This window comes from Motacilla alba, chromosome 11, assembly GCF_015832195.1.
Source record: "Motacilla alba alba isolate MOTALB_02 chromosome 11, Motacilla_alba_V1.0_pri, whole genome shotgun sequence".
NCBI lineage: Eukaryota > Metazoa > Chordata > Aves > Passeriformes > Motacillidae > Motacilla > Motacilla alba.
The window spans coordinates 3,892,934-4,181,291 of NC_052026.1; the positions used below are offsets into that span (position 1 = coordinate 3,892,934).

The following is a 288,358-nucleotide window of genomic DNA, read 5'->3' on the forward strand; positions in this document are numbered from 1 at the left end:
GAAGCACAACTTCAGGGAGTCCACATCCTCTGTGGTCACTGCACAGCCAGATTTGCCTCTTCCAAGGGCATGGATAAAATATTCGGCTTTGGATTGTTCCTGTCTTACTAATGAGGACTTCAGAGGCCTGTGGAATCCATCTGGAGTGGGGCCGTGCCTCCCTCTTCAACCTTGTCTCACTAGCACTGGGCAGGAGCAGGAATTCTGAGTCCTGAGCCTGAAAAGGAGATTAAACCACGCACGTGAGCAAGTTCTGAAGAACTGAGCAGAGACAATATTGCTTAATGCACTGTGCTCTCATTTTTTGATGCTGTTGTTCATTTTCCTCCTATTGCTAGGCATGGGGATCTTTCTGGAAATGGCTTCACTGGGGGATAAATGTTCTTTGGCTCCTCTTCAGGACAGGCTGGGTTTATTTCTTTGTTTTAATGAGAGCTGAATAGTTTGCTGGTAGCTGCATCTGATTTAGAAAACTGCAGCAAAACACTGCTGCTGCATATAATTCTTCCTGTGTGAAAACTGTTTTAAATCTGAATAATTTAGCTTATTTCATGTCTGTCTATGCACACTTTTTCTTTGAATGTTGGATGATTCTCTATATTTAATTTCTGATCTTTCTACTAGCAGATTTTTTAATTTAATAATACAATAATATGCTTTAGAGCTGCCTGTAATTACTTGGAAGATATGACTTCTCTTTGTGTAAGTTATATGTCTGTAATTAAAAGAAGATCTGGCACATATATCTCCAGTTAATAATACTCATGATAATAGAAAACTTGTGTCGATTTTAATAGGAAACAACTTTTTAATTTGCTTTTATTGAATCCTGTGTAAATTGGCACAAAACTATTTCCCTCCCATTGCACAGTATTTCTTAAGGAGAAAAATTGATAAAAAAGACAGTTTTAAGTTCTGCACAGTCCTACTTTAAGCACCTTTGCAGAATGTCCCAGGGAGCTGTGCCCAGCCATTGGGTTTCTCTGCAGGAAGATAAAGCAACATGTGAAGTAAGAAGCTGTTTGAGTGTTTCTGCTCAAGTCAAAACTTGTAATGATGAAGAATCACTTGTTGCTTAACCTTGTAGACACCAGAGCTGCCCATACAGCTCAAATTTTGACCTTCAACCTTTTGCACAGAGGCGGAATTTTAGATGTTTGTTATCAGTGTGTACCTCTCCATGGCCTGAGGAATGAGCCAGGAGCCTGGGAGTAAGAGCTGGTGGATTTAAATCCCCTGTGGCAGGGAACAGACCTGAGATAAGGATAGAGCTCTGAATCCAGTGTGACTGCAGAAACTGCAAGAGGGAAAGCAGATTGTAGAGACTTTTCTACAGCATCACTCATTTTCCTGACTAATATCATAAAATCATAGAATGGCCTGGCTTGGAAGGGACTGTATAAATCAACTTCCAATCCCCTGCCATGGCAGGGACACCTTCCACTGTGCCAGGCTGCTCCCAGCCCCAGTGTCCAACCTGGCCTTGGGCACTGCCAGGGATCCAGGGGCAGCCCCAGCTGCTCTGGGCCCCTGTGCCAGGGCCTGCCCACCCTGCCAGGGAACAATTCCTCATTCCCAAGATCCCATCCAGCCCTGCCCTCTGGCACTGGCAGCCATTCCCTGGCTGCTGTCCCTGCAGCCCTTGGCAATTGTCTCTCTCCATCTTTCCTGCAGCTCCTTCAGGCCCTGCAGGGCCACCCTGAGCTCAGCCCAAAGCTGCTCCTGTGCAGGTGAGCAATGCCAGCTGTGCCAGCCTTTCCTGCCAGCAGAGCTGCTCCATCCCTCTGCTCCCCTGGAGCCTCCTCTGGGCTCTCTGAGCAGCTCCAGGTGCCTCCTGTGCTGGCCCAGGCTGGGGCAGCTCTGCAGCTGGGCTCTCCCTGAGGGGCAGAGGGGCAGAATCCCCTCCCCTGCTGCCCCCGCCGGGCCCAGCCCAGGGCAGGGCTTTGGGCCGGCAGCTCTGGGGCCGGGCAGGGCCAGCTCTGCCCCGCAGCTCCCCCGGGGCTCTCCCGGGGCTGCTCCGGCTGCTCAGCCCAGCCCGGATGGATCCCGGTGCTGCCCCAGCCCAGGTGCGGCCCCAGCACTGGGCCTTGGCAGACCTCAGCACATTCCCAGGCCATTCCCACTTCTGCAGCTTGGCCGGGTCCCTCTGGAGTGTCCCTGGCTCCCTCAGTGCTGTGTCACCTGCTGAGGGTGCCCTTGATCCCCTCATCTTATCCTGCCTTCGAGCCTGTGGGACCATGTGAGGAGAAGATTTTGATGAAAATCCATTTTGTGGCTCCTGCACTATCAGACAGTGAGGAGTTCCCCACAGCAGTGTCTCCCAATGAAACTCCAGCTCCTTTGGCCATAGTTGCCCTTTCCACACTGTTAGAGAGTGGAATGTCTGCACCTTGGATAAGTCTATCTCTGTCTCTGCACTTCTGTTCTGCTGCCCCAGTCTGATCCCCAGCTGGTTGTTAACATTCTACAGGAGTATTTATATCTCTGCGCCTCTGTTTCATACCAGAGAAGGACCTGGTGGTCTCTAATTTGAAAATGTAATTATTCTTCAAGCAGCGCTCTTGCAGAGACACCTCTTAAACTAAATTTCACAATTTATCAAGTCTTACACGCTTGTACAGTTGCACCCCAAGTCCTGAACCAATTAATTCAGTGTGGTATTAAAAGATAAGAGCAAAGGATGTTTGAGGGGGACAAGACTTATTTTTTAACTGGGTTTGGTGATCTTGTCTCACTTTTTCTCTGCTCTGTCTTTTGCCTTCTATCAGAGACCACATCTTTAACTGTAATATTTTAAATCTCCTTGAAACTCTTCCACAACTGCTGCAAAACTGTGTATTTTTTTTCTTCATCTTAAAACTTAACTAAGTCTTTATCTAAAATTTTGGACAGATAATTTTCCACAGTCTGAATAAATCAAAGCACCTGTTTCTTTAGCATTTGATTTTCTTTCTGTTGCAGTCAGGGATGGACCAACCAAGGGAGAATAGAAGAGCATTGATCTCTTTTCTTCCACTTGGCTGAGTAAGATCTCTGGTGTTGTTTGTTTCTAGGACATAATTCAAAAGTTCAGGAAAATCAAAAGTCTTCCCATTGGCTTCAGAAAGCTTTGAATATGGCTTATGGAAGGTAATTACACATTTATTTTTTGTGCATGTGTATAAATATTAAAGCCAGGAAAATATCTGTATAGAACCACCTTGCTTAATTAAAAATTGGCTTATACAGATATTGATTCTTTAGCTCAGCAAAAGCAAAAACAATGCCAAGAGTGAAATGATGATGTGTCTTGGGGGGGGGGTGGTAATATTCTAGCAGAGCACATTATATCAGGCAAGTAAAAAGTAATGTGGAATAAGAAACAGGGCCTGATGTGCTGAGCTCTTTTAATGAACTAGAATGCTGACTCAGATTCTACAGTATCTTAATTATCTTTTCAGAGGGGGAGGAAGATCAGCTTAGTACTACAAAGTGTAATCATATGTAGCTCTGCTCTACCTTTAAGAAAGTAAGACAAGATAAATTTTAGTCATTTTGCTTAAAATTAAATTCTGTTGAAACTTAGTGTCTTACCTTTATTAGTGCAATATTTTAAGTCAGAGCAACTCTCTAAATGACTTTGTGAGGCAGAATAAGCAGAAATCAATCACTGAATTAATAGTTGTATATAAGAGTGGTTCTTGGTGTCTTCTCAGAACTGTTCTCCTTTAACAATGTCTTTTTTTTCCCCTGGAGTGAATAGGGAAGGACTTCCTTGAATGCATCTGCATCAAGTATATTTTGACATTTTCCTAAATCTGTCGGATCCTCATCCTGCTCCCTCCATACCCTGACACTGTCCAACTCTGTGACAATAAATGAACTAGGTGAGGTTCTAGAAGGGTTTTATGATGGAGGCTGTTGGATCCTCAGGAAATTCTGTCCTGAGAGGGAAGAGCAGGCACACTCTGAGCTGTAACTCTTAAAATTACTTATGCATTATAAATCATACAGGGGTGAGGAAAAAGAATAAAAGCTTAAAAGGTAATGTAGGTCAAGCTTAGGTATGTTGTTCCAAAATCAGGCTGCAGAGCTTCAATGATCAGCCTTTCCATGGATGAGATCCTGGAGTGCTCAAAATTTGTCTTATTTGGATTTTATAAAATTTCTTAACTTTTTTACTATTGGTTTTTTATTCTCCAAAATTAATTGCTAAGGATGGTAAAATTGATTACCATTGGGGAAATTCACAGATGCTTTATTAAATGGATTCTCTTTTACACACAAACAATGCATCTGAATCTCCATCTCTTCAAAGACTTTCTTGTGTTCTGTTTCAACTCCTTGTGAGGGAAGGATGGAGTTTTGTTGCCTGAATCTTCTGTATAAAAATGTTACTGGAAAAGCAGCATGTACTGGCTATTCCACTACCTGTTGTGTATTGCTTTTTATTACCAAAACTGTTGGAAACCATGAGTTTAAAAAGCTTACATGAGACAAAACCCCAAAAATATCCCCAAAAAAAGCAAAAAACCCTCTGAATATTTGTTAGAGAATGTTTATTAGCTGAGGAGTAGGCCTGGTTACCGAAATACCAAGCAAGTTGGTTTTGGTCACTATCTTAACAAAAGTATAATTAGGTGAGAAAGATTATCAGGAATCAATGTCTTTTGCCTTTTATCACAAATTATTTAATATTTAATTCTATTTGATTATGTGAAAAAAGCTTAACATCTTTTATTAGCTGAACCTTCTGGAAAGAAAGCCAAACCCATTAATACGGTTTGGATAACTTGTTCTACATAGCAGCAATTCTTTGTGGATAAATTTAATTATATCTAAAGAGCTGTCATTAACTAGGTGATGATTTCAAGGAAAAGTAGATAGCCATCCTCACAAGGGCGAGTTATATCTGTTTGTTTTTCTTGCAGAAATAAGAAACACCAAAATATATTAAATTAAGCTCTGAAAGCAGTCCTTTGTGGCATGCTTTACCCTGCTATTGCTCTTAGGCTCCGGCATGTCTGAGAGCCCAAACACTGACTCAAATGCTCATTTGGGAACATTTTCCTCATGAAGGTAACATGGATGTGATCAGCAGTTCAGCTGGACCCCCTAGTTTGTTGTTCAAATAAAGAAAAGGACAAAGCAGTGTTTGAGGGGGACCCTTTTATAAAAGATGTCTTTTGTGTATCCCACTGCAGCTAAGGCCAATGTTGCTGCTACAAAGCTGACTTGAATGGAACTTAGTTTGAAAGTAATCAGGACTAAACAAAACAATTTACTGTAAACCCAGGACATTTGGTAAAAGTGCTGGTTCTGTTGGGTGAACAGGGGAAAAACAAAGCTCTTGGAGATCCTTTTTTTTTTTTTTTTTTGGTCTTTGTCAGAATATTATTTTACTCAATATCTGTTAAATGGCCATGAAATAGCCATCAGGTTTTGCACTTAGTCAGCTGCTCAGGTGTCCTACTCAGTCTCTGTCCGCACTGACTCTTCTTGATCTTCTCAGCACCCATGTGTGGAAGACAATGCTTTAGAAGGCTTATTGTGTCTTCCTCTAAAGGAGTTCTGCAGTGTAATTTATAGTTATTAGGATTACACTTAGAAGGTAAAACCCTCAAAGTTGCTGAAGTAACACATTAATTTGTTTTGTGGCTCTGAGGAGGAGTTAACTGCCAAAGACTAGCTAGTCTTGCTTTGAAGGACAAGAGTAAAGGCAGCCAGGAGGTGTAGAGGCTTTCTCCTAAAAAATAAAGAAGAAAAAAAGGGCTGGGGAGTGCACAAGAGAGTGGGGGGTCTGGAGAGAGGAGAGTCAGGTCATTGTAAATGGGGGACATGCTTCTGGGCAGAGTGGTCAGACTCAGACCTGGAGAGAAGCAAAACAATTCTATGAAAGCTAATGACACTATTGACAGTTACCAAATGTATTTCAGCATAGGACTTGATGTGAAGACAGCTGAAATGGCCAGCTGGTGCATTTATAATCCCTGAACCTTTTGGGTTTATCCTCTTCCAAACTCTAGTGATTTCCCTTCTCTGAATTGTTTTTTCGTTGCAATCTCTATCTCACTCTAGGGTTCTCTATTCAAAGCATAAAATGAAAGAGTGGAAAAAAGGAAACTGAACCATTTCACAAGAAATTTATTGCAGATAGCAATTTAGTAGACTCATTATCCCAGTGTGAGGAAAATATAGTAGAATCCTAAGAAAACCAACACAATAGAAATGCAGTGAATATACCCAGGGATTGAATAGACAATTTCATAATTTCTCAGTTCAGGTTAATAAAGATCGTAATTCATTTTGCTCTAACAGAATGTATTAAGTAAATGTTAAGTGCTAATTAGTATCCTGCTATTGAAAAAGCAAGAAATATATCACAAGAGATAAGTTCAAACTGGTAGAAATTGTTAAGTTTCTGGGTAATTGGGAATGGTATAATGAAGGTCTTGGCAGAAGCTTCAGTAGCAAAAAGGTTAAAAATACTTGCAGGAATTTTTCAAGCAAGTCTAGTTACAGAATATATCCAGTGCTGAGAGAAAGATGGAGAAAGGATGGTTTTACATTTTCAATATATGTTTTAAGATTGCAGCAAACAAACATGAAAGGCAGTTTCAGCATTGCCAGTGCTATTAACACAGCTTTCTTGATTGCAGCAGTTTAATGTATACTATTTCCTGACGGGTCCCTCCCTATATCTCCACTAAACCCTCATTTTGAAATGCAAAGACACTCTTGTAAGTGGAGTCAACAGAGCTGGTCAAAACCAGTGAAAAGAGAGTCATTTTGTTGGACATATTCTAAGGCTAGGAAAATCAATAACACTTCAGACAGTGCATTTAGGTATATGCTTATCTCTGTGGTATATCTCAGGTTTTGGCTCAATGGGAGGGATTTCTGCCATGGCTGTGCAGGTCATGCAGTAAACTCTGCTGTCCTGAAGTGGATTGTGTTTGTCAGGCAGCTTTGACAGCCTAACCTGTGCTCTCCCAAATCTGTGCTCTCCCCCCATTGCAGAGGCAGTAATTCTAATTTAGCAGGTGGAGGGATCAGTAATGCATCAATTTATTCTTAAAGGACACATTTAACCGAATCATAGAATGGGTTGGGTTGAAAGGGATCTGAAAAAGAACTTATTCGACCCCCTGCCATGGCAGGGACACCTCCCACTGTCCCCGGCTGCTCCCAGCCCCAGTGTCCAGCCTGGCCTTGGGCACTGCCAGGGATCCAGGGGCAGCCCCAGCTGCTCTGGGCACCCTGTGCCAGGGCCTGCCCAATCTGCCAGGGAACAATTCCTCATTCCCAAGATGCCATCCAGCCCTGCCCTCTGGCACTGGCAGCCATTCCCTGGCTGCTGTCCCTGCAGCCCTCTCCATCTTTCCTGCAGCTCCTTCAGGCCCTGCAAGGCCACCCTGAGCTCAGCCCAAAGCTGCTCCTGTGCAGGTGAGCAATGCCAGCTGTGCCAGCCTTTCCTGCCAGCAGAGCTGCTCCGTCCCTCTGATCACCATTTCAAGTTGCTATCCATGCTATAGCAATTACGAGCTGCTATGTGCTTTTAAATTTACCTTTTACTTTGGTTGTTTCTATTCAGCAAAGTAAAATACCTTAATTTCTAGTTCCCCAGCTCCTCTACCACTGCTCCATGTTCATGTGATCACTGCCCTAAACCCTTTCTTGTCACTTATTCTGATTTATAGCCCAAAAACTTGGGCATTTGATGCTTCCTGAGGGGTACCGTCTGCAAATCTAATTTCAGGCTTCTGGTGAACATGGGACTGCTCCTGTTCCTTCAAGGATTTCACTTTAGTGCTTCACAGGCTACATCCATGCAATTGTTTGCCTAAACTCTGGATTTCACTGACCTTTTTCAGCCTGCGGATGGTCTGGAGAGTGTTGAAGAGATAACTTAGTGACACAGAAAGCAAACTGCAGGACTGCAATCTGATGTCCCATAAAACTGACAAAGTAGGCAAAAAGTGGATGCTCTTCCTCAGCTCATTATTAAAAAAAAACCAAAAACCTTAATTCTTCCTCTGTCTAGAAGAAAAATGTGTTCTTATAGTTAGGTATGTTAACTACTTGCCAGAGTCACTTTGTACCATCCAAAGACCTTGTAAACCCTTTCTAAACTGAGCTATTGAAATACACTTTTAGATAGACTTCCTGTAATGGATTTGTATTTGTACTGCTGATGCATTCAAGGGAAGTTATTGAGTCCTTCTGTGCCTCTTTACCCATTCACTCAAATGGTGCCATAGAAAGGGTTTTGCAGGGCTAATGCTGTATTCTCTGCGAATATATTTTTATAAACTCATTAAAATTATTTTTTATGTAAAGAGTGCTCCTCTTTGGGGATGAGATTTTTAAAAGTCTTCTGCTTGAGAACAGCAGGGAAAAAAAATAAAGACCATTTAACAATGCACCAGATTTGGCTCTTTTCTGTAAAATAAAGCATTACAGCAATGAGGTAAACTCGTACCAAATCAGGTGCTTCAGCACGTGAGATGGGGTTCTGTATGTGACACAAATGTGGGGAAACCTACTGTTGTTGCTGTGCTCCTGCAGAATTAAGGATCTCATTTTAATTGAGTTTCCATGTAATGATGACTTCAACAGTAATTTACTAACTTTAATTAAAATACTTTCCAGCTAATCTTTGGACATTATCCCTTTAATTATAAAAGGCATCTGTTATATTAATAGCCTTGGAGACTGCCTTATTTGCTTTAAAATGTAGGTGCCTGTACAATTAAACTTTTGCCATGTTTCACTGTGTTCTGGGCAGGATCAGTGACCATTATGCATTACAAGGTTTACAGAGCTGTGATAATGAAGCAAATTTGTGCTGAAAACCTGTACTTCAAGGGAGTATTAAAGCTCATTAATTTCATTAGCCGAATGTATCTTTTTCAGTGTAATTTTAAAGAAATCTTGCAACCCATGTGAGAATACTCTGGCACTGCAGAATGGACCAATTTGTTTAATAGCTCTGACTTCATGGCAAATAAACATTTTCACATGATTAGTCTAATAGTGTGCTAAGACGGGATTTTCTTTCAAAGTTTGGCATTTTCTCTTTTGCATATTTCTTAACTGCATTCAGCAGTGACATGTTATATTCCACATCATTAGGAACCAGTAGAATCTCAAGAAATGATATTGCTTGGTACAGAACAAATGAAGCTCAGAATTGCACAGAGCAGGCTGGAGCAAAGCTGTAATCTAGGATGGGAGGACAAATCAAACTGATGGCTGAGGAGCCTGGAGTTGGCTGCTTTCAGCTCAGCTCTTGTGCTACTCCTGCAGCTCTTTCAAGCTTCAGTTGCATTTACCATGGATATGAATTAGAAAACTCTAGTCTTGTGGAACTGCTGTTCTAGTCCAATGTCTTTTTTCTGAGCTCTTGTTTTTCCTGAAGTAGAAGACCACAGCTCTTTACATGTTTTTTTCCTTGGTTGGTTTTTTGGGGTTTTTTGGTGGTTTTTTTTTTGTGTTTTTGGTTTTTTGTTTTTTTTTTTTTTTTTTTTTGTTTTGTTTTGTTGTTTTGGGGTTTTTTTGTTTTTTTTTTTTTTTCCCAGTTGCTAGGAAGGATACACAGCATGGGGAAAAGAAAGCAAAGCTGTTTGCAGAGAGAGTGTTGGTTGAAGAGAGCTTCAAGGTGCACAGTCATAAGACAGGGGACATTGAGGGTGTCAGAGGAGTTTGTGATCAGGGAGGGGAATTTCAGGAGTGAAGTGGATTGAGCAAGGATGGCCTGAGGTGTCTCTGCCTCCATTCAGTGTGAGGTGATGCAAACAGGGCCCAGAGTCCTTGGAGGAAGAAGGATCCTCCCTTCCACTGTTGGGGTGGGCAGAAGACAGGGTCACTCATACCTCTTTGGGTCAGCTCTAAGTACCTTCCTGAGCATTGTTTTGGGAGACCAGCTACTAGGCACCCACTCAAAAGATAAATTTCTCTTTTTCTGATGAATCCGTTTCCATGCTGGTACAATGGAAATCCTAGAATGCCAGGTCAGAAGGGACTTCAAGGATCATCTGGTCCAGCCTTTCCAGGCAGAAGCAAAAGTTGGTTTGTGTTTTTGAGGGTGCTGTCTTCTGTACTATGGGGGTGGCTCTGTCCAGCTGCCACACTGTGGTGTATCAGAGCTGACTCCTCTTGAAGGCTGTCTCCAGATTTACGTGGGTGCCTGTTAGGCTTTGGTTTATCTTCTCAGGAGTTTTGTGTCAATGAACATAGATGGTTCTCTAAAAGATGAGGTTGCGGCATCTACTCTGGAAGGAGCAGCAGCCCAGTCTCCAACAGTGGGTTCAGCATTCCACTGAAGGTGCTGGTATTGTCAGGAAGTTGATAAAAGATATCAGAATTTAACCTGAGTCAGTCTCCCAGCGACTGTACAGCCTCAGTCACTTAAGCACTTCTGCTGCTTTTCTGTTATTCCAAGAAATACTTGTTTTACTAAAATAACATTCTATTGGTGATATTAAGTGCTGCAATTAAGGACTGAAAGTGTCTAAATATCCTTTCTTTGACAATGCATTATTACATAAATATTTTCCCTTCTTTTTTTTTCTTTAATGCAAGTGAGATCTAAGTGTTTGAAGCTCTAAATTTAAAAAATCTCAATAACCCAGCTGTGTAGCTGAAAGTACTTATTAGAAATTGTTGCCTTCATATCTTTCACATCTTAATTGTTTATTTACATTAAGAGCTAAAACCAAAGAAACCGCTCCTGTTAAAGTCATGACAGATTAGTCTGAAAGAGATGAATCTTGCAGGGATAATATAGTCCAAATAAGAAGTGCTTTATAGTGAGCTGAGGAACTCTATCTACTCAGTTACTAAAAATGTACTCCCCACAAATAAACACAACTCTTTACTTTTAGACAAATCCCATATTTGTTTCTGTATTTAAGGAAGCAATTTAAATAACAACTTGATCATTATAATGATCATAATTCATCCTAAGATTGGTTTAGCTAATATTAACTCTAAGCCTCCTTCCGTAGCTGTTGTTCATCTGGAGTAAGACCCTTCTGTACTGTCTGAATTCTGGTTCAGTTTCTGACAGATCATTATCCCTGCTGGCTCTGAGGTTTGGTACTTTGGATTGCCAGAGACGTCCCTTTCTTTTCTGCCTAATCACTATTCTTTCTCAATAGGCAGACGATACAACAAAAAATTCAGAAGAGCTTAAAAGTTTCAACTGTTTCTAAAACAGGGTAAAAATTTGGTTTGCAATTATGAAAAATAAGTCTAAACATGATCCCATACTTAATCCTATCAAATAATGGCAGTATAATTTCTCCAAAAAATATAAAACTGTTATTGCTTTTATCTCAAGAGGACAACAGAAGGAGTTAAGATAGGGAGACTGCAGCCCACATTATTTTCCTTAGTGTTGATCATTTCCAAGCTCTCTGCATTCATTCCACACGCAGCAGAGCACCAGCTACAGAAAGGACAAACATCTTGACACAAGGTGTAAGGAGCAGCCAAAACTGAGATGGGTGAGGAAAGCCTTCATCCAGAACTGCACCAGCAACCCCCTGGTGCTCCCCAGAGCCTGATTCTGAAATTTTGCTTCTTTCCTTAATGGGTATCTTGTGACCCCAAGGGTAAATCCTTTGTCCTGGCTGAGAAGGGTTTGCATTCCAATACCTTTTCCTTGAACTGCATTGTTTACCTGTTTTTGTTGGAATGTGGGTGAGGTTGGGTTTTTTTCCCTTCTTTTCCAGATTTGTCTGCTGTAAGCTACAACACAGCATTTCCCCTGATTTACACAGCCAGGAGAAATCCTCAACCAGAAAGCAATTGTTGTTAATTAGTATCACACTGCCTTAAAGAAGAGTTGTTGAGTCTTTTAATTTTGCATAGTTGATTTTATTTTAATGTCCCTGCAGACTGCTTTCCCCATGAAGTTTAATGATGTTAATGATAGTAAAGTCATTTGCAATTACTGTGATACAACTTTGGTTAAGACAAGCTAAAAGGAGAATTGAACTAGAAACTGGTGATCCTCTCCTTATTCAGTAGTTGCTTTTATTAACTAATTTAGTTGCAGGGTATTTATGAATGACTTGGCATAGTAAGTTTGGATGTTTACCTAAAATTAATCAATCACCCGAACTTTCTGACACAGACAATATTTCACAGTGGTAAAACTGTGGGCCAGGCTCTCTGCTTCACTTAACTTGATTTGACCTCACTAGAATCTATTAGTTCTGCTGCTTTAAAGTGACTTCAAGTCCCATTATCTTCCATGGAAATATTAATCCACATCCTGATCTGTTTTGAATAGAAACCCACTTGGCAGAAGAAAGATCATGTGTCACCCTCTCTTTCATGTTTTCTTAATTTTGTTTTTGAAGATCTTAACACTGCTTCTATTGCAGTATTCCAAAAATTTTGTTATGAATAGTCTATACTTTGAAGGGAGGTAAAGGTGAAAATACAAGGCAGCATATGTTATATTTGCATTTTTTTAATATTCAGACTTTTTCTGGCTACAAAATGAAATGACAGGGTTTCAGCACGCTGTGGATATCTGTAGAAGTAATGTTGTCTACACTTACTATGATAGAAAACCAGAGAGAAACAGCTCTCTGGAGTTGTTGAAGACAAAAATAGAAGTTTTTTTCAATCTATCTGCAAGGTCTTGCTGATGTCCTTACCCATGATTACACTGCTTCTTCTACAATGCTGATATTAAACTTGGAGTTGTGTGGTATCTCGCTAACTTCTAATTGCTGTATCTTTAATGGAGTGTTACTTATTAGGTCTTGCTCTTGATCTTTTCAAAATTATCTGTTTAAACCATCTCAAATGCAGTTCTTTTCAAGACTGAAATAGAAGAGGACAGATTTATCCTATTAATGCTTAACTCTTGCACACTACCTCCAGTTGGTGACACGGCTGATTAAACATCATGCATTATCTAGTGGGAATGACTTCTCACTCTCTCTGAATGTCTTGTTCTCCCTGTCACCACCTCCAACTTGCTGATACTCAGCATTGTGAGGCTGCTTTTTTTTTCCTGCTTTCTTTTTTATTTTATTTGAGCCATAGTCTAACCTGAGGTAACGGATGAAGCAGTGTCATTTGTGTAAAAGGGCTCATGCCTGTAAGAATTAAGAAATTCTGACTGTTTCTGATATAGAACTCTGTTCTGTGATCTTGCCTTTAGGATTTACAGAGGTTTTGCTTTTATAAAAATCAATCATGTAGTAGACAGTTTTATGTCAGACAGCTGAATAGTCATTAGTTGCTTCAAAAATCATAGAATCATGGAATCATAGGAGGATTTGGGTTGGAAAGATCCTTAAAATCATCAAGTTTCATTCCCTTGCCTTAGGCAGGGACACCTTCCGCTATCCCAGGCTGCTACAAACCCCATCTAACCTGGCCTTGGACATTTCCAGGGATGGAGAAACCACAGAGCCCTTCCTGTGAATTTGCTGTGATCTGGCCTAGAGCAAGGGATTCGTAAAAAGGCCATTCATTCAACAGCTGACTGAATAAAGCATGGATTTTTAAATTTTTTTTCTCAGCTTGCATATATCTTCATTTGAAAATCTTTCTGGTTCTTGCAGCCTTGGCAAGGTTAAAGGCACTGTGTCATGTCTCTTTAAAAAACAAAAATGGGACATTTGCTTTTGACTTCAATGTTATGGAGTTTTGAACAAACTGCATTGATATCTTCCTAATTTAGAACTATTTTGTACCACATATTTTTTAATTACTCTGGGTTTTGATAAGCAATCCTGCAGTAGCTTTTAATTAAAAAAAAAAAAAGCTTTTCTTTTGTCACTGGGGGCCACTTTGGTAATCCACACCCATCAGATGGGATTAGCTGGACAACACAGCACTGCTGTGTTCTGCTGCAGGTATATGTGGGAGGCCTAAAGCAGAAAAAACAAATGCTGGATACTCAAGGAACAGGCATGGGAAGTGAGAAGGGGACACTGGATGATTAAAATAAGTTGGGCTTTTAGGAGAAATAAACTCAGAAGCTGAAGGCCCTTGATTAAAAACAAGCAGAGTGAAGAGATTTCAAGATTATTCCTAGACAAATATCTCTTAAATATCCTGTGACAATTCTATATGATGCTTTTGCTTTGAATTAGCTTCCTGATCCAACCACTTTTTCCTTCCAAAGGTCCAGCAAGGCATCTGAAATCATTTGCACTCAACTATTCTGAGTTGTATAAATATTTGATGACATGAACTCCTGTGGGCGCTGCAATAATTATACAAATTGTAATGCTAATCCGTGGTATCAATAATGCCTTTGGAGAAAATAGCATTATATACTTCAGTCCCAGAGAATAATAACAATATTAACGCAGCACTGACACTTGGCAGCACTGCCTCTCCAGCCTGTGTTCACTTGGCAATTGGAATTGCAAAGAAGCAGGGAAAGCAGACATTTCTGGCTGCAGTTCTGCTTCCAGAGTGGCAGAAAGAATTTGGCATTTAATGATATGCAAAGTGTTGTTCCTGTTTTATTGTAGTATACTATACATGCCTTGGAGCATGACTTAGAGTAATTTACAACTGGAATAACAGGCATTTGGGAAGAAACTAATTTCATAGGAAGGCAGATCACAGACACAAGGCTTGTTTATAAAAATGTTGCCTTGTCTTGCTTTGTGACGTTGCACCTCAAGCTAGCAAGAGAATGTGGGGGGCAGCATCCCTCAGTTCAGACTGGATGATCCACGTGAGAAAACACCATCATTAGTGGATGTAAATGTGGTCCCTAACCTTTACAGACCAACATCGAAGATTAAGAGGTTGCATTTTTTCTCAATTTTCCCCTGGCTGTCAGTTTGTACTCCTGCGCAGGCTTTCCTGTGGCTGCCCCATCCCTGGGAGTGCCTGAGGCCAGGCTAGATGGGCTCTGAGTGATCTGAGATAGTGGAAGGTGTCCCTGCACATGGCAGGGGTGGAATGGGGTGGGCTTTAAGGAGGTCCCTTCCAACCCAAACCCTTTTGTGAGATCCCAGGATGGGTGAGGCTGGAAGGGCCCACAGGGGCTGCTCTGGTGGCACCTCCCTGCTCCAGCAGGGCCATCCCAGAGCACAGGGCACAGCAGTGTGTCCGTGTGGCTCTGCAATATCCCCAGGGAGGAGACTGCACAGCCTCTCTGCACCATCTGCTCAGGGCTGGGCACTGCCCAGGGCAGCAGTTCTGCCTCCTGGGCAGGGGCAGCTCCTGGGCTCAGGCCCTGCCCGTGGCTCTGGGGCAGAGCCTGGCCCTGCTCTGACCTCCCTGCGGGATGGATGCTGCCAGGTGAATCCCATCTGGCCTTGTGGGTGTCTAACTGGTCCTTAACCATTGCCCCCTGGGTTATGGGGGCTGGAACAAGATGATTTTTAAGGTCCCTTCCAACCCAGGGTGTTCTGTGATTCCATGGGGGCTTCACTCAGTCACCGAGTTCCAGCTCTGGGGTCTGGGTAGCCTGAGCTTTGGTATTAAAGAGTGAAGCAAGCAAGGCATGAAGCAGCTCAGCCTTTCCCTCAGCCCATGACACTCTCCTGCCCTCTGCATCCAGCAAAGGGTGGAGTGTCTCCCAAGCCTTCCTTTTGTTGTCAATGCCTTTATACAAACTTTTGTTCATTGTCTTTACCTGCAGTGGCCAAATTAAGTTCCAATTTGGCTTTGGCCCTTTCAGTTTTTTTTCTGTCCATAACCTCTCAACATTCTTTTAATCCCTCCAAGGTACTTGTCCCTCCTCCAGTGGTGATAGACCCTCTTTTTTTCCCCTGAGTTCCAGCCTGAGTTCTCTATTTAAGGAGTTTCCAGGCCTGCAATTACAGGCAGTCTTTTTCCTTGACAAAACATATATTATGGAGCTCTAAATGATTATATAAAATACCTTTCTGTGAGATGTTTAGTTATCCTTACTTAATCAATAGCTTAATGATATAAAATAGGAGGAAAATTGGAAAAATCAATATAACCAGCCTTCAAGCATTGGACTTTATAATGCCCTTCAATCACTGGACTTTACAATGCCTTGATATGAATATCTTCCTTTAAAAAACCCTCCATATTTCCTAAATCAAGTAAGAAATCAAGACTGAAAGTGGTATATTCTTGCCACTTCTGTGTTACTATCAAGACTTCAGGGTGTCTGACAATGTAATAGAAAAAAGGCAGTAGGAGATGAGTGTTATATCCTATCCTGAATTTTGTTACAGTTGCCATTTTTGGTGAATATTAATTCAGTTCTATGTGACACCTCTCCTGAAACATTAGAATTCAATGATATAATGAAATTCAGAATAGAACGTGCTAATGCTCATTTGAGGCCTGTTTATCATATTCAGTCAGTTGAATAAAAGAGATCACTTAGGAAATGTTTTAGGTGAAAGTATAGATTAGTTTTCTATCTTCATCCTAAAAGTTGGGCTCAATCTCAGCTGTGGTGGCCTACAAATTTGGTATTTTAGAGGCTTTTTTCCACTTTAGTTCTTAAATTTTCTTGTGTATTATCAAGCGATCCTTTTTGCTGCATTTTTAGCAGCTAATCTCTGATCAAAGGAATATAAAAACCTAAACATCAAAAGTGCTTCTTAAGGGTTTACAAATCTCTGCATTCTTCTATATCACAGAATGTGCTGGCTAGTTTGGAGCATGCTGCATATTATTTTGGGACTGGAAGCCTTCAATCACTTAAAGAGTAAGAGATCTACTGGTAATTTATATTATTCTGTGTTATATTAGCTTTTCCATTTTTTCATCAGAGCCATCTGGAAGGTAGATGGCAATAAAGACATTGAGTATAATTATAGTAATTCAGACCCAAAAAAAGAAAAAAAATAACATTGTAAAAATTCTAGTATACTAGAAAAAAATTCTAGGAACTTTCAGTTTCTGGAAAAGAAAAGCAGTACAACTGACTGAAAGAATAACAAGTAGAGCAGAGAAGTCAGATAAACATCAGTGCTGAATGCTGGGCATCTCGCTGGTCCTGGCAGTAACTGAATGTGTCCATGCAGCAAAATTTTATGGGATTTGTTTTTTAATAAATCACACATATCTTTTATATTCATTAGTGTTCCTCTCCTCAGGATAGTGAGAAAGTCTGAACATCCCCAGGTGATGGAAACGATTTATTAAAGCTTAGGTGTAAAGGAGCATGGCAGCAGTGTGGGGATGGGTTTGAATGTGTGGCTTGATGGGAAAGTACCAGGATCCTCAGGAGTGGTGGTGTCCTACCAACATGAAAGTGAAGTGTTTGTCAGGACAAAGCCTGGCTAAATCACAGAATCATGGAATCTCAGCATGGTTTGGTTGGAAGGGACTTTAAAAATCATCCAGTGCCACCCCTGCCATGGCAGGGACACCTCCCACTGTCCCCGGCTGCTCCCAGCCCCAGTGTCCAACCTGGCCTTGGGCACTGCCAGGGATCCAGGGGCAGCCCCAGCTGCTCTGGGCACCCTGGGCCAGGGCCTGCCCACCCTGCCAGGGAACAATTCACACAGAATTCACAGAATCACTGGGTTGGAAGAGACTTTCAAGACCATTGAGTCCAGCCCAGCCCCAACACCTCAACTAAACCCTGGCACCCAGTGCCACACCCAGGCTTTGTTAAACACACCCAGGGATGGTGACTCCGCCACCTCCCTGGGCAGCCATTCCAGAACTTTATCACTCTTTCTGTGGAAAACTTTTCCCTAATATCCAGCCTATATTCCCGTGGTGCAGCTTGAGGCTGTGTGCTCTGGTTCTGTCAGTGCTGCCTGGAGAAAGAGCCCAACCCCAGCTGACTGCTACAACCTTTCAGGAAGTTGTAGAGTGTGATAAGGAAGTCATAGAGTGTGATAAGGATTCCAGTTCCTTCCCAATATCCCGTCTAACCCTGCCCTCTGGCAGTGGGGAGCCATTCCCCTTTGTCCTGGTACTCCATCCCTTGCAAATAGCCTCTGTCCATCTTTCCTGTAGCTCTTTCAGGTAAATCCTAGGGTCAGTTGTTTGTTGTACACGTGCTGCTTTCACTGTTATAATCTCCAACAGATCTCAAAAGAGTTTTTGGTTAGCTCTGCTTTTTGAGGTTTTCCAGTTAAAATCCCCTAAAATCCTACATTTGCTGCCAAACTTACTGTATTGTGATGATTTCTCTTGTACTTTGCTATGACACTGCTTCTCTGAAAGCATATCTAATCAAAAAGCTAGCAAGATGGAAGAGAAAAGAACACTTATTTTACAGGCCAGGTGAGATCTCAAGTTCTTTAAGACCCTCTGATCTCCTCTCCCTGTTCACAAAGATCAGGTGTGGTTTCTGTACTGATTCCTTTGACTTTTCTGCTCTTTTTAACTCTTTCCTTATTTGCTTCCCACTGGACACAATCCAGCATGTCATCTGCTCCTGTTATTAACCACTGCTGGTGCTTTCAGATTGTCATAAAATCATAGAGTATCCTGAGTTAAAAGGGACCCACAAGGAGCATTGTGTACAACTCCTGGCCCTGCACAGGACACCTCAATATTCTTCCTTTCTCACCTAATCTACAGGATTTCCACTTTCCCCCGCCCTGCCCTTTCTCCTCCTTCCTGCTAGAGATTCATGCTAGTGTTGTGGTTATTGGGTTTTTAATTTACTCTATATTTGCCAATTTTAACTTTTGGATGCTCTTTTTTTCCCCTGCTCTCCTGCCATAGTGACGCAAGCATAGGGAAGAGTGAGCTGCGCCCCTGGGGGTTTGCAGAGCTTTGATGTTTCCTGTATGTAGGTGGTGGGACAGCTGTGTTTTCTCCACTTTCAGTAACACTTCATTCAGGAGAAACATGGTTTAAACAAAATTGTGACAGGCCATCACTTCACACTCATGGAAAAAAGGAGATAGTAACAATGTCTGGGGAGAGGATCTGCTGCCAAGCCCTTCTTAGGAGGGTTTGTGACCCTTCTGAGGTGGTCTGCAACCACCTGCCATCAGCTCCTGTGAAACACAGAGGTCCCACACTGTGTGGGGTAGCCCAGATGTACCAGGTACAGATTTTTAGGAGGTCTGTGGTTACCCCATAATTATCCAAGGTCATGGCATGGAATTCTGCATAAAGCAGCTACATGGCTTTTCCCTTCCTGTTGCTCCTGTCCTGGAAAGTGATGTTAAACTCCTCATTGATCTGTGTGGGAGCTCAGCTGGACTAGCTCCAAAATGCTTTCCAAAGACCGACTGGTTTTCCCCACACTTTGATTTATCCAGTCTATTCTAAAGGGCAATTTCAATCCCTAATGGAATCCATCGGTATTTTCAAATGAGGCACCTTTTAAAATGTGGAAATAGCTTGGAGAATAATTCCTGGTAAAGTAAATGTTGAGTGTTAGCTTTTTGTTGTTGCTGTGCAGAAAAATACAGTTTTGCTTGGGGTCGATAAGAGATTGAAAAGTGTGGGTAATAATAAAAGCTGAAGTGGGAGTTACTTTAATAATGGGATGTCATGTGTAAGCCTATAAAATAAACAGTAATTATCACATTTGAGAAACGACTCTGTTAGAATTCACATTGCTCTTGACAGCTTCATCTGTACATCAAGCCTTTCTGGAATATGCACTTTCTTGTTCCTAACGAGCAAACAAATGAAACAGGAATTCTTACCCTGATAGAAGGTGTTGATTTCAACAGAACCTAAACAAAAAACTAGATAAAAGAGAGCCAGAGCAGCAGACTGGAGGATTAGTTCTTGCTAAGACATTTTGCTTTTACAGAGCAAGATAAAAAACAGAGCTGTAGTTTTATTATTTATGGTTTTCCTCCATCTTTTATATGGCACATGTTGAAGGAAATGGGCTTTATGTATTGCAGCAGAAAAATCAGATGTTTAAAGAGCAGCAGTGGATTCAGAATAAACTTTGTAGATTTTGCAAAGACACGGTAACATCTCTTGATTGTGAATCATAAACTTGGGTGTCGCAGACAGGTAAAAAATTATAAAAGAAAGTTAAATTTATTATTTTAGCTCCCCTCTGTCTTTTCCTTGACCTTCATCTGTACTTGTCTTTTTGTCTGTTTTAAGTGTAATCTCTCTCCTGAGAACGGCTGCGGCTCTGTGTCTTTCTTCTCATCCTTGGTCCTCCCCCTACAGCATTCTTCATTCTTCATGGTTTTGGTCAGAATCCTTAGATTTTTTTGGTCCTCTCGTCATTGTCTTCATCTTCAGTGTGGTGGTGCTTTTTCTTCTGTTTTTAGCCAAGTAAGTGTGACTGACTTGTGTGAGACTCTTCTACATCCTCATCTAGCACAAGGTCATCCTTGCCATCTTGCTCTGGTTTTATCATTCCTTTCAGGGCAAATTTCAAAGCTTTGTCACATTCCTTCTCATAGTCCTTGAAATCTTCCTTGGTATACTGCCCACCTTTTCCATTCCGTTTAATCTTTGCAACAGACTGGCTAAAATCCACATGTGTCTGTCTGTTATCTATCAGCCCATTGTCCATTTTGAGGTAGGCTTTCTCACAGTCTTCCTCCTTTTCAAACTCAATGAAAGCATAACAAAGAGATTCACCAATCTTCCAGTCTTGGATCACTTCACAACTTTTAATGGGACCAAATTGTGAAAGTATTATCTCCAGGTCTTCACCTGTGGTCACAGGATTCAGTTTACAAACAAACAGCACATTTTCTGGTGGCCTGATGTCTGCATCTGGTAAGTCTCCCATTTCTAGAAGAATGACACAAGTTTTTGCTTCTCTTTCTGCCCAAACTTCTATTTCATCTGTGGACTGTCCTGTCATGTCACCAATTTCTTCATCTGTTCCTATTCTGCCACTTATCTACAAAGGTTTCTCTAATTGTCTTCAATACATCCATGCCTTCTATCACTTCTCCAAATACTGTATGTACACCATCAAGGTAATGCCCTGTGGTAATGAGGAACTGTGATCCATGCTGATCACTGCCATTGTTCACCATTGACACAGTTCCCTTCTTCTCGAGCTTGATTCTGGGCACCTTTCCTGCCTCAAAAAAGATGGCTTGGTCACCATACATTTGACAAAATATGGATTCCCCTCCACGGCCAGTTCCCGTGGGGTTTGTACAATAAAATCTCTCTGTACATTATAAATAGGACAATAGTTGTCCTTGACTTTGCACAGCTTCAGGAAATTCAGACAAGTGCAGGGGTGCCCCTCCATGTATAGGTTGCCCACTGTGGTCTCCAGGACCCATGCATGCCCAGCCTATGGCTCTCCCCTTCTCCCAAGATTATTTGATTATTATTAATTTTGAGTTCTTAGCTAAGTCCTATAACCTTGAATTTTATCTGCAGCAGTTCTTTAAAGTTTAGAAATAATTAGCTCATGAGAAAAAATATTACTGCTCAAGCAGTCAAAGTTGTTTTAATCAAGCACCTGGTTTATTGCCACAACTCTAGAAATTTATCAAAAAGTGTTTGCGGCAAGTAATCTTTAATCTTTTGTTATACCTGAATCTACATTACATAAATTTATAACTGATTTGTCACACCCTTTTTAATCCCTCCGGAAAAATAATTCTGTTCACAGATTGTCTGCAGATTTATTGTTAATAAGATTAAGCAAAGTTAAGGTCCAATACTGTCAGATTTGAGTAATACTAAGATTTGTTCTGTTAATTTGATTAAGCATGAGTTTTCTTCAGCTGATTTTGTTAAGTTAATCTCTGTTGAGTGTTACTGAGTTACTGGACGATGTCCAGTTTAATTGTTCTTCACTTTAGGCTATTTGCTCTTCTGTTCCAGTTTTATTGAGATTTATTTTCAGTTCTGTTATGTTTTTATTTAGTGCAAATTAAGTGTTGGTAAAATTACATGAAGTTAAGCCCCAGTATTGTTAGATTTGGAGTAAAGTTACATTCTATTAATTCTATATCCTTTTAGACCTGAGTCCTATTAAGTATATTTTGTTGTGTCAGAATTAATTTCTACCAAGTTTGAGTGTTGTTCAAGCTGAGTTTTTTGTTAATGTCTTGGTTGGAAAGGCAGGTGTCTGCTAAGGAAGAGCAGGTAGAGCACACACCACATGGGTGGATTCACTATGCCAGGTGTTTGTTCTTAAGTTTTTTTTGTTTGTTGAGGAAATATATCTTCAGTAAAAGTGAATTCAGTGCACACTTCACTCACAGGGACGATAATGGCAAAGCCATTGACTTGGACACCAGCAGGGTTACAGACTTCTCTACAGTTTGTCTGAATTCAGCCTTGTGTCCATGGGCATGCTCTGGTGCCAAGGAAAAGAGGAGATGTGCTGTCCAACAGGGCAGAAAAGGGGCCCAGTGTTCAGAGAGCAGCAAAGGGCAGGAGCAGCAAAGGGCAGGAGCAGCACTGGCTGAGCCCAGCACCGTGCTGGGGGCAGAGGGAGCCCCTTGGCTGGGCAGGGCAGTCCCTGGCACACCCTGAGTGCCTCCCATGGCAGGGCCGATACCGATGTCCTGCCTGCCCACAGTACCTGGGGAAGTGGTAGCAGCAAGCCTTGTGGTTCCCAAACCTGTTTGTCACGCTGCTCAGCACAAAAGGATGTTAAATTAGTCCCAGTGACAGCCTGGTGGTGACAGGCTGGGCTGTCACTGGTGTCACCCCAGGGCAGGGGTCTGGGAGCCTCCAGCCAGCCCCAGGGCTGCTCTGGCAGCACTGAGGGAGCAGCACTATTGCAAAGACTCCTCAATTCCCTGGCAATTACACCACAGACCAAAGCCTTGCCACAGCAGAGATCCTTTTTGGATAAGGATGATGTTTGAGCTAAATGTCTGATGTGGAGCTGACACGAGAGGTGTTTCCTTGAAGCAGCAGGGCACGGGTGCCAGCAGGGCGGGCTGCAGCTCCATCAGCTGCAATCTGCCTGGCCCCCAGTTCCAGAGAGGGAGGTGCAGTCAGATGTTCCCACTCCTGGAATGTGGCAGTGAGTGCTGAGGGAGGGGACCAGGGCCAAGCACTGCAGATGGCACGAGGGGCTGTAAAACCCCAGAGTCATCTTCCTGGGCAGGGTTTGAGCAACAGGTCTCTGGAGGGAAGACCATATTTGAAAAGTGAGGAATCTGGGGAGTTTATCTTCAGCTGTGCTTGGCTATTCAGTGAGCAGTCAGGGAATGTGCAGCTGGAGCACTGTGGCAGGTGACTGGTTTGGGTTTCCTGCTGGTGCTGACAGAGCTCCCAGGCACTGGAACATGGTCTGCAGCTCCCTGGGTGTGTTTCACCCTGTGAAGTGTTTGAACCTATTTGACGGCACCTTTATACAGCATTATTTTTGTTGTGTAGGTTTCCTTTGTGGTGATGATGCAAAAGAAAAACACCTTTAAGCCAGGGCAGGTTCCACACAAGGAGTACGTGGCTGTAGGAGATTGATGTGCTGTGGAAGCCTGGAAGGAACAACCACACAGGACTAAAACACTCTCCTGAATATATTGAGCTCATGGATTGATTTTTGTGTGTGTGTGTGGTTTTTGTCAACCCCCGTCCCTACTCAAAGCTTTTTAATGTTCCAGAGAGTCAAATACAAAGGCAGAAAGGAGGAGAAAATCAAGAGGACAAATTAGCTGTGGTTTTGAAAGGATGAAATGAGGAAAGAGACTGAATGCTAGACAGCTATTCCTAGTATGGTATACTAGGAATTGTGTCCAATTCTTGTGTCCAAGTTCAACTCTCTTAGCTTCGAAAATCTTCGTAAATGCAGAAATCTCACCTGACTGTGGGCTGGGAGGAGCCTGTAATTTGTGCTCAGTTTGTGCTGGTTCATTGTTGCACATAAGTATTTGCACTTCAGCCATGGCATAAAATCTCTTCAAAAACAGTTGTGATAAATCAGTAGCAGAAGACAGGACAGCACTAAACCCTGAGGTTTAGGAATATCTTGGCTACTCCACACCATGTCAGGCAGTCAGGCCTGGGCTCTGGTTGTGCATTCTTTTCACAAATTCCATTCTCACTCCAGTCTAGAGCCAACTGGATCACAAAACTGGGAAACTCTTATATTTTCTGTAGCAAATATCAAAGGCACATCTACAGGTGGGGTGGAGAAGTGATTGAGAGCAGCCCTGGGGAGAAGACAACAGGGAGGATGGGATCTTGGGAATTGGGAATTGTTCCCTGGCAGGGTGGGCAGGCCCTGGCACAGGGTGCCCAGAGCAGCTGGGGCTGCCCCTGGATCCCTGGCAGTGCCCAAGGCCAGGCTGGACACTGGGGCTGGGAGCAGCCTGGGACAGTGGGAGGTGTCCCTGCCATGGCAGGAGTGGAATGATCTCTTCCAAATCATTCTGAGATTCTGTGACTCTAATTCCAGTGGAAGGCATTTATTTTCCAAATGTCTTCTTTTCAGCTGTTCACAGATAATGAAAGCAACTGTCTGTGGTGTTTGCATTTCTATTCAGCCAGTGTAATACCTATTCTTTGCTTCCTCCTTTCTTAAAGCAAGGATCATCCCATATGTGGTGGTGCTGTAGCTCTGCGGTAAATTTTACCTGATTTCACAAACCCATGGGAGTTAGTTTGCAGTTGAAGGAGAGGTGCTAGTTTTTCCTTTTAAAAATTAACATTCATAGCTGTAAATCTTATTTACCAATGTCCTGCTGTGTTGAGAATAACATTAATATATGACATAGCTTTAACTAAGCCAAGATTTCTATCTAGTAATTATTTTTTTCCCACCTGAATTTTTCTCTTCCTGACAGAGAAAATGCTTTGTATTATACAATGGAGTTTAAAAAGCCACAAACCGATTTAGATTTGTGGTGCATAATTTCTAGTAATTTTTATGTATATTAATGTTAAATCACGTTCTTGATTTCCATAAATGACCCACATAACATGCCAAATTTCTTCCATGTTTTAAACAGCCCTGGGTTTTGATGAACAAAAATTGATAGGTATGAGATGAACAAAAGAATACTGATGACACATAATATAAGCCTTGATCTAAAGTTGTGAACTTGTCAGATGATCTGCCAAAAATGGATTATTTTCTAAAAGTTTGAAATATGGCTGAGAAGCCTGCTGGCCATTATTCAAAGCCTTTAATTTATTACATTGATGCTGTTAGACAAGTGATAATCATAGGCTTTAATTTCCTGCCGAACTGGGCATAGGTGTAGAATGCTTTATATCATTTAATATGCAAAAAACCCCTCAGATCAGAGAATGGAATTTCTATCTGTGTCACTACAGGTTGTCTAATCTGACACAGATTGGTATTAATACACTGCATAAAACTGGAATTTTCCTAGACCTCTGGTATTTCTTTGCATTCTTGATGTTCACACTTTCCAAAAATGTGCAAGTTCATGTCCATCTTTAGTATTATACAAACTGTAGTAATTTCCTTCATTAAATGCCCTATAATTTTTCCTCTTCATTCAAAATACTCTTGCTGGCTATTTACTCGAGCTGGATTGTTGAGATCTGTTGTGGGTTGCACCAATCATAAATTTGTTGATTCTCTTGTCTCTTTCTGCAGTTATTAGTAACCCACAGCACTGTTCCCAACATGACACTCATCCAGCACAGATAATAGTTTTTTTTTGTTATAGGATTTCAGATTCTGTTTGTGTGGTTTTGTCTTCTTTTGCAAGAGATAAAAAGACTCTTGGTCCCCAGGGCATGGCTCCCCTGGCCCTGCTGAGTGCCTGAGCAGCTGAATGGAACTGATAATCTTTGGCATTTACCAATAGGTTAATTTTGCTCAGCTACATATGGGGCTCCAAGAACAATAGGTTTCCAAAGATTTTTATTTTTTTGAAGGCTTTTGTGAAAAATATTTAATGCAAATTGTTTTAAGCTTAGCAGCTTACTTCAAAGCAGCTTTTTCCCTCTGCAGGTTTACAGAAACCTTTCCATTTCCTTCCTGTGTGTTTTTTCTCTTTTTTAAATTTTTTATTTTCATTAAGTATTCTTCACAGCATGGAGAACATACTAAAAATATTTAACAAAAGGTGTCAATTCATCCTGGAGAAGAGGTGGTTTCTTAATTGTGGTCCCTGACGAACCTACAGGAAAGATGGAGAGAGACAATTGACAAGGGATGGAGTGCCAGGACAAGGGGGAATGGCTCCCACTGCCAGAGGGCAGGGTTATGTTGGATTTTGGGGAGGAATTCCTCCCTGTAAGAGTGGGGGGGGATTCCGTGATCATAACAATTTCATTGTCTTTGATTTATATTACTCAAGAATCTAACACAGTATCCTAGCAAGTGAAACCTTTTTCTATTTAATGTGTTTTTTGGTGGACTAAGAGTATAAAAGGATCTGACTTCACATTGTAGAATAGAACAGGCTATGTCTGTTTGTAAGTAAAAGCTAATGTTTTGCATTTTAACAGGGAAGGAAATGAACAGTGGCACTAAAACCACATCTGCCAGAGCAGAGCCTAGTGGCAAAAGTTACCTCTTGTTACAGTGATGACAGTATCCAGATGTCACACAGTTAGGGGCATTTGCTAAAATCTTTTTGAAGTAGGAACACCTGTGACCATCAAAAACGATAAATATTAGATAATAAAATGCATTCCTGGTAGGTGCACAGTGTAACCAGCACAGTCAGGGACAGAGCAATCACATTTCCTCCACCTCCCCTCAAAACACTTGCTTGCCTCTGTTTATTCCTGTTTACATAGTGCTGAATCTTTGAGGACCTCCTACTTTGTTTTTTTTTGCAGTTATTTTATATATAACACGTACTATTGCATGGTTTCCCATGTGCATTCCTGGGGGGTTTTTGGGGGGCCTTTGGGAGGAGTTTTGCATGAGGGTTTTTTGTTTTTGTTGTTGTTTTTAGATTGATATTCTGCAGGAGCAAAGTTCAAATGTCTGGAGTTTCAGACTGGGGTGACGCCTTGGAACTGAGCGTGTGTTTTTCTGTGCAGCTGCACGTTTGCTTGGGGCCTGCTGGGTGTTGCCCCATTAAAAGTAATGAAATTGGACTCACACATTGCCATGAGCTACATTTAAGCACAAACGCTTGAAATGTCATTCTGTGGGCTTTGGTCTGCTCACTTTCAGTGACTCTGAAGCAGAGTTTGAGGCTATTGTGGAAACAGAGCCTACAGCATGCCTGAGTTCTTTATTCATTTGAAGATGGCCTCACCTAAAGCAAAGAAATCCCAAAACAACACAACAGATCCCTTTGTTTTGCAGTAGCCCATAAAATCTTGCCCTGTTGCAATCCCTCCTTCTGGAGAGATAACTGGAGCCATTCCTAGCTCAGATTTGCTTTGCTCCCTCCTTACAGCTTTGAAGCTGCTGGTAACTCCCTCTGTTCTCCAAAACAACAAAGAGGGCAGTACAACACCATCCTCTTCCACAGAGGAGAATGTTGTCTTCTATAACTGCTCTGTTTTCAAATGTGCATATTCAATTCCAAGAGAATATTTAAGGTATCCTCTGAGTATGTGTGTTTACATGGAAATGGATGCAATTCTGCATTTCAGGGGAAAAAATATGATTACGCTTTTAGTTTTTGAATAAAAATGAAATTACTTAAGTCCTTGCAGTATCAAAATCCACTGTTTCTGTTTGACACATCAATAGTGACCTCTGGGGTTGCTGTTCTGCTTCTCAAGGGGATTTTGTCTCTGCTCTTTTGGCTGGACTCCAGGTTTGGATGACAATTTCAAGGTTACAGTTTGTTTATTTTTCTATCCAGAGACGGGGGAGATCAATCCTAATCTATAGAGAGACTGAATCTCAAATGCCACGGTGCCAGAGGCTTGACCCTCAGAAGTGCTGAGCACTCGGAGCTCGTGGGCTGTCATGTGGCACCTCAGGGGTCACTCCTGCCCCTGCCACCCTCGGCTGTGGCCTGGGAACTGAATTAGTCTCTCACTTTGCTTTCAGAGCAGAAGATTTTCTTCCAATGGACTCGGTTGAATCCTGTCTTTCCAAGCAAAGTGGATAGTGGCATTCACGAGTTTCTCTTCATTCTCAAAGGTAATGCTTGAGATTTGCTGGTTGTTTTCCTTTTATTCTTAGACTGTATTCCACTAGTCTGTTCTGCTCTTGCATGCTGTGAGCCTTTGTTTTCTATGTTAGCTCTGAAATGTAAGAAAACCAGGCTACTGGTTCAGGCAGCAGCTCCTTTTTTTAGGAACTAACCTTTGGTCTTTGGTGGGCTTGAGGCAGTGCTGAAGAGCAGAAGGCACTGCTGTTCTGGGTGTTGTCAGCACCAGTAAAGAGAAACACAGACAAACAGATGCATTTCTTTCTACTTCAGATTAATCCCGAAAACATTTTCCCGTGGTCGCCCAAGTGGAGGTCTCCCTCCACCTCCCTGGTGCTCGGTGACCTTTAGCGGTCCCAAAAGGAGGCTCAGTGCTGGTGACAGTTGGGAGATGTCAGCAGAACCTGAGTGAAAATATCCCAGCACAGCACTTCTCCAGGATGACTGAAATCCTATTTTTGGAGACGATAACATCATAACCTTTTAATTTTCCTTTCTATTTTTTTTTCTGGGTGACAGATTGACAAGCCTAGAGGATGAGGCTGTCTATTCTTAGAGCAGGTTTGGCGTGGGCAGCAGCCCCGATTGTTCCCCACGTGTCCTGCTGGTGTCAGCCCTGACCTCGGGAGCTGCAGCCAGCAGTCCAGAGCCCTTCTCCTGCCGAGCCTGCCCAGGTGACTGATGCTCAGTGCCAGAGCAGAAGTGGCTCTGCAGAGCCAACAGCTCCTCCCAGACATTGCATTGATCACTCAGCAGCCGAGCTGCTCCGAGCTTGCACTTCCAAACAACCATCTGAATTCCTGCCCCAGCCAATCTTTTTCATTCTGTCTCCAGTCCTTCGTGCTCTTAACCACTGCTCGCTTCAGATGGGATAATTAAAATCTAGGAGAAGAATGTGGGTCTTCTCTCATGCAAAATTATTTTAGGTATTACTAGTATAGTCAAAGAAATAAGAAAATATCCTTTTACAAGCTGTTGTTTATTTAATGTTTCCTTAATATAGACAGCAAGTTATAACACAGGTTAAGAAAAAGATGTGCCATAAGTTAACCTTTGCAGTTTATTTTTCTCTCTGATCAGTAGTTCCCCTTCTCTAATCCTTATTTTCAGTGCTGATGTTAGCACCATCTCCATTTGTTGTATGTGAAAGATAACTCTTCCTGATAATGAAGATATTAGTCAGACAATTACCAGAACTGCTGCTTCTGAGTGTTTTATAATAGAAGAAGTGTTGGGGAGGGGGGCTTGCAGCAAGAGATTGTGCACAAGGAGAATGATTCTGCTGTCCCTGCTCTTGCTGGTGGGGATTCTCATCCACTGCCTCTGAGAATGAACAGCAATAAAGAATATCCAGAACCAAGACATGATAATATCTAATCATTTCCTGAATGGACAAAGAAAGTTTTAGGGCAAATTTAGAAGGGTATTACTATCTCAGCTTTAATGATATGATACTTTATATTAATTTCAAATTCCTCAACTTCAAAATATTCTTATGGCCTCCACTCTCAGCCCACACAAAGCTGCTAAGACAAGGTACCTTTCCAGGCTAGAAAGAGCCATCAGTCAGCAGCACACAATAGATATCAAAGACATCCCACTTCTGAAGGTATCATTAATACTAGTGCAGAACAAAGTGCACTGCAGCTTTTCATACCTCATCTAAAAGAAAACCACAGTCAATCCCACCTTGCCTAGCTGAGAAGGAGGAAGGGATGTATGCTCTCTAAGGTTTCTCAAGGATGAGCACAAATTATGTCTATTCAGGCAGCGTTACTTGGCTTTCTATTTGCTTATGGATCACTCCAGTTATTCCTTTAGGGAATAAAGCATTATACTGTCAAGTATTCAAAAATATGTATTGTTAACATTAGCTTCACTATACATTAAACATTTAAATTATATATGAGACAGCTCAGGGTAAGGGTGTGCAGTGAACTGTGGTGTGGAGACTGGAAGTCTGTGTGAAGGCACTTTCAGAGAGCTTTGTGTGAAGGCTCTGCACCTAGCCAATCATGGGCTGGGCTCAAGCACAAAGGAAATTATAAACCCTGTCTTAGTCCCAGGGACAGCAGAAGGAAGGTTTGCAAACCTCCCACTGAGCCCTCTGTGTCCGTGGGTATGGTTTGGGAGGACAGAGCTTGGAATGGTGCTGGGAGTCACCCGGCCGCCCTCAAGTGAGAAGGAAAGGCAGAACTGCCATGGAAAAGCTCCCTCAGCTGGGTGGCTCCAGCCCTCCTGTCTCTGCTGGCAGCATCTTCACATTTTCCCTGTCAGCCCAAACACACAGACAGAGGATAAGGCAGAGGCCCTTCAGAACGTGCTGAGCTGAGGTTGTCCTGAAGCACACCCAGGTGAAATCTTGGTGGGGGCACAGCTGGAAGTGGTTGCCACATGATTTTCCACATTCCCTTCACCTTTCTGGGCTGTACCTGTGCCCAGGCAGACTGCTTTACTCCACATTTCAGTGGTGAGCCATTTGGACCCACAGTATGTACTTTATTCCTCATTTGTTCTGCAGATTAAGCTTTTTATTTGTGAGCATAGTGTCACTTTTCACTTTTCTGTACCCTGCCAGACAGAAACAGGTGCCTTATTTGTGGAAACTTTAAAGCACAGTAATGCATAACACTAGTGGAAGCTCTCATGTTATTCCTGCAGCCTCTTGAGCCTTAGTTAAGTGGAGTGATAGAATATGACACTGCTTTTTGTTTGTTTGGTTGGTTGTTTTTTTGGTAACTTTTCTAAATAAATTTCCTGGAAATAAGGTATGACATTATTAGGCAGGTACTGAAGTGAAAGCTCGGTGCTTGTTTGCTTTGTAGCATTGTTTTACTTGTGCAGAGAAAAAAAAAAAAAGAATACTGTGGCAATGTGAGTGGCAGCTACACATAATGGAATATGTGTTTATCCCTGTTTATGTTTGCAGCATCAGGAGTGTTAATTAGAAGACTCTATCTCCTGTGCAGTCCTAGCTTCCATATGTAAATAAATGTTACCTAGTTTGAGGTAGGTTATCCCATGTGTAAACAAGCAAACCAGACTTAGTTCAAACTTTTTGATAATTCACAAGATTATTCTTTCACTAAGACTTGATTTGTATGATTCTTTAATATTCTGCACAGTATTTGGACTGCATAATGGCAGTACTCCTTCCAGCAACCCTATGCATCTGTCTGTCAAAAAAGAACATTTCTGTAATTACAGGATGGGTGATGATGGGTACAGGGGAGGGAAATGCTGAGGGACAGCAGGAAGACAAACATAGCAACAAAACACACAATCTACAGAAGTCAGAGGAATATTACAAAATAAATATTACAAAAATATTACGAAAAATATAGGAATATTGCAAAAATAAACAAAAACTTGTGAGAATTAGATCAGAGTAAGTATTACTGTGGTAAACAGAAAGAATGGTTTAACTGCAAGAAGCACACTAACTAAACAGAGAGGGCCCCAGAATTGTGTGTGCTTGCAAATGAAGAGAATTTCCACTAAAGCATCATTAAACTGTAGCCTCTGATAAATCTGAAACGCTGATGAGTTAGATTTGATTTGTCACTGTTTGCCATTTGATTATAATCAGTGTTTCTGTGAGTGCACGTAAAACCTGACTTTTCAGGGGAAAGCTGAGACAGGCAGACTCCCTGGCTGTGGGGTTTTTGTGCACAGCCAAGGCAGAAATGGGGACTGGAACCCACTGTAGAAACAGCAATGCTGCTTTGAAGTGCCATATCTAGAGCGGAGTATTAAAAGTTTTTGGAGGTGGGCTAGGAAAAGAAACTTTTTTCTGGTAGGAGTGTAACGTTACAGGCTGAATTTGGCTTGATTCAGAAGCTTTTTGCTTTTGCTTCTGCTGTTTGTAGAATAATTGGAAAACTCTAGAGAGATGAGGTGAGCTGAATTGATGCTGAGAAAAGAATCTGTGACATCTCCAGAGGGATGATGGGGGGATTGTACCCCTTGCACCCCCCAATCCTTTGCTGTCCATTTGACCCTTTCTGTTTGCAAGGTGTGGATTTCCTGAGGATTCCCTGGGAGTTCCCAAGTGCTGCTTTCCCCCCGCGTCCTGTCAGGGATGAATTAGATGCTCAACGGAACAGACATGGACAGAGACAAGGTTTATTTGTGCTGGATTAACTCAAGTTCATCAGCATAGAGAGAGCCAAGCTAGACCTAAAAAAAGAAGAGAATAATTGAAGAAAAATGCTTAGCAAAGACACAGCCCCTTACCAGCCCATTCAAGCAGGGAGCTGAGGCTTCTGGAAGTTCTCTGTTTCTCTCCTGAGAGCTGACCTTGAGCTGAGGAGGTAACATGGCTCCTTTCTCACTTTTATTTGCATGGCTATTAAAAAAAAAAAAAAAAAAAAGCCTTTCCCTTTTTTTTTCCCCTGTATCTTTGAGGCAATTTATTAATGTAATAGATGGAAAAGAAATATGTTAAATAAAAACATTTATTAGAGGACATAATTTTAAATATTTAATGATATAATTAAGTCTTATTAATGTAATGGTCTTTTATTCTTCAGTTTAAAAATTCACAAGGTTAATTTCCCTTTCATCTTTATTATGCAATGTTTGCCACAATTATTTGTTATATATTCTTATAAATATTTGATGAATATTAGAGATTTTAATTTAAATAAAAATATAGGTCATGTTTTACCATAGTGTTATTCCGGTGTTAAGCTGGAATTAGTGAAATTAGCACAGGAGTGAGTCAGGCCCCTCTATTCCTCCTGTTATTCCAGAGCTGGCCTCTTTGACTTGAGTGATCCATGGAAAACACATCTTGTACTACTCTCTCTTCACTTTAAAGGCTTGCGAAGAAGGTGAGGGTCACCAAGCTGTGGAACAGTCACTTCAGTTCCAGGTTGTCTCCTCTGGGGGACATTATTTGTATCATCTCAGTCTCAGGTACTTATTAACTTGATTTTACTGCATTTGACAATAAAACCCACCTGTCAGCACTGGTAAATGAATTTAGAATACATTTCAGGAGATATTTACTTGATTCATTAAATTACTGGCATTAAAACCAGTTGTTTTGAGTAACATGATTCTCCCTCTATATGCTCTGCCTGTTTAGCTCCTTATGAAGAAGGAAGGTCCTTCAGCATGGAGTCCTGTGCATTTAAATGATTGATATTCTCCTTCATTAGCAGTATTTCTTCCATATGCACCAGAAATATTTTTAGGGGAAATGGATGATATATTTTACCACAGCATTACGATTTTTTTTAAGATCAGTCTGCCAAACTACAATGTCAGCAGCTGCTGAAAAAAATCACTTTATGGGCAATATGTTGACTTACCTTCTTAATTAAATAAAAAACCAAAGCAGAACTCTCTGGAGAATAGTACTTTGAAATAAGCATCTACTCCTAACTGTCACTGCACTCAGAGTGGAAAAACACCATTCGAGCTAGCAGCCAAATTTCAGCTTGTGCTGCTCTTAGGTTTGGGTTATGAGGTGTGCAAAAGTGCCTTTTGGTGAGTTTCTTCGTGTGGCCCATGCTGAAACCTGGGCTTGTGCTACTTTCCCTTGTGTTAGTAACCACAGCTCCCTTTGGATTGCTTGCCTGCTGTAATCGTCACCTCTCAGGGACCTAAGATCTGCTGCTCTCCTCCAGATAGTGAAGACACTTCATGGAGAGCTGGGCTACACTGGAGGGGTTTATTGTCTTCAGGACAGGGGTGGCAGAATGCTGTCTGTTTTTAAGGTATCCATTTTAGAAGCTGCCCTTGCCACTGACTGGCTTTTCCCTTCCCTGCTGCTCTCCAGATGTATTTGCTGACGCCGTTCACTCTTATCCCTGCAGTGATGAGGGCTGAACACACCTGGGGAAGCTGACTCAAATCTGATGGAAATGAAGGCAGTTTATTTGCCCAGATGCCTGCCAAGACCTGTCTAACCCTGATGTACTTTAGCTTTCAGTAATGAGAGCATCTATTCCAGCATTGTTTCTGGAATAACTCTTGTTGTTGTGTTGCTGGCAGCACGGTGCCTGGGTGCAGTGTGGCTGTTAAAATAGGGCATTATGTGTTAGAAAACCATGTCTTGGCAAAGTGTGGTGCTTTGCTCTGTCCTGTCTGCCTCCTATGGATGCTAAACTGCACCAGAACTGTGTGTTCTCTGCAGAAAGCATGAGCAACAGTCAAGGTACAAAAATTAACCTTCAGCAGAGCCAAGTTGGCAAACGGGAAACAATCCTGTGGGCTTCTCTCAGCACCTCACTTGGAAACCACAACTCTGCCACCACAGCCCAGCTCAGAGGTAGTGATGATGACTCTTTCCACTTATAGGAAGTCCTACTGATTTTACAACTCATAAAAGATTCAATTCTCTCACCCTGTGTAGCATATCCCTATTATAGGCAACCATTTCATCTCTCCTGGGATCCACCCATCCCTCTTACCTCAGCTTTCAGAAGTCCATTAAAAATCTGTTTTGTTTAGAGTATGCCTAGCCTTGCTATTATCTTGGAATTTTATGGTAAATCCTCCCTGAAAGTGAATACTTGGCTTTGAGGTCAGGGCACAGTGAAATGAGGAATGGGGAAAAAACTCTTCAATGGTTTCCCCCAAAATGAACTCATTTGTGCAGTGGACAAAGTTATGTGGGGGACTCAAGTGTTAAGCCTGCTTTTTAAATGCAGGGGAGCCCTTAGAAATAAGCTTAAATAAGTTAAACTTATTTAAAGTTATTGTTAAAACTTATTTATAAGTTAAATAACTCTTGCTTCCTCATAGTTCTTCATTCTTTGTTTTTGGAGCTGCAGCTGGTAATTTCACCTCTCCACACTTTTCTCTCCCAGCATCTTCTCACTTCTCCTTCTGTCACTGCTCTTTGGTGTCAGGCAGCTGCTGCACAGAGCCTGCTCTCACTGACAGACACCACTGGGTTTGTCCAGCCAGGTGATGTCAGAATTTTGAGGGAGAACCTCAGCATCACAGACCTTGTTACATGTGTGCCCCAGTCATTATTCTATTTATATTCATGTAGGCTTGTCTGTTTTCCAAACTGCAGACAAAGAGTAATTTTAAAAGATCCTAGAAGCATAATTAGGGTTTTTTTGTTAATCTTGTTCTAGGGTCATGTTTTGTTGATGAATATGGTAATTTCCGGTTGCAGAGAGAAAACTGTTGTTTTGGATCTGATAGCACCAAAACCTGTTTGTACTTTGACATTTGCACAATGCCCAGAAGAACTATTGGGCTTTATTCAAGTTATACCTCTGAGAATAAAAATCTGACAGCAACGGGGGTGATTTGATTTTGCATGGAGGAGATAATTCATTTATAGACATACAATTAATGCAGTGAACGTTGAATTTCTCTTTCCTCTTGAAGAAAAGCAGTGTTACATATTACTTTGGGATTTAGGAGAGTAGCTGTTAGGAAAAAAAAGGAGAAAAAAACTTATTTTAACCTGCTTAATTACTGCACACTAGAGGGCACTTGAGGTAGAGCAAACAATATTTGCACAGCTCCTGCGGCCGAGGCAGCTCCTGACGCTCACCAGGCAGAGTGAAAACCCACAGCGAAAGATAAACTTCCCAAATTGCATCCCGTACAACTTGCAATAATGTAGGAAAAAAAAATAATAATGGTTGAATGCCTTTCTGGATATAATTTCCTTTTGTCTTTCTCCTAGTGTTTGATGTACTAAAGGAATAATTGTTTTTCTAACAGCCAACCTGACAGCAACTAGTCAAAATTGCAAACAGTGCCCGAGGAATAATAAAACCTGATAATGCATTGTTATTTTTATGCACTCCCTAATATAGCTGGTGCAAAAGGTACACAAATTAGTAGTTGGGGGGGGGGGGTTATATTTTATAATCTCTGGAGAGTAGAAGTGGCTCAGGGCTAGTTGTGTTTTATAGAGCTAAACGAAGTGTTTGGGGATGGCAAAGGACGTGCTAAGGCCCCACGAGCCAAGGGCTGCTGCTGGGTTAAAATTTTGTTTCTATCTGACAGAACAGACTTTTCTTTGGGCTGGAGGAGGAATTTGAATGATTATAGGAATATGTTTGTCCAGTCAAAGCAAAAGTAACTTCAAAATCAATGCATGTTTCTCCTCACATCTCAAGTAACAAGGGAATGGAGTTGGATTAGATGCTGTTCACAGAAGGCCCAGACTCAAAAGCAAGGATTTTTGGGTGGTTGAGGATCACTTCTGTCACTTACAGCTGCTGCTGCTCTTTCTTCAGTGGGCCTTTCCAAGCTTTCTGTTCCAGTGCTGGATATTGAATTTTAACCATGTGTGATCTCTGAAGGAATCTGGCATTCCGTTGCAAATCCCTCACTTCAGCCTCTCAGGGTTTCTAGCCTTGCCTTTTAAAATGTAAACACAAATTTCTTTCAGAGAGAAAAAAATTGAAACCAAACCTACCCCAACTCTGTACCTTTATCTCAGAGGCTGCTTGTATCATTTCCCTTGTTTTAATCTATAGGATCACTTGTAAGCATTATATAATGGATTTTTTTTTCAAGTTACAGTTGTCTTCAGTGACTTCCCAAACACAGGAGATCATTATTTTTCCTGATAACCAACTTGTGATAACTGTATGCAAGCAGGTTTTAAAGGTTGCAAGACAGTGATAAGAACCTATGTTCTAAAGGTAATTATGTTTGTGTGCTGGCACGGGGAGCTGATAAATGCATATTTTATTCAGATATGTTCTGGACTTAAGATAAACCTTCTTGTTTCTTCTTGTTTCATGGAATGTCAATTCTAGCATACAAAGGGGAATAATCCCTCATACAATTTGAGCAAAAGGTACCAATGATGTAGAGTGGGTGTTGCCTAAGAAAACAGCATTTAACATGTTTAAAGCTTTAATGCAACAATGGCAGGTGATGCCACTAGTCCATAAACTTGCTTTAGTAACTTTCAAATCAGTTATTAATTTCTTATTACTTTGAAGTGGCATTTTAGTGGCAATCCCTGTAAGCAAAAGTAGCTTGCAGTAAAGTCATTTATCTTGATCAAGCAATTCACTCTGGACTCATTAATTGCATGTAATTTTGGATCAGGCTCCATTTTACGTATTAAAAACTGAAATCAGCTACTGATGCTTTGAGGGAAATATCTCACTGGTAGGTGATCTTATGGGAATAAAATGTGAATATGAGGAATTAGCACAGTAGTTTCTTTTCCCCTCTCAAGCCCTGACCTTGGCATTATTATTTAAATGAGATGACCCAAACACTGACTCCAGCAGTAACCCTGGCAAGGCTGTGCTGCGACTGAGTTGCCCTTGAAGAGCTCATTTCAAGCCACTTCTACTGGATATTTTTAAGCAGTAGGGTCTAAACTCTCTGTCTTAGGAAACAGTTGATTGCACTGCTGAGGAACAAAGAATTCAATGATAATCAACAACAGTTTCCACAAAAATGTGAAAGTGAGAGAAGATGGTGGAATTCCATTATGCCACATATTTTAGATGACAGATACTTCCTGTCTGTATGTGCATGGGAACTCACATTGGGGTTTTAATCCTTCTAACTCATAAAAGCAAAGCAATATTGAAGTAAATCTCCTGGTTCTCTTCCAAGCTGAGGTTACTTTTTCTCAATTCTCCATCATGACCAGTCAAAAAAACCAAACAAAAACAACCCCAAAAATCTAAAACCCATCTAAAAGAAAAAACAAACACGCAACCCCCCCAAAAAAAAAAACCCAAGCAAAAAAAGTAACCAAAAGATGCCACAAATGCAAGATGAAAAATAACCCCACAATAACAAAACCAACAACCAACTCATACCACAAGCCAATATATTTTGTAAATAGTCTGATTTGTTGTTTTTTTTTTTCCACTGATCCCAAAATTTAATATGAAAAATTGCACTCCAGTTTGATCCAGGGTGGGATTCAATCATATGCATTTTGCAGATGACTTCTTTCTTCAGTACAGTCATTAAACTAAAAATCTTCATCCCATTGCAGCTGGAGTCAGAGCTGCTTTTTGCTTAAAAAATGAAATGGCCATTTAGAAGATAGAGGAATAATCTTCCTTATAATATTTATTTAAGAGGAAACAATTTCTAGCCAGCATATTCATCAGTGTAATGCAGTAGTGTGTATATATATCTCTCACTATAATAAATATCATTAAATCATTTCATCTGGATAGGATGCAGAAAGCTGCAAATGTTCCTATGCTATTCCAAGCTTATTTTTACATTAATTTTCATCTATACACTTCTTCCTGTCAAGATTTACTCCATCATCTGAAAGGCTTTCCAGCAGGGGAATCCATGGATGGCATAATCCATTTTAACAAGACACTTACCATCCTCTCCCACAACCTGAAGATGAAAGAGCGCAGCTTTTGCCCTGATAATTTCCAATTGCAAGAAAGGTCACGTAGAACAAATGGCGCAAGTCAAAGGTTGAAATCAAAACAAAAAACTCAACTTTTAAGCTGCACTTGGAGGTACAACCTCTACCATTAGCCTTCTTCCCACATACAGCTGTGCTGCCTATTTAAAGCAAGGACATGAGGGTTCTTTTAGGAAGAACTTTTATTCTTGGTTGCTGCCTTTAGGTGTTTTTAATGGAAATTAAAACAAGGTGTGCAACCACTCTTACTTAAACCTAAAAAAGTTTGAAAACTGGCATTAATTCCCAGGAGTAAAGCCAGGTTGAGCATCCTCACACCTTCCTTGTGACATGATCTGTGTTGGTAGAACGATGTGGGGAGAAAAATACTCTTTGCCTCAGCAGAACCCCAGGTAAAAGGAAACCACATTTCTGATCTTATCTATTGCACTGCCAAGTGTTTTGTATTTCCCTCAAGGCTCTCTGCCTGCTTCAAGTGTTGGATATTTTCATATCCATCCTCCTCCAAGCAATCCTCCCAGGCTCACAGCTCAGAAAGTAAGCGCTTGGGCTGAGGGAAACAAAGCGATAGTTAGATGTTTCTTCATTGACCTTGAAAAATGGTACATTCTGGGTGCATTTTGCTACATTCCCATGAGCCTGAGACTTTTCAGGAGGATATGTGCAAGCAGAAAGGCGCCTGTTATCTGCACTAGCTTGCATTTAGTCAAGATAAAGTCAAGCAGGTAAGAGCTACACGTGAAGGGTCTCATGCACTGTCATGCACTCATAGGATCAGCATGGAAAATAAGATTAACAATCATGGGACTAAATTACATGATATTCTTACTGTATAGCAGAATATTAGGCTCCACTTTCTGCAAGGTAGATCCTAGGTAGATCTTCAACTGAGTAGTCATCTTCTTTTGCTTGAGGTGGAGAGGTTTGCAGGTGCTCTGAAGAAGGTTCAGGTGACCAGCCCTTTAAAAAATAAAGTTGAGCAATGCATCTGCTTCATTAATGTAGAGCCCCACAGCACATTCATTTCTACCACACCATCGTCCGGGTCACCGAGAGCTGGAGGAGGATGGAGCTGAGGGCGACTAAACTTCCCCAACAGCACCAGCTCAGCGTGGAACCAGCCCTCCATTTCAAGACTGCTGCCTGTACCTGACCTTGTGCTCTTACCCCTTCCCTTTCGCAAACACTAGGGGAGGATTCAGAGCTAGGATGTATTATTAAAAACAATACATTTAATCTGCTAACAGATAATCCATGCAACACGACAAGGAGAAAAGCTCGCTGTATGAGGAAGGTGGGCAGGGGATGGCAGTGGCCTGTCCCTCGCGGGGTGCTGGCCGTGCTGTTTGTCTGCCTCGGATGGGACGAGCCCCCTCCAGCCCCGTAAAGCCAAAGGCAGGTGGCGATGCCCAGCGCTGCGCTCCCTGAGCCCGCATCCAGCGCTCCAGCAGCCGGGGCCGTGCGGGGTCCCGGCGCTGCCGGTCACAAAGAGGATTTGGGGACGGGGCGAGGGTCAAGGACTTACTGCGCGCTGCTGCCTCCATCCAGCTCCCCGGCGCTGCCCTGGGGCCGCTCCGCGCAGCGCCCGAGGCCACCGAGGCTGCGGAGAGCCTCGAACCGCCCGCAGCTCCCCGGGGCGTGTTGGGAAAAGCGTTTTGAAAGGATGCCCTCCTTGTCCCCAGGGCGCCCGCCCGCAGCGCTGTCGCACGGAGACGAGCGGCTGCCCGCGGCCCATCGGGGAGCTGCCGCATCCACCCCGCATCCCTCTCCCGGCGGGCATCACCCCAAAGGACGGCGCCGGGAGGGGGGGGCTCCCCCTCGCCCGCGCTCCGGGCACGTCCCAGCCCCGGCGGGCGCGTCCCCGGTGGCCCCGCTCCGGGCCCGGCCCCCCCGCCCCGGGTCCGCCCGGTGCCCACCCCCGCTCGCCCTCATCCCTCCCTCCCTGCCCGCATCCCTCCCTCCCTCCCTCCTTCCCTCCGTCTCTCCCGGGCGGCCGGAGGAGATGCCCCGGCGCGGAGTTGGCGGCCCGGGCGCCCGGCAGGAGCGCGGGGAGCGAGCGGCGCCGCCGCCCCTGGAAAAGTTGTGTGCCTGCCGGGGGGAAGGCGGGCAGCGGAGGGAGGGGGAAAACCACCACCCCAAAGTGCTTACACGAATTTCCCAGCGCTAGACCTGCCTCCGAGATCAGCCCAATAAGAGCTGTCAGGGGAGGCTCCCGGCTCACTTTTCCACATCGCTTCACAGTTACGTTTGGCAGGCAGGCAGGCACGGTAGCGCGCTCAGCCCCGGAATTAGCGGATTTATTTGGAATATCCCTGCTTTCCTGGAGACGTGCGGCTGCCGCTGGCTCGTGCGAAGGGAGAAATTAATAACTGCGCTCCAGCATGCAGGCACAGAGACCCGGGAAGCCCAGCAACCAGCGGCTCCGCCAGCATCGGCAGCCTCGGAAAGCATGAGAAGAAAATCTGGAGCACCCTGCCTGTTCCCAGGGACTGGCTGATGGTTTTTTACTTCACCCTTTCAATCCGTGCGTGAAGTGGCTGTGGCCGAGCGGCTCCCTTGCTCCTTGAAAGAGTGAGTATTCATTTTATTCAGACAATTTGTGGCTGGCTGGCAGAGGGCTCTCGCTCCGTGGGTTTCTGGCTGACTTGGGCTCTGTGTGTGCGTGCAAGGTGCGCTGGGCGAGCGCCTTCCTCGTCCGTAGGTGCTGTATTAGACTAAACTGGGGTCCCTCATTAAGTCGGGTGCTTTCAAATTGCCGATAATGAAAATGTCGTGGGATGCTTGTTAGTGTTTTTTAAAATTATCATTATTATTCTCTCGGGAGAAGAAGTGGTGGTAATTGTATTTGTCTTCCCGCTTGTTGGTGTTTTTTTGGGGAGGTTTATTTTTCCTTCCGTTCTACAACCCTCCTTTAAAGAATCGGGAGGACTTTGGATCACGGAGGGTTGCTTCTAAGGCTGGCGAACCCGTTTCTTCTCCTTGTTTTCTTATTTAGTACAATAAGTCTCTGGGCTATTTCACTGTGTTGAATAGATGCAGGGCTGCATTCATGCATTGAAATAGATTGCAGTTTTCGTGCTGAGAATAAAAATCACCCACCAGCCAGATATGTAAATGAGGGAGGAGGAGGCTGGAAGAACCTTGAGGGGGGGAAATCCCCCCGATTTATTATCACCTTCCCTCACCACAAAGCTTTTTACCCCCTAAGTAAGTAAATAAATAGGAATGGCTTCGTAGCTTCCTTTCCTACTTTGAGAGGGGAAACCATCGCAGAAATACTGCTCTTGAAAGCTGCGATGGCAATGAATCTGTAGCCATAACTAGCCAGGAGTCATCCCTGTCCCACAAGTTGTTTTCCTTCCTATTCTTTGGCTGACTAAACAGAGGATGCACCCAGCTGAAACTTGGGAGAGGGAGAAAGCCCCAGCCGCTCGCTCGCTGCCGAGGCTCCCAGAGCGGAATCGCAGGAGCCTGCAGCCCCCTGAAGCTGCTGTGCCACCAAACGCTTCGTCTCCTCTTTGAGGAAGGCAGAGGAGGAGCACATCCTTCTATTCTGCCTGGCTCCGGTCTCTGCTGGGTAGCAGCACCCCAGCCGGAGCCCCGAGCCGCCGGGCAGCATCCCTGCTCGGCAGCACCAGCGCCGGGCTCGCCTGGGAGGCACTGCAAGGCTTCGGCACGGGAGCCGGTGGCAGCTTCTGGCTGGGTAATAGAAAAGAGATTAATTCAAATCCTTACTTAGGCTCTGCCTACCGCCATGAAGGTGACACTACTTAACACGGGCAGGAATTCCTTTGCGGTTCGTTGCCGTTCAGCCGTGTCTTGAATTTGTCTCGATTCAAACAGTTTGCGTTTAGTAGCAGACTAAATAGGGTGGAATCAATCCAACCTGGCATTTAACGGCGCTACACAGAGCCGCTGGCGTTGCCAACAGGTATCAAACTGTACCCTGGCTCTCCTCCCTTTCACACAGGCACAAACACTCTCTGTTTCACGCGAACGAGTCTGTCTCTTCCCTCTGAGAGGGGAGGAAACACTCATGCAACTTTTATAAAGGCTGACACCTCGGAACAGCCAACTTGAGCACATAGACGGCTCGCCCGCCGTGGCGCTGGGTATCGCGGACAGGTGTTTTTGGGGAGGTGCTGCTGGCAAGAACTCAAATAGCGACAACTGTTTATTGTTCCAAATGTAACGCGTTAGCGCTTAATGGCAGGGAAGTTAGCAGCTGCTCACTTCGGTTTCAATTAAAGAGCAGAGCTGATAACTACCGAAGCTATAGATAAAGAATCCTCTTAACTTCACTCATCCTCTTTTGGAAATTCTTCAAGAGTTTCTCTGCAACAAGGATAAGGAGAACTATGCAGTGCTCTTGCATGAGTGATATTTCCCCTCTACGTTCAATACGAGACTGCTGTGAACAAGTAGAGACTTCACAACAGGCTTCTCAGTATATATAACTAAATAATAAATAAATTCAGAGGGGTGGGAAATGAGTCTCGTGTACGTTTTACCTGTCTTAAGATGATGAAGCTTCTGCAAGAAGTTATTATCTGACATACCCGCGAAATTAGCAGATTTCACACCCATAAAATCTGATGCCATCAGAACCCAAAAGCTCTCTGTGGTGTTACCTCCCAGCCTAATTTAAGGATGGTTGTGACAGAAGAACCTTAGGAAGGGAAGTGATTATTGCATGATATTTTCATCCTTTAAGCCTTGTTGTTCCACCTCAGTGCTTACAGAACGAGTACAGCTTTCTGGTAGCTTCCTCCTAAGCTGTTTGTTAACTCCCTTCTTTTTCCAAACTTGCAACCTGGCTGTGGAGGACTTTGATTTCCATGCTTAGTTGTGAGCTGAGGGCCTTCAGTGCCCTTGGAGATTGAAGCATTTCATGTAAGTTGGTTCTTAAATTATCCAGGTGAGCAATTTGTTAACTGGGTAGGCTGCCAGCCAAGAAACTAACTTTGGACATTTTCTTCAATATTAAAAAATCAATAACACTCCGTGCGCCTGCTTAACAAATGCAGCTGGTTTTAATAAGAAGTATGGCTGTATGTGACAGCTACTCCTTTTGTGCCTTTCCTTAAAAATAAACCAAGTTCTAATCTCTGTGAGGTGAGGTAGAATCCTCCTTAGATGAAGTCCCTCAGTGCTTTTTGGATGTTTGGTCATTCCCTTCAGTTCCTGCTACTGAGGTCGAAAAAAAGAGTTGTAAAGGGGGAAGCAATCCCACAATCAGATTTAAATTCACTTTTTTTTTTTTTTTGTGAAATTTGTTATCTTTTGAATTTTTGATCTTTGTGATCTTCAGGATTTTTCCAATAACATTGCACCTTTATCAAATCAATTTAATCGATCCCTGGGCACTTTGTTTGCACCACTGTTAACATATGAGTCATTGTCTTCTATAAAAAAAAATATCCTTCTCCCTTCTTCAGGATGTAGAACCATTTCAAGTGAGAACTCACAGTCAGCCATGGACATAAATTTAGGTCTGTTAGCCCCTGAAGCTCTTCTTGAATTTTCTTTCTATTTCCTCTCATAGAGTTGCAGATTTCATCTTTTAAATATTGGCTTAGGAAGACCATTCCCACAGACCTTAGCTAGGACTTTTTTGGACATTTATTGAACACAGGGGCCTGGAGCCCTCCCACTTGACCCTTGGTACACACAGATGATTTGATTTCCAAAACCTGAGGGACGTTAAAGAGAGATAAATACTGATCTGTTAGATTATGGACAAGTAGGGATGTGTGTCCTGTAATTTCTCGGGGCTGTGTATTTCCAAGTGATGATTGTGCATGTTTTGTGACAGAAAGCGACTGCTCATGCAGGTATTTTTATAAATCCCCATACCTATCAGATACCCCATATCTCAGCAATATTCCCTGTCCATCTCAATATTATTAAAGCCTGACCTACCATTAATACAACTGTATGCTTGTAGTATACACTAAAGTGGTATCACAAGAGTCTTTCATCTATGAGTATAAAATAATAAAACCTAAATTCTTTCAGTGGGAGGCAAATGCTACGGCAATTTGAGCTTGGAGCATTTTAAGCATCATTGCTACCGTAAGATCACATCAATAGAATTAAATTAGATCATGGAAACTCAACATTTTTCTTAGTGTTGTTGCCATAGAAAAGGTGGCTCACTTCAGAGCTTTTTGAACATAACTGTTTGAGCAGTAGACAGACAGAGAACAAAATAAAGTCCAATTTGAGATTACAAATGTGTGTCTATATATACACACGCATTTATTTTCCTCTCCTTTGTTCTAGAATCTGTCCAGCATGTTTCTCATTTTGTCAACCATGTAAATAACATCAACTCAGTGGCATTTCAACTGCATTAATAAAATTTTGTTCCCAAAATACATTGGGTACTGATGGTAGCTGGAGTTGTAAGTACAAGCTGAAAAGAAAAAAAAAAATCTGGGAACCAGTTCAGTTACCAACAGATAGTCTTTTACCTGGAGTCAGATGCTATAAAATCTGATTTCCACCTGCCTTAGCCGTGAGAGCAGCCTTTATCCATGGGTTGGTTGCAGTGATAGCACTCACAGAATTGATTTGCCAAGGTGTTGATCATGATGTGTCTTGTAGAAATCATTTGAAATTGAGAATGATGAGCACCCTGGCTGAGTTTTGAGATTAGCAATGTCTCCCAGTCCCAGATCTGAGAAGGGGAAGCTCCCATGGGAAGTGTCTCCTGTATCCTGTGGTGCCCAAGCTCTAGACAAGCTCACGGAGGCGTTTCTCAGTGCATCTTTGCAACAGATATGGAAGTTCAAAACATTATGGAAACAGTCTTGGCAGTCCCTAGTTCACAGTTTCAGCTTTCGTGTACATTCACCCAAAATGGCTTTTTCCAGGGAAGCAACGCTCAGCCTCGTTTGACAACTCCCATTTACACCCATTTCCTTTGCAGTTGCCGATGATCAGAATCATATGCACATATTTGATGTTTTATAAAAATATAAATATAAAACATATCTTTTATACATTTATATTGTTTCAAAGCCATAAATACTACAGCAGACGGAGAGCGGGTACTCAAGAGGAAGTGCAATTCTCTAATTGAATTTTGAAACACTTCAGATGTGAATCTCTCTTGTGGGTTATATGTAACAGCTATGATTGCCCTGTAAGTAACACAGTATCAAAACTTAATGTCGCTGAAGTTTAGATTGTGTCCTGTGTTTTGGACTCTGACGTTTATTTTTGTGTGTTTCCCAAAGTTAGATGAAAACAAATGAATGGGGGGGAAAACCCAACAAAATCTCAGCTTGGCAACTCCAGGAGAAATAAGTTTAACATTGGAGAGTCCTAATTCTTTCCAAACAACTCATCTAAATTGATGGTAAAGCTTCCATCAAATTCAGTGATGCAAAATTAGAAACCCTCACTTCTAATTTCACATATCTCAGCAGAGGTTTGGGGTTTCCTGAAGCCATGCTGTATACAGTTAGAAAAGTCCAGGTATGTTCAGAATTTTCCTCTTTAAAGATTTTTTTAATGCACACACATGCTCATGCATATGGCTGGAGAGCTTATGTAGCTTTCACTAAGTCATGATGTCCAGTCATAATTTATAACCTTAGTTTAATTGGAATACACATCAGGAAAATATGTGGGTTTTTCCTTAAGTATTATATTTTGTTTATATCTGTAGAGAATACACAATAGTCGTTAAACAAGGATATGAAAGTTCTGTTGTATATTTATATAAATATATATTAAACATATATAAAAGATATATTTATATATATTTATATTTATATATACATATAAATGTAATTTATATATATATTATATATATATTATAAATTATATTTTTATATTTAAAAAAAGGCTGGAAAGTAAGCCCAGAAAGCAAGATATTTATGTCCCCCATTAATATTTAAAGATTTTTTTTTTCAGAAAGTGCAGGATAAGCACATCCCAGCTGCTGAAAGTCTCCTGATAAACAATGCCCCAGGCAGAGCACGGTTAACACCTCATTCTCAGTCGCAGGCCAATCTGTTTGCCTTTTTATGAGCTCTTCTTGTTGGGCATAAGTTGCGTTTTCCCCTTGTCTGGTGGCAGCGCCCAAGGTGCTGAGGTGCCAGAGGTGCCCAAGGCTGGGATTCACCCTTCCAGAGGGAGCGGGGCTGGGCCAGCGGCGGCTGCCTCGGCCCAGGGCGCTGCACCTCTGCTTCGGTCACGGGAAAACCGCTTCAGTCCCTGGACCGGAGAGAATAAAAATGACTTCAGACCGCTTCTTCCTCTTGCTATAGCATGAGAACAGTGCTGATGCAACCGTTTTTCTTCTGTTCAAGTTTTTGGACCACTCCGGAAGCCTTGTCTGTCTCTTGTCTCCGTTTAGAACCTGCATCATGAGATGATGTTCTGACACACATCGGTGGAGTGTCTGGCTCCCAGAAACCCAGACCTTTCTTTTTGCCTAAGTATAAGAAATTGAAAGGGAAGGCTGCAATTTCCTTTTGTTCCTCTGTAGAGCTAAAACAGCTCTATTGCCATTTCAATACCTATGGCTTTAGTATCAGCTGTCATGGAAAAATAAATCCACAAAAAAAAAAATAAACCCAATCCAATCAAACAAAAAACCCACCCAACCAGCTGAAACCAAAATGACCTTAAAATATTTTAAATACTTATTTCATTAGGGAGGAAATTTCACCTTCAGCTGCAAACTTGGTAGCACTTGCTGTCTCTTTGTCCTGTACCTCAGCATGTGTAGCACACTAGAAGTCCGGAGCACTGCACAGAGCAAGGAATAATAAAGAATAAAAATAGGTTGAAGGTTCTGACAACACCCTTGGTGGGTTTCTTTAAAAGCATTCTGGTTCCATAAAGTAGTAGCTGCTTCTGGAAAGGCTGACAGCTTTATATACAAAAAGTCTGAGTCTTGACAGCTTTAAAGTTGTCCCATATTGATTTTACTATTGAAGAGTAACAAAAATAAAAAATTCTATTGATACCAAGAGAGGTTGTACAAAAAGCATATCACTGGGTCAAGATACTCTTATGTGGTTTGGATTTTTTTAAGAAAGAATTACCTGATAGTAAATATTTGTCAAAAATGATAAAAAATATTTAGCTAGTCACATAAAACAGACTTTGTAGATATGATAAAGTACTATGTTAAGCACACATAATAAGAAAATAATTTATTATAATAATAATTGAGATATATTTCAGTGTGATGGATGTTGTCATTTTCTCTCTATCCCAAAGCCTCACTGAAGCTGTGACAAATAAGGACCTATATCCTAAACCAACTTTTTCTCCAATCCAGAACACCAGATTATGATATTTCCCAGTTAAAGGACCAAAGTAAGGGAAAGAAGGCAGAGGAATTTATCTTAGAAAGGCTTTTCTAAACCTTTCTTTTGTCTTCCTGTGAAACAAACCCCTAAAACTGAAGCAACTTGCATTTGGTAATGCTAATCTTCCATATAGATTAATAAATCCTTCAGTAATTATTAGAGCCCTAAATGTTGAAGAAGCTGTTGCATTTCTGTAGCTGCATGTCCATGTTTTCCCAGTGCATGGATTCCCTCAGCACATCTGATGCAGAGGTTAACGCTGTGCCTAAACCAGTCCTTTAGCATTTGACACAAGGTCAGGAACTCACTTAATAACCTACAGAACTGTGCCAAAGTCTTTAAAGAATAGCAGAGCATGACTAAGCTTAAAAAGATAAAGTGACATATCTTTCTCCCTGAATTACTCCGTGTGTGGGTAGGGCAGAACACCTAAGACAAAAGCAGGAGAAAGGTGGTGCCTGTTGCCATTGCTGTTGAAATAAATAATGCTTTAGGAATCTGCTTTTGATTTCCCAGGCAGCCATAAGCAAATTGCCACGAGTAGTACATCAAGATGAACTCAGACAATGGATTTGCACTTGGATTGGCAGGGAGCTCTGACAGCACCAAGGATTTCGTGTAACATTTCCCAGCTCATTTCCCTCCCTGTGCAATTTCAGGTGTGTGGCTGAGGGAAAGGATGTGTGGATAATGCTTTAATGCTTTTCTGTGTTACAGCTAACTCCAGGTGACGTAACAGTCCCTTAAAATCACTGTTAGTGAAATCTGCTGCAGCTACCTGGGGTAATTGTGCTTTGCAGCAGTGCCTGGGCCACGCCTGGCCCGGAGCGTGGCTGCTGGCTCTGTGCTGTGTCCAGCCCCTCTCCAGGGCACTGGGCTGTGCTGGCCCACAGGAGTTCCCTCCTGATGGAGCCTCCTCTCACACCACCACATCTGGGGGGGAGGTTTCTGTCCCTGAAACCTGCCAGCATCAATGAATAAAACCACGGCAGGTTACCATGACTGGATTGCAGGAGTCCATTAGACATTTATTTAAGTAGTTTTCTGTCCCTAATTGCCTGTTTCTCCTCTTCTCCAGACATTTCCTTCCATTCAATTTTGTCGATTCAACTATTTCTCTGCTCTCTGAAGTATATAGTGAAACTTCACATGCTTTTTGTCAGCACAGTTCTCAAAACTTCCTGTTGTTGTCCTATAGTTGATGGGTTCTTTAGTTCTGCAACGATCTGGGTTAGAGTCTTGAGGGAAAAGACTTTTTGGAACAAGATTTTGTTGCAAATTGTGTTTGTTAGCCCACATTTCACTGGCCTGTCTTACAGTGTTGATTGCAAATAGCACAACTGCAGGGACAGTAAACTGCAGTGGAGAAGGAATGGGAATAGAGACCAATTATTGGGAATGTGTAGCTTGCATGTTGTGGGGGCTGAGGCGGGGTAAGAGCCTCTTAAATGAAAATTGCTCTTGGTGGAATTATAGCATGAGCAATGGCCTAGCCCAGCTCTGTCAGAATGATTTGCTTTTAAAAACACCTTACTATTAAAGGCGTTTAAGTTAACAAGATCATTTTGACAGAACTGGGTTAGGGAGTGCCTGCACACAGTTCTGCTGGCAGATAAGAGGCAGGAGAGCCTGGCCAGGGCATGCAAGTGGCACTTTGCAGTGGGCACTGCAAGCAGGATCTGAGCCACTGCCATGGCAGTGTGGCCGATTACAGCCTCACTCCCTCTTCATCTTGCTCTTGGGTGGAGAACTGCCTCGTAATTTGACTGTTTTGTGAGTAAGTGAGTAATCTTCAAACGAATAATCCTCTGAGGAATAAGTGTTATTATTTATGGCAAGAAGTATTCCTTCCTTTGCAGAAGAAAACATGAGCCTGCTGCCTTATCCAAGGTGATTTAAATCAAGTTCAGGTACAATTTAATAGATATGTAATGGAAACAGGATGAGTATGGAGCTAAGTTATGCAGGCAAGGATGACATGCCTATTTGTTGGATATGGTGTTTTGATAGTTCTTTCTGATGGAATTTAGGTTTGTTCTGCTTTAATGGCAAATTAAAAAGCACAGTTCTCTTGGAAGTGAGAGAGGGATGGAGCAGCTCTGCTGGCAGGAAAGGCTGGCACAGCTGGCATTGCTCACCTGCACAGGAGCAGCTTTGGGCTGAGCTCAGGGTGGCCTTGCAGGGCCTGAAGGAGCTGCAGGAAAGATGGAGAGAGACAATTGCCAAGGGCTGCAGGGACAGCAGCCAGGGAATGGCTGCCAGTGCCAGAGGACAGGGCTGGATGGCATCTTGGGAATGAGGAATTGTTCCCTGGCAGGGTGGGCAGGCCCTGTGCTGTGTCACATTGCAACAGAGTTCATCATGTCCAGGGAGAGTGCAGCTGCTGGTGCTGGGCATGGGAACAAAGTGAATCTTCGTTTTATAAAGCTCAAGAATCCATTTATTACCTCTGGGGATGAGGAGAGGGACAAAGACAAAAGACTGGGCAAAGGCAGGGTCGTGGGGCTTTTATAGGTTATCACAGGGTGGAGTTTAGGGTTTGGGTCAAGGGAGGAGTTATTAGCAACACAAGGAGGGTAAAATTAAATTTCTGTCTTTGGAATGGGAGCACTCCACAGCCCTGGCACAGGGTGCCCAGAGCAGCTGGGGCTGCCCCTGGATCCCTGGCAGTGCCCAAGGCCAGGTTGAACACTGGGGCTGGGAGCAGCCTGGGACAGTGGAAGGTGTCCCTGCCATGGCAGGGGGTGACACTGCTTTAAAGGTCCCTTCCAACCCAACCCACCCTGGGATTCTGTGAAGGAGAGTAAGAAGAATTCCTACAAGTGGGACTGGAGCATTAAGGCCTTTCATTTCTGTTAGTGAAAACATAAAGCTCTGTTGTGCTGCCAAGCAGGGATGAGTGAGGCAAAGATAATCACTCTGCCCACCATGGGAAGGCTTTTCATCATTTTGCTGCTTTTGGTGGGAAAGAACCTTCTCTGAATCCTTGAAAAAGGGGACAAGGAAGCAAAAGTTATAGGGTAACCAATACCTAGAGAGGTAAGAACAAACAAACTTTAAAAAGTTAAAGAAAGAAGAACAGTGTTTAGAAAAAATAAAAGAAATAAAATCAACAGATGTTCCACACCTGTGGGGACAAAAAAAAAGAAAAGGTAAGAAATGGCATTGGCTGGCACTCTCTAGGTGGTCATTAAATGAAGGCACCTCATCAATTATTGGAGGTTGCTTGTATTGTAATGAGAATTTGGTTATATTAAATTAGCATCTAAGATAGAAATTATGTATTTAATGTACAAAATATAGTGGATCCTGAAAATTCTACCAAAAAAAACCCCCTTTTGGTCACAAATCATCAAGTTTTCTTTTGGTTTCTCTGGAGTAACTCATTTAAATAGAGCAGTACCCAAGGGTTTTATTTTACCTTAATAACAGTTGTTTAGTAACTCATAAAATCCATCACAATGAAATAGTGAGGTCAAAGGGCTGAGATGCTGCATATCATTGCTGCAAATGAAATAATGAAAAAACTTTGCTGCAGTTCTTAAGACAACCCTCCATGTTTGTTCTGTGGAGAACCACTAGAGAGGCCCTAAAACCTTTAAACTGAGATCATGATGTAAATCTATGCACTGACATTGTAATAAAGTGGTTTATTTAACCACATGAATATTCTGTGCTTTGAAAATGAAATTTTTTTTTTGTTGCAGCTTTTTATGATCTTACTTTGCTTCTTTTTCAATGGGAAGTTTATACCTTCAACTACTTTTATTAACTTTATTAATCTTTTTAGCAAATTACTGCATTCCAGTGGTCACCTTTTAAAGCTACAAGATGATTTTTAAATGATTGTAGTGAAATAAACTCTGTTCATTAAAGAAGCACTTTCCTCCACTCATGCACAAAATGAGCTTTATATCTCTGTAAGTGTCCACTGCCACGCCTGGCTCTAACTCTGCACGAGGGATGAACTCCCAGCTGTGACCTGCATAGATCTGAGTTCCAGAAGAGGTCCCAGTGTGTATGACAGTGTTTTCTGAAGCTGTGTGCTGGTTCTGTCCTCCTGTTAGCTTATAAACCTCTTGGTAATCACTTTGTGTTCTACTTGTACAAGACTTACACACTCCATGGCTGAGTTTTATGAGTAGAGTTCCAAGATGCAAGTTCCTGTAAGCAGAATAATATTTTTCTAAAACTCCATCAGCACACAGAGTGGAAAACAAACCACTCAGCTTTATCTGTACTTCTCTATAGCCTGTGCATAGAGAATAACATTTATGAATACAGTTTTAAGTTTTTGAGGACATAAGGCAGTTGTTTGAATCTGTGCTCCATGACATAGCGGAGCATTCTCTTTCATCTATTTGTTACATTAAAGACATTCTTTATATTTTAAATATCACTTTCCCCTCTCAGGCATGAATGGAGAACTAAAGCTGTTTTGTAAACAGCTTTGCTGGATTAGAGTTGATCTGGAGTTGTATATACCCCACAGTGTGCAGGGAAACCACTCAGAAGATCACTGAAGTTTTGTTTAAGGCAACAGCCCAAGGCCATCTGAACATGTGGAGATTAAAAGCAAAAATTATACTTTTATCAACACAAGCAAAATCTTGATGAAGGTGGAGCACTGCCTCCAGCCCTGAGCCCAGCACAGGAGGGACCTGGAGCTGCTCAGAGAGCCCAGAGGAGGCTCCAGGGGAGCAGAGGGATGGAGCAGCTCTGCTGGCAGGAAAGGCTGGCACAGCTGGCATTGCTCACCTGCACAGGAGCAGCTTTGGGCTGAGCTCAGGGTGGCCTTGCAGGGCCTGAAGGAGCTGCAGGAAAGATGGAGAGAGACAATTGCCAAGGGCTGCAGGGACAGCAGCCAGGGAATGGCTGCCAGTGCCAGAGGGCAGGGCTGGATGGCATCTTGGGAATGAGGAATTGTTCCCTGGCAGGGTGGGCAGGCCCTGGCACAGGGTGCCCAGAGCAGCTGGGGCTGTCCCTGGATCCCTGGCAGTGCCCAAGGCCAGGCTGGACACTGGGGCTGGGAGCAGCCTGGGACAGTGGAAGGTGTCCCTGCTGTGACAGGGGTGGCATTGGATGGGCTTTAAAGTCCCTCCCAACCCATTCCATGATTCTGTGAAATACGCTCTTGAAGGGCCATGTGCTGCTCCCCTTTTTGTTGCTAAGAAAAAGGTAATTCAGGCTGCACTGGAATAATTTTGCTGTCATTCCATACTCACCACTGCTCTAGACCACAGCATAACATAAGAAGGGGAAATGCTACTGTGCCTCACCTTCTGGTCTTCCTTGATTTCCCAAGTCTGCCTTTACACATGGCTTTTTATATGTTATCAGAGCCTGGTTCAAGAGACCTGTGATCCCCTCCTAATCCAGAGGATTACAATTTCACTGCTTGGCACTTCTCAATTTTCTTGTTAGCCAATGTGTAAATTGCTGGGCCACATATTGAAAATGCCTCCCATCAGCTCCCAGCCACATAGACGGTGTTCTGTTCCCAGGAATTGTGCAGAAAAGTAACTTCCAAATTTGGTAAAAAATCTGGGGGCAATCCCACCTCCATGCACTGCATAAAGTGTGTGCCCTGAGTCACTGACAGAGCCTGAATGAGAGTCTGTTTCTCAAATAACTCTTACAAGGCTCCTGCAGTCCAGGTTGAGCTGTGGAGTATAGAATGCAGGGAGCCCCTGATGCAGGGAATGATTGGCATCTGACTCCATGATTTGGAATGCTGAACAATTGCTTTATTAAAATTATTAAAATTAATATGACATTAATACTATATTATAACTAAACTAAAGAAATACTATACTGCAAAGAACACTAAAGAATACTAAAGGAAAACCCGTGACTGCCTGAGACAGCCAGGACACAGCTTTGACCCAACTGGCCAAGGAAACAAAACAATCCTCACCAGAATCCAATTGACAAATCACTTCAGGTAAACAATCTCCATGACACATTCCACATGTGCAAAACAGCAGGGGCAGCAAGTAGAGATAAGAATTGTTTCCTCTTCTTCTCTCTGTGTTTCTCTAGGAAAAACCCTGGGAGAGAGAATTCTGTGTCTCCCTGTGCAGAGAATGTGAATGCCACAGTGGAGAACTTTATCCAGCTCAATATTTCCACACTGATCACATCCCTCTGCAGGACTGGGATGTGCCAAAGTCCCATTGGGTTTTTTCCTTTTCCCTGCACTGCCCAACTTTGCTGCCAGTGCTCAGAATCTCCCAGCTTTGTGTGCTCTGAGCTTGTGTAACTGTGCTCCTCACGGGGCTGTTTCACTGAGGGGGTTCAATGGCACGGTGTGTGCACTGCTAATATTTCTGATGTGCTTTGGACTCGTTTGCCTTAAGGTACTGCTGAACACACAGCTACCGTGAGGACAGCCCAGTCACAGTGAATCTTCTGTATTAGCGTGAGTGGATAGGACCTAAATTTGATTGGAGTAAATGAAGAGTAACAAGCAGGAAGTCTGGGGGAGGAACTGAGGAGGGATGCACTGAAATGAACTTAATGCTTTCTAAGGATTGAGAGTGGCAGTGTGAAAACCAAATATCCTGTTCTTTCTTCAACCAAAAATGGTTCTGGGAGTGTCATATTGTTTTATCTCATTTATTTCATTTCTTTTAGGAGGCAGGCTATGGAGATTAATTAGAATTGTTTTCAAAAAGCTTCTTGAATATGAAAGGAAACACTTTATTATTATTTGGTCCTGTTGATAAAAATAACTATACCAACTTGTGCTGGAAGTGTAAGGAAGTCAGTCATGCTCACTTGGGTCCTTTTCTCTGAGGAGATTTTGGGGTTTATATACAAAGTGATTTTTCACCCAGAAACAGTCTCACTTGGAAGAGAAGAGTACATTATATCTTGCTCTGTTCAAGCCCTAAGGAGCCTTGAATTGTGTTTTCAGTTTCTACCCCCATTTTGAATTTATTCTGGGGTGTTGGTTGAAGATGCTGTCTCTTGCTCTGTGGTTCTATTTCTCCTGTGTTTTGACTCTTGCTCCATTGAAGAAATCAGAAAAATCTGTCTCCTGACAGGCACAGGCACCCACTCATCCAGTCAGATATAAAGAGGATTCCATCTGAGCAAAACCAATCACTTTGACTGAAATTTGGCTGTTTCTCTCTTTCAATACCTTCTACCCCAAACATGCCCTGGAAATCTCTGTTTAACATGTGCCAGAAAGCAGCAGCAGTAAACTCCATTTAATTCCCTGGACTGAAGAGGCTTTTCAGAGGGTGACTGATGCATCCCATCATTAGACTGTTCCTCTTCCTTTTCTGGGATTAAGAGAATGTCAAGACACTTAAAGCATCTCACTTCTCTCACATTTTCCCCAAAACTTCCTCTCAAGAGCTTGCTGTATTCTCTGATTCCTTTATTTCCACCCCAGTTGGCAGTGAGGCCTATAAAGCTCCAGGTTCTCCTGTAATGGATATTCCCTCATTCTGGATGCATTGTCAAAGCACTGCACTATTAGCTCACCATTCTTCCATGCTGCTTGAGAGATTGAGTTTCACTTTGGTAGCAGCTCCTCTCCCCTCCTAACAAGACAAGTTTCTCACAGTTTCGGGTTTTCATGCAACAGATTTCACAGTTGCTTTGGCAATTACTGAAGTTTAAAAAAAATACTTTCTACATTGTTTGCTTTTTAAAGAAGAGCTGACTTTTACTGGTTGTGTAAAAGATGTTCTGCGTGTTTTATGCCATAAGTGTGTATGAACCTTAAAAAAGAACAACAAACCACCCCTATTCCCCCCCCGCCCAAAACAAAAAAAACAACAACCCACCTAAGCTCTCAGGATTTTCATAAACATGTAACACTAGGGATTAATCTTAAAGTAGAAAAAAAACCCAGCCTAAAACACAGTGTAAGCTTAAGAATAGGCATTCCTACTGTCTTGTATATAGTGATTTTTCCTGAGATTGTTTGGAAATGAATCAAAGAAAATGGATCAAGACTCTTTGCGGGTAATTCCCTAATCCTGAAATGCAGCCCTTCTCTCTGAGCCACATCCCATCTAGTTTTCCATGTGATCCATGGCTGCATTTCTGGGTTTGCCCATCCCTCTGGCATCAGCCCTGCTATGTTAACTTGTCTTTCCATTTCAAGGAATATTTACACTGAGATGAAATGTGGTGTGACCTTTTAGTACATCAAAGGATGGGCAAGGAAAGAAAGACAAAATGCTCCCAAGTGTCCATCTAGGAAAATGTCTTTGAAATGAAACATGACTGTGTGCTTTTTCTGAAAGTGAGGGAGGGACAGTGAGACCTGTAGTGCAGATGTGCATAAATGAGTTTCCTTAGGTCCTGGTAGTGGTCTGGTTTGGGAATCATGGACTTCACAGAGGATTTAGCAGTGCTGTTTCTCTGCTGGGCTGTGAGGGATTTGCTGGGCAGTGGTGTTGCTGGAGAGAGGTGATGGCTAAACAAACAATGGGCTGCTGGAGCCTTGTACACTCAGGAGAATTTTGGGTTTTTTCTTTGTGGAGGAAAGGAGCATAGGAATGCAAGAACATGATTTTGATTTGCTTATACGACAGAATACATGTTTGTAATTGACCACATTAACAGTGCAGGGTAGCGAGAAGGTTGGCAGCTTCTTCAGACCCTCATATGAACTGCAAGATCCCAGAATGGTCTGGGTTGGGAGGGACCCTCAAGATCCCCCATTTCCACCTCCCTGCTGCGGGCAGGGACACCTTCCTCTAGCCCAGGTTGCTGCAAACCCCATCCAATTCTTCGGCCTGAATATTTTCCTAAGTGTGTGTAATCATTTATCTGGGTCTTCTCTTGGTGTTTCAGGCAATGAAAGAATACACAGAATCAATTTAACTATGCAATAACATTATGAACTACAAATTTAAAACCTAACATGGCTTATTTATGATAAGTAAAAGTAAAAGTAAATAAGATGTTTCAGAATGCTTTCCTAAGCTCTTTAGTCACTGATTTGAACTTTCTTTTCTTCTGTCCCCCACCAGGAATCTTTAATGACTGGAAAACTCAATGGATCATGTTTTTCTCATCTAAGCTATTTTTACATTGACTGTGCTGTAAACACATGGAGGAGCTGTAAGTAAATGTTCTGTACTGCGTGATGAATTGGATTGCTACAGTCTGGAGGAAAGCAAAATAATAATTTCATTTCTGCGGTGATTTGCGTAGCGTGTGGTACAATGCCAGAAAGACTAACGGAAATGCTTATGGATACATGGACTCCATTAATAATATTATGGATTACTGTCCTTCCTTCCATTTATATGGCTCCAATGAATCAATCTCAAGTACTACCAAGTGGATTCAGTACAGGACTAAAAAGGCTAAATGAAGAACAAAGAGTTTTGCACCGTTCCAAGAGAGGCTGGGTTTGGAATCAAATGTTTGTACTGGAAGAATTTTCTGGACCTGAACCAATCCTAGTTGGCCGGGTAAGGCAAGATTTGGGTTTTTTTCTCTGAATGTATAAATCTGTGGCATGAGAAGGTCCTCAGTCATTCAGACTCTTTTAAGGAATTTCAGACTGAGGTGCTTTGTGATTCCAAAATTGTTCTCTAATATCCATAGATTTGTGCTTTAAATGTACCTGACTGTAAGGACATGATTTCCTAGTTAGCTAACCTGCTATTTCCAACAAAAATATGCATATTCCATTTGTCAAAAAACCCCACAAGTGTGTTCACATCCTTTCTTTTGTATCATTAGTCACCGCTCCTCACCTCTGTCAGCTGAAGATTTTTTACCAAAGAAGCTCTTTGCAATATGTTCCTGTGCATTCCTAAAGGTTGTTATACCTATAGGTCATGTTCTATCTCTAGTCTGATGAATCAAGTTGTTTATGCTCTGATGATTTTCAAAAAACAAGAACCAAAAAGGAAAGTGTGGACTGTAGAGCAAATTATGAGGTCCTAGTTTATATGGAGGTCTACGCACACATATGGAATAACATTATTGCCATTGATCTTTTAATTTAATGTCAATGTTAGGAAGATAACACAGGGCAAATTATCATATTTTTCAGTGTCACAGCTTTTCTGCTGCCCTAAAGCTTTGCTTGTTGCCATGCATTAGTGTATTATGTAGCTCAGGGTGTTACCTCCAGTCAGTGAATCAGCCTTGCACTTGTATGAGCCATCTGTATCCATCAGGGATGAATTATTCTCAGAATTATTCTTAGAAAAGAATGATCTGTTCATAAATGCATGTTTGGCAGGTTTGCATGAGCAGGTATAAATACCTTAATTGTTTATCACTAAAGTTCAATTCCTTCTGAACAACCAAGTGCATTATTGTCTTACTAGCCGGCTACTGAGGTTGAGTAAAAAAAATCTAGACAGAATGATGGATAACAGTTAATTCCATGGTAATCTTGGAATTTCCATGGATAAATGAATAGCATATAGTATAATATAGAGACTTCAATAGCTCTATTCTATTACTGAAGAGAACACAGACCAAGTGCATTCCCAAACCTTCCCTATGTAGCCACATTCCAGGTGAGACAGGGTCAGAAGGTGTAATGAGCTTTCTATGCAGTGACTTTTGGTGCTGTGTCAATTTACATTTATATCAGCTATTTGGTATCTGTTCTCATTTGTTTCTCTGGGGTTAGTAACGTATCTCAATTTCACAGAGACAGCAATGTGCATATTTCACATCTTAAAATGTTTTATTCAACCCATTCTTTCTGGAATATTTTAGTGGAGCTTTTAACATTATTTTGAGTAGCTAGGGAGAATCCTGGGTTTGTACTTTGTGGTATTTTGATTTTTAGGGTATATACAGGTCTAAATATTTCTACTATTTTAAGGTTTTTTAAATGGTTATAATATCCTGAATTGTTTGAGTCATTGGTGAATAGAAGTGGGTAGGTTAAACTAAGCCAAACCAAGGAAGACATTATCCCATCTTCTGCTGGCATTTTAAATAGAATTAGCTAAAATGCTGTGACACTCTATTTGTTGAGACTGCTGCATAATTAAAACACTGCATGTTATAGACGGAAATGAGCAAGAAGCAAAGTTTGTTCCCATAGGGAGGAATTTTTGGTTTATTCATTAGAACGACATCGAATATTTTTGGAATTCTTCTCTCTATTTTTTCTCCCTCTCCAGAAAAATCATCCATATTTCTGACTTTTTTTTTCTTTTCTTAAGGCGTGTGAGTATTGAGAGTGCTTTCAGGCTGGTGTGCAGCCAGTGGGAGCAGAGGTACTCCACAGCTTTCAGAGCTGCTCTTAATCCTTCCTGACTGGAAAGCAGAGACTCCCTCAATTAAACTTCTTGGCAATCCTTCCCAAAACTTAAGGGTGTACAAAATGTCACAAGCAAAATGCTTTCCTTTTCTGTGAAGCTGGGCTGTGGTTTGTCCTCTGTCACCCTCATTGGTTTCTTATCCAATGCAATTTAAAAATAACCTCCTTTTCAAACTTGCAGTAGATTTGCACTTACCTGGTTCCTCCTCCTGGCTTTTCCACTTACACTCTTCCTCCAGCCTTCTGAGCTTTTCCCCTGTCAAAGGATTTGCACACCTGGGGTATCTCCTTCGTTCCAGGACTTTATTAACTATTTTTTCTGCCCTATCACTTACCTTGATTTTCTTTTTTCTTTTTTTGGCCAGACTTTGAATGAAGGACACTCAGTAAAACAGGATATAGTGAGTGCTGAGAGGCTTAACATTGTGGAGAGAGTGGTATCAAATGCCTGCCCCATTTTTGCTGCATTTTCTGAATATAATTGTGCTTTTGTCTCACCACAGTCAGTATTGCTTGCCATGTGTTTTTTATATGTTGAAAGTTCTAGTATAATCTTCAAACAAATCTTTTATTTGGTGCTTAATTGCTTCAAAGAAAACATTCTAGAAGCAAATCTAATTATGTAGATCTTTGTTGCAATTTTTGTCTCTACACTGTTGTGGAGTGTACCTGGTGCTTTTCATAGTCATGCATGTTTTGTACAAATATTTAATTAGGTGCTTTTGGAGAATAAATACAAAAATAAGTTTTGCACAAACAGAAACACTACACACACAAGCAGAATTTGTTTTTTGTTCTCAAATGTACCTTTAAAACCCACTGAAAATTCAGCTCTTAAGAGCTACTCAGAATAGAACAGATACTTAAATAATGGTTTCCATGTTAGTGGGTGGAAAGGCACTGAGTAGAAGCATTTGGTCCTAATGGAATTGATGGAATTTGTCAGCAAAATAAAACTGAAAACTGAGATTAATTTTGTAGGATACAAACAGAACACAAATCACTTTGCAAATAAAAGCCTGAATGCAGAGACTGCAAGTTCCTCCTGTTGGTTAAAAAGGTCTCATACCCAAGCTTGTGAAGTGCAGGGAAATTTAGCAAGACAGGATTACAGAGGTCTGTAGTATCTTTTATTAAACTGCTCAGTTTTTCCAGGGGAAACAGCTTCCAGACATAAAGACTCTTCTCCAGAGTTTTAAGTGTTGCAATGCAACTGCACACACTTCAAAGGTGCTTGTTCATTGCTGTTCTGCATGGATATAGAGTAATAAATGCATTCCCAGTGTACTTGCTCTAATAAATGAAGTAAACTGGGGTGAGACTAATAGGAGGAATTAATGTGAACACCTTTTAAAATGTGGTGTCTTTCTTCAATGACTTGAGTAAAGGACCGGAGCAAATCTTTTGCTTTCATTCTTGAACCTCTTAGAATGAATTTGAATAATATGCACTTTTAATGCCAATTTTTGTCATTATGTTTGGTAGAATCAAGCTCAAAATGAGCAACCCTACTCGCGTTCACATATCTGTAAAGAAGTGCTTTCTGAATTTATGAGATTTCCTATGAAAAGCCACAAATATTCTAGTTTTTAACTTACTTTTTTTGAACTATATTCATATGGCATTTATTTTGCCACATAATATTTTCACAGAACCATGGAAGAGAATATCCTGTGTTGGAAGGGATCCACAAGGATCACCTAGTCCAGCTCCTGTCCCTGCCCCGACCCCTAACAATCCCCCCTGGCCATCCCTGGTGCCCAAACCCTCCTGGAGCTCTGGCAGCCTCTGGGCCGTGCCCATTCCCTGGGGAGCCTGAGCAGTGCCCAGCACCTCTGGGGAAAGCAGAACCTTTCCCTGCCTTTCAGCACAACCATCCCCTGGCACAGCTTCATGCTCTGTGTCCCTCCTTTGGACATTCTCTTTATGATTTATATAATTCTTATTAAATTCTATATCTTCTGATTCATTCTATATCATTCTGAATGATATAATTCTTATTAAAATGAGTCACATATTATTTTGAGCTGCACATGTAAAAATGCATATGTGCATTTTGAGAAACCTGCAAAGTAACCTTTTTTGTGTTCGTGCAACACACATCAAATGAGTTTGGGTTTATTCCCAGCAACAGAACACTGAGCAACAGATTTGCAAATACCCTTTTGTACTTCATTTATTTTTCCCCCTTTCACCCACAGAAGCAGGTACGTACTTCACAAAGCTTCTGTGTCTCCTTTAGAAGCCTCCCCATCCTGCACAGTGCTGTCAGCAGCTTGCAGCTTCCCCGTGGCTGACAACCTCATTCAAGTGTAGAGTGATATGTCTTGTGACACTGCATGCTGTCCCTGTGGACTTGATTAGTTAGGTAGAACTTCCACTTGCTATACACTGCTGCATCTTCTCCATCTCCTCTGCATGCTCTTCCAGCACCACGGCAGATGTGCTGTGAAATCTGGGCTCTAGCAAATGCCACTGTTCTTTCACAGGAGACAGCCTCTGAATCGACAATGACATAGGTAATAAAGTGAAAAAGCATTAGGAAGCTGCATTTGGGGTACTGCAGCTCCTGTTTTATGGAAGATGAGTTGTTCGTGATGCTTTAAACGGGTTAGGACTTGGTTTAATAGATGTTTTTAAGCTAAAATCTGGGATAGTTACTGTAACAGCAGTTGTTTGTAATTAGAATTATACAATGTCCTCAGGTAGAAGAGACCCACAGGGCTCGTCCAGTCCAGCTCCTGTCCCTGCCCAGACCCCCCAACAATCCCCACTGTGCATCCCTGGCAGCGCTGTCCAAACGCTCCTGGAGCTCTGGCCCATGCCCATTCCCTGGGAGCCTGGGCAGTGCCAGCACCCTTCCTGTGCCATCTCTCCAGCTCCTTGTTCCAGCCTGTCTGTACATCCAGGGTGCTCCATCCACGGTCCAGAATCTGGCACTTGTTTGTCTTTGTTAAACCTCACAAAGCATGGAGAGAACGAAAGAGGCAATGAAGGCCACAAAAGCTGTTTGTTTGTGTTTATGTTCTCTGGCTTACTGATAAATGTATCCAAATTTAGGTCCAGGCACAAAAATCCACCAGCAGTCACTCAGGTTGCTGCTGTCTGTGTCACACCGCTCCACTAGCAATACTTCCCAAGTTATCCCAGAACCTCCCCCAGACTTTTTGGATTTCCCTGTTTCCAGTCCCCCAAAAATAGATTGCCTGTTTTGTCTGTGGGGAGAGATTTGGGAAGTGAGCGTGGCAGGGAAGAGCAGGGCCTGTGGCACACCTGTGCCTGCTCCAGGGCTCCGGAGAAGGTGCTCTGAAAACCCTGGATGGGAGGAAACCAGTGAGACTGTGTTGGTGAGGCTCAGACAGCATGGCCAGGTTGTGGAGAGCTCAGGGAGGTTTTCCACCCGTGACTTCTTCTGAATTCCCTGGTTTGTGTCTTTTCTCTCTGTCCAATGCAGATTTTCTTGTATGGCTGGTGGGATGAGGGAGCTGGGCCACTTTTGCTGTTTAGAGCAACAGAGATTTTTCCCTTGATGTTTGGGGCTTGAGCTCAGGGCTGTAGAGGAGAAACAATTTTCCTGCAGGAGGAGCAGTGGAGAGGCATCCTGTTTTCACATCAAGTGCTTCAGGCTGAGCTACTGTAAAACCCAAACCTGGAAATGCAGAGAGCACTTATAAATAGCTTGGAGCTGTATGTTCTACATTATCCATGCTCTGTGCAATCCTTGATTTCTTTGGCAACATGCATTTTCTATCTTTACCAGGAAATGGTAAAATGTTACTTGTTTAAAATCATGACTAGTTCTGTTTGAAGCACGAGTGGTGCAAACAGGCAAAATAAATAAGGTTTTAATTAAACAAGTTCCTTCCTCACGTTTTGCTTTTCATTCCTGCCCTGAGTTTGAGATTATGATGAAAATACTGTAGTACTCAAGTGATGCAAACCAGAAATGTGTATAACTAAGGCTAGTAGTATTTTGAGGGATGAATTACTCGCTGTTTCCCTGAGTGAAAAAAATCCTTGGGACATATAGGAGTAGCAAAGTCCTAGCATAGGTTTCATAGGATATAGCATAATCCTACATTAATTGCATTAATTACATTATAGCATAATCCTACATTGGTAAAGTTTTCGCAGAACAGCACTCACAACACCATATTAAATAGATTCTACTCTTTTTTTAAATACATTTTTTTCTGTATGTTTTTCTATGATTTAAATGCATGCCATAAAATATTCAGTATCTGAAATGTTGCAAAGTCAACATTGCCTTGTGAGCCTTAGATTTTTGTTGTTATTTTGCAACCATAATTACACACTAATTTTCCTGCTTAAGTTTAATAAATTCCCAGAAGCTGAAATGTATCAATTATTTTGTTACTGTATTCTTTATGAAAAATATGAATTCCCCCTGCCTTTTGTGTGCTCGAAAGGGAAGAGGTGACTGTGTACTGCACAGAATGCTCCAGTTTGCATGGTTTTAATCAGCTTGGTAAGCAGGAGTATAACTAGCTAAGAAAAACTCTCTCTGTAATTAAATGTTACTGCAAAGAAAATAAATATAGCAGACAACATTTTGTAGAAGTCTGATAAAAGTATTGTTTTTTTTTAATAAAAGTATTCCTGAGCCTGCACAAATTTCATTTGTTTCTTTTTTTTAACTGAGAACAAGTTCCAAGAAGAAATTTCAATATAAAGTATAAATTAAGGCAAGAACAGTTTGACTGACCCAACAGTGTCTACATTTTCTACTACAGTGTAAAATATATTTTACTGATTTCTCTAAGATTTAAGAAACAAGGCATATCTCCAGACACTGAAAATCTCATTTCTGTATATTTCTGGGAGTATTACTGAATGCAGTTGAACACTTTCATGCTCCTTCATCTCCAGCCTGGGGCATGATATAACCACAATTTAAGCAGAGACACAACTTAAACCCCTTGAACATCAGCTGTAGAACAGGACTGCTAATAACTTCAAAGAGGCATTTTATCAGTTACTTATGAATCCAGCACCTTAAAGGGTCCAACTGCAAAACACCAGGCACCTCCTCAGCTGCCTGTATTTTCTTTCATGGAGCAGGAAAACGTCTATGATGTGAAGAATAACTTAAAAACTGGGCAGGGGTTTTGCTGGTTTAGTTAGTTTGGTTTTTCTTTTGTTCTGTTTGGGATTGGTGGTTATTTTAAATTTCCTTTTTTAAAATAAAAAGGGATGGTATATGTTATTTTAACATTATTCACTTAAACTTCTTGGTCATATTTTTCTAGAGCCACAAAAATCTCTGATATTCTGAAAAAAGAGCAGCTAATATTGAGCATTTTGTTTGTTTGTAAAGAATTAGAAGCTTGTGTGCTTTTCAATATATTGATCTGAAAACTTTTATCTTCCTCTCAGTGAAATTTTGTCCAAGTATGCATGCAAAACGCTGAAGTGACACTATGAAAAATTGAGTTGAGCTTTCCCCATGATATTCTGAGATGCCCTATGATTGTTTAGTCTTTCCAACATTGCTTCAGTAAATGGTTTTCAATTTATACCTGTAGGGCCCACCCCTTGTGCTGTCAGGATGCTTCAGTTCCAGTTGTCAATTTAACTACCAATTAGTGCCAATTGTGAGGGGAGTTTTTGCTAGAAGTTTGTCCTTGCTGAACTTGACAAGCATATTTCCCATCCATCCATGAGCTCTCAGGTAGCTGTGATTTCCCAAAAGTGCCAGGATGTGTCTTTCAACCCGTAAAGTGAAAGGGAAGTTTTATTGTTCTCAGGTCCAGATATGATATTCCTCAATTTGCCGTGGATTTGTGTGACAAAATTCTTAATTTTGTATTAAAATGAGAAATGCTTTGGGACCAATTCTCTCGGTGGCTATAGGCTTCCAGTAAGGTCTGTGGAGCTCAGGTGGATGATACCTCATGAACTGAGCCACACCTGAGAAAGGCTTTGTAGCTGCTGGGCAGGCACTGTATTTTTAGGATGTAATAAATATACAATCACAGGAATCACACGAAAAATAAGTTTTCAAGTGAAAATAGAATGAGTTTGCATAAGTCTTGTTTCTTGAAAGTTCTGTTTTAAAAGTTGGGCTTTCTTCCCATTCTGGTAAAGTCAAAGAAGAAAAAGGGAGCCACGGTGTGTATGGTGCAACAGACTAAGGAATTCACAGCTGAAGATCTTTTGTTCGGTATTTGGCTTTTGGTTTTGGTTGTGGTTTTTTTTTTTTTGGTAAAGCCAGGGATGTTGATGTTGGGCAATTTACAGTGTCAGTTTAATTACAGAAATAATTTGCTGCCATAAATATTTTAGGCAGTGTTTAAAGGTAACTATTATTTGCAAGCAATGTGTGAGGCATGTAGAATTGTAAAATAAATGCAGATAATTTTCGTAAAGATATTTAAGCAAATATTAATATGTTTGAATAGCCTTTCGGTGATCCCCGAGGAACACCTGTAGTGATACAGAGTACTTCTTAACTTTCCTTTTTCCTGAGGACTCCCTGTTAGTGTAAAAATTCCCCTGCAAGGATTTCTTTTAAAGCCTTTATTTTACAGCAGTCATGCCAGCAGCTAAGCAAAAGTAAGTGTAGCTCTCCCTGGAGACTGTCAATGGCATTCCTGAATTAACCGCAGGAATCATTAGGAGCCACAGAAGACATCCCCTTCCTTGCTCCGGGCTCCGAGCTCAGTAACTGCTTCCCACCCAGCCCCTGGTGAGCAGAGGCAAAGCTGAGGTTTGTTCCAGCCTGGGAATGTGCTGGAATAAAAGGCTGGCTCACAGAGCAGCACTGGAGGTGAGCAGCAGCGCTGTGGCACAGTGGTAAAGGGGATTTCAGAGCGGTTCAGGGGGCCCCGGGCGTTCGCTGGTTCCCATCCAGAAGCCACATTAGCTAATTCTCCTTTCCCTGGCCGAGGGGACTGTGTGTGTGCAGTAGAGCTACTGCTGCCAGGGAGAAAAGGGGATTTTGGTACGGGCAGAACCAGTGGTGGGCTATTGTATTTGCGGGCTCCCCCGTGGCAGGAAGGAATGATGAATGTGACTCCATGTTCTCAGAAGGCTAATTTATTATTTTATGACAGTATATCATATTGAAGATACTAAGCTAAACTATACTAAAGAATACAGAAAAGATATATGTACAGAAGACTAAAAAGATAATAAGGAAAACTCGTGACTCTTTCCAGAGTCCTGACACAGCCGTAATTGGCCAATGACTCAAAATAATCCACAGCAGAAACCAATGAAACAATCACCAGTTGGATAAACAATCTCCAAACACATTTCACATGTGAACACAGCACAGGAGAAGCAAATGAGATAAGAATTTGTTTTCCTTTTTCTCTGAGGCTGCTCAGCTTCCCAGGAGAAAGTCCTGGGTGAAGGAATTTTTCAGAAAATATGAATGCCACTGTGGGCACCCAGCTGTGCAGCACACAGGGCACGGAGCAGCTGAACCAAACCACACCTCTTCCATCCCAATGTTTTCTAAGGTCGTCATGCCACAAGCATCATCAGGATCTATTTAACATTTTATTTTGGCATGTTGTACACCCAACACAAGCAGTCAGGATTTTAAAGCAAATGGGCAAAACCACTGTATGATTTTTTTCAATTAGTTTGGAATAGTTGGCAGCAGAATTGGTGTAGCATGAACCCGTGTATTAAAGCATGATGCAAAAGGCTCAGAATCTCCTAGTGCTCACCTCAGAGAGCTTATTAACAATCTGCCATATTTTTGCAGAATAAAGTAGTTCAAGAATACAGAATGCAGATTGCAGAATAAAGTTCTAAATGGACTTACTGGTGTACTTGCTATCTTGCTATCCCCTTTTCAGTCATATTTCTTTTTTTTTTATAATTTTAAATCGCCTGTTTTTTAGGCCACCTGTTCTCTAATTATTATGCAGTCTAAAGCATTTCACATAGACCACTGGCACACTTTGCAATTCCTGGTGTTGTCCTGCCATACTGACAAGAAAATACTATGTCCAGAGGCAAAGGGAAAATGCTTGTACTTCTTTCTTCAATAAAATCATCTGAAACAAGACTTAGTGCCAACACAGTATTTCCAGCTTGTTCATTTATTTCTGCTAATTAATGGGTCTTGATTATGCTGTTGGCTATCCCACATGAACTGAGAGCAAGTGCTCTGAATGTACAAGGACTTTTTATTGAGTTTTCATATGAAAAAATGGAAATTATTTTAATAATTTAAATTATACACTGAGATCTTGCTTGGTCTGTAAGACCAAATTCATATTTAAATTATGGGGTTTTTTTTTAAGAAATCTCAATGTAAAATTGTTTCTTGGGCAAATTTTAAAAATATTGTACATATCTTCAAAGCAACCTCACCATAAGGACTGGTACACCAAGCAGCAGGAAATGTGAAAGCTGTTAATGCTGCCATTTATATCAAGAAGCCTTGGCTAAAATTTTGATCCATTTTGTTGAGTAGGAGACAATTCCTGCCTCAAAGCTGTTGCTGTGTAATTAAGATGTGTAATTTATTAATAACTGAAATGAGATATAATAGGAAATATGTGTATACTTCAATATGTTGAACATACTGGCCCAGTGGAGTTATCATAGCTTAAAAATAAAAAAAGAAAATGGATGACACTAAATTGTCAACCAACATTAAGCTTCTCTTCCTGTGTAGAAAGCAATGGCGCTGATCATTCCATTAAATAATTATTTTGTAATTAATCTAAATTCTGCCCTTCCAAAAGACCACTTGCTTGCTCCTGCCTATCACTGATAAGCCAAGGACCGCATGGAACGGAGCAGTCTGCATGCAAAACCAAATATTTGGATTTTTAAGGGAATTTTTCAGTAAATGTTTCTCTCCAAATGCATTCTGCACAAATCCTCTAGCAGACAATTCACTGTGGGGAACAGACTGATGGATAGTAAAGAAAAACTTTGCTCTGCCAGGCTGGAGGTCACCCCTGAGAGAGTGGGTTCATTGCAGTGCTTTGAATGAGGGATAAAATGCATGTGTTTTATAGTCACAGAGTGAGAAAAAACACAGCATGGCTGAGGCAGTATTTATCCCTCAGACAACATCTGTTCAGAATCAGGAATACATCTGTAATTCTTGCTGAATAACTGGATAAGACAAGAGATACTTTTCCGACTCTAAACCAGGCTCTGTTTTCCAGTTTCACTAGGCATCCAGTCCATCCTAATGTATTTAATGTGAAGTCTAAAATGGAGTTTATGCAGGGTTTGGTGGAGCCAGGGAGGTGAAACAAAGAGCACTGACTACACTGAGATGAAAACTGGTGTGTGTGTGATGTGTGAACAGGCTGGTACATCTGTAAGGGAACATTGAAGGGATTTCTGTTAAGGGGGACCACAATAAACAGAGGGGCAGGGGTTTAATTAGGGAAACTGTTGCTCTTTCTGGCATGAAGTAAGTGTCTTTCTAGGCTCCTGTAAATAGTCTCTGCCCATCCTTCTTGTGGGCTTCCTTCAGGCACTGCAAGTCCACGTAGATTGACCCCTGTAATGTTTGTGACCTTTCCCATTCTTTTAGAAATGCTGCTGAACTTTTCTCTAGTGTCTATGCCTTCATCCTCAATGCAGCAGGATTGGGAGCTGAAAGGGAAAGAGGAAAAATAAAAAGAGAATGCACTGAAGGTAATTTTGCACGTGGTACCATGTTCTGCTTTGCAATAAGAAAAGCTTTGCAGCCACTCAGAAATCCTTTATTTTATAATCGCCCCTATTGATCACACCTGTATTGAAATCCTGAATGTGGGAGCTCAAACATTCTTTGCTGGGCTTCTCAGAAATAATTGGGTTATCATTTATTTCATCAGAGTATCAAAAAGGGGTAATGAGACATCCTTTAATCTTTAAAAGTATTTTGTCATTCTGTGCCTTACCAACAGAGCACTGGTCTGGATCCTTTGGAAGTGCAGATTGCTCATTAGGAATGCATGCAATGGAATCATTTAAGAGAGGGAACGTTCATCCTGTGTATTTCTAAATCTCCACTGTTTTCAATTGACTTTTCATATGGAACATTTCTTGTTAAGGATGTTTGGAGAGGCATGAAGTGTATTGTGTGCTAAACCAAAGCTGCTACGGTTTCACTTATAGGAGTTAATGATGGGCCATGGAAGTAGAAAAGGTATTGTTGTGTATAACCTGTCACAGCCAAGCTGGGGAAAGGTTTGTCCTTGCTACTGTTCTGGCCTTTTATTACAAAGAGCAGGAAGAACAGTCAATAACCACTTATTAATGATTTTCTCTGTCCTTTATTGTAGCTTTAGGGACATTAGGCTCTCAGTAATTATCTCATTCATAATCCTTCATAACAAGTAATACTTTCTGCATCTTGTGAAGCATAATTGGAAAATATTTTCTTTGGATGTACACTATTTCTATCCTCTCTTTAATATAACTTTCCCCGAGAGTATCTTGCCAAGGAAAAATGAGCAAGCATAATTTTATACAGGTAATCAAATCTCTCAAATGTTGGCACAATTTCCTTTATCTCCATGAGACCAAAAGCTAACCTTCAAATAGACCTAGGCATTAAAGGGGAGAATTTCAGCACACAATTAGAACTCAAACAAGCTTGTACAAGGCAGCTTGAACAGAAGTGCTATTTTGAGTTATTAGTACTGTATTTCTACCACAGAATATTCCATTTGATTAATACAGAACTGCAAGAGAACATATATATACACACACTATATATTAGTCTAAGTGTGTTGTGTCTTTGTGTATATATAGATATGTCTAATATATTATTTAAACACTGGCTTAAAGCAGAAGTTTACAGCCTTTCTAAATAGTTCTATTTTTGCCCACTTAGAACTCCAAACCACATCTTGATGCAGGTTTTTTTCTTACTGTGCTGAACAAAATAAATGTGAGGGGGAGGGAAATAAAGAAAGAAATCAGCATGTCTTTAGATTCCTCTCAGTTGCAATACCCAGCAGAACAGTTAATTTATTCCAAACTTTCTGACATAAATCACGCTGAAGGGGAGACAAGGAAGCCCTAAGGGACTGCAGATACAAAGCTCAGGACTGATTTCAGGCTGAGCAGACACTTTAATCTGCGCTGGACCTACAATGAAACCTTTCAGCCTCCATTTTTGTTGTGGAATTGAACATTCTCATTTCTATTCTCACTCATTTCAGTATCAAGGGCTCTGGTGAGTACAGAACCCAGGGAAAGATGATACTGAGAGAGCATTTGAGTCCCCAGCTGTAAATAATTCACCAGGACTCTGTAGTGTAGTGTATAACCCAGCAAGATAGCTGCCATGTTCACTGTGCTTAAGCTAAAGGAGACTCTAGATGGCTCAGGGAAGATTTTTTTTTTTTTTCTATTCTAACTTAAAAGTTCTGCTTGACTTTAGTTGCATATTTGAATGCAGCAGTTGGTAATTCAGAATTCTATGGTGTAAACATGCTCATTCTTCAAGACCAGCTTTTGGATCATTTAAAATTCCATTTTCAGTTAGCTAGTTTATTCCATGGCTGTCCATGTAAAGTCTGATGATTGAGGTCAGAATTTGTTTTTTTTATGTGCTTGGGTCAAGATTTTTCTATTTTGTATTACCATGAAAATATCCTCTGAGTTCTTCCAGTTATAACACTTGAATTCTAAGATAATAAGCTTAGTGAGTCTTTTCTTTAACATTGCCTTAATTCAGTGTGAAAACTTTGGTAGAAACAGGATATTCGGTAATTGGCTTTTAAAATCTGGTGTAAGGATGGTTAAAAAAAAACAAACCCAAAAAACCCAAGAAAGAATCAAAGCCCTCAATACAGAAGTTATATTTTTAGCCAGAATTAAAACGGCAATGGAGATGAGGTGACTTGGTAATAGTTTGATAATCTGCTGGGTTTATTTGCTGATGGAACAAGCTCAGATCAGCTGCCTCTGTCTGGAAATTAAGTGAAGGTAGAAAGCACGTGTAACACAACACAACTTTGGTTTTTATCCTCTCCTGAGTCAGGCTCTGGCCAGTATTCCTTCTCCAGAGGAGCAAGGACCTTCTTCCATGGGCTCCAGACAGTGTGAGGTGGCTCTGTTCTGAAAGTTCTTACCTTTGCACAGCAAAATTGAACATCACGAGCAGAATGAAGACCAGGGATAAAGAGAAAGGTGTAACTGGGGAAGGGAATTGAGAAGGGTGGGAGCTGCTGTTTAGCTCTCTGTCCTGGGGAGAGGAATTTCAAACACCTGCCTAATCATATGGGTAAAACACAGGGTGAGGACCCTGTCAGCACGTTTCCTGATTCTCTGAAGGCTGGCTGTGGAACTCCGTCCATCAGGCCCTCTGTGAGAGGGTGTGCCTGGTTTTACACCCCACTGATGTGGAAGGCTCACGTTGGTGCAAAGTGATGGCTGGCAGCTCTTTTCCAGCCTGGACAAAAGCATTTTGTTGTTTCGAGAGAATTCAGGTGGAGTTGCTGAAGCTGCTGGTGAATTTCTAGGTCTTTGTGACTCTCAGAAGCCGTCTGCCAATGTCCAGATTAGTGCTAGAGCTGACCTCACCTGGATCCACAAGCTCAATGACCTGGGCGTTGCTTAGGACATCAAATTTTGTCATCCTCTGATGGCACTTCTTCTTTGTAGGTGAGATGACCTCTAACACTCCTTATTTCCTCTCAATATTCTTTGAACTATATCTCAGACTATTTTATAGATAGATAGATGGTCTTAACATTAGTCAGTGTTTCATGTGAAGCTTGCACAGGCTTTGAGTCTGTCTGCCAATCAGGCCTTGCAGATGATAACAATCTGAAGATTACCTACAAAATGTGTATTTGCACATTTTGTCAAATCTTAGGGCTGGATAATGTGTTCAGTTTTTAAAAAACAAATTTAAAATAATGAAATGATCCCCCTTAGAGTGCCGACAGTGCAAAGGCCACAGCAGTGAAGTCAGAGGGGTGGCACATTCCCTGGCACGAGTCAGAACATACACGGTGACATCTCTCTAAAGAGCTGCTGGGTGAGCTTGTACAAGTTCTGCATTATTTGCTGAACTAGAAATGGCACCATGCACCTTTCCCAGCTGTATTCTGCCTCCCTGCTACTGAAATGAGCTTCCACAAACTTCACTTCAGCGTATTTGACATTTTTGTTGTGTTTTGTATCCTTTTGTCCTGTAAAACAGTGTCCTTTGCACATTCAATTCGTTGCTTAGGGTCAGCTTCAAAAGGTTCAAGAACTTAGTGGAGCACTTCTGTTGTAAGATGAGGAAACCTTTGCTCCTTGTACTTATTTTTCTCCTTCTCTGCATTGCTTTATGCTGATAAGGAAACTGAAGTTTGAGAGAGATAAAACTTTTTAAAAAATCCTTTGCCATTTCCTTTCAATATGTCCAAGTGCAGCTTATCTGTGCTGACTCCATGTTCAGTATTATCATTGTACAACTTAGGGAGTGGAAAGAAAGGATTGTGGGAATAGCAAAAAGGAAGATTGCTAAGAAATGAATCTTTAATTAAAAAAAAATAGATGTCCAGCTGTTCACTGTTATTTAAGATACCAGTCAGCCTCACAAATGGATGAGACTTTCTCTGTTGGAAATAGGAATTTCAGAAAATTACTTTCTTTCTAAACTCAGGAGATTAATAAGTTGAATAGAGACTCTGTGCTGTTGTATTTGTTTGTTTGAGACATCCATTGTTCTTGGAATTCTCTTGGAGCTCAGTGAACATTTGTATTACAACAAACACACCTTTTATTACCAAGGCTTTGACACAGCTGGGCAGGTCTGGAGTGGGGAACTTGCTTCTCTGTTCCTCTTAGTATTCATCTTAATTCATCACACTGGGTTCATGTGGCATAAAAATGGGATGCACTTCACTGAAAATATGTGAATTTATCCTCAGAAATATGCAGTTGTGTGTACCCTGAGATGAGAGAGTCACTTTTAGTATCTATATTGGCTTTTCAAGCAGCAATAAAGGAAACTCTGCAATAATAACTGAGCACTTGTGACTGGCAAACACACTCCTGCAGCTCAGAACTGGAATATGAATGGGCACCACAGGAGGTTTGCCCATTTCTGATGAAAACAGTTTTAACAGCATGAATTTATGAATCTACTCAGTGCAAATGAGAGTTTATTATGCTGAGAGTCCAAAAATGATGCTTCATTTATTAAATTAATACAAAAATGCTATTCAGATAGTATTGGAGAGTTTTGTAGACCTTCCTGAATATCAGAGCTGAGGCTGAAACCATTGACTTGGGTTATGGGAGGTAATGGAAAACAGGACAAGCTGCCAAAAACTTCCTATTCTTTGCTTGATTGAAATGAATGTGTATTTGGAACAGCACCTGTCACAGTTTCCCAATCTGTGCACTAGAGAAAATGGTGCTTGCCCATTTTGAAATTTCAGGGTTTGTTTAATGAAAGCTTTCTGTATTTTTTTTTTTTTTTGCTCTATAAAAAAGCTTTTGCCCTTTTTAGATTATTCCTCCATGGCATGGGTCAGCTGCAGTTATTGCTGCAAGATTTGAAGCATTGACATCTATTGTAGTACAGTCTAAAGTAGCTTCTAATTTCCATGGGTATGGCAGAATTCATAACCAAAAATTCAGGCAAATTTGATACCTAGTGCCACATAACTGTGAGTCTTATTGCCAGATTTGGATAGCCAGTCTGCCAGCTGCACTGTGCACTGCCCAGCTCATTCAAACCATATGCCTTGAGCAAACAATCAGCAAAGTGTGTTAAAAGCTCTGAGAAGTACCACATTAGCCATACGTCAGCCAGCTGCATGTCCTGCCCTATTAATTTCAATAAAAGCTTACCCCTTCAAAAGTGATTTTTTGACTTCTTTGTTCTAAAAATAGGACTTAAATAAAATCTGTGCATCTGCAGTTAGGTTTACAGCAACAAATTTATTCTATCTGCAAAATAATTCTGAAATTTTGGTTCAGTTTTAAAAGTTTCCCTAGAGACAGAAGAATCCATTATAAGCTTTTCCTCTAGCTGGGAAGGAAACAGTCACTCATGAGCACCCTAAAGCCATTTGTAGCACATATTTTTCATACTCTTGAGGCACTCTTGCCCAGAGTAGAATACTCAATCTTGTGCCATAAGAAAAATGAAAAATGTATGTATTGTTTTTCTCCCTTTTGTTGGATTTAGCTGATGCTCACCCTGTTGGAGTCACTACCCTGAGGCTGTTTGCAAGAGTGAGTCAAGAATACATTGGTAGTAATAAACATGTAAACTGTGTATTTGTATGGCTCCCTACATCTGTGAGGCACTGCTTTGTTTCCACACCTCTGTATATTTGTTTTATGTGCCCTGGTTAAAATGGATTCTCTGGTTTTTACGTTTATATAGCCACAGATTGTTATTATCTGCATATTGGAAGAAGGGATGAATATGAAAAAAAAAAAGAAATAGCAGTGCCATTGTGACTGGTACAAAATACTTTCTCGGGACAAAGGGTAGTATTATTTTAGATTCAGTTTTGTGGGGTTTAAAAACCACAAGAACAATGCATATTAATACAAATGTTACAGCATCTCTGAGTGGGAATGAAATATTTTGTTCCAAGCTGTCTTAGCTAAATAAAAAAGAGTAGCAAGTATATTGTGAATTAAACATTTTCAGGGCTGATTTTTACCTACATGGTCTTCTTCTTTGATCCTCTGAAATATTTTATCAAGAGAAACCAATGTTGCAAGAGCTAAGGCAGAGCAGCAGAGCAGCCTACTGGGGTTAGTTGTCTGTTCTCCACAGTGCTCACAGTTAAGCCAAAGTGAGGCATAATTAGGCAGGTAAATTCAATCTACTTTCTATCAGTCAAACTGGTTTATACCATTATTAATATCACCCTGCAATGGTAGGGGGAAAAAAATCTTTAAATATTAGTGGTAGTAGAGAATTTGAGAGACTTTTATTGTTTCTTTTGACTGGAACACTGGAACCTCTCAGTGCCCAGGAAAGGCTGAGGGAGCTGGGGCTGCTCAGCCTGGAGAGGAGCCCCAGTGAGAGGGGCCTCAGCCCTGGCTGTCCCTGTGTGTCCCTGAGTGTCCCTTTGTGTCCCTGAGTGTCCCTGTGTGTCCCTGTGTGTCCCTGTGTGTGCAGAGGTCAGAGCAGGGCCAGGCTCTGCCCCAGAGCCACGGGCAGGGCCTGAGCCCAGGAGCTGCCCCTGCCCAGGAGGCAGAACTGCTGCCCTGGGCAGTGCCCAGCCCTGAGCAGATGGTGCAGAGAGGCTGTGCAGTCTCCTCCCTGGGGATATTACAGAGCCACACGGACACACTGCTGTGCCCTGTGCTCTGGGATGGCCCTGCTGGAGCAGGGAGGTGGCACCAGAGCAGCCCCCGTGGGCCCTTCCAGCCTCACCCATCCTGGGATTGTGTTTTATTTCTCTCTTATCTGTGGAAGTTCTCACAGCTCTACTCTACGGGCCTTAGACTGTGTGCAATAGATGTAACACTCCATTGTTTATCCTTTGTTTCTGCTCATCTCATCTCGTCACAGACCTTTAATGACTTTATTGGGTAGTTTATCGACTTAGCTTCCAGTTTCCTTTTTCCTTCGATCCAAGGTCAGAATACATCTTGAATTGGCACAAGGTATCTCACTGCTTAGCTTAAAATTACTAAAGCTCCTCCTTTGTGCAGTAGTTCTGGATAGTCAGTCTCCTCCAAATTCTGGTCCCCAGTTTTAACAATGTCAAACATAGTTTAAGACCCTGCAAATTCTTGGAGCTTTACTTGTGGTGGAAGTGACTGAAAATCCAACAGCCTTTTACCAGGTCTTGACTGTGGCTATGAAGTCTTAAGACAGGTCTGCAGAGACATAATAACTGATAAAAATACGTATTTATAAAGGTTGCTTCAAGGTTGGGGATGTGGATCCCTGCAGAAGAATTCCTCCAGTGTTAAACTAATACCACACTGGATGAGAGCCAACGAGGTCTGAACTTGCTCTTAAAAACCTGGAGCTGGAGATCTTTTCAGAGAATACATCTGTATTGCTAATTTGCACCTTGAAGGAGGAAATTGGCTGGAGAGCTGGTGAGAATGAATAAATTGATTCACAGTGGGTTGACAACTCCCTGTGTCTGACTTTCTGTGAAACATCTGTGGGTGATGCCACCACAAAATTTGACTGCTGGCTCGCAAGCTGGTCTACTATCAATATGTGATTAAAAACCTGTTGCTCAGATATATGAACTGGATTCGTGGCACTGTTTTCCAGATTGCTTTGTCTAGTTTTGAATGGGTGATAAAGGGGCTGGAGCAGAGCAAGGAAAAACCTGCTTCTTCCAAAATGTCATCTCTGCTGGCTCTCATGGATGTGCGAGCGGAATAATGCAGCAGAAAATCAAGCCCAGATCTGAAAGTAATGATTTATCCAGAAAATATTTTTCTTTATAAAAAGTTTTCTTTTTACAGTTTTAGGGAGAAAAATAATGAAGATGAGTAAGTTTTAGCAAGTATTACAAGGTGAAATTTCTAACAGCTAAATCATTAAATGCACTCATTTGTAAACATCAATGATGGAGATGACAAGCTGTATAGATCACAATTCTTCTCTTCTTGTCATGAGGGGTAGTGATTTATTATTTGAGTAATCATGCAGCACAACACAGGTTTTAAATTCCCCAAGAAAAAGATTTGCAATGTTTATGGATGTATGGATGTATTAGTATGTCATTAGAAAATTATGAACTCAGAAAAAAAATTATTAGTTTCTAAAATGTGATGCTTGTACACTGAATAAAGCTATAATGTAAACCAGACAGGCAGGCCTGTGAATCAAATGCTCCTGCACATCATATATTAATGATTTTCCTGATTTTTGTCTGCTGTAGACAAAGAATACTCATGTTTGTGCTGCTTTAATCCATGATGAAGATGCAGCATGTACTCAGAAAAATGTCCTTATGTTGAGCACACTTAGTAAGTTTTTTTTCATCCTGAGAATTGTCCAGTTTCATACAAAGATTAAATGAGACAAGAGACTCAGTCTACACTTGGTGCTGAAGAATGAATGGATTAAATAGATGAAATTCTTAGCTAGTATCTTTCTGCAAAGGAAAACATAACATTATGCAATTACACAGTATGGGCATTTAAATTTATTCAGCCCTTGTAGAATCTGCCTGTGGGCGTCTTTTTCCCCCCAAACAGACAATTATTGTAGCTTTATTCTGAGAAGCAATTTGCCATATCACAGCTGGTCATCAGTGAGGCATTGTAGCCCTATTTCCACGGCTGGCCCTCAGTGAGGCGTAGTGCTTCCCTCGTGCTGCTCTGTGCCAGGACACACTCGGTTCTTACCGCAGTGAGGAGTGTTGGATGTGGATTTGTCGGGAGCACAAGCTGCAAGTTTGTTTTTCCAGGCTAAAGGGAAGGACTATTAACCACAAACTCTAGAGCCTCTGATTTTATAATTGGAAATCAATTGGGCAAAGCCTAGTTTTGCATATGCGACCTCTTCCTGTGACTGTATCCCAGAATGGTTTTCTCCTGAAATGATTTGCTTAACAATTTTACATTAACAGCTAATCTATTTGCAAAATCAGTTTGAAATACTAAATTACCTGTGTGCTTTTGGCAACCACATAGAAAAAAAGTTTAACCAGCATGGAATTATCTGAATGGTGGTTTTTTTGGTAATTTACATTTTAATCTCATTGTTCATTTGCTTTAATTAAAAGCCATCACAAAAGTTATTGGCACTGTGGAGTTGCAGTGACTTTGGTAAGGGCACAGTGGGGCCGATTACATCTGGAGTTTATATTGTTCTCTTGTGTCCAAGGAGGGTAAAATGCAGCTTGAGTGTGTTAGGCCAGACGTTGCTAAAAGACTTTTACTCAACTGGTTTGGCCACCATGGGCCTGTGTTGTGGCGTAGACTCATTTCTGTCCTGATTACCCTGATGTTTGGGAATTCTCAGGTGGCAGGGATATAGCATTTCCTATTGTTATATTTCCTATTATTATTTCTCTGCTATTGTGCACAGAGAGCTGTTTAGCTCTCTGAAAAGAAGGTGCCTGGCCAGTGTATTTAGTACCAATGACCTCCAGATGCAGAGCTGGGGGAACAGGACCCAAAATCGATTTTGTTTCCTGGAAAGTGAACTATGCACCTGTTTTGACAAGTTCCTCAGGGGCCAGTGTGGGGCCAGTGTTATTTAATATCTTCATTAAGGACATAGGTCCAATGGATGGAATGGGTGGATTAAATCAGAGATTAGGAAGAAGTGAGGGTGGGCAGGCCCTGGCAGTGCCCAGAGCAGCTGGGGCTGCCCCTGGATCCCTGGCAGTGCCCAAGGCCAGGTTGGACATTGGGGCTGGGAGCAGCCTGGGACAGTGGAAGGTGTCCCTGTCACTTTTGCTTTTTCCTGTATTTACAGTACTTGATCTTATACAAACATATCAATGTATAAAATATGTTGCTGTTCTGGTTAATTTTAAGTTGGAAATGGAAAGCTCTTTCCATGTTAAAGGGAAAATTCCTAATTATTAACTCAGTAAATTTTTTTTGAGATTTTTAATTTGCAATTATTAATTCATTGTGGTGGTAGCAATTTATATGCTGGGAAGCAGGAATGAAGAAATAATCTATTGGGTTTCTCTTTCTGTTTGACGTCTCATTATCTGTGCAAGTTTATTATTTGCTACCCCAGAGTAGTGCTGTTGTAAAATGTGCAAGAATATTTGAGATTTGTAGTATGATAGGGCTGAATTGAATCGAATTGGATCTAAGTAACTGCAGATGTGGCTGGTTTCATCTTTATCAACTAATCTAAGCTTCTGCACTTAAAGGCTTCTGTCAGTTCAAAGCACAGACACTGCTTGGTTGAACAGTGCTAAACTGTGGTAGCACTTCTTAGCCTTTCAAAAATAATTCTAATTTTAATTCAAACATATGTACTACAGAACTTGGAGGAGTTTAGATATGCATCAATTAAAAATTCCTTTCCGTTTTTATAATATAAGGAGGCACAAAAAAAGGAAACATATCAAAGCTCTTGAAGTTTAATTTTAGTTTTCTCAAAAAATGTGTCTTCTTTCCATGTGAACAAATGTAATTGAGTTCTTTCCCCACTCCCTTGCTTAAAATAAAAAAAAAATCATTAAAATATAAATCAAGATTTAGCATCAAAGAGCAATTTTGTCAATACAGGCATTTGGGGAGATTCTTAGAATGTTGGAATAATTATAACATTGGATTTCTGTTCAGCTTAGGGACAGACAAAAATTTGCTACTCCAGAGCATACTGAGATATGTAAGTGCATTTCTGCTTTTGAAATGATGGCAGAGCCTACAAGTGCAGCAGGATTACAATGGCTCTTTTTTTCCTTTTTTTTTCCCTTGGGTTTTGGTTTGTTTGCATCTCCAGTTTTGATGGTTTTTAGTCCAGCTGGACATCATGGCACATTCAGAGCAGAGCTGAATCTTTTGATTGCGTTTTTCTCAAAGGGCTGAAATATGGGCCAGATATGGATCACAAATAGATCCCTTCTAAAAGAGCATCAAATTTATGGCTAGAGATTTCCACAGCGAGAAGAAATTCAGCCTAATTCATCTGCTAGTGAAATATATTCAAAGCAATCCCAGAAAGGGCTGTGCACAGCAATGGCTGGGTTTGTGCATCAAGACTTGTAATCCAAAATCCTTTGGCCAAGGTAGGGTCTGTGAAAGATAAGCAGGAAGAAATTATTAGGAAGAGACTGTTAAAGAACTAAGGAGATTCAGGTCTAATAATTTCTTTTCCCTTCCCAAAACAGTCCATCCACTTTCACACTCCTGTGTGGTATTTGCAATTTATGAAAACTTGACTCAACCCTTAATGATATCCTATATAAGGTGAGAATATATTTTGAAAATGTAATATTCCCATCTCTGGAAAAAAAATAAGCAGTTTGATCCCCTGCAGTTGTGCACTCAGCCTGGGGTGATGAGAACCAAGAGATTATCTCCAGGAAGCTGCCTGTGGTGCCTTGAGATCAGTGCTTGACCCTGAGGAAGGGATCCTTCATCCACAGTGGCCCTGTCAGCCTCCTTGCGGTGCAGCACCGTCCTTGTCACAAATCCCAGATGGGTCTCTGAGAAGAGAGAAAGCAGCGCGATGTTTCCTTATGCACAGTGCCCCAAATGATGGGGGGAAAAAGGCACTCTGGAAAAAAAAAACATGAAAGAAAAAAAAGGGAGAAAACAAAACTTGAGGGATTTATTTGAGCATGTGAGGCCTTGACACCATGGGGTGACCCTGTCACTTGGCAGTCTCTGAGCACAGGAATCAATTGTGCCCATCCTTCCCTGAGCCTCCTGCACCGTGCTCCATGTTCCTTGGCACCTGACAACGTGTCTATTGATTTCCAGAGATGTTTTCTGGGGGAAAATTATTGCCTTCACAGGTGAGATTTCTCTGTGCTCATCGTGGATTGCTGAGGAACTGGAAGGCACTCCTGTCACTGGGAATGATGTAATGTAATTTAGGAGGAGACAATATGGGGATGTTTGTCATCCTGTGATGCAGTTCAAAGATTTTCATTACAAACTACAAAAAAAGTAATAATTTAAAGGTCTTTCTAAATCCTACACAAAAATGAGTTTCAGTAGGTATTCTACATGTGGAATTTACTCCAGTCTTAACTCTTCCTGCTGGGATTATTTATTCAAATTGTGCAGAAAGATGCCGAGTCATAGTAGTGACATCCTTTATCGCAGACACACAATACACAATTTTGTTTGTTAAGATATACCAGTAGGAAATATCTTGATCTGTACAACTCAGGAGCATGATCTAAGATGTTATTTTAGACATAAAATAGTATGTACTAGATAAATGATTAGGATGTGGTTACTTAGCTTCTGTTAATTTGAAGCCGGGTGACAAGGCTCAATGTGAGTGACCAGTGGTGCTGCAGCAAAGAAAGCCAACGGCCTGCTGGGTCACACCAGCAAGGGCATCACCAGCAGACACAGAGTCATTATCCCTCTCCTAGATGATGTTGGGCTCAGTTTTGATCCCTGCTATGCAAAAAAAAAGAGGTGGACAGGCTGGAGAGAGCCCAGAGAAGGGCCACAAAAGTAATCCAAGGACTGGGAAGCTGCCATACAGGGAAAGGCTGGGAGGACTGAGTTCAGCCTTCAGAGAGGAAGGGTTAGGGGAGAACTTATCACTGTGTTCCAATATTTAAATGGCAGCTGCAAGGAAGAAATAGAAGCATGGATTGGCCTGAGCTGGAAGGGACCACAAAGATCATCCAGTGCCACCCCTGCCATGGCAGGGACACCTTCCACTGTGCCAGGCTGCTCCCAGCCCCAGTGTCCAGCCTGGCCTTGGGCACTGCCAGGGATCCAGGGGCAGCCCCAGCTGCTCTGGGCACCCTGTGCCAGGGCCTGCCCACCCTGCCAGGGAACAATTCCTTTCTAATCTCTAATCCAGACCTGTCAATTTGAAGCCATTCTCCTTTTTCACCAGGAGTCACATGGAAAAGATGAGGGGTAATAGGTAAAAGGTCCTTGAAGGGACATTCCAAGTGAACATAAGAAGGATAATTTTCACAATGTGAACAATCAGCCATTGGAATAATCTCCCCAGGGAAGTGGTGGATCCCCCAACATGGGGTATTTCTCAGATTCAGCTGCACAGGCTGCTGGGCCACCTTGTCTAGACCATGCTTTTACCATGCTCTGGCCAACAAAGGTTGAACCAGATGATCTTTGTGTTCCCTTCCATCCTGCTGTTCTATGATTCCATGAAGAGTTTAAAGCACTCAATAAAATGAATATTTGCTGTCCACTCCTGAGTCGAATGCCAATTCTTGTTTATGACATTATAAAGTTAAAAAGAAAGTCCAATAATTGTCTCCAGCAGACTCATTTGCATTATTTCCTCCTAGTAATTACATGAACAATGGGGATTCTCTACCTAAGAGCAAAATACATGTTGATCTGTATGTGCTGAAATATAATCACAGCAAATGTGTTTTAATTATGTGCAGAAGTAAAGGCACGGCAGAAAGCTGCTCTAATATCTACAGTATGAGTCATCACCTAAAAGGACTAAAACATTAAAATAAAGCTGGTTCTAATAAGGAAAATAATTAAATTATGATAAACAAATGAAATGAAATTGCTTTATTTTTGTTGGAAGGAAAAGTTTAATTGGAGGATTTGTGTAGGCAGTAGGGATGGCTTTGCTTTTAAAGGAAATAAGAATTTAATTCTCCTAGAACTCGAGTGCTGTTTCTGAGATAAATGACAGATTTTCATTTCATGTGCAGCTCTAAAGTTGAGGAGAAAAGATACTTTTATGTCACTCAAAATACAAACTCTTAAAATAGCAAAAAATGTTTTGGGGTAAGCATGGCATTTTAATTAGATGAAAATGAGATGCCTTACACCATAACAAATAAAATTCATTTAAAAGGAAACATTCTGTTTACATTTTAAACATACTAAAAAAGAGAAACACCTTAGAAGAATAAAATTCATGCATATACTGGTATAAAAATCTTCTCAATGAAAGTAACATTGCTTCTCAAAGAAAAATAACATTGAAGAAAGCAACATGTTGAGAAAAAGTACTGCCTTGGTCCTTCTCTAAACTCTTTTTTTCCTAAATCAACTTTTTAGTAGTATGAATTGTTGGTGTCACTGTATCATTATTCTTGTCCAGAAAAAAAAAAAAAAGGTGAAAAAATCTATGCAGCTCCAAGGGTAAGGCTGGTATTTTGGGCGTGTCTTCTTGGTGGTCTGAGCAGCCATCCTCAGGACCTTTAAGTGCTCAGTTTCTTCTGTGTTGGGCCTCCATTTCTGTGAGAGTTTCCCCAGCAGTGGAAGGGGCAGATGATGTGATGTTTGCTTAGCAGTGGAGATGCTCTCTCGGTTACTGTGGTGACACATTTGGCAAGTGTGATGTCCCTGTATTCAGATCTGGATGTTGATAACGTCCCCTTGACTGCAGGAAGACAAATAAAAGGGTTATTCTGGTCTCTGGGAAGCTGGGAGTGAATTGCTGCTGTTCAGGATGTGTGATCACTCAGCTCTGCACCCCAGGGCTGGATGACATGGCCACTCTGATGATGACTCTCTTTGCTTGGGCTATCAATATAAAGTGTCACTTCCAGAAGAGAATCAAGCCAGAAGAGAGCTTTAGCCATAGGCAGGATGAAGAAACTAGTTTGGCAGTAAGATTCAAGGCAGAATAAATAAAGTCTGGGAGTATTCTTAGCAAAAAAAATACAGTCACTATTGAATAGAATGTTATCCAAGTCAGGCATTATTTCTGGGGGAAAAAAAACAATTCAGAAGCTCCATATTCCATCTCTTCTGCAGTCAGAGAAGGTGCTGAAATCCATGCAAACTTGTGGCCTGCCTTACAGAATGTAGCTCTTTTTGTTCTCCTTGGTTTCAACCAGCTGCTATCCTGATTTCCTTTCAAGCAGATTTTCTGGAAAAGCTTCTTCCCACCAAGCAACTCCCCCATCCCTCTGATGGTGAGGGATTGCTTCTCCAGTGCTTCCCCACGGGCCTAAAAATTCAGTAACTGTCAAATCTCTTGTAGACAAGAGCAGGAAATGGAAAGAAATGTAATTATCAAATGTAAAACTCTCCAGGTAACCCTTAGAGTGAATATTTTCACAAGCATCCCTGGATTGTTGGGGGGCATTTTTCCTCTTTGCTGAAGACTGTGGTTTGTTTGGTTTTTATTAGAAAAAAGAAAAAGAAAAGCTCCAACCATCTTATAATCAACAAACTGGCATCTGGAAGTTAAATATTCTCAGCTTCATTTTCTGTGGCAGGATTTAAATTGCCTAACATTCCTGTAAGTTTTTTCTCCATGTGTTTTAGGAGCCATATGCTTGGTATTTATTTTCTTTTGTTTCTTCCTGCTTTCCCATGTATTTACCCCAGATATTTCTATTTCTTAGTTGTTTTCAGCATCCAAACTGGCTGATATTTGGCCTTTTTGTTTCACTGCCAGTGTCCCTTTGGAGCTACATTTCAGCAGATAGAAGGAAGCTGAGATATGAGGATTATTTTTTTCTTGTGACAATATAGCATAATTTAGCTGGAGGCTTTTTACATTTTTCTCTATTATCCATCACCTAATCTGCATAACCTCATTCCTTTTTATTAGTAAGGGACAGATGTTAGACTTGTAACTATTTAACTCTTATATAAAAGTTATTTTTGAGGGATGAAAAGTAAGTACACTGCATGGCATACAATTTCACTGTAATTTTTCATTTTGCCTTAAAAATATAGATTCTTTTTCAGTCTAGAGAATGGTTAGAATTAATGTGATGTTCCACTAAACTGTTAGAACTAGACTGAATTGAGACCAGAGTAGCAAACAGCAAGCAAGGTTTAAAAATTTCCAGGTCAGCTGTAAGAAATCCCAGGTATTCATGGATCTGGTGGCACTGGATATTTAAATGGGGATTTCATCCATCCTTGTGGATACCACAGTCTCCACAAATGGGGTCCATCTGTAAGGGGCTGCTTGTGTAACCACTGGAACCTAAGAATTTTCTGGTCTTTCTGGATTCTTTCACAGACCTGGACCTGTGTGTTAAACCTGGATATCAATAATATATGAAACCAAAGCAGAATATATAAGTGGCCCAGGAACTCTGCTTTTCTTATGGATTTCTGTCCTATTATTGGGAAAGTCAGTGCTGCAGTCCCACAGATTTGCTGTGTGTTTTCTCTTGGGTTTTGTGCTGGTTAGAAGTGCAGGGTTTAATTCAACCTAATTATTTTGTCTTGAAAATAATTCTTGAGCTCGTTGTAGCACTGCATTCACGCTTCCTCATCACACAGTCAGGAAAGGAAAGGAGACTGGGGAACCCAGGGGGTTTCCCTGCTCAGCCCCCTTGCCAGCACTGCTGCTGTATAATCAGCAGCAGTTATGCACCAGACTGGAGAAAATGATGGCTCCAAGCATTCCTGTCCTTCTGCCTTTTCCTGAGAGCAGCTACCAGTTAGTGCAGTTGGCACAGCTGAGACAGGCAACTCTGAGCCAGCTGGTAAATAAGCACCAAGCCACAGACCACTGGTGAGGTATTTAAATAGCCTGGCATTTTTAGTGTGGGTGGAAAAAGAATTTGCTTTAATGCTGGTGTGATTGTGATTTCTGACTGGCCATGGTTCCAGCACGTCTCAGAATTAACCTTTGATGAGCCAAGACATATTTGTTAACTCGATCAGTTTTTGTGTCAGAATATTCCTGACAAGACTGACAAACAGTGCATTTGACACTGCTGATATTTTGTTGAAGAACTTCATGCAGCAGATTATCTTTTCAGTTAACTTTGCCATCAATGTCCATTTACATACCCAATAATCCCATCTCCATAGGCAAACAAAACATTCCATCTCCTATATCCTGAGTAAATGTAAAAAGGCAGCTTTACTGACTTGATAAATAATCTCAAACATTTTACTTTACTTCAGGGTCTTGCTATTTTCAACACTTTATTATCTACCAGTCAGATAATTGTTAATCTCATTACTTATCTCGTTTGTATGGAAGTCAGTTACACCTCTATTAGTTATCAGAAAAAGTATAAAAAATAAATTTGTAGGGCAGTGGTAAACTCTGACTTTAATTGGGCTATAAATTGTGGAGTCATAATATGAATTAATTACTAGATGTTAGTTGTGAAGGGTTTTTTTTTGAGGGGGAGTCTTTGCTTCTGTATCATTCTTGTAAGTCTTTGTGCTTCTCACAGAGATTTGTCCCTTCAAATTTGAGACAGAGACTCTTACTTAGGTGCTTGGATCTGGCCCTAAAACCATTCAAATTAAAAAGAAAAGGTAATCTCAGGACTAGAAATTTGTGAAGGCATTCAGCTCTATTTTTCTGATGAGTTTGACTCATACTGAATCCATAGGTGGCAACTGTAGAAATAGGCCAATGTCTTAGAAAGTTGGTTTTTTTTTTTCCTCCAAGTTACCTATTTTGGGTTCGTTCTTCCTTGACTCTGGTTTAGAAACAGGGAAGGGGAAAAAACTCCATTTGCTATTTCCCCACCAACAGAGGAGAGCGAGGAAAGCTGGGGAAGGCTATAGCACACAATATAGGAGTCCTTGTGACAGCAAGGACCTCCATGTGATATTGCAGTTCAGGTAATTAATAACCATTATTTACAGCTCAGTACTGACTGCACTTGTCCCCTGCCCAGCTGCCATTTGGTGCTCCTAGCAGATTCCCCTCAGGAACTTCAGCAGAAATAGAAGAAACCTTCATAAGATACTTGGATTTTGTTTCATTCTTGTATCCAGGGTATTATTTGGATCATTTAAGAACCCCATTTCTCAGTATTGTATCTTTTTAAAGGTGGCTTTTTTGTGGGCATTTTATTAGAGAAACCTTGACAAAGTCCTTGGAGATCTTCAAAATTCTCCCTCATGCAGCTGTTTCCCTCTTTTGTTGTTCCTTCTATGGAATTTATGTTCTCCAGTGGACAGCCTGATGATCAGTTCTTTGAAGGAGGAGGAATACATGCCCTGTGTACTTGAAAGGTCATCAGAAATCATTATTTAGCCTTATATACCTCAAGTTTGCGAGAAATTCACAGGGCCCAGCCTGGGCCAGCACAGGAGGGAGCTGGAGCTGCTCAGAGAGCCCAGAGGAGGCTCCAGGGGAGCAGAGGGATGGAGCAGCTCTGCTGGCAGGAAAGGCTGGCACAGCTGGCATTGCTCACCTGCACAGGAGCAGCTTTGGGCTGAGCTCAGGGTGGCCTTGCAGGGCCTGAAGGAGCTGCAGGAAAGATGGAGAGAGACAATTGCCAAGGGCTGCAGGGACAGCAGCCAGGGAATGGCTGCCAGTGCCAGAGGGCAGGGCTGGATGGCATCTTGGGAATGAGGAATTGTTCCCTGGCAGGGTGGGCAGGCCCTGGCACAGGGTGCCCAGAGCAGCTGGGGCTGTCCCTGGATCCCTGGCAGTGCCCAAGGCCAGGCTGGACACTGGGGCTGGGAGCAGCCTGGGACAGTGGAAGGTGTTCTTGTGGTGGCACTGGATGGGCTTTAAGGTCCCTCCCAACCCAACCCCACCCATTTTGTGATCCTGTGGTTCTTTGCCTGCTGTCTTTACCATAGTGAGTATCCTCTCCTTCGAGGGGAATGCAGGACAGCTGCTCACCCATCCTTCCTGGGAGGAGCATTAGGGACTGCAGGGAACAGCTGAATGGGGACAGGGCCATATGGGGTTTGGGCTGTTCCCTGCTCACAGAGTGCTACGAGCTCCCCCCAGCTTGTGTGGGCAGAGCAAACCGACAGTGATTCAGCCATCATTAAATTAGTGCAGATGTCTCCCGCAGCCTCCCACAGGAGTCTTTCCATGAGCTCAGACAATTTGGATAAAGGTCTAGACTAAATCATTGCTAAGTCTATATGGATTCTGGCTGGCTTGAGATTGACATATGTTATACACTTCCAGCTCCTGGGATACTGATTTGTATACAAGTTGGCTGTATCCATGCTGAGCCAGAGTTCCTTTTTTGATGGGATGCTCACCCCAGATTTTGGATGTTTGGAATCACAGGTAGCTCAGGTGCTTACAGCAAATGACATAAATACTCTGAACAGTTCCCACACTTATAAATATAGCGCTGCTAATTTTGCTTCCTTTGAAACAAATTAGGTTATCTGATGCGTCAAAAAAAAGGTGATAATTGTCCCTGAGACTTGAGTCTCCAAATGTCCTGGGCAGGGGACTGCAGGGCTCAATACAAGTCGCCAGAGGATCAGAAGTAATACATCACTAGGAATGAAACGCTGCTGGAGCAGGCGCAGTGGTTTATTCTGCATATTTAATACTGTCGATGTGTAATGGTTTATGCATCCTCTCCCTGTTCAATTCTTCCAGAAAGGCATTAACAAAGGCAGAAGCAATGATCTTTCTCTAGTGGTTTAAGGAATATTTCAAATTTAATGGTGTTGCAAATTGATCGCATTATGAGAGACATAACCTTTGCGAGTGAGTTTGTAAGAAATTCACAGGAATGCATGACTTAGTGGAAATGCATGGGAAATTACATTAGGAAGCTTTGGAAACCACACAAGTGATGAGGCAAATAACTCCTTGTGAAACTGCATGAAATGATAATAACTAGTTTCAGCCAGGTTCCTCCAAATAACTTACAATTCTGCATGAGTTATCCTTAATAAACATCTAACTGCAAGAAAAGAGGGAAAAATAATCAAATTATCCTCATGTTACATCTATTCATTCTGATGTATGACACTCTGATGTTGCTATGTAATTGCAAACAGAGCAGCTCTGAAGAGCTGGTTCTGGTTTGTTTGACATCTCATAAGGAGTTTGTTTTGTAGCATTTCCTAGTTGTGTTTATTTTCACATTCTAAGTAATTTGAAAGATATTTCAAGGAAGAAAAAATTGCTACTGCACCCCTGTGAACAGTTCACAGGTTAGTGTAAGTGCACTAGAAATCAGTCATATTGTCACCTCTAAGCAGATAGTTTATAAGAGAAGCAATATGTAAGTACCCACAATTTAATTTTTCAGCTCTCTTTATTTCACTGTTACCTTCTCAACAGCTTTCAATTTTAGCTCGAGCTGGCTGCAGAGCTGATGTTTATATTTCTGCACTGTAGCTGTGTTTGACAGCCAATTGCTAGAGAAGAGCTTTCTATTTGCACTGCCAGCTTTACACATTATGTGGTTTTAGACAGTACTTACTTCCTTGTTCAGACACTGAAGGATGTTAAGCAGTAATCTTAAATTTGAAAAATTACCTTCCAAAAAAAAAGGTATTTTACTGCTTTCAGGCTGGTTTTATTAAATATTATTAACAGAAGACATCCTGCATGGATTTGAAATTCTTTTATTAAAAATGAAGACAGGTTAAATATATTATCTCTGGGACCCTCCCAATACTTTTGAGCAAAACATGAGAAGAAACCAGGCTGGTAAAAGCAGCTGAAAGCAGGGCCTTGAAGGATTTTAAAATCATGACAGCTAAATATGCTTAAATAAATAGAAATATCTTCTCTGCTCTGACCACTCTGGCCTGTTGTACTTTTCTGCGCCTAGGCTGATCTAGGCTCTAAGCTTGTCTAGTTTGGCAGATTTTGTAAGCAGCCTTCAAATTACTGCTGTGCCTACATAGTGATTAACTTTTCTATTCCTCTTCTGCAATCCAAAGACTATGTGTTCTGAGCTATGGCTTTGACATTCACTTGAGGAAATCATTTCAACAACACAATGAAGTCTTGGTGCTCAACTGCAGTGAACTCTGGGCCTGAGAATGAAACCCGGCAAGTTCTAATAAGCTTTTAAGGAGGAAAAGAAAAATACAGCTCAAACACCACAGCAGAAAAGCTCAGAACATGGTGAATAGATGATGATGATTAAATGGACAGCAGAGTAGGATTTGGGATGTGGGAACTGCTGAGCTTCTGGCTAGCCTGTGGAATGGGAATTCCTATAGCTTATGGTTTTGTACAGCCAACTCTATATTTTGTCTATATTGAGGATGGATCATCAAGTTAGGCTCTGCTGGCAATAAAATTGACAGCCCAAAGGGAAGAGCCCTCTGAGGTCATTCCTGGAGGCTTCACAAGCCTTACATGTAGCAAAAAACTGCAGCATAGTTTGTGTCCAAGACTGACAAGCTGGAGGAGGGAGCAAATGGCTTTGCTGCTCTTTCTCTGAGTTGGGAAAAGAGTGACAAGTGCAGGAGGAGGCACTGTTAATTATAATGCCTGAAGCACTGGAATTGTTAATGTAAGAGCTTGACCCCAAACAGTGGGAGATGACAGACGCTTTTTTTCCCCCATAAAGACACAAAAGAGGGAATATGTTTTACAAGACTAAAGCTGCATGCAATTTTTGAGGCTCTCTGTGCCCAGCTCTCAGATCTCCTGTGGTGAACCACTGTTCACTGTAGATGAAATAATAGGGAAGTAAATGAGATGGGAAAGGATTCCTCTTTGGCAGCGTGACACAACTTCATCTCATGCTTCCAAGCGTCAGGAACAGTTGGGTTAAAAAAATCCAGAGCTGCTTACAGAAGCGGTGTGTGCTGGAACAGGGGAAAGGAACAGCAGTCTGGGTTCAGAAATAGTTGCATGAACTCCCAGCTGGGCAGAGAGCCAGCTACAAAGAGGTGCCAGCCATCTGAGGCCACTTGACACAGGACACTTGGGCGTTAAGGAGCCGCGGGAAGCGGGGACTGGAGGCGTCAGGCCAAGCTGCGGTGGGACAGGGTCAGGTGTGGCACGGCGTTCTCAGGACAGAAGGGAAGACAGATGGTATTCCCAAATGGAAAGGGCCAAGGCCAGAGCTAGGGAAACAGAAAGCTTTAGCTATCATCTGGCTTAACATAAGGAGTCAGAAACAGCAAGGTATGTAAGTAAAAAGTATGTAAGTGCAGGAAAAATCAGCCTGAGAGCGGGGTTTGGGTGGGAAGAAAGCACCTTGTCCTTGTCACCATCACAACCACAGGTGGGGTTGGGGCGTTGGGGGAGGCTTTGCATCTGGGGACGTGGTTTGTTCCTTTCTAGGCTGTTCCCCTGGCAGGGGGAACACAACAGGGAAACAGCCCCAGAAATACATAAAAATTCTAATTGCAAATTCATGTTGAGACTAACTGGAGATAAATGCATGAAGCTGTCTAAGAATGGCTTGAGCAGTCCCACGGTCTGGATGTTTTTTACTAATGTGAGTCTTTGTGAGACTGAATGTGGGTTTATCTCTTCCTCCCATCTGTAAAAACAAGTAGAGCTGTATTTATTTTTTCTCCCAAGACATTAAACAAAATTAGGTATTAAAGATTGTTAAATCAGCCTAGTGAGGAAGGCAATAAATGATACAGAAAAGACCAATGGCACTGTGACCAGGAAGGATTTAAATCAAGATTCAGGTAGGTTCCTGAGCTCTTTCCTTACATCAGCTGGTCATAATCAGTGGATTATAATAACCTGACTGTTAGAACCAGGCTTGTCTGCAGTTTTCAAACAGCAGTTCACTCCAGTGTACTGTGGGATGATACCAAAAGGTAAGCAATGAAAAGTCATTTGTGCACAGTTGCAGCAGAAATATAAACAGATACAAAATTAGCAAATCAAATAGAATAAAAAAGCAGTAGCAAAGAATAAACAGAAACATAAAAGAAGCCATCTGGAATCAAAGATACTCAAATGACATGGTAGGAAACTGAGGCAGACAAAAGCAGAAATTACACTCTTAAATTAAATTGTTAGGGATATTATTGCTTTAATTCCCTTTGAATCTGGTTATGAAGCTGCAGCTGAGAAGTGTGAGCAGTAATGTTTTCTGACAGTTACTCCAGAGGCTTCAACTTACATGATTCCAGGATCTTGAATGGAACCTTTGTCATCCACGGACATGTCTGTTTCCCTTCTGAAAGTGTTCCAAGGACTGACATTATGTCAAGAGCATCAGCTCTGTGCCCCAATTTGTCATTACCCTGAATAATAATGTAAAATATTTGATTCTCCTCTTCCCCACTGTGCACTTACAATTCCCATTACTAAACATAGGACCAGCCTATCCACTGAGAAAATGAAAGATTGAAATATCAAATTGAAATTAAATTCACTTTATTAATTCTGTGTTGTGGGCAAGCGAATCAAATCTATTTATAATAGTTTAACTAGGAATAACTCTTTAAACCGTGGGTCAACAATAAACATGTTCATTGTCCATGGTGTGTCAGAGCACATCAACAATACCCAGAAAAACTTTCTGTAACTCCTAAAGAGGTTCATGTTTTTAGGAAAAAACCATCCCTGCAAAGCCATGTACAGAAAGCAACACCTGAAGAGTAAGGTGCATTACAGTTTTTGAAAGCATTTTGAAGCCCAGCATACAGTTTTTTGATATATATATGAAATGGTTGTAAAAGTCACTAAAACCCTTCCATACTTTCGCGGAATGAGTGAGAGCTTCTTAGAAGCCAGCAGTTTCAGAAAAGAGTCATAAAAAGCTGAAAATTCCATCTCAAAGTCCATTAAATGGGGTCTGCCTCATAAATGAGGAATTTTATTGCAAGGCAAAGGTAAAAAATAGAAGAAGAACCTGAAGCATTAGGACAGTGCTGGTGTGTTGTGCTGGTGTCTGTGAAACACCAGGTGAAAATCAGTGAGGCACCCTTAAAAAAAAAAGATTCCAGAGTTAGGACAGGGAAGGATGATGCAAATTTTAAAATGAAGTTTTAAGGGCAGATGATTCCTTTTCCCTTGAAACAAGTACAGGGTAATTCCCTTGTAATTACATGAAGATGAATTAATTACTTTCTAACAAACTCAAATAAAAACTTGACTACATAATACCGCCTTCTCTCGCCTTAATTAAAAATGTCCAGGAGCATTTTCATAATGCGTAGATGCTTCCCCACATGAAATATCTCTATATTTATGCTTTTTTTACTGATACAAGGAAATTGGGATTACAGCCCCTCCCACTGATGAGGGATCTATTATGGGCTGTTGTGTATCTAGTTGTGCATCAGTGCCACACACCTGAGAGGGCTGGAAGTGCCCAACTCCCCTGCAGAGGAAAACCAACAGCTTTCTGCTCATCTGGGCATGGCCCAGCCCCAAGTGCAGGATGCATTCTCCTGATGGTGAACACATGGAATTCTTTGTGCTGAGCAACCTGTTGTTTTGGCTGCCATGGGTTTGCCAGGTAGCTGAGTGAGAGCAGGTGAGACAGCTCCCATCTGCAGAGGAGGCTCGTGAATCTGCTCAGAATTGCAAAGGAGCTTCACCAACCTCGCTCCCAGCCTTTGTCCATGCATTAAATCCCTGGCTGCTAATGCAGTTTGGACCCAAGGACTTGCTAAGAAAACCCTGTTTGAAATATGCTGAACAAAGAGTTACAGAATAGGAAAATTTAATAACAGTCCCGCACTCCTGGAGTTGTGGTTTACTGCAGAATAACACTTTTGCATCTGCAGAATATAGAGGCTCTTTGAATAAGTTTAATCTTTGCAGTTTCCCTGGCATGGATTTTAATTGTACATGTTTGCAATGTATATACATGAAAGACTATAAATGCATTTTATACCCTTGGATAGTGTGTTGGCAATACTTTTAGATGTGCATTGGTCATTAGTGAAAATAATGTTCATTTTGTGGCAGCACTCTGTGTGTGCTGTTCCTGTTACTCCTGGCTTCATTGATTACCATCTGCATTATCAGATAGAACAGCAAAGGAATTAATAAAGACTAGAAATTGCTCTAGTCTGAGGGTTCATTTGGAATGAAGGTAATTTTTTAGGGAAAAAAATTATCTGTGCTGAGGCTACAGGGGAGCTATTAGTAAGGTATTAATACAGGGCATCTGCATCACCATTAAAACCCAGGGATGGTCCAAAGTCACTCCTGTCTCCATAAATCCAGGCATGAATTGGGTGATGGACTTGCATCTGCTGCTTTAAGAGAGAGGTGTATGGATTTATAGTCCCCCAGGCAGGGCAGTGATGGAGGAAGATGATTTCACTTCCTTTGAAGTCTAATGAAGTGAATCTCACATAATGGAAGTGATTTTACCTCTCTCTGAACAAGATGAGGTTCTCCAGTAAATGTGTTTGTTTGTTTTGGGGTGCTCTCTGGCAGTGGGACACTGGGGCAGATACAGACATTTTCTGTTTAAAGAAATTCTTGTTGCATCTGGATGTTGCTCTGAAAAAGGTCAGCTTTCAAGTATAGGCGCAGCAAATAAAGCTGCAGATGTGGAAAGCAGTTTCATATTTACATTTGTGAGGCTTTTTGAGCAGAAAGCACTATTCATTTCTCATATTCATTATGCCCTTCTATCATTCACCTAGATCCTATATAATTACGTGTTTAATGATCTTCACCCTTCACACGAACACAGCTTGCTGAAGCTTGACTCTTGCAGGAAATTATCATTCATGTCTGGTAGGACAGAGGAAATATTACTTCAGAAAAATGCTCTTCTATCTGACTTAAGATTTCAGTCTGTAATTTAACTTTGTAGTAGGTGATGATGACTTAATCTTAAATCTAAACAATAAAATGATTTTGGAGAAGTGGCTCTTCCATAAGTAATTTGTTATTATGTTTTGATATCAGAGTGTAAGGACTTCAAAAGCTAGAGAAATTATCTTATTTAAGTCAGTTTGGATGCTCCCCATAGATTGGAGTAAATGCCACATTTATGTCTTTTTATTAAAAAACTTAATAAAAAAAGAAAAAAAATTGCCACTATAAATCATTGGGTAAAAAAATGATCTTCCACTCACCAGACTTAGTTTCAACTTTAATATTATAAAATGCTCCTACCTCTTGTACTTTGTTTAATGTTTAGCCCTTCACCTTGTAGTGTTTCAAATAGCAATACTTGAATAACATATAGCAATTCTTGCTTTTGATACAATGGAATTTAACTTATTAGAGGAAATCTTATTAATGGTAATCATAGACATTTTTATCATTTTAACTGTTGGTATATCACTAGAACTACAAAGGTTTTATAGCTCTGCATTAATATCTACCAGAACTGATTTATGAACCATAACTGCTGTTGGATATTATGGGTAAAACCTGAGATTACACAGACAGCCTCTCTTACTTATTAACAAATAGCAGATTCTAGAATGTTTAAGCCTTCTCAAATGTCTGTGGTGCATGTCTGGTTTATTCTTAAAAGTTCAGATTTTAGCTTTTTATTGTGTGGCTGGGTGAGCTGAGATGTTCCCAGTTCCTCTGCTGAGCTGTGGGTGTCCAGACAATGCTGTGATATTACATCACTCTAACTCAGCTCTGAATATGCTGCCAAAATCTTCATATGCAATGTTAATGCCATATAGATTTTATTCAGGGAGCAAACAGATGCTTAAATTATAAACAATCTGTTTAAAACACAGAATCTGAATTGATCTTTACAGGCTCTGGGGCCCTGAAAATAAGGGTCATAAGGACAATAATCTTAAAGGCAAAAGGAGTTACGTCAACTTTCTGAGCAGATCAAACTGTGACACCAACCAAGAGGAGAGGGCAGTGGCCCAGTAAATGGGGCTGATTGTTCTCAAGCAGGAGCTGATGGCAGGTGCAAAAAGAAAACCAGACTGAACTTTTGGAAAAGGGACTCAGCTGTCACTTGACATCTCTGTGTACGTTCCTGTGGGCTGGGTAGGAAGAGTGAACTGGATTGAGTCATACATATTCACAGCTAAAGTGCTCTGAAAAAGTTGTTAAAACAATGGTGCTGTAATAAAATGCTGCCCAGCAAAACAGAGAGGATGAGTTTACACCTCGTGTGGTTCGTGGGAGTTCTGCCATTATTGCTGAGCAGGGAATGCACTGGTGGCCAGGATTTTGTGTCTGTAACAAACCAGATCGACAGGGAAATCAACCCTGACTGCTGCTGTCCACTGTGCTCATTGCAACAGACAGAGCTTTGTGTTTCCTGAGCTCTTGAACAGCTGAATTCCTGAACAGGTGAGCTGTAGATACAACTGTTTGTGACCAGTGGTGGGCAGAAGGACCTGCAGAGCCACTTATGCCATAAGAATCTCCTGTGGTTTGGCTGTAGCTCGTGTTACAAGGCTTTTTTTCCACACCTATTTTAATATCCTAAGGCCAGCTCTTATTCTAAATGATGCTGCTGCTTGGCCCTGGCAACCCCTGCTATCAATTGAGAGTAAAATGCATAACCAGCAACAACTTCTGTTGAGCTGTCTGCACAGAATGAGCAAACAGGAAAAAGTCTTTAGTGCTGGTTGTAACTCATGCTGCAACCTAAGCAAGTTGTACATATTTCCTTCAGACTGTCTTTTGTGAGGCAGAGATAAATAATAATAGATGCAAGTTACATTTTTAATGATGTTATTCACTTCTTATTGATCATATTGAGTGCGTTAGACCTAACAGTAAAAAGAATTTAAACCCCTATTACTGTGTATTCAAGTTATTATCCTGTATTTTTGAATGTGTTGACAGTGATACATATGATCCAACCAATTCACAGTCTCACAATTTAAAAATTATTGGAGATAATCTGATATTTGGTATTTGGCTCTGAGCCTACCAAAAAAAATCAATGGACGTCCTTTGTCTCCTGGTTTTTAATTAATAAAAACATTAACAATAATTAATATATTTCTCATACTGGTTCTGTTTATTATAATTCTCTCTTGTTTTTTGAAAAGCCAAATACAAATTTAATACAATTTTTTTTTCCTGATCGGGCTTTGAGGAGAACGGGAAGATGTGTGCAAGGGTTCTTCTACCAGGGCACGTACTTTGGAATAAAGATCTTAGAACCTTTTGAGTTCTGCAAAGATCTCAGTTGTGATAGAGTTCTTAATTTCTCTGACCGCTGTCTGTAACAAGGTTCCATAGATGCCAGTGTTCAACCATTTGCAGCCACCTGGAAATAAGTTGAAAGTAATAACTAAAAATAAGAGGTTAGATTAAAACATATGGTTAACCCTTCCCTCACCCTTTGCTCTAATAGGTTAAGGACATTTTGTACTTGTTCATTTGGGCTGATAATAGTTCTGAAGACATTTACATTTTAGAATGGGGATTTAAAATATATATAACAGCTGCTTTTTAAATAGAAAGTCTAATTATGTCTATGATTGCATCAATTTTTGATTAGTATGCATACAAATCCCTGCTCTCCATGTGTATTCAAGCTGAGCTGTGGATCACTAGTGCTGAGATTGAAGCACAAATGATCAGCTGACAAAATGCATAGTTAAACCAAAGCAAAAAAAAAAACAAACAAAAAACCAAAATTCTGTGTGTACATTTTTTTTGTCTCTAAAATGCCTTTTTTTTTCCCCTCTTTTTCTCCCTTTTAGCTACACACAGACCTGGACCCTGGCAGCAGCAAAATCAAGTATATTCTGTCAGGAGATGGAGCTGGAACCATCTTTGTGATCAACGACAAGACTGGAGACATCCACGCCATGAAAAGGCTGGACCGGGAGGAGAAGGCTGAGTACACCCTCACAGCCCAGGCAGTGGACAGGGACACAAACCAGCCCCTGGAGCCCCCCTCAGAATTCATCATCAAGGTTCAGGACATCAATGACAACGCTCCTGAGTTTGTAGAGGGTCCCTACCACGCCACGGTGCCAGAAATGTCTGTTGTGGGTACGTATGTGTGAGCAGCCCAGCCTCTCCCTGCTCACAGCCCGGGCTCTGCCAGGAGGCTGTTGAGTTGGTGATGAATAATAAGGTATTTATTATGTTGTTAGCATTCATTTGCATATTTTCGAATCTTTTCTTGGCCGAAGCTTTCATCTGCAGCACAATAGCCGAGTCTCTCAGTAGTAAGGAAATGATTAACAGCTGTATTAATGTCTCTTTGTCCAGCAACACTTTAATGGGCTAAATTTATATTTCCCTTCTGACACTGCAGTTGGAGAATTGTTATTGAGAAGGATTTATCAAGATTTGCTCCAGCATGATGCTTTAATCCTATTGATATTTTGTTGATGTTTAATTATCTGTTTGTTGTTTTCCTACACTTGCAGGGCATTGATACATACTTATTTGTTTTCCTCTAAATGCAACTGTAATCAGGCAAAAACATTGAAATGTAAGATGCTGTGTCTGGGAATTGATGGTTAGGCTGTAGAGTGGACTTAACCAATTAGCCACAGGATTTGCATGGATGATGGAATGGAAAAGCAGAGAAAGCTGTGGAGAAAGATGGTGAAGAGGGAAATTAACTGTGTGAAAGCAGAAAAGAGAAAGGAGAAGAACATAATCTTCTTAATATATTTTCCTTATATTTATTCATTTTGTTGGATTAGTGTGAATCCATTTCTTCATGGATTAATATGTTAGAATCTTTTCTGCATAGTTTGTCTCTGTGTGTGCAGGTGAGCATCCTTAGAGAGGCAGATATTGACACTCCCCAGGACACACACAGAGTGCAGCTCATCTTCAGCTGTCACTGAAAGCAAAGGGAAGCAAACCCACCAAACAAAGAGAATCCATTTCAGAGCAATACAAAAATTCATCATAAGCAAAGGCATCAAAATCTGGCCATGAAATGCAGAGGAAATTCTAATGCATTTTAGTGTTGGGTTGAGGATAATGTGCTTCTGAGTGATTTTTCTACATCTGTCAAAGCAAGGTAATTGAAGGAGTGCCAAGGCACTTTGTGGAATAAAGCAACATCCTATCACAAAGTTTCAAAAACATCACTCTTTCTGCTTTGGAGAGTTTATTTAGCTAAAAAGAGGAGAAATGTGAGGAGCCAGAACCATCCTCTCACTCACAGCACAGAGAGTTCCACCGAGTCATTGTCAAATACAGGTGTGGGTGCTGACTGCATGGTCAGACCTGAGGCTTCACCTTTTAAATCAACTCTGCTCCAACAGATTTTCAGATCTTCATTGTACCGAATTACTTGTGCCAAAAATGATATGTGAATTTTTTGAGCCTGCATTTCAATTCTTTTACCAAACCATAGCTCTTATATGTTGAGTTACTTTTAATTATACAGCAGCACAAACATAATATGGACCTGCTTTCAGAAGATGTTTCAACCAAGCTCTAGGTGAGCAAATGACTTAATTAAATAAAATGAGACTAGAAAACTAAACCAAAATAAAACAGTGTGGGAGAAGGAGGAAGGAAAATTGAATGCTGTCATTCCTTATGTAAATGGGATTTATGTAGTATTCAAGGAGAAAAAAGAGAAAGATACATGCAAGAAAAGAAAAGATGGTTTCTGATCACAAAGCCTATATAAAAATAATTTATATCTGTACATATTTATAATCTGTGATAAAGACATGGGCCCTATGCAAGCAGTATTCACTGTAAAGAAGAGGAGAAAAAAACCCCAAAACTGAAAACTGTGAGAGGAAACTAATCAAGAGATGAATAAAAAGCTAGTAAATTGTTAACATGAGGTTTAAAAGATGGTAAATGAGATGAGAGTAAGAGAATAAAAGAGAATAAAAGATGAAATATTAGTGAAAGAGAGGTAAAGTAAGAATGGAGAAAGAGTGAAAAAGGAGGGAAAAGTGTGAAGAAAGGTAATGAGAGATGAATTATAAGTTAAAACTTCATTTAAAACTTCATCTAGGAAAACTGTTATGGAGGATTGTAGCAGAAATGCCCAATGGCTAGATGTAGTTAGGAAATAGCCAAAGGGGCTGGCTCCACAGGAAATCGTTTCAACGCTTCCCCAAGTATCTTGGGGAAAAGATAGACACTGAACTGCCTCTGAAATGACAAAGTTCCACATTCTTATGGTTTGTTAGGCTGCATGAAAGAGTTTTGTCCAGAAGCGTGTTCTAACAACAAAATTATTAGTCACCATTACTAAAAAAATCTGTGTGGTAGAGATTTGCAGTAGATCATCTGACAGGTCTGGGGTTTATTAGTATAATTCTGAGAGCTTTCCACATTTTTTCCTTAGGATCCCTGGCCCTTCCAGGTGTTTTACAGGACATTCCTAGGGGTGCAGGTTTCCAAGCTGCTGCTCTACAGAAGCACCAACATGCACTCCTGCTCTTTTGTTGAGAAACAAAATCCATTTCTCTGTTGTTGCTTCGAAACTCAGAGAATTTGCATTACATGGGACATGAGTGAGTGTGAAGTCTCTGAAGTAGAGGCAGTGGAGTCTGTGTCTTAATCTCTGATGCAACCAAATATCAAGGCTGGAAAGTGGAATATGAGAGTGTTACCCTTCATTAATGTTGCTGTCACTATTTCCTTCTGCTTTCTTCTCTTCACCCACAGGTAGCAACATCAAGAGATGAAGGAAAAGATTCTTTGTAAATTATTTCAGGTTTTTTGAAGTTTCTTTTTAGTCCTTTTGAAATTAGTTTAGCTCTTCTGTAATGTTTACTAAAAATAAATTGTCTCCTTTCAGAGTTCAAGGAATTTTTACTTTCCCCCTGCTAAGAGTATTTCACTTCCATTATCCACTTACTTAATTCCCTTAAAGAGATCTCCACCCACTGCCAATTTCTTGCCTTGACTTTTGTACAACACAGACATCACTAGGCAGTGTTCTTACTCAGGATAAAACAAAGTTCTGCTGAACCTTTTCTTTCCTCAAAGTGCTTGTATCAATTTTCTGCTCTGAAACAGAAGAGGAACTCATATGCTCTCTATATATAGTGCTTATGTAATGAGGATGCAGTACAAGGCATTTTATTTTTGGGCCTCAGGGGAAGGCAGTGCATGAAATACAGATGAAGGCTTTAACCTTTCATTGTCCTAAGGTTCTAACACAATGCAGTTTTTTCTAATAGGTGCCTTAGACCTGGTCTTATGTTCCTGGCTAGAGGAGATGTGTTATAGGAATGTCAGGTGTTATTTTGACTATCTACAACTGGAATGAAACACTATGGGGATGTGAAAACCAGCTTCAAACTGACAGAGAGCAGGTTTAGATTAGAGATGAGGAAGGAATTGTTCCCTGGCAGGGTGGGCAGGCCCTGGCACAGGGTGCCCAGAGCAGCTGGGGCTGCCCCTGGATCCCTGGCAGTGCCCAAGGCCAGGCTGGACACTGGGGCTGGGAGCAGCCTGGGACAATGGAAGGTGTCCCTGCTATGGCAGGGGTGGCACTGGATGATCTTTAGGGCCCCTTCCACCCCAGTTCTGAGATTCTGTCCCTACCTGCAGTGCGTGCCAGCCCATGTGGGACTCTGTGTGTCTGCCAGCATCCAGGAGCCGCACACGGCCATGGCTTCGTCCCCTGCATGGTTTTTACTCTGTGTTTCGGTGCTCTCTGGAAAATCCTGCTTCCCTGCTGAAACAAAAGGATTTGCATGGCTCTCCTCCCACTCCTGGTGCAAAGAGGATCAGTATTACCCGGAGCTCTCTCTGGGAGGAGTGCTGCTCACTTCTCAGCTGTCTGTGCAGAACACACTCCCACACACGCACTCGCTGCTGGCCGCGTCACTGTGCTCAGATATTCTGAAATCATTTATTTCTCTCTCTGAGCAAAGACACCAGCACATTCCAGAAAAAAAAAAAAAGTTTTGAGAACTAAACTGAATTTTTTTTTACTGTAATTCCCACATAATCTACCATAGTAAGCCCTGTTCCCCACCTCCAAAAATGATGAATTTGCTTGTGAAAGCTAATAGTGTATATGGAGAATATGTTCTTTGCTGAAACTGTGCACTTTAATCTTTTAATTATGATATTAATTTTCTTAAAGAATTAAAGATCAAAAAGTGAAATCTGTGGAATTACTTCATTATGGCAAGTATTACAAATAGGAAATAATTATTTTTTTCTGTAAATCTTATTTAATCACTTTTAAGCATAAAAGGGCACACTGGGGTAGAAACTCAGTTAAAACCTTAAAAAAAAAAAAAAAAGGATTTATCTGTGCTTCTGGGAGTAAGAACCCCAAGACTCTATTTTTTTCCCTCCCCGTTTGTCTGTGAGCTCTGTATCTATGCCTGCAACGAAGACAGAATATTATGTAAATGAATGAGCAAGCTTAGAAGATCCATAAGGGTAATTGGAACGAGTTCTGTAGCTTATTTAAAGAAAAAAGAAAAAAAAAAAAGAAAGAAAAGAAAGAAAAAAACCAAACCACACCTTCCCTTGAGGATGTTCTGTTTCTGTGTTACCTTCTCAGCTACACACAGATTCACAAATTCCCCAAAACACGTGCAGAGGTGGTAATGGGAGCCAAAGTGGATATTGTCTCCTGACAGCAGAGTTTTGGGAACCCTTTATTCAGGAGAGGAATGAGGAGTGAAATCTCTTGATTTTGCTCTCAGCGAAGCCGGGAGTGTTTAGACAGCAAGTGTCATGTTGAAAGACAGGAGACGACTGAAGCAGAGTGACAAACGTGTTGGTAAAATAAAAAAGGACACAGATGGAAAAAGAACAAAAGCCATAAGGGAAGAGAATTCTCTCATAGTTTGCCTGAATTTAGGTAAACAGGAAAACTTTAATAATTTCCAAATATTAAGGCTTCCCCTGACAGTCATAAAAAAATAGACACAGTGGCATTCAGTCTGACATTGCTCTAGAAATGCTTTTGCCTTTGCCACTTGAAAATAGTAACAACATGGAAAAGCTTAGAATAATATTATTTTTTTGTCCTTAAATGCTTCCATGAAAGGTCTTTACTGGAAAGGGCTTAGGCTTTCAGTTGAGTCAGAATATCAATTTTCAATTTTGGCACAAGCACATCTACTTAGGAATGTTTTCCCTCGAATCAAGGTTTGCCCTTGATTACACCACTGCAGATAAGACATTATTTATTTTTTTTTTAAAGCAGAGCAGAGTTCTTTAGTCCAGCCAGCTGTATTAGGACCACTCTACATAGTGCAGCTTTGCTTTCCAGTTCTCCCAAAGACATTCATTCTCCTCCCCTTAGAAATTGTTTGCAGAAGGACAAAATCTGCTCCATATGAAATCAACACGCAAAATCTGACATGAATAGTGATAAAATAACTTAAAAAAAATCAGAAAGTTGTGATAAGAACCTGACCTGAAATATCATCAAGATCAACCACACTGTCTTGCTGGGGTTTTTATCATTGATTTTTAAGGCACTGAGCATGACTGTTAAATCAATGATAGTTTGTCACAAAATTGTGGAATAAGGGGTCAAATACGCATTAGCCCAAAGGGTAAATGCAAAGGCAGAGCAAAAGCTAAGGGAAAAACCAGCAGATGTTGCAAAATATGGCAACAGTGTAACAGCTGTTGAAAAAAAAGAAGTGTATTTTCGTGTTGTCTTGTTCCTCCACTTGTTCCTGTTGCGCATAATCACACACAGGAGCTGCGGCACTAAGGAGTTTTATGTGAGATTTGTTTGGTGAATGTGTGTGTGTGTGTGTGTGTGTGTGTTTAAATGGTCGCACACAACCTTCAGGAAGGGCTCAGGACATTCAACACCAGGGCTGGCTGGCTGTTCCTTAACCTGACTGGCTGTTGAGCCTTGAGAAAACACAGTTCTGAGCACCTGCTGCTATTTCTGTACTTTTATTTCCCATGAGGTCTGATCAAAAAAATGTCATTATCTTTCTTACTGTTCTTATGTGCACATTATGAGCTCGAGGACCATGATGAAATCAATATTCTTTAGGGGTTTATAGGCTGATCCTTTAGTTATCCTCCTTTATATTGTCCTATTGTACTAAACCAGTTAATTGACAATACAGAATTACCAAATTCTGTGGGATTGCTCCAAGTAGTTTTGCCAATGGCAAGAGGTACTTGAGTGTTGAGGTTCTGAAGGCACTGTCTGGTCCTTAAGAGCAAGGCCTGAATTTCCTGTGCAAGGTGTGGAGCTGCTGATGTGTGCTGATTTCTGAGACAAACACTGCCTTTCTTCCTCTCCATTCACTGGCAGCAATTTGTCACAAATTGTCCATTTTTTGCACACATGCATTCCCTTGGCACGAAGGAAAGTTGTGCAGATGACACATAGAGAAGATAAACTCTGCAGATAAAATCTGCTGGGATCAGAGCTGAGGACATAGTTCATTAAGGAGTTCTTCCAAATGGAGAAATTCATCTTTCTGTGATGTTCCTGTTTTGGGATGAGGACAGACAGAGCTGTCACATGTTGATCGTGTGATGGTGGAGCAGAGGAAATTTTGGCAGTATTAGGTGAATGTCCTGTGTGCCTACAAGAATCTGTCCTACTGTGGTTCTTCCTCTTGACTCCTAGTCACAAACATCTTATGCATTTTTGCAGATATTCTGCTTCTGAAATCCTTTGTGGTGGCCTCCATTTGTACATATCAAATGCGTCATCGTGTTTGTGTTCTATGACTGTGGGAAAATAAGTCTCTGACTCAGGTTTCTGATGCATTCTCTTCTGGTTACAAGTTTAAATCTATTCTCAGCATGGATTTTTCACAATTTCCCCAAATGTAAAATTCTGAAGGAAAAAAAAAGATGTTTAAAGAGTGGTATGGTTTGGTTCTGCAGGCTTTGGAGTTGTGTTATCTCATTTTTCTAAGCAGCTTGGCTGGTGACATGAGCCCATTTGCTGGCCAGGGGGTGATGCCTAAGTGGAAAACAGAGGGATGAGAGGAAGTGGAGCAACACGGGTTTCTGCCAGACTGATGCTCTGTGAAATGCCACAGAACTGGTCTGGAGCATAATGTCACCTTTCTCAATCACAGAAAATATAGACAAGGTCTCACCACAAAAGGTAGAAAGTTCTAGGTCAGAAAATTAAGTTCAGTGTGGTAATATTTTCACAGAAACTTTGATTACTGTAATTTCTATTCTTCTGCTAGCACAAAGACTTGGTTTTGGAACATCAGGGACCAATACTCCTGAAATTCTTCATTAAGTGGCCTGTTTTAGACATCTCTCTCATGGACACACTTGATATTTGCCAAACTGAGATACAATTCAGAACCCTTTTTTTTTTCTGGCACTAGTCATTCCCCACCTTGCCCTGATGACACCTCTGTCTTTGGTTAAGTGCTGAATCTGCAGCTCCTGTTCTTCAGTGAGAACAGCTCACAACTGCCTGTGGAGCTGCTGTCAGCAGGGCTTCCTCGGGAGCCAGCCCTGGAGCTGCTGGGCAGCTGATTCAGCTGTGCTCCTCCCTGGGGCTCAGAAGAGCTCTGCTGCCATTTGCTGGCCCTGCAGTGGCCTGGGGGGACAATATTTCACACTCTGCTTTTGCACCCTGGGTTACAGCTGCTGGCACTCCAGGCTTCACTCTCCCAAACAAAGCCAGCAGAGCATCAAAGCTGTGAGATGATATCAGCCACTTTCTGTTCTCACCACACAAAGTCATAAATGAAAGAATTTCTGCAGTAAACAGCCTAGGCTGCTTTATTATTTATTTCTCTTTTTTTTACAATACACATGAGCATAACCTGAAACTTCCATTGGAATCAACAAGACTTACAGTACCTTTTTTTTCCTGCTTGGTAATACAGTGTACAGTGATCATCCAATTTTACTGCCTTTGCCTGGGGACCTTGCAGAATGAATGCTGATGAAATAGTCAATTGATTAGAGACAAGCAGTCTTTCAAAAAGTCCTGAACAGAAGAGGAGCTATTTCCCACTTCTCTCACAAATATCAATTAATATTCTATAGCAAGGGTGATATCTAAAGGGAGAATAAAAAAAATAGCATGAAAGGAAAACGTAATTCTTTAAGCCAAACATAAAATATATTTTACCCTTCTGCTGTTGCCTGTGATGTTTCAAAGCGTGTACTAATCCTAACAAACAGCCACCCAGGGGAATTTGCAAAGGAATGCCTGCAGGCTCTCTAATGGCACCATCTCATAAGTTGTAGCAAGAAAGAACTGCCAGCCTTAAAGCTGAAAAGGAAGAAGGTCCCTTCTTGTTAGATCCACACAGGTAAACCCAGGTAACACCAGCCAGGATAATTGCCAGGGAGGAATCCATATCCCTAAATCTGAATATGTATTTCCGTTGTAAACTATTTCTGATTCCAGAACGTTATGTTAAAGAGGCAGCATCAGAGTTCCAAAACAATTAGTTTATGCAGACAAGAAATGGTAAAATATGCAGTTGATTAGATTTCCCAGGCACGCTTCCCCCAGCCTCATTATACAGCTGTGAGGTGCGGGGCTGCCAGCTCGCTCCACTCCCTGCCTGCTCACACAGCCTCTTTCTCCAGGCATAGCCAGCTCCTCTCGTACTTCTGCACTCACACATTTGCATACAATATGTTTTTCCCATTTCTCTCACATGATAAGAAGCCCTCAAAATGGCACACGAGCAATCTGCACAAACATTGTTGTGTTACACGCGGCAGGTCATGCATTTGTGCAGAGGTTTTGACTCAAGCATGTACTGCATGACATTAACATTCTTTCAAGGTTTCATTAGCCTCCTAAAGGATCTACTCCAGCATTGAGAAATGTGTAACATTTGGGAGAAACAGCCTGGGTACCTCTTCTGCTTATGGAGCTAAACATCACTTAGTGTTTCAAAGGTATGAAAGGATTATTTTTCAGTTGGAACCAAGAAACAGCTTCTTGCATTTTCCTGCATGGTACCACATAATTTATTATAGACCAAGCTGTTAGATTCTTCCAGATTCTTTCATTGAGACAGATTTTTAGGTGCTAAAACCTTTGGTTTAGATTACCAATCCTTTAGGGCAGCATCTGCCATTTCCTATTGGTCTGTAAAGTACTGAAAATCTCTCTGTGCATTTCAGTGAGATTACAGTCAACTACTTTTATAAAACAAAGTGGCAAAATAAGCAAGTAATGTTTTGTCACTCGTGTTTAATATCAAAAACAAAACATGAACTGTATCAGTTGCAGTTTGTGTCAGAAAGTGTTCACAGGGGTCTATATGAGTATATAAGTGCACACAGGTGTTTAGACAGAGATATATACAAGAGGAAATGGCCTTAAAGTGCTCCAGAGGAGGTTCAGGTTGGACACCAGGAGGAATTTCCCCATGGCCAGGGTGCTCAGGCCTTGGCAGGGGCTGCCCAGGGAGCTCTGCAGTGCCCATCCCTGCAGGTGTCCCCGGAAGGGCTGGAGGTGGCACTCAGGGCTCTGGGCTGGGGACAAGGTGGGCATCGGGCACAGCTGGGACTCCATGACTTTAAAGGGCTTTTCCAACATAATTAGTTCTATGATTCTGGGATTCTATGATGGAATTTAATGTAAACAAACCAGAAATTCTTGCAAGGTTCTCCCTTTCCTGTTTGGTGGAGTGTCGGCTTCACATGCTTGCAGTTCCTGGAGGGCTGGAATTAGAGACTGGGGTGGCCTGTGTTGGGTACAGCCACAAAAGAGAGCACTCACAGGACTGAAGTTTAGTCATTCACATTAGCTGGCCAGTTTCATTTCTGTTCCTCTCCAGTCAGCCAAAAAAGGAGGATTCCAGGAGAGGATGATTCTCTTTTCCTCCCTCAGGTGGAGCAGGCAGCTGGTGCAGCAAGGTTTCTAATTTAGCCAGTTGAGCCTAAAACAGAGTTGTGTGAATAACCTCTTTTCCTTCTTCCTTCCCTTAATCATCATAAACAAGATCATGACAGCATCACACTATTTCACTACTTAGAGTCAAATAAATTACAGCTGGGAAAGACAAATTACCCTATTAGTTAATCTTCCTGTCTTTCTAGGGTTTTCCCTTAGAATACATTATTCCAGCATCCTGTGCAAGAGAGTGAACTCTTCACTGAGGAGGATTCTGTTATTTCCCTTGGGAAGCTATTCCTCCTTGTGCAATTTCTCATTGCAAGGAAGCTTTTGTTGTTGCTTTCATCTTTGCAGAAGATAAAGAGATGTCTTGTATCTGTGTATTTATGTGGTTCTCATCACCAACATACCAGTATTACACCTGTACCATGCACAGATTTTCTTTCTCATTTCTGCCTCTAGAAATGATTGCATATTGGATTCTGCCATGGAAACAGCAGAATGCATGCTGGCCTTCCTGTTTCTTCAGCATGGCAAGCACAAGTTGCCCATTTCCCCCTCTATGACCTGTATCTCTACGCTTTACCCCTGCTTAGGGTGTCATCTATTGCCTCATTCATTAAGGGTTCACTGGACACTTAAAAAGCAGAGGTTTTCTTTTTTCATAATTTCCTCTAAGTGTGTGAAGATGTGAAACACTTCCCCAAGCCCTCTGTCATCTGTCCCCAAAGCAGTCCTCCACATTTTTGTGGTTCTGAGGCCCTGAGGGCTCTGTAGGTCAGGCAGCAGCAGCACCATGTGCTGGCAGCATTGCTTCCAGGGGGATTTACATCCTCTCCTCACAGAATCATGAAATCATGGAATTCTTGGGTTGGGAAGGAACCTCAAGGATCATCGAGGCGGACAAGCTCCTTGTCTCTCTTCTGTTTGTGTTTGTCTTTCCTGGTGCTTGGCTCTCTGGTTCTCTGGGAGAGAAACTTCCCTCCCTGTGAGATCTGATCCACACATTGGCCTCCTGGAGCTTTGGCAATGAAGTAGCTCTTAATAAGAATGGCAATAATAAAATTACATTCAAATATGCGTGCAGAAGGTAGGGCTGAAATAATAACACATGATCTGCCCAAGAACCCTTAAACACTCATGCAACGTTCCCACAATTTGTGTGTGTACGTATTTATATATCTGCATGAACACCAAGATATGCAATGATATTTTATGTGGGTAATTTGCATATGTTAACAAGTTCTGTAGTGCTTTAAGCAGATTCCTATTTCATGTACATTTTCTTTATTTGGTTAGTGAAACCTCTAATTCATAGGTTCTGTGTTTAGAAATGGTCTCATGCAATAAAGCAGGATGATAAGGCTTAAAACTATGGTTTTGCATTTAAAAAAATGAGCAACAATGGAAAACAAATAAGAATAAGTTCCTTCAGCTTCGAGGCAGTCATAATTTACATGTCAAGAAGTTATGCAGGTTTTTATGAGATTATTGCAGTTTTATTCAATAAAAAATTGTTGCCATGACAACAACTGTCATGCTACCTGTGAGATTATAGCAAAGAAGGACAGTGAAGAAAAGGCTTCATTTTGGAAAGAATGCTTATCTGACCTGCTGGCTACAAACAATGCTTTGTGTGACCACCCCTGGCTGCGGGGCTTCCATCAGCCCAGCTCCAAAGCCAGAGGAAGGATTGAAACATAGGATGTTCCTAGGAAAACAAAAGAGGTGGCAAATAATGGTGAGGCTTTGTCATGCAAGTCCTCTCCTAATACCCCATCAGGCTGGTAATCAGATCTTCACAATGAAATGGAGAATTCACCCTGTCAAGATTTGGGAAGATTAGGAGAGAAAGAGTGAGTGAGACCAAGAAGTGCATCAGGAAAAGAAAAAAAAAATTAAAAAAAAATCCCCATAAGTCCCTGGGAAGATGAGACAACACGGTCCCACCAGGTTTCATTATGGTCATGTTATTTATTTTTACCAGCCATTGCAATCTTTCAACAAAATGGTTCTTCACTGAATATGGATTCATGTAAATTCTTGGCACCAACTATGCATTACCTCCTCTAGAACATTCAAATTTGATTTTTTGGATTTTTTTTTTCCCAGTACGCACATTTCACTGCCACACCAAAAGAATTTTCTTCCCTACTCCCTGTGGCAGCATATGCATTTTTCTTTCTGAGTAATGTGCAGAATCTGTACCCTGACTTGCACATAAAAACAAGCCAAAACAACAGAAAAGCACTAGCTGAGCACACACATCTTATTTTTTATGATGGTTTTTAATCTTAGTTTGCCAGCAAACACAGGCTTTCTCACCTAGCCATATAAAAACAGTCCTGTTGTTAATTGTGTCTCTGATTGCTGGCCTGTTGTAATCAAGAGTAAAACAATCTGACACTGACAGAGTAAAACAATCAGCAATGGCTAATGGTTAAAGCACATTAGAAGTGGTCATTAATTAAAATCTGTTGAATCTCTGTGCAGTCTCCATTTATGGTGGGTAAATCCATATTTAAGAGTCATTAGCATTGCAAAAGTGTACCTGAGGAAAAAACACACCAAGTTTTTTAACAGAACATCTTAAAATTTGCCTCATCTCTCAAGAAAAAAAAAAAGAGATTGGTTTACCTAAGGCAACATTGGGTACATAAAGCAAAAAGAAACAGTGATTATGTTGTTGGGCCAAATTATATAAAACTGCAATATTATTGTAATTAGGACAACAGTGACTTGGACTACAATAGTGGCTTTCTTATAAAAATGGCACCATTTCAAATTTATAGTCTCTGGCTAAATGAGTTTGTTGTAGCATTGACAAAGCAGCAAACACAAGCCAAATGCAGTCAAAATTGAACACAAACAGAAACCTTAGCAGTTTATTTGCTGAGCAGAACCAAGAATGTTGTTTTTCTAAGAGCATTTACTTAATAAATGCCCTTCCCTGCATACTTACAGCTTTTTCAATGCGAAATTTTTATCTTTAAAAGTTTAGGTGCATTATGCTTGTAAAAAATATTTATGTACATGTAGTTTAAAACTGCAGTGTCAGTAATGGAGTAAAATCCTGCTTAAATATTGATAATCCAAAGCTTGGACAGTTCTGGTGTGGAGGTTGGCTAAAAAAACACCAATGGTGACTGAGAGTTCCTTTTTTCTGCATTGCTTTTCACCACCAGGAATCTCTCAGTTCTCCAAACCTTATTTTTGCCCAGGTTCTGTCACCTGTGGGAGTGGGATTGGTGAACTCTGAGCACATTGCCGGGGAACCAGGGCAGCACTGACTTACCAACATCACCTGCAGCTGCAGAGGGGATGGGGTTTGCTCCTAAATATGCTGATTATTGCCAGTGTGAACAACATAATGTGGCATGTTTCGCACCTGCAGAAAATTTGACTCAAGGCATAAAGCAAAAAAAAAAAAAAAATTAAAGGTGATAAAATTTAAACTGTGCCAAAGCTTAGCTAATTTCAGTAGTGGAAGCAATTTCTGTAATTTCTGTTTCATGATCACTCACATCTTCCCTAAACAATTTTCATCAGTAAGATGGTTGGGAGCAAATTACTGGATTTGACAGGCCTCGGAAGTGTGTGATGGTTGGAAATGAAGTGCAGAGTGGCAGAAACTGGCTGAGGAAGAAATGGATTTCTAGGAGGCAGGAGAGTATTTCAGTGGTCCATTCCCTTCATTAATTTTATTAGGTGAGATTATAATCACACTTCAAGTGACCTGTGAGGGAAAGAAAAAGAAGATTATGCCTTTCCCCCTACCTTATGTGTACTGTAACTGGAAATACTGACACACATATTGCCCATGTATTTTTAATACATTTATAAACCTCACTTGAACTTGGGGTCTCAATAAGTGATTGAATTATTTTATATCACAAGAATAAAACCTTGGTAGTTTAGCATCAGGATTGGAAACAGTGTTGGACACAGATTAACTCTTTCTATTAGGGTGTATTCAACTTTAGTGTCTAATGAGCACTTAGGATAAAGAATGTGCTTATCAAAGAATCAGCATATCCATTCAAGTCTGGGAATCTTGAAATAAATATCTATAGAAAGTCTTCAGGAATTCTCAAGTGAAGTAAGATAAGAATAGAAATTATATATCAAATCTTTCTAAACAAGCAATGTAATTATTTCTGAAGGCCTTTGAAATGAGAGCCAGCTAGGAAAATCAAACACAATCTCCAAGAAGTCAACAGTTTTATTTCTTTATTTTCCTTTGTATATAAAATATATAATAGAAACAAAATGAAACAGTCTTGATAAAATACTCCAAATAAAATTTTCACTTTGTGATGAGCCTTATCTTTTTCCAGCCCTGTCCCATTGTATGATGTTCTACACAAACCCCTTCTGCCTTAGGAGATTACAAACCACAAGTTTTATGATAGCAGCCACAGAAATGAGCACATCATCTGCTACATCAGCCTGAATCCAGCTGAAGGAAGCTCTGAGCCTGCATTCATGGCTGGTGTCACCCTGGGACAGCAGCCCTGGGCTGCAGGGAGCCTGGGAGATGAGCTGGGATGTGCTGGGATGTGCTGGGATGGGGGGGCTCAGCTCCAGAGACTCCAGGAAGTACAGCAGGGCTGAGGGATGGCTGTGTGTGGGAACAGCAGAAAGAGCCCTGGTAATGGGGGTGAGTGCAAAAGGTGAGCCAACAGAACTTCAGGGGGGGAAATGATGCCTCAGGTTTAACTTTTATATGTTGCAGACTCTGTGCTGCTTTAGTGTGTGGGTCTGGACTTTATATCAGGGGATGGTGAGCTCTCTGCACAGAGCAGGGAGACAAAATAATTCCTGCTCCAGCTGGGGACCCAAGGACAAATGATCCAAATCTCAGCCCAAGAGCACAAACAATGTGGCCTGAAGAGAGAAAAACAAGCAGGATGGGACTGCCTGGGCTAAAGCTGGAACTGGACAATGAACTGCAAGATTTAAATGGAGCAGAACTGATCAAAGTGACAGACCCCGTGAGCGCTCGTGCATTTTGTGACCATTTTGGTTCATCTTGGGTGCAGCCCTGGCTGGGCTCTTGTGCTGCCCAAGGTGGATCCATGGAGGCCTTTTAGTAAATCCCTGCTTTATCCTGTAACTCCACCCAGCCTCTGTTCTAGGTCAGCCTTCACAAGGCATTAAACATGTGAGACAATCCCATCAGCTGCAGCTCCTCCAGCCTTGTAACTCCTGTGGCCAAGCCACCACGGGGCCTTTTGTCCCTCTCTTCCTGACACATCCCCACTCAAGCTTCCTGCCATCTCCCTCGTTGTTGTTCCCTGTTTCCTGCAGCCTATGCCATGGCCTCTGAGTGTGCCTAGGGCTGCTTCCCCCTTCCTCTCTCTTTTGAAGGAGGGCATTGAGAATATCTCCTGTGGGCTGAGGCTGCTGGACTTGCCACAGGGCTGGGCACCACAAGTGTCACCTGTCCCCTTTATCATTTCCACTCACAGCTGTCAGGAGTTGTCTGTTACTGTCTGGTTGCTGTCACTGGGCAGACAATAAATTTCTGATGTTAATTCCTTACAAACTAACCACCAAGCTGAGGATAAACTCCATTTCTCAGGCCCTGTGACAGGTTAAAAACTATTCTGTTAAAGGTTAGGTGTAAGATCACCTTTCAGCATCAAATACAGTTAAGCTTCAAACATGAACAGTTTGCATATTTAAAAAACAAGTTCAGCAAGCACCTGTCAAAGAGAGATGTGACATAATATTCCTTTTCCATGGGATGTGCACCAGCTGCAGGACTCCTCTGCTCCCCTGCTGAGCCCAGGAGAGATGCTGGGGGAACACTTATCCTCTGCCTCCCTTTGCTGATATTCTCTCCTGTAAGAACGGGTAAATTTATACAAAAAATAAGTGACAATACTGGCCAAAGCCATTTTTTTTCTCTAGTGAGATGCATTTCTGCCACCCACATTCCCTTCACTGAGAATTATCCCATTAGTTCCACGAGGCAAACCTGCCACAACTTCAGTCCCTGCAGAACTTGTGGTGCCTAGCAGAGGTGCTCTCCATCCTCCCAAATCCTGCCCTCCCCAAGCCCAGCCCCACAGCTTGCCCTGGTGTTGAGGTGCCCAGGTGGGAAAGAGTGAAATGGCAGCTCTTGGGTCATATGCAAATGGTATCTGGGTATGCAAACATTTCTCCAAGTAATTTATATGTGTTGTAACCCACAAAACTGCCATGCAGGGAGAGAGGAAAAAGGAGCACAGGGCAAGGACCAAAGGGATCTCCTTCCCTCTGCTCTGCTGTCCTGAAGGGCCATGGGATCAGGATTCACAGCGCACACACAGAAGGAACAGGAGGCTATTTTTATTAGCATATCCAGAAAGGGTGATTTTTTTGGTGGATGCTGTAATTATTCTCCTTTCTGAACATAATTCAGCCCTTAACCTTTCTCCTTCTCTTGCTTTCTCTCCCTCTGTAGATATTGTCTTTATTGTCAGCCTAATTAACGCCATCATACTTTAATGTCAGCCAAAAAAACCCTCTCTGCAGCAACCTTAATGCAACCAACCGAATTTCATTCCATTTTGCTTCTTACAGAAATGGCAAGTGCTATGTTGTCTAAGAAATAAAAAGGGTAATTTCCTTTTTTTTTTTTCTATTTATTTTTGTCAGAGTATGGAATTTATAACTCTGGCTAAACAATGGCCCCCTGAGTGGCAGAGACTCATTTCAGAGACAATCATTGTTGTCCCAGCTCTGTCACTGTGGCCACATCAAATCATTATCATGGCTGCAAGCCAAGGGAAGAAAAAAGAACCCTTTTTATTATTGTTTTTCTATCTGGTCTCTGTAACTTGGCAAAGTTCTTTTGAATGTGAATTTGCAAATCTTAAATGCAACATATTATACTGTATTATTAACCTTGTGTTTTGTATCCCTTTGATATGATTCCTTTGCAAATGCTTGAAGTCTACACAGATCTATTGGGTAGCTTTAGATGCATTCTACAAAGAAACTTTAAATAATACAGATACTAAAAGGGCTTTTATTTTACCCAGAAATTCAGGCTGCTGGCACATATCAGCTTGAAGGAAAATGTTTTGTTTCTGTTCCACAAGTAGTATTTTAACTTGTTACTGATATTTTTCCTTCTTTTGTTACTGTTAAACAGCTCCCAAGAAAATGAATTTTTGTTTCAAATTAGTTTTTGAATAAGATATGCAAATTTTTAGTGAGTGTAAACATTAATTGTGTCTGTTCTTTCTATTTAGGCACCTTTGTTACTAAAGTAACAGCTACAGATGCAGATGATCCAGTGTATGGAAATAGTGCCAAGCTGGTTTATAGCATTCTGGAAGGACAGCCTTACTTTTCTATTGAGCCCCATACAGGTAGGTGACTCTGCACAACAACCCCTGCTTTAAGAACTCACCTCAGCTTGCTCCAGGGGAGGCTCAGATTGGGAACTGGGGAAAATTTCTTCATGGGAAGGGTTGTGCAGTGCTGGCACAGCTGCCCAGGCAGTGGTGGGGAGCGCCCATCCTGGAGGGATTTAAAGCTGTGTGGATGTGGCACCTGGGGCCATGGACAAGGTGGGCTTGGCACTGCTGGGGAATGCTTGGGATTGATGTTGCAGAGGCTTTTTCCAACCTGGAGTAATTCTCTGGTTGTATTTGCGGAGGGGACCATCCCCTGCCTCCTGTATCAGGAATGGTGTGCCCAGCAGGAGCAGGGAGGTCATTCTGCCCCTGAAGCTGGCACTGGTGAGGGCACACCTGGAGTGCTGTGTCCAGTTCTGGCCTTTCAGTTTGGGAAGGATGTTGAGATGCTTGAGCACATCCAGAGGAGGCAACGAGGCTGGAGAGGGTCTGGGAACACAAACCCTGTGAGGAACCACTGAGAGAGCTGGGGGTGTTCAGCCTGGAGAAAAGGAGACTTGGGGGTGATTTCATCACTCTGCACAGCTCCTGAAAGGTGCCTGTGCTCAGCTGGGGCTGGGCTCTTTCTCCAGGCAGCACTGACAGAACCAGAGCACACAGCCTCAAGCTGCACCAAGAGAAATACAGGCTGGATATCAGGAAAAAGTTTTTTATGGAAAGGGTGATAAAGTTCTGGAATGGCTGCCCAGGAGGTGGTGGAGTCACCATCCCTGGGTGTGTTTAACAAAGTCTGGGTGTGGCACTGGGTGCCAGGGTTTAGTTGAGGTGTTGGGGCTGGGTTGGACTCAGTGATCTTGAAGGTCTCTTCCAACCCAGTTGTGGTCTTTGTGAGGGTCCCCAGGATGAGGGAAGAGATGAATCTGACCATGTTCTCAGAGGTTGATTTATTATTTTATGATATTGTATTATATTAAAGAAAGGATACAGGCAGAAGGTTAACAAGAATGAATAATGAAAACCCGTGACTCCTGCCAGAGTCCCGACACAGCCTGACCGTGATTGGCCATGAAGTTAAAACAATTGACATGAAACCAATCAAACAACCACCCGTTGGACAATCAATCTCCAGACCATATTCCAAAGCAGCAAAACAGGGAGAAGCAATCAGATAATTATTGTTTTCATTCTTCTCTGAGACTTCTCAGCTTCCCAGGAGAAGAAATCCTGGCGAAGGGATTTTTCAGAAAAGATCGCGGTGACACCCAGTGATTCTGTGAATTCTGTGTATCTCATCATCCAGGTGTAACTCAAGTCTCACTTGTGTTCCTCAGAGTCTGATCCCAGGGAAAAACACAGGGAAAACAGGAATTAATGGTGATGGTGATGGCAATGTCACTGAGCAACTGGAGCAACTGAAGGCAGAGGAGGAGCTGTGTGACAAAACTGCCCAGGGAATGCAGGGCTTGGCCTGAGGGGTTTGAGGAGCATAATGTAATGTTCAGTATGAGTCTACAGCATACAGCTTAGCTTGGGAATTTCAGCAAATATATTCAATGTTTTCATTGAAAATTCTTTTTCTTTCTTGATTGGTCGGATCAATTTGGGGAGAGAAAGAGCATCAATCATGAGTGTTGGTGTGAAGTTTTATTAGCATGCATTCAGGGTGACTTTATTTCTCTGTGGTTTTGTAGTCTTGAAAGCCATCTGAAAGAAGTGCCAATAAATCCATTCCCTCTTGTTTTCTGTACATAGGTTGTCCATACAGCAAATTAATTTAGTTATGTCCTAAAAGCAAGTTTTAAGGTGATTTGATCATATTTCTAATATTTCATCATCTGTTACTAGAAATCCTTTTTAATCACTGTGAGTGAAGCAGCTGTGATCTCCTAAGGAGAAGAAAACGAAAACTCTTTTTAAAACATACAATATCCACCTGAGTTTATACAGCTGTAAAGCAGTAAAACAGGAGTACGAATTCTTGTCCTTGTGTAGAGTAAAAAAACTATAAAATAAATGATCAATGGAATTATTAAAGGATGAGTTTTCTCATCAACATTAAACACAGCACTCCTGTAATCTTTAAAAGCTGGAATTTCTTGAAATATTTCTGATGAAATTGCATGGAAAAATTATTTCCCATTCCTAGAAATGCCCTAACTTCATGGGACTTTATGGAAATAGTGTGCATCAATAAATATTAATGGATTAGTCCGAAGTGGGTTTTTCTGGTTGAAGGACAGCTACCCTAAACATGAAAGGGATCTCTGGAATGTGATTCAGCCTTTTTTACACTGCACATAAAATAGAGTTTTACAGAGAAAAATTCTAGCACAGTACAATGGAAAAAGAGCAGCTTGTTCCAAAAATAAGTGTGTTAAGAGAGTGTTTATTAGTGAAGGCCCTTAGTTCCTGTGGCTCATTTGTCACAATCAAATGGAAATATAACTCTGAACACATCCCTGATAATCAAATATCTAAATATACTGCTTGGTTTCTTAAATATTACAAATTATTGCATGAAGTAATGACTTGTGAGAGCTGTCTTAATTAGAGGGGAATTGACTGTAGGGTTTTTCTCAGTTTCTACTTGGGAAACAGTGCCTGAGCATGGGAACATGTCAGCTTTCCTAAAGGAGCTGAGAAGTGCATTCTCCACCTACACAGAAGATTTTCTTTCACAGAAAACTGGCCTGAAAAAATATTCCAAATGTTAAAAAATACTTCATTTTACTTAGTTTTCTTATTTGTATTGCATTAAACCCTAATGCTCAATCCAAAGAAGTAACTATTCCTCACCTAGGAAAGTGATTCCTGTTGCCGTGAAAGCCAGAGAGAGCTCCAAAGCCTCTTGGTGAACCTGAAAATCAGGGTTTTTCTCCTGTTTCACTGGCATTAATTCCCCCCTGCTCCCTTCATTTCCAGCTGCAAAAATTCCTTTGCAGAGCAATTCAGTTACCATGAAAATGACATGTTAGTGTCTAAGGGGAATTCATTGACCAAGAATTCAACTGTGGCCACAGTCCCTAAGTGGCTTCATCTTATGGAGCTGCTTCTGACTGAATAAATGTTTTCAGATCCCCCATTTTTCTAGATCTGTGGTGGACCTCAATTATGTTCTTTAATTCACTGCAACTCCCTGAGTTTCTGTGCTGAAGCTGTTCCCTGTTTCTTTGCCACCTCTGTGTAGTGCCCTTCACCTGTAGTGGAATCACCATCCTGCTCTCACATTGGTTTGTTTAGGGTATATAAACTAAATCTACATGAAAGTTTGATCCTTAATCAAACCAGATGCAGCTAGTTATGTAGAAACTGCAGCCACATATACAGGGTGAAAAAGATTGTTCGAAACCAAAATATCCAAAGCAAATACAAAGTGTGCAGATGTTTGTTTCTTTATATTCATCCAATGTTTGCAATGTGAACCATGACAAGTCTCAGTAGCTAAGCCAGGAAAACACATTATCTTGTAGTCCTCAGGACCCTCAGGGCAGGTTTTCAGGTGGGAAGGTGTTTGGATACTGTTGTGACAGTGTATAAATTAAAGCAGAGCAGGAATAGTAGTGTTTCACCCCAAACAGATCAAACCTGAGGATGATCCTCCAAGTGTGGTACATATTTTAGGATCTGAAGGTTGTTTGGGATTTTTGGGGGGTGTGAGAGAGAATGTAGATGTGTGTATAGCTGCATTTTCTCTGTGGTCACACTTCATTAGTGGCCTGATAAGTTGAAAGCCTTTTCAGTTAATTTGAAGCAGAATTGTTTCTGAACACAGATATTGTGTCTTCCCCTAAAGAGAATCAGCATTTCAAGAAATGGGCTGAGAGTGATCCACTTCAGAATGTAAATATTTTCTCTCATTCATAGGAGTGTATCAAGTGTTATCAAAAGAATAGCTATTGAGAGCTGATCTGTTTACAATTTTTCTAGATTACTGGCCTTTTATCATGTTTCTTAGAAACCAAGAGTAAATGTAGCTCTGTGCAGCTACCAGCACCAGGGCAGCACTGTCTGTAAGTTTTGATTTTCCTGGCTCAGAGTAAGGATTGTCTGACCTTCCTGCTCGGTTTTAATGGCATGTGGAGAATGAACCATGAGGAATGATCCCAACCATGCCTGAATCCTCTGCCTCTGTAACCCTCAGAGCAAAAAGAGAGAGCAGAGGAGCAGGATGTGGCTTTGTGCCTGTGCTAAGGAAGGGTTGTCACACCTGAGGGTAAATGGGAGGGAGGCAGGTGTTTGCTCTCCTGCATTTTGGTTCCTCCTGCCCTGGCAGGAGCTGGATGTGCCCGTATCTGAATCACTCTCAGCTGGAACCCACATTACTCAACCCCCTCACTATAGAAACAATTCTATACTGCTGGGCACAAAGAAACAAGTGCTGGTGAGTGACCCATAAAACAATAATTTTCCATTACCTGAGATGAAAAATGCATATATTGCTGCAGTTCTAGTTTGGAAGTTCTTCTGTAAGAGTTATAGACACATGAAAGGAGGTAATTTGGAAGTTATTTTACACTGAGTGCTCTGAACGTGGCTTAGGGTAAATGCTTTTTTGATGGCTTGTTCTGAATATTTTTCGCTTTTTGTAGGTGAATTTTATTATGACCACTGGTTTTTTGGATAGAGGGTGGATATAATTAATACATGACAAAGATACAGATTTAGATTTTTTTCCTGTGAGAGCTAAAACTTGCAATGTGATGGCATTAGATTAGTAACAAAACTCATGGTGGGCAGAAATATATTCCTTATATCATTATGGTTGCATCTCAGTAAGAGATGCCAGGCTCCCTGCCTAGTGTGTTTTATTTATAAAGGTACAGGAGCTGTATGGATTCTCTCATAATCTGAATGGTGACAATACAAATGCTGGGAAAGGGGGTTCCTTAAGACTGCTAAAAGTAGCTGGAGTACACTTCTCACTTTTAAGCTTTTTCAAGGATATTAAATCATGACTGTCAGCTTTAAAATAAGATTATCATAATGAAAAGTAATATGAAGTGACACTGTGTTCTACAATATAGGGATGGCAGAGGAAATACATTTTCAGCTGTATCTGACTTATTTACATTTCACATGAACTTAAATAATGTCACTCCTACACATACCTGAAATATAGTTACACGAAGAAGGCAAATTACAGCAAAGCCCTACGGCACTGGAAAGCACGTGGGATTAGTGGAGCACAAACACTTAATGTGGCTGAAAAAGAGCAGCTTTCAAGCACTGCCATCTTGGATATGGGCATTGGTTCAAAGCCAAGGCTCAAGGAGCTACAGCTGAGATGGGTGGAAGAGTCAGCAGACCCAGAAAGATGAAGACTCTCCTAAAAGAACGTGGATATCTTTGGGGAGTGGATAATTGTGGGGTGTTCCCCTACACCTGGTTTAACTTTCAGCTGGAAGAGCACATGCTTTGAACAGCAGAGTCTTTGATTTAGTGTGTGGCCCTCTCTGGTCCACAGTGTTGAATCCCTGAAATCAGACCATAACTGAATAGGCCTAGGAGGAATGAAAACTTCACTCAACAGAAGCCAGGTTTGAATCTTATATTTTAATTTGCAGTCTTGCCTCCATTTGGACTTTATTAATAGAGTCCAGCAGAATGGAAACAGGTGAGGGAGCAAGAGGGAATAAACCAGCACCTTCTCAGTTGCAGAAATGGTTGTGAGGTTCAGGCTATTTCTTCTATTTGGTTGTTAATGTCCAGTTCATTCCCAGTAGTACAAGGTGCCCTCAGAATATTGTGTGTAGGGCTGATAAGAGCTGTCATCATAAAAAAACCACTGCTGAGATACTGAGAAAGTTCAAAGCAGGGTAGCTAAGGTCAGGAGAATATTACTTATAATGAAAGATTGATTGAACTAAATTTGTATAAACTGGATCAGAGGTGATTAAAGACGGATATGAAATCACTGCACAAATATTTGAGAGGTGTTAATAAAAGAGAGACATGGGGACTGTTTTTGTAATTACTCATGATACAATGACAAAGAAGGAAGCACTTCAAGCTGGAGAGAAATGGCAAAACAGTTTTGGTCCAGGAAGGAATCTACTACTGTAAGGGGAAAGTAATGAGCTGCTAGGAACAGAACTCACTCGTGTTCAACAGAGCCTTCCTAAATAGTTCAGCTTCTAAATACTTTAGATCTAAACCCTCATGGGATTAGTGTAGAGAAAGTACTTGTTAGACATGAGTCAGAGCGTGGATTGAGCTGCTGCTTTCCAGCTCATTTTATTGACTGCTGCTGCTGCCATGGCTGTGCCAGTCACTGCAGATTTGAAGTGAAGTAAACTCCTAACTGGAATAATAAAAAGAGGCATGAACTGGGATGGGTGGGTGTTCTGCTTTAGGAAGAGGGGTGTAGAAACTCCTTCTCATAGAATTGTAGTTTTACAGAATCAGAATGGTTTGGGTTGGAAGGGACCTTAAAGGTCATGTCATTCCACCCCTGCCATGGCAGGGACACCTTCCCCCAGAAGAAGGCAGGTGTGTGCAGCAGCCTCCAGGTCCATGGAGCCCAGAAAGCAGCACTCCCAGGGCAGCAGTGTGGCCCCAGCAGCACTCCCAGGGCAGCAGTGTGGCCCCAGCAGCACTCCCAGGGCAGCAGTGTGGCCCCAGCAGCACTCCCAGGGCAGCAGTGTGGCCCCAGCAGCACTCCCAGGGCAGCAGTGTGGCCCCAGCAGCACTCCCAGGGCAGCAGTGTGGCCCCAGCAGCACTCCCAGGGCAGCAGTGTGGCCCCAGCAGCACTCCCAGGGCAGCAGTGTGGTTCCAGCAGCGTTCCCAGGGCAGCAGTGTGGTTCCAGCAGCACTCCCAGGGCAGCAGTGTGGTTCCAGCAGCGTTCCCAGGGCAGCAGTGTGCCCCCAGCAGCACTCCCAGGGCAGCAGTGTGGTTCCAGCAGCGTTCCCAGGGCAGCAGTGTGCCCCCAGCAGCACTCCCAGGGCAGCAGTGTGGTTCCAGCAGCATTCCCAGGGCAGCAGTGTGGTTCCAGCAGCACTCCCAGGGCAGCAGTGTGGTTCCAGCAGCACTCCCAGGGCAGCAGTGTGGTTCCAGCAGCGTTCCCAGGGCAGCAGTGTGCCCCCAGCAGCACTCCCAGGGCAGCAGTGTGCCCCCAGCAGCACTCCCAGGGCAGCAGTGTGGTTCCAGCAGCACTCCCAGGGCAGCAGTGTGCCCCCAGCAGCATTCCCAGGGGTTCCTGGAGCACACCACTGCTTGCTGCCAATGCAGCGCTGGAGCCAGAGTCTGTTCTCACACTGCTGGGAGTCTTTTCATGTCTTTGTGTACTAAATAGTCTCTGCAACCCGAGGAGATGTGTCAAGGTGTTTGTAGCGAGGTGTTTGGTGGGCCTGTGAGTTGTCTTGGTGACAGCCCATTAGGAGAGGGCTGGGCTGACACAGAGGCAGAGCAGAGCTCAGTCAGTCCCGCAGCTCTCGCTCGTTAGCTACAAGTACAAAGTGCAGCTATTATGGATCAGGGATTTAGGATTGGGCCCTTCAGTAGCACCAAGAGCTATCCTTGTGATTAATAAAATAAGTGTAAAATCACTGCAGAAACATAGGAAAACAGTTCTGCTGGTCTGCAGCTGGTAGAGCTGAGTGGCTTAAGATCAAGGCAGATTGGCATTTGGAAAGAAGAGATTTCTGCTTCTGGAGTTTATCAAATAATAGCAGTAACAAAAAAAGCTGATCCCACATATATTTCTTGCATTTCAGAGCAATAGCTCTATCATTTCAGAAAGCTTGTGAGGTACTTTGAACTTGACTGTTCCTCATGCTGAGCAGGAAAACGGGCGACGTATCTAAATAATGTGCTTCAAGGGCCTGAATTAGAGAGAGGAATTTGAACTACACAGCTGGAGCTAGAAAGCACCTGAAAAAGAATCCAAGGCTACTTTCTGTAAAGTGTCTGGTGTAATCACAGCTATTAGATTGCTACAAATAAAATCCTAAGGAAACGAGGTTGTAAATGCAGTGCCAAATGTTTATTTACTGAATTTGTTCTCAGCTGGTGGGAGAGTGATCCTTTCACCATGCCAGTGAAAGGGTCCCAGGGAAAAGGGAACAGCTGGGAAGTAGAGCTGAAAGCTTTGAACCCATTCTCTAAAACCCAGAGACAAGTTCACCTGAATTATAAAGGCAACATTATAATAATGTTATCCAGTCACGTAGTTTAGGATACACCTCTAGCAGAATGCACATAGAGAAAGGCAGGTAATTTCACATGCAGTAAGAAACTTGAAGGGTCTATTTCAGAATGAAAACAATGGCAGAAGCTGCAAAAATTGTAGTAATATGGGCTAGAAAAGACATTGAATATTAGGATAAAAACCCTAAATTAATCAAACCATATTCAACCTTGAGCTCTCTGTTTACCAAAAAAGTGCCATCTTCCCCATACATTTTCTAGAAATCAGCATTAGAATAAAATGTGTACTCTATTAGATTTTTTATTGAAAATACAAAAATGGCACAGAAATAGAAAATGTAACATAGCATTTGATTCTTTAGGTAGCCATTATTTTTACTGTTTAATGTCTATGTCTTTGATTTGAAATATATCTAGATATGAATGTAGTTCATACACCTCCTGTAATTAATAACTTTTATAGAAAGTTAGGCAGCCTTGCTAGTGATTGCAGATACGTTTCCTGTCTTGCTTAGAAATGAAACAAGATATTAAAAGATTTGATGATAATTCTTATTAAGGAGATTATGATAAAGGTAAATAAAATTAAAAATAGCGGAGTGGTACTCCTGTATCACATCATCAAACAACATTTTTTTAAACTTTGAGTAAAGGTACTTATGATCTACTAATTTTTTTAAAATTGTGACACAGGTTTTCCACAGATCTCCAAGTAAACCTTGTTTATGGACTGCTAAAACATCACTGAAGTTGCTGTGCTTCATGGGAATACAAAGAATGCCACTCATGGCTCTGAAGAAATTGCAAGATTGATTTTCAGGAGTTTGGGTCCTAAATGACAGTTATATTTAATAAGAATCTCCAGCAAGATTCTAGCACGGAAGCAAGATCAAAGCAATTACTTGGCTCTTGCAAAATGAAGTAGGGAAAGTTCCAAAGTATCAAAGTATGCAAGTTGAAATAGCAGGAAGTCCTCAACAAAACCTGTGAGATGAATGGGATGCTTGAGAAAGGCTTTTCAGGGCCAGGTTCCAATTTTGCATAGTGCTTGCTTGGTTTTGTTCCATGTGCTCAATTAATATTATGTATAGTTTTATAGCATTATCATAAAGAGATCCTTTAAAAAATGGAGACAAAAGTGAAAGTCAGGCCCTTCTTTTTGTTGCTTTTTTTGCTTCTTTCTTTTCATGAGCTGCAGCTTCTGCCACTTTTCTTCCTTTCCCCTGGACTTTCTCAGTGACACAGTGGATATTCTTCCAAATGGGTTTTTGAATGCAGTCCCCAGGGGTGCATTTTAACTGATTCAAGTTGTGAGGCAGATTGTGCAAATTGCTCAGTGTGTGCAGTCAGGACCACTGCAAAAGTAAATCCCCTTCTGCAGCTGCTTTATTTGCAGTGGGACTGCGATGGCTGTTCAGGAAAAGCAACTCAGCCAAAAAAAAAAGGCACTTCAATATTTGGAGGTTTCATCCTTGGAAGGAATAGTTTGCTTCTTGACTTCTTCACCTTCCAAGCTGTTTCCTGATCTTTCCAGCTTGAGGGAGTGGGTCTGCAGGGAAATTCTGGGGGTTTCATGTTCAGTGGTTGTACCACGTCTGTGAATGTTTTCACGGCAGCAAGGTTTGGGATTATTTCAGACTACAAGGGGACAGAGCCTTGACTTAGACATTATGGTGGGAAGGAACCTTGAGTGAGAATGCAGTGAGTGCCATTGGCCCCAAAAAGGATCAGATTTTCCCTTCCCATTCTTGGCAGATGGTTGACTGATAGATTCTTAAAAACTTGCAGAATGGGAACGCTGCAAATTCTACAGGCAGCCTCTGTAGGTACTCTCCTAATGCTCATCTGAAATCTCTCTTGGTGCAGCTGAAACCCATTTTGGGGTTATATTTTAGGCCCATTATTTCTTCTCTTATCCCCAGTGGAAAAGGAGAGTAGTTCCCAGTAATTTTTACATATTTGGCTATAAAGGCCGTCCTTATACTTCCCTGACTATATAAATCAATATTTTTCAAAACTGGACCCACTGTTCCAGCTGCAGCCTTACCTGTGTGAGTGCACTGGAAAGATTATTCCACACTTCTTCCACATAACACACTAACTAATAAACCAGGAAATTCTTGAGCACTTTTATCAGTAAGTTGCTGTTGTCTCACATTCAGCTCATTTTGACTCCACATTCTTTTCTGTCTTGTGAGTCATCTGCTCTATTGTAATTGGGAAGTTAATTGTTTCCCTCACACAAAATGCTTTTTGCCTGCCAAATTGAGTTGCATCCTGCTATTTTAGACTCTCCAAATTGTGAAAATTGTTTTGAACGCTAATCCTGTTCTTCCTGTACTTGCAATGGCTCCCAACTTTGTGTCATCTGAAAGGCTTGATAAGTTCTCCCTGCCTTCTGGCTTTCAGGAAATATTGAATGATTCTAGAAGCAGAACAAACCCCATGAACCACGTCATCCATCTCTCCACTTGACAGTAAGCCATTGATAACTGTTCTGAATACAATCTTTCAGCAGGCATCTACCTGCCTTACATTAGTTTATGGTAATTCTCTCGCTTTTCAACTACTCCTGTTTGGCACATCTCCTTCTCATCCATCACTGCATGCTGAAAGTGATTATGATTTTATTCTCCATTTGTTTCTGGGTTGAACTGAAGCAGAGCAGGTTGACTGCTCAGTGAGTTAATGTGGTGTGTGTTGGTATTTGGTGAGCCTGGATTGTGTTCTAAAAATAAACAGATGGTTTCAGTGCTTCCTGCAAGCCTGGCCTGAGGACTGGTGAATAAAGCAAAAGAACAAACAAAGATCCTTGAGATTCTCCATGCAGAACTCTCTTAGCCTGTATTTGTCTTGATCATGATAGATGAGGATGGAGCTTTTTGGTGTTTATAAATTTGCCTCCTAAGAGCTATCAACACTTCGCTGTTGCTGACCTCAATTCTATGGATTCTGGATATAGTGGTAACAATCTGCCTGTGTAATTTGGATAGATTTGGTTCTTAAAAACCTGCAGTTCTTCTTACAGTAATTTAAACAGTAAACTTCTTTTTAGCCTTTTATTGTGTTTGAAATGGAAACTTGACTTTGACTCAGCTTCTGGCAGGTGGTTTATGGTGTGTGACAGTGGGAATGTATAAAACTGTTGAAACAACAGCTTGTGTTAGTACCTTTATGCAGTAAAAGGAACCCCAACATTTTTATCTCTTAAAAGCCAAACTTTTAATTTTTATTTTGGCACTTCTAAAGGTATTCAATCTGTCTGATATATTTCAAACCATAGGCAAGGGCTAAACTGTTCAATACATCAAGAGACAAATTAAAATACCTGTCTGGGAGAAACCATCAATTTAGTGAAATAATTGACTTTTCTCAGCGGAAACTGCAGAATACAAAACATGGCATCTCATACAACTCATCTGTAGGCTAGAGTTAACTATGTAAATTAGGTTAAAAAACCAAAACAGACATAGAAACTCTGCCTAAAAAATAATGGAGATAAAGTACAGTATGCTTAATGCAAGCCCTATTGAAATAAGTGTTCATTGATATTTGGATCTGCTATATTAGTGAAAAAAATGAATATGAACCAAATTCTGGTAGCCTAGGTTTGCATTAGAATGCATTTTATGAGTCATTTCACTTATAACAATAGACTTATTTGCAGAATACATCATTATTATTCATCAGTAGTAACCCAGTCAGTCCAAACCAGCCACAACTGTCAGATGCTTTTAGAATTAAGCATCATTTACTTTCCTTATCCAGGCTGCCATGGAGGAAATGACCCTACTCTTTCACTGACTGTATTTTGCACCTATCAAATCTGATAAATGGGGTTTGTTGTTCCCCTGCTTTCACTCAGAAAACTTAACCCAAGCATTTTCTTCAGTGTGTGGCAGAATAATGTGGGTTCCCTCCTGAGGCACTTTCACCTGCTGGGCCATTGGCCTTGAAGCTCCAAACCCCTGTTACTCTGGGCTCTTTATTGCCTGTGCTGGAATAAAAACTCACTAATTGAGAGTTTTCCTGTCTCTCTGCTCATGTTCCTGTGTCACCTGCTGCAGATGACCTTCCCTGGCAGAGAGGCTGGACCTGCTGATCTCCAGAGGTCCTTTCCAACCCCAGCCCTCCTGTGGCCCTAAATTCCTTGGGAATAAGAGACTTCTCTGCCTTGGCTGCTGCAGAGGCAGAGATTTCATTTTCCTGCAGAATTATAAAATATGTGAGGCAACAACCAAAAATATTGTGTGGAAAAAAATTACAAGAGTGTGGGTTCCAAGTCAGCTCTCATGTTATATTTGGTGGTTTATGGAGGAAGTGTATTGCTTTATTATAAATGCCTTACACACCCTTGCTCTTAGCATGGTCCTCAGCCATAAAAAGAAGGTCTGATCAGGTTCTTAGTATTAGATTGTTAAAGAAAAATGGATATTTCATAAATATTAGCATTTTCTTTTTCATTTGAAAATTTTAGAATTTACTAAAAGGCATCTCTATTAATGCAAAAAGACTATTTTTTTTAATTCTACCTGAATAGGTAATCTCAGCATTTCAGCCAGAGTGTCATTTCTAAAAAGCTTGGTTAGTAGAACCTGTGCCAGACAAAAGAGTAAGAGATGGCTGAAGCCTCCACAGCTATTCCAATCCCAACAAAGAAAACAAAACTAAGCCAAAGATTTGTTGAGTTACTGTCAGTGTCTGCAAGGAAACATTATTTCTTTTTTAATGGATTTTTTTAAATGGATTTTTAAAAAGCACCATACTTCAATGGCACATTTTGAATTATTTTCCCTAGGTTTTGTAGGGCTTCTTTAGACCATTATGATCTTATAATTATGGTGGACTTTACTGAACTGCAATGAGCACTGTTTAAATTTACTTTTAAACATTTAGTATTACACTTTCAATACATATTGTGAATGTAATAGCACATTACAGGAGGAAAATTTTTGGAAAGAAAAGTTATTTGATTATTTCTTCTTTTACATGTCCATGAAATCTATAGGAGTTTACAGTGGATCTGGCCTCAGAATTAACCAAACTCTCCATTGTTGAGATTTCCTTCAGCCCACTGGCATTTTATATTTTGGTATACAGCAGATCATTGAACTTCTGTAGGTTTAAAAGCTTCTAACCTGATAAAGCAGGTGATGGCAGCTTCCTGAGGTCATTGTTCCACAGGTGACCCCCCTTAGCAGTGAGAGGAGTCTGTCTTTCTCCTGTTCAAGTTTAGGCACCCAGTTTAAGACTTAAGAGAAGAACTGTGGCCTGCAATATTCACAGGAGCAGATTAAACAACGGGTTTGGGTTAAGATTATTTCAAACAATCTGAACAGATGTGGTTAACAGTGTTCACAGAGTCAGCTTTCTATGTGGTTGTCTTCTGTTTGGGAATTCTGTGGGAAAAGATGGATTTCTGTGGGAGGTAGGGCAGAAACCAAGAAGATTGTCAGGAATAAAATGAAAAAGAAATATGTATCAGAGCTATGATTAATTCTTGAGTTTTGAACCACAGTTTCAGTGCACTTCTATTAAATCAAGGTAAGTGACCTCTAGTGCAATTTTTTCAAAATCTCAAATTCTTTTTAATAATTTGTATTAAGAGATGACCTAACTGTGCCTTTGACATTTTTTGTATACCAATATTTATGCATATATCATATGCATATATCCATAAAAACAGCTGCAAACTGAATTTGTGTCTGTACCTGATTGTTTCCTCCCCCCCATTATTGTAGCTATAATTAAAACAGCTCTTCCCAACATGGACAGAGAAGCCAAAGAAGAATATTTTGTGGTCATCCAAGCAAAGGACATGGGAGGACATATGGGTGGACTCTCTGGAACTACAACAGTGACAATTACCCTCAGTGATGTGAATGACAATCCTCCTAAGTTTGCACAGAGTAAGTGCCATTATATGTGTGTGTGCTCCTATGGGAGAAGCTATTGTGTTTTTCATTTCTTTTTTTTTTTTAATCAAGTAGTTTTTTAATCTTCCTATTGCCTGGGTTTTTAATGTAATTTAAAAGACGTAGTTGAGACTAGAGAAGGTTAATCATCCTCTGCCTGATTAAGAGCTTAGGAAAGAAGGAGTTACATCCACAACAGTGTACAGATCTCTGCCTTCCTTTTTACCCCTCTTACATCCACCAAAAAGGGCCTGGACACTGCTGAAAACATACTTATTTCCTCTCAGTGCAGTTGCTTCTGTGTGCTTTGTTGCTTCCATCTCATGCAGACAAGTGACACCACCAGTAAAAGACACATAGAGCAGATAAAAGGAATAAAAGCCTTGACTAATTAGGCAATACTGAAGAAAACAAAGGAGATAAGTCTGAATCTAGATAATTGTTGATCTTTAATTCAAAATCCATATTTTCTACTGTGGTTCCAATGGGTATCTTGCTGAGCTAGGTTAAAATGATTTGGCATCCTGCTGAGATTCTCTGCAAGCTTTGTAGTCTATTTCCAAGATGAAGACAAAAAAGAAAAAAAAAGAGGAAGAAAAGCATAATGACTGGATTGATTTTATTTGGAGCTGGTGCAACCTAATACACTATTAGAAACTTAGCATTTTATCCAGCTTGTTCTGGAAAATTAAAGTTAAAAGTTTTTTGAGGCTGCATCTAGATTTTGCATCATTTTTGTTTTCCTAGAAGTATGATTTTCTAACAAGGTGCTCAGGGACCCAGCATAAAGTTAATTTTTTTCCATCTATGGATGATTTCAACTTCACTTTTGCCCTCTTCTGAGGACACAGAGTAAAATGGGTTTGTCCTACTGCTCAGCATATGATAAATCTGCTTCTGTAGCCTGTAGAAAATGTCCGTAGAGATGGAGAGAGAGAAATCTAATACAAATAAGCAGAGGCAAAAGCTTATTTTCCAAATATATATTTTATTACCTCATCTTAGTGGTTTTTAACAGATAAGCACTCTGCACAATAAAAGGTTTTCTTTCATAAAGCAGGAAATGCATAATTTTTTTACTTTGTGTCCTGTATTTGCATTGCCTTTCCCTGTGTTAGTGTTTTCCAAGAATCTCCCTAACAATGCAATATCTACAGATGAACTCTATCACCAGCCTGCAGAAGGATGTCTCTTTTATACCTGCAGTGTCCTGTGGCTCCAGCTCAGGGAGCACAGACCTGCCTTTGCCAGCTTACCTGGCTTTTATATTGTACAGCACTGCCTCAGAAAGCCTTTGGCTGCCAGTATGGCAAAAATGTGCCCTGAAAATCAGCAGCACAGCTGGTCCAAACTGGGGGCAGCCCAGGAGCACCGCATGTGGGGGTGGAACTGGCCTTTCCCAGTGCTTTTGGACACAGTGACACACTGACTGGGGGCACCAGCAAGGCTGCATCCTTATCCCTGGAATGCATTTGCTCCTGGATGAGTTTTCCTGCAGCAGCAAGGAAGGTGCTGCCTCTGAAGCTGTTACAGCTCCTGCAGGATTTGAGCTTCCCCCTAGGAATAACCACTGACCATTATGCAAATTCATTAGGAAAAAACCCTGCTTGTTTTATCACTGGGTATTATGTATTTATTGCTTTAATGATGAGCCACAGTAACATTGGATCTGGTTGTTATTACAAATTCTGCCTTATAAAAGGCAGCATTCTGAGCTGGCTGCCCAGCACCACAGATTAGCCACGACTCTGCCCTTGGACAAGAGCTGAGCAAGTCTGACTTTTTTTTTTTTTCACACTGTCGAAGCACAGTTTGTATTTGCCTGGAAAGGAAAATAAGAAAGGATCAAACTTACAATAAGCCCAGCCAGAATGAAATCGAAATTCATAAGATGTAATACATGCTGCTTGCACAATAAATGGTAATGAGCTCGGGAAACAGGGTGCTCTATCGGGTTATTGTTTCCAGGCAGGACAGAAATGTATATTTATGGTTTGATTTCAGAGCGTTAGCCTCCTGGGTTTTAGAAATGAAAAAGATGAACTTTCACTACTTCTGTGATCTCTCTGAAATAATTTTAGAGGCGTTTTATAAGTCACTGAAGTTTTTAACCTGGCAGTTTACCACAGAATTGTAATGAGAGGAACTGTGCGCTGCTGTGGAAACCCGGGGCTTTCAAAGGTGCCCAGTGTGGATATTCTGGTCAGCTCAGCACTACGACACAATTCATAATTCTGGAGAGGAATTTGTGTAAAAGAGTAAGCTGCATCATCAATTTTAATTTTCTCTTAATATTTTGTAAACTATTTTAATAAATCTGAGAGCAAAATTTCAACTTAACAATGCAATCAGCTGTGCCTGGAGATTCAAACCACAAAGTGTGGACAGCAGTGTAAATGATGAATGCATAATTTAATCTCCCAAGGCACTTCATTGCTTTGGCTGCTCATTGTTTTTGAGCCATTATGGATATTCTGAGGAATCTTGATGATCTCCGAATTATGTGTAATAATTTAGCCTAGGAACATTAAAAACAAGTCACTTTGGGATTCATTGTGTAGCTAATACATGTATTTGTGAATTCCTCAGTCTCCTTTCTATTTTCAACTGGTGATACTGCAATCACCTAAAACAGGTAAAGCAACAACTCCAGAACATTGTTTTTGGAAAACTATTACCTGCACTTAAAAGATTGTCTTAGAACAACAGGGAGGACAGAGAAGAACAAGGCCAGAATCCTGTGTCAAAAACTGTTTTAATAGTCTCTTCTATTATCCTTGAGTTCTTTTTGCTTATTTTAACTCCTGAGCAGCATTTTGTTTGATTAGCTCATGTATTAACCTTAACTTCAATAGGAGTAAATTATAAAGAGATAGAAATATAGGGACTCTAGAAGGAATTTTGGGTATAAAATGTTTATCTTCTGGTTTTTTAGAGTACTGTTAAGAGCAGGGAGATACAAAAGAAAATGGGTATTTTGGGTTTTGCCTTTAAAAAAATTCTACCTAAAATAATATACCTAAATAGATTTTTGATGCTTTTTAGCTTAAAAGGTTTGAAGCAGGCATAACAAAAAATAAAATGTTGACAGTTTGAATAGCAATTTCAAATGGATTTCAGTGTGACAGCAACAAATAGCAAACACAGTAACGATTACTGGGAAAAGTTATTGTTTCCAGTAAAAAAAATTAAAATTGGGAGCTTCCTTGAAAGTTTCCTTATTTGCTTCCTACCACGAAAGGGAGGTGGAAGGGTTTAAACAAACAAAATGAAACTACATTTTAAAAAGTAGTAAATATTTAAAGTTATGTAGAAAATATTTGAAGTTATGTAAGTATTTACACAATAGATTTTTAAAGAATTAGACCAATATTTTGTAGAGTAAAAGCCAAGATTTCTTGGTTGAATTGTAACTCCTTGTCAATAAAATACCTGTATAAAAAGGTAAGTTCTGCAATGTTGAAAGGAGCTCAATATTTGTGTTTGCCAACACAAAACATCCCTGCAAGGCAGAAGGGGGGAACTACTGGAATGGAAAGGACACTCAGCTACAGTAAAGTGAATATTCTTGTGTGAGGACCACACTGTGCTGCTTTCAGTCAATAACTTGTGTAAATGGGGCTTGGATCAGCTGCACACCTCAAGAGTTGATGTTGGGGACGTGTAAATATTGAAGAGCACACAGGGGACATTGGGACCAGCTGTAATGTTTAGTCTTTTCCTCTTGTTTGTAAGGTCTCTATCACTTCTCAGTAATGGAAGATGTTGCTCTTGGTGAACCAATAGGAAGGGTGAAAGCAAATGACCTGGATATTGGAGAAAATGCTAAATCATCCTATGATATTATTGAAGGAGATGGAATGGATGTATTTGAGATTACTACGGATGCCCAAACTCAGGATGGCATTATCAGAGTGAGAAAGGTAAATCATATCTCTGTTATAAACATAAATTGTTCATTGTACATGTAATTACCCAGCCAGACTTGGCTCTGTGAGAAGATGCTGGATTTCCAGGGATTCTTTCATCTACGGATGAGGTGTCAAGCCAGTGGAGTGATGAAAAGGGGTGGACTGGCCATGTTCCTCTGAATTTTCATTGACAAAATTGACCACTGGAGAGACATCCATGGGTGCTGGAACTGTTAATCTTATCCAGGCTCCCATGTGGTCACATCATGCAGGTTTCGCTTCCTTGGTTCCAAAGGAGAAGAGTAGATTAAATTCCACTTTGGTGGTGGTTTAAACTTCTGTAAAATGTTGGCGGAGTATTCAACAAATAGCTTCTCTCAATTATTTGATTTCCTGTGTAGCTGTTCAGAGAAAATAAACCACAGTGCATTAATTAAATTACCTGATATGTGAGAGCTTAGTCTTCTACCTTTTTATCATGTTGAACTGTCTTCACTCAATGAACAGGGATTTCAGTGAATTTTATCAAGGAGATTGGTAGTTTCACATGAGAAGAGCCAAATTTGGGCCCTAAAGAAAACCATGTTTCCTTTTCTATTCTTGTACAGTCTTGAGGTGTGGTGAGGTATTTGCGTGTACACAACAAAAACACCACCCAATTATCTGCAGAAATATGGGGAGAGGCAGCATAGAAGAAAACTCATCTAATAAAGCCAAGGCAACATTAATTGCAGATTTAATTGTCACTATTTTCTGGGGAAAGAGAAAAAGCTGTTCCTCGTGCTGTGTTCTGAAAAAAGATATTAATATAATTTATAGCAGTGGCAGAGGGTTTTAACTGCATAGCACAGATCACTCTAAATGAGTCTTTGTTTATAAAAAACAAAAGTAAACAAAACCCAAACCACGATATTCCAGTGAGGAAAGGTGAATCCAATGAGCACAGGTAATTAATATTCCACTTGTACCTGTCATTAAAGAGGTCAGGCAGATCGCCTGTCAAAACTTTGTGTTTTCTCTTTCTCATTGACTAGGTCAGCACTGTAGCTTTATAACAAACTGATGTATATTTATCTAAATTTATATTTGTTTTTCTAAAGAGAAAATTATGATATACATCCCAGCTCTTCCTTACTGTTATTTATTGTATGCTGTGGCCTCTCCTGTAAGCTGAGGCAATTAGCCTTTTGCCCTAGTTCCCTTGGCTTTATTTCATAACTGAATCTCCACCATAATGTTGTTTCATATTTTCATTTTGACAGCAATAATAATTTTGGTTCTACTCCAGTAGATGATGTATGGAGGGTACTGCTCACCAACAGATTTTCTTCAGCATAAAATCATGGGCTTTAGACAATGCTGAGTAAATTTTCAATATGATATTCTGATTAGGCATGACTAAATGTATTGGGGTGCTGTCATTTCTGTAAAGCATATGAAAAGCAATTGAAAAAGTGCTACAGGAGCCATGATTGGCAAATTGTGAATATGCTGATTTATAAATCCCCATTCATAATTTCAAAAGCATACTAATTTAAGAGCTGCAAAAGAAGCAAGATTTTCTTGTGTTTACTAGAATTTGTGAGAAAGAGCAAATCCCATTAGAGTTTGATTCATACCTGAAAAAAATCCACAGAATTTCAAGATATACACATTGAAGTCTTTGACAGACTTCCTGAGGATTCCTGTTTGTGCTCTTGCTGGTATTTGCATTACAGATTCAGAGTGTCTATGTCCTCTTCTTTTTATCCCTCAGACATTATAATGCAAATCTTAATATCTTTCCAATGCTTGGCAATTTGCATCTTTGAAATTTGAATCGTTGTGAGACACAAGAGAATTATGAAGTGAATATACTGATGTGCTTCACGACACAAACTTGAATCTCCCTTAATGAAAAAGTCTAACACTCAAAAGTGTCACAGATTTGAGGTTTATTTGGTGTTTCAGTCCCTTAAATCCATTGAGTTTTCATCTTTTATGAGTTAATATAGGACTGTAAAATAGTAAAAACAGTGGTAACATGGCAGGTATATTGATAGAATAAAGTAATTTGTTTTGTGATTCTATCTGTGGGAAAAAAAAAAGAGAAATGATACAGAAGTAGAAATTGCTACAGTTTTAAGAAATTCCTGAGAGATGTCTACCTCATTTACTCCTATAAACTGAAATACAGAGGTACTTGTAGTGCAAGAATATTGAAGTACCTTCTCATATGATTAGCTCTACATTTTGCCTCTCCTGTCCAACAAATAATAATTTCTAGTTCTTTGCATTTCTCACATTGTTCTGGAAGTAATAAAATATTTATTCTTTGTGGAGCCTGTTGAATTTATTTTCTTATCTCCAGCCAGTAAAGCACTGATGAAGTGCATTATTGGTATGCAACTCGTGTCATCCCAAACAAATTTGTAGTATTTGTCTGATATGTAATTGTAATGGTATAATTCATGAGAGGGAATATTTCAGTAAATTTCTTGTGAAAAACAAGGAAACAGTGCTGTTTTCTCTGAGGCTGGTAAATAGACAGATATCTGTATGTGCCTAGAAAATCTGGAGGTTGGGTTTCTGGGAGAGGGAAGTGACTGCATTAAAACTCATTCCGTGTGCTTAAAAATGCACATAACTCCCATCCATCAGCATTGCAATCACTTGTTCTCTGTGGCCGTCAGCAAATGACATTTATCTTTGTCCTTCTCAACAGCCACTGGACTTTGAGACCAAAAAGTCCTACACCCTGAAGGTGGAGGCAGCCAACATTCACATTGACCCTCGCTTCCTCAGCGGGGGCCCCTTCAAGGACACAGCAACCGTGAAGATCGTGGTGGAGGATGCTGACGAGCCCCCAGTCTTCTCCTCACCCACTTACCTTCTGGAAGTACATGAAAATGCTGCTCTCAACTCCGTGCTGGGGCAGGTGACAGCCCATGATCCCGACGTGTCTTCCAGCCCTATAAGGTAGGGCTGCTTTCAAGGGTTCTTTGGGAATGCCACTGTCTGATCCCAAGTGGATTTCCTCACTCACTGTGTGGCTGTTTTCATGCTGTTTTGTTTCTGTGAAAATGCCTGGGTAGGATTTGGTTTATGATGTTAGATTTATCAGTTCAGATCATTTTCAAAGTCCCCAAAACACGCCTTGCCATAGGAGTTGTCTTATGAAAGAGAGGAATGCAGTGAAAATAAGAAATGTGAGTGGTTTTTATGAGAAATGAGGTTGGATGGGGTTGAATCATCAGAGTGTATCTCTGCAGTGAATTTAAATAATCCAGTAGTGTCTGCACTAACAATACTGAGTTTGTGCCATGCAGTTGTAAGGTTGTCAAAACATATTTTGTATTCCTTTGTCTAAACCCATTCCTGGTTTAAAGACACAAAGTCAGAGATGATTATGCCCATATGACTTCTGCATCTTCAGTCTATAATATTTTCCCTTTTTGATCTAATTTAAACAAAATCTTTTATTCTGGTTGGATCAGATCAGTGGGTTTTATCTAACTTGATGAGCACACATGTTCCCCTTCCCCTTGGTAGTGATTGCATGCTGAGGTGAGTGCTCCAAAGCACATTCGGCTCTGTGTAGTACTGCCTGCTAAAGGCATTAGGAAAACCAACACCAAAATGTGAAATTCATAGCAAAAGTATATGTGGAGAGAGTCAATTTAATAGTAATCATCACTGTGCATTGCTGCCTCAGGGAATTTAGGGCAGGCAGCATCAGGAGGATGATGTTAGCTGTTATAATCCATCATTTTCTATCACTATCATTTTCTAATCATTGTCACTTCCATCAGGTTTGTTGCAGAGCTGGACTTAAAACGTTTATGCAGAGGTTCTGCATGATGCCTATCATAGTATAGGATCTTCAGAATTAGAAATTCGGAATTGCCAACATGTTTGGATGCTTTAGGACTTATGTGTGAAGATGTTGGAGAGTATCTTTAAGTTTCCTACAACTTCCTCCTGAGGGGCAGCTCTGATCTCTGCTCCCTGGGCCAGGGACACCACCCAGGGAACAGCTGGAGATCAGGGAAAGGTTCTGCTTCCCCCAGAGGCTGCTGGCTGGCACTGCCCAGGCTCCCAGGGAATGGGCACAGCCCCGAGGCTGCCAGAGCTCCAGGAGGCTTTGGACAGAGCTGCCAGGGATGCACAGGGGGGATTGCTGGGGGGTCTGGGCAGGGACAGGAGTCTGACTTAATGATGGGGATTTTTGAAGGAGTTTTGAATGAGTTAGAGATGGGACCTTTGAGGGGTTTTTTTGATGATCCAAAAAAACCCCAAAAAAACAAACAAACAAACCCAAAAACCTTTGAGGTTTGTTTTGATTTATTTTTCTTATCTTCTACACAGGCAGGAAGGGTGAGTTCAGCTCACATCTTCACTGCGTGGTTCAGAAGGTCACAAGACCTTTAGTTACAGGACCTTTTAAGGAGTTATTGACCAATAAAACACTGCCAAGAAGGATATTTAAGTTTTTTGACCCAATCCTTAAATATTTCATCTTATAGACCCATGCTACAGTGTAAGCTTTTTTCATCATGTTATGACACACAAATCTACTGTACTGCATTCTAAACTCCTTGTTTACCTTTGTAGCTACTTTTGTTTTTGCTGTATCTTAAAGTCTAAAACCCTAAACTTAGCTTATTGTGTCTCTGCTTTAAACTATAAATCCACATTCTCGCTTCTGTCACCTAAGTTTGGAAGCTTTTTCCAAGGTCTCAGAACAAATCCTGTGTTTAATTCTAAGCTGTGGCTTACAGGCCCAAAGTTCTGAGAATTCCCTGCATTTCAGATTCCAATACTCAATAATCCTTGTGGTGCCTTCCCACTCAGGATATCCTCTGGATTCTCATTTCTAAATGAGATTCAGGATTCTCATTTCTAAATCAGACTTTCAAAAGCAGATAACCACAGCATCATCTACCACAGATTCCTGAACAAGAATGCCACAGAACGGCAGGGTCCCATCTGTCACAGTTGAAGCAGTGGCTCCATCCCTGATTTTTCTGCTGCTGCCCACTGGTGTCTGTGAAAAAGACAAAAAATATCCTCTGAGAGGAGTGTGAGAGCAGCCATGGTGACAGCAAGTCTCTTCCCTGTGTTCCAGCTCCACAGTAATCTCTCTTTCAATGGAACCTCAGCTCCTTCCCTCTGCCCTGCTCTGCTTGCTCTTGGCTTGGTCCTGGCTCCTCTTCCTCCTCCCCATCCCCTCTGTTCCTCATCCCAGCCTGCCTCCACCCCTGCTTCACTTTTACCTTGGCTGCTTTTCCACTCTTCTTCTGCTGCCCTGGCTTTTTTTTTTCTCACCTGTCTCAAACTCTTAATAATTCAGACCTTTTACAAACCTACCTCTGCTCTAAAGCTTAGCCTTTTTATTCTGTCCAAGCCCAAAAAATGGATCTGAGTAAAAGACTTATCTAGTTTCCACTTTTTCATCATTTTATAAATCAAGAGACCTTCAAACTTTTAAAAACAAAACTACTTTGTGTTTGGAAACTGAATTAGAATGTTATTGCTCATCAGGTCATATAAAAACATTTAGCACACATGAAACAGAACTGGCCAAAATTCATTACATTAAAAAAAAGGTATTCTAATACTAATCAAAAAAATTGATTAGTATGATTTATATATTTTCTTTAAATAATATAATACTTTATTTTAGAAAATATTAAATCTTATATTGGCTTAATAGCTAATAAAGGAATATACAGAGCACAATTTTCTGTGCAACTTTTTTGCTCTTGCTTGCTTACCTGTTTAATTTGGATTTATCAGGGAGAGCTCTAGAAAGCTCAAATTCTTCTCTTTTCTCTTGCATTTTTTGCATAAAAATATTTTAATGACAAAAAAATATTCAAGTTAGTACTTCTACTATTAAAAGAGGGAAAATACTAGTTGGAGCAAGTAGGGAGCAGAAAGACAATTCCTTTCTTTCCAGTTCGGAACAAAATAGGAAGCTGGCAGGTTCTAACAGAAACACACTCAAGCACTGGTTTTATTGATTGGAATGTACATTTCAGGTATTAATTCTGTTATTGTGTCATGTATATATGATGCAGATTTTATGCATATTTTCTATGATACCAAAAATATCAAACTTTAGCTAAAAATCTGAAAAATTACAACAAGCTGGTCGAAAAGTGATGGACTGTTTTAATGTTAGTGTTGCCTGGCCTTTTTAAAATCCCTTTTTTTTTCCTTTCAAAACAGAATTTTCGCAGGCAACAATGAATTGTACTTCAAGGAAATTACATTTTTTCAATAGATATCTGTTCTATCAATATTTAGCTTAGACAGAGCTACTGTGTACATTTGTTATAAAAACCCAGGCAGCACAAACAAAATATGAATCACCTTCTGTGCTCCCAATACCACGTCTGCTTTGCATTAGTCTGATACATAAAGGCTCCACGCATTCAGAGGACTGCAGTGCCACAAATGAAATCAAACTTGGATATCTCTGAATGTGGGAAGTCTGATAATTGAGTCAAAGGATAAAATGTTAAAGAATTTAGAAAAGCTATTATCAAATACAGCCTGGAAAGAAGCTTGTGGTCTTAGGGGAAGGTGTCCCTGCCCAAGGCAGAGGTTGGAATGAGATGATCTTTAGGGTCCTTTCCAACCCAAACTATGCTATTACTTTTTTTTTTTTTTAAAGGAAAAAAAAATGTTTATCCTCATTTCTAACCAATTCACCAGTAGTTTGCTTTTAATGCTTGCTTAGAAAATATAAAGCATTGTCTGAACTTTCTCTCACTTGGTCTAAAGGCACAAAGCCTCTCATGGGTTTACCAGCAGCTGTATAGATGGATTTTTGGGGCTGTCCTGTGCAGAGCCAGGAGTTGGAATTCAATGATCCTTGTGGGTTAGGACATTCTGTGATTCTATGATTTTTTTTTAATCCATCAGCTTTAAAATAAGCAACACAAGCTCTTTTTGGTCCTTAGTTGCACGCTGCTTAAGGGCCTCCTATTTTTAAGGCTGATGGTGAAAAGGCTTTACAGAGTTGGGTAATAATTGCAAATAATTGTAGTTTGTTGTGTTTCAGCCCAGTAATTCCAGGGTTTTGTGTCAGGGCCACATCTGGATGCATGCCTCTCCTTTGGGGAAGGGGCTCAGTGAGTCCAGCTGAGCTGTGGGGCTTTGCTGTGGCTGGTGTGGGCAGGGTGGCACATCCTGGGAACAGCTCTAGCCTGGGAAGATCATCCCCTGATGGCACCCAGCTGTGGGCTCCGGGGCTGGCACACAGCTGTGGGCTCCAGGGCTGGCACACAGCTGTGAGTGGCTCCAGGGCTGGCACCCAGCTGTGGGCTCCAGGGCTGGCACCCAGCTTGGGCTCCAGGGCTGGCACCCAGCTTGGGCTCCAGGGCTGGCACACAGCTTGGCCTCCAGGGCTGGCACACAGCTTGGGTTCCGGGGCTGGCACACAGCTATGGGTGGGTTCCAGGGCTGGCACACATCTGTGGGTGAGCTCCAGGGTTCCAGGCACACATCTGTGGGCTCCAGCAGTGCCCACTCCATGCTCCTGGTGTTACTTTATAACGATGCTCTCTTCATCTGCAGTGAGTTATCTTGGATAAAGCGTGATCCAGGCACATAGCAAAAAGTATGAGCAATAATGTTTCTTCCTATACTGCAAGTGCCCTCCTATAAATCACTGCCCTTCAGTGGCTTTCTCTGTGGAGAGATAAGATTCACTGGAGCTGGTTTTCCCCATTCCTTTCAGCAGAGATTTCATCTTTGGCAGCAGTTGATCATTTTCTTAATTCACAGCAGGCCTTAAAAACCCAGACCCAATATTTTGTGCCTCTCTAATGGTGCAGTTGTTTATCTGTCACTAAGTACCCTGTCCAATCTGCCAGGCACTAATAAAAATAGAGATTTAACACTCCTGGGGTGTCAGTGCTGGGGTTGAAATCTCAGCAGGAGCAGCAAAAAAAGGGTTTCTGCTCCTATTTGCATTAGTGCAAATAAGGAGTAGATCAATTAAGTCATAACAACAACAGTGCAAGAGCAGGACTGAGAATCCTTTCCAGGCTTCTGTTAAACCGCTGTGGGGTTGTTCCTATAATTGCCATAGCAGACTCATAAAGTAACCCAAACTTCCCAATAACCTGTGCTGGTTTTATGGCAATTTCAAAAGATATTATTTCCCAAGATATTATTTTCTCATTTTTAGAGAAATATATGTTTTATGTATGTTTTATGGATCTGACAATGCACTCCCATTAAAAAGAGTTACAACAGCATTATCATGAAAAGGAAACTTCAAATGTATTGTTAGTTTTCCCAGGTTTATGACACTGCAGATTTTATTTTTTGGTTTTGTAAAAGATATTTATCACATTAAAATCAGGAGAGGGTTTTACCTCTTTGTTATCTTGCAAAGACACACAACTTATGTTAAAAATGCTTCCTGTTGAATTGCTGGGTTTGTGTTGTAGTTAATACTGCTGGGAGGAGATGAAATGTGATATAATAAACTCACAAATGTGTCACTCCCTCTTTTATGACTTCAAAACCTGCATGGCAGGAAGGCCGTGAGTGGAAATTTAAGGAAGGATTGATCCTTAGAGAAAAACTGTCTTTCCTCAGTGGAATTTATGTCAAGCCCAGGGCAACTAAACACTGAATACCATATGAGCATTTCACATTTTATTTTGTTTGTGGACTGGGAAAATTTTTTATATGTTTGAGATCAGTAGAGTTCTTTCACTGTCATTACATAAAACTCAAAAATGAAAAGACAGTTTTAAGTGATGACTTCTAAAAAAGAGCTGATTGCTGTTTTCCCTTGTATTTTCTTGAGTGAAATCTTAAACCTGTGAAAGGCTGTAAGGTATTTTTTACTAACTTCACTAGTATCAGAATTTTACTTCTAATACTTTAATTGGAGCTAGGAAGACATCACAATACGGTTAAGATCCATTTTCAAAAATGATTGCCTGAAGTCAAACACCTGCAGCTTTATTCTTCCACACAAGTGACCTGCTTTTCAGAAATGCTGAGTTTGGTGCAGTTCCCATGAAACCATTGAGAACTGTGTATCTGGAGCTCACGAGAAAATAAGTTTACTTAAATGTCCAAATAAGTTTACAATAAATGTTCAAATGTCCATGTGTCCAACTTGAGGCACAGATATTTGGAATTTGACTTCATATCTTTCTAGTTCTCTTCTTACCAAGCTAGTAATTTTTCAATGAGTAGAACTAGTTCTTCTGAGAGTTTCAAACAAAACAAGTAAATATCTAACAAATCCTATTTTGTAGTGAAGCTGGGGATTTCCCTCTTAAATCCATTACTTGTGAAGTACCTTACCAGTGTGATCAGGTTAGCCTTGAACTCTGGCAGTGCAGCATTTAAACACTTAAATTTTGAGATTTTGATAAGTTTTCATCATTTAGAGCTCTTTTTGAAAGTGAGCTGTATCTTCCAGAATGCATTGCACAAATAATCTAATTGCAATGTAACTTTCATTCTAAGTATGAAAATATCTGATACAGAAATAAATAATAAAAAGATGAACACAATAATCCTGAGCTTTGAAATCAGATGCTAATGCTGTGTCTATTAAAATCGATTGTGTTAGACTGAAATGAGTTTGAGTTCATTGGAATATATTTATTGTCGTGTATAAAGGGACCTCCAAATCAGAATATTTTTTGGAAATTGCTTCTGCTAAAGCACAAACCAGAATGGAATAGCTGATTTTCAGATAACTATGCCATTCTCGCTGTAGTAAAATACATTCTTTTACTTTTATTGGGGAATTTTAACAATGTGCTTGCAAAAGGTAGAAAAGTGATGAGAAAGTGACAGTCTGGAGTCATTTTTCTGGCCACTCCATAAGGTAATTGAGTGTGATACCTTATCCTAACTCACCTAACTATTGTGAGTAATGTAATGTATTGTCTGTAATGCAGAACAGATGTAAAAACTGCCAGTGCATGCTGGTAGCTTCTGTAATACACAGACACAAAGGCTTAAAAGGCTTTTGTATAAATCCACAATCAGGATTCAGTAAAACCCCTTGAAGTCAATTGCTGTTAAACCATATCAATAGTTTATCACTCAACTCCCTCTTTCCCTACCTTTCCTGTCAAGAAACTGAAGGCTCAATTTTGTCATTTAGTTTCTTTTCACGAAGAATTCATTAATAAAATAGCTCTGTGCAAATGGACAAACATAAAAGCTTTCTGGAGATCTGGACCTGAGCTTTAAATCATCATCCTGCTTAATGCACCACTGGAGCAATCCACTGCAGCTCTGGCTCCCTGCTTGGGCTGCAGAATTTACCTGGGCATTCCCATTTGCAAAGTCTGACTACCTGTCAGATGGAACTTGTTTGGTTAAAAATCAGTGATGTCAACCCAGAAAAGAATCGAGCCTCCAGCATCTGCAGTGTTTTATAGGAAAAAATGGTGATTCTCTGTGCTCTGCCCATGGAGCTGCTTGAACCATAAGCAAATAATGTGCCTGGTGAATTGTTCATGCTTCGTTAATCTGAAATTTATTGGTAAAATAATATTATTCAGCCCTTTTTTAAAATAACCACAAAGCCCACCGCTTTTGTGGCTTAATACATTACTGTTGAAATTATCATCAGTTACTGTGAAATACCATAGAAGCTGTCCAATAAATGTGATGGATTGTGTAATTAACTCTTGATCAGCACTGTTTTTCAGAGATGCTACCCAGTGAACCTGAGGGCACTTTACGACCTTCACACTGGGTATACAGCTAATTACTCCTTGGGCAATAATTATTAAGTTTTTTTAGCATCAGTTTGTCATTTTGTCTTCTAAATTATTATGCTATTGAGCTTCTCAATCCATTTGGCTATAAAACTGCAGCTCTCAGAGGGCTCCCTAAATTGTCTCTGTGACTGTATGGATTACACCAACTTCATTAAGTAGATTACAGGGATGTCTGTTTTGCAGGTTTTCCATTGATCGCCACACTGACCTTGAGAGACAGTTCAACATCAACGCAGAGGATGGAAAAATAACTCTGGCAACACCCCTGGACAGAGAAACCAGCACATGGCACAACATCACTATTGTAGCCACTGAAACCAGTAAGTGTTTGAGTACTCTGGCTGTTCTGTTGGGTTTATAATTGATTCTAACAGGCTATGCAGTGGAAACTTTACGTAATTCAGTAAAATAAAATGTATTGGGTGTTCAAGTTAGAGAAGTTTGGAAAGCAAGCTTAATTTTTGTGCAAGCTCCATTTCTTTTAGTTTTCACAACAGCAGTGGTTTTTTTTTTCCAGTGAGTATGGTGATAGAGATTCTGAGGTGATAGATGAGTACATATGTACAGGGTGTGCAGGGTAAATGTTTAAAAATTGTTTAAAAAGACCAGACCTAAGCCTTATAATTAGCTCTATTAAGACAGAAAAAAATTAAAGCTTGGCTATTGTAGAAGTAAATTGAAGGCTCAACCCAGACGTTCTTAATTCTGAGTGCTATTATGTTTCAGAGCCATAAATGATTAAGCACAGGGGTAATGTTGCATGAAAGTAGTGCTGTTGGATACATATGGATGAATTTACTCACACCCAGCTCTCAACAAGAACCTGCATTGTTCAGGTCCACAGAGCCCTGGTGGCTGCTCTGCACACCTGAGTCAGGAGAGCTGCCCTGCCTGGCAATACGGGTCAGAGATTTTAATCAAGGAGAATTCTTAATTAATTTGGAGCTGCTGACAGGATCACACACGACAGTGTAATTTATTATTCATATTAGCACTGCATTTTAGACAATGCCTGTGACACAAGTGTATTGAGGCAAAGGAGCAGGTGGGGAAGCTGGGGCGGGCACCCTGTGTCGTGTCCTGAACTGGAACACAAGCCCTGGAACCCTCTCTGTTCTGCACTCAGGGTGCAGCAGAACCCATTTGTGCACACACTGGAGCCAGCACTGTAGGAATATCTGTCTGCAGAGCCTGGTGACCCGTGCTGCTCCTGCCTGCACAGAGAGAACTGACTGATGCCATGTTTGCTTTTGCCCAAATCCCTGCTTTGAAGGATACAGCATTATGGTACAGAGCATTTGAAGCTCAGTTTCATGGTACTGTAGGCAGGAACATAATAAATTGGGGGGAAAAATATGCTTATTTGGCCCATTTTTGTTGTCTAATATCTTTCCTGTGGTAGTTGTCAGCAATGAAGAGAGATGGGGAAGACTGATTTGGTGATCAGAACCCGAATTTATTGTGGACTACCAATGCTCATATTCTGTTTTAGGAAGACTAGTAATGTTTACTACAATGATTAGGTTAAAATCACATACACAAACTTATGCATATTACAACATCTCTTGCTTGCAGAGTTTAATGAAATTTTCTTTTTCCAGTAAACCAGTCTGATTGAATCTTCTTTTAATCCTCAAAGTTCTCCTTGCTCTTGCCAAGGCATTCTGTTATCAAATCTCTTATGCTAACCAGGTCCAAAGTCCATCATCTGTCTCAATATCCCAATATAACATCATTGTGATTTCAAACCTAAACATATTAGAAATCCATGACACCTGGGAAAGGTGGCTCTGGGTGTGAACTGAGCTCCCAACTTCCAATCCTTGAATCCTGTGTTGCTCTGACCCACCTCAGGAATTTGAGGATTTCAGGGCCAGCAGTGCCAACAGTGCCTTGTCACTGTCCCATCTTGCAGCCAAACAATACTTTGATAAATTTGCAGAAACTCTTTCTGCTTGCAGGGAAGCCAAGCCTCAGGGAAACACACGAGGAAAGAAAGGAAGGTGTGATTTCATCAGGCATACTTTTTCTGCTTAATATCTAGCCAGTTAATAATTTTCATAAAATGTCCATACTAATTTTCTCAGATCATGAGATCTACCAACAGCACGGAAAGCAGAATTATTAGTTTATGATCCCACACTCTCAGACGTTGGAACAGTAAGATGTAAAGTGAAGTCATTTTACAATTTGTTTCCTCCAAAAATTTAAAAAGGAACAAGATAAAAGGAATAATTTTGCAATACATTCCTCCAGTTCATTTTTATATCTCCTTTACAAGGATGTGTCAGAGCAAAGCTGCCAGAAGGGCACTTGACTAAGCCACACAAGCATGAAGTCTGCCTGTTGCATTTCCAGTTTTTTGAAACATAATTATACTCAAGAATTTTGTAAGAAATCAGCCTTATCATTAGACTTCATGGGAGCCTCAGCATCTACTGCTATTGTAAAATTGCCTCTTATCAGACTGGCTATGAAAATAATAATGCCAATCTTGTTCTAAGCATTTATGTTCCTGCTGATGGCTTATTTTTGCATTCCTAATATAATTATTTGACATTTAAATAAAACAAGGGCTTAATTTCATAGACTACTGTCTTTGCTTATTTAAGGGAAATTATTTTTAAGCTCCTAAAGCAGAAATTAAATTTGCTTATAGAACTGTCAAACAGGGGGAAATGGGCATTTTTAGATTTTTTTCAAGACAGTAATAGACAAAATCTCTGTTGTAAAATAACAGAAATCTGTTGGAGGGAGACACAAGCAGCAAATGCAAATACAAAGTGTGTCATTACAATGCCTTCACTGACAGCCTTATTAATGGACTGCTGATCTCTTGCGGGAAAATAAATATGAGGGAATTGTTCATGCAGGAACATTTCCTCTTCCTGGGCTGGCTGCTTCCCAGGGCTTGCACAAGGCTCTCCTCTCCATCTGCAGAGCAACGACCAGGCCATTTCACTGCCATTAAATTTGCTTACTACTCATAAGCTATCATACTGGATTTTTATTTCTTTATTCCCAGCATGGTAGATCCTAGATCATAAGAATTTGCCCTAATTTAGTAACACTTTCATAGATAAACACCAACTTTTGACAAACCATAATTCACTATTTCAGAGCTTTGTGATGGTAAGGTACCTGCATCTAAATTTGTGCTCTAAGCTGATCCAATTCTTGGCAGTTTCCTGCTTGTCATCGTGACAAAGTTGTTTATTGGTATCATCCCTCAGCCACTGTCTCAGGTAGGAGTTTTCCAAGGCAGGATTGGTGTGGCTGAATGGAGCGTTACTGCTTCTGCATTTTCACTCCAAATGGGGGTGAAGATCCTCAGCCTCAGACTGGCTGACCTTTTTAAAAGAGATCAGATTTAAAATGTGTGTGGATAATTTTAAACATTTTAAATCTTAATGCTCCAAAACATGAATTTAACCCTTTCATGTCTAGCAAAACAAGGAGGAGGAAAGTGTGAGCCAGTGGGGAACGTGATTCTTCTATGTGTGCTTGACAGGTGAAAGACCAGTTTGGGGATGTTTTGTGGGATTTTTGTGGGGTTTTCCATTTGGTTGGGTTTTTATTTAGAAGAAAGACATTTTCTGTTCTCATTCATAGGCAAGTGTCTGGCCAGTGCTTGTTCAGACAAAATTTATGCTACTGGTGACAGATAACATTACCATTGTATTCTGAGACTTGTGCAAAGTTAGACATTTTGGATGGTGCTGTTCCCTCCTTTACTTTCCCATTGCTGACAGACTCTTTTGAAGGAGTTTCTAGTTTTCTGCAGCCTTGGTTGTCAGGGAGTTAAACTGGCCAGCCAGGCTGAAGAACAGCTACCTTGAGTGGCTCTCCCTCAGACCTTTGCCCAGACTTTTGTATTGCTTTTACATTCTGGTTCCTGAAGTACGTGGCCAGCACACAGGGTTTTGCCTCTTGCTAAAATCCCAGGAACCATGGTGCATGCTGCTTGTGTTGAGGGACACACCTGGTGCAGGTAGGTTGGTTTGCAGGCTGCAGGTTGAGCTCTGGGTGGGAGCTCAGAGAGACAGGAGGATGTGACCTGTGACCCTTTGCATGCCAAGGGATCCAATGACCTGTGGCACAGCTGGGTGAGGGACACCCAGAGTCAGGGCTGGAGCCCAGGGCCCAGGAAGAAGAGCCAAAACTTCCCTGTGCTCAGGCTGTGAAGGGATAAAAGCCAGGGATAGAAGTCTTTGTGGGGTCCCTCCTCAGAGGCACAGGCTCGGGCTGTGGCTGTGTTACTGAGCTGGGAATAAATGGATTTATGGAACGAGAGATGTGAGACTCTGCTGAGGGAAACCTGGGCTGGAAGCAGTGAGGAAGCCTGCTCTGGCTGTGAGTGGGGTGTGAGGAGTCAGGAGGGGCCCTGGAGCTGCTACTGGGTGCCAGCAGTGACAGTGTAGGGTGGTGGGAGTGTCCCTAACAGAGAGTCCCATGAATGGTCCCTCTGGGAGATTCCCCTTAATAGGAATTGCCCCACTCATGCCCACAATCTTTTTTTTGATACTAGAGATTAAACTAAGCAAAGAGCCTTCTGTGGAAAAGAATGAACTGAATGAGATTATTGCAGTACAGGTGATGTTTAGGTGATACAGGTGATATTTAGGTGCTAGTTTCAGTTTTTCAGATTTAGTTACACGTTTTCCTTTAAACTCTGCCTGCAGCTTTGGTCCTCTCAACTGCTACCCTTAAATTTGTCTACTCCTAAATGTCTTTTGCACATTTTTCCTATTGTGTGATTTCTTACATCTCTTTCTTATGGGATCAAATTAATTTTTGCTTCTTTGTTGCTCAACTTTTTTCCTCACTCATCTCCTCTGTGCTGATGAGTTCTGCCACATGGATTTTCAAGAGAAGATAATATTAGAAAGAGCCTTGACATCTTTGAAAGATGCCTCTGAAATGCAGGCTTAGGGTGTGCAGAAGAAATACACTCATGGCAAGGGCAAGACTCAAAGCTATTGAACCTGTGAATTGATTCTTAACTTTTCTTTCTACCTTGCCATTCACCAAGTTTACCCTGCTGAATGGAAAGGAGCAGGAATATCAAGGTGATGACAGGCTGGAGGAAGCGGGTCCACTGGCAAAATGATTTCCTGAGAATGAACCTTTGTGCTCTTGTGGATATAAAGGGTGAATGTTGTCACTGACTCTGGACTTTAAACACTGACCTAATGAGATTTCTCATTAGTTTGTGGTGTAGCTGAGACTTACATGAGCTTAAAGCCATAGCCAAGGTTGGGAGGTTTATTTTAAATTTAAATGCTTGAGAGAGGGGTGAATGTAGACTTGCTCTGTAAGTCAGGGTTGATAGTGCTGCTCATGTGTTCGCGCTCTCTGGAGCTGTATCCTGAGCAGGAAAGGAATCTGGGGGCATGTGCAAGGGTTTTTTGACAGCCTGAATTGCAGTGCAGTAAGAATGAACGATTAAATTACAGACGTCTCTTTTAGTGCATCTTTTTTGTGTGTACAAAGGCTCATCACATCTTTGGTTCTTTGCTACTTGCTTGAAATGAATTTTCTGCCATTCAGTAAAATCTGGTGAAGTCAGGATCCTAACAGTCAGATGCGATCCCGTTCTCCTGAACCCACAAATACATTTTTTCATTGTGTAGATTACAATTATAGCTATAACTCCTGCTCCCATTGACATGCTTGTGCTGCTGGCATTAACTGGCTGCCAATTTTGCTGGGCAGTGAAGCAGAGCAGGGTTCAGGCTGGGCTTAACCTCCTTAGTATTCTCCCAGTTTCTTGCACAGGTTTTGCAGCACTTACCACGTTACGTGTTGTCAATGCTAGTCAGAGGAAAAGAAAATCAAATAGCCATGACTTATTTATTAGACCATTTTTTCCTACAGATTCTGAATGGAGCTCAGAATCACTGATCATTCAAGAGATCAGATTGCCAGACGTGGATAAGGCATGTAATAATTAAACTCTGTCCTCTTTCTGCCTCCAGCCCCATGGATTTCCATTTCCATTTTCTAACGGCTGGAACAGCCACCTTGCAGATATTTCCTAGCACACTCACAATGTGGGCCATTAACACCAGGGAAATGCTGGTTAATTGATATAACAACAGCAGTAATAAATGCAGAACCAGTGTAGTTTGAAACCAAAGCAAAGACTTATGTAAGAGAAGCTAGTTTAACTTAGCCTAGAAAGAAATTTATTAGCAATAGAATTTGACTGCACAACATGCCTCTGATTTAAATATGAATATCCTGATATTTGCATATTCATCCCTCCAAAACTGAAGCTGAGATCTGCTTGTGATAGAGGATTCTAGTGAGTTCTTTGGAAACAAAATATACTGCAATGCCTTCATTATTAGCAATGCTTATCTGAAATTCTCTTTTTAAAAACTGAGGTAATCTTTTTCCCCAGAATATGTGTATTACATAGTTTAGCTCCCTTGAATGATACCATAGATTTCAACAAGTAAAGACTTCTAAATATATTCCACTTGGCCAGCTCAGATTTGTGACAAACACATCAATAAATAACAGACAGCCCGGCTCATTATCTCTAAAGACAGCTAAATGATGATCCCTTTAAAGTCCCCAAGCTGGCTTTCACTCCATGTAGCACTGAATGGACTACTCAAGGTTTATATTTTCTTCTGAGCTGTGTTATGATGATTTGCAGCACTGGATTCTTCTCCCTCTTAGGCTGGCTATTAGGCAGAAATTGCTCCCTGGGAGGGTGGGCAGGCCCTGGCACAGGGTGCCCAGAGCAGCTGGGGCTGCCCCTGGATCCCTGGCAGTGCCCAAGGCCAGGCTGGACAAGGCTTGGAGCAGCCTGGGACAGTGGAAGGTGTCCCTGCCCATGGCAGGGGTGGAAGAAGATTATTTTTAGGTCCTTCCAACCCAAACCACTCTGGGATCTTGTGATCCTCACACTCTGCACATCACACCCACAGACAAACAACAGAGCAGTCCACTAGGGAATCCCAAAGCCTGGGACAGGATATTTGTTGTAGCCTGGAGCAGTGCTTTCAGCCAAGGTTTAAATCTCTGAATTAAGGGTTTTAATAGAATTTCTGCTGTCCTTATTCTGCAGGCAGTGCAGTCACAGAGATGTTATTTTCAGTGGGATTGACTGCTTGATCAAAGGGTTCTTTGGCACTCAGCCCCATGTGCCAAGCAAGCAGCACTCCTGTGGCAGCCTCTGCCCCCTGCCCAAGGGCTGGGCAAAGCACCAGAACTGCCACAACAAGTAGAAATTCTCCTGAATAATTATTCAAAGCAAGAGGTGAAAATCTAGACAAGATCTTGAAACATAAACGGTGATTTGACCACAATAAATATTTTCCAGGCCCAGAGCAGAGGCATCTCAAGGACAAAGCTGTGGGCTCTGACACAGGTAATTACCCACACCAACGACATTCTTTGGAAATGAAGAAGTATGAGGCAATTTTGTCACCTAATGGGAAAGGGCATAAAGCCAGAAAGGCTCTGTATGGTTTACCGAGAACATAAATAGAGTAATTGAATCATCACCCAGCACATGCACTGCTAAAGTTATCTATAGTGTGTATTCCTTTAAAAAATGCAAGGACACTAATTAAAAAGGAAGAGAGACATATTTCTTCAGAACAAGCCTTCAGCTACAATGTACTTTTAATGCCACGAATACCTTTGCTTTCATTATGCTTTCATTTTTTTAATTTTATTTAGCCTTTTATGGTAAAAATAACTATAGGCATTATTAGCAATAATTCTAACATTTTAGAGAGTTACTTTGGTACATCATATAATTATCTCTAACTTAGGGCTGAGTAAATTTCAGTAAGTTTGAGAAAGAAAAGGAAATAAGCCTTTATGGAGGTTTAAACAAGAGAAGCTCAGGAATATTAACCTTTTCTGCTTGACCCTTTTTGCTCTGGTTTAGTGGAACTCAAACTAAATAATCCATCATTTTTACACTAAAACACAGAATTTGCTAAGGTGTTTTTTATCCTTTTGCACATTACTAGAAGGTTACACAGGGCTCCTCAGATCCTAAGAGGTCACAGAAGGTTTGCCATTGGGCAGTGGAGGGCTGGTGCATCTTGTCAAGGCAGTTTGCAGTGCTCAGCTGTGAAAGTGTGCTCAAACATAGCTCAGATTGTCCCATTAGTGCTTGACACAGCTCTAGAATAGCAGGAGAGGTGATCCACATGGATAATAGCATGAGAGTGGTGATATTATGAGGAAATACAAATGGGAAAGGAGTGTGCTTGTGAAACAATCTCTGTGTGAAGTGGCCTCAGTAGTTCAGGAGCAAGCACTAAAATTCAGGTATCGGGTGCTGAGTAGAAGCTGGAGACCTCTGATTCCAGAGGAGGGCATGGAAAACAGCTGTGAATAAAACATCTGAGTAATTCAGTTAAAAAAAAAAAAGCCAAAAAAGGTCAAAGAAAGTAGTGAACATCATTATGACAAGGAAAAGGAGAGAGATTTGCAGTAACAGTCTAATTTATACTTCTGTTTTCTGGGCATTATAAATCCAGGCTGGACAACGGAGTTCTAGATTGGCAAATACCATTTTGTAGTTTTACAGGAGTTGGAACACTTTCAAAGCTTAAAACACAAAAGGTTGGGTTCTTAGGTGGTGTTGTAGAAGGAAATAAGGTTTCCTGGGGCATAAAGCAGGGAATGATTCAAGCAAGGAATACAAACAGAAATGTACATAACTAATTAGTGTACAGAAATGTACATAACTAGTTAGAATATTTATTAGTTACTTTGAGGAAATTTAGAGGCTGAGCATATAGATATATAGCTGATATATAAATATATATTAGCCAAGTGCATCTTTACCCTGACCAGCTACCAACTGGCCATCTGCACTTAGAACAATTGAATTAGAAGTTCTAAAGGAAATAAGATTAATCTTAGAAATACTGTGTGGGATTCACCTCATCTGAGAATCTGAGTTCATCAGTTCTGAGCAGATTGGGACTATCTGAAATCTCCACTGGTTTTTCTGCATGAGGGCAGGTCAGAGTAGGGGTTTGTAACTCAGTATAATTTCAGTCAATCTTCTTGAGGCACATTTCTGTCTGGAATAAAGACTCTGAGCAGCATGCTCTGAGCTTCTGGCAAAGGCACAGGGCAGGAAAGAATGGAACTATTTCCTCTCTGAAGAACAAAGGAGATGGTATTTTTTAAAGGTGCATTCTAAAGTGCTGGAGAGGTCTTTTTTGCTTATTGATGAAGGCATGCAAGTAAGAAGGTTTGGTGCTGAACTCCTAGAACCTGATTCATATCCAGGATATCCAGCAATATTTTATCTGTGAAGGAAACATAAGATTAATTAAATTGCACTGTTAAGAAAATCAGTCTCAGAAAGCAATATGAGCTCTAAAAGTAATGACATTTAAATGCTTCTATAATAAATTCTGCTTTAATAAAAGTCTTTATTGAAGCATTTTGATGTTTTGTCTATGAGTAAGGGAGGGATTTCATTTGAGCTATAAATTATTTTACTTCAATCATGAAATCATTTCAAATAAAAAGCCCCAAGTATTCCAGACAACTCATCCTCAATCAGTCTGCTTATTGTTATTATTATTGCTGCTAGTCATTAGAAAATTTCATAGCTAATTATAATTGACAAGAAGACCTTACATATCTAAGTCAATATTTTTATAAGATTTTAATATGCACGAGGTATTAGCGTATTAATAATATAATTGCTCTAAAGTGTGGGACAGATTCCTGACTGTTTTATGGCAGCACAACTCCCTTGGTTAAGCTGGAATTGAAAACACAACAACAAATCATGTCCTAGTACATTTGTTGTGTCTTAAATTATTTTTCTGTCAATTTCTTTTTCTGCCTGTCCACTGCCTTATTTTTAAGTCAAATTCCTTTCTGTCATCCAAGGACACCATATTATTCTCTGGATTTTTTTTTTCTCATTGTTTTATTTGGAAATTAAAACCTGTTACTTCCTCACAACAATTAAAGGCATTACAGTGCCTCAAAAAATCTGGAATCCTAATTAGCTTGTGGTGGTTTGATCCACAAAAGTACAGATCCAGTGGCATTTCATCACGCTGTTATTATTCTAGAGTGTATCATGAAAGTATCAGAAAGATGATTCTGAGGTTCTTTGTTTTCCTAACGTTTTTCCTTCCTAGTGGTGTTTGCTGCAAGGAAATGAAAAACCTTCACTCAAAATCTTTTAGTAGCCTCTTTTGCTGCAATGCTGGGTCTGCAGAGCAATGCTTCCTTCTTGGAGATGCTTCCAGAGATCACAAATGTTGTTTTTCTAGTGCTCAGTCTTGACATTAGGTATCATTTTTCCATTTGCTTCATGTTTGTTTGTTTGATTTTGCCTTTACATTTGCCTTTTGTGCCTTGCACAAAGATCTAACTGTAAAACTTCAAATATTTCTAGGTTGCCATTTCTTGTAGCTAATAAGTGTACTGCTAGTAAGTGCTAAAACTTCAGCTGTATTTTTAATTTTGCACTTGTAATGATTCCCCACTTCAGTACATAGCACAGCTAATTTACTGAGTGAGACATAACTGCAAACTTCCTCCTGACTTGTGTCCTTCTTAGAGATAAATAAGGCTCAATTAGACAGTGCTTTATCACAAATACAGGTAGTTTTCTGCCAGAAGTTGTTTCAGTTTGGTCTCTGGATAGATGTGTGGGTGGAAGGATATCATCACTGTTGGTTTTTTTATTGCTTTCCCTTAAGGATTTACTCAGGATCATTGAACAATCTGGAATTGCTTCATTGTCATAAACCTGATGTGACTTCAGCAGCTTCCAATACAACCCTCTCAAGCAGCTCTACTAATACTTTATTTTGAATTATGTATTTGTTTACTCATATTGATGTGTCACATATATCTTTATTATGTGTCACTGTGAATATAAACCTCACTGTGGTCAGAATTAGATATGCAGAGCAGCCTCCAAGAACATGCTGTTTGCATCTAGAGCGTCTGCCAAGAGACAAGGACCCATAATTCTTACTCAAATATTGTGAAGATGTTACAATTTCTCATTAGGTTACTCATTCCAACTCTTTCCAAGTCTCATCCCATCCATTTGTTCCCATTGTTTCCATAGCCCACTTTTCTCTCCTGCATATTCCATGCATTCACAGAATCCCAGGGTCACTGAGGTTGGACAGTCCCTCCATGGAGTCCCAGCTGTGCCCGATGCCCACCTTGTCCCCAGCCCAGAGCCCTGAGTGCCACCTCCAGCCCTTCCGGGGACACCTGCAGGGATGGGCACTGCAGAGCTCCCTGGGCAGCCCCTGCCAAGGCCTGAGCACCCTGGCCATGGGGAAATTCCTCCTGCTGTCCACCCTGAGCCTGCCCTGGCCCAGCCTGAGGCCGTTCCCTGGGCTCCTGTCCCTGTTCCTGGCAGCACAGCCCGACCCCCCGGCTGTGCCCTCCTGGCAGGGAGCTGTGCAGAGCCAGAAGGGCCCCCTGAGCCTCCTTTGCTCCAGGCTGAGCCCCTTCCCAGCTCCCTCAGCCCCTGCTGGGGCTCCAGCCCCTGCCCAGCTCCGTTCCCTGCCCTGGGCACGCTCCAGCCCCTCCAGGGCTCTCGTGGCCATGACAGGCCCAGAAGTGGCCGTAGCCCTCGAGGTCCCTCAGCAGGGCCAGCCCAGGGGACGGGCCCTGCCCTGGGCCTGCTGCCCCCCAGGGCTGGCACAGCCCAGGTGCCACTGGCCTCTGGCACTCCTGGGTTTGTGCCAGCCCCTGCCACCAGCACCCCCAGGGCCTTTGCCACCAGCAGCTCTCCAGCCCCTCTTTGCCAGCCCAGCTACACGGGGTTGGGGTGACCCCAGGGCAGGACCTGGCACGTGGCCCTGCTGTCCCTCAGCCCATGGATCCAGCCTGTCCAGATCCCTCTGCAGAGCCTTCCTGCCCTCCAGCACGTCCACACTCCCACCCAGCCTGATGTTATCTGCAAACTGCCTGAGGATGCCCCCAGTTCCCTCACCCAGACCATCCATAAAGACACTGAACAGGACTGGGCCCAACACTGAGCTCTGGGGGACACCCCTGGTGCCTGGCACCAGCTGGATGTGGCACCATGCCCCATTTCTGGGTCAGGCCGTCAGCCAGTTTCTCATTCAGAGAAGGTGCACCTGTCCAAGCCATGGGCTGCAGCATCTCCAGGAGAATGTCATGGCAGCCTCCAAATCCCTCTCTGATGCAATAGGTGTATTCCATGTAATGAGCACTTGTGTTATCCAGTACATGGAGCATGTCCTGTCTCTTCTAGCATTTGCTCTTTGGAGCTCATGCTGCTGAATAGGAAGTGGTGACACCAAGGTGGAGTTTTCAAAATATACACGTTGGGATTAAAGACAAACCACCATTCAGAGTCATTTGGAATAACCAGAAAGCCTTGAGTTTCAGGGTTGTTTAGTTTTTGGAAGGATGGCACGAGGGGTGGGAGTTGTCTTTGCTTCCCAATCCTCTCCAGCCCCAAGGTGGATATGAATTTCTTTCAGCATCCTCCACTCCCTTCAGGACAAACTTAGAGCTCGCTCAGTGTGGCCCATGTTCTCATTCTCATTGCAGCAGAGGATAACTTCTCTCTTATCATGCACAGCTAAATCTAAATAGGACAGGATCCTTTGATTTTCCCTTATAGCCAGGGTTGTGGTAGAAGAGGCCCTTTTCACACTTGTGAACTACATTTGAGGGGATGTTTTGCTTTTCTGATCTAGTCTCTCCTTGCCAAGCCCTTTTGATCTGTCTGTGCACTCAGACAAGGCAATATCATGCAAATACACCGAGCAAAATAAGATACTTCTGCAGAAAATTACAAACCTTTCCCAGTTTTGCAAATGGATCTTACAATTCACAGAGTATCAGAGGTAATTACAGAGTAACTGTTCGTGAAGCTGCTGAATAGCTGCACGTCTTCATGGCATGAAAAATAGCAGAGAGGTTGCATTTGAATGTCAAATTACAGCCTGACCTCAGATAAGCAAAATGAGGGCTAACTGATTCTATCAGTATGCATTGTACCTGCAAGAAAAGAATAGGCTCCCTTTTTAAAATTTATTATCAAGTTTTATAAATAATTGTTGATCCTTTGAAGTTAACAAAGCACCTGGTTAAAATCCCCGGTTTAATTTGAAGTATATTTTTATTGGAATCCTAAATTATTTCAAATGTAGTAAATAATTCAGTATTGCTACTTACAGTGGCAAGCAAAGAGTTAAGTGCAGGGCTAGGTGGAATATCACTTATTAAAACAAAAATTGGTCTTTTTGCAGGCATGTCTCCATTTTGTGCATAATTTAGGTAGCTGATTCAGGGTCTGATTGGTGCTGGGTTATATGAAATAATTTTAATGTCTTATGTACCAAACAAAAAAAAAAAAATCCCACAGAAAAAGACAGTGAGTGAAAACAGGACCTGAAGGATATGGTGTATTTAATTAGCATTTTCTGGCATGTTGTGTGCATGTATCAAAGAAATTTTAATCTTTATTTTTTGTTTTGGTATTGTCAGCAACCTGAAAGTAAAATCAGTCCTTTAGTCCCAAGTTGATACATCTTGAATAAAGTGTTGAATAAAGATAGGTGAGTGTGGCCTTCCTGAGTCACTTCTTTACAGATGGAGTTGCTGAGCTTTGGGAACCTCTTAACTCCAAATCCATCTTTGAAGAGGTGGATGATATTAAGCCACTTCTTGGTTAAACTTGTGACAGTCTCTCGGTGAGGAAATAGAAATAGAGTGTGACAAAGCTTTGCTCTTGCCTCATTCATCCTTCTGGAGCCCACAACAAAATACACCCAGGGAGCTATTGAAAGGAGACAAACCTTCTCAACTCCGTTATTATTTTTCTCCCAAAGACTGACTGAAGAAACAAACCTGAGAAATATGTTCCACATCCTTTCCTTTCCGCGCCCCTCCCACACACATGTACACACAGACACTCGCCACAATCTGTGCTGCTCCGGCGAGTTCCATGCTCTGAAGAAATACAAATTGAATAATAATTAGGAGGCTGTGGTTTTGTCTTGTTTTAGCAGCTCATACAGGAACTTTCTTGCTAAGTACTGATATGTTTATATTGCTATTTTGATAATCCATGACTTCTCATCCTCTAAAAAGACAATCATTTCAATGGGGAATCGAAATCTTCCTGGTGAACAGTTCTGTCTGGGTTTTTAGTTTGTTGTTTGAATTTTGTCCTAGCTCAGAAATAGCTTGTGTTCTGGTATTTTTAAGAGAAATGCTGGCAATTACTGCTGTCTTCCTGACAATTTTGGAGTGGGTTTCAGGCACTCAGCCTCTCTTGAATCAGATCATTACCCAACGCAGCAGACAAACAAGCCCAGTATTTGCTGCACTATGTGATTTCTGGAGTTAAGCTTCAACATAAATAAAACCTCTGTTTCACAATAGCATCTGTGTATCTAAGGATTCTTTAAGTTAGATTTGTCAGTTTTATATGACAGAAAGATTGTTATAAGCTGTGGCATTCTAGAAGTAAAGGATTGCCTAAAGAAAACAACAACATAAACTCTAACAGGAGAAATAAACTTGTCCTGAGGATTATCTTAATAAAGTCATCAGATAAAACTTTGATAAAGTCATGGGAATTGGATGTGTTAAAATACAACTTAATAAATTTGAAACATAAGGGATGTAAACCAAGTGCTGTTGTTTTTATTAAGTCAGTGATTCAGATTTTGTTTTGATTTCTTTGTTAGAACTAGGTCTTCCTCTACTTCTAATTTGAAATATTAATATTGTAGAAATTTCATTGAATCAGAGAATCGTGAAATAACCATTTCCAAACCAAGTGGTGGTGGTGGTGATGATGATGATAATAATAAATGAGTTATTTTCTAGGGATCTACTTTGTATTCAGGTAAATTTTAGGTAAACTACTAGACAGCTAATGATTTTTTTATAGAGGACATTGAAGTTATTTGGGATGATTTAATTACCTAAAAGAAAACTAAACTAAACTGGATTTCTTTGGGTTAAATAAATTATAAACTTCATTTTTGGCCACAAAATTTCTCTTTGTGTAAAAAACCCTTTTATCAGTCAAGTAAGACAAGGGGAGTGTTTTAAGCAAGTTTATGAAGTCTTTAAGTGCTTATGAGAGTAGAAAAGCTGCATTTTATTTTGTTAGTTGTGGTACAAGACCAAAAATTATATTTATAAGCTCTAGTTACTCCTAGAATCTCTTGCTGTGTGCAGTAACAATGTTGACAACACTCAGTGCTTTGGAATAGAAATTTCCTACAATACAGGCACATCTCAGTTATGAAGGATTTTTTTCCAGGAAGGATGAAAACTGCTGAGCCAAATAAAAATTGGTAAAACATGGGGTGTAGCCTCCAAAAGTTCAGGTTTGGAGACACTAAGTTGCTTGATAATGTTTGTTTGGTTTTTGTTTGTTTGCTTTAATTTGACTTTGTTTATTTGATCTGCTTCATCATTTTGGTATCAAAATCTACTGCATTTTTAAACCCTGAGTTGGTTTCCGTGTGTTACTCAGAGGACTACCAGCAAGTTGGGTATTTCAAGCATTTAATGTTCCAGTAGAGTCTTCTGAACTGGGGAAAAAACAGGAGAGCTTTCTAGGTCCTTATAACCCTTGGAAACCTTTTAATACGCATTTCTAAACCCAGGTGGATTTTCCATAATTTTTGGAAGTTTATTTATCAACCCAAACTAAGTTCCACTAATTATTTTTGTATTGAGTCTTCCTTTCCTTGGACCTGTCTAGATGCTCCTTTCTGTTTGTGGGTGTTCTGTGCTCATCTGGATCTCACTGCTGGAGTTCAGAAATGTTCTGCGTTCACACAGAGTGGTGTCCTCAGATTACTAAGTTCTTCTGGGCAGCCCTAGCTTGAAAAGACTTTTAGTTAACTAGACTAGTGGAAATTTTCTCAATATTTTTCAATCTTGCATCTCAGAGCATAAAATTTTCAAACAAAGCTGATGTTTCTCAAGTGACAACCCTAATGATAGCTTTATATTGCAAAATTCAATGTAGGTCTCTTTAAACTGTGCATCACAATAAATACCGGTGATAAAGCTTTAAAAAAATCTGGTTAGCTCCTTAGAGAGTCTATGACTTTCACTTTTTTTATGATTTTGCATAAATAACAGATTGGAAGTTAAGCAGTCAGTCTAGCTGTCTACCTGGTGCATGCAAGAAGATTCAGTATCCCTTAAATCTACTGACTGAGGGGTTTATTGGGCAAAAACCCAAACTAAACAAAAACCCACGCAGTAATTAAACTCAGTTTTGTTTCTAGTTTAGAAAGAACTGAGTGTCCATTCATATAAATGAGGAAAAGTTCTGAACGTTGAATACTAACGAGTGAGACACCCAATGGCCTGAAGGGCAGTGACCATGCAGATGGGGCAGGCTGTGACCAGCCTGGATCCACTCCAGTGCCTTCCAACTCCCAGTTCAAGCATCTGGGGCATTGCCAGCAGATCTGGGTTTAAGCTTGGACATCCTCTGTGCGTGTTTCAGCACCGAGAGTCTGCAGACATGAAACGTATGGAGATGAACAGATGGAACTGTTCCATCCTGACAGCGTTTTCAACCTGGGTTTGCATAGTGAGGACTCGCTAATGTGTTTGAATAGGTGTGCTCAGGGTGGAGGAAAACACTTAGCAGAAAGTGGAATTTCCCTGGGAAGTTCGGGATGACAAAATAATGCAGCGTATTCAGGGTGGTGGGCAGTACAAGCTGTAGATACATTTCCCTCTCTCATCTCTCTCTCTTTCACAACAACAAATTTCACCACAGTCACAGGAACCCTAAAAGGCAGTGGATATCCCCTTGTTTGGAGATTTCCAAACCAGCTGGGTCTCTCTTGTGTTTAGTAAATTAATTTTTTAAATGAATTCTCATCAAGTTTCTAATTATAATATCTTTAAATTTAATGTTTGTATTTCTGATGAAAGACAAACATTTTGGGGGCAGTCACAAGGGACATGAATAATTTCTTTAGAAGCTTATCTAATTAATTACATTTCTCTGTAATGTCTTTAAAATTTGAACTGCCATCATTTCATTAATTTAGATAAAAGTAAATCTTTATTGTTTAAATATGACACTAGTGCTGAGAATTCTGATAAGCTTGAGATTCATTGTCTGTATTTTTATTAAATGAAGATAAAAAAAGTGTTTAAAACATTTGGAATTCATTATTTACATATTAGGTTTTATTTGGTTTCAAATAAACTATTATTTCATGGCATAAGTGTTCCCCTCTCCAGTTAGTAAGTAAGATCATAAGATGCAAAGTGACACAAATATTGCTCATGTAATATTTAATATTTTGGAGAATGTTTCTTTTTCTTCTGTAATATGTTTCTTTCCATATTAAAACTTTCGGCTCCTTAAGATGGAAAACATAGAAATCTTGATGTGTGGTGATTTTCCATGTCCTATCCAGGAAGATTTTTGATATTTCAGCCAATGCCAGAGATATAAAGCCTTTTATAGCACTGGTATATTTGAGTTTGCATTTTTTAAATTGTTATTTTTTTGTAATTTCAATGTCAGTAGAGCAATTGAAATTTGCACATATAGATCTATGGGTGGAGTCTCCCATCTTGTGGATGTCTTTAGCACACAAGGAGGAAACAGGGCTGTAAGATATCAGGTTTGATTAGGTCACAACAGAATTAATCCTGATGGAAACCACAAAACCCACAGTGTATATGGTGATTCTGCCTTTATTCATCTCTGTCATTTGTAGAGCTGCCACCAGCTGGTCCCTGAGCACTGGTGGGGCCTGATCTTCTTGTACTTTGTAGTCATTTGTACTGAGAAGTGCACTGAATATTGAGATTTGTCATTGCTGATGATACAAATGATTACCATGGTTGGAAAATAATATTCACCAGGAGATGGACTTTGACACGGGGGTTGAGGTACCTGTGGAGGTGTGCATGTGCTGTGGAACAGTTTATCAAACTCTCCAAATCAGCTGGTGACCTCAGTTTAAATTAAATTCATGGACTTGCTCCTTGGGGAAAAATAATTTAAAATATTTATAAGTAGTCTCTGAGTAAATTAATGATGCTGAATTGAGGGAAAGACACAGGCATCTGCCTCTAAAAGCTATTCAAAGTAGAGGAAAACTGTTGGTTTAGCTTTTCTTGCCTTACAGCTCATTCTACTCTTCACAGTGATAAGCAGTTTTATGCAAAATAGCTCTATATCATAAATAATGAGTTGTCACTTCAGTGAAAAAAGTTCACAGGTCACAGTTTTGGTCAATGGTAGATGATCAAAGTGCTTTAATTGTCCAAATTACTGTCTAGTTTCCCCCCGTCAGTCTCCCATCCATCTTTTTCCCAATGTAGGTCAGTACTTTAACTGTGTTTGCAATGAAGAAATAATAGATGTGCAGTCAGAACAATTAATGGAGTAAAATGTGCTGTTCTCTGACAAAGATAAACAAAGAAATAAATCTCTGCTGTTTGCAGCCTTCCCTTTTCCATATATAATGGACTTTATCAATAAAACAATACAAACTTCATCAAAGAAAAATCTCACCAATTTAGACCAAGAAAGGTCTTCATTGAGCTAATCTCCAACAAATGCTGTTTGCAGCAGGGATCTATTTATTCTTTTCAGCCACCAAGCCCTGGCCATCCTTTTTCAGCTGGCGCTCCAACTCCACGATCCATTGCGGATGAGGCAGCCCAATTAAGCAAGGGCAGGAGACAGGAAGAGCACAGTGACGGTGCCACAGGACTGCTGTGTTCAATTCCCAATTAAATATGCTTACCTTGGGTACTTTGGTTTCTTTCCTCAGGGAACCACAGCCAGGTGTCCCGCGTGCCTGTTGCTATCAAAGTTCTCGATGTCAACGACAATGCCCCTGAGTTTGCATCAGAGCACGAGGCCTTCCTGTGTGAGAATGGCAAGCCTGGACAAGTGAGTATCCCAGGTTTTATGGGGTGTGAGACTGGGCTGGAGTTTCTCCCTGTCACCTTATGTCATCTTTATTCCCAAAATGGGGGCCCATGTGATCGTGCTAACAGCTCTTAGCATTAACTTAAGATAAACCCATGATCACTTTCATGGGATGTCTTCTGTAATTTCACTTTTGTGGGATGTCTTCTATAATTAAATAAACTTTTTTTTTTTCCCTTAAAGTATAGTTTTAAATTTAAGGTGAGTACTTTGGGACAATACCCTTAAGAAAATCCTGAGTGTCTTTAAGCTCCCAACATCACATTCTGTGTGATGGAGCTCAGCACTTTGTAAGTTCATGTGTGTCAGTAGGTGAAAGTATAATCCAACCTGAATTCCAGTTCAGTTATTGACCTACATTGCAGCTGCTCCCAGGTATAATTTAGAATAAACAGTTAAAACAATAAACCCAATTCCCCTTGACCTTATCTCAGTTATAATCTCTATTCAGTTCTAACTTTTCTATGACAGTTGGGAAAAAAAATAAGACAGCAAACCAGAATTTGATGGAAAGTGAAGTAAATTGTAATTGTGTTTGAAGATGGTGTTGGAGAAGGGAAGTTCAAGTGTTCATTATATTAAAAAAATATAAAAAATGTTATTACCTTCTTCATTTAATGAAAAAAAAGCTGTGTGAAGAAACTCACACAACGCTCTCCAAGGTGAGAAAAACAGCAACATGTCAGAAGCAGGATTTAAACTGTTAAGTCTTTTTCAAAAAAATTAAGCAGATTTGTTCAAAGGTATTCACTTTGAAGGACAAATGTACAGAAATAGGGAAGAATCTCTCATATGCCACCTAAATGACAAAGTAAAGATTCAAGAATATGCATAGACATTTAGAAAGTAATGCAGTGTAAATGAGATGTAACTTTTGTCCAGCAAGAGAAACACTGGGTGTTAACACAATTCGATGTTTTTAAACTTTGCAATTTATTTCTAGATTGTGACATTTTATGTAAATAAACAGCAGCTGACAGCATGACATGGCTTGTTAATCCAACTATTCCTATGCCTCATGTGGGTGTTAGACATTAAATTCACTGTTCTCCAAAGAAGGTCACCTGGCAATAGAGTTAGAAGTTTGTTTTTTTTTTAGTAGTATTAAATGACAACCTATGCAGCAGTGTATGACAACCCAGCTCTACATACAGGACTGTACTGTTACAGAGGATGATTTGACTTCTAGCACTCCTTTTTGTTTAGTAAAACGGTGTCAAAAATGTGCCACTTAAGGAATGAGAATTCTCTCTATCGACTGAAGAGGAGAGGTGCCCTCATGGGCAGACAGTCATGTTACCGTTGGCAATTCAGTTCTTCTAGCTCAGAGTGGATTTCTGTTTAGCTCAGGGTGGATTTCTGATGCTGAGTAGTTGCATTTTCCAGGATAGATTAAATCCTAACGACTATGCCTTTATCCAGGACTCAGTGAGCTTCCCTAAAATCAGAAAGTTCTGTTGCAGAGTGTTTTCTGACTATTTATCTGATATTCCTATCAAATTTCAGGTGGTTTAAGAGATGGTGAAAAATGTTCACATTTCATTTTGGAGTAAAACAATAAATGAGATGATTAAGAGTCAGCAGGTAAAAGAGGCTTTTGTTTAAGCACTTACACAAAACTTTCATTAAAGCATGATATTCTTTATCTACTATTGCCTCTTACACTCTTGATCTGATGGCAGATGTCACTCTTGAGCATGAATCCTTGTGTGAACTTTACAGATGGTTATTAAATATTTGGCTGCCAGCATGGATGAGGTGGTACTGATCCTGTAATTTATTCTGTGTTTAAACAAATAGCACTACTGGAACAGTAACCAGTCCAGGATAATCACCAAGGTTAGGTTCTGAATTGAAGTTGTCATTCAAAAATCATCAGCTCCTGTTAAGATTTTAGTAACTCCACTGCCTTATTGTATTTTCTTTATGCTTATTTCTATATTCAAGTTTTGGAAGAAGTCGAATTAATAAGTCAGGATGTAGAATTCAAGAAACTACATATATCTCAGTTATGAAATAGGTGATATAAGAAAGATACTACTAGTAGCAAAAGCCTAATTTGGATGGTTGTCCAAAGTTTAAACTCAAATGTTACACATGCAGGAAAGATGCCATTGTCTTAAGGTATCCCTGTCTGTTGACATTTGCAGTTCCATTTAAATCTAAGTTTAAATCAGATTTGATTTACCACAAAGGAGACTATATTTGAACTATTGGTAAAACCTTATGTGCAGCCACTAAATAGAGGGCACCATCTATTCCAGTTCACTCTCTACGTGTTCTGTTTTGGGTTCTGATATAATTGCAATAGCAAGTACAGCTGCTAGTGAGGTGACACAATGGATTAAAAACTCTTGATGTGTAATGCTGCCAGATGCATTTTCCTTGCCTTGACCTACCTCTGAGTAAAGGTACCACAGGCTGATAGGAGAGGAAAGGGAGGGAGAAGGAAATCTATTTTTTATGCATGTATTTCTATGCTCCTCTCACATTTTTACACACAACAGAGAGTTGCCAGAAGTGTTTTTTGCCAGTTTTAGAGGGGGAAAAACAACAAACTCCAAACATCTGAATATACTGTTACAGTACAGCTAGCCACAAATCACCTCTTGCCTTTTCCTATTATCCGTTATTTTTGCATAATTCCAATTACTAAAACCAGAACATTCATGGTTTGCTGACTATAGCTGTGCTGTTAGTTGTTGTCCAACACAGTAAAATTATTTTCCTGTCGACCTAGAACAAAACTTCTGTAATGTTGAGTAAGAAAAGTGCCTCACTTGCTATTTCCCCATACTCAGACTTCTGCAGGGAAGTGCTGTTTGCTGGAAACAAAGCTACAAAATCTTCACTTGAGTAGTGCAGACAGCAATATATGAGAGCTGAAGCCAGCTTTAAACTGGAGCAATATAAAACTGAGCACCGTGCTCCTCCAGCCTCCCACAATTTGTCTCTATTTTATTCACTTCTCCTACTAGATTGTTTTTCTTTCTAATGGGTGAAATCTTCAGGTAGATCTTTGCCTTTCTAGCTAGAGCCATCCCTTTACTGCCTGAACCTGCATTTGACTCTTCAGACAAAGTAAAAATTGCTCTGTAGTGACTCTACTCTTACGGTGTTTTGAGTCTGCAAAATAATGCAGAAATAACCATGAACAGCCACGGGACTGCAAAAGCTTTTCCACAATTGGAAGATCAGTCTTATTAAAACTAGAAAAGTGTTTATTAGTGATAAGGAACCATTCTTAGTGAGGCTAACAAGTTGCATCACAGGAACAGTCTTTTAAACAGTACCATGTACTAAAATTGCACATAGATAGTTATGATGTGCTGAAAATAACTTCGTTTTTCTATTTATCCTTGTATATATTATTTCAGGCACACGTGGCTTTGTAGAACTGCAATACAAACCTACAAATTAGAAAGTCAAGCTGTCCTAGGGGACCATTTAACTATTCATTACAATCCAGTGCTGTCTGCTAAACAAAATACGCTGATTTGCTAAGTTTCTGCTAAATGTATGTACAGAATCAAATGCAGGCATGAAGTATTAATACAACATCAAAGTTGGAATTTTACATGTAAGAATTTCAGAAATTTCAAGACTGAACAGCCAAAGGGTTATTAACTTTCACGGGATATGTAGTGAAAAAAAAAAATCAGTTCTTGTTTTCTTTATTGACCAGTTTCCCTATAGTGGAACACCTTTGGGGAGGTGCATGTTGTTACAAGGAAAGAAAAGACATCTCTAGTGGGCAAGAGGCCAATGGCACCTGGGCTGTGCCAGCCCTGGGGGGGCCACAGGACCAGTTCCTGTGGCACACAGTTCCTGTCTTCTGTGCTGGCCCTGCTGAGGGACCTCCAGCACTGGGGCAGTTTTGGGACCCCCACAACAAGAGAGCCCTGGAGGGGCTGGAGCGTGCCCAGGGCAGGGAACGGAGCTGGGCAGGGGCTGGAGCCCCAGCAGGGGCTGAGGGAGCTGGGAAGGGGCTCAGCCTGGAGCAAAGGAGGCTCAGGGGGGCCCTTCTGGCTCTGCACAACTCCCTGCCAGGAGGGCACAGCCGGGGGGTCGGGCTGTGCTGCCAGGAACAGGGACAGGAGCCCAGGGAACGGCCTCAGGCTGGGCCAGGGCAGGCTCAGGGTGGACACCAGGAGGAATTTCCCCATGGCCAGGGTGCTCAGGCCTTGGCAGGGGCTGCCCAGGGAGCTCTGCAGTGCCCATCCCTGCAGGTGTCCCCAGAAGGGCTGGAGGTGGCACTCAGGGCTCTGGGCTGGGGACAAGGTGGGCATCGGGCACAGCTGGGACTCCATGGCCTTGGAGGGATTGTCCAACCTCAGTGATTCTGTGACTCTGTGATTTTTTGATTCTCAACCATGTTGTGAACCACAAATTAAGAGTTGGAGAATTACATCAGTAATATTCCATTGCATGAGCACACAACACGGAGTAGTAAAATACGCCTATCAGCACACTAATAAAAACTTGGAAATGAGAATTACTGGACTTTTCTGACCCCTGTGGAGTCAAAGATACCACAGTTTAATATCACTGCATATATATTATGTTTTCTGTTGTGTGTTGTTTTTTTTTTTTTTTTTTTTAAGACCTTATCTTAATGCAAGCACACAAAGAAATAAGGTTGCTATGGGAACTCTAACTCCTAATTCTGTCCTGTGTGCATGTAACACAACAAATGTAGTATTGCACTAAGCCTGTCTTGTGCATATAATTTTTGGTGCATTTTCAGAGAAAGAAGAATTTTAGAAACCATGAAGGGAATGGATGGAATACCAGCACATACAAAATATTATAACAATCTGATAAACTGCACCTGCTATGTGCACTTGCCCTTCCAGATTTCACTGTGCCATTATCCTTTTTGCCTCTTGCTTTCCCATTCTATCAGTGTTTGAAAAATTGGACAGACATAAAATATATCTGTCTAAACATATCTGTCTTGTTCAGGGTCCCAGCCCAAACTGCACTTTCCTATGAGGATGAATTACTGGTACCTGCTCCAGCCCTGAGCACATCACAGTGTGTGCTTTATTGCCTGACACGGATGCAAAGAGAAAGCTGAAAATCCTGCCCATCTGCCAATGGCTCCAGCTCTGCACTGGGACACACAGAGGCTACTTAGATATTTTTCCACTGTTTATATTTTTCCCACTTTAAGATCTGTTATTCAGCTATTAAATTGGAAACATACTTCTTAAAGTAGGAAAAAGCTAAAGCTGAATTAGGCCTATTTTTTCTCCATCTCTTCTAATACATTTGTTTGAAATCCTGTCAAGGTTTCCACCTTTATATATGCAGTTATTAAAAAACCCCCACCCTATTTATGTGGTATTTAAGCAATCTATTTTTTTCAATAGATCTTTGATAATAATAATAATGATAAAGCTGACCTACCCAGAATATGATTAGGCTAGGAATTAATTGTCTCACAGTCCTTCCTAAGTTGGGTTGTCCTACAAATATCACTGCTTGCTCAAACACTTTTTTACATACATCATTTCAAATATTTATGTTTTGCTGTTTATCCCTGTGGTAATCTAATAAGATTTTGTTGTTTGACTCTTGAAGATTATAAATATGATTTTGACTATTGCCATATACATAACATATACTGATTGATAGTCCTTGTGGTTAAACCAGAATAAAATGTTAATTATTGTCATTTTCTTAGGGAAACTTGGAAATTTTAAAATAAAAGTCAATGGATTTGGACAGCATCAAACCCTGTTTCCATTTTTCACTCTATACTTTAAAATTTTTAGTGATTCCTAATTTGAATTTAATTGTGCAAGAAATTATTGGTGCATTGCTTTAGACATTGCAAATAAATACATAAGACAATTGTTATTGGATTCAATGGACATGGTAAAGGTCAATAATTCTAATTAAATTTCTTATGAACCTCATCTAGCATGAGCTAACTAGCCCTGAAAGCCAAATCTGAGGGTGGGATCTGGATCCATGGCTGGTTTTGTTGCTGTTTCTCTGGAAAACCTTTGGCATCAAAAGCAAGTGCACCAAATATTTTAAAATTCAAAACAGTCACAAAGAAACCCAAAATATCAAACAAAAAACCCCAAACCTCCTGGTTATTTTAAAATAGTGATTATTCCTTTTATAGTCCTGTGCAACTTTGTATGATTTGAAGATGATCAGCTGCATTACCTGAGTAATGTAAAAGGTAAAAATTGTAAACGGAGGTAAATCCACTGCAGACACTGCAGTTGGTCATGTAAATCACATGAAGTAATTCATACAAAGTTACTTGATTTTTCAAAGTTATCCAAACTACCCAAAGCACTCTTCTCATCTAATTATCTTGCATTATTCTAGGAATTATTAATTGATAATGATGTTATTAAAAAACAAACAAGCATATCTTCCCAGTACAGGAATAACTGAGGTTTTATTAGAATTAAGGGGAAAAAATACAGCCCTTGATATTTTCTTTTTTTCTTTTTTTTTTATTTTTGATTTTTTTTCTCATCTAAACTTTCACATCCAAATTAATTTTAAAAATAATAATTATTCTATGAAGTGAAATGTGGGATGGGGGAAGGAGAAAGGATTAAAGGTATATTATGTATCCAAGTCCAGTGAGAAGTGTGGTTGTATAAATGAAATATTGCCATGGGCAATAAGATTGTTTCTGAAGCCCAATTTTCCTTTTTCTGTTGAATAATAATTTATTACTTGTCTAAATCAGCAGCAGTTTCTGCTGGCCTCTCTTACCTGTCTCTCCTTATTTGCTGGCTCTTTGTTCTGGAACCATTTTAAAAGGGGCAGATACAGTTCCTCTTCCCAAGCTTTTCAGTCTAAGGTCTATAAAAGCCTTGCAGAGTTATAAATTATCTTTTTAAATCTGGCATGGAGAGAAATGAAATGTGTCCAATAAATACAATTTTTTTTCAGCACTGTCTGTTTATCAGGAGTGTGAAAACTTAATGAGCCCGTTTATGTTGCAGGTAATTCAGATTGTCAGTGCTGTTGACAAGGATGATCCGAAAAATGGGCATTATTTCCTGTACAGCCTTCTTCCTGAAATGGTCAACAACCCAAACTTCACCATCAAGAAAAATGAAGGTAAATAGAACAAATATAAAATGTGTATCTCCACAAGTTACTTTTGAATTGTTTTGTTGATTTCCAGTTGCTTTACCAGTGTGTCCTTTGTGCAATTCAAATGTAAATGATCTGCTGAATGATACCTTCATTAGATCACTTAAACTGTTTCCAATAAGAAGTAGATAAGAAGCAAGTAAAATGAATGTGGAATTTAGATCCAGAAGACAGCTCACTGGCTTAAATAAAATGAAAGCATGGATTTACTGCCTGTAGTATTCCTATTAATTTGAAATTCCAGAGATATGGGGCAAGATGAAAATCTGAAACTATGCTGATAAATAAATGTTGATTCCTACATTGAGTGTTTATGGATGGGAACATAAAATTAAGTGTCTACTAAATCTCCCAAAGAAAGCACCTTTTCAGCCTGTTTGTTGTGTGTATAATGGTTCCAAAGTATTTTGGTGAGGAGCTTTTGCTAGAAAGAGAAATCCCTTAGGTCAGCAAAGCCCAGAAGGGCACTTTGAGTCCCTGTGCTTTGGAGTACTTCTGGAAGGGCAAAATGTCGTTTTGCAGGGTTGTAGAAGGGACCATTCACATTTGATGGAAAAAAAAGACCCATTTAATATTGTTGGGCAATAAATTTATACTGATCCTATTCTTTGGCACACAGATCAGTTTGAAGGTCAGGATCGGTTTGAAGGAGCTAGGACTGATCCCAAGAATGCTATAAAGAGTGCTCCATGTGTTTGTACTTACTTGAATATTCAGCAAAGTTGTTCTATATTGGCTCTTTTTAATAATGCACACCCTGCCAGGAATTCTAGTCAAATTCAGTTTCTTATTTGAAATTGGAAGAAAGTAAAGCCCTGTTTAGTCTGTGGCTAATAGCAAGATGAATATGTGTGCTGTATGTGCAGGGGTGTAAAGGCAAGACATGAAATGTCAATTAAAGTGGAAATACTGTTTGCATTTTTTTATTCTGCCTGTTCCAACCTAGAAGCATGATGACACTGTTTTGCTAAATGACACTGCACCTAAATTCTTAAATCTGCTTAAATATAAACCATATTTTCCTTTTCTTTAGATGTGTTTTTCTCTTCTAGCATTCACAAAGTGTGTCTCTACTTATATCTCTATTTTCTTGTAGTAAATGAGTCTCTGTGTGTTTTCTGGAGAAGATAAAACAAATCTCTTCAAAATGCATTTCATAATCATCAGCAGTGTAACACAAATTGAATTAAGCATCCTAAATGTGAGGTGGTTTGCTTGGCACAGCATGACAAAGTAAAAAAGATCTTAGCATTTCTCTTCATGTTTAAATACTGAGCTCACGTTGCTAATTACCCTTGTCCTTCCAATCTGTTACCTATTTAAGACCCACTCCTGCTCCTACTCACAGACAATGGCAAAATGAGTCCTGAGCTGAGTGGGAGTGAGGAAACTTTCTATGTAACAAGGTTTAGAAAAATAAATCCAATTTTGTTACATCATTGCCACTCGGTTTTATGCAGTTTTTAATGTGTTTGAATCAGTTAAATGTGAAAATCCTCTTAAAACAACCACCTGAAATCTCTTGAAATTAAAAATCTGCTTGAAGAGACTTTACTGACTTAATCCTCCAGTATCCAATAATAAAATTCCAACTATGCATGCCATCCTTGTCTATCAAGGTTGCTCAGTCAGGGGTGCAGTGCAGAGTTGATGTTAGAACATGATCTCCCACAGGAAGCAAATACTCCTGTCAGAGCCAAAATCAGGGTATAATTTGGCTGAGGTGAGTTTTATGTCCTTTAAACATCATAGATCTTCAGTAAGTCTTTATTTAGTTATGCCACTTAAACAATGAACTTGACCATGACTTTGTCTTGAATATATCTGCCAGATAAGCATGAGTGATTATTCATGTTGAAAGACAGCAGTATCCCTAAAAAACCCTGAATTCACAAGTCAAATTTCTCCTTTTTTTTGTATTACTGCGAGTCTGGGCTGTCCATAACCAAGCTGGTGTGGTGTGGAACTGTAAGGAAATGCCTGTAACAAACCCTCCTTTACTTCTTGGAGATAAGATCAATGCTCAACACAGTAAAGCTTGGAACAGAAAAACATTCCCTAACTCTGGTGGCCAAAATCCTTGACACCTTCCTGACTGTCCTCAGCCTCAATTTCCTCCCAGATTAATTAATTCCTGCCAAATTAATTCTTCAAGGCAGCAGAAACTTTATGGCTGCTGAAGAAATGCTGTCTACTTGTGAATGCCACACAGAGACTGCATTTTCTCAGGAAGCCTCCTGTAGAAACCAAATTTTTACTTGCTAGAATTAGCACATTTCTTTATTCAAATAATTTTTAATACCTCGCCTTTCTTCAAAATTCAACATTCTCTTGAGGGTTGAGATAAACAGAAGTACTTCTCCTCAAGATTGCCCTTTTGGGCTCTCTTGTGCTTTGGGTAACTGTGTGGCATTTGGCCACCATGTAATGACATTGAACATGGTGACATTGGTGTGCCAACAGTGCAGTTTGGCACCTGCCAGGAGAAAAAGCTGCAGTGCCCTCTTTCTGTCCCTCCTGCCAAAGAATACATAAGATGCCTGTGATTTGGAATGCTGCCTTCCTGTGTAGAACATAAGCATAACCATTAATCAATTTAGCTTCTCGCACACAGGCTGATTCTGTTGTTCAAACCTTCCAGATCACCCTAAGGCAAGTTCCCCTGATAGTCAGTAATTAACTGTGCTGCTGACATGCACTGCAAATATTATGATTGGCTACGTTGTTGAGAAATGTGTTTAACTAAGTGACACAACAGGTATCTTCATCAGGAACCACACCAAAAAAATAAAACCAAAACCATTTCTCAGAATATTTTATTACATGTATAGAAGTTATGCTGTGCTCACAGCAGGATCTGTGCCTTGAAATGGTGCACTGGTCTTCTTCATTTGCTTGGTTTGTTGAATTTCCATTTCAATTTCCATATTAATTTTTCCCTATTAATTTATTAATTTTCCATATTATTTTTCCATGTTAATTTTTATATTATGAATTTCCATATTCCTTCTGTAGACAAGACACCCAAAACTGTAGAGGCTGTGGTGCCTTTCTGATGTAAATAATGTAAAAAATGTAAATTTAAATGCCACCATGCATCTCACTGAATATCTGTAGATCATGTCTTAGCCATCTTTATTTTCCATATCTCCTGATGCTTTTCTTCTGTCCTTTTCTGATCTCAGATGTCCATTACTGGCAGGGTTTGTAGGTTTAGTGCCTTGGGTTCCTGGGCAGTGAGTGATAATCCAAATCCAGGCAATCATGCCCTCTCAAGCTCTAATAATCAAGGCATGCTGAGCACTTGGACTGCCAGGTGCAAAAACCTTTATCCCCTCTCAAGAGAAATAATAGAGTTATATAAAAAAAGTATAAGAAGTTAATGCTACATGAAAATCATGTCATGTTTTCAGTGTTAGACCTGTGACTAAACCTATGACTCTGTGACATAACAAGTCCCTGACTGCACAAACTCCTGACAATCTCTGGCACTTTTCACGTGCTTTTGTGCTGGGTTTTCTGCATAGGAACAGAAGCAGGAAAAAAGTGAAAATCTGTGTTTTGTGTGGTGTGTCTGAGAAACTTTTAACCAGAAAAAATCTCAAATTTCAGATGAAAATATCTCATGTTTAGACAAGTGTTGATACACTCTAGCAATGTGTTGTAGACTGACTGGAATTAACCCCTCCAAAAAAACTGCAGGCTCACAATAAATGACAAAAAACTGACAGGAATCTAGACAACTGATGAGGATTTTATACTTTCATGGCATCAGAAAACTGAAATGAGACCTCTGGAAATGGAATTAGAATTTGTTGACAGCCTTTTCTTTTCAGGTGAATGGTCTTCACAGAGCATTACCTAAAATCTTCTGCTTCATCCCAAAACACTCTCTCACAGCAGTACCTCTTTTCAGCATTGAATCCTTCAGGTTCCCTTAGATTGTTCAAGTGAGAACAGAACTCTGTGATAGGAGCATTTTCACACATGCAAACATTTTGATATGTTGCCAATGCAATTTTTACTGTCAAAAACTACCAAACACATCTTTGCCATAAAGAGACCTAAAATTTTTCCCATGAGAAGTTGCCATTGCTATTCCATTTTTCTGATGCCAGAATCTGTTTCCTAATGGGAAAAAAAAAAACAAAAAACCAACAAATTGGACATTCCACAGTGCCTTTGGATGCAATAATTCTTCTGACAGGAGAAATGACATCTTTCCTGGATAAATGGGATATTCCATACTTCGTATAGGGCTAATGTAGCACAGCAGTCCATGGGTAGGGCTTACCTTTGGGTTAAGAACCTTACTGGCATGAGCTCATATTCCTGCAGAAATCCAACAGCCTGATTTGGCTTGTAATAGGCTGATTATCAGTGATCAGCCTCCTCTCTCCCTCAAATATTCATTGTCCATCTGGCAAGTTGAGCTCTGAATTTGGTCCTTAATCTAGTGAGTGCATAGTAAATTGTTGGTTTTTTTTTTTTAATTGAAAAATTATATATCTGACTAAGTGATGAACTGTCCTGTTGCTTCTCTCTAACAAGCTTAATATTTATATTGAGCCATGCTTATAGCCTGTTACATCTATGATACATATAATAGCTCCAAGAGTGATCATGTTTAAATGTGAATTTCTTTCATTCTTTTCTTCAAGTTAAATCTTGCTTATGTCCTCCTTGTGCTGCCTTGAAAGTGCAGGCACTGTGTCAGGTGTTTTAAAGGAAATGGCCTGGTGTAATCACTTCAATCACTGCCTTGCATGCCTTTGTATACCATGGATTATTTTATATTTCATCAGCTCTTTACCGTTAAAAACCAAATATTTCTAAACTTTAACAATAGCTAAGGAAAACAATTATATGCAAGCACTTTTAGATATTCCAAATAATAAGACAAATTATTATTATTTTGTTAAAGTACTTCTCTGTCACCGTGATTTTAATACAATAACACCTGGATTTTTTCCCCAGCTTTTTTCATCAAAGTATTTTTAGAAGCATCTGTCAAATACATACCTGGAGGGTGAGTCTTTTGTTCCCACCAGAGTAACTCTCATGTGTTAAAATAAGTCTTTCCCTGAAACAGTTTCTTTTGGCATTTCTGGATAAGTCTCTCTGCCATTGTCTCAGCTGCCAGCTGAAGCTCCTTCTGTGTTTTTTGATTGACTTTTCTCTGCAAATGTATCCCTCAGAGAGCTCTGAGGTGACTCCTCTCTTTCATTGCCCTCCTTTCACTTTGCCCAATTTCAAAGTTAACCCCCTGACCCCAGGTACAAATTGCCAGAGCAAGGACATCATTAAACCCATCATTTCAGGGTGGATGTGCAGGGAACATCCAGAATCACAGCACCCAAACAGTGCCTTGGATGTGAGCAGCACATCCTCACACATTGCTGCAGTTTCAGGCAATTTTGGGAAGCTTTGTGGCCCAGCTGCCACGTGCCAGAGGGTGTTCCACAATGGCACTGCTCGAGGGAAAGCACATGCTTATGTATTTCTAATGGTTTTAATTATCATCCTCATTTCTTTTCTATATCAGTAATTAGACTTTCAAACTCCAAAACATTCCAAATCACATCCTTGTTAGTGGTTTTCTTCAAATTAAGTGATGTGCTCAGTCTTGCATCTTATAAGTTATTATTTTTGTACCATCTGTCAATATTAGTGGTATGGAATTACATCCAGAAGATGTAAAGGAATATGAGGCATAATCTAAGATAAAGCATTGATCACCATCTCTTTTAATAGAGAAATCTATTTTCTATCATCTCTTTTAACACCAGAAATCACAAGGAATACTTGCATAACAAGGTGCAAGCAGTGTGAAAGGAGCAGTTAAAAATAAGAATTGCAGTGTATTAAAAAATAACAAACACCCTAAAAGTACCCTATTATCTGGCACTTGTGTGTCAGGATCTGCCATCCACTGGCACACATCATGTTTCTCCAGGAGTGTTCATAGTGTGAAAAATGTGTTATAAATATCATGCTATCAATCTTTTTCTCGGCATGGCATTTAAACTGAAGATGTTAAATAGCAAAGTTCAACATTTTTATAACCTGTGCATGCCAGAAGAACCTCAGTTTATTGATTTTTTTTATGAATAATAGAGTTAATAATGAAATTGCTAATACAAAATTATTGAAATATTTCCTTTGTAGTGTGGTTGAAAGATTTTGTTCAATAAGTTCCTTTTTTGCTTCTACTAGAAATTTTAAGTTAAATAAATTAAAACAAAGCATAAAAATGTTATTTTGCTGAGTAGGAAGGTCTAAATATTACCAAGACAAATCATGTGATAGTTAAGGTAACTAAGTTCTATGAAACATTGTAATTCTGTGAATTAAGAATAATTTGTTTTTGGGGTTTTTTTTTCCCCTAAAGATACTTAATTATATTTTGGATGCATACTTGCCTTTCTCAGCAAAAAACAAAATGTGATTTACAGGCTTGAAATAACACAGTCTACTGATGGCCTGCAAGTTATCCTAAACTGCTGAGCCTCTTTTTAAGAATTATGTGTCTGGTGTGCTTTGCTCTGCTGCTGGAAAGTGTGTCAGGATCATGCTGGGGCTGGGAGGGGACCTAGGGACACTGTGTTGCCACACTCCCTCACTGCGGCAGCAGGCAGGGACACCATGGAAAGGACAGGACTGATTCAAGTTTCCACTTCATTAATATGCAGAAAGTGATGTTCAGCCAGTGCAAATAGCTTTGCTGGAGCGAGTGGTTGTGCACTGGGTGGCAAGTGGCAAGTTCCTGAAATAATTCATGCAGTTCTTTATTTATCATATTCAGGTTCCTTTACCCTTGGTCCTTAGACAATTCACCTGCCTGAAACTGCTTTGGACCAGAAAACATGCTAGATCATCTTTTGTGAGAGAAGTAATCAATTTTCTTATTTGCATATCTGACAATTCTAAGATGTAATGTCTTCCTGTGAAGTAGGACTGTGCCCAAGAACTGAAAGAGAGGAGCCCTTTTTCAGTGACAAGTGATGAGTTATGAAAGGAGGAAATCAGTGTTATACATCTTTAGATTATTCTCAAATTCTAGAGGACTTGGTAGAATTCCAAGGTAATGATAATATTCCCAAGGGACCCCAATACATTCCAGTAGTACTCAGAGGCTCTGTCTTGCCAGGCAGTGGATGAATTTCCATTTTCACTGTAGGATTTTACATTGCAGTTGAAGTGATATATCTGACTCCTGTCTACCATTCCTAGCAAGGCTCCAGTTTTCCCTGGTACTGCAGTGTTAGTCTCACCTAGCTGAGAATGCTGGAGACAATATTCTCAGCATCTTTCTGCTGATAACTTTCTGCTTCCTTTCCCCCTTCTTTCTTTACTATAATCACTATTAGCTGTGTTCTGTTATTCCCTCAAGTTCTATTTTTCCTTGATGTTGACTATCAGTTGAGTGAGATTTGAAACAACTTCCCTGGCAGGGATGGCTGTGGTGCTGTTTTCTGAAGTGATTGCATTAATGTAGATGGGAAGCCAGCAGTTTTCCACTCCAATCCTTTGTCCTTCACTGACACCTGCTTCTGCTGTCTTTCCCAGCTTTCTTCTTGCATGCAGATCACTGCTCTTTCCAGACTTCTTTCTGATTAGAACCACAAACCAGGTGAAGAGTCAGTGCAGTTCTTCTGCAAACACTTTTCATCCCTCTCTGGGTGATTAAGCTTCTCACAATGGTTATGTGCTTTTCACCACTTCAATAGGCTAAAGAGGTGACTCCTTCTTGGTGCACACAGCTGAAACAGAGAATTAGGATCAACTCTTCAGAGGCTAACTCAGCTGCCAGCTCCTCCACCCTGCAACCCTTCTGTCTGTTCTGTCCACTTGAATCCTTATTCACTCCTCTCCTGTATTCAGGATGCAGGACTCCAGACAGATTCCCTCTCTCCTCCGCCCTAAGCCAGAGGTGATCCATCAAGTCTTCACTGGACTGGACAGGCCAAGCTGATGGATGAACCAGCAAGGAGGGGGCCATCTGGTAAGCTGATTGTCCTCTTGCAGGCATCTCCAGCTCCTCTTCAGCCCTGCTGTGCTCCCCAGCACGTCTGTACTTTTTACACTTTTGCACTGGCAAAGTGTTTCCTGGGAGCTTCTGTTCCAAATGCTGTCTAACCTTTCCCTCCTGGTTCACTTTAGTTCTGTGGTGACAACTTCTTTCCAAGCCTCCCAAATGCAAACTTTCAGACAGCTACAGAGGAGTTGTATATGCACATTGCAAAATTAGACTGATTCCCACAGCATCCCATCCTTTCAGAGACTGCCTTTTTTTGGTCATTTGAATCAACCACAATTAGAGAGTTATTGCAGAGCGTTAGTGCAAACATGACCCAGCCCCAAACAGCTTCCAATGGAGGTGATGAGACCCAGCTAATCCCAAATACATGCAGCCTGCCATTATGCATACATGACTAAAGAGACTTTTACTTCACTCGTTCTTAATTTATTATTTGTGCTGCTAGCAACAGAATGTTGCCAAGACGTCAATTATGTTTCATTTTATAAATCAAACTAATTGAGAACCAGATGCAATCTGAGAGAAAAAGATCTGAGGTCAGTGTTGTGCACCATATGCACGACAGTGCTTACTCATGATGAGGGAATGGATTGGACAGCTGTGAATTTTCCTGCTGTAGGAGTTTCATCAAGCTCAGTAGTGTAACGTCCTTAGCTCTCTTTTCCAGTTTATTGCATTAATTTAATAATAAATCTAGAGAAGAGTGAGTAAGGGATAAAAGGTTGTGAAAACAAAACAAGAGAGCAAAAGAATTTGGTCAGTAAGTTAGCTTGAAAATCTGTCTGGTTTAATAATAACATGGAACATGGATGAAAGAAATAGCAGAGAAGAACAAATTGAATCTTCGGTGTGACTTAATTTCAGATACATAATGGGAAAATAGACATTAAATCAAGGTCTCAAGACTGAACTGCTTAGCAGGCAGAAAAGTGGTGTTCTTACTGAGTGCAGAACTTCTAAACTAACAGCAGTAAGATCTGCAGTACCAGCTCCTTGAATTTCATCAATGGGCAGAGCCTGAGCCCAGGAGCTGCCCCTGCCCAGGAGGCAGAACTGCTGCCCTGGGCAGTGCCCAGCCCTGAGCAGATGGTGCAGAGAGGCTGTGCAGTCTCCTCCCTGGGGATATTGCAGAGCCACACGGACACACTGCTGTGCCCTGTGCTCTGGGATGGCCCTGCTGGAGCAGGGAGGTGCCACCAGAGCAGCCCCGTCCAGCCTCACCCATCCTGGGATTCTGTGAAACATTGCTCCACCAGCCTTGAATCAAAGGTTCCCTAAGTGCTCTAACATAACTCCTTAAAAACTCACAGCACCCATGATTATGATATTCTAGGACTTTAGAAGTATTTCATAGTAGTATTTATAGCTAAGTGAATATATAATATTTGGAGATAAATTTCCAGATTTTTAACAGCTACCTTCTGAAAGAGTTCAGATATTTCCAAGTACCACTTCTGGCTTGATGGGTACATCTGATTCCTCTAGGTTTTCTGCAAAAAGCAGTTTCTGTGGTGGAAATGTTCATAGACATTTGCACTGACTATGTCTGATTTCCTGGAAATGGGTTTAATTTTGAGTAGGAGGAATGATGTCCTGAGGCCAAAGGTTCTGGTAGAACCTCTGCCCCATCACCACCTCAATATATTGCCCAGCAGAGTCAAATTGCATCTAAGAAGTTCGTCTATGTGGTTAGCTTTTGTTTTGGTTTGAATGTTTAGATTTTATCCCTAAGTACCTCTTTCTTTCTTTTCTTTCTTTCTTTCTTTCTTTCTTTCTTTCTTTCTTTCTTTCTTTCTTTCTTTCTTTCTTTCTTTCTTTCTTTCTTTCTTTCTTTCTTTCTTTCTTTCTTTCTTTCTTTCTTTCTTTCTTTCTTTCTTTCTTTCTTTCTTTCTTTCTTTCTTTCTTTCTTTCTTTCTTTCTTTCTTTCTTTCTTTCTTTCTTTCTTCTTTCTTTTCTTTCTTTTCTTTCTTTCCTCTCTCTCTATTCCTCCCTTCCTTCTCTCTCTTCCTTCCCTTCCCTCCCTCCTCCCCTGAAAGGAGGGATAAATACATTTATTGGTTGCTCTCATTATGGAATATCTCTTTGTTTTATCGTATCCTAAATGCAGACTGTTGAGGAGAAATTAATTTAGTAGTTGCTCTAATTGCACTTTTGTCAATTAATGAGAAACTAGATAGGAGTCTCATTTTAAACTTTCAGTTGCAGTAAAGATTAAAAGACCACCAACACTGTTCTACTAGAGGAAAAATAAACATGCTAAAGAAAAAAATTTAAGCAGGAATCATCACCTACCAACTGTTAATTTTTCCTTTGATTAAGAAAAATCTCCTTTTGTCATTATATCAGACTATTTGCACGTGGATGCTCCATTACAAATAGAAGGTGTTGATTTTTCACGCTTAGCCTTAAGGTTTATCTGATTAGTTATTACACAACTGACATTATAATGTGAGTTTAAAAGGCTCAGATCATGTTCTAATTTGTATCTTGTTTTGAACAAATCCAACAAGTGTTTTGCACAAGGAAGGAATTACTGTTGGAATCACAGTCATTGTTCCTGCAGGGTGACCACAACATTGATTATTATGTGAATTCTGTGTCTCTGCATTTTCCTGAATCTGTCTGGGGTGCTCAAATAAGTTTATATTTTATATTTTACATACCCTTTTATCTCCTCCTCACTCATTTTGAGGAGGTGACTGTTTAAGATCTGGTTGTATTTCTCTGTCACAGCAGTGACACATTGAAGGAAACAGGAGATTTTAAATGATTTTTTAGTACATCTTCCAACATCAGCCTTTAGAGTAAAAGGGAGACAAAGCTTTTTTTTTTTTTTTTGGGGGGGGGGTTGTACCACTTAGGTTATTTTCCCATCAACTCCTGATTTTGTAATTTTTATGTGTGATCTTGTTGTAAAATATGTCACTTTGTTGGTCTTCATTTAATTCTGTCTAATTAGGACGTACTTTATTTGGCAAGCAGCCAGTAATTAGCGACATATTTATGTAATTATTAGCATGTAATATTTATATAATAAATCTGCCTAGAAGGCAATGCATTCAGAGGGCAGGGAAGAGGTAGAATACATGATTTGACTGAACACAGAGATCTTACGCACTGAGCCAAACGCAGCAAAGAAATGAAATGCATCAGTTGACCTGTCTAGTCTGGGGAGAGAGTTTGCATATCCTAAAATGATAGGATGTGCACACTTGGTAATCAGCACTGATTAGAGAGGGAGTGAAGATGGGCCCCTGTTTGAAGTGAGATAATAAGGCAGCTTGTTAGGGAGAGATAAATAGAACTTGAAGAAAAGGACCAGATGTCTGCTTGATGGCACTGAAGAGGAAGAGCTCGTGGGGTCCTCCAAAGGTAACTGATGGATGTGGGGCCGATTGCAGGAATCAGGGAAGCAGTGGGAGCTCTCTGCCCGTGTTCAGAGAGCAAAGGCTGAGCCTCCAGCCTGGCCTGACTGATCCTGGGCTCAGACTAGCAAACTCCACTCTGGCTTTAGGCTAAGGACTGTGTTCCTGCCTAAACAGAAACCTGTAACTCTGTAGGACTGGGATATTTTGTAATCTGACTCTAAGAGCTAAATCAGGAACGAAGTCCTCTTGGTGGAGTTTTAAGTAGAGTTTGGTGTTAAAGTCATAAACCTTAAAAGGAGCGCCAACAGTAATCTCTGAATGCTGATGAAAGTTCTCTGTTCTGTTCTAAGAATATTGGGCTGTCTTGAACATGAACACTGAATTTTTTCTTCTCTTTTATGACATAACAATTTCACATTGCTTTCATAAACACAGGTAAAGCTTTCTGGCTTTGTTTGTGCTGTGGTTATAAAACTCTCATTCAGTCTAACCTAAAACTGAAGCTAAAATAGAGCTTGTTGGAAATAATACAAAATAAAATTAATTCGTGTAGGCTTTTCCAACTTGTTGCTCCCTAACCTTGCTTAGCTGGGTCCTGTCACTTTCTACAACCTTTTCATCCATTACATGTGACCCTCCTGTAAACTGTGCAGTGTTCCCCCAATGAAGATTAGGACCTTGTGATCTCAGAGCACTCTACAGGAGTGATGGATTTTTGATTGAGGAATTGTTCTGGAGTTTGGAACGCTTCTGTTTAGCTTGGCTATGGGTTTCCTGTATGAATTTGGATAAAACATTTAATCACTGTGCTGCTGTTGTGCGGTGCAAACACTGCAGAGCTGTGAGCAGTGGGGCTGGTAAAGGCTGAGAGTTTCAGGAGTGCTCTAAGGGAGGGGTATTTTGGATTCTTCTGGAAGTCCCAGACAGGAAACATGAGGAATGTGCTTGTCAGGGGAGGAGATGGTGGAGCCCAGTCTGATGGCAGCTGGCATCTTTGATATGAGCTGCAATACTGAACACAGAGGGAGGTAGTTTAGACTCAGTTCTACCCCTGACATCTCCTTCTGTATCATCTTTATCTAACCCACATTGTTATGGCTTCTTTGTACTAATATTTTCTATTTTTAAATGAGAAAAAAAAATATAACAAATCAACTTTTTCTTGTTTTGTGCCTTTTTTGTGCTAACAGGCAAGATCAAAAGATGTAGTTGCCAAAAACTTTATAGAGTTCTAATGCAGTCTGTCTAGCAGAACCACTTGCTTCAAAATTTCATATATAGATCATAGCTTTTTCTAAACTAAAATTATTTTTCATAATATTTTTCCCCTCCGGTAAGGAAACATACTTTCTCAAAGTGTCTACTGGGTTTTTTCTGCTCACCTTTGTATGTTTTTTATATTTTTTAAACTTTATATGTTTTTTCTTCATGATCACAGAGGTCTTTTTGTCATAATGAGATGTATTTTCCTCTGCCAGTGGAATCCCCATCTCTTCTAATATTTTTATGTGATCATGCTTTGTGTTTTTATTGCAGCTTCGGCCTAAACACTTCACTTGTACTTTATCAGACTCTTCATCACAAATAAGAACACAAGGAACCATTTGCAAGGTGTTCTCTTGGCTTACAGATTCTTTATATAGTTATACCTCATAACTTTTCTTCATGGGATGAAGAGAAACACTCAATAAGATGTCTTTTGTTTTGTCACAGTTACATTTCTATTGTGAATGCAAATGTTTTAATTGTCAAAAATTTTTAGAACTCCCATCCTTGGAGATATTCACAAGACAGCTGGACAAGGTGCTGGGCTCTGGGTAGCTGGGTTGGAGGTGAGCAAGGTTGGACCAGGTGACCTCTGGAGGTCCTTTCCAACCTCATCCAACCTGTGATTCCATGAGAACTCTAAACAACTTCTGAGCTGGTGCTGTACTTTCATATATTCATAACGTATGAACATATATATTCATAATATTCACCCATATTAGCACTGACCTTGCAATAGCTCTGTGGTGAGGCAGAATTCAAGTGCTGATGTCTTTCCCTGGCTGTTTCTTTCCAAGTTCTGTGTTGTGTCAGTCCATGCATGGAGCAAAGGCGGGGTCTTGCAGTATGTGCAGGCCTTGGAATCTCAGTTCAGATGTGTGAGTGTTCCTGCTGTGATTCTCCATCATCCAGCTGTGTATCCCAGTCTGAAACTTGTGGTTGTTCCAGGATTTTTCTATGCAATGTTTGCATGCTGTCCAGAAACATTCCAAAGGGTGTCTGGGATGTTTCATTTGAAAATGTTTTCAAACTATTCCACTCTATAGATGGGTAATGTGGTTTGTTCACTCACTGGAATTCCTTCTCTGGATGCCTTTTTCTCTTCCCTGCATTTCAAAAGGCCATGAGTTTTCCCCGTGGGGATCACATCCTCTGTTAGAGGTGTGCATGTAATAAGGCATGTGTGAATCCTTTGGGTGTGAGACAGAAGCCTGAATTACTGCCATTAATGGTCTGATGATAACAAATTGTTATTGTTATATGTAATCTGCATATGAGAATGTCTTCCCAAAGTCATTATCATGCTGCCTGTGTGCCCAGGGGCAATGTTACACCATAACATTTCAGTCTTTCAAATTACAGAAAGCTAATATAACTCTTGATGACATTTACAAAAATGTATAATGGCACTCCTTTCAGGGCTCTCACAGAAATTGTTCTCAGGGAACTTCAAGGGAGTTCTGCGTGTATAAGAACTGCAGGATCTGGCACTTTTTACTATCAAAGCCACATTTTTTTTTTTCTTCAATGGCACCAGCTCAAAAAATGTTAAGTCAGAATTGTTTTTAATTTATTTTCTGATTTAAAATGCCCTGGCCAACTGTAAGCTGTATTTAACTTTCAATGCTCTTTGGCAGAGAGTCCACATTCTAAATTTCTTTTCATAGGAAGTTGTTATGTCAGAGTTATAAACCTCTGAAAACTGGCATTTTGTAATGGAAGTGCTGACAAGACCTTTATTACACTAGTACAAAAAGGCAGCATTCCAATAAATGCTGGTTGCTGTTTTTATAGTCTGCTGGTTGCTTTCTGCTGCTGTATTTCAAAGTGGACATTATGTAAAAAGTAAGTGGCATAATAGAAATACACTGCTAAGGCTGGAATTTTGCTTTTACTGTTGCAACAAAACTTCAATATGGTTGATAGGTCTGATTACAGATTTAGGTTTTAAGGGCTGGTGTATGATTTACTGGTAAATTGCTTTAAATTCCTACCAAGCCCTGTGTACATTCAGCACAGAATTGGAATGGTAAAGGTGATAATCATGGCATGGAGAAGTGGATGTTAAATTACTTAAATGGCAACTACACATCACATCTAAGACCCTAAAAAAGGCTCCTACTTAAGTTTTATGCTTTTTACTATGATATTGAGAGTTTACATTTTAGAAAGAAAAATTCACTTCAAACATCCATGATTGTCTTTGTAGTCCCCAGGTCTGTGAACTTTTCCAGACCTGGAGGTCACTGAAATGAGAATTGGAGGATGTGTGTGAAGTGAGGAAGGTCAAGAACGTGGGTGGGAATTCTTGGAACTTTTCCATCACCTACCAAAATCACTCTGAATTTCACTGAACCTGGTGGAGACTTAGCTCTCCACAGAAGAGAACAGCAGTCAGTGTAATGTCTAAAGCTGTACTTGTCACTGTGGCCAGAGGGGCTCAGACCCCTGTCTGCTACCAGCTTCTCCTCCACACTGTATTTGTTAAGTAGGTATTCATAGCAGGATTGAGAATCCGCTATCCCTCCAAAGAAAAGCATATGGCACAGCCTTGGGATATCTTGGCTTTTTTATTTATCCTTGCATCATTTTTGTTGGAATCTGGTAATAGGCTACTGGAAATTTTTTGGTTCAAATGCAAAATATAGGCATTATTTTATCAAAGTGCTGTAAAACACCGTATCTGAAACTTTTTGGTTAAAATAACAACAGAACAGAATTAACTAGGATATGTAGGTTTCAAAAATGATCCGTCAGTCTATGCAAATTGCTGTGTTAATAATGTATTTTTAATGCTGAGCACATTTGACAGCCATTTCATCTCTTTTTCTAAACCAGAGCTTGGCAACCTGCATTAATTCTTACACTTTACAGATGTACCATTCAATGCACGTGCCACGCAGGGATGTGATCTGAATGGAGCAAAGCATGTCAAAGCAGTGGCACTATTAGTAAACAGCTTTGTGACTGGCTGCTGGGATACAGGAGAGGAAGAGGAGAGGCAAAAGCCAGGGCTGGTTTAGCACATCGCACACCCTCACTGGCCTGGGTTTGCTTCCCATTATGGGAGTGCCAAGCCCAAGTGGCACCAGGGGTTTGGAAGAGATGAATGGACAAACCAGAGTGAGTGAGGTTCAGTCAGATGTGCTGGGTGCAGTTCAGACAAGGTAGAGCTTAAGTAGACCCAGAACTCAAAATTTCCTGCTTTGACTTGCTCTATGTGTCTGTAAATTAAAAAGAGAGAGAGAGATACCATGTCTAATTATTTCTCTACTCCATTAACAATAAAACTGGTATTATTTCAGACTCATGTGTTCTACATCATTATTTCTTCAGCAGGGATTTTCTGTCCTTTCTTCAGTGAGTTAAAAAACCAAGGTACAAAATACAAGAGTTGCTGCTGGACTGCAAGGGACCATATAGTTATGTTTGATTATAGCTCTGCTGGCCTAAAGGTCAAAGGAAAGTTTTAGAATACTTAAGAGACAATTATCTAAAGTTCAGACTTTTCCAAAGGAATAGAACTAGAAATTATACAGACTATTATCTAAAGTTCACATTTTCAAAGGAAAAAGGTAGGAGGAAATGCTTATTCATCATCACTTTGCTGTTAATTTGTCTGGCTTTTTTTTTTTTTTTCCCTTCTGTCAAGAATTTATTTACTACAAATTCTGTGTTACACAGTAGCACTAACATAATTATTCCCCTTTCCAAGAAATTTTAACATATGAGAATGATGTATACACGATTAAATATTACTTTGCTCATGATTCAAAATTCCCAGCAGTACTTTTTATTTCTGCAAAGGACTACATGGAAATGTGTTTAGGTTTTTTTATTCATTAGTTGATTCAGCTGCTCAGTTCTGGCATAAACTGTTATTATTTAAGCCAACTAGTAAAGAGGAGAAAATAATCAAAAATACAAAATATATGACATTTTCCAATTATTCTTCTACCAATACATTTTCTCACACAAAATACTTTTTCTTTCCCTGTGTTGTTATTGGTGTTTTAAGGTATTGCAGAAACTTCAGGTCTATAAAAAACTCAAAATCATTCAAGTGTTTGTTAATTTGTCATAGGAATGCTTTATGAATTGCCATTAAATATGCCAGTATGGAATGCAACTTTCTATGGGGCAGTAAAGAGAATTTGATCAATCAGCTGAATTCTTATGACAAAAAGTTTTTCTTCTGAACCTGATGTCTTCTATCAAATTTGATAGCAATTATCAATCTGCTTTTTTGAACTCATCACAAATTTTTGACATTTATGAAAAGCAGGTCAGTTTGGAATACCTGTGGAGGCTTCAGTGCCCATATGGTTTGGGCATCACAAATCAGGAAAAATATCCTGTAAAAACCAGCCTTTCTTTATTTTCAGATGATTTTGTAAGCCTTCTGTTTGAATAGAACGTTTATGTTTTTACCACAAAGAGGGTGGGGTCCTTTTTCTTGTAAACTGCTGCTCAAGAGGATTTTGTTTGAGATAGTCATCAAGGAAGGCCCAGTACAGCTGTAAAAATACACAAGAAACAGTTGTATATATATATATTAATATACATACATACATATATATATATGTAATCATAAAAATATATTTTTATAAATATAGCCATGTTGAAAACACTAAGTTTAATCATGAAACAAAATTGTTATAGAAGTTCTTATGTAAAAATAGGGGTTTTTTTTCAGCTACTAACTATTGCCAAATTTATAACATACAAACTTATAATTGTAACCTTTTAATCAAATATTCCTTTAAAATGTGTTTCAGCCTAAGGCAGAAGAATAAAAAAAATCAGCCTTACATGGGTTTCTCATAAAGCATTTTAATTTCATTCTTTTGGAAGAAGGAAACTGATGCTTCCAACTTGTACTAAAGAGGAGCCTGAAACGAATAAATCAGTTTTTCAGCTCAGGGCCTGTTTGTGAGCAGTGGCTTTTTAAAAGGTGAGCATGGATGAGGGTGTGCTTGGAGTTGTCACTTCTGGTTCTTGTGGTGGATCAGAAAGGAGATCAAGACTATTCTTTCCCAGGGATTTTGTAATTGCAAAAGGATAAAAAAGAAATTTCAAAACAAGAGATTTAGCACACGTGGGACTGTGGGCAGTGACTTGTCTGGGCTGTAGTCACTGGGTTTTTCCTGCAATGCAATCCTACCAATCTAAAAAGGTGCTGTTTGTAAATCTTTTCGTAGAAAGAAAGTATGACTGAGAAAATATTCAAAAAGAATAATGATTAAAGTGACTTATACAGTGCCTATTTGAGACACCTCTCTGTCTCTTGACAGTTTTATTCCCAGGCTCTAAAAAGGGGATTGGAATCTTCCAATCATCCACCATTTCTCTGTCATTAGGTTTGAATTCTGAAGAAAAACAAAGTACCAATGTTCAAAGTGATCTTTTAAAAATCTGTGTTTGACATTGTACGGTTTCCACTAGTGAATAGTAACTATTACAAGAGGCACTTGAATATTAATTATGTTATTAATGGTTATGCAAAGCTGAAATGGCATCAGCATTCTCTTGAATGTTCTTTTCTAGTGCCTTTGCAGCTGGTTGCTGAGTGTTCTAGAGCTCACATTCCTTCAAATGTCATGTGCTCTGGTTTTCTGCCTGTATTTTGCTAGTTTCCACTGAAACCTTGATGATAATAATTCAATTGCTTGGTTATTTCAAGTCTGGGGTTTTTATTTAAGAATAGATGCTACTTTTGAAGAGCGATTGGAGATGAATGAGCTGTCCCTGTCTTTTCCTTATCAGAAAAAGCAGGGAGTGTCACAGTAAGGATATTCCTGCTGCTCTTCTTCTTGTGTCAAAGAACTCTATTTTACAGAGAATCTGAGATTTTTAAATGTACACAGAAGGATAGCTCTAATAAACAGGAAGAAACGTATATTTCTGTCATTCTGCTGTTTCCAGCTGTAGAGCTTCCAATTAAAATTCCCTCTTCACATAACTAATATATCCAGCATAGATAACCACTTCTACCACAAAGCCCTTAATACCACTAATTATTTGATCTTTCTGAGGACATTATAAAAGGGATAAAAAAAGAAAGGCAGAATTCTGTAGGTGTAAGGTGGCACAGCAGGGAACTCCACTGATCTCAACATATTAGGGATTGCAAGGGAATTAAAGAATTGCAATAAAGTGTGCAGAGAAAATGACACTTAGATGCAAACTCACTGCTTCTGATTTTTACTTCTGTTATTTTATTTTATTGTCTGGCTTAAAATTGCAAGATGCGTTCTTGACAAAGTGGGAGATGAAGGGAGACTCCTGCCTGCATCCTGATTGCTGTTGATGCCATTAAAGTCACTCGTGTCCAGAAAAATCCAGAAGTAGCTTTGTATTAAAATGATTGCATTTACATTTTCTCAAAATTGTTCATCCATGAGCCTCAAAAGAGATCTGGGAGATTTGACAACAGTTGGGGAATCTGCAGAAAGCACTTGGCCCTGGGGTAATTGCTGTGGTTATGCAAACTACCTTTGTCTAGAAACCACACTGGACATCTTTTAAAGACCTTCTGCATTGTCATCCTTTGTTCCAGCTGTGAGGGAGAGATTCCCAAAACAGTCCCTTTCACTATTATTTCAAGAATCTGCTTGTAAATTTCAGAGACTGAGAGACAGCCAGGGAGCTGAGCCACCAGGTTTTTTATATGTAAAAGGGCAGAAGTGAGCTCCAGCTCTGAGCTGTAGTTGTGCATGCCCAGAGCCTTGTTTCTCTGACCTGACAGTGATGCTGTGAGAGTTATTAAGATTTTACAGCATTCCTGAAGGCTGCAGGACAGGATGCAGCTCCTGGTCCATCCTGGGTGGCAGGTACAGCACCTGGGAGAGGGCATTTTACATTTTATAGGGCTCAGGCATTTCCATGAACTTCCCCAGCCCCTTCCCCACAGAAGGGCACAGAATTCCTGGAGACTCATTCTGATGGAGTATGTCAAAGCCCCTCCTGGATGTGCCCTCCTGGCTGGAGGAACACTCTCAGTGGCTCTGTGCCTGTGGCAGACAGCTCAGAGCTCTGTGAGCAGGGAGCTTTGGGGCTTTTCTGCACGTGCTTTTCCTTGTTTTGCTAAAAGTACCATGAATAAATAAACAACCTGAGCAATGCTGTAATGAAGGATCAGTGGGTTAATTGGGAAGATGAGGGAAGGTGATTGTCCCCTCTCCTGCTGAGCACCTGCTGCCTGGTTCATTGATGCAGCAGCGCTGGACGCTGTTCCTGGAGGAGGCTCCTTCTGGAATGTCCAGAAAGGAGAAAGCAAAGCAGATAAATTGAGTTTATTGCTGATCAGCTGCCAGGATTTATCTTCAAGTTCTACGAACCAACTAAAATGTCAACCCAGGGAGTCATTGTTCTTCCACATCTCCAGCAACACCAAGGTATATTTATTTTAAGACATCGCAATGAAAGAAAAAGAATTTATTGCTAAACAAAATTCCTAAGTCAAATGGAGGACTTGCCACCCATTGGCAAAACAATTTGGTAATTTCATTTTGCTTTCTATGTTCTGCTTGTCAGTTTCTTTTGTTTCCAGGCATAACATGTTCACTTTTAGTCAAACATGGTTTCTAACAAAAACAAACAAACAAACAAACAAACAAAAAAACCCCAACCAACAACAAAAACCCAACCAAACAATCCATCTGTAAGAAAAGAAAGTTATTGTCTTCTCGTTTGACATCTCTTCTGGATAGTTCTGACTGTCCAGCCATTGCAACTTATTTTGCACTTAACTAACAGTTAATATCCCAACTACCTTGCATCTCTCTTGCTTTCTCTCATTACTTCTGAACTTGAATTGATAACTATGGTGGTTATCAATTCCAACCAGGAATCAAGAAACCAGGTGGTTTCTTACACTCAGCAAAGCTTCACTGGTGAGCACTTTATTTTCTCCATCTCTCTCACTTCTTCTGCCCCCTTCTATTTGTCTCTTTAGACTACACCCTTCCTTTTGTTACTCAGTTATGCTCTGGTTTTGGCTTATTAGAATTTTCTGCAGCAGACAGGATGGCAGTGAGCATCTCAGGAGGATGGAAGGGATCTGAAGCTGTTCCCAACAAGTGCAGCTTCTCTTTTTTAGTTCCTTCCTAAAGCAGGTGCCTTCCCTCTTTTGCATATCTGTAAAGTGCAGGGCTGTTGGGCTCAGCAATCAATCCTGTGCTCCAGCTTGGGCAGAGAAGGAATGCAGCAGGTTCACAGGAAGGAACAGGCTGTATCAGTACAGATTTTAGAGCACTGTGCTATAGAACTGTAAAAGTCCCTGGAGTTCCAAATAAATGACTACAGATGTGACACCTCTGAGGGGGATTTGTCTCAAAGAAAGAGCTGGAAATTGAGCACCACATAGTTATTTTCTCTTTTGAAAGGTCAAACTAAAAGGATTAAGGATGCAGCTTATGCTGGGATGTTTTTAATTTTGCAGGAGAATGACAGCAGACAGATGAATTTATTTTCCAGTATTTGAAAACAGAGAGAGGTGCTGAGGGGGAAAACTATCAAAAAAGGAACTTTTGCAGATCACGTAGTCACTTTTGCAGATCACTGTTATAAAGCTTTACACACCCATATTCAGGGAAACTGAGCTACAGAACTATTTTCCCAACATAACTTTTCCCTTTTTACCCTGCAGAGAACAAGGATGGCACTGGAAGTGGTTTAACTTGCACACATGTGTTAACACCTCTGGCACACTCAACCAAGGAGGAGTGCAGGGCTTGTTCACTTCCAAATGTGTGTTAATTATTGGCTTCAAACACACGTGACTTTTCCACTGCAGCACACTGGCACATGTGACACTGGGTGTCATCAGGGACTTTGGTCCTATTTGAGTTGTCAGAATTCTTAAGAGCTTATACCTGAAATTTGTCTTCAGTAAACACATATGCTTCCTTTCATTTTAAAAAGGGCACAAGGAAGAACTAGACTATTTATTTAGCTCCAGGGTGCCATCAGTTTTGATGTGACTGTTTCCAATTGGAATAGATAAAACCTCAGGATTCCTGTGGAAAAAGAAAATTATCAGGAATACTTTTTGTTCTGCAAAGTAACCATATTTATTCTGCTTTATGAAGGAGTTAATTTTTAGATTGACCTTCATGTGTTGCACAATCTAAATTTATGAAAAATGCTGAAATGGTTACATCATCTGCAATATAAATTATTGGCCTCTCTAGGCCAAGTAAACATGATTGGTAGGTGATTCTGCTGTGGAAGGGATAGAAAATTATAGAATCGCAGAATGTTTGTGTGGGAAGGGACCCGATCTTCAGGAGAAGCCTATTGTCATATGAGCACTCCCAGTGTTTTCCTTCCTTCCATGGAATGACATTTAGCATTGCACATGTCCGTTTTAGAGCATAAAGTATCAGGAGGCTTTCTTTTGCTCATGATGCATCAGGAAAATGAACCTCAACTCCTTCTTCTAAACCTCCTTCTTCTAAACAGGAAGTGCAGCTTTATTTTTAAATTATCATTGGATTCCACAGCAACACTCACACACACACACACACACACACACGCACACACACATATATACACATTACTCTTCTCTGTGCCTCTGAATCACTTTTTTTAAACAAAACACAAACAGCAAACTAGTGCAAGTCAACATGCACTCTGTTAGGATAATTTCTAATATTGAACTATTATTTTATTCCACAGAACAAAGCAGTTAAAAGTTATAGATTATTTAAGTATATAAAGAAATCTGAATTTTCTGCATATTTGACATGCCACTAATCATGGTTTATACCTGAGCACTATGACAACTACAAGATTATTGATATTTGATATATGTGTGTTTATAACTGCGTAGAATCTGTAATTTTTATAACTATGCAAATTTAAATCTGTGTGATTACCCTATGAAAAATCAACTTGTATTCATTTGGTGAACTGAGAACTGTGTGATTCTGAGAGATTTAACTCTGTAACTTTGTGGCTGTGTAGGATGCCATGCAGTCAGATGCCTCTTTATATTTCCAAAATTAACTTCCTGCATATGTGTGCAGAGGTAAGATGTCCTAGACTCATTTCCTGTCTGCCTCCATGGGAGATACAGCCTGGCTTGCTCTCTTGTCTTCATGGAGGTCAAATAAATGTTTAGCTCTCTTAAAATTAGGCCCACAACTTCTAATGCATTTAGCTTTTCTTTTGTCTTTATATAAAAAGGAAAAATCTTTTATAGCGGTGGAAAATGTGTAGTTTGTGGTTGTAAGGCAAAGAAGATTTGTGTTAATTGGTGAATATGCTTTAAGTCTGAATTTCTTTAACATCTTGTTTCTCTCTTGTTTTACTGGCTGGATTTTTATGACTGTGTGACTTGGAAAAAACAGTGGTGACTCGTGGTGGGAAGGTATCTGTAGTGCTGTATGCAGAGGAGAAATAAGGGATCACGATCTTCTTATCACACAACAAAATGCATATATTGCACTTGAGGCAGTTGGACAGGAAGGGGAGGCATTTCTGTGCCACGTGCTGCTGACAAAAGGAGATCACAGAATCTTTGTGCTGAGGCTCCTGAAGGCACTGAGGAAAAGCTGTGTGTTGAGATGCTGCCATTTTCACAGATTTCACAGAATGACTAAGCTGGACGAGACCTTCAAGATCATCGAGTCCAACCCAGCCCTAACACCTCAACTAAACCATGGCACCCAGTGCCACATCCAGGCTTTTTTTAACACATTCAGGGATGGTGACTCCACCACCTCCCCTGGGCAGCCATTCCAGAACTTTATCACTCTTTCTGAGAAAAACTTTTTCCTAATTTCCAACCTAGATTTCCCTTGATGCATCTTGAGATTTTTCCTTGCAGATAACACCCTGAGCATCCTGGCCAAGCACAGCGGCTTCAGCCGGCAGAAGCAGGAGGTGTACCTGCTGCCCATCGTCATCAGCGACAGCGGCACGCCGCCCATGAGCAGCACGGGCACGCTGACCATCCGCGTGTGTGGCTGCAGCAGCGACGGCACCGTGCAGTCCTGCAACGCCGAGGCCTACGTGCTGCCCATCGGGCTCAGCATGGGCGCCCTCATCGCCATCCTGGCCTGCATCATCCTGCTGCTCGGTAGGTGCTCGTGGCACGGCCTGTGGTACGGCCTGGGCCCATGGCAGGGCTGGTGGTACAGCCCGGCCCACAGCAAGGCCTGCGGCACGGCCTGGCTTGTGGCATGGCCTGCAGTATGGCCCTCGGCACGGCCTGGCTTGCGGCACAGCCTGCAGTACAGCCCATGGTACATGCCTGACCTCTGGCATGGCCTGTGGGACAGCCCACAGCACGGCCTACGGTACAAACCAGCCCACAGCATGGCCTGGCCTGTGGCACGGCCCATTTCACAATTTCCCCAGTGTCTGCCAGCTCTGAGGAGCTGTGAGGTTCAGAGAGGAGGAGGGACAGTCCAGTCCAACACTATGCACAGCAGCACTGACACAGTGCAGTGCTTGCAGTCATTGTATTTGCAGGGAATGCCCCAACGATGGCAGGAATGATGACTGACTCCATGTTCTCAGAAGACTAATTTATTACTTTATTATACTATATTATATTAAAGAATGCTATACTGTACTAAAGAATACAGAAAGGATACTTACTAAAAATGCTAAAAAGAGAATAATGAAAACTCATTACTCTTTCCAGAGTCCCGACACAGCTTGGCCCTGATTGGCCAAAGAGTGAAAACAACTCACAGCAGAATGCAATCAGAAAATCCCCTTTGGGTAAACAATCCCCAAACACATTCCCCATGAGCAAAGCAGAGGAGAAGCAAATGAGATAAGAATTGTTTTCCTTTTCTCTGAGGTTTCTCATCTTCCCAGGAGAAAAATCCTGTGTGAAGGGATTTTTTCAGAGAATGTGAATGCCACAGGCAGTAGGACCGAATCCCTCATGTCCTAAGAGCTGGACAGAAGCAGAGAGAACAAAGTCCTGTATTGAAGTAGTCACACACATGAGTTACAGAATAAACAGGTGTGGAATGGGAAGCTGAAAATCACATCGGGGTGTTGAGCAGCAAGGTGAACACAGTGTGGGCTACACCTGATGGGAAATAGATAATGTTGTATATCCTAAGACTCATGTGAATCATGGAATCAGAGAATGTCCTGAGCTGGAAGGGACCCACAGTGATCATTGACCCAGCCCCTGTCCCTGTCCAGACCCCCCAGCAATCCCCCCTGTGCATCCCTGGCAGCCTTGGGGCCGTGCCCATTCCCTGGGAGCCTGGGCAGTGCCAGCATCTCTGGGCAAGCAGAACCTTTCCCTGATCTCAGCCTGAGCCTGCTCTGCCCAGCTCCAGTGTTCCCTGGGTGCTGTCCCTGGCCCAGAGCAGAGCTCAGAGCTGTCCCTACAGCCCCGGGGAGCTTTGCCCTCAGCCCCTCTGCTGAAGCTGACCCAGCCCAGTGCCCTCAGCCACTCCTTGGGTGGTGCCTGCAGGCCCTTCCCCAGCCCGGGCTCCCTCCTTTGGATGCCTTCTTATTGCTCTATTTCTTTCCATTATATATATAAATTAATATTTGTATATTTCTATTACGAGTTATTCTGGATTGCAATGGCACAAGAGACACTAAAGCTTTACAAGATAAGCACTGCAGTATATTTTAATAAAACATACAACATTTGTATACAACATCAAACAAGTGAGGAAGAGAACAGTGAAAGGAGAGTTCTATTTCTGCACTTTGCAGCTTCACTTTGTGGCTGAGATTTATATCAGTAAATCAGTAAATGCTGAGGTTTAAGCATTAAACTGCAAAAATAAGCATAACCCATCTAGAGTTTTTTTATGCATCTGTCCATGATTCTGAAATTGAGCTGAGCTCTTTCTATCTCACTTATTTTCTCACTCTCTTTTTAGTTATATACTAGGAGTCTCTTGCAACAGGTAGAAAAAACACTGATTTCCTTCTGCCATTAGAGCTATGTTTTCAGAACAACATCCTCTAATTTTTGAAAACACCATCACTAATGTAGATCATTATAGACTATGTGAATAATGATAGCCCGACATCACTTCCAAAGGGAAAAGTCAAGGCTCAAAATTAGAAGTATGGGAAATCTTATTGCTTCTATAAAATTGAGCTTCAGATGTAAATATGAGCTGATAACCAAAGACTAGATGACTGATCAGAGCTTCTGATCAAATTTCCTTCATGTGAAGGGCGTTGAAGTCATAGGCCTTTCAGCTTTTTACCCTTATTACTCCCAATCCCACAAAAACCAACCTCTCACCTTCCCCAGCTGCACTCACCATGTGGTGTTTGGGTTGGAAATGTTTTGCCTAACCAGCTTGTGGTGATTTCTTTGCAGTCATTGTGGTGCTGTTTGTGACACTAAGAAGACACAAGAATGAGCCTCTGATCATCAAAGATGATGAAGATGTGAGGGAAAATATCATTCGCTATGACGACGAAGGAGGTGGAGAGGAAGACACAGAAGCCTTTGACATTGCAACTTTGCAAAATCCAGATGGAATTAATGGATTTTTGCCTCGTAAGGATATTAAGCCTGATCTTCAATTTATGCCCAGGCAGGGTCTTGCACCTGTTCCTAATGGTGTTGATGTTGATGAATTTATTAATGTAAGGCTTCATGAAGCTGATAATGATCCCACAGCTCCGCCATATGACTCTATCCAGATTTACGGCTATGAAGGAAAGGGGTCAGCAGCTGGTTCCCTTAGCTCCTTGGAGTCCTCCACATCAGACTCAGACCAGAATTTTGACTACCTCAGTGAATGGGGTCCTCGCTTTAAAAGACTTGGAGAACTTTACTCAGTTGGAGAAAGTGACAAAGAAACTTGACAGTGGATTACAAAATTTTTCCCTGTTGACTTAATGATCATGTAATATTCTAGGGCCACTGCTGTTAGTTAAAACTAATGTGGCTTTTTGTTTTAGAGGCAAGTTTAGCGCCAGTCATCTATAAAATCAACTACATTGTAATGTTGAACCAAAAAAAAAAGTATATGTTAGGAGGTTAAGTCTTGTGGAGTGTGAAGTAAAGTATGTGGAGTGTCTAGAAGTCTTTGGATATTTGATATTCACTTGACCACTCTGAAGATGGAGATTTGGATCTTTGATTATCTTCAGTGAATTGAAAAGAACAAAAAAGAAATTGGTGCTCTCTTAGGAAATGGACTTGCAGGGATTTGCTGTTGAACAGTAGCTCCTGCCCAGTATGTGTAAAGCTAAAGGTTTGTTTCTGTATTGCCAACAAAGATCCCGCCACAGAAATGTTCAAAGCAATATCTTGGTCTTCTTAGCAATGCTGAGCAGAAATAGCATTGCCAATTCCTACTGGCTCCTACTGTGCAGTGACCATCCATTGTACATACAGTAATTGTTGGCCACGCCATCACAGACTGAATATCATCTTTAAATATTGTGTCAAGCCTTAAAATATTCACATGTTCTTAATCCATTCCAGTGATGGGTAATAAATACTACTAATGTGTAGAGATTCAGAGGCAGGGCTGCAAAACTTTGCTTCACAAAAGGATCTTTTTTTCTAGAAGAAGGATCAACCCTGAGCTTCGTCTTCTGAAAGAAAAAACTGTGAAATGGGATGGACTTACATAAATGAAAGAATTGCTGATTTTATTGCTAAAGATCGAATTTATTTGTTTAATCTTTGAAATAAATATTTTATTGATGTCCATTACTGCTTTTATTTATTAAGACTGATAATCTATAGAGTAAGATTATGAAGAAAACTAAATTATATCAGTTAGATTTTTTTTTTCTATATATAATGAATGTTTCATACATGTACATTTTGAAAAGAAAAATGACAAATTATTGCAGGTTAAAGCAGTTCCCTGTCCATTTGCAGTAGCTGAATTTTAAGAGAAAGCTGGCAGGAATTAAACATTGCCAGAGAAAACTTTTGACAGTTTTATATCTTCTTCATAAATCTAGTACCTGGTGTTTTTAATACAAGCACAAACAGCTGGAAGTAAACTGGTTCATGTGAATATTTAAACTATAGACTTTTAGAAATCCACACATAACACAGTACAGTAAAAAAAAAAAAAAACATGCTTATAGTTCTCCACTGTATTAGAGCAGGAACCAGTGTGTACATAATTTTACTGCTTCTGTTATTAGCCTTTTTTTCTATAATATTCATAGTGATGCACCAGGGCTCTTGCACACAGAGAAAGAACACTAGAAGCTGCAAGCGTACTCAATTTGTAATGCAAACTTGCCATTTAGAAGTAGCAATTGTATAAGAAAACTACGTATTACATGCAAATCATTTTAATTTTCTACTTTGTTTTGAAGCTATATTATTGTTTGTTTATTTACTCCATGTATTGTATTCAGAGAAACTCCTGTATTGTTTCCTACTTTGTGAAATATATTTTTATAAATATTTTTCTTGTTATTACTTTTTTTTCAGGTTTACCTGGGCACTGCAGAAATGAATCTGCTGGAATAACTTCATAGTTTTTGGAGGAATGTAGTTTCTTCAAAATCATTTATTTATTAGTTCAATGCAGACAAAATTTTAAAAAGAAAAGAAAAAAAAAGGAGAATATTTGAAATATTTGACAGTGATTGCAGAATTTTGACAGTGATGGCAGCACAGGAGTTATGAGTGTCTGATTCACTGCACCATGCTGAAAAATAACCTCACATGATTTTTGCTAAAGCATTGCTGGTTAAAACAACCCACTGACTTAAAGTTCCTCAATAACACTTGTTCTGCAAACAAGGAGTTCTTAACACATCACCCCCAATTTTGCCTGTATTTCAGAAACAATGGTAACACTGACTTTGCTTTAGCTGCAGCACGGCTTGGTTTAATGACTGTAGTCTGTGAGCAACTAATACATTAATACCACTTTGATATATATTATAAAGATTTTATTGAAATTCATGAAGTGCCCGGTACATTTAAGTTACACTGCAGTAAAACAAAAATGCTTTTGAATAATTGAATCTAAAACTTTTGGCAAAACACTGAACTAAACAGTGAAATCCTCTAAGGGTAGGAAAGAAGCCGTCCTGGAGATTTCAATTAAATCTAACATATTCTGTAACTCCCTGCAAGAAAAACCAAACACACTTACTCATCACTTGCTCTGGGTGCCAGGCTGTTCTGAGCTGCCATGGCAGATCCAACACCAGCTTAAACAGGAAAGGGATTGGGAACTGAGCCAGGTTCTGTGCTGGGGGCCAGGGATGGTGCTGTGAACATGGATCATGGCATTGGCTGGGGCCACCTCAGCGTTCAGGGCAAGGCACTCAGTGAGTGAGAGGCTACACTGGAGAGTTTAGCAGAGCTGTTTTGTAGGAAAACTCACAAATGGAAAACCTTCTGATTGCCCTCCTGATTGAAAGTTCCATCTGAGACCCGGACAGTGCATTCAGTAATAAGATTTCCAGGAAAAAAATCCCATCACTGGCCCTGTAGGAGAGGCAAAGCATGACAGAAATCTCATCATTGTCAGTCAAAAAGAGATGGGAGTCACTACTGCTGGGCAGAGCTCGAAATTGGGCATTTCTACAGCTTTTAAACAGGAATAGCTACAATGCAAAGGGGAGAAAAAGAATTAATGAATTTCTGACCTGTCAACAGAGATGTGCTGTTTCTTGCATCATTGCCTCCCCACCGAAGGGAAACTATTAATTCTGCAAACTAATTCCATGTAATCTGGATATAAAATTTATACCAATACATGTTAGAGGGTTAAATGTCAATCATTCAGTTTTCCCGTACTTCTCCTTTTTTGACAATTAACTCAGCATAGAATTATTTTGGATAACAACAGTATTTAGGGGGATTAGATCACACTGTTCTACATTTCACATCTAGATTTAGACATATTAGCAACACTCCTTTTAAGCATGTAAACGTGTAATTCGTCTTTTTCAACAACTTTTAATTAGCAACTGACTCATTGCAAGTGTCAAGGAAAATGCATTAAATTAGAATTATTAATACTGATAAATTTGAGAAGAAAATATTCAAAATCTTTTACAAGTGCCAAGTGCCTCAGAGCCCCATTGATCCTGGCCTGCCTTCACCTGGCTGTGCCTCACATCATTTGTCACAGCACTGTAAATCATGGCACCCACGAGAGCTGGAATTCTGGGCACATTGTAAGGACACAAAATTCAGCTCAGGCTTTTCAACACGAAAGCTCTGTGAAGGGAATGTGTGTACATGTTTATTAAATATAACTCGGATGGCTGGAGGTCCTCAGCGTGTCCTGTCCTTTACAGCAGCTGAAAGCAGAGGCTGTTTGTGTGCTCTGGCCTTGAAATCAGATCACAGCAAGCTCATTTAAATACATTTTTTACCTGGTATCATTACACCTTTTTGTCTATGATGACTTTGAAATGACTGTGAAATACAGAGAGAAAATGGCTCAAGACTTTCATTTAAATCAGCAGTTGCTGATCACAGGAGAAACATTTAACACTATGGCAACTCCAAATCCCATCAGCTCTGTGGCAGCACAGCAGTGACAATTCTCAGTCTGGAGAACAGACAGGATGTCTGCAAAATAGTCTGCTTGGAATAACTCTATTTGTACAGCTCTGCTAGAGATGGAGCTGCTGATTTTAATGGAAAGAGAAAAATAAATCAGCTCTACTACATCCATGCGGTTGCATCTACCTACAAATGTGTGTGGCAATTTTTTTAACAGCCTGCATGGTCATGGGATTCGAGAACTGAAAAATGGGTTTAGAAAGCTTCTCCAAGGTCTGTCTAGCAGGAGAAATTTTTGGCAGGTAGCCTTTTCCTGTATCTGGTTTTCTTGGGATATAATTTCAGTCTGAGGGAGCTGTTTGGCTGTTTCTCCTCCTTTGCCTGCTCCTCTCTTCACCACATCTATCCTGAGCTGGAATACTGGGAGTATAATGTTAGCAAGTTCATTAAGACCATGTAGCTCTTTTTCAGCTGGTCAGTGCAGGGACTAGAAAATGCAGCTCACCCCAGAGAGTGAGGTTCACCAAGCTCCCTTCCTCCTCCAGGGAAGACTGAACAGTCTGAGTACTCATACGAATTTAAATACTCATCCAATATTTAAATTATGCTGAAAAATCTGAACCTAATGATGGCGCTTTTTAATTAATAGAAAAATATAAATAATAGAAAAAAATGTTCATTAGCAGCAGACATTCACAAGTGCTTCTGATCAAGACAAGTGGAAAGTTCATCAAAAGTTCATCAGAACTGCTGTGCCAGGACCCAGGGAATGGCTGCCAGTGCCAGAGGGCAGGGCTGGATGGCATCTTGGGAATGAGGAATTGTTCCCTGGCAGGGTGGGCAGGCCCTGGCACAGGGTGCCCAGAGCAGCTGGGGCTGCCCCTGGATCCCTGGCAGTGCCCAAGGCCAGGTTGGACACTGGGGCTGGGAGCAGCCTGGGACAGTGGAAGGTGTCCCTGCCATGGCAGGGGTGCCACTGGATGAGCTCTAAGCCCCCTTCCAAAGTGGGCCATTCTGTGATTCTATGTAAAAAGGTTGCTCGAAAAATTATTTTTCAGATTTGGAAAGTTTTTAGCAGTGGCAGAATGTTCTAGTAAATTGAAGCTTAGTAAAAATAAAAATGAAAAAAGTTAAAATGAGAGCATTCACTCATTCACATTCACACTGTTAGAGTTTGCTTTTAGACCACAGCACGTGTCATTAGCAGAAAATAGAAAGTACTGATGGAGTGAGCAATGAAGCTCTCTGTGCTCTATCATTCAGATAAGTTGGACTTGTATTATTTCTACATTTGTATACTATTTGTGCAAGATAATATTCTGGATTTGCAGAAGGTGGAAACCAATTTAACGTGCTGTATAATTCACAGTGATGGGTTTTGTAATCACACTGCAAAATGAGTCTAGCTGCTGTATTATACAATACTGATACTGGCTTATGAGCTGCAGAACCAGATCCTCTCCAGCTAATGCCACAGTATTCAAAATGAGAAAATATAAAAGTCCTGACAATGCTTTTTGTGCAACTGCAACTAAGACATCTTCCAAAATGGCTAATAAAAGCGAGCTGAAGCTCAGCATTGCTGGCAGAGCCTTGTAAATGGGCTCATTAGCATTGCAGCACAACTATCTCTTCTTTTTTTGTTCTTCCTCCCCCCCCACATTGCAAACATTAAAGCAGCGAAATCAACAACATGAAAATCTCAGCCTTCTCTTCAGAGGGGATATAGAATAACTTAGAAAATTCCCCTTCTTCTCCTGCCACTGTTTCTGGTTTGAAGGAGGTTTGTGAGACCACAGGCAGAGGGAGGGGATGAGTAGAAGTTGCCTGTTTTATTCCATGATTGGAGGAAGCGTTTCTAGAATGGGGGCAGTAGTACCTTGCCCTGATATTGTTCTGGACACTCACAAAATACAAATTAACTCTGACAGCTCAAATTCCTGTTCATCAGGAGGCCCTAGGCCAACCATCTTGTACACTCTTGTACCATCATGTACACTCATGGAATGGGTGGGATTGGAAAGGACCAAAAAAAATCATCATTTTCCACCCCCTGCCATGGGCTGGACACCTTCCACTATCCCAGGGTGCTCTGAGCCCTGTCCAGCCTGGCCTTGGACACTGCCAGGGATGCTCATCCAGTCTGAATACAGACTCATGCCATGGGGGTGAGGAACACAGAGATTTCTTCCTTTACTCCTGTGGAAATGCTCTGATTTGTTAAGTCTGGAATAAACAGCCAGAAAAGCAGCACTGGTAACTGGTGTGGCAAAATGATGGCTGAATCTGGACTGGGTTCTCATTTTGTATCTTGGGTCTTTGGGTTGGCCAAGCCTAGCCTTGATTTTTTTTTTACCTTCAAAATATTTAACAGCAAATAAAGTAATTTCCCTGTCTTTCATAACAGCTTGGTTTTGAATTATAAAGCAGGTCTTGTGGTTGGGAGGCCTTTTTGTCACTTTTTCCTTTGTTAGTGTAATGTTCCCTGATGGCAACACTGACACAGTTCATTCTGCCAAATTTCACAAGCTGGCAGTTTTACCAATGAATATGAAAACAAAAGATGTGCATTTTTTTAAACTAAAATATTATTTATATGATTGGGAGCAACAAAGCAAATTGAATCACCTTTAAAATAAACTCCACTTCCACATTTTCTGCCACAGATGGGATTGCTTTTGGACTCATTTTCAGATACTGATATATCAGTGCTGGGAGTTTTACATGCAAGGGAATACCCCTTTAGACATTGCTGAGGAATATTTCCTATATTTTACAAAAGAAGAATATCATGACTTTAACCCAGGAACACAGAAACAGTGTGTTTACTTAAAATCACATGAACAAGTAGGATTCAGGGCTGAATTCCAAGAGTCTCAGGTGTGAGACAGGGCAGCTGGTTAGAGTTAAGCTCCAGGTGATTTTGGCAATTTATGTTACCTCCTCCTTCCCGCAGCCCAGGGCTCTTGTGCAGCTCTCAAGCTCAGGGTGATTCTGCAGGGCTTCATCCCAGTCTCTGCCAGGGCAGGGTGGGGAAGGTGGCCAGGAGCCTGTCACCTCCAGAGGGACAGATGGTCCTTGTCCCAAGATTTCCCAGCTTCCTGGCAGCTCCTGCAGTGGCAGGTGTGAGCTGGCTGCAGCTGTGGCCACCCAGAATCACCTGTTACACCAAATAAATCCAGGCTGGGTAAAATGTCATTGCAACATGGAGCAGGAGATACAATTAATCGTCACCAAAAAAAAAAAAAAAAAGGTCAAGTATGAATCATCAAATGCTGCAGGGTTTTAATGGATATTTCCCAACCCTCTCATATTACGTGAAACAGCAGCCATTCATTTTGTTCTCTATAATGCTTCTTCCATAAATAAAACAAACAGTGGATGACAAAGGGGCTTTATTTAGACTGACATAAATGTCTGCTGCTTCTGTGTTCATCATTTACAAAAAAACCCCTAAAAATCAGGGAATTTTCAGCCCATGATTATACATAGCCAGTCCAGTGTTTGACTAAAACAGAAGCCTCCATTACCCTCTTCTTTCTGTCCCAACCTCATGAATGCTCTGGCTTAATTAATTAATTAAATTTAGCATTGTGTCCACTCTTGCCCGTGTGGTAATTAATTTGAGAGCTTTCTAATTCAGAATCTAGTAAGAACCTGTCATTTTAGGCAGTCTTCTAATAAGAGAGACGGAGGAAAAGTGTTATCTTACAAACCTGTGATCACCTTAATATCCATTTTTCAAGTTTTCCCACAGCTTCTGTTTCTGAAACTATTTTATCACTTTAAAATGTATGAAAGGATTAGGTGAGTGGGTTTTTTTGCAATCCTAATGTGACACAAACAGAATCTACTAATTTTGAGAATTTATTTCCCCCATGCTTTGTGATGGGCGAAGGAGCAGATGTGAAGACTTTTATTACCAAAACCAACTTATAGTTGCAAAGAGCAAGAAAAACCATTTTTTAAAAACCCAGAAGGATATATTTTCCTAAGTTTTCATAATTATTCTGTCTAATTTTAGTTTTCATTTCTAGTCATCTTTTCAGGGTGTTTTGTGGATTTTTTTCTTGCAACGAATGCCAGTCAAATACTGTCAGTCATAGGAAAATAATTTGTATGAAGAGAAGGCACATTATTGCTGCAAGTGTTCATTTCATCATGGAATTTGACACCATTTCAGCTTTTGGCAAGGAATTTTGGGAACTGTAGTCCTCGTGGAGGGCTTAGGAGCATTCATTTGTTACAAGCTGGGTAAGGCAGTGATAACCCTGGTCCTACCCCATGCCAGGTGCAGGTGTGAGGGGTAATTTCTCTATTTCTGTTTGATGTTTCTGATTGCTTTCAGGTGGTAGGTGAAGCACAGAGAGCTCAGCGAGCCACAAAGTCAGATATAATTCAATGTACCCTGGTCTGTCCTGATTCCTGCTTAGGTAAGTGTGTACCAACAATTTTCATGTTTATTAAAAGAATTTCCCTTAAAAGCTGGAATTTGAATTTTGGAAGTGCTGCTAAAAGATTGTGTTCAATGCACTGGGTGTTATACATAAAACATTCAAACAAGTTTCTAGTAGTGATGAGGAGCTAATGAGGAAAAAGGGCTACAGCTGAAAAAAGAAAAAAAAATAAATTATTGCTGTGAGTAGCTCACCTGCCTCAGAGGGTAGAAACTTCCCTGTGCAGGGAACCAGAGTGAGATCTATTCAGCACTTAATTAACACTTAAACCCACAAAATATGGCCCTGTGCTCTGCAGTGATTTTCTCTGAGGACACGAGCACAGAGAATAAGTTTCAAACTTGCAGCTCTTGCTGTTCCTCTGGCAGTCTCATACATCACTGGAACTTTCCTACAGCACCCAGTGGCTTCAAACTCTGCTGTGCAGTGCAAGCTGGAATTGCTCAGAGTTGTACCAGACAGCTGATGAAAATTCAAATAATGAACAGGAGCTGAAAGGGAGTGGGCAGCTAAAACATAAGGTGCCATTTGTAATCCAATCCCTGTGCTGCAGTCTGGGGCTGAGTATAATTGTTTCTGGTGTCTATGCAGTAAGCCTTAAATCAGATTGGGAATGTAGTGATTTATGGGATGAGTAGCAGAGCAGAAAGCAGCATAAACAAGAAGAAAAACTCAGATTTTTTTTTTCTTGAAAATACACTGTAAACGAGACATACTCATAAATATGAGTATGTGTGTGTAGGATGAGAGAGAATGATGAAGAAATTATCAAAATTTGGAAAAAGATTCTCCAAACATGGACATTTAAATCCTTGACATTCACCCTTTATGAAAAGGACTGGTGAGTCAGTTTATACAGTTCTTAAGCATTTCTAGTCTTGTGGGATAACTCCTAGAAAATATGTACATCTACTCAAGTTCTATTCTTCACTGCTCCTATATGCAACACAATCAACTCTGGGGTTTTTTTTTGATATAAAGGAATCATCATCACAGTCACATGGTCTGAACCATAATATATGGCTGACAATGTGACCATGCCTTAAACAGAATTTTGTGTTTCAGACTGCCTTTCACCCAGGGGGGAAAGAGAATCAAACATCTCAGAGGAGCTCTTTCTGTTGCAATGTTTTATCCCTCTGATTTGATGATATTTATAAAAATCCTTTGTCTATTGCAAACTGAAGGAATTATATGTGAGGTGGACTTCTTTTAAAAGAAGGAATCACTCTGACAGGGCTGATTCAGAAGTGAAGAAATCATTTTCATCCAGTTTGGTAGAATTTCCCAACAATCAAACAACATAATATTTTTTTTTCTTATTGACTGTTTTATAGAACAAATGGATTTCTGCATCACCACTGATTTGCACATGTATTAGGGAGAGAACCACAATGATCCCAATGATCTTGTGATGCTAAAAGAGAGTTGGATAGCTCCAAGTTTTCCCTGAGCTCAGAAGTTTAAGTCTGAATTTGATTGCAGATGAATCCTTCACTGTGGTACACACTGAGGACAGCACTGACTGAGCTGGGAATTGCATCCCCTGCACAGCTGTCTGCAGGCACTGAGCATCCCTGAGTCCTGATGCCAGGGAACACTCTCATATTTTCCTTAGAATCAGAGGAAAAATGCATTTTGAGGAAAGCTCCTGAGTCCTGCTTCCCTGCTGGTACAACCTCTAGGCAAGTCCAAGCTTTGTAGTGGCTTCCTTCCCTCTGTGAGGCTGGAATGTCTTTCCAGGAAGAGCAGTGTCAAGGTCTGTGTATGGCCATGGGAGGCATTCCTGGAACTCTCTAGTTAGATGGAGCCTAAATGAGTTCAGCTATGTCAGAAAAGGTTGTTCTGTGTCCTCAAGTGTAGAAATCACAAAACCAGAAACTTCCACAGACACTGAGGGATTTGATCTATTAATCTATTTGATGAGATTAATATAAAAACACAACACACAGACATTAAGTGGAAAAAATATAAACTTATGTTTCTATAGTTGTGAGTAAGAATATGCCTTAAATAAGAACCAAACTGTACTAATAAGATGGTGAAGAGTTTATAATGTAAGGGTGTAGTTATATAAACTAAGAGTTTAGAAGTTACTACAGAAGCATCTGTGTACATGTGAGACAGAAGCCTATTAGACAGAAGTACCCCCAGTACAGTAGAAGTAAGTAAAAGTGATAAGTTAGAAAAACAAAATTCACTTTGTGACAACCATCTATTAGACCAGGAAGTTATATATTATCTTGTAACAAAGAACTTGTAACTACTTTAAGCTATGACAAACCGCTTATTCCTCTAAAATCTCAGTCTCTGAAACTAATATTTATCTGAGCAATAAATCATTCTTAACCCAATGATAGTCCCATCCCTTCATTATTAGCAGTGATAATGATCCTCAGGGGACTGGAGCAGGACAGTTTTGCTCTCTCACAGAGCACATTTCTAAGTGTAAATAAAGAAGGGCATTAGAACCCGAGCCACAGCAGGTGAAGATTAGAAATAAAACTTCTAGTCCCTTGCAAAATTAATTCCTTTTGACAGTTAAAAAAAAAGGACTTTCAGATCTTGTTTTGTAAAAAAAAATGTGTTCAGCTTAAAGCAGATCTATGGGACTATAAATAACCTGAATTTTTGAGTAGGAATTGTCATTGTAATACATGGATCAATAAAGAGGATTTATGTAGTCCCCAAGCAGATAGTTCAGAACAATGGTCAATTCCTCATTACCCTTTACTCTGAGCATGTCTCATTTTATGTGCTATTCTCTCAAAAAATATTCCTGACTGATGCCTGTGTGCTTTGCTGATGATGTTCCTGTGGAATGTGTTGCATGCCAAAACTTTACGTGGCCAGAAACAAAAAAAATTCACCCTCCTGCCAATTCTCCTCTCCCATCTCTACTCTGGTTTCTGACAAGAAGGCTGATGTACTTTCCTGAGCTAAATACCATTTAGTCAGTTATCTTTTTACTTATCACCCCCTTGGTACTGAGATGAACTGTGTGTTCATCACGTGTTTTGTGTTATGTTTGAGCCCTGGGTGATAAATTATTTTTAAACATACACCAGTCATTTAAATGAAAATGTTACGTGGCAAAATAGTGTCCCTTTCAGGAACTGGGACTGTGTGAACAGATAACTGTGCAAGGAGAGCAGAAGATAAACTTGGTTTAAATGATAAAGTCTTGGGAAGAAAAAAAATTAAAATGTGACATTCAAGCTGGATAAATTCAGAATTCGATCTCAACAGTAAAGAAAGAATGAGGACAATTTGCTCTTGTATTGCCTGAGATTAGTGAATGGTAGAAAGGAAGGGAAAAAGGAGCAAATGATACTGGATTGGTGAGACAAAATGATGGAGGGTAAAAAGCCGCTGCTATTCACAAGAGGTTCCTCAAGCACTAACCTGGTTATTTACCTCCCTACTGGAGCAGAGAAAAAGCACATTAATAGTTTAATTAATAGCCAGGCTTTAGAGGCTCCAGCATTGCCAGGCCCTGTAACAATTTTTTCTTGGAGATTGGTTCCATCAAGAGTCAAAGTGAATTGAAGGGGAGCGATACACTTCTCTCTAGTGTACATTAGTAGGAGTTTCCATTGTGGAGTAGCTGGATGCATCATTTTTTTAGTTGCCTGCACAACACCTCAGAGCTGTAACAAAGTGTTGTCTGACACCTTCCACAAATTAAACACCTGAAACTGAGACACTGAAGGAGCTGGGCAGGGCTCCACAGAAAGTGTAATAAAGCAGGAACCTTAACCAAAAACCTGTGCATGTCCTGTAAGACCATGAGACATTTCTTCCCATTTGTGTTAAAGCAGACAAGAACTGGAACAATCCAACAGAACACACTATAGCTGGAGAAAGTGTAACAGAAAATAGGAGACTTTGTGTTTCTGTTGTTTGATTACTATTTCTTGTGTTAACAGAGTTGGGATTTTGTTCAGCTGAAGTGAACAAGAACCTCTCATTGAGTCTCACCAGTGTGACCAACTAATAATTAATGATTTCTCAATATTCAGGTAAGTGAGCTGCCTCGTTCCTTAGGAGTATTTTAAACGAACCGATCTGGAATTTCTGAGTTCAAAATCTGGATATTTTTTGACCTGCAAATTAGTTCACATGTCCCTGTATTCCTGAGAGGTACCTCTGAGTGCAAAGGAAGGACGGTGTGGGAAAGGTATTTCTGAGTACTCCAAATGGGGATGGTAGTCTCAAGAGATGAAAAAATTACTCTGGTTTGCTTTTTGTACCAAAGGGATGCTCTGGATAATCAGTTAAAAAGCCTTTGAAATGAACCTTCTAAAATTTTAGACTCATCCTTCCCTCATAAAAGGCCTTTTTTCCATCACATCAGTGAGATGAAATGAAGATAAAGGTTGCTCTGTTTAAAATTATTTCCTTCTGACATTAGTTTGAATTTGGCTTTTTTCACTCTCCAGCAATCTCATGTGGCACGGGCTGCTGTTCCCTTGCTCAGAAATTTTACATTTCAATGGTATGTTTGTATTCCTGGATCTAAGCAGATGAGTAGTGATTTGGGCATGCCCTGAATCTAGAATATGCTGTCCTGGAGTTAGGGAATAAATGTACTCGTCACGGGTTTGTTGTTGGTGTCCCAGAGGGAGTTGTGGCTGGAGGAGAGGATTCTGGATGTCCGTGCTGCTGGGCTGAGCCTTGCCCTGTGCTCAGGGAGTGCAGTGAATGCCTGGGTGGGTGGCACCTGCTGGGAGCCCGCTCTGGAGCCCACTGGCACCCACAGCAAGGCCCTGCTGGTCTGAAGGGGCTGCTCTGGCATGGGGAGGTCTTGGGCAAATGGCCATGATTGTCTGTGCTCAGCTGGGCTGTGAGGAGAAAACACAGGGGGCCTGCTCTTGGGAAAAGTGGAAGGTGTGTCTTGTGGGAGGAAATAACACATTCTGGGTGGTGCTGGGAGAAAGCTTGCAGGTTTCTCACTCAAATTCTTGATATTTAGTATAGTCACAAGCCCATTACTCTTCCTTTTAATTACAAATGATGCCTCAGGTATTAGCTTTTATATTTTTCAGGTTCTGTGTTGCTTTAGTGTGTGGGTCTGAACTTCATATGAGGGGATGGTGAGCTCTCTGCACAGAGCAGGGAGACAAAACAATTCCTTCTCCAGCTGGGCACCAAGGACAAATGATCCAAATCTCAGCCCCAAGAGCATAAACAGCATGAGCTGAAGACTGAAAACAAGAAGGATGGGACATCATAAGCTAAAGCTGGAATTGGACAATGAACTCCAACATGCAAATGGAGCAGAACTGATCAAAGTGAGAGACCCCATGAGAGGTTGTGCATTTTGTGACCATTTTGGTTCATCTTGGGTGTAGCCCTGGCTGGGCTCTTGTGCTGCCCAAGGAGGATCCACTGAGGCCTTTAATAAATCCCTGCTTTGTTCTGTCCAGTCTCTGTTCTAGGTCAGCCTTCCCAAGGCATGCCAATGTGTGTGACAGTGCTGGGGGTCCTCAGGTGTGTCCCTCCAGCTGGTGTCCCAAGGTTGCAGGAAGGTTCTGGGTGGATCCCCTCCTTGCAGGGAGCCTGCAGAGTATGTCCAGGCCCAGCCTGACCACAGGGGACACTCCCTTTGGGATGGGTGAGTAAAGGCCAGATTGTCACACAGGGAGATAAAAACCCAGAGCAGCTCCACAGGGGCTCTGTGCCTGTGCATTCTGCAAGGCCAAAGGCTGCCAACCTGTGCATTCCCACCCAAACCCATTTCTGTTACCACCCTCCAGACCTGCTTCTATTACAGACTGCACTGGCAATATTTCTTCACTGCATCAGCAATAAACTTGATCATAATCCTCCACATAAGCAGTGCTGCATTTCTCGTGCCTGAGTGAGAGCCTTCTCTCCACTGCTCTGCTCCAGTGTGCCAGCTGGGACCCAAATAAACAGGAGGGCTTTCTGGACAATGAGATTTTTTTCCCAACAGTCATGATCTAGAAAGCTTTAGGTAACAATATTCCATAAACTATCCATCCCAATTCCCAACCATTTCCTCCACCAATCTGCAGTAATTTCAGTGAGTCATCCAGAGCCAGGGAAAGGAGCTGTCACTGGGTTTGCCTAACATCCTGCTCCTCCATTTCCACTGGACACTGACCCTGGTAATGTCTGTGCAACAAGCCCCATTAGCAATTCTGCTTTCATCTTGTTTGCTGTTTTATTTGTCCTGTATGATAAAAGGTCCTAGCTATTTTTTCCTTCAGTTTTAGGGAAAAGCAGTAGGCTTGAGGAGAATGCAAATGACTTCTGCTTTGCTTTTTGTGTTGATTATGGATAAAAGGATGAGATAATAGTAGTTCCATAAAAGATCAACATTCTTTAAAGGTATGACAGATTATGCATTCTTTGTTATCTAAATATTTCCTTCTCTGCATTCTCTGTGTTTTGAGAATAACAGAAGTTATCAATCACCTGGAACTGTGCTGATGTTTCCATGGCAGTTTAACAATTAGGTCTCTTCACCAGGGGCCCCGATTAGTCCAATAAAATCCTTTGTGCAATTCTTTCAGACAGAATATCACCCTGTGTTGCTAGCCTAGGTATAAAATAATTTTTTTCTGGCCACAGGCACTTATTTTCTCATTGATACACAACACTTGAGCCTTAAATGCCTTTATTGTGTTCTTTTAGGCTTCTCAGGACAAGAGCCCATGACCAGGAGAAGAGCCCTGTGAACAGTTTGTGGCATTTTGCCCAGCTAACTTGCACAGCAACATCTAAGATTGCCCCTTCTCCTGAGCTCTTGTAAGCCAAACTTAGGAGTGAAGTGATTAAGTAATCTCAGTTTATTAGATGGGTTCTTCTACCCACTGTCAGTGTGCTCCCAAATCTGCCACGTGAGCCCCATCTTCACATGGCCTTGGCTCACAGGAGGAAATCCCATCCCCACAGCTGTGATGTGAGTGAGGTTTCTGTCACACTTCTGTTGATGTTCTCCTGTCCATCCAGGTGACATTGCTGAGCTGTGACATCGCCTAGGAAGCAACTGGTACAATTGACATGGGAAAAATTCCAGATGCACGTTGGACAGCGTAATATATTTAAATATAGTAAAGACAATATTGCAAGTAATATAGTTTTTTTGTGGAGTTGGGTATTGACACTACTTCTTTGGAGATATTTTAAATCAAAAAATTGATGTTTACTCTGATTTCTTTGAAAAATTCTCCATTCCATTACACTCAAAAATAAGGGTGTCTGTAGTGGATGAATTACATTTGCCTCATTATTTCTTGACATCTTCCTCACACTAGAAATTGGTGTGGTTTAGTTCTGTGTTAAGATGGTACAAGTCTGTGCTGAAGTCTAAAAGAACAGGAATCTTATGGGAGGGTAGATCCAGGTGATGCTGTAGTATAAATACTGTGGTATGCACTGGAAACCCTACCCTGGAATATTAGGTTAGAGTGGCAGAGATGGCTTTTATTGAAAAACAGACAAAAAGGAGATAGAGGGGCTTAAGAATGGGACATTGAGCAAATGACTCATTCTCGTTGATGCTTTTTTTCTGTCAGTGTAGGATTCCAAAGTAAAAAGAAACTTAAAGGTATTTGAATATTTAATTATTTTGTTAAATAATAACACAGAAGGGTATAGCACAGAACTCAATATCCAGCATAAGCAGAAAGGACTACTGGGGATGCAAGCATCATAAAGTCACCCTAGGACACACATCTGGTCTGAAAACTCGTCACCCTTACTTTGTTTTATGCTCAAGCAGGCAGCTTTTGGGTTTTCTTCCTGCCAATTAACATGACCTCTCCACGTCTCTAAAATACAGGGAAACCTGATGGAGTGTGAAGTTCTCATAAACAACTAGTCTGTGACCATACCCCAAGATGATCAATGCCAAGTGGAATCAAAATATGGTCATCCTCTTTTATTCAGGGGGAACAGGTGTTCAACCTACATCAAGAGTCCTTGGAATGCCTGAATATCCTGTTGAACCCTTAGAGATGGAAATGGGACATGCAGAGCACAGAGCTCTTATTAAGGTCTGCATGTGCATAAATATAAAGGTGAGGTACCATCTACCTGCATGCAGCCTATAATTTCCTTCAGATTGATTGGTGAGTATCAGTGCTAATTTAAGTCTTTCTGAGAGTGTATGTTGTGTTTTCTGTGAACTAAACAGCAGAGGCTGACCTTTGAAAGGTACCTTGAATTTTCAAATGTGCTCCCAGCAGCTGGAGCAATGCCCAAAGTTATCTGGTACAAAATCAGTAGACATTGCCACATGGACCATTTTTTTGAGCTTTATATGTAACCAATATTATTCTTATTTTGTAACCAAAATTATTCTTATCAGAGTAATGTATAGCTACAAAAGCTATGTCTTGTGGAGATGCTTTCCCTAGTAGATATCAGGGGATTACAAAGGCACTGAGGTATCTGTCAATATATTTGATGTATCTGAAGTATTCTTACAGATCTGTCCATGGATTTCTTGATCAGATAGCTGGTTATGTAATCACCATGATTATCCCAAATTAATGTGCTGAAAATTATAATGTATTGCACAGTTCATTTACATTATTTAGTCTTACTGGATTAACTCAGATCAGCAATGCTTGTTCTCTCCTGTATTGGTTAAATATTTCTCTGTTGGGTATACTGTTCAACATCAGCCAAGTACTACATGATTCAGGATGGACATTGGCACAAAAGCCCCAAATAGTCCCTACTCAGGGAAGAATGCTGGATTAATTTGGAGGCTTTTTGCATGACTGCAGAAGAAAGAAAGAAATATGAGGACAAGAGCTGTGGTAGGTACTGAGAAAGCAGAAGGTGGCAGAAAGTATAATGTGTCACAGCAGCCTCATATTTAATTTTGTGCTATTTTCAGACTACTGAGCACATAGATTTTGAAAATTAAATATTTTTACTGCAGTGACCATTTTTAAGTCAGGACTGTTGTCCATACAATTTTGTCCTGTAGTGCACTAAGCTGCCTGAGATTCTTCTAGCAACTCAATATTAAAAATGCAGGCAGCAGCAAAAAAAAAATCCTAATATAACACAAGCAAAACCTCTGTAAAACCTCCTTACCCCAATCACCTCACCTTGAGATGAGTTTTGAAATTGAACTTGATTTTAATGAACTGAAAAATTGAATGTTCACATTCAGACCACGCTCACCTTTGATATTGTACTTGCTCACCAGATATTTTGCAGTGTATTCATCTCTCCACACAGTCCATTGGAGAGTTCCATCAGCTGACTGCCTTGGTAGCAGCTCAGCCCAAGCTAACAATGTTTATCTCAAACACAAAGCAATGGCAGAGTTCTTCCAGTAATGCAGATTTTTATTTTGTTTAATGTCTTGTCATGTTATGCTCAGATGTCAGTTTTCAGTTAGATGAAATGAAAATTATATCCTTAAGCAAACAATGGGGGATTCTGCCAGTGTGACCTTTAGGGTCAATCATCTCATTAGCAGTCAGCTTTTACAACTGCATGTTATTTATATGAGAGGGATTTACAAGCTGTTGCTAAATAACAAATTAAATTGTCCATGAGCCATCGTCATCTGATAGAGAAATTCCCTGTGGGTAATAGGCTGCTGCTCTCTCAATGGGAAGTTTTGGAAAGATTTAATACAATTTATTTTTTGCCAGCATAACCTTTATAGGGAACAGTCCCTTTTTTATGATGACAGAAAACTGTGCCACCAGTGCAAACAGCTCCAGATGCACAGTGAAATTCAACAGTCACAAACCACAAGCCTCATTTTAATGAATGCTCACAGGCATCTCTCTCATCTGCTAATTGTTTTCAATCAAATTTAAAATACCACAAATAGAGAGCAGCTCAGTAGTGCATTTACAGTCTCCATTAACTAACATTTTTTATTAAATATATGTAAAAAGCAATAATCTGAGAAGATAGCTTCAGGAAAGAGATGCATCTCTGCATTTTGAAAATAGCAGTATTGTTTTAAATAAGCTGTCAGCTGGAGCATGATGTGATATAATAAAGAATTATGTTGTGACATCATACATCCCATGTTCTTGAAGATCAGGGAGGGCAGATTTCTGGTGTGTCTGATGGTGGTGCTTTACACTGACACATTTTTCTGTACAAGGACTTTAGTTACTTTCACAAGGACCCTTCACTTGGCATGTTTTGCTGTTTCTGCCTTAATCTTTCAGGTATGTCAGTCCTAAATACTAGTCTTCTCATGCAAAGTCTGTTGATTGCTCTGTTTGCTATCAAATTGCAAAACAATTATTATTATTTGCAATTAATTATTACTTTCAGAAGTCTTAAGCCATTGCGCTGTTGTGTGTTTGAGCTTACCTCACTTTCATGCATTCTTTTTCAATATTGTCCTTTAAAAAAAGAGAAAAAAACAACAAACAACCAAAAAACATGCTCTGGTCCTTATCTATAATTTCCTCTTGTTTCCAGACTTCATTTTTGACTGAGAAACATTGGTATCAAGAAAAGTCTAAAGAAAAGCTGCTTCTGTAAGTCACTGTGCTTGTCCTGAACTCTCTTTAGGCTGCACATGGACAGACAGAGAAGTGGAGAGCTGCATCCAGGGCTTCTGATCTCCTTACAGGCCACTGCTTCTGGAAAAGAAACAGAAAGAAAGAGAGTACAGTCAAGTACTTAAAAACAAAACCACCATTCCTACACTTTATTATTTGGTGTATTAGAATTTGGCAGGTGGAGTAGGGGAGACTCATCCCTGATGCTGTAAATCCAAGGAAAACGATGCTCACTTTGCATAAGAACTAAATGCAGTTTCTGAGATCTGCCTTAATCTGTGCCACAGTCCAGTCAAGTCAGCCAGTCCTTGATGATTCACTTCCTCTATGACCTGAATCAATTCCAGACTAACTTCCCAAATACAATCAAAGTCAATGATTTTTGAGAAGTCTGGTGACTCTGTAACAGATAACACCACCCACAGCAGGCCTGCATGCTGACCCTGTGCTTAAATTCATGGTAAGCATACAAAAAATACCCTGCAGGACATACAGCATGACATAAAACTATTCTAATTTCTTACACAGCAGGAATGTAAACCCAGTTATTTGCAGAGAGAACTTTTGTCAGGGTAGTAGCTCTGTAAAGGTTATGACATTTTTCTAGGTTTCCATGAAAAGATGAATCTGAGTTTAGACTGGTGAGAAGCCTAAGAGAATATGGAATTTTCACCTCTAGAAGGGCATGGTCTGTGCCTACCTTCTGATATATTTATCATGGACTAGAAAATTGAACAAATTATCATGGTCCAAGCTGTGGCTGCCCCTGGATCCCTGGCAGAGTCCAAGGCCAGGCTGGACAGGGTTTGGAGCACCCTGGGCAGTGGAAGGTGTCCCTGCCATGGCAGGGGGTGGCACTAGATGAGTTTGAAGTTCTTTCCAAACTGTTCTTTCCATTCTGTGATTCAATAGTTCTGTGATCAATTCTGAATAGCTCAAACCGATTCAATTAAACAAACTGTTACTCAGCCAAAACTCACAGTTAGATTTACATTGGGTTTTTCCCCCCTCATATGCCAGAAGAACATTGTCTAAACCCCACAGTTGGAGTTCATGTTAAAGAAAGAACTATATTTAAGGATAGCTGAGAGCTTTTGGAAAACAACTCAGCAGAAAAGAGCAAAATAATAATCGCTACTTTAAACATGTGCAAATGTTTTAGGAGCTAGGCATTCCACATTCTCCACTGATAGTACTGTGTACTCCATGCTCAGCTCCAGAATCTGCATCTCAATGAAAAACTTCTGCCAGATCCTGGCTAGCATCTGCTGACATCACTCTGTCCCACGTGCTTAATTCAAGTCCCTCACAATGCCTCGAGTGGCTTCTGGTTTTTATTTCTGCTCCCCTACCCCAGGCACAGCGAGCTGGGGTGTTTTGTTATGTGCGTCAGCAGCAGAATTGCAGCTGGGTCTCACTTGAGAACTTTTATTAGAAAGATGATGTATGAAGCAGAAGGAACACAGCTTGACTTTCAGAGCCCAGACTGAGGGTGTTGCTCGAGCAGTTGGAGGAGTTTTTGACATGCAAATTTTGCATGGTTTTGGTACAAAGGAGAATGCTGGATGATAACACCCGCATTCCAGCATGTACAACTTACAGTGTGCAGTCTGAGCCACACTTTGATAGGTGCACCGGGGCAAGGAGCCACACAGGCACTGTGACAGGGACATCAATGTCTACAAACAGCTGAGCTCCAGCAAGCCCTGCTGTGGAATCGACAGTGGCTGAAAAGGGCATAGTAAGGAGCAATAGTGTGAAATGACCACAAAAAAGGAGATGCTTAAATCAAACATTAAGGAAAAAGAATCTCCAACAACTAGAAAATTACACAGAGGAAGTAGCTATTTTTAGAGATATTTGAAACATCGCTCTGTGCTGCTCCAAAGTGTGATTTCACTTGACAAGGAGTTATAAAAGTTGCAGTTTCTTTACCCATTGTGTCTGTTAAGTCACATTCACTGATTTTTAGTGACAACAACTTGGTTTTATACCATGCAGTTCTTGTCGTGGGCACTGACAAGTAACAGAGGGAGAGAAAAAGTGAAGTTCACTGGGCTTTGGTTGAAATTGGGAAAACTGGTGTTCTTTAGGGTAAGTTGACAGTGTCTTTTGGATTCCTGAAATAATATTGGTATTTTTGGACTAATTTTGTAGTAATAGCAGTAGACACATCACGTGAAGTAAAGTGCAAAATTCAGCCATATGGCTGCTCTAAGCAGAAGCAAAACTTTAAAGCTGTGCAGTGGAGAGTTACTGAGACTTGGTGTAAGAGGGTGCAAAAAATCAAGGGGTCTTTTTTTAAGAAAAAAATCTTTAATTAAACTGCTGTTATTACTACAGAGCCTCATTTTGTGATCCAGCATGGTAGTGGCCTTTAGGTCTCAGTCTCATTTGCCAGTCACAATGGAAAATGGAAAAAAGTCCAAAGTTTGGAGTAGTATGAACATGCTGAAATTGGCACCAGATCCTTTCTATAAGAAACAATGAAGTTTGCATTCAGAGTTCCTTTTGTGTGATGAACTGTGGTAGCACTTTTTTTATTATGAGCAGTCAATACTTGACACTCATGGACCACAAGAAAAACATTTTTTATATATCTTTTTATATACATATATGGTATGGTAGAGCATTTAAAATTGTAGTATATTGTATTTAGCTTAGTTTATTTTAAGATAGATCAATAACACCTGCTGAATTTGAATTTCTTCGTTTCCAAGGCCCTTACTAGCATTGTAGCTAAGAAAACAAGTGCCCAATCACAATGTATATTCTTTTTTATCATTTAAGATAATTCCAGAAAAGCAGCTTATGCACACTTTAGAAATAGAATGTTAAAAGCATTTAAAGAGGATTCTAGGACGGAATTACTGAAATTCTGAAATCATGCTTAAAGGCCAATCTATCTTAAATATCTTATTAAATTATCTTACGTATTAAACTTTTCAAGGTGTTTTAACTTCCTCTTAGGTGATCATTTCACATTTGCTCATTAGTCCTGGGGATGAACTCCCATGTCTTGCCACTTGTAAATCACAAATCCATGTATGGATCGATGGCTGTTTCACCTTGCTGGGTCTTTCCTGAGTATGATTGTCCCTCAAGAAGGGGGATCTGGCTGCCAGTCTGCCAAACCGTGTGTCCTAGGTTGTAAGATAAGCGTGTATTCTATTTCCCATTTCTTAGAGGAGGGGCATTTTTCTCCTGTTCATTGGGCAGTTTTCTTTATCTCTCCCACAGCCAATCCTGCCTCCAGGAGATCTCTTCTGTTCATGGCCACTGAGTGTCCCTGCATGGCTGATCAAATTCCATCATCCCATGGGGAGATGCTCTGCCCAGGGCAGGAGCCAAGCATTCCTACCTGGATACAATCTGACCCTGGCAGCAGCACAGCAGCCTTTGCCCCCTGCATTCCCAGAGGAGCAGCTTTCTCCTGCCCTGCACTGCCAGAGGAAGAGCAGGCCCATCTCCAGCAGCCCTGGAGCTTCAGAGGAAAGCTCCACCTTTGTCCAGGATCCCTGCTCCAGCAGAACCACAGCTGGCCCTGCAGGAGGGCTGAGCCACCATGGAATGGCACTGCTGCCACCACCCTGACACACAGGGGGGCAGCTCCTGTTCTGACTCTGGCAGTGGTTTTTTTTGCTTGTACTATTGCATTTATATTTTTAGTTTTCCTAGTAAAGAACTGTTATTCCTATTCCCATACCTTTGCCTGAGAGCCCCTTAATTTGAAAATTATAATAATTCATAAGGAAGGAGTTTGCAGTTTCCATTTCAAGGGAGGCTCCTGCCTTCTTTAGCAGACACCTGGCTTTTCAAACCAAGACACACTGCCTGTGTTCAGAAAGTCTGACTGGTGTTGGTTTTGGGTTTTTTCCCATTTCAAGCATTATTCCCAGTATTAATGAGTCTGTTTGCTGAATTAAACTGCTGATGGCACCCCTTGCGCAGTCTGGAGCTCTCTATGAGTGTTTGGAACCCACCAAAATATTTTCATCATGTACTGGCAGTAGCAGCCCTCAGTTAACTCCAGACCATTTGGCAATAGGAATAAACTTTTGTCACTAGTTAGGTAGGACTGGGTCCATCTCTAGATGAGATTTGTTGAGGAGGAAGGTGCCATTCCAGCCTGTCACTTTGCAGAGCAGGGCAGTGCTGGAAACAAGAGCTGACAGAACACTGCTCTCCCTGGTGTCTGGGCGCAGCGCTCGATGCATCGCTGTGGAGCAGCACCATTTGTTTGCAGTGCAGCAGCCAGCTCCCAGGCCAGCTGGCTCCTTTCCAAGGCTTTTTGATTTACTTTTGGAAGATTGTGTAAGACATTCTGTCCAATGGTTTATTACTACAGAGATCTTGAGCCAGACCATCCTTTCAGAAGCTTCATTTTTCCCTGTATTTTTCTATATTTCAGTAAGGGGCACCAGCCCTGAAGCCAATTTGCAAAACCTTCAGAGGAGCTCTTCTAAGAGGACGAGAAAATCCTCCTACAGCAGGCAGGGACTATAGGATCCCCATCTCTTGTTGAGTTTGTTGTCTTCTCCCTTTCTTACACCTTCTAGAAATACTTCTTTACTCATTTGATATAGTTTTGTCTTATGATAAAACAAATAAAATTAATGAGAATATTGAATGCATTGTGGTGGACTTGATATTTTTTAAGCCTGCCCAGCTCCTAGATGGCACTGAGAGCTGTGTGCAGTCTTTTGGGGTTCAGACCTCGATTCCATTCCTTTGCCTGAACTCTTTGCCAAGACTTTTCTCCTCTTTCCTCCTTCTTCTCTTCCCCAAAATATGAATAATGAAACTGACCTTTGTAAACCACTTTATCACTCTGCTAAAAAGCACAAGTTGAAATGATTCTTTTTTTCTTTTTTTGGTAGGCTTTTTTTTTTTTTTTTTTTTTAAGAAAAAAGCCCAGAAAATAGTACTGAAGCATAAGGGGAGGGTGGGAGGACTGTTACATTTTAAAGCATTCTTCCCATGCAAGATGCACTAAACAAGATTGTCCTTTTGGGGTTAGCCTGACCACTCAGGCTCCTTCATATTAATTAAAAGAAAGGAGTGTTGTTTCTCTCCTAGCAATGTCTCACCTTTCCTTTCTCCTGCAAAAGTAGCAGAACAGAACCTGGATCTGTTTGGTATTGAGCAAGTTCTGGTGTTGGAGGGTTTTTTTCTGTGCTTCGGTGGGTGATCGTTCAAAAAAATGCCAATGTTTTCTTGCATTGCTGAGAAAAAGAAATAACAGGCTGGATAATTTTTAGCTTTCTATTTTTCCTAAAAGTGTAATGTCATAACTCTTCCATTTCCTTGTTTTCTACTTCCTGTTATGTCTAAAAGAATGAGTCAGAAAAATGGAAACAGAGCTGCTGTAAATAATTTAAAAGTGGTCTGAGAATAGCTAACCATTACTTCTGGTGATGCTGCTTGTGATGGTTACACAATGATAAGATTATCAAAAGGACTGTGGGAGACAGAAAAATGGAAAGGATGCATTAAGTCATGTAGTCATTTTTGCTACTCTGGAATTATGCCTTACATTAGTTTTACTAATGGCTTGTCTGGCTACCTTTAAAAAGCTTGAGAAAATGGATTTTCAGTATTTCTTTAACATTATCCCTATACCTCTTGCTTGCATGAAAAGATTTTTTTCTTGTGATTGTTTCATCCTATTATTATCCTCAAGCTGGTTTGTTCTGCTAAAGACTCTCCAGGTTAAAACAGTGATCATTCCCTTTTCCCTTCATACAAGTGATGAAAAAAATCACGCTTCAGATTTGTTGTGTAACAAAAAAAAACCACAACACATTTTCACGAAAATGACAGCATTTCATAGAAGTGAGTGAACTTACTGAATAAATGTCTTTTTACTTCTTTTCTTTCTCACCTTTTCTGCTTTGGCTTCATCCTTCCCACCACTGAGGGTAAAGTAGGATTCATAGCCCAGAGACTGGAACTGTTGTTCAGCCAAACAATTTCTGTTTTTCTATGAAAGTAGAATGCCACTATACTTATTCCAAATACTGTCTAAATAGTGAAAAGATAAGATAAATTTAATATTATCTTTGTCGTCAGTAATCCTCAACAGCTTGTGTAACCTCAGTTCAGTAAAAGTTTGATGCTGAGCCTGAGGATGGGACAAAATTTACTCCTTCATACTTGTTTTAGAAGGCTAACATCATAAAAAGCAATTAAAAATGAGTTTATTCTAATTTGATAACCAATTTCACAGTTTCTTTTCAGGCTTTGGCTTTGCCATAAACCACCAAATGCTGAGGAACTGTAAAGATCAAGTTTTATCAGGATGGGAGGATAAGACTTTCCTGACTGAAATTTCAGAAAATAACTACCACCTCAAAACCAAGCTTTCCTGTTTGCTTTTCTCCTGTTAACACTGTTTTCATAAGAGATTTTAATCCTTAACTCTGACAGAGAAAAGGTCTGGAATTAGAGATATAAATGGCTTAGGGATACAGATAAGCTTTGGGAAATTTTTTCTTCTGTGTTGCCTGCCGAAAGAGAAAACTGGATATTTCCCATTTGGCTTCCCTTTAATTAGTTGATTTCATTGTAACTACACAATTACCTATCTATTAGTACTGCTTGAGCCCTGCTAATTTCCAGGAAAAGTCTACCTGTGAAACTGGGTCCCTTTCTGTGGCTCTGCACTGAGCCCTCTTCTCTGGCTCCGAACTGCTCCTCTGCAGGGACACGAGCAGGAGGTGACTTGCCAGGGTGAGCCCCAGAGCTGTGTGTTTGCCCAGGGACACAAACAGTGACACAAACAGTGAGCCACCCCTGCCTGATCAACACCAGGAATGTCTCCTGCACCAGCAGGTGGGACAAAAAACATTCCTTTCACTTGAGGTTTAGAATTCCTCAGGTTTCATCAGTTCCTGTTGAATTTGTGAGGTCTCCAGGATGAAGGAGGAATTGAGAATCTGACTCCATGTTCTTAGAAGACTGATTTATTATTTTATGATATGATATTATATTAAAGAATGCTATACTAAAACTATACTAAAGACTGGAGAAAGGATACAGACAGAAGGCATAACAAGAATGATAATGAAAACCCGTGACTCCTGCCAGAGTCCCAACACAGCTGGATGGTGATTGGTCATTAAGTCAAAACAATTCACATGAAACCAAACAACCCCCTGTTGGTAAACAATGTCCAAACCACATTCCAAAGCAGCAAAACACAGGAGAAGCAATCAGATAATTATTGTTTTCCTTTTTCTCTGAGGCTTCTCAGCTTCCCAGGAGAAGAAATCCTGGCGAAGGGATTTTTCAGAAAATATGACAGTGACAAGTTCTATGTCTCCACCCAATGCTGTACTGATCTTTTATCACCCTTCTTGCTGTTCCAATGGAAAAAGCAGCTGGGCAGCCTCTCTTCCTTCACAGCCTGTGTCTAATGGGCAAATACAAACTGGGACTGATGTCTTGGAAATCCCTCTAAGTTTCACTTAGAGGTCGAGTAGTTACAATCCCCTGAAGTGGTCTGTAATTTAACCCTAACAGCTGCTGATTTTCAGCTGGCTTCTCTCTTTATCCCCCTCTGGACTATTTTTCTTCATGAATTCAAGTGAAAGCTTTAAGTCTTGGACAGAATTGCCCATTTGTTGTTGCTGCTGGATCTTTCAGCAGGATGAAATCTACCTCAGGGAAAGACATAGTCACCTCTCACTAAAGTTTTCAGACATTGTTCTCTACAAGAAACTACTTCTATTTGGGTTTGACTTCAGCAAGTTTCAATTATAAAAGTTAAAATGTTTCCAGCTTGGATGTTTCTCTGCTTTTGGGGTTGAGAGTGGCAGACAAAACAGGACAAAAGGTTTATGAAGCAGCTACCAAAGTGGCTCTTGGTTTTGCCTGTGTTGAGGGACAAAGGGCAGTTTTTCCTTTGGAAGTACTGTGCTTCTCGCATGTGGACTGGCTATTTTTCTCCTTTCTTGATTAGGAGATACCATTGGAATATTAATATCTGTGTGACTTTTTTCTAAATGAAAAATTCTGATAAATACCTTAGGGTCTAAACAGGCTTTTACACATTGAGATGTTCTGCCTAGACAATAATTTTGTAATTAAAATGCTGCCCGTACCAAAATTTCCATATTTGATTCTACCAAGCACATAGATTTCATCCTCATTTGAGATTTGAGGGGTCAAAGTTTTACCCCTTCCAATGCTAAATTTCAGTGCTGTGCTGTCAGCTTAATTTAAAGCAAAGTAAACTGATGAAACCATAGATTGAGGGGTCACAGAAAAAAAAAAAAAAAAGAAATCGATATCTTGATATCTTCAATATTCAAGTAGGTTTTCATAACTCCCTACAGCCTCTGTTTTCTAGTCCTTTCTGCTCCCTCCTTGCTTCCACAGGATAACAGATTGTTTCTTATTTTAGGTAGTGTTACAGATGGCAATTTAAGGAATGCAGAGCTTGGCCAAAACTGACCCTGTTGGAGTTCAGGTTTTGTCCAGAAGTGGAGGAAATGGTCTTTGACTCCACCTCCAGGCAGCCTCTTGGCTTTTTGGGGATGTTTAAGTCATCACCAAGTGGTGGAACCAAGACTTTCGCCTCCTGTTAGTGAACACTTGGAGAGCGATTACATTGTTAGTGCACATTGGGTCTGTGCTTTTATTTTAAAACACTTACAAATGTAATCTGAAATACTTGTGTTTTAGCTGGAGGGGGTAGGGAGGAATATGTAGTTGTTTCATATCCATGGCAACTCCTATTTTTTTTTATTACTCATTAAAAAGAAAATTTGCAATTCTTTAAGCTCTTGTAAAAAAATGATTGAAACAAAGACTCTTTGTTTTGTATCAAAAATATATTCTGCTTATTAAAATATTGAAGTAGTTCTTTCTTTTTAAAATAGAGTAAAAAGAAAAATTATTATGGAAAATGAAATACTTTAAAGCAGTATCTTTCTCATTTCAGTTCAACAGCATTAAATATTTCAATGCTGTGTGACTCCCAGTATATTTATTTTTTATGCTGGGGAAGTGAGGCCTATCCCTTTTCAGAGAATCAGTTATGAACTTTGGTTTGCTTCCAACTGCTGATAAAATCCTGCCTTTTCTATTTTTTTATCATTTTTTCCCTCTGAGATACATGTCCCAGATATTGACTGCTCTGTATATACCTTTTTCACATTTAAGAGGTGAAACTAATATAGTGCTTCAGCCCCAGCATGCATTTTATGGAAGGAAAGGAATGCTTCATGTTTTGGGTTTATTTTCTTTTGTTTGGTTGAGTTTTGGTTTGGTTTGGGTTTTTTTGGGGTGGTGGGGGTTGGAAAGAGAGGAATATATATATAAGAAAAATAAATCAAACCCTGTTGTAGTCAAGCACTAAAACAATGTTCTTTTTCATGTAGGCTCAAGTGCACAAAATATGGAATTAATCATAGCAATGCTCTTTGAGTGAGATTGGATTTTCATCAAATTTAGAAAGAGCAGGACGTGGAAGGGACAGAGCTAGTTGTAGTCTCTATATTACCACTTGTTAGGAGCATGTATGGATTGGGAATAACCTGGTTTAAGGTCTGCAGCAGTACCCTCAGGATAACAGAGCTGCTCCAAGCTGCCTTTCCTGGTGACCAGTCTCCAGGCTGGCCTCAGAGGTTTAATTTCCATCAGCCTTGCCATGTTTTCCGTGAAGAGTGATTCCAAAACATTGCTCAGGCCCTGCTCCAGCTGTGGGAAATGTGACTGATCCTGCCCTGGGAGCTGCTGAAGGAATGATGCTCTAAAGAGTGGCATTTGCTGTGCTACACTGTGCTTTTTGTCTGCAGGGAAGGGATGGGTGTGGGATCAAACAGATGATGCAGAATGGGTGCTTTGAGAAAAGAAAATACAGATTTCTTCTGTTTAATGAATTCCTGTCCTCTATCAGACAGGGAGTGGCTGGGCTGAGCCCATACAGGTTAAAGGGGTCACTCTAACATGGGATTTTTTGTAAGGTGTTGTAAGCAACAGTACAGTTCTGCTTTTTTAATTTTTTTTTTAATAAGGAGATGTATTTTTTTTTGTAAAGTGAACAGTTTTGACAGAAACATTTGGGTTTTGCTTAATTTGGCTTTTGCTCTGTGTTAGGCTCCATTGGTTTTGAGTGATGGCTGATGGAAACCTCCTGGAGGAATGGAGAGCCAGCTGCCCGGGGAGCTGCTGTGCAGGCACTCTGAGCAAGGCAAGGTTCAAGGGGCTGCAGGTGTGGTGGGAACAGTGCCACTGGAGCTGGTCATGAGAGAGGGAAAGCCAGCCAGCCTGGCCAGAGACAGCCCCGGCAGCTGCAGGTGGAGGCAGAGGGTCAGGAACAAGCTGCAGCTGAGGGAGTCTTCAAATGAGCAGCTCCAAGCTAGCAGGAGGGGCCTGGATGGATGCAGGAGGTAAGGAAATATTCATATTAATCTAACAGTGAGGAAAAACAATAGAGTCACAGTTGCTTTAATAGTTGATGAAGCTTGTCTTGAAGCTTTGCTGTCTTTTCTGTTGTGTTGTGTCACTGGCTTTTGTATCATCCAAGTTGCTGGTTTTAGGCTCATCGTTGGAAGGTATCTGAGAGAGGGGGCTTGAGACTATGAGGTGTACATTTTTATAAATGTCTTGTTCAATTTTTGGCAGCTGAGAGCTGCAGACTAGAATTTACACATAATTTGAAATAAGAGTTACAGCAGATCCAGCGACCTTAGGTTCTATTTACATATTCCATAGGGAGAGGTTGTGTGATCTGTACTTTATATCTGTAATTAGTTGTGTGATGCATTAGAATTATTGGGGTTCAAAGAGCCAGTTGTGACTATTCTTCCCAAATAGCTGTATTTGGTGCAGGGGGAGGGGAGGAGAACTCTTTATTTCAGAAACTCTGAAGTTCTTGAAGTGCAGGACGTTTTCTTTGGGTCAATTGATTATTGACATCAGAAATTCCCGTTTCTCAGATGGGGAACTGGAACAAGGCCTGCTTGGTGAGAACAAAGGCTGTTCTATTACAGTGGATTATTACACTTGCAAACCTAATTATCCCCTCTGGGACTCAGCACAGGCCTAATGCAGCTTGGATTATGGAGGCAGGTTCTTACTTTCAACTTTGTTCAATGGATTTCTGACAAGTCTGGTCTTACAGATGATTAAATTTCAGTACAATGATTAGAGAGTTTTCTGCAAAGGAATCACTGGAATTTTTGGAGGTTGGAATGGGACAACTCTTCTCTTTCACTCTGAGCTTTGCTTGGGCTTTTTCCTCCCCTTTTATTTTTATTCAGAGGGAAAAAGTAGGATTTTCTTTTCAAGCAGAGCTATCCTTCAGGTCTGGCATGAGAGAAGTGATTGATGTCCTGGGTAACTACAAACTGTATAAGGCTTATGTTTGAGGAATTAAATTGTCCTAAATAAGTGGTGACTGAGCAATATTATTGCCATATCTAGAATTAGCTTGGTGAGCAGCTGAATGTCACTGAGTGTGTCCCCAGGGCTGTCAGTGGAGGTGTAACAGGGTCTGGGTGGGTTATGGAGCTCCAGTGATAAAGTAACTTCATCCAGCTTTAGGTGTTTGCATTAGCTGATTGTTACTAAAGCTTCTAAAGGATGGAAGGGTACCTAATTTCCCAGAAGGGGAAAATAAATTAGAGGGAAAAAAAAAGGATTTTATTGAAATCTAAATCCTAAGTCTCAAACACTTACTTCTGAAGTATTAACAGTGTAAACATCTGTCCTTTTTCCAGGCTCTACTTGCCACTAAATGCATATTTTTATAACCCTAAGTCCAGCTATATATCAAAATTATCATGGTTTTTAATATACTCTGCACTTATGTTACCTCATTCTCGTAATGAAAGCAGGAACACTTGCAGTTAAGCCTGCAAACACCAATACTAGAAAATTTGTGAGGGTTTGTCTTGCAGAATTGCAAAATACTTAATCATGAGCACCCTTGTACAGAAGCCTTTCTTGTGGGCTTGCTTAGGTAGAATTCCTTGTATCCTTTTGTCCCTTAAGAAGGATTTTAATAATTTGTCAGCCTATCCCATTTTCCCTGAAATGTAAATTACTGTCATTTATTTGAGACAGACATCTCAAACAAAGAAAAATAGAAAGGAAAGAAAGTGGCCTGTAGATTAAGGAGTGATTGGGAGGAAGAGGTACATGAAGTGGCTGGGGTTTTTTTAGCCTTATTTCTGTGTAAAACTGGGCTAAAATATCTTTCCTTAGAGATGCTGTCTGTGAGCTACATGTTTTCTACACTGTAAGATGAAAAAAGCTCCACAGCCTTACAAACAGCTATTATACAGTCACAATTTTTTTTGTTGCCTGTAAATAAATCCTTCAGGTAATAATTTACTGAACAGTAAGAATCAATATGCGTAAAACTGATTAAAAAATTAAATTGAAATATCATACATTAATAAGATAATTTTTACTGTAGTTTGATGCTGCTAAGAATCTAATGAACTGTACTCTCTGAATGTTATAAAGATGTAGTCTGGACACAAATATTGGCTGTCCAAGTGTGTTATGCTCTCTGTGGGGTTGTGTATTGAAAAATCACTGCTGGTAGGGGGAGAAGCACCCAGGAAAATAGCTGAGAGTTCTCACTGCACTGCTCCTGGTATCCTATCAGTGGCTATGGAGTATTGGCAGAACTGAATGATTTAGGAAAGGGCTTTATGCATAACAATATGAAAAGGGTGTTTGGAGCCTTCTAAAAATAAAACCCCAAACAAGCCAATCTAAAGACAATGCAAGCAAACTCCAACCAAACTTTTCTTCTTCCATGAAAGGTTCTGGGTGGTCTGCTGTGTGTATTCTCTATCCCTGTTGGGTGTTCATCCACATCAGAATTCCTGAGAAATTCCCTATTTCTGTGCTAGATAAAGAAAACAACCAAATACTTTACCTTCTGCTTACTGGTAATAATCTGATGAGTGAAACTCAAAACTGATTCTTTCAGAGAAAAAACATGTTCAAGTAGTTTTGAAGGCTTGTACAGGATGGAAGGTTGCTCTTGGCATGGAGGTGTAAGGAAGTAGAGAAGACCAAGGTTTGCAATAACTTTTATTGGCCCAGCTGGGAGAGCTGGTAAAGGTAAGATGAATTTTAGAGCACATAAGCCCTTCTCAGAGTCTTAAATAGAAACAGGGGGTTTCAAAGCTAAATACAAGTAGAGAGAGATTGCTGAGCTTGCCTGAACTTTATGGAAAATATTCCATAGGTAGGATCCCTGCTGGATGGCAGCCTCAATGCTCAAGTGCACAGCAAGAGATTTGACTCCAGAGCTGGTATCTGTTACATCTGCTCCTCAAAAGAAACTAAAAAAGGTTTAATTTCTGTTTTGATGTGGAGCATGAAAATATGTGCAAGGATGTTTTTCAGACTCTTCAGCTAATAGTCATGTTACACTATTTTTCCTCATGAGAGTTTGTATAACTCAGACTGAAATAACTTGCACTGAATCTGTTCCTGTAAAACTGTTTAGTGTTTGGGCTTAATCTTTTGGTTTTGTAACTGTTTCTTGTGTTTAAGATCAGAATGAACACATTTGTACTGCAGAAAGGTTTTTTTGGAAAATGTAAATGTATGTGTTGAAGTATGTCTCAAACAAGTTATTAATTATTATTTCATGGTTTTTAATCTATTAATTTATTGCTTCCTAGGTAATGACAGTACTTAAAACAAATTAATTTGTTTACTTATAAAATACAATTCTCAGTTGTTCAGTCATAGGCTACTTCCTCTGAAATTCAATGGTAGTGGTAATTGGCTATAAAATAAGAAAGATCTAAGGGAAATTTAAAAAAAATAAAAAATAAAACAAAGAACAAAACCGAACCCCAGTGATTTTGTAGCTAAGTACACAACAATCAGGAAGGTCTGGCCCTTCTGTGTGTCAGGTTCTCCCTGTTGAACACACTGTGAGATCAGCCCCAAGCCTGGCAGTGTTTAAATCATGCTCTAAGAGAACATTGGAATACTGCCTTGAGTATTTCATCCAAGCAAGGGCTAAATTGCAGTATTTACCTTTCCTGTGCTGTGGCTTGCCAAAGAATTTTGCATTTTGTCCTAGTGTAAAGTCATGGTGTGATGCCAGGGGACCGTGTGTGCTAAGCCCTGCAGAGTTGGGACTGGATTTAGAGCAGGAATCTGGCTCTGACCTAAGCCCTGTGGCTCCTGCTCTCTGATATTTGCCTTTGGAAGCAACAGTTCTGTTGGAATAGCAGCCCAACATTGAGTGTATCTGATAGGAATCTGAAATTTCATCTCAAAAAGGTCAAGATGTGGAAGCTTTGGGCAAAATATTCAACAGGAACCTTTTGAGGGATCTGGTTTTTACATCACCTGAGGTTTTCTTGATGCCTTGAGAGGCTGACCTAGAACAGAGACTGGACAGAACTAAAGAATAAAGCAGGGATTTATCAGAAGGCCTCAATGGATCCACCTTGGGCAGCACAAGAGCCCAGCCAGGGCTACACCCAAGATGAACCAAAATGGTCACAAAATGCACGACCGCTCATGGGGTCTCTCACTTTGATCAGTTCTGCTCCATTTGCACATTGGAGTTCATTGTCCAATTCCAGCTTTAGCTTATGATGTCCCATCCTTCTTGGTTTTGGTCTTCAGCCCATGCTGTTTATGATCTTGGGGCTGAGATTTGGATCATTTGTCCTTGGTCTCCAGCTAGAGCAGGAATTGTTTTGTCTCCCTGCTCTGTGCAGAGAGCTCACCATCCCCTAATATGAAGCTCAGAAGTACACACTAAAACAGAATTTGAAAAATAGAAAAGCTAAAACCTGAGGCATCATTCTATATTGTCTTCAGTGAAGAGAAATTGATGAAATTCTCAAAAATCATCTGTGGGGCAGCTGAAGGCTTAATTAGTGGATTTTACTGACTTATGTTGATATCCGTTCCCATCTAGGAAATAATTTTGTTCAATGTAGTAGATTTCCACGTGGGTTGACATGTCTGAGTTTCGTCTGTTTTTAACCTCTGTGCTTATTTGGTCATTTTGCCTGAAGTGTTCAGCAGCTCAGAATGTTGGAGATACATTATCCCCAGGTAAAGGTTTTTTTCTGTCTTTGAAAGCTGCTTGGCTCTCTTCTTCCTTCTTCAGCTGCATGTAAAACATTGCACAGATGATGTAGTGTCTCATTTTGGTGTTTGTGAGCCAGACTGGAACTCACCTGTTTAAAAGGTGGCCCCCTCTTAGGATGTTAGCAATATTTTCTAAATAATTGTCGTAGTTAAAGTGCAAGTACAATGTAATTAAGTAGAAATGTCACTTTACAGCACAGAATTTAACACAGAGGCAAAGCTCGCTCTCTGAAAAGAGCAGAGAGCATGAAATGCAGAGCTATTTAATTCAGTAGGAAAGGTTTACAACCCTCCCACTTTAAAATACAGAACAAAACTGTATTATTGGAATGGTAATACACAATACTTCTTAAAGCCAGAGGTGTCTAACCTTCTTTAAATATTCTTCAGAAGCAATCAGATGGCAAACACACATTTTCACAAAAGCAGTTTCTTCCACAAAGCAAGCAAGCTTTATACAGCTGCTAAGCCTTATAAAATCTGTTATTTCTTGTGTCCTTTATACTCTAGGTGTTTTAGCTTTTAAAGTGATATTATCAGTTTAATTAAAAACTTATCAAAGCCTGCCTCTCACGCAGAAGCAGTTCAGAAATTCCAAACACAAACATCTTACCGTGTAAATTAGATGCTAGAATCATATCAAACTTCAGGTATGTTAATTATTTAAGAAAAAAATAAATCTCCCAGGCATTTAATGAACTAGATAACCAGAGTACCTTGTTGTTAAAGCTGGAAATGTCTTTGACCTCAGAGGGGATGGAAGCAGTAATCCCTTTGGTGCAAGTGAGCTTTGATTTTTGTACTTAACCGTGTCTAGTAGCCTAAATCTTTTTCATAGAAGGTGGTATTAATTATGGGCTGACATGACAAAAAGGCCATTGAGGCCTTCAGAAAATTCATCAACATTTAGAGGACTTTGGATCAGGTTTTCTGTTAAGGCCCGAGCTTCTGTAGCTCCATTTGTGGAAGAACATACTTTTTTTCATTGTGGTTAGATTGAGCACCAGAAATAGAACATATCTTTTTTTTCCTATGAATATAATTGATGAAAACTAAGATCATCTTATATCTATACTATTATATTCCTTTGATAAAGGACTTGCTTATGACTAAGTTTTAAAAAACAGTCCTTTTTGCCTTTATTATTTTTTTCCTACTTTTCCTTGAGCACCTTGTATTGCTTGGGTGAGTGCTGCAGTATGAGCTGATGCATTCGACTGAGCCATCTTTGCCAGGGTGTACCTGCAGCAGAGCAGAGCCAGGCACTTTACTGACAGGTGATCAGTGACTCTACTATTTTAAAAAATGTCTATTTTGGGTAAGATTGTCACTGTTACGTGGTGCTGCCAAGTCTTGGTGGGCGTAAGGTGAAAAATGAATTTTTTCTGTGCATTCTGGCATTCCAAACCATGTCAGGCCCTTGACAAGGATCTGAAAGGCTCTTCTAGGGTCATTATGCCCTAGGTAGAGCTTTAGTGTGCTGAAAATTGTGGGAACAAAAGTCCTGTCTGGAACTTGCTAAATAGGCAAAATCAGCTTTCAAATTTTGCCCTTTTTAAGTAGCTTGTTAACAATGGGTTGGTGGGTGTACATGTTTATTTTAGGAAGTCTATTTTCAAGGGACTGAAGTCGTCTCAAGCCTTGCTTTAGCTTATCCTGTACAGGAATCCTGAGCATTGTTATTTATTGTGGCAAATCACCTAGACAATGCCATCAAGTACATGTTTAAACCTTTCTCTCTTCCTTACATGGCTTCGTAGCTCAGAGTAAGTTGGAGTAATATGATTTCAATAACTAGAATTTACACCTTAAGCTGTATTTTTTAAACTCGACTGGATTATTTATTAATAACACAGTGTAAATAATTTACATTTTTTAATGTTTAGAGTCCAGACAACAGCCTGGCTGCAGATACTATAGGAATGCAGTTTTTCAGAGAAAAATCTTATATTGTTGTAAATTTCCATAGGTTCAGTGACTCATGGCATAACAGGTGTGCCCTGGCTGAAGATGTCTCTGTGGTTTTGGTTTGGGCTTTGTTTGGTTTCATTTGTTTGGTGTTTTGTTTGTTTGATTTTGTTTGCTTGGGATTTTTTTGTGTGTGTTTTGCTTTTTTTTTTTTTTAGTTTTTTAATTTGCATTTTTTGAGGTTTATAGGAAAGCTGGTAGGGGAAACTGAAGGCTTGTCTGCTTTAATATAAGATTGGAGTGTTTAGAAATCTAAACACAGGATTTATGGAATCACTGACTTATTTTAAATTTTGAGTTATTGTGGAAAATTACGGGTATTGTGGGTTTTTAGACATTTGAAGATTCAGCACCCAATTGTAAGCAATTATATGAGCAAGTGAAAGCAATGTAGTATCAATGCACTAAGTGTATGTCATATAATTCTCTGCTTTCAAGATATTTCAGTTTTTAGTGGCTCAGAGTACATCTAATCCCAGAGTAGATTGAAAGTTTACTGCTGTGTTTTTGAGGTGTGTTAGGGTTTTTTTTTTTTTGGTAGGGTTTTTTTATGCCTTTGATGTGTAACAAATTACTAATTCACTTTCAAAATAATCTCCTATATTTTTGCAAATCCTATCTAACTTTCTGATTAAGTATTTCTGTTAATACCAACTTTAGATAAGGGGATTGGATTTAGCGTGTCCAGGATCCTCTGGGGCCCATGGCTGCTGCTAGAGAGATGTTGTGAACCTAAAAACAAGTTGTTTCACAGTTGAATTGTCTGGGTTTCAGCTGTACACCCAGGCAAGCTCAGTGGAGCTGAATTTCTTGGGGGGTTTGAAGCCTTTAGGTAATTGCATGCACAGCTCAGACCTCACAGCAAGCTGGGAGGGTGGCAGGAGACTTTTCTTTATAGAATGGGTGTCAGGGCATAAAATTCCATGATATAAAAAAGAAATACTGGTCAGATGGTTATTAGGATGGAATCATTTTGCCTGGGCCTAAGGCAGAGCTGTTTTCCTTCTGCCATTCCTAGGAAATCCTAAGAATCAGAGGAAAACCATTGATACCAGAGGTGCTGCACTGCCTTTATTTTTTTTAACACGTGCTTTCTCAATATTTTTTCACCAACCCAGTCCCCTTGCCAACCTAATGGTACACTTTCACAGGGTGCATTACTCTGGGCAATTTTCATCTTGCTGATGAAAACCCAAACACTTTCAGGTTTGTAACAAAGGGTAGTTCCTAGCTGATATCCTCACACTCACTCCCATTGTTGTTGCTCTAAAACTGTGCTTTCTTTCACTGTGTGCTGTTTTAAAGTGGGCATGTGGTGTACTCTTGACTTGAATGGATGGTGGAGGAAGAAGAAAGGATTTTCCTAATGGTTCAGCAAGAGCACTTGGTAAATAATTTATCATCATCAAGTGCCAGCTTTATCTGAAAGCTGACAGGTCTTTCTTTTATGATTCAGTGGTGTCTGTGCTGACCTGCTGTACACGCTGCCCGTCAGTGTTTTAAATTTGTTCTGGTGTTATCCAGCCCCGTTACACTGATCCACTCCTTTTTATGCTTTATAAAGCATCTGCTGATATTTATGAGGTACGTGTTAGCAAATGTAAGAGTAAGTATTTTAAGGCTCATTAATATTTTAAGTACAGAAATACAACTTCTGTATTCGTGTGTGTGGCAGACGTCTTGTTTTATGAGAACTGTGAGAAAGTGATTTTGCTTATTGATTGACATTATCAGGCAGCCAGGCAGACACTCCAGCAGGTAGAATCACCTTTTTGTGTTGATGTCTGCCAGAAGTTAACAGCAAATGTGATGCCCTTGCTGCCAGTGAGAGCTAATGTGCACAGAGGTAATGGGTTTTAAAAATGCTGCAAACCTTAATGGTGCGAGATCAATATTCCTGCTGCTGTGGGTAAAATGCTACTGCATATATTATTAAGATCTTCTTCAAAATTGAATTACTTGAAGCACTTTTGGACTGTTGGAGGATTCAGTATTTATCTTCACAATAAAATACTAATGGGCCTGTATTTGGGGAAATAATATTAATATTTTTCCTCTTGCTTCGAAATATGAAAACTTATTTTTTCAAAGTAGAGATGAACACAGCAATGCCCACAGATGCATCAGTTTCCTTGCTACTGGCTAATGTTGGAGATTGGGAGAAAGTTAAATTAGCTGGTAGAGGAGCTAGGGTTACATATCTGCCTGTGTATATTTTTGTCTCCTGGAAAGGGAATGAGCAGGAGAACCCTGGCTGGTTCTCCCAGCAGAATGTTCATGACCTCAGTACTAAGGGGATGGGTCCCCAGTGAGGCTGCAGGATGTTGGAGACCTCAGATATTTTCCAAGCCCCAGTGCTTGAATATTAATGTGTGTGGTGACTCTGAGGTTACTTGTGTTAAGTGCAAAGCATACAATAGCTCCTTGCAGTGAATATTTTTTTTTCATTCCTTTTCTCAAGAATGTTCTCGTGTGTTCTGCTAATTATCCTGTCAAGATTTAACCTGGCTCATAGTACCTGCTCTCATTTAACTATTTGTTTGGAATTGGTGTTCAGATATTTTCTGGGAGAAGAGTTTTGCCTTCTTGATGGTTTCCCTGATGCAGCCAGGAGAAGCCAGTTAAAGTAAAAAATGAGGTTTCTGACTAGTTAGACAATCATTGGTTAAATGGGCTGGGTCAAAAAAAAAGGAAAAGAAAAAAAAGAGGGGTGGCTTAAATATTTTAACAAGAAATGAACAGAACTGGCATTTTTATCTCAAAATTTATATACAAACACATACTATATAAACCTTCTATCAAACTTTAAAAATTCTCCAGAAATTCATTTCCCAAAGCTTTGACTCAGGTTGAATTGACTTACCACTGAAACATATTACAAATCTGTAAATAATAATTGCAATGAAAAAGCTACTTGTTATTTTGGTTGGTTTTGGTTTCCAGACCAGTAAAGCAATTGCACTGAAAGGCTTCCCTCAGCCCCTCCTGGCTTTTCCCACTTGCAGCAGGCAGCGTGCTAAGCCTCCCTGGCAGGAAATGCTGCCAGCAGCTGTGCCATGCTTGCAGCTCTACTGCTGCTTCCTGTGCTGGGGCTTTGCCCCTCTCCCAGCACCGTGGGGCTGTTTCCCTGGGCCACGGGAGAGACACTCAGCTCCAGCATGCTCAGCCTAACACATGGAAAATGAAATGCTGCGCACAGTCTACTTCCTGCTCCTGGACAGATGGGCAGAATGATAATTCCCCAGAGCCTGAGCTGTGTGGCTGTGTTAGATCACTTGTCACAGTGAATGTATTCAGCGTTCCATAACATTGGCATAGTCTAACAGGAACGAGTATCAACGCACTCACTGATCCTCCCCACACCTTTCAAACGCTCCCTTTACTGCAGGGGTTTGTTCAAACACGGGAACAAATGGGACTTTGACGTGGACTGGTGGGAACAAAATAAAGCTTATGAAAAAATGAGGTATAAATATTGTCATAAGGTGAGAAGCACATGGAGTTCATCCTGCTCAAAGCCACGCTTGGCATGGATCTACCAGATCTTCTGCCAGCTATTTTTCTTTTTATGCTTTCCCCTCCAGTGCCAGTTGGAAAAAATATAAAAACTCTACTCATTTTCTCAAGAGAAAAGGAAATAAATTTTCCCATGTTTGTGTATATGCATGCACCCACATACATATGTGTGTGTATATACATATATATAAAAACCTGTATGTGTATCTGTATATGTTAAAAACTCTTTTTCCATGCAATAGGAAAAAGTTTTAGTAAAATAGGAGACAAAAAAAGGTAAGGGAAAAAAAATACAGACTTGGAGCACAGTATGCCTACTATGCTGAGGCATAGTATGCAAAATATGACCATTTATTATTTTTTACTCTCATGTTTGTCTACCTGCTCAAGGTATCTTGTAAATTATTTTCTATTTCAAAGTATGATGTTTATAAGAGACAAATTAATGGATAAGTTCGTTCCTGTAGTACTCAGGCAGGAGAAGAGATGAGCCATGATGGAAAACATGAATTTAGTCCAGTATCCCTGTTTGTCTTCTCCTTAAATATATGTGCATGTAAATGCATAAAAATGCAGTTAATATTGAACTATAATATGCCCCTATGTTTTATTGCTAATAAGTTTAAATCATTGCACTGCAGTAGGTACTCAATCCTGTTCAATATTTCAGTGGGACATGTTTTACAGTGATCTTTATTTACTTTAATTTGTAAAAAAAAAAATATTACTTTTTCTGCTGTGGAGCAGCACGTGTGTCACAACCTCAAACATTGTCAGCAGTCCTTTAGATGCAGGAGCCTCAGTTCTCTGCTGGAGAATCAGAAGTTGTGCAGAACATTCCTGCCATGTATGAGCTACCCTCTTGCAGAGTCCCAGTCTCTTTTAAGAGGTGAGGAACTGCAAATAAAGATGAGTTTTCAGAAAGCTCCCCTCATCTGATGGGCATGTGAATATATTTGTAATTATAATGAGTCTAAATCTATGGCTTAAGCCTGAGAGGCAAATGGCAGGGTTCCTGATAAAGAGGACTTAACAGTGCCCGCAGGATATGTGATGCTGTGATGTAAATGGGAGAACGGTACAGAATGCTGCATTTTCTGAATTAAGGAATATTTTGGGGTGTCGTTGACAGGTGTATCCAACCGGGTTCCTCTGGAGTTGCATCCAAGCAGGTTTAACAGCTGTGTCTGTGTTGATAACAAGGATACTTGGATTACAGAGTAGAAAAACGTTGAAACTGTATCTTCAGTCAAGGTTTTGTAGGATAACTTCCTTTCATATTTTAGGTGTAAAATACTTCAAGGTGATAATTCACTGTCCTCTCTGTAGCTTTAGATCAGGTCCTTGTAGCTAAGATGAGTAAGCACAGTAAATCTACTCACCTAAGGACCAGTTTCACTGCCCTTCAAGCTGCATTTACCTCAAGCTGTTGGCAATCTGAAAGGCTCTACAGGGAGCTTGGGCTAAAAATCCTGGACAGTGCAATGGACTCCTCAGAGTGGCTGTGCTGACACCAACTCTCGTTATGTGTGCACACACTCAAACCCTGAATAGCCCTGAGTTGCTTTTTATGGTCGCTTAATTCAAATTTTACCCAAATATTTGTGCTCTCTGCTGTCAGAGTCCCCTAGATAGGGACAGACCATTCCAGCCCTGGGCCAGCACAGGAGGGACCTGGAGCTGCTCAGAGAGCCCAGAGGAGGCTCCAGGGGAGCAGAGGGATGGAGCAGCTCTGCTGGCAGGAAAGGCTGGCACAGCTGGCATTGCTCACCTGCACAGGAGCAGCTTTGGGCTGAGCTCAGGGTGGCCCTGCAGGGCCTGAAGGAGCTGCAGGAAAGATGGAGAGAGACAATTGCCAAGGGCTGCAGGGACAGCAGCCAGGGAATGGCTGCCAGTGCCAGAGGGCAGGGCTGGATGGCATCTTGGGAATCAGGATTTGTTCCTTGGCAGGGTGCCATGGCAGGGACACCTTCCACTGTCCCAGGCTGCTCCCAGCCCCAGTGTCCAACCTGGCCTTGGGCACTACCAGGGATCCAGGGGCAGCCTCAGCTGCTCTGGGCACCCTGTGCCAGGGCCTGCCCACTGTGTTCTTCAATGGTTTTACAGTTTGCTATATTGAGCTTTTCTTTTTTTTTTGTTTCCCTTTTTTCTTTTTTTTTTTTTTTTTTGGGAAGTTAAGTCAGTACTTATCAAGTGTTTGGCCATTTTTCTGTTTTGTTGGAAGCTATGTATCTTTTAACCTTTTTTTTAACATCTGCACTTTAAACACATTTTGATATGAATGTGTAAATAATAGAAAACATGATTTCTTGTATCTAGTGGCATTTTATCTGCAGAAAAGTGTTTAGTTTTCCTTGAATTTCTAACCCTGTGACAAAGGCAAATGGTGTTTGCCTTTGTTACAAGTCTGTTTAAGCTGTAAATTCCCAAATTCTGAAAATTGCTACCATTGCCTTGTTTTTGTTTAGATACATCTTTCCTTCTTGAAGTGCTTTTCTGTGGGTGAGATGTAAAGGTGTATCTGTGCCGAGGTCACTGGCTGATGATAGACTTACACTTAGTTTTTTCATACACTTACAGATATTTTGTGCATAGGTAAAACTTTCAGAAGGTGAGGTTTAATTCTGGCAGATAGATGGGACCAAAATCTTTTCCTACAAAGGATGTGACTGCTTTCAGTTCACCCCTCTGTGCTGATTCTAACGCAGCTCTGCAGAGCAGCGTCCTGTCTCCTTGTGCTGTTTTGGAGGAGAATTTACATTAAGTGAGTCAACCCCACACAAAGGACACTTTGAGTGCTCACAAAGCCATAACTGCTAGTTACTGGTGTTTCAGCACTAAAATATTTGAGAGAAAGAAGGATTGTGTCAGCCATCTGAAGGTTTTTCTGTCCTCCTGAGTGCTGTCTTTCCTTGCTCTAGGCACGAGTAGCTGGTGTGCAGGGAAGAATCTCCTTCCTAATCTCAAGGTGATGGTTGCAAATTACGTGTTATTCCTTACACTTGGGTTCAGTTACCCTACAGGGCAGAGGGCAGCCATGGATCAGCTGAGAGGGGCCCTCAGCCCCGTGTGTCCGTGTGTGCAGAGGTCAGAGCTGGCCCAGGCTCTGCTCCAGGCCCAGCCATGGCCCCAGAGCAGAAGCATGGACAGAGGACTCTTTAACCAATTAAAGTTGAAAAGTGGAATGTTTACTCGACTAATCTCCAAAGGCACGTGCAAAAAATCACAGGCTCTGGCTCTCTATTGATCTAAAAAAGTCTTACATATTCATATAAATCCCAGAATACCTAATACATATTCATTGCCTATCCCCGCCCACCTGCTGCATATTAAAATGTCCTTCAGGCCTACCCGGTCTTTCGCTTCAGATGGGTCAGTGAATTCTGAAATGGGTCAGTGGGATCTGAAATGGGTCAGTGGTCTTCTGAGGTCACAGTGACCCTTTACTTTTGCCTTGTTGGCGGGCTTGGGACCCCTTGGCCATAGCTGAAGCTTCAGGCCCCAGGTGCAGACCATGGTCCTCTTTCACAATTAAATCCACATCCCATCCTGCTTCTTTAAACACAGTAAAGACAAATACATGATTTACATCTTAGCCTTAACTATTCCATCTGCTGATAATTAACTGTCCCTTATTATTTCTACTCTTCTTGCAATGCTTTTAATTGTTTCTATCCCCCTTAACTAAATCTAGCTAAACTTTTAACTCTTTCAGTTTCTTTAAACCCTTGACTCAGAGCCACGGGCAGGGCCTGAGCCCAGGAGCTGTCCCTGCCCAGGAGGCAGAACTGCTGCCCTGGGCAGTGCCCAGCCCTGAGCAGATGGTGCAGAGAGGCTGTGCAGTCTCCTCCCTGGGGATATTGCAGAGCCACACGGACACACTGCTGTGCCCTGTGCTCTGGGATGGCCCTGCTGGAGCAGGGAGGTGCCACCAGAGCAGCCCCCGTGGGCCCTTCCAGCCTTTTCCTGCTCTGGGATTCTGTGAAGGGAGGTTCTCACCCAGCCCGAGGCTCTGATGTTTGCGATTAGTGTGGCTTATTTGTGCTTGGGATCAAAACTGTGGGCAAATTCTCTCTTAATGCTTTTGCAGCGGCATTTGGGAAAATTGAATTTGGACACTGGTGGCTCACAGAGTCTGAAGCTGTACCCCGTGCCAGCAGTTGCACTTAAGCTTAGTTTAAAGCATATTTGTTAGAATTGAGAAGTGGCTTTGTCAGAAGTGTTTCACTGCTCTAAACCAGTGAGATAACTGTGTTAACTTAAGGACAAAATGGATGGAACTGTGGGGAAACAGGAGGTGCAGAACAACTGATTTCACCTTCACAGGACAAGTTGTAAATTTTGTGGCAGTTGACACAGAGCAATTCTGCTGTAAATTATTACTCATGAGGCACCTCAGAAAGGTGCTCAATATCTGATTATTCAAAAAATCGCTTGTTGCCAGAATTGCATGCTAGGTTTAGATTTTGAATTTTATGTGCAGTAGCCAATAAAATGCAACACTGATTTTGAAAATATACTTTGTATTTACCTCAGAAGTTGCATTCGAAAGGTCTTGATTTCAACCACATATACTGGACATGTATTTTATGTGTGTAATTATTTGGAGTTTCCTAGGGATGTCATGATTTGTTACACTGGGGGATCCAAAAATACAATGCTCAAGAAATTCAAGGGCCGGTGAAACTCATTGGGGTAAATACAAAGCACTAATGAGGGTGTACTGCTGAACTCATACGGTGAGCTGTTTTACTGAAATCTCTTATGATATGTGCAAAAATAAGATTTTCCTCTGCAACAGGAGTTTGGAAACGTGCATTAAATAACTATTATTTGCTATTGAAGACTTTTATGCAGATGAATTTAATGGATAGAATTCATAGTAATATAATGCTGTTCATGTTTTAACAAACTGAAAAGCCTGATTTTTGGAGGCTTTTGTACACAGATTTCCTTTAAACACTTCACCCTTGCAAAGGAATTTTAAGGGATTGGTGGAACTTGGTGTATAAACTGGTGTTTATACACCCAGTGTGCAATAAAGGGACAGAGGAGTACTTTTTGTGTTACTGCTCAACTGAGTTCACTGGAACTTCTGGATCAGGTGCTTCTCCAGATACAGAGTTGAATTCTTGAGGCCCTGATGTACAGTTTTTATTTATATCTGTACCTGAAGAGTTGTGTCAAAGAAAAATAAACAGCCTGAACCTCCAGGCTGCTTTATCTCAGCCCCATCATTTCCTCCTGTTATAAAATCTGTCAGCTGGCATAACAAGGCATCTTAAAGCCATCTTTTACTTTATTTTAAGCAACAGTCATTGATATTAAACAGCAGCTAGGGGAATGGAGTGTTTCTGGAAATTAAGCTGTTTGCATACACAAAGCCTCTACATTGAATATTTCAAATGTGAGGAAGGGAAAAAAGAAAAAGAAAAATACAGGCAGAAAAGCATGTAAGGATACAACGGCAGTAGAATGAGTCAGCAAATGTGATCCTGGTTACTCTAATTATGTAATGATAATGGCTGTCTAGAAATACAAGAACTCAACTGTTAGCAACAGTTGCTTTGGTGTTGGGTTTTAGCAGCAGTTGGGTAGAGGCTGATACTGGTATCTGTGCTATTAATAGTAATAACCAGCTTTGTATCCCTTCGCTCTTATATAGGCCTAGAGGTGTTGTGATAATCCCCATTTCACAAAGACCAGTAAGAAATGTGAGTGGAGTGACATATCAATGTCACCGAGGTGTTACCCAGAGCCTGAAATGGAACTCTGGTCTCCAACATCCAGTGTCTTTTCCTGTTAGGTTGTTGTGATGTCAGTGTTTGCATCTTGGAGGAGTAGAAATGTTTCTTTTCAGGGTGTGGTTTCTGTTGTAGCTATCAGTAGTTTCCATATAAAACAATCATTGTCATAACTAGAGTGTGTTGTAGAAGCTCCCAAAATATGAAAAGCTGCCAAAATATGAAGCAATACAGACTGTGGAATGTTGGAAACATTTTTGTCATATCTGGTGTTATTCCTAATTCACTTAAGGATCACAGAAACTCAGTGAGCTCAGTCATCAGAGCAAGGCATTGTAGTTTGATGGACACAGTGTCAGATGTATCACAAGGGAAAAGGTTACCACAGGAAGACAAAAGTAGATCAAAATACTCGAAAGATTAAGAAGATTGAATATGAAGATCAAGAATATCCAGAGTGAAGACAACATTTGTGTGCCTGAGATGTTTGGATTAAATTAAGAATTGCTATTACATCCCTGGGAGTGAGCAAGAGCTTGGTCTGGGAAAAATCTTCCTATACAGTTCTTTTGTCATGCTGGTCCCTTTAGCTGCAGTTTGTTGTTTGCTTGGTTGGTTTTTAAGCTGTTTCTCAATGCAGGATCATGTGTTTGGTAGGCACCATGATGGTGAGGTGTTTCCAAGCAAGGACAGGCTCTTCCCTGGGCTTGTGCCTTGGTTTTGAAATTCAGGTGTGTGCTAAGGAAGGCAGGAGCTTCCCCTGAAATGGAAAATGTAAACCCCCCCTCACTCTGAATTGCTATAAATTTTAAATTAAGGGGCTCTCAGGCAAAAAATATGGGAGCAGGAATAACAGTACTTTACTAGGGAAGAAAATTAAAAGAGAAAATAAAAAATGTAGTGCACTAAAAAACACTGACAGAGTCAGAACACAGCCTGACACCCTGTTGGTCAGGGTGTTGGTAGCAGTCCAACTGGAATTGTGGCTGCAGCCCTCCTGGAGTGTCAGGGGTGGTTCTGTTGGAGCAGGGATCCTGTAGAAGGGTGGAGTCTTCCTCTGAAGATCCAGTGGAAGAGAGCAGCTGTTCCTCTGGGAAATCCAATGGAGAAGCTGTGCTGGTGTTCCAGAATCTCCAGACTATATCCAGGTAGGAATACTTGGCTCCTTCCTCAGGGCAGAGCATCTCCTAATGGGATGCTGTAGTTCTTATCAGCCCTGCAGTGGCATTCAATAGCCTGTTATCAGCAGATGTCTCCCCGAGGGAGGAGTGGGTGTGAAAGAGATAAGGAAAACTGCCCACTTAATAGAAGACAACTGCCACACAGATGGCAAATAGAATACAATTTGCCTGCCAATCCAGGACAGCTTGGAGAATAAGGAGAACACTGGCAGCTCTTACTGCTGAGCCCCTTAGAGAAGGAAAGGCTGCTGGAAGTTCTGTCTTTGGTAGGTCTGGTGAGCTGCATGGTGAGGCTGCGTATTGAGTTAAATGTTTTATTGGGCATATCTCATAAAGGTTTGCTGGTTTGTTTGGTTTTGATTTTTAAGACTTATTCCATTTCCATGGAGCATGTGAATATTTTCTAGTGGGCTGCCAGGATTAGGGGAAAAAGATGCAAAATTGATTAAAAACAGTGGGGTTGATGCAGGGATCCTTGCACATATATCTGATTGCAGGCTAAATCTGAAACAGGGGCTGTGTCCAGGCTTGTCCTTTTATCATATTTCTTACTCACTTAGTCCCAAAACTTGGGTTTGTTTTGTTTGTTTTTTTTTTTTCAAATACATAAGCAAGAAAAAAAATATTCAGCAATTAAAAAAATGTTGTACATTGGGTTTTCTTTTGGTTTAGAGGTTTTTGGAGTTTTTTACAGAAGTGGTACTATTAGAGAAAACAGACATGAGGATTAATGTATATGTGTTTTAAATAGTTAATATAATTAAGTTAATATAATTGAATATCACTTATGATACTCTGGATTCAATGAGCAAACTCTTTGTTCAAAGAAGCATTATTGTGAACCCCGGAGAACACATTTTGCTTTGCTGATTGAAAAGGTGGTGTTCTGATTTAAGGATTACAAACCTTTTGATATGAATTTATTTTATTTTTAATGTTTAGTGCAAGCATTGCTGTTTCTTGCCCTGTAAATTTTCCAGGACACACTGGTGACCAGGAATTCCATCCCTACATAGAGAGAACAACATGTTGCTCTCCCTACAGCTGGAACCACTGCATTTCTCAGCAAGCAGTGATTAGCATTTTGAACTTGACAAGCACTTTCTTGACTGAATACCAATGTTTGAATGATTGTTTCTGCCCAGCAAGGCATAAACAGCCATTGCATCTATAGCTTGTAGTTAGCTCCTGCTTGCTAGAAGCATTTGATCAAATACTTGCACACTTGATTATGCTTTATACAGTCTTTAAAAAATCTTCTCTGATTTATAGTTGTAGAAAAGAAGAGTAGGTTTGTGTGTCTAAATATGCTTAATCAACTAATTCCAGGATGAAGTGCTTGATGTCTGAAAGAGCATCCAGTGTCAGGTGTTGAGATCTAATATGTTGGTGATTCATGCCAGTGCTCCCAGCTACATGCAAATTAACAGTATTCAAGTGTAACCACACAGCATTTATAGTCTACAGATTAGCATAGCCTGAGAAAAATCCAATTATCCTTTCCTTGCTTGTTTGCCTTCATTATATTTTTGTTTCAGGGTACCTCTTTTATTAAAATTTCAGAATTATTTAGAGGAATAAAATCAGGTTTATAAATAGCAGATGATAATACAAATCACCAGGCTGAAGGATGAGAGTGTTTTGTCTTTCTTTTCAGGAAAGGAAACATCTCACAAAGGAAGCCCAAGTCCCAGGGAGCTGGGGAACAGAACTTAAGCTTTGCAATATGTTTATATTTTGCTGTAAAACAGGCTCAAACACAAGCCAGCTTATGCTCCTGGTCCCATTTTAACTGCTGGAGAGAAGCCTCCTGTCCTCCAGTCAGGGACAGAACAGCTGCAGAACGTTGTCTTGTGGAGAGCTGAAAATAACAGAGGGAAGCTTCATGTAATTCTAGAATAGGTTTGGGGTGGAAGGGACCTCCAGGACCATGTGCATCTGGTCTGCCAGAGTGGCCCCTGGAAGGCTGAAGAGGGAAGGGTCCTCAATACCACTGCATCATGTCTGGTTAGGGTGTCCCATGTATCCGGGGGGCCAATGGCAGCCTCAAATGAACAGATTTGGTAGAAGGCTGGAGGGAGTTGAAATTGCAGCTCACATCCAGTTTGCTGCAAAAAATAAGAGCTTGGGCTGGTAGAGCTTCAGCTGCTGGGCAAGCTGAAGCTGATGGGCCAAGCTGCCTCTCAAACCAATTTCCAACTGGCCTGGAGGATTTCAGATTGTCCCAATGCAGTGGAAACTGTTTAAGCAGAGAAAAATGATACCACTTCATAGAAGTGTCTCTCGATTGCTGTAAGCCAAACACAGCCTTCTGTCCAGGAACTTTGTTGTTTGTGGTTTTCATCTATATCTGAGTCAATAGGAAGGAAAAATGTTTGGGAATTTCTTCACAGGGAATGATGTTAATAGCAGTCGAACGAAATGGATTCATTTGCCTGCTGATCAGTGCCCTGCAGCTTTATTTAATAAATAAAGGGAAATATGATTGTGACAGAGCTCCCCAGCTGTTGAGCCTGGGGGTGAGAAGGAGCCATGGCTCAGTAAAGAAACTGCTGACCATGCTCAGTTATGGATACCTGTGAGGAATTTAAATTATTGATAGGAATATCCACCAGCAAAGAGGCCTTAGCCTGTACAGGTTGCAGAGCTGGTTGATAGCTGGTGGCAGAACATTGAGAAAGATGCTAGTGGGAACCACAGGGGGACTGTGAGAATACCTTGAAGTGTAAAAAACAAAAGGGTGGCTTGAAAATTGCATGAAGAACAAAAATATATATTTATGTGGTTTCATAGAGGAAAAGAAGGAGATTAGAAGTACAGTGGAAGGGACCATGAAGAGCAGGGATGTTCATCTTTACATTCGCACATGCTTGAGCTTTTTCCTGGATGGGAAGGCCTTTACAAGGTCTCAGACAGCATTGGTTCTACCTGGGGAGTACCTGGTAGAAATGTAGTGAAGCATGAATGCTCCTGGAGCCCCTGTGAAATGGAGCATTCTCAAGGCATTAGAATTGGGTGTTGTGAAGAAATCTTTCATCAGAGTCAGGCTGAAGTAAATGAGGGAGAAGTACTTAGCAAGAAAATTCAGAATTAACAGGGTGTTAAATTGCTGCCAAAGACCCTTGTGACACAAGTGACCAAGGAATGCATAATGTCCTTGCAGGGAAAAAAGGTTCAGAAGGTATAAAATGGATGTGGCCAGAGCATCTTTGCTGCTGCTTGGACTGTGTGTCAGCACTACAGTTTGTGTTTAAGCTATTCATATAAGTTTGTGTGTTCTCCCACATTCTTCCTCTTTGAAAAGATTACATATCCACGATTTCATCTTAGAATGGAATTTTTGCAAAGAATTATGGAATGGGAGGGTTGGAAGGGACCTTAAAGGTCATCTCATTCCCACCCCCTGCCATGGGCAGGGACACCTTCCCTTGGACCAGGGTGCTCAGAGCTCTCTCCAGCCATGCTCCCCTGGAGATTATTGGGCCCCCTTTAAAAAAACAAACACAACAACAACTAAACACCCCACATTCCTAAGTTATACAACCAACCTCAACAAAACATGCCCTATCCCTTTTTTATTGCTCATCACACTCTACTCAAGTGATGAGAGTTTCCTTGGGTAGCAATTCTGCTGTTTCACTGGACCACCAGTAAATTTCTGCTCTGTAGAGAACAAGGGTCAGATGCATAAAACAGAATCCAAGCTGGTAATTCCATGCAGAAATCTAAGGGCCTTTAGTACATTGACCTCCTGTTTAATTTCTGTTCAGTACTAGATAAGTCTACCTTACAAATGTAAATGGTGTTAGTAAAGCTTCTCTTTGAGAGGAGTATAAAATACTGGGGTGGTAATTGATGATGAGATTGAATCCTTGGGGAACAGGCAAGGGGGAGGTGGGGGGTGTAGGACAGAAAAAATGAGCTGAGAATCCAAAATAGTTGTCAAGAACGTAATTATAGAATGTTTGAGGTGGTTGTGTAGCTAGTCTTAGTGGTGAAATAAGTAGGGAGGTATTTTCTAGACTACTGAGCTGTTTGTGAAGAACTAGATGATGAAATTCGGGAGGCACTGGGGACCCTTGGGAATAACAAAGCACCAGGTGCTGGTAATGTCAGGTAGGAACTCCAAGAATTATCGGTTCGATTTTGTTAGCTTGGGGCAAAAAAAGCCGAGGAATAGTGAGTAATGGCCATAATGAATAGAAGATAAGATTTTGATAGCACAGAGAAGAGCTGTTTATTTGCTAATACAGAAAGCAAGTGGCTGGAACTAACACAGGCCAAGTCTTGTCTCACCTCCTTGATGGAGTGACCGCTGAGTCACCGCTGGGCAGGGAGTCACCACTCAGATGGAAAGGTGACAGCCTGTGCTGCTTGCTGGAGTGTGAGGATTCTTGATCTTTCTGAACTGCCACTTTCCAACTCATTTTACATCTCTTCACGTCCATGTTTTTCTCTTAACTACTACCAGCTCCAAAGTTTTTGTTATTTTTTCCTTACTGCTGTAAAAATCTTCCAACTCTTTATTTTATGTGGGATTTTTGGTCCAATTCAGCAGCAGTCTTAGGCTTCAAAGCTGAGCAAAAGTCACAGAGCTGTGCTTTACAGAATTTGGCCGTCTATTCAGGATAGTTAATCCTTATTAAAGTGGGTTATAGTCCATCCATCTGCAAAACAAACTCAATGATGCCTTTCTTATTTTGCACCCTTCCTCCCTGCCAAGGATTTTCAGAATCATAGAGCAGCTTTGAGAAGTTTTGATGAAACACAATGATTGAATTAAGAAGTACAACAGTAGGCTAAATATAAGTAATATTAATTTCTCAAATCTATGACAAATTTTTTGTACCGGTTCATCTAAGTAGCAAAAGATTAATAATTCATATAAATCATAAAGGTTCAGTAAATCATGCATCAAGTTAAGATCCTACTTGCTATTACATTTTCAGACATTATGAGTCAGCAGCTTTAGAACTGTAACCATCAGAATTTCAAATGTTCAATGTATTTTTAACACTGCTTAAGACTGCATAAGAAATTATAGAAGGTCACCCTTTTGAAAAATTTACCTGTGCACGTGTAATTTGATATATGTAACAATCAATTATGTACATCAGTTTTGTATTGTGCCATTTTGTTACATTAAGTGCAGCACAAGCTGCATCTTATTTCGCTTTCTGCCAAGAAAGTCACTGATTGAGAGTTGCATTTTCCAAGGCAAAGATCTGTCTTTTGGAAACTTCAAACTCAGAAATGCCATTTTTACTAGATGTGTACGAGGCCAGGCCTCATTGGAGGCACAGCTTTTCTCGCAACTCTGCATCATCTTTAACAGAAAAAGAGTTAAGCGGTGTGGTCATGAGTCTGGCATCTCAGCCAGAAAGGCCAGGTATTAGAGGGAAGAAGTCAGCCTATAAAATCTGGTCATTTTTTCTCTTCCATTGGCCTGTCAATAATGATAATCAGACTATATCTCTACATGTTAACATGAAGGTGTTATTATTTACATAAGCAGTAATAGATCTATAAAGACTTTTGAATTCTCTTCAAGGACAAGGAAATTGGAGCCAATAATCCTTAACAGAGAGGTGCAGTTTAACTTTTCACTGCAGATGTTAAACCCAAGGGCAGTTCATGCAATGCTGTCTTTACATGTCACTGTAGAGACGGGCAAGACACCTGTTCTTCATGCACAACAGCCCATCTTTATTCTTCACAGCTCATATTTATATGGTTTTCTAAAGGCATTGTGTTTCATTTCAGTTGGTTAGTAACTCACTGCAACTCAGTTCATTGGTTAGTAGTTGCTAATGTAGGTGCCAGTCAAAACCTTTCCTCTCTAAGGATGTTTACATTCTTGGCTCCTGCTTAGAAGATGTGGGTAGAAGTATTTCTTCTCACAGGTGCAAATTCCTTTCTCACAGGAACCTGTCAGGCTAGCTGTCAGCTGTACTTAGCTGAAGTAGCAGGCCCGAGCCATAATTTTACAAGGGTAACAAGGCTCTTATTTTATAGGGCTTTACCTCTATGCAACATGGACATATGACCATTTCAATCCTAAAGACTAATCTTAAATTTCTTTCATGTGAATTTTGACCTTTGTAATATTTGTGTGTGATAGATTTGGAGTTAAACTCTCTTTTGAATTATCCCTTCATAGAATCATAGACACATCGAATCACTGAGGTTGGGAAAGCTCCCTGAGACCATGGAGTCCCAGCTGTGCCCGATGCCCACCTTGTCCCCAGCCCAGAGCCCTGAGTGCCACCTCCAGCCCTTCCGGGGACACCTGCAGGGATGGGCACTGCAGAGCTCCCTGGGCAGCCCCTGCCAAGGCCTGAGCACCCTGGCCATGGGGAAATTCCTCCTGCCGTCCACCCTGAGCCTGCCCAGGCCCAGCCTGAGGCCGTTCCCTGGGCTCCTGTCCCTGTTCCTGGCAGCACAGCCCGACCCCCCGGCTGTGCCCTCCTGGCAGGGAGTTGTGCAGAGCCAGAAGGGCCCCCCTGAGCCTCCTTTGCTCCAGGCTGAGCCCCTTCCCAGCTCCCTCAGCCCCTGCTGGGGCTCCAGCCCCTGCCCAGCTCCATTCCCTGCCCTGGGCACGCTCCAGCCCCTCCAGGGCTCTCTGGCCAAGAGGGGCCCAGAACTGGACCCAACACCCAGAATCACAGAATATTCCACATTGGATGGGACCCTCAAGGATCTTGAGGTGCCTCCCCAGTGCCTGGCACAGGGGGACAATGTCTTCCCTAGTAATGAAGTAACATGACCAAAGATGACTCAGCAAACTAATTTGATGACAGGAAGTAACTTGGATTAAGATACTTGAACAAATTACATACTTGGGTTTTAAAAAGAGGATAAAAAAACCTCAACATTTTCCAAATTTGAAGCTGCTCTTGCAGTGGTTTTGTCATGAAGTCTTCCTCTGATGGACGTGTGAGTAAAACTGAACAGGGACCAAGTGCTGTGCATGGTACTTCCATTCACATTGTGTGAAAAGTTTCCTAAGTGCTTCAAAACTGGTTTCTGGCTCAGAGCTGGGAAAGTCACCAAAATGAATAGTGTGTTGAAGTGAATGCTAGGAGGCCCATTTCTTCAGAGAGAAATTATTTGGGAATATTTATAGTGACCAAGTGAGCAGGTGAGAGTACAGTCATTAAAATGTATTTAGATATTGCACCTCTGAATGTGTGGTTTGACACAGGGCAGCACAATCAATTTTCCCAGAAGCAAGGTAGAGGGAAGATGTCACATTTACTGTCCAAGAGCATCACTGTGCACTAAAGTACTTGTATGGCACTAAAAGCACTGCTCACTTTGAGCCAGGTAAATGCTTCTGCTGGTGATGAAGAACAGTCAGTTATTATACCCTTAATAAAAACAAGTTAGTCTCCATAGGCAGAAATTGGCTTTATAAATCCATAGGAAGCAGCTCAGTGTTTCTCACGTTGTCAGGCAGTGTAAGGCTGGAAAAGGCAAACAGCAAAGTTCTCCCAAGGAGGGAAGCTTTGTGGCCAGCAGTAAATGGCAATGCTGGGACACGGGCAGCTGTTAAAAACGTGCTCTCAAACACTGAACTGCATTATTCATGGTGACACTAACTAACAAGGACTGCTTCACACGCTGAAGGTACCAAGGCACAGCCACACAGCTGAGGTCCTCTTCAGAGGAATTCAGGGACAGCAAAGGAGTGATGCCCTGTGTGAAATAACCAGGGGAACTAAATAGTCTTGCTGCATGAAAGAGATGTAACTCAAAGTTTGTTTTTTGGTTTGGTTTTTTTTTATTTTTTTTTGAAGTGCTGAGGTGATTTGGGGAATACAGAAAGTGAGAAGTTCAGGCAAAAATTAGGACTTAAAGATTTTTATTAGGAATCGTTAGCAGAAGGGGAAGAATGATGTTATGAGGCAGGAGCTGGGGAAATTTGGAGTGGTAGGGTGGGAATCAGGTTGTAAAGATATTAATACTGTTAAGCACAGCACAGAGCCATGGAGTAATGCTTAGGTTAATAAATACCTGTGTACTTCACAATTGTCACCAGAAGGTTCAGTTGTATGGATTAGACAGCAGGGAGAATCCACATACATTTTTATTTTAGTCACAACCTGAGCATTAATGACTGTCATGAGAGGGGGAGGAATCCCCCTCCTAATTATGGTTTAGTGTGTTTGACTTCTGAGAAGAATCTCAATATTTTCAGTAATTTAGGTACATCCCAACTGCCTGCAAGTAACAAATATTCACCATAACCAAATATTCACCAAAGACAGTGTTGATCTGTGGCATTTGCCAGTCATTTTTTAGTCTGGTTGAAGCTTAGGGATTGATTTGTGATTAAATTTTTAATCAAGACAAATATTATACATAAAATCAAAGAATGGAAGGTTTCCTTTAGCTCCTGTGCATGTACTGTGGTGATTCCCTTCACAAGGTGCACACGAGGCCCATTTTGTTGGAACACTGTGACATTACAAACTGACTTGTGCTCGGTGCTGGGCACTGGGGATGGACTGCTTGGGAACAGAGCTAAGGGCCTCTCCATAAGCAGGCAAAAGTCATGTGGAGTATATTTCACTTTATTTCAAAACATTGATTTTTTTTTTTTTTCCATCTTCTGGTTTTAATGTTGCTGGGTTTAGATATGTGGGGTTTTTTCGTTTTTCTTTTTTTTAGTTGTTGTAGTTAAATAAATGACTGAGCTCAGGGGATGGTGATGCTTTTAATAAGTACGAACAGCAATACTTAGGTAGGAGGTTCATTTTATAAAAATTATTGATACTTTCAGTGCTGACTTGCTGTATAAAATAAGTTACTGCATCAGAACAGGTAAGAAGAGCTATTCTCCTTCTGGTTATACTTTTTCTTGTCTAAGGTGAAAACAGTGTTCAAACTGGAACCTTAATGAGTAATTGACCCTAATTAGTCACTAATTAATAAAAATAACTTACATGACTTGAATTATTTTGTGTGCAGAGATTCCAGTTGGTTCCACTTAAGCTCACAGACTGTGCTTTTTGATCTTATTTCCTTCCATGCTTAATCCTTAAAACCTTATACTGTGCTGGTTTGTTTGTCAAAGCAAACATCTCTGGAGCACAGGAGTTATGTAAGGATGAACTGTCTCGGTCTTCCAAATTTTAATTTAACTGTTCCACTTGATGAGTGGGAAGCATGTGAAAAAGTAGGAAGGGCCCACTGTAGACTAGAGGTGTCACTCTGCTTTTAAAAATAAATTAGAATTATTCAGTTAAAGAAGTTGCCTATTTACAAATATAGTAGTGCAAGTACTTCCCAGTAGTGAGTTCCAACTTCTTGGAGGCTTTTAGTGGGAATTCCTTCAGGTCCCAGAAAATATTTGCAAAATTGTTCCTGTGAACTACAGCAACAGCTTTCTCCAGCATTCTGGAGCTGGGTTGATTTGAAACTAAGAGACCAGGCAACAGTTTCCAGAGCATCTTTGCTCATGCTCATGTGAAGCAGCTCACTTGTGATGATGAGTAGCGTGCACGTGAAAAATAGTTTTGTTTATATGGGTGGAAACTCATCACCTCCATCAAAATTTACAGATTCTACAAACCAAACAAAGTCATCTACTCTGGAAAATTTCCAGTAGTCAATGGTAACCAAGCCAGGATAATGGTAAAATGGTAAATAGTAAAAATGGTAATATGGTGATATGTTGATAAAGCTCCCTGATCAGAAAGTATGGAATAAAAGGGCAAGACAGCAAAGGAAATGGAAATATTTACTTTGTGCCTGACTGCTGTCATTGCAAAGTGCTGAAGTTCTCCTCCCCTTATTGATATCAAGCAATTTTGCAAAAAAAAAAAAATTCCTAAGATATTGAGATTGGGGAACTTTGTTCTCAGGTAAAAACCTGGAGATACTTTTTAATCTGGAGGAGGGGAAGAGAAGAGCAAAGGCTTCCATTGGGCTTGTAAATGGTATTTCCTGGGCAGAGCAGAAGCTGATATTGACTCTCCTCATCTTGATGGTATTTCAATAAAATTCCTGCTGTTTTCAGGTCTGATTTTTGGAATCACCCATTTGATGTTATCTTTTGTCTGAAGAAGCTCCTCTCATTCACTTTCCCTGTCTTCCATCAATCTCCATGATGAAACTAGAGGCAAACTTAAGCTGGATCACAGCACTGAGAGGGTCTGATGCCACAGGCATCTTTACTCTATCATTGAATAGATGATAAGGGAACTTGAGAGAAGATTTTCAGTCTATGTATGGCCACGGATGGCCAGAGTAGTTCAAAGCTATCTAATATATGTGGCACTCCTTAAGCATCTAGAAGGTTCTGTATGTGCTACCAATTAATTTCTAATTTATTTTGTTCTGTTTGAAGATTGCAGAAGTCTTCAAAGTCTTTAAACCTTGTACCAGGTTTATCACTTTAAGTTAGACTCATTACAATACTGAAAAATATAGCTTGGATTTTTTTATAAAGTCTTGGAAAGTGTCTGTGAAGGCTGAAATCCAAAACTGGCAGGAGGCTGCTTCTGTCTGTTACTTCTACAGTGGCTGCCCGAGAGATGCCCAGGAAGCCAAAGACTTTTTTTTTTTTCTCTTAGAGTTCTTTCTTTCACCAGTTTACTCAAAAGTTTTTTAGCTATAGATCGATTTACAAACTCAGAACACTCAGAACTGCAAACATTCTGGTAATTTTGGCAGTGATTTTGTTTTATTTGATATTCAGCTGTCTGTACAAGTAGCCTAGGCATGACAATACTTTAATAATTAGATATTATAGGGGCTTCCATACATTTTACTTATTTTTACAGGAAAATAATGTGTTGATTGCCTTTATATTTAAAAATTTATGAATTGGTTACAAGAGAAACCTTCTTACAATATTGGAACTAGATGATCTTTAAGGTCTCTTCCAGCCAGAGCCCATTCCATGATATATGGATGAACATTGGTTAGTGAGGGCACATTCAAGCAGATTATATGTTCACTGAGCTCTCAAACCCTACATTGGATGGATGTCCAGCTTGTTAAAGCTTGTTATTAAACTGTTAAAGCATACATTACATAAAGTGGAACAGATTATGTAGAATCCTATTGTTGCTAAAACAATGGTGGATTAATCACATAGGAACTCAATTATATCTTGTATTTCATAGATTTCTGCCTCGTATCATCAGTTCATGAATATTTGATATGCCAAGCATGCTTCATTGAAATAACTAATTACAAATGCTGTGATTTATTGAACAGACTTTACTGGAGTTTTAATAGAAATATCCATTCCAAAGTAATTTGAACACAGATTGTGTGTTTGCTTTTTAGAAATTCCATCCAGTATAATAAATTTGCTGCTTTAATTGCATATTAACCTTTGAGAAATCATACCTCTGGGAAAGCCTCCTACTGGAATATACACTTTCTGAATTTGGTGGTGACACACTTGCAGGCAACTGCTGTGGCACAAAAGCATAATTTGCTGTTCTGATCATGCTGGATCCAGACCCTTTTTTCTGTAGGCATTTGCATAAGGCCTCAACTTCTTACAAAGCTGCTTCAAGACTGAGTTATGTGATAGCATTTATCATCTGTTTATCAGTGGGGGTGGAAGGCCTTAACCTGCACCTGGGATCGAAATATCATGGATTTTTATTGCTGGGAGCTGTCTTTTTTTCAGGCTTCTTTAGGATTTTCAGGTAAAACCTCTGTTTCAAATGGGGAAAAAATAATGTTGCATTTGAAATGAAAAGCATGTGAACATTCCTGAGCCTTTCACATGGGAAAGAAGGGAACTCTGGAGTCTTGACCAAGGCTGGTATGATACTTGACCATGACGACCATACCTGCCACGAGCAGGTTTAGGAGACAATGGAAAAAGCCCAGGAAAGTTGTTTATGCTGATTTTGGTTGTTTTTTTTCCATGGGATAACTGAAGTAAGATGCTGAGAGGCAGGTTGGAAAACCTTCATTTTCCTCCACTGATGGATTTTGCTTTGTCTTTTCCCTTTTCTCTGAGCAGCTGCTCAATCTGTTTGGACACTTCTACCTCTGGCCACCGGGATGGACGAGTAGCTTTAACTCGTGCAGAGCTCTGGGCCACAGCACAGGTCAGCTGCAGCCAGGTGGTGTTGGATAAGCTAGAAAATGCCCAACCTTTGCTGCATAAAGGCTTTTAGGTACATAATTCCACTTCAGATTTTCACCTTGTGGCAGTGCGTCGGTTGTTGGTGTTTTGTAGGTGAAATGTAAAACCTGTTAATGGAATTATCATATTTGTACTTTTCCAACTGGGTGATTAGGCTACTGGCTCAGAGTGCCTTCTTGGTCATAGTTCTATAAATTCAGATTTCTGGAAATTTGAAGCAAATCCCTGTCTTGCTGTGTCCCAGGGAGATCTCTGCTGTCTGGTACCTGGTGTTTGTAACAGGGTAAAAGAGAAGCCCCAGCAGCAGGAGCTGGAAGAGGGTTTCTGTTCAAAGACCAGGGGCCCAAGAAGTGACCTGAACCTTGGAGAGAGCTCCTATCTCTTTGGCCTCCATCAAAGGTAGTGTCAGTGGAAATGTGATGCTGCATTTATGCCCTTGAAGGTCTGAAAGGTCTCTGACTTCTGTAACCCTGTGGAACGCAGATTTAGGTTGGTGCAAGATTGTTTCATTAAGTTTGGACATGGTGTTTGAGCAAAGTCTTCTTTTTTCTAGCTGGATGGAGAGATGCTCAAATACTGCTTTTTATGAAATTTAATGGTGAAACTGCTGTTAATTGCAGTAACATACAGATTAAGCTTATTATAAAATTTACCATCGCTGTGAGCAGACATAAATATTTTAATTCTTCTTCCACCTAATTGAATTGAGATCATGCTGGTGTGTACCTGTGCAGAACTCTCATTTGGGGTGGCAAATGGTGACTCTCCCAGGAGCAGACTTTGTGATAAAAAAAAAAAAAAAAAAAAAGAGAAAACATGTTCAATTCATAAGGGGTTTGTGGGGATTTTTGCCAAGTTTTTTACTGCAATTCCTAACAACTTCCAATGATTTTTGAGGGAGTTGTCCAGACAGTCTGGAGTACTTTTTTCTGGTTGTAGGTGTTAAGGCTAATTTTATAAGATTTAAAATGCTTTTTTAACTTGCTGCTGAAAGTTCATGGTTTTACTCCGCTATTCTCAGCTTTTTTCTTTTTTTTTTTTTAACTATCAGGACAAAACTGACAATGAATTTACTGAACTAATGAGCCAAGGGGATGTGGAGAAGGGATGTTGTCATTAATGTATTTTACCCCTTCATTCTTCCTTTCTGATGAGTGAAAGGCACTTGGTGGGGCCTGAAGACAAGACATGAAAGATGCAAGTACAAACATTGATATTAGAAGGACGAGTAGGTGGGAATTGTTGATTCTTTGCACTTCCTGTAAGTAAAATTAAAAATAACAATAATAAAAAGAATTAATTAAAGACTATTCAAAGCCACATGAAAATCATTCTAAAATATCATAAGAAGGGGGACAACAATTCAAAATATCAACCATATATCTTTATTGCTACTGGTTATCCTGTGAGGATACAAGTTTGGAGACAGGTAAAATAGAGGTGAGCCTTTGCCATTTGTCCTGCCCATGAAAGGAGGTGCGTTTTCAGGAGGCAGAGGTGGAGGGGGTCAGCTGAACAGGGGGATGTTAAAAGAGAGGGGGATGCTGGAAGCTCCAGTCTGAGGTTCTCATAGTGGATTTTCTGAAGTATTATGTTCTGGTATGTAAGTTAAATCTTTTGCACAATTTTTTTGGTGCTAATGCCAGCCCCTTCTCAGTGTAAAAACTGGGTTAACATGTCAGAAACAAAAGTAACACTGACTAAAGAATCTGCGAGCCTGCTGTTATACTGTTATTAAATATATTTAATTAAGAGTAATGACAAAGAAACTTCATTTGATTGTTGGTTGAACATGTGCCTATTGTGGTAGAATACATAAAGATAAATCTACTTGGCATGTAATTAATTTAAACTAGAAAGCTGGTAGGTACCTGACCACATTTCTATTGTTAGATTAGATTTCTGAGGATAATTAATTTAACCATTTAATTAGCATTTAACCACATATCTAAAAACTATGAGCTACTAAACTTGCTAATTAATTTAATAACAAATATTTAGCAAATATTTGTTAAATAATGGTTAAAAACCTAAAGACTTTTGATCCATTTTTAAGTTCAAGTGTTGAGCAAGTATAGTGTTGCATAATGTCATATAACTCTGGGTTACTCAAATGCAATGAAGGAATACTGTTAGCTGTTAAAATTTAGATCAGATGTCTGAAAACTTGGTTTTTGTGTTTTCAAAGTTTTCTGAAAATTGATGGCCAGCGTAACCCCAAAGTGAAACAGTTGTGGGCTGAAGGGGGTGGCAAGACGAGGGAGGAGAAGGTTGAACCATTGTTTTTACAGTAAAAGAGAAGGGGTCTCTTGTAGGATTGATTTATTGTTCCTGGGACAGACGTTGAGCAAGTTCACAAATATTGGCAGTTCAAAACCCAGGATCTGGGTTGTTTCTGTCAGAAGCAGCTGAACTGTGTGTCCCCTGGCCAAGGTGGTTTCTGTTGGTGTGAGGTGCTTTGTGCCTCCTCTGGGATGTTCTCCTGACGCTTGCAGCCTGGTGAGGTTTGTGCAGGAGCTGCATTGCCTGCTCTGTGCTGGTCCTCTGGGGAGGAGGCGAGACCCTTCCATGTCTGATCAAACTTTGGGCTCACCTGAGGTGAGCAGCTCGTAGCCTTTGTTTTCTTGACTGTTCCATCAGTGTTATTCAAAGTGGAATTGCTTGAGCCTCAGAGATCAATTATGCCAGGATGTGATACAGCCTGACACACCTGGCAAGGCTTGGAAACTTAATTTGAAGGCTTAGTTGAGAATTAGTCAGAGAGAAGGCTTAAACTTGAAATGTGTTGGTTCAGAGATGAACTAAACCACTCATCCTTCTTCATAACTTGTTGCAAACATTATATTCCATGATTCATTATGTCTTTTCCAGCAAGAAATCCAATTTATAGATCCTATATTGACTTCTGCAGCAGTCAAGAAGCTCAATTATTTAGCTAATTGAAACATCTCTGTTTTGCCATCCCGTGATAGTGTCGGAGCAGTAAAGTTCATTAAAGCAACAAAGCAAACCTTTTGAAAAGGGAACATAAGAATAAATGAAAAAGATCTGGCAGACCATGCATGATTGGGTTTAAAGGCCAGATTCTTTTGATAATAATTTTTTCTTGAAGCACTAGATTGTGTTTTCCCTCTGTGCTTTCCCACTTTTTTACTTGATGGTTGGCAATAGCACCTTCCTTGCATGCTTCTGCAAATTCATGGGTATTAACTTCCTAGTCTGAAAATCTCCCCATCTTTTTGTTTGCACTTATCTCAGAAGTGGGGTGTGTGGTTCCAGTCTGAGGTGCCTCTGTGCAGGTTTTTAGCTTACTGTCAGCTGCTTGGAGACATGCAAGGCAAGTTTAAAGGGAAAACAATAACATGGTAAACAAGGCAAAATTAATTTTTCATTAGAAAGTTGTGTAAAATGACCAACTGAGCAGCAGGGCACAGATGCTGAGAATCTGTCTATGCTCCTGCATTAAATCTGTTGCTTAAAGGGTTCTTTGAGAGGCTTCTGTTGCACAGGTCACTGGAGATCCTGGTCAGGAGAACTCCATCACTGCCTTCCAGAGCTGTTCTCAATGCCAGGAGATTATCCATTTGCATCTCAATGTTCGCAGGGATTCAGGACATAATATCCCAAGAAATTTTTGTTTTTTTCCAACCTGTGCAGAAGCTTTGTGCTTTGGCTTTAGTTGTTGCAGAATTTTTTTTTTAGATGAGCCTGGTAATGAAACACTTCTAAAATTTGAGAGATTTCTTTGCCTAGAGAAGGATATCAGTGTGTGAAGTGCCTTTATTTTTATTGACTGCCTCAGGCAGTAAAGTAGAATTGCAGCCCTGTGTTTTTTTCCCCCGATGGCTTGCATGCCACATCCTGGAAAATCTCTCTTAAGAGAGAGAAGTGGCAAGAGAGATTTGGCATCCTAGAACAGTTTTTCCTTTTGCTGGTATTTAAGGAAACTTCAGGTGGCACAGTGATATGTGCTGGGCCCTGGTGTCACAGCAAAATTTCAGCTGTAATGTTACATATTTGTTCTGTGTTTTGGTGGGGGTTTTCTTACCCTGTAGATGTGGTTGCTGGTTTGTACTTGGGTGCACCTGAAAATTGGACTCCCCCACTTTGAGATCCACTTTCCTGCAGCAAGAAGCACCACAAAGTGTGCATTACCAGTGGCTCCTTGCACTGTGAGTAATTTTATTTCTGGTGGTAGAAGAAATCAGAGCATCAACAGCTTTTTGTGTGTGTGCATGCATTCGTTTTTCTTTGGTTTTCCTCATTTTAGAGAAACACAGAATCATGGGTTGGGCTGGGTTGGGAGAGACTTTAAAGCTCATTCCAAGCCCTGCCATGGGCAGGGACACTTTCCACTAGAGCTGGTTGCTTCAAGCCCCATCCAACCTGGAAATAAAAATAGTTAACAGAAAGACTGAGAATGTGTGTTATAACTAAGTACCAGTGCTCCAACCTTTTACTTGTGGGATTCCAGGTTGTTAAAAAATTTCTGCTAAAGACTGAGGTGTTAGGCACAGTAATATTATATTTCTTCCTTTCTGATCTTATTTATAATAAAATGAAGTTGTGCTTAAGTACTTTCAGTGCAAGGGAATATGAGCCTTTTTGTAAGTTAGGAATACTGAGGATTTTTATTTTTTTGTGGAAACCAAAGTCTTAGTAGCCAAAATTGCTACTGCATTCTAAAGACTTCAGTAGAGAGCTGATTTATGTTCTCATCCTTACATATCTTTAATCACTGAGAACACAGATTTTTCTTTATACTTTTTTAAATCTTGCTTTTGTCCTTTCTCAAGGGTTGAATTTTTTTTTTACCCTTCCCAATTTCGTGTTCAATCCTCCTTTACACCCCTCCTCTTTTGTTAGCTGTATTTCATGCTGTCTGTTTCTTGAACTGCTGGCATGCTCCTGTATTCTTCCTGCTGTATGAACTCCTAATACACTGAAACAATGGAGAGGCAATGATGGAGACAAAGACATTAATAAATTACTAAAGACATTAAGAATCTTTAGTGATTTCCAGACAAGAGCTGATGAAATTGCACCAGTGAAAGTTGCAGAAACAGAGAATCGTTGCTCTTTGGTGTGATGTCGCTGCTGATGATAAAATAAGTGCTGGTGTCAAGGCTTATTTTCAATCAGGAAATACTGAAGTAGCTGTGTTGTGGCTTTTCCTGGCTCCAGTGGGTTGTATTGTACACAGACCTTGTGAAATCTGCAAAGCAGAGAGGGGTGGTGCTGTCTGTAAACACCAGACAAACACTTGATGCTGGATTTGGTCAAAGTCAGAGAACACCTTTCATGTGTACATATATATATATATATGTATATGCCAATTCTCACACAGAAGGCTGTAACCTAATCTGGCACTCCAAAAATAGTAAGCTTTTACAAAAAGTGCTGTATTTTATATTTAGTTCTGCATGCTGGACTGTGATTTTGGGGAAAAAGTAACCAGGTCTGAAAGTAATTTGGCAATCTTCTGAGAATTCTACCTCCAGAGCATGCAGGAGCTGGGATCCTTGGGTCAGTCTGAAGCCATGTACATAACATATGCATTCCTGCCTTGGGTATCTGATCCGAACATCAGCTCCAGAGCTCCCTGAGCATGGCTGATTCTTTTTTCTCAATTCAGTTTCTAGTTATCATATTTACAAATTTGTTGCTTCTTTGTGTTTTTTTTTTGTTTTCTTTTTTTAGTGAGGCTGAAAAATGCAAGGGTTAACATTGTGTAAAAATCTCATTCTAGATGGAACCAATAAGGATTCTGACTAACAGGTTTTTGTTCTTAATTCAGTGCCATGTAAATTCAAGGTAACCAGGGAAACCAAGAGCTTGCTATCCTTATATACTTTGCAGAGTGCTTTCTGGAAATAGTGTTCTCCAATCTGTCATGATCAGTATTCTTTGAGAACACAATAAATGAAAATAACACAGGTAAGAAGCAAGAAGACAGAGTCATCTTATGCGCAAGTAATCATGCAGTGCTCAAAACTTCTCATTTTGTTACAGATTTACTGGGGGCACTGGAAAATTACTAGATTGAAAAAAACCCTGCTGAATGCGTGGTAAAATAGGGTGTGTCACAAAGTCAGCCTTTCTGAGCAGCAGCACATGTACCTGGAGAGATGCAAATAAAAATGCTCTTCGTTAGGAATCAGCTTTATTTTAAATTTAGGTGCAGTAACAAACATGCACTCTGTTTGTTTCTGTGGGTTTCCTCACACGTGTTGTTGAAGACTTTGCACATGAGAGCCAAGAGGGGCAGATGCTTCACTTTTTTCTCGTACGTGGAGTAGTAGAGCAGATCCTCTTTCCTTTCCCTCCTGAATTTAGTGTGGCAGGAACTAGAGGCAGGTGTGGCCATGTGGGGTCTGGATAAGGAGGTCAGGACGGATAATAAATACCCAAAGCAGGGATCCCGTACAAAGTTGCAGACTTTACATCTCTGTGATGCCTTGTGGTCCCTGGGTGAGTAGAAGTGTGTTCTCAATGCAGGCAGATTTGTGCATATAATCAAGTGAAAGCCTTTGCTCTGTCAGAAACATAGACATAAAGTGCACTCATGCCTAGATATTGGTCTAAATTCAGATTCTACCTAATCAGCAATGCCAAACCAGCAGTAACTTTGATATTTTATTTTTTTGAGGGTGTGGTGTGTGATTAACAAATAAAAGAATAAATCTTTACCTAATTTTAGAAACAAGCTTTTTGTTTAATATATCATTCCTGAACAGCTAGAGGGCTTTTTTCATGGTGCACTTCAGGAATGGCCTTCACCATGTAGGTAATGGTGCTTCCAGAACAGAAGCAAACTCACTTCTGGGATCTGACATTTAGATTTCCATCTCTCTGCTATTAACAGATATGTGCTTTACTGTCTCTAAAATTAATTGTGAATCCTACAAAGATATATAGGAAATGTTTCAAAACAAATTAAAAATTAACGACAAACCAAGTCGGATTTTTCATTTGTGGCTTGTGTTCTTTCACCTCCAGAAAACTAGAAGCCATCAAAGAAGGCAGGCATTAGATTCTAATTTGGAGTGACTTATTGAAGGAAAATAATCACTAAAAAGCTCTAATGATATTTTTTGACAGCTCCCTAATTCTTACATGTTGCTAGTAAAAGCTGCATCAAGCTGGCTGAGAGCCCTGGCTCTCACCTAAGTCAAAGAAATGCATGGCCTGTGATCATTTAGAAGAAATGATACTTTTAAAAACACAGCTGGAGATGGTTTTTGGTTGTTTTCTTGGGGTTTTTTTTTTGTTCTTCCAGCATGTGGTAGAATCACAGCTGCTGGTTCTGCCATTCAGACTCTGTTGCATCCACTGCCCAACAGCAATAAAGAATAAGTAGGCAAAAATAGTGAGTCTTACTCATACTGCATTTGAAGAGAAAATCCAATACAGCCCAGTGATTCAGTTCATTGTTTGTGTCTGTATGTGCCAATCAATGTCTTAGGTATACCTAAAATGAGGGGTTTGTTCTTTCACTTTAAATTGCCTTTGCTTGTTAAAAAATAAGGGGTTAAAAAGGGTCTGTGAAGTTAATTTCCCATGTGGAATTGCTGTAAATTATGACAGCAGTAAGTGGGAAACATGGTTTTTCATTAATCTAATATTAATGAAAGGCCACCTTCTCTCAGAGTCTTGCTACCTTTGTTCATGTTTAATAGATGTGTTTGCATTATTTGAAGTCTTCATTTGCATCTGAAGATGCAAAGGGGGAGCACCCTTCAGTAGTGTGTAATGATCTTTTCTTTTGACCAACAAAACAGGGACCAAAGAAAGAATTTGAGAACTGAAATCACACCGGTCCTGTCAGAAAGATACAAGTTGCTTAATTAACTGCTGGAGAGATTCTTGTTTTCTGTGGTTCATGTGAATTCCAGTCAGATCTGCTGAGCTGAGTTGGGCAGGACAGTATAACCCAAGATACAGTGCACAACCACACTTAGAAGTGAGCTCCAGACTCTTTCCAGAATAGAAAAACTCTGGGATGTGGCTGCACATCTGAATCTATTTTATTACCTGTATTTAGGATTGGGCAACAGAGCTGGGGAAGGGGCTGGAGCCCCAGCAGGGGCTGAGGGAGCTGGGAAGGGGCTCAGCCTGGAGCAAAGGAGGCTCAGGGGGGCCCTTCTGGCTCTGCACAACTCCCTGCCAGGAGGGCACAGCCGGGGGGTCGGGCTGTGCTGCCAGGAACAGGGACAGGAGCCCAGGGAACGGCCTCAGGCTGGGCCAGGGCAGGCTCAGGGTGGACGGCAGGAGGAATTTCCCCATGGCCAGGGTGCTCAGGCCTTGGCAGGGGCTGCCCAGGGAGCTCTGCAGTGCCCATCCCTGCAGGTGTCCCCAGAAGGGCTGGAGGTGGCACTCAGGGCTCTGGGCTGGGGACAAGGTGGGCATCGGGCACAGCTGGGACTCCATGGCCTTGGAGGGATTGTCCAACATCATTGGCTCTCTGACATGAGGTGCATTTTACATATGGAACAGACAAAGCAACAATTTTATGTACTAGATAGTAAATGGGTAGAATAGTCACTTTATTGGCTCTGTTCCATAGGAGCATTGATTGCTTTTTCACCCCATATAGATCTGAAACAATTACAAAGCAGCTCAAAAATCTACTTGGGTATTTTTAAAGCACAGGAAATGAAAAAACACAGCTTCTTGAAATCTTTTCCCACCCAGTTTCTGTGATTCTGTTGTTGTGGCTGACATCCACACAGTACTGTGCTGCTGTTAGTGTAATTAGAGCATTTAGGTCTATTAGTGCATTACCTAAATGCCAATTAACATCTTGGAGCACATGAAGGGTAGTTTAGATGCCAGTAGTTTCTCCTTGAAGAAGAAACTTTTTAATAGAAGTTAAGAAGTTTTAATAGTTTAAACATTTTAATAATTTTCTTGTGCTGTGTCTCTGCAGGTGCTCTAATGACCTGTTGGTAAGAAGTGGGTGCATTAATGTACAGTGGGTTTAGATTTGTCATATGGGACTTAAAACAAGGGACATAGAAATGTGCCAGTCTATATCCACTGGATGCTGCAATTAGAGCAGGAGGTTGATATTCCTTTTGGGAAGATGTTCCATATTTATTTCAAAAGCTGCAGGCAGAAATTACCTATTTTCTTTACAGAGTTACTCATCCCATCATAAGCGGTATCTCCATTTTTAAAGTGTTGATAAAAGACAAAACCTTGACCTTTTAAACGAGACTTCTTAGCTTAGTGAATTTATTTTCACAGTTTGGTGTATCAGAAATAAGTGATGGCAATATTCTTTGCAAAAACAAACAAAATGAGAGCTTTGCCACAGTTTCCCATGTTTTTCCAAGGTATATTGACTTGACACAAACCAGCCTCCACACTACTTGTCACACAGGAAAATGCCACATCATTACTGCATTTTATTCCCTAGGCTGTACTTCCCATTTTATTGTGCAATGTTCTGGCATTTCAATCTATATTTTAAATAAAAAGAAGTAATATAAATACACATGTCAAATATTAAATCTTTCTTATGTAAATTTCTGTCGATGAATTTTTAGATAGGTTTGGGACTTCTTGCACTTATTTACCATTGGATTCTGAGAATTAATAATGCTAATTTTGAGGTAAGAGAGGATGTGTTATGTAAAAAACCTTGTCTAAATGATAACACACTCTCAAAGAAATATAGTGTTAAACACAAGCCTATAATTTGTTTAATAAATCACATTGGTAGCAATTTTACAAATCATCATTCCTGTAGAGAAGAAATCAGCTATGCCCTTTTTAGGTGTTATGTTAAAATGTGTCTATTTTTTTAGCCAAACCACCACGTTTTTTGCATTCCACCCCTTCAGATTGCCATTCCTGGGACAAGCTGGAGTATGGAGAACACAGTTTTACAGGTTTGGTGGAGATAAAATGCTTCAGTGCCCTAAAGCAAAGCTCCCTGACAGGGGGCCGAGCTTTTCCTTGATGGAGAGGGTTATGCTGTGCTATCCTGGGACATGGCTGGGAATGGTGATCCAAGGAAACAAGTGCACACTTACTTACCAGAGTAACATTGGTGGCACTAAAGCTTTGGGGACAGTAGAGATCTCAGCAAAGGTTTTTGTAGGAACATTTTGTGTGTTCACCTTCCTGCAGGTAATGCAGAGGGAATTTAAGAAATATATAGTGCAAAAGAACAACAACAGCAGAGATTATTAAAATAATGCTGGTAAGATGAAATTTAGTTACTTGTCAGAAAACACAGAACAACTACCATGTAAAGGAACTTTTAGCTATTTCTTGTGCAATATTTTACACTCAGCCTGTATTGCCAGGTCTCTGCAAGTCAGTAAAGTCCCTTCTTGTGTGTCACAGACCTGACTCTTTGACTGGATTTGTTTTATAAGATAAAATTTTATGCTGCTCGCCTCATCATAAACAGGAGGGTTGAAGCACAGAGGTATACAACAAATCCTGGTGAGTGGAATCACAGGTCTTACCACTCCAGATAGCCTTGGGATATGAGTAAAAAAAAAAAAAAGGTTCTAAAGCATGTAAAAGAAAAATAAAAACAACTTGAATTGAAGTTGAAACCTGTGATTGCAGAGGTGGGTTGTGTTTCTGTGTATTGAGAATTAAAGGCAGCGCAGAGGAAGTGAGAGAGGAGGTGCTGCGTTGTCCCTTGGGACTGAAGGAGACCCTGGGAGCTGTAAGGAGGCACCAGAGCTCTGATAGCAGGTGATAAACTGTAAAGTGGAATATTAACTTCCCAGGATTTGAATAGAATCAGACTAAGTGAATAATGAGCCATGTCAGTAATGAGTGAGAGCCAGCGGTTGGCGTTTGAGCCAAGCCCTGTGAGTTCCAATAAAAATCCAGCTAAATTTGATCTCTCCACTTAAAAGAGAGGGAGTAGGGGAGGAAGGAAAAAGAAAACTACAGAAACAACCAAACATCAGACAAGCAAACCAGCCACGTTCTTTCTGTAGGCAAAGGAAAACAACCATTTTCATTGGATTCTACACTTGTACCATCCTGCCTTGGAGAGGAACCATAAAACTGCAGCTGGATCTTATATTTTTTTCTTTATGCAGCAGCTAAACATACTCATATTCACTTGAAAAATGAACCAACAACTTTCTGTAGCCATTAGCTGTGCATTCCTTGAAGACACCCTCAGCTTTGCCCTCTTCAGCTGGGTAATTTGCACGGAGTTAAACTCTCCTGTGGATTCCCCTGGTCTGTGGTTTGTCACAGCAGACCACTGTGCTTCCTTTGGAGCCATTTCACCATCCTAATTAAATTTGTGGTTAGGCTTATTTAGCTGTTATTTGCTTCATAGAATCAAACGTTTGAGAGTTTTTTGTCTGCTCATGAGTGCACTAAAAGTAACTGCTTGAATTAAACAAAAAAATGAAGTTTGTTCTGTGGCTTGTAGTGCAAACATGATTACCAACTTCACCAGTCACTACTCATTTTAATAGAGTGGTATAACTGCTACAGTATGTGCTTAACTTTAAATTGCACATTTTAGAATGGAGACCTGCTCAGTTGGAGTTCTTTGTGTTTTAGGGTAAAGGTTGAAAAGCTCTTAAAAATGTGGACTGAAGTAAAAGTTATAATTTTTTTGATTGAAGTTGATTTTTACTTTGAATGGAAATATTTCAACTGTTCTCTTAAAAACTCTCTGAAACTGTCTCACTCATGTTTTGGGGTGGTTTTCTCAGCCCTTGGTGTTTTATTTCAGAAAATGAAGCAGGTTTTTTGTTATGCTAACACTATTTTAATACCTATCTAAAATTTTCAGAAGAAGCATTTCAACAATCCTTGTTGTCTTAAAACATTAAACTGATTGTTTGAGAGACATTTCCCAGATTTGGCTTGAGGCTCAGCAGTTTGCATTCAGGTAACTGTTGGCACTGTGAGTGACTTGAAGTTGGAATTATTTTTTTTTTAATGGAAACAAATAAATCCATATTCTTAAGGAGTAGAGAAACCATTTTAATGTTCATTTGGTTTAAGGGATGGAAAGAAACAGGCTGTGCAGTTACTGAAAAGAGCTGTTTATTAATAAAGTTATGATCCTAGGAGCTCACTGAAGCCCATATAGTATTTATCCATCTCTAGTGTGGGATTTATCTGTTTCTTGCAATTGAGTTTTAAGTGCTAATATTGTGTTTGTGATAATATTGTGCAGGAAACTGGAATTTGGATTAATGGTGAGGACAGTCCTTAGCAGAACTGCAGACTAAAGCAAAGCTGTGGAAAGCTGGAAGAATGGCTCTAAGGATGGCAAAGCACTCGAGGAGGCTGGATAAAATGATTGCTGTGTTCCAGACACGTTGCTTAGTTTGGTATCTAACATTTTCTCAGAGACAAATAAGTTCTGTAATAGCCACTTCAAGAGATGGAGCACAGCATGCAGATTAAGACATGTTTAAACACTGAATTTAAATATGCAAATCACAGGCTGAACGTAAGCTGCTGTTTCTACTTTTGTGTGGGCTTGTTTAGCTTAAAAACACACAATAGGCTGTGATGAATCAGTGCACCCAAGGGCAGAGTGATGCACTGTGTTCCTGCAAGATGGGGGTCCCTGGGAGTACTTTGGGATAAGGATCTCTGGTTAACAGGGGCAAGGGCCTTGAGAAGGGTCCTACTTGTTTCCCTTTTCTCAAGGAATTTAGCAAGCCATGAGGGGTCGGAATCCCTGCTCCACTGCCCCAGCCCCAGCTTTTGGCCTGTAGCTTGTTTTGTGCTCCTTATGTCAGGATTTTATCAGAAATTTCACATTCAATAGAGATATTTTAGCAACAGAAATAAATCAATAACTGTTTTAATTTTAGTAAATAGATATTTTCTGATGAACAATTCTTTTCTATTGAATTTCTATTGAAATTACTGGTACCCTAAGTACAAAGACCTCTGCATCAATTGAATCTCCTTCAAGGTTTCCTTGAAGAGGAGATTCTTTCCCCTTGTAATGAAAACAGTGCCTTGGGAAGACCAAAGGGGCTGTTTGGTCTCAAAAAGGGTTTTTGCAAAGGAGTCCCTTTCACTTTGCAGTGCAGAGGCATGATCTGCATAAGCAACAAGAGTAAAAATCTTCTAGGAATTGAAGCAGCACTGCAGGCATTGGCTAAATATTTTTAGCCAATAAGAATAGAGAAATAAAACCAAATACTTCTTTGTAAACTTAGTGCTGTTTATAAATCCAGAATTTTCCTTGTGTAACCAGATGTTTAATTTACCATGTCAGGTCTTGACATTTTTCTGATAAGTATGAAAGATAAATCTATCACATTTTTTCTTTTTAACTGCAATTGCATTTTCAGCATAGCATGCACAGAAATAATAGATTGCTTAGCAAAGTAAACAGAGGAAAATGGTGTTTAGAATTTCTGTGTAAGCAGTAATTAGGGAGCTGCTTGTCAGTTTTAGAGCATTGTGAAATATTATGGCATATTGTGACTTTATTTTTACAGAATCTGTTACATACCTGTCACGTTAATTCAGCTAGAAAGCATTCTTTATGACAATTCATATAATATCATAAAGGCAGCCAGTCATGTTTGTAACCAAATCATTGCATGTCTCAATGTTGAAATTGGATTGGAAAGGAAAAAGAGAGTGCAAGAAGATTAAGCTCAGTATAAAACACATTTTAAATGATGCAGATTTTAGTTTGCCATTCCTCTTGCAATCAAAAAATTCTTAAGATGTGAACTTGCTTAATTAGACATGTCCACACAAATTAATATTTTGTCTAGTGTTGAGAAAAGTCATCACATGAGCCATAAAAAAGTACCCAGAACTGATGGAAAAATGTAAAACTTTTATTGTTCAAATCTTACAGGGCAAGATGGGTTCTTATATTTATTCAGTGACTCGACTGTGTTAATTCTTTGTTGGTCCACATTTACTGTTGACCAAAGTGGATTTATGGCTGTTCTCTCATAACAAGATATAAGGATTTATCTAACTAGGTTAATTTTTTTCTAAGCAATTGGATGGACCCCTGCAAGTTGTGTGCCATTGGAAATTATCTAAGGTTTGAAACATGATCTTTACTTGTCCTTGTGAACTGCAGGCTACACAAATGAGACAGAATGATCCTTTATTTCTTAGTTTGGTCATTCAGGTTTTGGTTGTTTTGGGGTTTTTTTAAGCTTTTTCAGGCACTGTTTGGAAGGAATCCAGTTTGTTTGATTGGGGTCTCAAGCCGGTCTCTTGATAATAAATATGATTAGGTCTTGTCTGTGCCTCTTATTTGTATTGTTTCTGTCATTTACAGTTGTTTTTAGCAGTCTGTACATTGCTCAAACAGCACCAGGTGTCAGTTCAAGCATTTTTACTTGGGCATATCTGTGTCATCTGAGCTCCTAGGACAGGGACCATAAAAAGGTTTACAACATTTCTGTGAAGGGGATGTTTTGGGAAAGTGGGCTTGAAATCTCTGCAGCTACTTTAAAGAAGTTATTTGACTTTGTTGTGTCCTCACAGCGTGTGGGAGTTGAATTACCTGGAGTTACACAGGTGATGCTGGGCAAACTTATCACAGTTTCTGGATGGTTCTTTCCCTCTGTACAGCAGTTATAATGAATACTGTCTAGTGAAGCATCCCTCTACTGATTTGGTTTTATTAATATGGCCTAGAACAGTGATAGTCAATATCATTAAATATTTTTATCCTTCTTGGATAAAAGTAGCAGAGTGGATATTAATTGAACAAATAAAAAGGCTTTATGAAACGTTGTTATATAGATATCTATGTACTTGGGCTTTATTCCTCTCTGAAACGGTGCAGATTTTTTCCCAATAATGTTTACCACAAACTGAAGTATTTTTTACACCAGTTCAAAACAGAAGCTCTTATTAACAGTAATAGTATCTACTAAAAGGAGCTATTGCTCACTTGAAGGTAGTTTAATATTCAAAATTACTATTTTCTTTGCTTTCCATCTCAAAAAGAGTTGAGCATGTTGAGGCTTCTTGATTTTACTTCCAGTGTCCAGATTCAATTTTTAGAAGTCTTGCCAATGTTTTCAATTATAGCAGGACTTTGACTTCTATTCCTCATTCTGTGTCCATTTCCATCATGTTCCAAGGGACATAAGCTGATTTAAATGTTGTATTGATAACAAGAGAAGTACTTGGGAAGTGGGGACTGTGGTATTATTTTCTAAATGAAAACAGTAGATGTACTTCTATTTCTATGTTATTTGACTGTGCTTACTGCTATGTGCTGGGGTGCTCAGCATATGCACCCAGCTTCAGCTGGACAGAATACAGTCTTAATTAAATTATTCTGGGAAAGCTGGTAGCTGTACTTTTGGGTTCCAATGTTCTTATTTTTTCTGTCTGATTTCTATATTTGAGACAGGTTTTTGTTGTCCAAGTGGAAAATCTTAGGAGATGATGACTGCTGGCTTTGAAGATCCCAATCCTGTAACAACTGCTTTTGATGGCTCCTCAACACTAATTACTGCTCAAGCATTTACTCTCTTATATGAATCATTAAAAAATAAGAAACCATGAATAAAAGTCGTGTGGTTTTTAGTTTCAGCTGAATGTACTCTCTCATAAACGCAGGTAAGTTTTTTCCCTTTTGTTATGTTGTCTTTGCCACTAAATGATGCAAATATATTCTATACCATAGAACCAATTAGGATGGAAAAGACCCCTGAGATCTTCAGCCCAGATGTTAACATGGCACTGCTAAGGATATATATGTGTGGATATATTCGTGTACCTGTACACACACATGTACCTTTATACCTATATAAAAGTATGTATGTACATATGAGTTACTTATGAGAGGAACAGTGCATCTGGTGAGTTTTGGTTAATCCCTAATTTTAGGTTGCAGCCCTAAGACTGAAAAATCAGTTCTTCTAATTGAGGATACTTTTAATTTTTTCTTAAAATAAAAAGAATGGTATAGATTTTGTTCTGTGTGAATGGGGAAAACCCATCAACAAAAAAGAACACAACACACACACACACTCCCTTCTGGGAAGAATATTGTCAAATGAAAATTGAGAAACTAAGTCACCCTGCAGATGTTTTGAGACATGGCAGTCCATCCCTGCAGGTGTTTTGAGACATGGCTGTCCAGGGGTATTTGCTGTACACGAGGGGAATCATTGGACACTGAAAGTCTGGTTGAAATTACAGCCCACATCAGGAATTCTTTGCAAAATTTCCATTTTATCTTTTGATAGTTGTTGAAGAAAAGATGGTCAGATGAGGCAAGACACTGGTCTTCTGACAACATGGGCATTTTCACAGAAATCTCTTTTCCATTGTATTTTTTGAGGAGGATGCTTTGGGCTGAGTTCAGATGTATCTCTTGGCACTCCAATGGGGGAAAAGAAATATTGAGAATTATCTATTCCCTGGTTTCTGTTGATGAGGAAGGGGGGAAAAAAGTGGATGACACAAATTTTGCTTGGTCTTTACTCACATGCTAGTGCTCCCCTGAACTGTGTTTTGTTTATGTTAAAATGTTCCAATCCCCTTTTGTTCTGAAAAGCCAAAAGAGCTGCACCAAGTCCACAAGGATGGAGGCTTCCGAGCAGAGTGGATGACAAGGATTTAGCACTCATCCTTTAAAGGTTGGGGGTCCCTCTCTAAAGAGACAGTGCAGATAAAGCTTTCCTAGAGAAGAAATGCCCCCACTGGGCTGGGGTAAAAAAAAAATCTGGGTTTTGTGTACTTGCCAATGGGTGGAGAGGGACATAGGGACAGATGTGACTTGGCACACTGTGTGACCACAGTGATGGCATGGGAGTCATTCCTGGGAAGGAAGAATAAATAACAGCATTAGAGTGAGATTTCTTCCCCAGGTCTGAAAGAAAGGATTTCAGCTTGACAGGAAAAAATTGCATGGCAATACTCACTATTTTCAGTGCTTGACAGTTCTCATTGTTACCAGGAGTCCCATTTCATGTGTTATATAAATATTTCAAATCAAGGTCCCTTAGATGAAGATATTAAGATGCCATCATTTCACAGCAGAATGTCATTGGTGACACATAATTTTGAAATGTTCCAAACAGGTTTTCTTCTTCTTTATATTTTTTCTTGTTTTTCAGTGTTCCTAAATCCTCCCTGATTCCTTCCACACCTCTGTCTTCCCAGTCAGATTTCATGAAGAGGGTAGCAATGAAAATGCATATTAAAATGCTCTTGAAATTTAAGTATTAAATGAAATGTGCTTGAGTATTTTGCTGGGATTTTTTTCATGTAATCTACTACTTTTCTGGAGTTTATGATTTTTTTCTTGTTTCACTTGAGGATAAAATCTTGATATATAAGGTGAAGAGAGAAAATAAATTCCCTGGCTGTAGGAATGTTAAAGTAACTTATCTTAATTTAGGGTAAGGTCTCACTAGATGGATATCTTGTAGTGAAAAGTAAACTGGTTCAAAGTAATTTATCTTTTAATTTTCTAGGAGTTTTGGATTGTGACAAATGGAATACTCTCATTTTTCATAAGTATGTAATTAGAACAATTTCACACATTTGTTTTTGGTTTTCAAGAAGCTCTGATTTTGCTGTGTAACTAATGGCAGAGTGTAGAAGGTTTACAGTGGATTAATTTGCAGCAGCTGTTGTAACAACATACTAATAGTTCCAAAGTATAAAGGTAGGACCTGTTTATTTTTAATTGTGTAAAGTACATATCAGCTGCTAATAAACCTATGATGTCCAGCTAGACATGAAAGATGCTTCAGATATAAATTGTCTTTCATAATTAACTAGCTCTGGGCTGCAGATGATTTTGACCCACCTTCTGCAGAAAATATAATAATTATATGTTTGCTACTATGTTCTTCTTCCATGTTAGAACACAAATTTCAGTAAAAGTTTTGACATAATGATTTTCTAGTGTATTTCCTGAATGTGTGTGGCTAAGGGAATGAAGAACATGTTCAAGTTCTGTATGGAAGGAACTGGATTTGAAAGGTGGGATTAACAGATTTGAAGCAATCACTGAATCATGGAATTGTTTGGATTGGGGGAACCTTTAAACCCACCCAGTGCCACCCCTGCCACAGCAGGGACACCTTCCACTGTCCCAGGCTGCTCCCAGCCCCAGTGTCCAACCTGGCCTTGGGCACTGCCAGGGATCCAGGGGCAGCCCCAGCTGCTCTGGGCACCCTGTGCCAGGGCCTGCCCACCCTGCCAGGGAACAATTCCCAATTCCCAAGATGCCATCCAGCCCTGCCCTCTGGCACTGGCAGCCATTCTCTGGCTGCTGTCACTGCAGCCCTTGGCAAATGTCTCTCTCCATCTTTCCTGCAGCTCCTTCAGGCCCTGCAAGGCCACCCTGAGCTCAGCCCAAAGCTGCTCCTGTGCAGGTGAGCAATGCCAGCTGTGCCAGCCTTCCATCTGAAATGATCTTTAGGTCTGGGGCCACCAGTCATGTACAACAATGAAATGTTTTTTTCTTAAATTTATGAAGCTGCATATAAAAAGTTAGTTTGTCCTTAATAGTTTCTCATCTGAAACTGTTCGTAAAGGTGTTCCAGATTCTGATAGCTCTGATTGTGGAAAAATGTTGATTTCTGTCTTAAATCCATGAACCCTAATTTGCCTTGCTCTTTAAGGAAAACAGTTTTTCAATCCTTTAATTTGCTCAAACCCTTTTTTCATCTTTCTCCTATAACTTGTCAAGGCCGTGCTGGTAACACCCCAGAGTTTTACAGCATCCTCTGCAGATGCACCCAAAGAGCTTTGGGGACCAACAGCCTTACCTGGCACTACCAGGGAGCCCTGGGGACCAACAGCCTTACCTGGCACTGGCAAGGGAGGGTCTCTCTGTGCTGGGGCTGGCCCAAGAGGAGGGACACAAAGAGAAGATGCGAGCCTCTAGCAGGAAATAGCTCCAAGAGGCTGAGCTGTGCCTGCTCAGCCCTTTTATTGGCTGTCCTAGCAACAACAACAACAAGAAAAGGAGTTACCAAAACCACAATGCCTATAAACCATTCTCTGTGTGTGGCAGAGCAGTGACACAATGTGTGCACACCTCTCATGGGTCATTCACATTTAACATCCCTGCTGAGGCAGGAACAAATCCAGGTCATATTCTGTTTGCCCCTTCCTATTTGAGATGATGCTCTGGCAGTACACTTTTCCATAGGATTGATTCCAATACCTCTAGTGAATATAACTTGCTTTTAGCATTATAGCTTTGTGTTTGACTTGTGCAAACATGGTTTGCAGCAATAAGGGTGTTTTGCAGGGATGGCTTCTAATGCATCCATCTCCCTGTTCTCCGCAGCCATTTCTGATTGATGAGATCTTTGGTGCAGCCTAGGATTTTTCTTAGTTAGCTGAATCCTCTTGGCTTTTATACTTATGGCTTTCATTCCCTTTATCTTCAGTCATGGACTTAATCCAGTTCATTTGCCATGATATCTTATTTCTGCTCCTTATTGACACTGGTCCTAACTTTGTTTTAGCAGTGCTCATCTCTTCTTTGTGCCAGGGTAATACAAAGAAAGTGCTAAAAAGATGGGTTTCAAGAATAAAGTTGATTCTTTCATTTCAGAGCATGGTTAGGATTTTATTTTACTTTTTTTCATCCTAAATAACATTAAAATATCTGTCCTTTTTTTTTTTCCTCATGGTGTCTGAGTGGTTTTAGCTGAATGTAAAACAATACAATATGTAAGACATGCAGCTTTCAAGTCATAAGTCAGAATAACAGAAACCTTATTTTCCTATGTTACTACCATATATTTTATGAATATGGATGTTACATTTAGAGAAAATTCACTTCCTTTCTGGTGGAATTGTTATCTTGAAAAATATTAATGCTCCAATTTGCAGAAAAACTCAGTCAGCTACTTAAACAGCATAATGCCCTGTAAGCACTAAAATAACATTCAAAGAACATTGCAACCAGCTCTTTCATGCAGGTTTGGTGCCTTCTGAATATGTATTTTTCTTTGTCTCCATGGTCAACACATTATTCAGTACAATATTAACATCATCAGAATTACCTATTGAGATACAGGTGATGAAAAGGAAAGACCAAGAAAAAATTGAAAATGATGGAAAAAAATATAAGTGGCTACAGGGCTGTCTTTCATGACAGATTTCTGTCAGCTTTGTCTTTTCTCTGTTGGGCAGGGCAGACTTGATTCCGAGGGTAGTCAATGCAATATTGTCAGAATGTCTAAAACCTTCAGGGTGGTAATTATGGACATTGTGCATGAGGCAGAGTTCACATGTTTCTGCTGTGTGTTTAGGACTTTTGGGGAATATTTACTGTGCAGCATGGGGGTGGTTGTGTGCTTTGGGGAGAGGTTGCAGGTCACTTTTTGTTTATTTTTTTGTTGTTATTGTTTTTTGTTGTTGTTTTAAAGCTCTGTTTCAGGTTTGACATTACCTTATTCCCTCAAAACAAATCCTTTGTGTGCTTCCAAAAATGCTGCTTTGGGATCACTAATAGTGGCAAATTTCAGAATGGCTGTTGAAATACACAAACTTTGTGCAAACTCCCCATTGCTGGAAACAGTTGCCTGGTACCTCCCAAAGCTCTGCTGGCCTTGCTGTCCTCTGCAATTGACTCAAGTGTAGGGTAGAGTCAATATTATCAAGTGACACAGTGATACAGGGTGGCTGCAAATTTGGTAGCCATGGCAAGCTGCTTTTCCTCATTTTGGGTAGTATTTGGTAACCTCGGCTTGTAGCTTTTGATTTGATTTCTGGAAAAATGCTCCTAATGCAGCACAGGGTTCTACAAGCCATTTTCCTTCAGCTGGTCGGGCTTCTAAATCAGCTAACCCTGTAACATTGATCACTAATCAATCAATTTATTAATTCCATTCTAAAACAATTTTTAATTGCTTTATAGCTCAAGTGGTATATGTTGTAAATATAATTAGCTCTTTTCCTAAATGAGCAAAGCTGGCATTGACCTTTGATACAGCATTGTAATTTCAGACAATAATTTCAAGTTCATGGCAACCTTTATTCATCACCATTGCAACCCAGAGCTGAACGATTTTCCCTCTAGTCAAATTATTAATGGGGTTTTCTACTTAAATGTCCCAGTGTAACCTTCTGATAATTAACTCATGCACGGAAAAGTTTATTCTGCATTTTCAATACTTGGGCCTCTGGCTGTCTCTCAGATGTCTGAATGAAAATCCCTTACAACCAGGAGAGGGTATTTCTGTTGGGGGTGTGGTTGGAGTTTGGTTTGTCTTAATTCTTTCTTGACAACACCTAAAGTTCATCACACACTCCCAGCTCCCAGTACAGATTGGGATATAAGTATGAATCTGTGTTTAGAAATAGAAGTGCTCAATGCTGATGCTCTCCATGAAAATTTACAGTTTTCTCAGAACCAAAGATTGCAATTTGCTGACTGTAATCCAGTTAATTTTGTCAATATTGAAGTGGCTAATGCAAATGCTTATTTTCTGTGTGTGCTCTCACAAGATGTAAAATGGAGTCTATAATTAAGCACTAAAATAAATAAGATGTAATAATGACTTACCTTATTTAAAATGAAGTAGTAGTATGGCGTCTCTGTCATGAGGGTTATGAGATTATTTTGAATGGGCAGTGACTGAATTGTCTGCCTTTCTTGGGAGTGTCTCTATCATTTTATAAGACTTCTGATGAAGATTGTAGATAATACATTGATAGTTGTGCCTGTCTGCTCTAGAGGAACGTGTCATGGGCTTTGCAGAAATTTACATAATAGGAGAAAGGAGGGAAATCATTCTAATTGTGATTAAATGAAGGTCCATCTTGTAAAAAAATCCTTTTTTTTTTTTTTTCCTTGAGGACTAGATTCCCAGGCTTTAGTTCAGTCACAAGGTCCAAGAGTTTCTGTGACTTTCACTGATTTTACATGGTGATGTGGATGTTAAAATGTGTGAATTTGGGAGATTTGTGCATGTAATAAGTTCATAAGATGCGGTAGATAGAAGAAAAAGGGGGGGAAAGGAAGAAAAGTGAACACAATCAGAGAATAAAAATTCACTCCTGGATAGAAATCTTTCTGAAAGGTTTTGAAAAGAGGGGAGTTACTCGGGTGCATTTGGTATTGCTGGTTACGGGGAGAGACTGCTGGGTTAGTGTTTCACTTTTCACTGTGGAAATGTGCTATTTCTTGATTTGAGGAAATGATGCAGAATCACATCAGCTGTAAAAGTTGTTGTGTTCAAGCCATTTATGAAAAATTTATCAGACTTAGGTTTCCAAAGGAGAAATTTGAAACTTCTGCCTCTGACAGGGGGGAGTTTTTTATTTAGAGGGACTTGTCCATCAGTAGCGAGAGATGCACCAAACACAAACTGCTCCCAGGGCAGGGGCTGTTCCTCACCCTGGCCCCATCTCATTTCAGCTGCAAACACAGGCTGGTACCCAGGAGCTGCACTGAGAGCACACAGGGAATGGCTCCAGTGCCAGAGGGCAGGGCTGGATGGGATCTTGGGAATGAGGAATTGTTCCTTGGCAGGGTGGGCAGGCTCTTTAGCTATATACATGTACCAGCCAAAGTGTATCCCATTCTTTTGAGTCTTTAGAAGTTTTTATCAGCACAGATTAGACATCAGAATGGAGAAAAATGCTGTGGAAGAGAGGGAAGAAGAGAAAAATGGGAGGTGAGAAACAAACAGTTAAGAAGATGATAATAAATTATACTAAATTCTAAAGCTGTGTAGTTTCTTTCAACAAAAACAGCTTTAACTTCTTTTTTTTCACTTCTTCTTCAATTAATATAATAAGGTCTTACAGTTTAATTTACAGCAGCCAGCTAAACTCCCTGGGAGGTGCTCTAGTGGTAATTAGTCATCTGAGAAAATGTAGCAAAATCCAAATAACTGGCAGATGCATAAACACATCACACTTACAGTGGCGTTATAATTTTAGGGGTTTTTTTCTTACAGAAATATGTACATTATGCAGTGTGCAACGATGCACATGGACACATACCTAATGTTGTGGGGGAAGAGTTTAGCTCACAGGTTTTTTCCTAATGGAGGATGGAGAATTGATATTTTCCTTGTGAGCGAGAGTGCTGGAAGTGATGTCATTACCCATTTGTAAAACCTTACCTGAAACTTGGGCCAGAAAAATTGAGTTTTGCTTTTCCCCTGTTTTTAAAAGACAGTGAGTGTGGAGCTCAGGCTGAGCTGACTCCAAGACAGGCACAGCTCTGCTTTGCAGTGCTGCAGGTAACCAGGGGAATCCCTCCTGCTTCTGGATGGTCCAGCCAGGAATGCCCCACCTTGCAGTGAGCAAGAAGGGATGTTTAATGAAAAAGTGGTGGCATGGGGGGAGAGTGGGGAAAATAATCTCCTTTCCAAAACTGAACACATCACTGCAGGTTTATATCGGGGGAAGTCTGGCCTTTAGGTCATAGTTTTGGTCTCTGGCTGTCAGCCCTTTCACCAAACAAATGCTGTGTATTTAAGCCCAGTTTTCCTGCCTTACAGTATGATTCATTGAAATATATTATAACTGTACATTAGTTTGATTATATAAAGTCATGTTAAACTCAATGGTGCATGGATTTTTCCCTTCAATGTGACTTTGTGTAGTAAAAATGCATATAGTGAAAGGAATTCTTACTGAACCAGCTGCCAAGACTTCTCAAAGAACAGCTAAGGGAATGAGAATAAAAATTTATTATCACATGTTAGCACATAATTTACCTTACAGTCACAGCCATATTTTTCTATATTTCTTTTTCTGAAGCATCCACAGTTTGACAACATACCTCTTATTCTTCTTTTTTCTCTAATAAAGTGTAATTGTTTTAATAGTTTAGGTTTGGGCTTGATATTGGTGATGTACAAAGAGGGGAATTGGGAGAGGAACAAATGATTTTCTTGTGGAATGAAGTTAAGCAAGGAAGGAATTTGTAGGTAAATGAATCCAAAAGGAAAGCAAGAAAACACACTTTCAGTGCATAATACCTAACAAAATTATCTTTATAAATAGAAACAAAACCAGATACAAATAGAAAACAAAACAGAAATACAAATAGAAACAAAACAGATACCTCGAATTAAATTCAATGTTCTAAATCATCACTGCAATATTATATTGGCTGTGTATGAATTTTCTGGTGAAGTTTAAGATGTTCTCTGAGATTTAAAAGCTCTAAATGTAAAAGAACATAGGGTAAAGGAAAAAGAAATCTTTCATTTTTTGATGAAGAGCTAACACTGAGGCGTCTCAGCAGTAGGTGCTGCTGCCTCTGTCCCTACAAAATATTTCCAAGTTTTATTCAGGCTGGTTTGAAAAGCCTAAATTGTAAATTTGGGGGATGAGATCAGCTGTTTAAAGTTACTGTAGTTGGGGTATATTTATAGGTTGAAAAAATTAACTCTTGAATCTTCTATGAATTCAAAATAGGTAGACTAATGCCAGGAAATTAAGGTCTTATTTTCACTGTTTGGCCTTCAGAATCCCATTCTGCACAAACCACAACATGGATTATTGCTCCCATGTCTCCCTTGATTGTGAAACTTGAGACGTGGCAATTTAAACGTGGTTTTAGCAAGTCAGCTGCTTAGCTACATTCATTTTTTCAGCCCCCTTTTCAGTGGAATCTCATTTTATCCAAAGAACTTGCATAGTAAATGAAATTCAATGGGCTCGTTCTCAAACTTAAGCTAATGTGAGACTGCTATGCAGAAAACCAGATGGAACTTCTTGTGTGTGTTCTGCAGTGATGGATCTAGGAAATAGATCAGTTTGGCTTTTGTTATGAGGGGTTTTTTTTATATTGAGAAAAGTTTTTAGATTTTTTTTTAGTTCTCTAAGTTAAGAATTCATATTATTTAATAGACAGCTCTCTGTAGTTGGTTGGTTGAGACACAGTTCTGACCTTTTAATGTCAGCATGAAGGTTACAATGAATGAGGTATCAATTCTGTCCTAGAGCACAGGGAACATCCTGAACATCTTTCAATTTTTTGATGAAAAAAATTTATTTTTTCAAGTAAAAGATGCAACTACACACTGCTTCTCCCTTTTTGACTGGTGTGCTTTAAAGGAAATTAAAAATATTAGAAATGTTCTGAAAACATGAAATTAAATATAATTAATTGTGTGGTACACAAGTTTGATGCTGTACTAAAAAGATGCTTAAGCAGTGCTTAAGTACCTTTAAGGTTCCTTCCCTTCTCCTCCACGGTGTGGTAAATGTGCCAAAACATTCAGCATTATTCATACTCAGATTAAGTTCTGTGCAAGCACAAAAAGACATTGAGAGTTTTTTGGGATCGAGACTTGTGGAAATTCTGGGCTAAAGGAGTGACCATGGCATTACTAAGCAAAAAACAAGAAATCACTAAGAAATTAATCTATACCACGATTGAGTGCATCCTCGTGTTTTCCGCCATTTTGTTTTCCGCCATTTTGTTTTCCGCCATTTTGTTTTCCGCCATTTTGTTTTCCGCCATTTTGTTTTCCACCATTTTATTTTTCCACCATTTTTTATTTTCCACCATTTTTTATTTTCCACCATTTTTTATTTTCCACCATTTTTTATTTTCCACCATTTTTTATTTTCCACCATTATTTTCCAATATATAATTTGGTTCAGTCTTTCTGCTGGAAACCTGAAATAATATAATTATTGTTAATGGTGCTATTCACGTATGACTAGAGGAGAATTTGGATTAGGATTTTGAAGAGCAAATCTTAATGGTCCCCACGTAGTATATTAACTGCTAATAAAAGCAGGTCTTGCTAAAAGGCCTTTATTAGGAAAATTTCATCCCAGCACCTTTTCAATATTAAATAGTAATGAAATTGCTATCAATTCGGTGTGCTAAATGGAATTGATTACAACACTGTTCATGTTAGCACACACAGAGCATAATGTGGATCAGATTTTGAAAGCTAAGTGAATGCAACATTAAAAATGAGACTTTTCCTTTCCACTGAAATCAGAACATTTATGGTTCAGAATAAAAACCTTAATTTTGGGCATTCTAGTTCAAAGTATTTTATAGAATAAAACTGTATTTTGTAAAAAGATTAGTCCTAAGCTATTTCACACTTAATTGTACTGTTCTGTCTCTTGCAAATTATATGTGTGCAGTTTCCTCAGACATTCTTTATTCTGAATGCAGTTGGGCAAGGTTAAGAGATATAAATACGTAATCAAACACCACTGGTCTGTTGCCATCTTCCTATGCAGCTTCTCACCATGCAAACCCTTTAGAAGTTAGGTTAGCAGCACTGACATCCAGTTCCAGAAGGGAACCTGCTGGGATTTGTGCCCTGCTGATAACCCTTGTGAAGGTGAGAGAACCTTTAGGATGCAGCAGAAGAAAAATCACTCTTGTCCTAACTACAGAAGGAATGATACTAGTCAATCCTTTCTGCCCATGCTTGACCAGCCATCCTTCAGGAAGTGTCACCTCAGTTTGTGAGGAAGAAGCTTCAGGAACTCCTAAAAGTGAGAGAAGTTTCCTCAATGGGCAGCAGCATCCTGTTTGCTTTTCTGATTTCAGGACAAGTACAGCTGTCAGTGTCCTTTGTAGCTTGAGTGTTCTCTGGATGGCTTCATTGCCCCTCCCAGATCCTGTCCTAGATGTTTGTTGCCAATAATTTATATATACACACATACATATATATGTATATACACACACATATATACATATATATAAATTGTGTGTATATATATATGTTAATTATATATTTATGTATTAATGATATAGAATTACATTATATATATTTAATATATAATTATATATTTAAGTTAATTATATGTGTATTTTATTTAATATATAATTTATTTGTATTGTATTATTATATAATTAATAATTTAATTATGTAAATGATAATAGTATAAATTAATAACAGTAATTTATAATTATATAATTAATACATACATTAAATATATTATATATATATATACATACACACACACATAGTTATTCTGGTGCATGCAGTTGTACTGTTCAACACAGTCCATCTCTTGGCAGTGAGTTTCCTCCATTCTCCTGCCATCTATTTGCCTTGTCCAGAGCTTTGTTTCCAGGTTTCAGATCTCAGTGCTGTTGGCTGAGTGCTCTCTGGGCAGGTGCAGCCAGTGCCCCACACGTGCTGGACCAGTGCTCCCAGTACCACAGTGCACATTTTTTCCTCTCTCCTCCCTGCATCTAGAATTTGTTGTGTTTTCCTTCCCATCTGCTCATGGGATTCTTGCAGACCACACTCCCAGTTTCAATCTGCTTGGCTTCCAGGGATCTTTCAGAACTATTTTAACACCTACTGGCTTGGGGAACTGTCTGGCTGTTAAACTTTCTGTTCTGTTTAGAAGTCTTGATTATGTTCACAGTATGATGAGCTGCTAGCTCTGCCCTCCTCTTCACCTTCATTTCTAGTCTCTTCAGATGATAAACAGAGCAGGAATATTTCTTAATTTTTAATGCTGTTATAATTATATGTAAGACAAAATTGAGACAGAAAATAATGATCATAATTTTATAAAACAACCTATGCTACACATCAATTAAACATGACATTGCCATGGTACTGCTTGGCTTCGGGGAGTCAAACTCACCCTTTTTACGTAGGAATCAGTGCTCTGTGTTCTGACACACGAAACTGATTGCAAAATCTACAGGACAATCTTACTAGGAAACAAAATAACTGACTAAGTGCAAATGACAGGAGAGATGGAGGCAGGTAGGATGTGATTATCTACACTGGGATTTTGCCAGGGCACTCTTTCTAATATTGGAGAGTTGCAAAACTTAGGTATGAACTTAAAATCACAGAATCATGGAATTATTTAGGCTAGAAAAGACCTTTAAGACGGAGTTCAACTGTTACCCAGCATTGCCAAGGCCATCACAAACCACAACCCCCAAGTGCCCCGTCTGCACATCTTTTATGTTGCCTCCAGGGCTGGTGACTCCACCACTGCCCTGGCCAGTTGTGCCAATACTTCAGCACCCTTTTGGTGAAGAATTTTTTTCCTAAAATCCGTAAAACTAGTGTGTTGCTTAACCCTTGGTGATCTGTCAGTTATTAACTATTTTAATATTCTAAAACTGTGTAATCACACGCATATTTTGGTAATATCTATTTACATGGAACTGTCATTTCCAGAATGACAAACTGTTACTTATGTATCTACTGTTGTCAAAATTTTTAAGTATTTGCGTAAGCTATATTAAGAAAATTGCTATCTGAAATATCTCTGTGGAACACCTGGCATGAGTGCACAAATTATTTAATGGGACTCAACATCTGATTTAAATAGTCTCCTCTCGAGCAATCTGCACATCATAAACTTAATCCACATGGAAAGTGCAAAACTGACAAGATAATGCACTTGCCATAAATTTAGCTGAACTATTCTGGGGAATCTGGGTAAAACACTCTCAGGTGCAGGCAGGGCTATGGCTCAGAAGGATGTGGTCAAATCTCACTGACCTCTAACACCACATTTCACTGCAGCATCCTGGGGGTGCTGGTGGGTGGGAGCTGGCCGTGCACAACCAGCCCAAAGCCCTGCCCTGGGCTGGGCCCGGCGGGGGCAGCAGGGGAGGGGATTCTGCCCCTCTGCCCCTCAGGGAGAGCCCAGCTGCAGAGCTGCCCCAGCCTGGGCCAGCACAGGAGGCACCTGGAGCTGCTCAGAGAGCCCAGAGGAGGCTCCAGGGGAGCAGAGGGATGGAGCAGCTCTGCTGGCAGGAAAGGCTGGCACAGCTGGCATTGCTCACCTGCACAGGAGCAGCTTTGGGCTGAGCTCAGGGTGGCCCTGCAGGGCCTGAAGGAGCTGCAGGAAAGATGGAGAGAGACAATTGCCAAGGGCTGCAGGGACAGCAGCCAGGGAATGGCTGCCAGTGCCAGAGGGCAGGGCTGGATGGCATCTTGGGAATGAGGAATTGTTCCCTGGCAGGGTGGGCAGGCCCTGGCACAGGGTGCCCAGAGCAGCTGGGGCTGCCCCTGGATCCCTGGCAGTGCCCAAGGCCAGGCTGGACACTGGGGCTGGGAGCAGCCTGGGACAGTGGAAGGTGTCCCTGCTGTGGCAGGGGTGGCGCTGGATGGGCTTTCATGTTCTTTTCAGCCCAAACAATTCTGGGATCTTGTTATTTCTGTGATGAGCAGGGTATTGAGCCATTTTTTTTGCCCTCAGTGGGTTTTCCAGAAACTGCTAGTGAAATTTAACTAATATCAGTGGTTACTGATGTATTGACTACTTGGTTAAGTAGTGTTGTCTTTGAGGAAATGGAATAAAATTATTCCTGTAAATAATTTATTCTATTTAGAATATCATCTATATTCAATGTAAGTATTGTTATTATTAAGGATTTAACTCAGTTCTACTTATTAAAATATTTTAAAAATATGGCATTTCTATATAGGAATAAATTTCACCTTTAGAGATGTTTATTTTTGTGTAGTTTGGAACATGAGAGTGAGAGCTAGTACAAAAGGCTTAATGCAGTGATTTAAGCTTAAAACAAATCACCTTCAGATAGGGAACGCTTGTAGTCATCATTCTGCTTTAATTGCAATCTCAGCCAATATAAATGCTCAGCTTTTGACTTAAGAATCCTTGGTTTTGGTACAATCAGCAGCTGTAACACACCACTGCTCCAACCCCAAGCCAGTGCTGTCATTTCTAGAGATATAAGAAGTCATCTCATTTTCAGAATGGCAGAATATTACATGAATTGGTATAATTGCAAGCAATATATGCAAATTATATTTAAAATTAAATTATACCTCTTATATATATAACCGTAACCCATGTATTTATATCTGATATGTGTATATATATATATGTATTTATAAAGTGAAGTGTTCCATCTATTTTGTTTAGATGATTTCAGATTCACAGTACAGTTAGGCACTTGGTTATCCAGTGACTCCTTGGAAACAAAATTTATGCCCAGTTTATTACCTTGTGCAACCTGAAATTCATTATAGGGATAAACACTTCAGGGAGGTTCTCCCATGTAAGATCAGAAGCAAAAGATTTGTTCCCTTCCTTTTGCATGCTCAGTGCCCAGGAAGGCCCTTCTGGTTGGCTGCTAAGTCAACACAAATCAAAGCTGATCACACCAGTTTGTCCTTTATGATTCACTGCACATGCTTCACCCTATTACCCAATGTCCTTCTCCTGCTGCTGGGAGCTCTTTCTCTTGGCAGCTGAGGTATTTTTTGGTTCTGTACTTGATATTAAAGTCCAAACGAATCACAATGATGCACAGATTTAAGGTCATTCTAGCTTTTAAATGCTAATTGTCCTGCCAGCAGTTCTCATTTACAAGGGTTTTTAAAGGCCACACACTCATTCTATAGGATTCGATAGTTGGGTATTTTCTGAAACCAATTAAGAAATGTAACTGGTCTTAAAAAAGAAACCATATGCATTTTGTCCTGGGCTGCTGCTTTCACTGTAAGGAGATTAATTTAAAAGCCATTTTAATTAAATTGTGAAAGTTTGGAGTCCATTTAAGTTTATACTTTTTTTTTTTCCCCTAAGTGAATATTTTATTAATAGAAGGAACCAGAGATGTTGTGATATTTTTTCTTTTTTCTTCCATTCCTCACCTTATCCTCTTGATGAAGGAGATAGAAATAAGTCACTTGACAGGCATCATATTTTAGGGTGGGGTTTTTTGTTTTGTTTTTATTTTACCTTTTATTAGACATTCAAGACTTGACTTTATAAAGTATATTTTAAAGCCTCCAAAGAAATAAGTAGATTTCAAATTACCATCAAGCTTTCGGAAACAGAGTATGAGGGTTTTTCTGTGTTAACATGCAGGAGATGAGGAGATGTTCTTGGAGATGACACACAGTATCTGTTTGACTGATGTTTGACTGATGTTTGACTGATGTTTGACTGATGTTTGACTGATGTTTGACTGATGTTTGACTGATGTTTGACTGATGTTTGACTGATGTTTGACTGATGTTTGACTGATGTTTGACTGATGTTCGACTGATGTTCGACTGATGTTCGACTGATGTTCAGTCAAGATTCTATGAAGATCTGTGGAAATCCACAAATGCTTGCCAAGTTTTCAACTGAGATTTTCTATGTGTGCTCTTCTTTTTTTTTTTTTTTTAATTTTTTTTTGGTGTTCTGAAGATCATAAAAAGAATTTTAAAGTAGCATGTTAGGTATGTGCTCATAGAAATACCAAACTCCCCATAAAAACTAGGACTACAAAAGGACCACCCTAGTGAGCCCATTCCTGCAGCAAAAAGCAATTGGATTATCAGTAAATTATTTATAAATAGATATTCACATATTGAATGTCAACGGCATACTCTCTTTGTTAATGCTAAGCAAAGCTGTAAGTACAGTGGTGGCATTTTCACAGGAAAATTATTAATGCATTGAACAAATCTGGAGTGAAAAACAAAAGGAAAGAGGACTCGGTTTGTGAGCTGCCACCAGGATTGTGTAGGTATGATTTAGCTGAGTTTATTTGAGCTGGATGCCAAGATTATGTTAGTTCTCCACCTGTTAGCAGTTGCCTCCAGGGAGCTTTAGTCACAAGCCCTGGTGTCACACATGGATGTGTCTTACAAGTGTGGGGAAGGGAAGGCAGCAGAGACCAACTGTGCCTGGGCTGCAGGGCAGTGGTGGGCTTGCAAACAGAGAAGGACATTCCTGGTCTTGCTATTAAATTGTCCTTGGAGATGTCAAGGTTATGGAAAGCCCTATTTCAGTTCCTGGAATGGAGAGAGCGGAGGCAAACAGCAGAGGTGAAGGAGAGCTACGGAATCACGGAATGGTTTGGCTTGGAAGGGACCATGGGCAGGGACACCTTCCATTGATCAGGTTGCCTCAACCTGGCTTGAATGTTCTTTTCTGCAAGAGGTTTAACAAATGCACAGAATTACTCTTCGAAGTTTTAGGATGTTTATTGCAAATGTTTTTCTTCCTCTTCATTATTCTCCTCTGTAGGTGCTTACAGGACAACCATGAGCATGTTCTGGCATTCAGTAGTGATATTTCCTTCTGTTCTGTTGCCATGCTGAGTATGATTCCATGCTGCCCTGTGCTCCTGCTATACAGACACTGTTCTTTGTGATCAGCACTTTGTGACTCTCCTGTCAGTGCAATATGGTCAGCACCTCAAACTGTTTACGTACGACTGGTGAGAAAATGAGGTTCTTCACTTTGCCAAAGTGCTAAGGTTGAGGTATGTGGTAGAGCAGTCATCCTTTAAAATCTGTGATTTAACAGCAAATGACAGTGTGAAAACTGAATGCATTTGGATGCTAAAACACTTGACTCGAAGATAAGCTCAGTTTTACTAAAGACACCACTTCTGTTTCCCACAGGAGAGAAGGCACAGTGTGCCTGCAGGTTGCACATATACTTTATTTAGTTGAGCACACCAGAACTATTCTGTAGTTTGTAGCAGTAGATCATATTTCATCCACTTCTGAAGAAAAAGCTCATATACAGTTCACTGGCTTGTGTTAACATTCATACAGAAACTTCAGAACTCCAGAGCTAAGAATGTTGCAAGGCCTCATGACTACCCACTGTCTGCATGGGGTCTTAGCTTTGTTATCTCCTCCCCTTTTATTTTGTTATGGTCCTTTCCTCCCCTCTCCTACCTCCATTACATGAGTCAGACACATCTGAAAACAGGAATCTACGTGGAACTTTTGTAAATCTCATATTTGCATTTTCTGTCTGCAGTGTAATAACTTTCTATAATTTTCTATAGATTTATATAAAATTCAATTACCCTTGTGCATTCCTGGCCATCCCAAACTCTCTTCAGAAAAGCTGGCTGAAGCATTTGCACTGGCTTTGCTTCATCCCCTTCCAAATCTGTTTGGAATGTGGGAGTGGGCACTGCAGGGTGGATTGCCACAGGGGCTGAGCCCCACAGAGCAGACCCAACCCTTCTTGGGGCATTATTTGTCACAGCTTGGCTGTAAATTATCCTTTCAGGGCTGTGCCACTGAGTACAGCACTGACTGTCAGGAATAACAGTGTTATTCTTCTCAGGTGCTAATGACTCCGAAATGTTGGAAGTCACCGGAGAATAAGACCCTCTCTGAATAGCAAAGGAATTGTATTTTCTGCTAACTCTGACTCATGGCTTGGAAGTTAATGAAACCATTCAAGTTGAGTACTTTAATCTCGCAAATTGGTTATCACAGCCTTGTGGCCACTTCTTGTTTTATAATAAAGCATAACACAAAATATCTGTGAAGGCTTACAAAATTAAACTAAGGGAAATATGTGCAATTTTGAGCTCATTAGGAGCAATTCATATTTTCATCTGTCTCATTAGAGATGTTTTCATGAACTAGGAAAGTACTTTTGAATCTGTGATTTTTAATTTCCCTGCCAACTGGCGTGAGCTTTTTGGGATTGTTATTTTCTTTTAATTTATTTCAAAATGTTAAAAGGAGGAGGAAAAAAAAAAAAAGCTCAACACCACAGGAGAAATTAGAAGAAAAGCAAGGCACTAAGAAACAAGTGAACTGCATGAACGTGATAAGAAATATTTTATAGTAGGACTTTCATACCTATATATATATATCTCCTGTTTTGGTACTTTGATGACAGTGCATGAAAACAGAGCATGGTGGAAATGGAGTCAGAAGATGCAGTTTGCATTGCAAATGCAGAGGCACAGGTGACGTACGCCCGCTTAAAGAATGACACTTGACCTGATGCTATGTATATTTATTGAAAAACTGTCAAATTTCCTTAAGTCAGCTATAACCTCAGTGTAGCTGTGCTTTTGCTGTACAAAACAGAGGAGTCTGGCCTTTGCTAGTGTCGGCAGTGAACCACTGAAAGTGTTTTGTTTGAAGGATGGAGGGGGAATGTGAGAGCTCTCATCTCAGGACTATAGTGACTGACAGAGGATATTTCAGCTGCTGCTGGGCACATAATGCCAGAGATTAACCACTCTGTAGGACTTCAGGTTTCAAGGTTATTTTCTTTTGAAATGTAAATATTCAGAACCTATAGGTACATTTGTTCTTTTAAAGGTCTATTTTAATGCCTGAGAGAACCCTGGAGAAGAATAAAGCCGCGGTCCTTCGTTTCTTTGCATGACACTGTTGTCCATACAGTGAAGTCCCTGTTGTGCCATTAATCCTTGCTTTAACCTTTATGTTGAGGTGATCTCCCTGCCAAATCTGTGCTTCACTTTAGTCATGGCTTTCACCATGTGGTTGTAAGCAGGGCTGGAGACTGAGGGCAGAGCTCAGCAGCAATTCCCGAGGGGCAGCTCTGGGCCAGGGACAGCACCCAGGGAACGCTGGAGCTGGGCAGAGCAGGCTCAGGCTGAGATCAGGGAAAGGTTCTGCTTCCCCAGAGGTGCTGGCACTGCCCAGGCTCCCAAGGAATGGGCACGGCCCCGAGGCTGCCAGAGCTCCAGGAGCAGAGAGAACACTTCAAGCATAATTTCCTTTGCAATTTTTCACAGAAAGAGTGATAAAGTTCTGGAATGGCCTGCCTGGGGAGGTGGTGGGGTCACCATCCCTGGACGTGTTTCAAAAAAGTGAATATAGCACTCGGTGGCACGGTGTACTTGAGGTGTTAGAGCATGGGTGGGACTCAGTGATCTTGAAAGTCTCCCAACCCAGTCATTCTGTGAATTCTGTGAATTGAGGCTCCTGCTGAGATTGCCAGCAAGGCTGTCACAGTGCTAGTCAGGATTATTCTCTCTATGATGCCAATATCTTTATCAGCTGAATAGAGGCTGCCAATTTGTATCAAGGACATCACCAAACACCAGTAATGCCATTGATTTTTACATGTGCAGC

General features: G+C 40.5%; 1 protein-coding gene and 1 pseudogene across 3 annotated transcripts; one reads left to right on the forward strand and one right to left on the reverse strand.

The window, feature by feature from the left end:
* Positions 1-19,972: 19,972 nt before the first annotated feature.
* Positions 19,973-32,207, reverse strand: LOC119705756 (annotated as a pseudogene).
* An 8,015-nt stretch (positions 32,208-40,222) lies between these two features.
* Positions 40,223-196,931, forward strand: CDH8 (cadherin 8). 3 transcript variants are annotated; one of them, XR_005258253.1, is made up of 12 exons: positions 40,223-40,812; positions 56,576-57,022; positions 96,649-96,943; positions 113,924-114,043; positions 127,920-128,087; positions 131,829-132,016; positions 134,709-134,962; positions 142,948-143,084; positions 161,568-161,689; positions 168,712-168,829; positions 176,750-176,870; positions 192,375-192,499. XR_005258253.1 is itself a non-coding variant. In XM_038148047.1 (12 exons), exons 2-12 carry the CDS (start codon positions 56,771-56,773, stop codon positions 195,356-195,358), a joined length of 2,400 nt encoding a protein of 799 aa, XP_038003975.1. In that variant the 5' UTR covers positions 40,223-40,812; positions 56,576-56,770; the 3' UTR covers positions 195,359-196,931. The 3 variants fall into 3 exon arrangements, 2 of the variants coding, with proteins under 2 accessions (XP_038003975.1, XP_038003976.1); XM_038148047.1 differs by lacking the exon at positions 176,750-176,870 and adding an exon at positions 194,865-196,931 and having other exon boundaries at positions 192,375-192,626; XM_038148048.1 differs by lacking the exons at positions 40,223-40,812; positions 56,576-57,022; positions 96,649-96,943; ... (4 more) ...; positions 142,948-143,084; positions 161,568-161,689 and adding an exon at positions 194,865-196,931 and having other exon boundaries at positions 192,375-192,626.
* Positions 196,932-288,358: the final 91,427 nt, after the last annotated feature.

Excerpts from the sequence above, each read along its gene's own strand:
- CDH8 (XM_038148047.1), top strand. The coding sequence starts at position 56,771 with ATGCCAGAAAGACTAACGGAAATGCTTATGGATACATGGACTCCATTA. Across the intron at positions 134,963-142,947 it reads GTGTCTTCCAGCCCTATAAG|GTTTTCCATTGATCGCCACA; the intron begins GTAGGGCTGCTT and ends TCTGTTTTGCAG. Across the intron at positions 143,085-161,567 it reads TATTGTAGCCACTGAAACCA|GGAACCACAGCCAGGTGTCC; the intron begins GTAAGTGTTTGA and ends TTCTTTCCTCAG.